Source organism: Trachemys scripta, chromosome 5 (assembly GCF_013100865.1).
Source record: "Trachemys scripta elegans isolate TJP31775 chromosome 5, CAS_Tse_1.0, whole genome shotgun sequence".
Classification (NCBI taxonomy): domain Eukaryota; kingdom Metazoa; phylum Chordata; order Testudines; family Emydidae; genus Trachemys; species Trachemys scripta.
The window spans coordinates 38,690,989-38,957,283 of record NC_048302.1 but is presented as its reverse complement, the minus strand read 5'-3'; the positions used below and the strand labels follow the sequence as shown (position 1 = coordinate 38,957,283).

At 39.8% G+C, this 266,295-nt stretch overlaps 1 protein-coding gene across 8 annotated transcripts; it reads left to right on the top strand.

The window, feature by feature from the left end:
* The first annotated feature begins 38,374 nt into the window (after positions 1 to 38,374).
* Positions 38,375 to 176,386, top strand: PRDM5 (PR/SET domain 5). Of its 8 annotated transcripts, XM_034771857.1 has the most exons (18): positions 38,375 to 38,601; positions 50,701 to 50,784; positions 61,813 to 61,935; positions 73,836 to 74,037; positions 74,764 to 74,938; positions 77,279 to 77,371; positions 77,634 to 77,755; positions 92,204 to 92,283; positions 98,253 to 98,337; positions 99,608 to 99,765; positions 104,724 to 104,810; positions 106,796 to 106,889; positions 116,085 to 116,245; positions 116,525 to 116,602; positions 126,796 to 126,889; positions 143,267 to 143,352; positions 163,362 to 163,466; positions 174,098 to 176,386. In XM_034771857.1, exons 1-18 carry the CDS (start codon positions 38,509 to 38,511, stop codon positions 174,260 to 174,262), a joined length of 2,085 nt encoding a protein of 694 aa, XP_034627748.1. In that variant the 5' UTR covers positions 38,375 to 38,508; the 3' UTR covers positions 174,263 to 176,386. The 8 variants fall into 8 exon arrangements, with proteins under 8 accessions (XP_034627748.1, XP_034627751.1, XP_034627750.1 ...); XM_034771860.1 differs by lacking the exon at positions 99,608 to 99,765 and having other exon boundaries at positions 104,719 to 104,810; XM_034771859.1 differs by lacking the exon at positions 104,724 to 104,810.
* The last annotated feature ends 89,909 nt before the right edge of the window (positions 176,387 to 266,295 follow it).

Sequence of the window (266,295 nt, the reverse complement as noted above, 5' to 3'; positions counted from 1 at the left end):
TTAACAGTAACAAGTCACCGGGACCAGATGGCATTCACCCAAGAGTTCTGAAAGAACTCAAATGTGAAGTTGCGGAACTATTAACTATGGTTTGTACCGTCCTTTAAATCGGCTTCTGTACCCAATTACTAGAAGATAACTAATATAATGCCAATATTTAAAAAGGACTCTAGAGGTGATCCCGGCAATTACAGACCGGTAAGTCTAATGTCAGTACCGGGCAAATTAGTTGAAACAATAGTAAAGAATAAAATTGTTGGGCAAAAGTCCACATGGTTTCTGTAAAGGGAAATCATGTCTTACTAATCTATTAGAGTTCTTCGAAGGGGTCAACAAACATGTGGACAAGGGGGATCAAGTGGACATAGTGTACTTAGATTTCCAGAAATCCTTTGACAAGGTCCCTCACCAAAAGCTCTTACGTAAATTAAGTTGTCATGGGATAAGAGGGAAGATCCTTTCATGGATTGAGAACTGGTTAAAAGACAGGGAACAAAGGGTAGGAATAAATGGTAAATTTTCAGAATTTTCAGGAGAGGGGTAACTAGTGGTGTTCCCCAAGGGTCAGTCCTAGGACCAATCCTATTCAATTTATTCATAAATGATCTGGAGAAAGGGGTAAACAGTGAGGTGACAAAGTTTGCAGGCAATACTAAACTGCTCAATATAGTTAAGACTAAAGCAGACTGTGAAGAACTTCAAAAAGATCTCACAAAACTAAGTGATTGGGCAACAGAATGGCAAATGAAATTTAATGTGGATAAATGTAAAGTAATGCACATTGGAAAAAATAACCCCAACTATACATATAATATGATGGGGGCTAATTTAGTTACAACTAATCAGGAAAGCGATCTTGAAGTCATTGTGGATAGTTCTCTAAAGACATCCACGCTGTGTGCAGTGGCAGTCAAAAAAGCAAACAGGATGTTAGGAATCATTAAAAAAAGGGATAGAGAATAAGACCGAGAATATCTTATTGCCCTTATATAAATCCATGGTATGCCCACAGCTTGAATACTGCATAGAGATGTGGTCTCATCTCAAAAAAGATATACTGGCATTAGAAAAGGTTCAGAGAAGGGCAACTAAAATTATTAAGGGTTTGGAACGGGTCCCATATGAGGAGAGATTAAAGCGACTAGGACTTTTCAGCTTGGAAAAGAGGAGACTTTGAGGGATAGAGAGATTAGCCGGGGCTCGTCTCTCTCCGGAGTGGCGGGGAACCACACCGCCTCACTAAATTGGGGAATAGGTCTTGCGGGGAATTAGTCCGGCTGCAGGAGTCATCCTCTGTGGCCTTTGTGAAGATAGAAATAAACCCAGTAAGCCCAGGTCCTAGGTCAGGGTGGGGCACTGGTGAGTCAGGTGCTCAGGCCCTCAGTCAGGGGCTGAGCAGTAACAGTATTTAATAGCAATAGGCCCAGGCCCTAGGTCCCAAAGGGCCTGGGATGGGGGGATACTGCCACCCACGAGTTGGGTGGCAGGGGGAACGCAAGCCCTCCCACTCCACTGTGTCCCAGCCCGGGGCCCTAGCAGTGGCAGAAGACCCGCTGCTGTGTCAGCGGGGATCCTGGCCGCAACACACTGACATGGGCTCTGGCAGTGCTGCAGCCAGACTAGGGTCGGCTGTCCCCGGGCTACTTCCAGACTCCCCCTCGTATGGTAACTGGGTCAGGGTAGCTGGCAAGGGGTAGACTTGTCAACTCCTCTGAGTGGCTGTGTGGGGCAGGCTCGGCCACTCCTCTGGGTAGCTGGCATTGGGCAAGTCGGGCCAGTCCTCAGGTTTACTCAGGCTGCTGGGGTTTCCCAATTGCGAGCAATGCTGGAGGCGTCTGGCCTCCCCGGTGGCTGCTCTCTCTGTGAGCCCTGAAGTCGGACCTTTTTACTTCTGGGACAATGCCTGATCCTCGGGGCTGGGGGGGGGCAGGTTCAGAGCTCCCTGGCTCTGCCCACTCTGGTGTCCAGAGGGACTCGTCTCTCTCCGGGGTGGCAGGGAACCATACCGCCTCACTACAGGGGATATGATAGAGGTATATAAAATCATGAGTGGTGTGGAGAAAGTGAATAAGGAAAAGTTATTTACTTATTCCCATAATATAAGAACTAGGGGCCACCAAATGAAATTAATGGGCAGCAGGTTTAAAACAAATAAAAGGAAGTTCTTCTTCACACAACGCAGTCAACCTGTGGAACTCCTTGCCTGAAGAGGTTGTGAAGGCTAGGACTATAACAGGGTTTAAAAGAGAACCAGATAAATTCAGTGAGGTTAAGTCAATTAATGGCTATTAGCCAGGATGGGTAAGGAATGGTGTCCCTAACCTCTGTTTGTCAGAGGGCGGTAATGGACGGCAGGAGAGAGATCGCGTGATCATTACCTGTTAGGTTCACTCCCTCTGGGGCACCTGGCATTGGTCACTGTCGGTGGACCTAATACTGGACTGGATGGACCTTTGGTCTGAGCAAGTATGGCCATTCTTATGTTCTTATGTTCAGTTAGGGCTTGTGTGGTGTTGAGTTTTTAATGTGTTTAGAAAAGGATGTCTGAAGAGCTCTAGAATTACTAATGCTACTGAGGAAGATTGTTAACATTTGTAATTGAATATAGGACACTGAAAAAAGGGCAGCTGTTGCAACATTGAGATTGCCATGATATAAATATTAAAAGAACAGGACAGCATAGAAAGTCTTTAAAATATACTTTGTGGTTGAAAATAGATTCCATTTTGTTGTGGGGTTTTGGTTTTTTTGACTACTGACAGTATGCTTGGCACTGTACATGGTCTCACAATCTAAACTGAACAGGCAGTACAGTTCAAAGATATAACATGCCGGATGACCTAATGATATGACGTATGTATTTTAAAAATATTTTTGACAGATTATCATTGAAAGCTTTTGTCTTTTGGACATATAACACCTTCTGTTATAAACTGCAGAAGTAAGAAACTCAGAGGATTTTTTTCCATTGATTCAATCGATGTTGCTAAAGTATTACATTCAAATTAAAATATTCTTCAGTTCATACCATGGTGAGCCACAGTTGCTAATAGGAGAATTATCTAAAACTTTCTATCACACATATTAAGCTCCTAGGTTTAACTTGTTTCCAATCTTTTTTATTCCTTTGGTTTTAAGGTTTCACTTGTTTAGACTCAAATCTTTAGGCTTGATATTAGGAAAATTTCTTAATAGTAATAAGAACTAATGGGTAGTGAAAAGCCACTCCTAAAAGAGGCAGATAACAGGGTGTCATTATAGATGTCTAAGAACAGGTTAGATACAGCATTGGTGGGAATACTACAATAAGATTCAGGGCATCAGAAAAAGCTGTCCCAAGTGGTCATTGTGTTATTTTCTGGTCCTATATTATGTATGGGTGCAAATTGTTAGGCCCAATACACGAGGCAGTGAATGCTAGGGCTCATGCAAGTAAGGTCCCTATCATCTCAAATGGTTCTCCACAAATTGTGGTCCCCATCTCAGTGCAAGGAATATGGACTCTACTGAACCTTTGAGGCTCTAATAATATATATGGGGCAACCATAGGAGGAAAGAGAGGACCAAAATCCATAGTTCCTCAGAAAATTAAAACAAACAAATATTAACTAGATGGTAGTAGCCATGGTGTGTCATCATTCCTCCCCTTTTATCACACAATAGAGAAGGAAGAGTCTTCACCAGCATGGGTTGCCAGCCTTTCCCTGGCTGATAACTTCACTTCAGAGCTGAAAATCATGTGTCTTTGGCTTTCCATTCTATTTCTTCCTGAGATTTCCCCAGCTGCAACCAGGCTCTGGGTCATGCATGTATTAGAGCAGGGGTAGGCAACCAATCGCACGCGTGCCAAAGGTGGCACGCGAGCTGATTTTCAATGGCACTCACACTGCTCGGGTCCTGGCCACCGGTCCGGGGGGGCTCTGCATTTTATTTTAATTTTAAATGAAGCGTCTTAAACATTTTAAAAACCTTATTTACTTTACATACAACAATAGTTTAGTTATATATTATAAACTTATAGAAAGAGACGTTCTAAAAACGTTAAAATGTATTACTGGCATGCAGAACCTTAAATCAGAGTGAATAAATGAAGACTCGGCACACTACTACTGAAAGGTTGCCGACCCCTGTATTAGAGTCAGGATTTGATGCTATGATTCTTTGAATAATACACTGGACATTTCTTACAGACAAACAAAAATGGCTGTAGTCTTTAATGTGATTATATAGCATCTATAGTTACTGAAGTTCTGAGGCCTATGTAGTATGAAATCTCAGTTATTAATTGCTTCACTAAAAATTTGGCTGCCAGTTCTCCATTAAAATATATAGTACTTGTAAGGAATAGTGTCTACAGACAGAAGTCCAAATGTGGGACTGAGATAACAGCGCTAGCAAATGCCAACTCAGTTGTTCCCAAGTGAAGCAGCATCTTTCCTATGTTCCACTGCCCAAAGAGTTTTGTGAGGGTTACACTTGCAGGGAGAAGTCAACTTTCTGCAATTCATTAAACATTCCTTTTGAACTTATAGTGGCACTGCTATTAATAACAGAACACATAGCACTGACATAGTACAATGTATATTTGAAAAGGCATTTTCATGACCATTTTGGGTCATTTAGGTACACTTGAGCCTTCTTTCTCTATTTGGACTTGCAGCCAATTCACCTTACTCTTCCATGCTCCAAGCATTTCTTTAGCTGGTCAGAAAGTGGAAATTTTCACACCCAAAAATGTGTCCCTCTTTTTTTACTGAAAAATTTCAAGACTGAATTTTTCATGAAAATGTTCACCAAAAAATTGTCCCTTTTTGTTGGAAGAAATTAGTGGGGGTTTTTTTGTTTTGTTTTTTTTTTACTAGCTCTATTTATTTTTTCTACTGGGTGCAGCAGAGAGAATACTTACATTGTTAATAATCACTCTAGTATGGTCCGGCTGTAATGCAGTCAGGTAAAGTAGGCATGAAGGCACGTCGGTCTCACTTTGGAGGATGGATTAGAAGAAGAGTATGGATTTTTGTATGACAATATGTCCATAAACTGGAGGTGGAAACAGAGTGGAGAGCATTTTAATGTGAAGTAAGTGCTGATGGAAAGGTCCACTTTGGCAGTGCAGGGTCCACTTTTGCAGGGAAAGCAAAGCCCTCAGATGTACTGTAACAGGCAGCAAAAAAAAACTTTCTTACCATCGGTACACCTCAACCTTGATCTGAACAGATCACTTCTGAACCACAGTTCAGACTATGTATCTGTCCAGTCTTTGTTTTTATGCTGATCTCTCTCCACTGAGAGCTAAAAATGAACTTCTTAACTCATTTCACACAGTCCACAAAATAGTTGGTAGATGGCAGTACCTTTTAAGCTACTGTCATTGACGGGATTTGATGCAGTCACCATTCTGGATCCTATTACTAATTCCCTGAAATCTCCAGTATCCCAATTTTTGTATCAAAATCTGAATATGAATCACCTCAAAGGTATCACAGATGAGGATCTGTCATGGGAGAAGGACATTTTTTTTTTAAATCTAGATCCTTTAAATCATATGGTTCAAGAGGGGGTTAAAAAAACAGGACTCTGAACCTGGAAACATGAAGGTGCAAGGAAAATCAGCAATCTTATTAATAATGCATGCCTTGGAGGGGAACCAATATCACATGCTGGCATCTGCTGGTGGGGAAAGAGCCAGGCTATGGGAAAACAGCATATTTTAGTGAATGTGGGTGACAGACTCTCATTCAGAAATATGTAGGGCAGGAATGTGTAATAGAGAAGATATACTGTGCCTTTTTTTCATCTCAAGACCAGTGAGGAGTCACAGAGCCATTTCACACCACATCAAGATAATCTTTAACATCTTCATCAATCAAAGCCTATCTAATTTGACTGATTTACGTACTGACAGCAGCCATACATTTACAAGCTTCAAACAGCCCACGGGAAAAAATGGTTTATGAATTACAAAACTCAAATGAAGTTTTTGATGGTAGTAGCAGTGGGAGAATAAATCAATGAGATATAAACCGCTTTATAATTATACTTTAAGAACAGCAGCTATGAAAATTATCTCTTTGCCTCAAAGCAACAGTTGCTTGTGTAGTATTTTTATGAACTGAAGCATGCAAGGGAAAAATTCCCCCTTCAGAGCAACAAACAGTTCCCTACCATAACACCTGGCAAAAAGCATAATCTTTGTGGTTGACAACAGTTTGTTGACTATCTAGCACAAAGGCCTTTTTTTCTCTCTCCACATTTCTAGTTATTCATTGATGTAGGTTGTGAGAGTGAGTATGTGCTTTTTGATTATCTAGTCCAATGCATAGGTAACTGTGTAGGGCGAACCACATGGAATCCCTACATGGAATCCTAGTCCCCATTTGTGGCACCAGAGAATGCAGATCATCTCAAGAGCCTTTTCGTGACTTTGCGTATCTTTGGTCCAATAAGCCTCATCTGTTTGCTTTTCCTTCCCATATCATTTAGTCAGTAACCTGCATGCAATACTGAGTCAAATTCAAATTACTATTACACCAAATGTGTACCACATTAGAACAAGGAAAAGCATTTAAACTTACTTTCACTGAATGGTGGGGTCCAGGTAGCATGCATATTTAGTACTGGCTGTCAGAACTGTTGCAAAGATTAAAGGTTAGTAGTCATAAGCTTTACTTACATATTAGTAGAGGTTTTGCTCTCTGAGGCACCCATAACCGAGTCCAACCTTCACCTACCCCCAATTCCATTGGGTGGTCAGCTAGAACTGGGTGAACAAGTTATTCTGCAAATCTCACAAAACTCATCATACCCATTATTTGATTAACAACTTTATCCATTATTGAATTAGCTTATAGAGCTATGTGAATAATTTGTGAATATATTAATCAGACCAATGTTTTGAAAATAATAGAACAAAGTATTCAATTATTCATTTTATTACTGGCATAGCTCTAGGCATGGGCAAGCTGCATAAACAGTGTGCTCCCAAAGTCCAACATTTTTGTTTGGATTCATGGAGATCTTATGCAACAGGGCTCTCTTTGTTCTTGGGGAATTTTTCACTAGCATTTTGAGAAACAAATTCATCACACTTCTGCTAGTTCATAAAATATCAATTTCTGTCTGCATATTTGAAAGGCCGTTCTGTCACTTCAGAAGGTACCACTGAAGCTGCATAAAGTGTAAGACTTATGACAGGATAGCTTTCTCTCCAGCTCCAGAAGATGTCTATACATCTTTGCTAAAACACATTTGTTTAGTATGCTAATTGCTGCTGCTCCCCAGAAATTCCTGACTGTATTCCCCGCCCCCCAAAATTACATTTTAACAGATTTCCTCATATTGATTAAAAAGTACAGAGGCAATGTAACTTATCAAACAGTGACAGTATGGTTATCTGTCACAACATAAGTTAGAACACAATGGATAATTGGGGAAATCCACTCTCCAATACATGGGCAGGATATGAGAAAGCTCCATGGTCCTGCCCCTCCCACCATTCCAGAGCTTGTGTGTTCCACAAAATGTCATGATACATTGAGTGTTGTTTGCATCAGACATGTACAAATAATAATAATGATGAAGAAAAGAAACAACACAACCAAACAATAACTTTGCACTTGGGATAGTAATTTTTGGCCTAAAATTTAAACTGCCAAACGAATTATTATAATCTGGTAGGGAATAGCTTCTGAATTCTAAGTGCCACATTCAATGGAATCAGTGTTCAGTGGGCCATTGATTTCAATGGAGTTATATGAGGGAAAGCCCTCATTTTGTATCTTAAATAAATAACCAACCTCAAAAGCCACTTTTAAGGTAATGCTTACATATTGTGTCATCACACCCATGCAAGTCCAGTGATTTCATTAGTATGTCATAGATGTATAAAGTCAGAATGTCTTTTGTCTGCTTCTGCCGAGCAAGCCCATTCACCAGAGGAGTCAAACACACCTCCTCAGAGCTGTGCTGGCATCATGGATGAATATAGCATGCAAACAAGACAATATGCAAGGAAGAGCCATAATGCTAACAGCTCTGGAGATTGGTTTGTACCTAAACTGTTTTGTCTGTATATTTTAGACCTTACAATGGGATCCCCATACGTTGACTGGGGCTCCGCATAGGTGCAGGTCCAGACAGATCCAGTTACAGGATTTGGGTTTTAGATTGTAAACAGGAGAGGGACTCTGGTCCAGATCCTGAAGAGCTGGGCCTACGTCTTCTTCTATGGATTGTACAGGGCTATGCAAATTGACAGCACTCAATAAATAATAAAAGGTATGGGATAAATTATATGAAAATTATGTTGCATTTTCCAAGACTATATTTAACTGGGACTTTTTGCAGTAGTAAATTTTACTCTTCTTAACCCCAAAGTAATTGCTTTCTGTGAACTAAAATTGACCATTTAATTGTATTTTTCTATTCTATTTCCTTGCTCCAATTTTATAGTACAAGCATTCCTTCAGGTCTAAGTTAAAATACACATTTAAATTCCTGGGCTATGCAAAGAAAATATTTGATAAAGTTTTGGGTGCCAAAGTATACAGGAGGGTCATGCACCATTCTGGAAAGTTAGAAAGGGAAGAAGCACCTCTGAGGCATTTTTTCTTTTATATACTATTCTGTTTCACAGTGTTAGCTATTACTTTAAAACTTTTCTGGCATTCAATGATATTATAAAGGGGATGGGGAAGTGTGAACGTTCTTTCTTGCCTCTTGTGCAATTCTAGTCCTCTGATTTTAAATCAAATACATCTACTTAAAAGTAGGATGTAGCATTAGAAGGGGATATACCAATACACTAAACAAACTCAGAATCATTTCACCAGTGGCAAAGCAAACACCCAGCATCTTGGTGAAAGATGAGCGGCCATATAAAGGCTGTTGGTGGTGGCCTGTGAAGCCTGTTACTGTTCACAGAAAATGCAAAGACATATATGGCCTGATTCTTTGTTATCCTGCAATTTGTATAGGTGTGTACAACAATGCAAGGTGAGGGCAAAATGGGTGTAAAATGCTACCAGATCAGAGGGTGGTATTTCACTCCCACTTTACACTGGTATAAATGACTATGCAAGGTGCAAGGCAATGGAGAATTAGGCCCCTCGGGCCAGATCCAAAAAAGGACTTAGGTGCCTAAAGCCCAGATTTAAGCACCTAAGTCTCACTTTTATGCAATCCACACAACCTCTGCTGGGCTGCAACCTAACTCTGTAGGCACCTAAACTCACTCAGTGCCTACTGTAAAAGTCCCCTAGCTGCCTAAGTTTCTGCCTCTGGTCACGTGCACCAAGGAATATAGACATTTCTCTGCCAGTCTTGCCTGAGGGTTCCCCCCATCTCAGGCAAGTGGACTATAGAATATTGTGATCTGGGCCTCTCTCTGTTTCTCTTGTTGAGTCATTCCATGTTAGTGAAATACTAAGTGGGCCAGAGAGAGAGTCTAGAGGCCAGCAGTTAGGGCATTCATTCTCCTAAGAGGTGAGAAACCCCTGTTCAAATCCCTTTTCCTCATCAGGCAGAGGGGGAAATTGAACCAGGGTCTTTTACATCCTAGGTCAGTACCTACACCCATGGAGTGAAGGGATGCCTTCTCCCCTAGCCAGTTTGTGGCAAGTACCTAAGCCATTCTCACAATAAACAGATCAGCCTAAGCCTAGCCTAACAGGAGCCTAAACTGCCTCCAGAAGAGGGGTTCCTAGTTTTGGATCACAAGCACAGTTAGGCACCTTCCTTCAGCCCAGACTTGGCACTGAACTCTGTAGGAGGGGCAGAGCTTAGGACACACCCTTTTCATCAGCCTCTCCCATTGGCTAGTTTAGGGAGCTCCCTGCCTAACATGCTGGCTTTTGTGGATCCCATTCTCAGCATCTATGTCTCCCCCTCTGTTCATTGTATAGAAGCCTTGGCACCTGTGATTTTCTAGGTGCCTAAGTCTCTTTGTGGAGCTCGGGCCCTAGTGATCAGGAGTCTACTGGAGTCTCATGGATCTCTGGTAGTGGAACTCTTGAAGATTATCTGGGTTTGAGTTCCACCCTCTCCAGTTTGTCTAGGGCTAAGTGGAGGCAAGTGTGCCTCATTACTAACTCAAATAGTACGGTCAGGTGACCTTGTTTCCTCAAACAAGCCTTTTAAGATGAACTATAAAAGGTGCTTGTCCTGGTTTAGAAAGGTAGGGAGGCTGGAGAGTAGTGTTAGGTTTTATTCTGTAGGGAGTGCTGGACTACAGAAGTTGTGTTCTAGTTTTTGTTTGCTATTAGTTTTGTTGGGGGGGGGAGTATAGCCTAACAGTAATACTGTTATTTCAGCCAGGTGTTTACAAACACACTGTAAATATAACATTATTAGGGTTTTTTTTTCTTTCACCTGAAAACCTGTATCTATGTCACCTTGTCTTTTTATCCCTATCAGATCTCTCAAGCTAATCTGGGTCTCCACTTAACTGTTCCTAGGAGAGGACTCTTCAATGTGGCAAGTGCTGCAAAAAGTCTTTATTTCTGGATGTGATTCTCTTTCCTCTGTTACCTAATGCATATTACAATACTTCCTATAACACCTGAATCTATATATCTATCTAGGTTCTTATACTGTGCCCATATCTGAGTGCTGAATTCAGATGTCTCCCCACCATATACTGATTAGCAACCCAGATCCTTCTTAGTTGAGGGGATCACAGACCTAGGTAGCAGAGCTGCAGGTCAGGCATTGGTTTATTTCTGGCTACTAAATGTTTGCTTTCTTGCCTTTTCTATTTTGTTTAATTACAGTTAAGTCAACTGTAAGTGCTGGATGTACTCTTAGCTTTATATCTATTAATCTGTTTTATAAACCTTAAAATGCTTTCTCAGGAAGGTATATAATTCATCTTTGTTAGCAACAGGTATGCCAATATGTTCCTTGGTGTCGTTATATCCTATAAATATCTGCAGGAAACAATTTCCTGTTTCATACAGCTGGGGTGAAATTTGGCCCCAGTGAAGTCAATAGATTTTATCTCTGTTCTTTACCAATCATGTATTTGTCCAATAATAAATCTTACCAGCATAGGCAATTCTGAAAGTAACCTCTTAGATTCAACACCAGACATTAACTTATTTTTTCCATTGTAAAGCAAATGGGATTTGGGAAGTATTAAGTAGTCTTAGTAATTAGAGGAGGGGTTTTCAGAAGCCGTGAGCCCCTCATCCCATTATTTTCACTTGTGATAGAGTTTGGCAAATACTGAGATGTAGATCCGAAAAGGTATTGAGGCACCAACTTACACTGATGTCAATGGAAGTTGGGAACCTAAATGCCTTAGTGAATCTGGGCCTGAGCTCTTTTGAAAATCACAGTTGCGGTGTCCAAGTCAAGCGTGGATAAGTATCTGGAGAGTACAGAGCTTGTACAGCAGTTTGGCCTGACTTGGTTATATTTATCCTGTTGCACCCATCTGAATCTCCTCTCAGATTTAAGCAAGGTATAGGAGGACATCCTTCCAACAGAAACAGATATGTGCAATTGGGTTAAATCTTTGTTCATTGACAACTGAGGTAAGTGAAAACTGCTTTTACGGTTTAGCTAAAATAAGTTTGCTGTAACACGATTATTAACTGTTAATTTTAATAAACTTGTTACATGAACTTTAAGTGTGCAAGAGTGTCTCTCTGACTCTAACGACGACTAAGACTCCTGTCCTACAGTCGCCAAGAGTCTGGCCTCACAGACCCAACTGTAGGACAGGGCCCAAGATGACTCTCCTGCTGTAGAAGGAGGAGCACCTCTTTGTTAGGTGATTCAGGAAGCCTCTGTATACCATGTTATCTGTGAATTTAATTAACCTGCTTTGTTTCCTCACATGTGAGTGGGACTATAAACACAAGAGAAATAAGCTCTGTTTGTTCTAAAAACAAAATGTACTTTTCAGACAGCACAAGAGCTAGGAGGACCTGAATTAGAACATGCAATATGATTAAATATGATTCAACGCCTGTTACTCATTGGTCCCATGTAAGTTCTGAAGCTTATAACAGTTTTGATATCTGTGCTCTTGTAAAGCGTGGGATTGCTTTAAATGTAATTGAACTTCATGAATATAGAGTTAAAGCTAACTGAAGTACAAAGTATCATGGACAAAAGAACATCTATTATTTTGAGGTTATAATGCTTTGCTAAATGAAAGGTTTTCACATTTTCCAACAGCTTATTTTTCAGTTGCTCTGAATGTTTCCAGCATGCTTATTTCTATCTGTTTTGTTCACTCAAAGCTGCTGTTTTGCATATGTAGCCTTCTTCTGTTGAGCAGCAGCAGCCGTTGATGGCTATGTAATTTAAGTCCACATGTAGCACAGGCGGCTCAGTTTTCACATCATTTTTGTATTAATTTTTTTCCAGTTGTTCCATATTTATGCTTGTCATTGGGGAAAGCTTTGATTAGGCTCCTTTGGCTACAATATGGATTTATAATACATTTAATAGCTTTTGGAGTAAAGCAGATATATGCTACTATTAGCAATTGATAGAATAAAGAGAAGAGTTAGCCTACTAAACAAAATAGTGTTTAAAGTAATTTATAAACATACAGTATTAATTCAGCTGGTGATGATACAAATTCTTATTTGACTTCAATTATTAAACAGTTTCAGCGCAGGAGTTCCAGATTCAACTGTCCTGCATCATGGTTTTTCTCTTCTATCTGCCTTCCACCTAAATCGTTATGGCTATAGGCTGCCCTCAGCCTGCGCAAGCAACAACTTTTGTTGTCCATGTGAGTTGCATGTATGGACTATTTCAGCATTTTTCCTTTAAGGCTAGCAAAAAATTAGTCATCTTTAAAGTTAAATGAACTAATAATGATCACTTCCTAAATACAGATGGCTGTAACTCCAGTACGAATAACCTTTTAATAACAGGTTTCAGAGTAGCAGCCGTGTTAGTCTGTATCCGCAAAAAGAACAGGAGTACTTGTGGCACCTTAGACTAACAAATTTATTAGAGCATAAGCTTTCGTGGGCTACAGCCTACTTCTTCGGATGCATAGAATGGAACATATATTGAGGATACATACATATATCTTCAATATATGTTCCATTCTATGCATCTGAAGAAGTAGGCTGTAGCCCACGAAAGCTTATGCTCTAATGAATTTGTTAGTCTCTAAGGTGCCACAAGTATTCCTGTTCTTTTAATAACAGATTTCCTATCTGTAAAATGGGGACAACACCACTTACCTCAGTCACAGGATTGTCATGATTGATTACAGTCCTAGATTTTAAGGGAACAAGGGACCACCAGATCATTCAGTCTGACCTCTTGTATATCACAGGCCACTAAGTGCCATCCCACACAAATCCCAACCAATGGAATTAGACCAAAATTTTACAGCCTTAGGAAACTATTGTGTGCCACAGACAGAGAACGGGCAGTGCACCAAAGCTCATGTACCCTGCAATGGCAGGGAATTGATTAAGTGAGAGATCCAGATGATCCTAGCGAGTGTCCTGCACTCCCTGCTGCAGAAAAAATTAAAAACAAAAACCCAAGGTCCCTGCCAATCTCACCTGGGGAGAAATTCCTTCCTGACCCTGCACATGGCAATCAGTTAGACTTGGGCATATGAGCAAGACCCACCAGCATCTGAGAGAGATTTCTCAGTGCCACCTGAGAATTCATTTTGATGTGCCTGATCTTGCATTCCTTACACATCCAGCACTCCCACTGACTACAAATGGATTTCTGGGTGCTCAGAGAAATGCAGAATTGGGGTCCTTCTTTGTGAAGAGCTAAATAAATGCTCATGATTCTTATCAATTCTCTCTCTCTCTCTGAGTGTGATTCCATCAGTGATATTATCTGACATAAGAAATGTATGGAAAAGGGTGAAAATGTTCATACTTAAAATGCTCTGCTTATAATCATGCTTATTTTTGTTTATTAAACATCTCATTCACGGCGTGGATCCTGTGAACACTTATTACTGGGTGAAATGCTTACTACTTTTAATTACTGGTATTTAATTTTATTTATTTGTGAAAATTGCTCACAGGCCTGGGTAAAGGGCCATGTGGTGCCACGGTGCCCTGGGGGAGTTCTGACTAGGAGGTAGAATTTCTCTCCCAGTGTCTCTGCTGCTGCATCCCTTTAGATGGTGCAGCACGCTCTGTGGCTGCTGTTTGCCAGTGCAGTTGTGGCCTTTCTCATCCCCTTATGGGTGAATTGCATCACCTGGAGCATAGGGCTAGAACACTCCTTGGGCTTCCTCAAGAATAAGATCGGCGATAATGGCAGGCCCTTATGAAAGACATAGATCCTTGTGCCTCTCCCCTCCCCCACCCCCTCTTCCCATGCACTCGTTTGAGTGCCAGCCAGTCTGGTTCTTCTCTCCCCCCTCACCCCCCCATCCTCCCACCATTACTGTGTTTAATTTTTGTTCAGCTTCCCAGATGCTCATGATGGGTAATTTAGGAAACAATAAAATAAACACAAATACCATCTGCTTCAAGATATCTCGTATAGCATTATAATTAGACGCAAAGAAGCCAGGACAACTCTCTCCCTGGATTGTTTGGTGAGACATTGTTTTCTCCTCTGTTCTTGCTCTCTCTGTTATGCTATATTTTTTTTTATGGTTTCAAGTAGTGAAAAGATCTTTAATGAACTATGCTAATGCATATATGTTACTTGCACCATAATTTTATTTTGCACTCTATATAAAACTATAATATAATCAGTTTTAGTACCGTTCACAATGAGATTTTTGTTGACTACCCTGCAGATGCTGACTGAGTGCTTCCATTACTGCTCCTCTGATTCCTTTTGGCTGGTACTGGGTAATTGCTCATCAGCCCTTGGGGTTTTCTGATGTCTGGTTCCACTGGCTTCCTTTCTGCTACCCCCTGCTGCTCAAAGTGCACTGGAGGTTTGCTGGGGAAGATGGTGAGAGAGCTTGTTGTAGGCTGCAATACCATTAGTATGTGGATGACACACAACTCTACTGTCCAGCTGCAATGGGAAAAAATATATATATTGTCTTTGCTTTCCAATAGCCGGTCCAATGGGGCTTTGGGTGAGAACAGCTGGCTAATGTACCAGCCAGAAAATACATAGATGACTTTGGTACGCTGGGGAAATACAGTTGCTTGTCTCTGTGATGGAGGGGGTTTGTCAAACAGATTTGCAGCTTGTTGGTGATTTTGGATCCTAATTGCTTCTCAATTCCCAGCTGGTATTGGTGACTGAAGTCCCTTTTTTTCTACACGAGTCTTGTAGGTGTTTGTGACCACAGCTCTCTGATCTGAGCCTTGCCTAATTATATATGACTTTGCAATAGTTCAATCTAGTGGTCACAATGCACTTTTCATGGACTTCCCTTGAAAAGTTTTGCTAACTGGAAGTTGAGAGCTATGAAATACATTTTTCTTGTTTCATCTGAGCCTGACAGCTGATTTTATACATCAATACAATGAAGGCAATAGAGTTACTGTGGATTTACAGCACTATAACTCAAATCAGAATTTGTCCCTGTGTCTTTTCATCTTCAAGCCATGACATGGCTTCTTTTTTCTCCGATATTTGTATGAATGAAGGTGGGTAAGAAGACTTGATGGAGCTGTTTTAAAATCTTCTTTATAGTAGCCAGAGACTTTGGGATAAATTGAAGACTAAAATGTGTATGCTAAAATACAAAACAAACAATAAACATAACTCTTAATGTATTTTCAATTTACCTGCAAATACAGTTAACCTCTACATTGTGAATGAGATGTACCATATAAATGTTATACAGTTATGTAAATATAATGTTTATATAGAATACCTAGCTGTGACCTGTCATCACTCTTGCTGGTTATGTTTTAAAGATTGCTTGTGGATTTTTTCCCCTGTGTGTGTATATATCTATATATTTTTATCACCCCTTCTCTTTGGATTTACATTTTTGAATGAGTAGATTTTTAGAAAATCAAACAAGTTAGTCCTTTGCAAATGAACATACTTTCTATCTCATGCAATGATCACACTATACTCCACCTAAAGATGGATCTGTATTTTTATAGGAGCTTATGATTCTGGGGGTTGGGCACAGCATTCTAATTTGTATTGTGTCTTGTTCTAATTTGCCCATGTGAATTTAACTGATAACATGCCAGGAGGCCTTATAGAAGTGGTGAAGCTGGACTTAGTGATAAATGGTCACTTACACTAAAGATCATAATATTCAGGTTGCTTCCAGTCCCAAGAGACCAGTCACTTAACCTAAATCAGCTGCTACCCCAGGTCTGACACCAAAGCCAATGCCTGTAGCCAATCCTGTAATAAACTATTTAAAGGTTTAACAACTCATTCCCCCCCACCCTCCCGAGTTATTTACCAGGTTAAAGCAAGCAAACATATACACATAAATGAGGTTACCATCTATGGTTCCTTTAAAGGTCCCAGAGATTTAGTAATCTACACATTCAAAATGTCTTTCAGGGCAGACCCAAGTTGACCATGGGAATCTCTGCTTTCATTTAGTGTCTCTGGTCCTGTGGCAGCTCAAATAGCAAAGAGAACCATTTATTTTTGTGAGTATTTTTATGTCCTTCTCCCAGAGTTCAAACCGATGAGAGGAGGGCTCCTGAACATACATTCTTCATGGGTGGATGGGGCAATCAACAAAGCTTTTTGTCCTGTATGGCCCATTAAGTCTTGATAGCCCTTCTTGAGAGGGAATGGGAGGTGGGAACCACTCTGCCCAAGTTTACAAGTTCAGAGCAGGCATATTTACAATTATAAAATAAACTTATATTTTATCTTGTAGCATGAAATACAGACATTACAAACGAGATTAATGCATGTAGCAACTTACAAGCATTTCACAGAATCTAAACACAAAATACATTCTTATAATACTAATACCTATTTTGAACAAAACTAACATATGGGTGAGCTAGTTTGATTTCCAGCCAGGAGTTTAATTCTTGGCTAATGCCTATGGCCTGGGCCAGAGCTGATACTTGATTTACCAGTGTCAAATACACGTGTAAGTTAAATCCGTTTGTAAATAAACCACCACCATCATGAAAAAATTATACAAATATACAGCATCTACAACAGTTCCCACCATCAACAGAAAAATAACAAAATTGTTTTAAAATGTTGTGGTAAAGATATTAAGGAGTTGATCATACATGAAAGGAATAACCAAAAACAACAATAAAAGTAGTAAAGAATCAGGTTCATTAAATGAACCAATCTTAAACAGTGACCTTTATGACAAACCACAAAAGTACCAAACATGCAGCCGTTAGTAAGGCTTTCCTTTTGGATTTTTCCACACCTACCCCCAGGAAGCTTAATTCAGTACAAATGTTTTTGCTGTTGCTGTGGTTGTGCATTTCAGATGAACAAGGGGAGGTTTGCAGGTGACCCAGACAGTACAAGATTATTGCCTGAAGCCCCCTTTCCACCACTCCCTTTTCCATTCAGACATGAATTTTTGTTGTTTTACAGCCCCAATATTCTCTGCCCTCAGAATTTTTGGTGAAACTGTCTGTAGATGACCTATCCTCAAAAGGTGAGTGTAGTTGTGACAAGGTTATTTTACCCAGAATTGTGGGCCTACAGTCTGGAGCTGTTTTGTAGTGAGAGAGATGTTGTACTACATTTTAGTAGTATAGTACAGTGGAAATAGATCTCTTGATTTTATGATGACTAAAATTTTGTTACTTTTAACTTTGCATATATTTTCAAAATGTTTAGTGGTCGAAGTTAAAGTCCCTCACTTCTATGATTTTTTTTTTAAATCTCTTACATAAATTATGCTGCTCCTGAGTGGTGTGTAGCTGTTAAACTTCAGCTATTAAAAATTCTATGGCCTTTAAACATTTTCATTAAAAATAATGCTTATACCTAATGGCTGCAAATCTGTGATATGATGAAACACATAGGTTTAGAGGACCAGGAATTATCACCACTCAAATTTAATGTCCTTATTTCAGAAAGGAAACTCCTTTCTTCCCCATCCACCTAGTACATTTGCTTACTACAGATGCAAAATAATCTTTTTTAAAGTACATTTTAAAAACAATTTTTTACGTATAGGGCAAAATCCAGTGATTCCAAATTCAGAGAAAGCAGCATGTTTCCACTATAGAGAATGATTTAAGCAACTGGAGACTCTATAGAAGTTCTTTGCTTTGTTCTGGTGGCTCTCCCTTTCGGAGGGAAGACTGTGTGTGTGTTGGGACTGTTGGAGGTGTGACCAGTGGTTTCAGTAATTCTGTTCCAGAATCAGGTTGCAGATTTAGTAGCAGCTCTGTAGTGGTTGCTCTGTATTCTACATACTCTTCTCTTCCCCCACAGCTCATTTAGGCTCTGTCTACCCTACAAGAATAACACAGTTGAGGCCAATCCATGTTAGTCATGTCATAGCCTTGGTAGAAACAGAAGTTATAAAGGTTTCCATAATATATTGTTTTTCTGTCAAAGCACAAAAGAATAAACCACATTCATAATAGAATTTGGCCCCAACCATGTTTAGCCAAGGGTGTGTAACATGTTTAGTTCTGAAGTGTAGATGGCTTTTTGTGGTAAGTTATTAAAGCTTAATAACAGTCACAGACTTTAATGTAAAACCACTTCAAAATAGGGGCACGTCTTCAATTCTTTGGAAGGCCCCCCTTTTAAATAAGATACAGATACATTATATTTTCAATCCATTTTCTCCTCTTTCTTCTTTAAGCGAAGCGATGACTAATCCTTAGTTAAGGCAGTACCAAGTAGTAGTAATTTTTCAAATTTATGTGGAAACCCAGTGACTGAATGCCTCTGGGCGCTTGACAGACTAACTAAAAACATAATGTTAAAAAGCAATGTGACCTAACACACAACAGAGCTGATGGAGAAACAGAAACCTAATTGACAATAAATAAAACAGCATCCCACAAGCAATATAATTTGCAGCCTGACCCAGAAGGGAATGTAGTTGTTCTCTGAGAAATGTGAAGGAGAAGACTCTAGAGTCAAGAATAAGCAGGCGTTTAGGTCTTCTCATATGATGCAGTAGAGTCAGTCATAGCTGTAGAATTTGCTACTGCAGCTTGTTTCCCTTCTTAACTTAAGAGGATATTTAAGAAGAAACAACCTACATTTGTAAGTGTTTTATAAAACCCCTTCCTGGGATACCATATGGTTTTTTGTGTCCCCTTTTCCATAAGAGGTGCACAAATTGTATTTCTTTAATTTCCACGGAGCTCTTTCTCAACAAACGTATTTGGAATAATATGTTTTAACACTTTCAAAATGACCCTAGTTTCTTTCTCTCCTCTTTCTCATGTTTGTTTAATTTATAATGGACACAAACCCTGATATAGTCAATTTATAGATTATTGCTGCTAATGCCTATACACCCAGAGCTGTACACTTTTTACTCTTGTTAAAGATTTCTAAAGCCAGAAGGGACCATGAAGATTGTCTAGTCTGACTTCCCACATAACACAGGCCCTGGAATCGAACTCACTTATTCTTGTAGGGGAGGAAATTATTCTTTCCCACTACAGAGATATTGTGAAAGATTGATCTTGTGCAACACTTCTCTCTCATAATAATAGCCCTGTTTATAGCTTTTAGTAGTGGTAGCTTTTGTTCTTGTATCTGGAAGTAAAATAGCCTACTAAGTCTTACACACAAACAGGACTATTTGCAAACAAAACCCAACCAAACAAAAAAACATATTTCAAAATCAAATATTGACCCTGAGGCATCTTAATTAAATGGCACTGACAAACAGCATACAATACCCCCCGAAGTTCCTTATTCATAGTCTGTGTGTATGATGGTATTGGAATATGTTGTGTATCTTGCCAAGGGATGTGAAATTCAGTTAAAACATTCATTCCAAAAATGTGCACTTTCACACAGATATAATAAATTAAATGGATTGCCCAACTGACAGGTTTACAACTCACTTCATTTTGCATCAGTGTTATTCAGTGGATGGCTATGAATCAAATGGCAGATTTTTATTGAAATAAGTTCCCTCAAAATGTTATGAAGTTGCTTTAAATGTTGCCAGAATATAATCTCCTTTTGTGTATGTTCTGTACACAGTGTATTTAGTGTTCTGTGCAAGTTCTAGGCCATATGGCTTCATGTAGTATTGAATATGAAGACAACAGTGCCCACTATCAAACGCTAGATTCAAGCCATGTACCTGGATGTAGCATACACCCTAATAAGGTAAGTGAAATATTAATAACCATAGCAGACACTTTGTTGTTTGGCACAATAATTTTTACTCTTGCAAAAGAAAGCGATCCATGCCACAGACTATAAAAATTTACACACAGTTCTACGTCTGCAGTTTCAAAAGGTGGCTTGTGAGTCCGAGTGCCTCTAATTTGGAGCATACCTAGGCCACAGCCTTCAGAGCTCCTAAGCACCCATAGGTTGAACTGAAATAAATGGGAGCTGTAGCTGCTCAAGCAGTCACAAGTTGAAGTACCCAAAATTGGAAGCCATTTTTGAAATATTGGTCCTAAAAGCTTATTAAAGACCTAAAAATCATACCAAATACTGTTTTGTTGTGTATGTGAGATATATATATAATGTGTGTGTGTGTGTGTGTGTGTGTGTGCATGTATGTATGTTTGTAAAATAGAATCTACGTGTCCGTGTATATATATCATTCAGGTCCTTGAACTACACAGAGGAGTTTATACCTGCAGGTACCATACCCAGTAAATTCTAAGATACATTACTTAAATAGTTACAAAAGTCTTTATTTTAAATTGGGGTATACAGCACTGTGCAGCCTAATTTTCCCCTTTTGGAAACATACAGGTACAGCTGGAATTGGGGTGGTCATAGAGTGTTATGTACATCTATTCTGTAACATTCCTTTAAACAGGCCTCAGAAGTCACCATTTAAGACTATGCTATTACAACATCAGCACCGTCAGAAACACAGTCGGTATTTATTAAGAGTTATTAATCCTTTACCTATTGTCCTCCACTAAAAGCAGTATTGCTGTGAATTAAAAATTATCCATACAGAAGCACCATAACGGGGGTACTCCCAATTGGCAAAATGACTTCTGCCCATCCTTAAAACTGGTAGCTCTTGCTTGGGTAATCTAATTTAGAAATTAATAAAATGCTCCAGTAACATCCAGAGAGGGTACGTCTGCACTGCGATAAAAGACGCTGTGGCTGACTTGGGATAGCAGGGCATGGGCTGCAGGGCTATAAAATTTCAGTGTATATGCTCAGGCTGGAGCCTAGGCTCTGAGCCCCTCCCTCCTTGGGGTGGAGGGGTCTCAGAGTCCAGGCTCCACCCTGAGCCTGAATATCTATATTGCAATTTTTAGCCCTGTGAGCCCAAGTAAGCTGATCCAAACTCCTCCATCACCAGCCCAGTGGCTGAAGCCTGGAGCCCTGAGCCCCCCTCATTGGTCCCTGGAGTTTTTATAGAACGTTGGGGTTGGGGATTAGAGTAATAATCTGAGAATTTAAACCCTGCAATAATAGATTTAGCAAAATAACATTGCTTCAAAAATCATTAAAAACCAGAAGTCTGGTTGGTGAGGAAGTTTGATTTATACTAACAGATTTTGGACAAATAAGTTTTTTAAGGAGGATTTGAATTTTGCCTTTGGCCAATGTTCAGACGACTTTATATGAATCCAAGAACACTGACTTCTGTTTGTAAAGAAAAAAGATACTGATTCCTTAAGTACCTATCTGCTCCTGCTAAATGGAGATTGAGTTGGTTTTCCTCAAATCATTTATTCTGATCTTGACTTCAACAGATAGTTTGTAGTGTTGGTCCCAGGATATTAGAGAGACAAGATGGGTGAGGTGACAGCTTTTATTGCACCAACTTCTGTTGGTGAAACAGACATGGTGACCTGAAGAAGAGCTCTATGTAACTTCAAATCTTGTCTTTCACCAACAGAAGTTGGTCTGATAGAAGATATTACCTCATCCACCTTGTCTCTTCAACAGATAGGACAGTTATAACAAGAATCTACTCCGAGTTAGAAAGCAGACATGAGAGATCAGAAATGAGACTAAAACAGGAGCAACTTTTAACTTGTGGTACAAGCAGGGCTCAGTATTAAAGTCGCTGTTGCACAAGGATATGGAAAGGCATAAAACTTCATCTACATCTATTAATGTAAATGCAAATTACAGGACATGTCATTTTAAAAAATTAGCAACACTTAAATGAATGTGTACTAAAATTGACTTTCCTGCCACTCTTAGTGTGGTTAGCGGTATTGAGTATACTATAGGCAGTTTGTATGCATGGGACTGGCCAGGAGTTCCTGCGTTTTAATTCCAGCTCTGGGACTGGTTAGCTTTATTGCCTTGGATAAGTTATACCACAAAATATTGAAAACATGGATTACAATAGCCCTAAAAAAATCAAAGGACTCAGTTATGCTCTTGGATACTGCATACTTGAAGTCCAATGAGAGTTAGGGTTGCAAACCAGGAGGCACAGAATTGTTTTTGGCTACTTGATTTTGTTGTGTGTTTCATTTAAAAAAAAAAAAAACGCCAACAAAATCACACCAAATATTATGGAAAGATATTAATTAAACACTTCATAAAGAAAAATCAGAGTTCTAAAAACATCAGAGTTAATTGTCTTTCATTGCTTCCGGTTTCCACTTCTGGGCATATTCCCTTTGGATCCAAGTTTTACACGATTAATCTCAGTTTTGTAGCATTTCTGGTGTGGCGTACAGACAACACTGATGTGACCAGCATACAGCAAGAAGGTTTGGAAGAAATGTTCTGAAATATCAAAAATACTGATGGGCTAGAAAAACTGTTTTCAGCCCAGCTCTAAGGCTTTCCACTAAAGGAGAGAGGGGGAAGCCTTGTCCCAGGAGGGGCTGTAAGGGAAACCAGGGCAAGGTCATTGTAGGAAGTGTCCCTCGGAAACAGAAACAGGGTAGTTTTGAACTGAGGGCACAGTCCATGGTGTTAGGATTCCAGGCCCAAGGGCTTGTAGTAGAAGGAAAGCATGGCCTTGCCTTTTTAAGATAAACCCATTCTTGACCTATTTCAAGAAACTCCCATTCTTATGCTGTGTGGCACCAGCTGCAGGGGTGTTGTGTAATTTCAGCATCCCTAATCATCTCAAAATCATGAGACTGGCTTAACTTTTCTAGTGTTTTTTTTTAATAATGAATTTTGCAGTTTTATTTGCCTTCTGGTTTCTGAGCCTTTAGGTTGTTCTAAGGTCACATTTTCATGCTTTTCTCTGCAACCATGAATGAAATGAAAGCTGAAAATCTCTAATCACTTGATTCCAGCAGCGGGGGCTTTAAGAAAAACATCGGAATGCAAAGAATTGCTTGAGTTAGCAAGTCCACTGTTGCCATCTGTTATTCATGGTGGACTTGCCGAATGGTAGAGTTGCAGTGCCCATACATCCCTGTATCTAGAATGGTCTGAAAAGGCTGGGGGTGTTAACCAGCTGCTCAAAGCAACAGAAAATCCTCCCTCCTTCTGCTAGGCAATAGGCAGCTGAGGTACAGTGATGCTCCATAAGCCCTTGTAAATGATTGCTAGGTAAACCCAAGGGTTATGTTCCTGGAAAAATAAGGTACTATCTTTTTTTTTTTTTTCTGAATGGCTTAAAGAAAACACAAATGTAGCAACACCCTCTAAGAAAATGAGTCCAAATTGCTTCTTCTAACCCACCTAATTACATGCAGTAGGGTCAGCCAAAAAAAGGATCAAAAGAAATACCATGTGACTTCCACTATGTAATTAGTCCTAGCTCAACTTTTGAAATTTCCCAGAAAAAGCTACCTTGGAAAGTTTTGGAACATCCAGAGTGTGCAAAATAATTTATACTCTAGTCTTTCACTTCTTTTGTGAACATGAAATCCTCTGCACAAATCACTGCAATTTTGCTGAAGGCTCTCATCTCAAAGTTAGCAAAGTGTGAGCCAGATACCTGGCCTCACATTACCAGTTCAGTTTCCCCCTTGCCTTTGCCATTTTAAGACAAATCCCTCTTGCCCTATTTCAAGATACTCTCATTCTTATGCTGTGTTTGCATCAGAGCCGATATGGGTATAGATACATTGAGACAATTTATTTTAAATGCCAATATAAAACCATAATTTTGATGACAGACCATAATTCAACCTAGCATTTACTTCAAAAATAAAACTCAAACAAAACCCCTCAAGTACTACTTTAGAAGGAAGCACCATGAATGAAAACTTAGCATGCAGACAGCATGGAACTGAAAGGGCAAGTTGCTATATTTTTGATGTAATCATTTGAGTAAAAAAAAAAAAAGAATGTCAATGTATGTTCTAGGAACCTATTTGAACCTCTTCAAAGTTCAAATTTCTGAGCAGTAAACTTCATGCAGCTATAACTAAAATGTGAAAGCAAGTGATCTGAAAGCAGAAAACTAAATTTTCTTGGATTTCATGTGAGGTAGCAAATGATATTATAACACAAGTTTAATAAGCAGTCCACAATGATTTTTTTTAAAAACAGAAACACCCACATTGAATACTTTATTGATGGATTGGGAGGGATTTTGGGGGGTGATAATCTACATTGAAATGTTAATTAAAGCCAAAAGGCTTCGAAAGAAGTATTTTTAAAAAAATGCAACTCTTTTTAAACAAAAAACTTTAAAAGGCATTTGCTTCTAGCAAATCAAAGTATAGTAGAGAAAGAATAACATATGTTTTTCAAATCACCAAAAATGTAGACAAAGCAAACAACATTATAGATCTGAAAAAACGGAGACACTTCCCTCTAGGGCAGAAGGGGTTTGCTTGAATCCTGACAAAAGGCCTGTTTAATTGTTTAGGAAAGTAGATTACGTCTTTGATTTCTTGTACGGGATTTAGAGTTTAGAATCGGTAGTGTAACATGTGGTTTGTGTTGAGTCCATGTCAACACAATTTGTTCCAGGTCTCCTGTCTATAACTGTCCTGTTGCTATCAACACCAGACTAAGACAGAAAAAAAGAAATCGAGGAGCTGAGACAAAATGGTGACTTAAAAGACATAGTGTTCAGCACAAAAAGTCCTTCATGTGACCCTTTCTGGTTGTGCCCTGCAGTGATTCCACAGCTTTTAATCCTTTGCCCTCCTAATGCTGCAGGGGGAATCCCCCATCATGAATAATTAGGGCAAAGAGACAAATAAAAGTGTCACTAGTAATTACTGTAAAGTGGCAGTGTCACTTCAGCTGGGAACTGTGAGGACACTGCCATAACTCTTACCCACTGAAGCAATGTTCTCACCTCTTTTATTTTTAACCAAATGTTCTCTTTACTTAAGTGGATGTCTTAAATATGTCTGGCTCTAATTTTTTTCCTTTGAAAGTAGGCTTAAAATAATTGCTTATTTCATACTTACAACTTCTCTGATTTTTTTTTTAATTTGTTTGATTTTGTTTTTACATGGTCTGGATCACAACCCTACACTGAAGGGAATTATTTGAGTGTTAACAGAGAATATTATTTAAGCTGTTAAGAGCAGTCCTACAGTATTTCATGTAGTCATCAACCTTGGCTGTGAATGAAGTGACTACGTTACCTTGATTCTCGTTGCCTCAGTTCTACTAATACAGTAGAACCTGAGTTATGAACACCTGGGACTGGAAGTTGTTCATCGTAACTCTGAACACAATGTTATGGTTGTTCTTTCAAAAGTTTACAACTGAACATTGGCTTAATACAGTTTTGAAACTTTACTATGCAGAAGAAAAATGCTGCTTTTAACCATCTTAATTTAAATGAAACAAGCACAGAAACAGTTTCCTTCCTTTGTCAAGTCTTTTTTTAAACTCGCCCTTTATTTCTTTAGTAGAAACACAGTACTCTATTGTATTTGCTGCTATTTGTTTTTGGTCTCTGATGCTGCCTGATTGCATACTTGTGGTTTCAAATGAGGTATGTGGTTGATCGGTCAGTTCATAACTCTGGTGTTCGTAACTCTGATGTTCTACTGTATATCTAATCTGTAGAGGATGTGTCTAGTTCTCTCTGCCAATGTGTGAGAAAGGAACATGAATGATGAGAGGAGCTCTTAAATAGGCTCTTGGGGCCTGATCCTTCACCGTTAAGTCAATAGGAGCTGGATCAGTCACACAGCCAGAGACTCCAGCCAGTAGGAGCAGCCACAGAAACAGCCAAAGAAGGTACTGCTACACTGGTGGCGGAAAGGAACTACGGTACGGTCCAGCTGGGGCTGCTCCTTCCCATAGCACTCCCTGGACCCCACACTGTGAGGGGGACACTCGGACCCACATGATGTCAGTCTCGGGTGACCAGAGAGCAAGTGTGAAAAACCGGGACAGGGGGTGGGAGTAGTAGGTGCTGACAAAGCCCTGAATATCGGGACTGTCCCTATAAAACCGGGACATCTGGTCAGGTCACCCTATGTCAGTTTCCCCTACATGTTGTGGCCTTAAGTGGAAAACTGCAGAGAGGAACCAACCAGAGACTCCATTTGATAGGAACAGAAACAGCCAAAGCAGGAACCTGGACACTCAGACAACTTTCTACAGTTTCCTTTGGACTTTCTCTGCCCTGTGTTGCTTTCTCCCCCCCAGTCTCATTACCTCTGCTTCACTCCACACCTGTCCCTCTTACCCTCTTCTCCTCTGTCTATCCTCTCTCCTTTCCCTTCTTTTTCCATTCAGCTGAACCCCTCCCGACTAACCCCTTTCCTCATCAGTCACTGTTGTATTTTAGTGCCTTCCAGGAGTGCCTTAAGCCATGTGACACTGATCCTTGAAAATGGCCAGAGCTTCCAGGGACAGTGAGAGTTCGACTAGCCCCAAAGTGGGGCCGTGCTTGAAAGGCAGAAACTAGCTCTTTCTAAGCTGTGTTTTTTGCCTTGAAGTCTTCTGCTTGTAAAGGTTTCTTTTCTAAAAGTTAATATCTTTGAAAAAGAACTATCGTGTCTGTGTGCTGGGCAGAGGCTTGGGCTCCAGGGCCCCCACGTTCAGCTAGTCGGACACGTTTCAGCCAGAACGTCTGCTGCTCGCTCTAAAAGAGTGTTCTTTCTCTACGTATTTGACTGCAAACTCTTTTCTGTTCACCAGTATGATTGTGGGGAATAGCTAAGACAAAATGAAAAAAATTGTATCAGAGGGGTAGCCGTGTTAGTCTGAATCTGTAAAAAGCAACAGAGGGTCCTGTGGCACCTTTGAGACTAACAGAAGTATTGGGAGCATAAGCTTTCGTGGGTAAGAACCTCACTTCTTCAGATACAAGTAATGGAAATCTCCAGAGGCAGGTATAAATCAGTATGGAGATAACGAGGTTAGTGCAATCAGGGAGGGTGAGGTGCTCTGCTAGCAGTTGAGGTGTGAACACCAAGGGAGGAGAAACTGCTTCTGTAGTTGGATAGCCATTCACAGTCTTTGTTTAATCCTGATCTGATGGTGTCAAATTTGCAAATGAACTGGAGCTCAGCAGCCCTCCACACAAATGGACTTTACTAAAATAAGACAGGAGATCTACATTACACACTTCACCTCTCTACAAAGGAAAAAGGACCGTAAGCTGTCTAAAATCCTACCTGCCACATGGGGCCACAACAGTGGTACACCTAACTCACCCAGCAATATCGTCAATTTATCCAGCTACACACTCAACCCAACAGAAGAGTCTGTCCTATCTCGGGGACTCTCCTTTTGCCCCAGCACCCCCACGAACATGATACAGTTCTGCGGTGATCTGGAAGCCTACTTTCGCCGCCTCCGACTCAAAGAATACTTTCAAGATAACACTGAACAGCGCACTGATACACAGATAAGCTCCCACCAACAACACAAGAAGAAGAACTCCACATGGACTCCTCCTGAGGGTCGAAATGACAGTCTGGACCTATACATAGAATGCTTCCGCCGATGTGCACAGGCAGAAATTGTGGAAAAACAACATCGCTTGCCTCATAACCTAAGTCGTGCAGAACGCAATGCCATCCACAGCCTCAGAAACCACCCTGACATTATCATCAAAGAGGCTGATAAAGGAGGTGCTGTTGTCGTCATGAACAGGTCTGACTACCAGAAGGAGGCTGCCAGACAACTCTCCAATACCAAATTCTACAGGCCACTTTCCTCAGATCCCACTGAGAAATACACTAAGAAACTGCACCATCTACTCAGGACACTCCCTACACTAACACAGGAACAAATCAACATACCCTTAGAGCCCCGACCGGGGTTATTCTATCTACTACCTAAGATCCACAAACCTGAAAATCCATGGATGTGGAGGCTCTCTACACAAACATCCCACACACAGATGGAATACAAGCTGTCAGGAACAGTATCCCTGATGATGACACAGCACAACTTATTGCTGAGCTCTGTGACTTTATCCTCACACACAATTATTTCAAATTTGGTGACAATATATATCTCCAGACCAGTGGCACCGCTATGGGCACCCGCATGGCCCCACAATATGCCAACATTTTTATGGCTGACCTGGAACAACGCTTCCTCAGCTCTCGTCCACTCATGCCCCTTCTCTACCTACGCTATATTGATGACATCTTCATCATCTGGACCCATGGGAAGGAGACCCTGGAAGAATTCCACCATGATTTCAACAGCTTCCACCCCACCATCAACCTCAGCCTGGACCAATCTACACGGGAGGTCCACTTCCTAGACACCACCGTAGAAATAAGCGATGGCCACATTAACACCACCCTATACGGAAAACCCACCGACCGCTACGCCTACCTTCATGCCTCCAGCTTCCACCCCAGTCACACCACACTATCCATCGTCTACAGCCAAGCACTGAGGTACAATCGCATCTGCTCCAACCCCTCAGACAGAGACCAACACCTACAAGATCTTCACCAAGCATTCTCAAAACTACGATACCCACACAAGGAAATAAAGAAACAAATCAACAGAGCCAGACGTGTACCCAGAAGCCTCCTGCTACAAGACAGGCCCAGAAGAGAAACCAACAGAACTCCACTGGCCATCACCTACAGTCCTCAGCTTAAACCTCTCCAACGCATCATCCAAGATCTACAAGCCATCCTGGACAATGATCCCTCACTTTCACAGACCTTGGGAGGCAGGCCAGTCCTCGCCCACAGACAACCTGCCAACCTTAAGCATATTCTCACCAGCAACCACACACCGCACCATAACAACTCTAACTCAGGAACCAACCCATGCAACAAACCTCGATGCCAACTCTGCCCACATATCTACACCAGCAACACCATCACAGGACCTAACCAGATCAGCTACAACATCACCGGCTCATTCACCTGCATGTCCACCAATGTTATATATGCCATCATATGCCAGCAATGCCCCTCTGCTATGTACATTGGCCAAACTGGACAGTCACTACGCAAGAGGATAAATGGACACAAGTCAGATATCAGGAATGGCAATATACAAAAACCTGTAGGAGAACACTTCAACCTCCCTGGCCACACAATAGCAGATGTAAATGTAGCCATCTTACAGCAAAAAAACTTCAGGACCAGACTCCAAAGAGAAACTGCTGAGCTCCAGTTCATTTGCAAATTTGACACCATCAGATCAGGATTAAACAAAGACTATGAATGGCTATCCAACTACAGAAGCAGTTTCTCCTCCCTTGGTGTTCACACCTCAACTGCTAGCAGAGCACCTCACCCTCCCTGATTGCACTAACCTCGTTATCTCCATACTGATTTATACCTGCCTCTGGAGATTTCCATTACTTGCATCTGAAGAAGTGAGGTTCTTACCCACGAAAGCTTATGCTCCCAATACTTCTGTTAGTCTCAAAGGTGCCACAGGACCCTCTGTTGCTTTTTGAAAAAAATTGGACTCTGTTTTAAACCACACTCTGCCTGGCTGAGCAGTGAACAAAGCACAGAGGGCATGTCTACACTGCAGTTGGGAGTGCACCTCCCAGTCTGGGTAGACAGACTTGCACTGGTGGGGCCCGAGCTAGTGTGCTAAAAATTGCAGTACAGTATGTTTGTTGTGGCTTGGGCTACAGCTCAGCCTCTCAAGCCTTCGGGGTCAGGTGCACTTGTCTGAGAGTTATGCTTACTCACTGGTTTTCAAGACCTTGATTAGGGCATGGATGCCACCCATTAGTTTAATTAAACAGACCACATAACAAGTTCTATTTTTATGCTTTGAAGTTCCCTCCTCTGTAATAAAGCACATGCACATATGCCTCTATACTCAATTGCACTTGTTGATCTAAGGGCCAAGAAAAGAATATGTGAAAAATGGAGGAAAGAAAGACATATTATGGCTGCCAAGATGAGTTGCTTAGCAGTAGATTCCTTGAAAAAATATGAAAACCACTAGCAATGAGGGAGGGTGAAGGCAATTACTGAATTCTACAGAACTGGTAAATCTTGCCAGCAGCAACTACATGTTTGAGTAGTCTCATTTGTGAGATGAAAACAACCAGGCAAAGTGACTCATAGCCTAGAAATACCAGTGGTCAGGAATAAACACAAACCATGCTTTGTCTTTCCCTATTTTCACTCTGAGACTCTGCAAGTGAGCTAATATTGCTGTCCCTTCCTGATTCGCTTAGCAGAGTCAATACAGGGAAGTGGAGAGTGCTAATGAACTGTTCCATACTAGTTAGGAGGGGTGTGTGTGTGTGGGTTGTATTGTCTAAGTTCACAGGAACTTTTGATGCCCAAACCTGAGTTAGATTCATGGCAGTTGGACTGTAGAAGATGATTCAGGAGAATCTGTGGCTTACACTACAGATAAGACTTTTTGCCAAGCCATACCTCTATTCAGTCAGGGGTTTTCTGATCCCAACAACCGCTTTTTGGCTTCCTTGAGAGTTATCCATCAAATCTGGATGGATGCTCCTCAAACATCACTTTTTCCCCACTCCATAGAGAACTTAAAAAATAAATTCGGTGAATATGCTGTGGTTTTTACATAGATTCAAAAGGTCTGCACTATATTGCTCTGAGTTGTAACGTTTCCAGATTTAACATGATGGAGGTGCCCTGGTAGTTAGGGTTGTGTTCTAAAATAGTCTTAAAAAGGGACATAAATCACTGTCTTTCCTCTTAAAGTAGGTGGCCTTAGCAGTTAGCATAGCAAACCACTACTCCCAATAGTGTAACAGTGTTAGGTGGTGTGGGGAGGGTAGATTGGTAAAGGTGTATATGGAGAAGGGAAGCTTGAGGGAGGCAGAGGTAAGGATGCAATGTCTGTCTGGTGGTGCATAGTAGTCAGGGGTTTGCCTGTGGGTAAAGGAAAAGAAGAAATGTACTGTTAGGTGGCTTAACTTTTCACGTCCTTGCATCTGTGGGTTTGTATCAGGTATGTTGTATGTAGGTAGTCGAGCAACCCTAATTACTTAACACTAATGGCAAGATGGGTAAGTATTTATTATTAGCCTATCAAAAAAGTTAGGAATAGAGAAAGTGAGATCAACGTTTTTAAACAGCAGTGACTAAAGGTAAACACTTTGGCCTCAATTCAAGAAAGTATCCCTACTTGAGAAGATCAATGCTGGATTGGATGTCAGGAGAGCAGGGTTCTATTCCCAGCTATGCCACTGACTGGTTGGGTGACCTTGGGCAAGTCGCTTCTCTTCTCTGTGGCTCAGTAGCTGCAGCTGTAGAATGGATATTGATAGTGACCTTCTTTTGTAAAGTGCTTTGAGATCTGATTATAGCTCTGTATAAGAGCTAAGTATTACTATTAAAATTAAGCATGTGCTTAAGTGCATTTCTGAATTGGGACCTTTGGGCCTGGTTCCAATAAAGGCAATAAGAATGTAGCCATTGCCTTCAGTGAGAGCAGGGCCAGCTATTTAATCCATGTTTAGGCAGTTAAAAAGGTGCCTTGTTTTCAAAGGTGCTGAGAAGCCACAGCTTCCATTGACTTAAATTGATTTAGACACCCACATTTGAAGTTCTGGTTTCTATTGACAGCAAATGAGTGGCAATTCTAGAATTAGAACTTGGGTGTCCTCAAATACTGTTTCCAAATCCATTTCTCTAGACATGCTGCATACAACAGAAGCAGCCATCTCCCAAGCACACCCTTCGCCCCCTCCCCACCGCATGTCCAGATTTCCCTTTGCCGCAGCCTCCCTCAGATCTCCCTCTTGAGGCATGCCTACACTGCAGTTAAACAGCCTTTTAGCCCAAGCCAGCTGGCACTGGCCAGGCTTGGGTATCTAATTGCAGTGTAGACATACCCTTAGGGTATATCTAGATTGCATACACACACACACAAAAAGGCCAGGGCAGCAAGTATCATAGCCCAGGGTTAACTGACTCGGGCTCACACTTTGGGACTGAAAATAGCAGTATAGATGCTCCTGTTCATGCTCTGAAACATAGTGAGATGGAGTGGGTGTCAGAGCCCAACCAGGAATGTCCACACTGCTGTTTTTAGCCCTGCACAGTGAGCCTGAGTCAGTTGACCCTGGCTCTGAGACTTTTGGGGAGGAGCAGTGTAGGCATACTCTTGAGAACACCACAGCCCACAGGTAATTCACACTATTCCCTCAATTGGTCCCATTTATTTAGTTTTCTGGGAACACACGGATCCTTCAGGCCCCAAAGTTAGTTCAGTCTCTCTCGATAATCCAAAATAACGCAAAGTCTTTAAAAACAGAACACTAAGGGCATGTCTACACTTACCTCTGAAGCGATCTAGCGGGGGTCAATTTATTGTGTCTAGTAAAGATGCGATAAATCGACCTCTGAGCATTCCCCTGTCAACTCTGGTACTCCACTGGAGCGAGAAGCGGAGGCAGAGTCAATGGGGGCACATCAGCAGTCAACCTACTGCAGTGAAGACACCATGGTAAGTAGATCTAAGTATGTCGACTTCAGCTACGTTATTCACATAGCTGAAGTTGCGTAACTTAGATCAATCCCACCCAGTGTAGACCAGATCTGATTCTCACAATCTTCTTCCAGTTTCAATTGGGCACCTCCCCTCCTCGCTGAAGGCCTATCTGCATCCTTCCCACTACTTCTGCACTGTATTTTTTCTTTTCCCATAGGCTTTCCCTAGCTATTACCTACCCTGCTGACTCAGGGCCCTGCAGGAGACTTCTTACTACTCATTACACTCTCTACAACCATAATTACAATTTCTTGTGCTTCTCCCTTCATTGTAAATTCCTGTTTCTTTTATACTGGAATCACCTACTGCCTCTGAGGTGGGGATCATTTTGAATCAGGGTTGGCTTAGCCCTAGTTCTCCAACCCCTGGGGCAAGCCATGCTGTTACAATGCACAAGAGATTCTATATTTCTTTCAGTTCTTTTATTCTTTTTTGCTATCGGATAAAAAGCGTATCTAGTCAGGAGTCACAACTGACTTATTACAGCTGTTGTCCATGTATCAAAAGAGCTGTCACAGGTAATTTAAAGTATAAAGGCAAAATGGTTGTTTAAATGGCTGTAACAAACCATATGCAAACTATAGCATGGCTATTTTTAAGAAGTGATTGACTGCAATCTAAATGCCTGTCACTTTTGTAATATGTACTGTTTTGAGTATAGATTACTGTAGTGATTTGGAAGAGTATGATAGAATATCTGTGTACTGTACAATAAATAAAGGCACTCTGTGCATTGTAATGTTGCAGTTAATCTTCCGAAGGCATCTTCATTCTAAGGGCTAAGTCCTGCTTCCATTGACATCAGTGGAAGTCTTTCCACAGACTTTAATAGGAGTTGGACGGAACTCTAATAATAATAATTAATAATATAATATGGAGATATACCTATCTCCTAGAACTGGAAGGGGCCCAAGGGTCATTGAGTCCAGCCCCCTGCCTTCACTAGCAGGACCAAGAACTGATTTTGCCCCAGATGGCCCCCTCAAGGATTAAACTCACAACCCTGGGTTTAGTAGGCCAATGCTCAAACCACTGAGCTATCCCTCCCCTATTTTCAACTACTTGTAACTTTCTCCCATCTATAAATTAATTTGTGAAGTCTCTAAATACTACAAGGAAAATAAAGAAATTATACTTTGCAAGGGCTGCTGTGTTAGTGAGGCCCTTCACAAGACAGCATAATTCAAAAGAACAAGTGGCCTACTTATTAAAAGTATAAGATATGAACACATAATTTTAAATATATAGTCTAAAATACCAAGTGTTTATCAATAACTTTTTTGATCTTTTCCCTTCCCTTCTGCCTGCTTCAAATGCCTTTACACTTCCTTTTAACTTTATAATCAGATTTAAACAAACCAATCTCTCCATTGGAAAAAGAATGTTCTTTTGCCAGTTACAATCTTCACTACATTTGGTAAATTGTTTATATATTGAGGCAACTATATATGCATTCTGGATTGAATTCACAGCTAAATTTAATCTGTTTATTAATGAAAATTCACTGTCAGGTCCTGCTCTCCTTTGTAATACTGCAGTCTTACAGTTTATTATATTATCAAACTGTTAAGGTGGTTAGTATTCAAACTAGGTCTGTGTACAGTACTTTTCAAAATGTAATGTCACAGTTTGTGCTTTATTTTTAACTATATATTAATTTTACTGTATAGAAAAATATACAGATTGGCAGATGTTTTTGGTTCTTTTTTCTCATGCTTTCTAAGTTTCTGAGATTTTATCTAAACTTCTTTGAACAGCAGTGCCTAAAATTGTAGCATTAACTGATGTCAAAAGTGAAGGTAATAGAATTTACCATTCATGCAGTGAGTTTAAAGCAAGGGTGAATTTGGACTAATACATAGATTGGTAAATGGTGTCTAAGTGTCCCTCCTTAATTAAAAATGTTTAGGGACATGTCATGCTCATAAAAGGTCCTGGCTTGACAGACCATGTAGAATGAAATCTGTTCATAGATCAAGCACAGGCAGCAGCCATACAAGTTAATATTGACTCAGAGATGCTGCAAAAAATATCAGTACTTGTTTCAACTTTTATCTATGCAAGAAGAAAAATATGTTTTTATGTTGCTAACATGTAGATTCTGGCTTTCATTTTTATATGAAAATGTAAAAGCAAGGAAAAATAAACAGATTTTTTTTATGTATACATTATAGAGCGAAAAGCATTAGGGCTGGCTGAAAATTCCCCATCAGCTTTTTCCAACAGAAAACTGGGTTTTCAACTAAACAAATTTTTGGTGGAAAGTGTTTGCTTTCTTTGAAAAAAATTGATTTATTTTTTTCACCAGAAAACCATAAGCTCTGACAAGATTTTGGTTTGGAGGATTTTCTGTAAAAACTCAACATTTTCTGTGACTCCCCCCCCCCCCCCCACCAACTCTATTTCCTTTAGTTAAGGTTGAAAACAGAATTATAATAGAAAGTGTTAAGAAATTGCCAAACTTCTAGCAGGTCAGGCTGAAAGCTTCCATGCTTGGTTTCTGCTTCAGACTGATTTTTTTTGTTTTTGTTTTTGAAAGATTCAACAAAAATAGTTTAGCTGTTTCTAAAAATGGGATATGGGAAACAGGTAGTTTTGTCAGTGTTACTTGATAAGGAAAGGGCAGCATAACACATTAGGGAAAATTCCCTGGTTGGCAAGGCCAAAGACAATGAGAAGGAGTTTAGGTACATCAGGAACAAACTAAATCCTAACAAAGGCATAGGCCCATTACAGCAATTTTTTAATATGTCAAACACACTGCTCTCTGGATGTGGGGAAATGATACAGATCTAGAGCACTGGATGGGGGAAGTGATACAATGGCAGCAGCTGCCACCTTTACCCTTTTGGTCTATGGAAGGGGGAGTTTACCAGAGGCTATGGCCATGAGTTCTAGTCTCACCTCTTCCAATGACTGGGGTTAATAAATCTGTGAATTTCACAGAATTAAAATGGAGTAAGGCTCATAACCAATATTGCCAACCACAAGCATTAAAAATCATGAGTTAGGACCTCAAAAATCATGAGCTTGATGTAAAAATCGTGTTTTTTTTTTTTTCCATGGGATTTTTTTTATATATATATATATATATAGACTTTTTATTCACATTCTGGTTTCTGAGCCTTTAGGGTGACCTCAGCTAATGACTGAAGTTATTTTTTCTCTCTGCAACCACAAGGCCTAGAATTAACTTAGTTTTTCTTTTAAAGCGAAAACTAAGATTTTCATGCAATCTTTTGACTCCAGCAGCTGGATTTTTAACAGAAACATGAAATACTGTAAGATTTGTGATTAAAATGACAGGCACACTACATAGAGGTTATACCAGGTCACTTCTGGCTGGGCTAGGAATAGAACAAGGACCAGACTCTGGGCTGCATCTTTCAGGAAGTATAGCACAGAAGGTACTGACCTGGAAAGGGGGTGCAAAGGTGACTTAAAGCCCCCAGCATAACTTGGAGGAGCCCTGGGGTCTGCTCTAACTTACAGCAGACTGACTGTGGGCTTCTCTACAGTGCAGAATTACCAGACTCAGAGTGCTCTAGCCATTGCCCCTCTTCTCTTTCCGAATGACTGTGCTGACTGCCACTTCTTGTCCCCAGCATAGCAGGCTGCGAGGGGAGAGCTGTATAGTGCCACCTTAAATGGCCCTGGTGCTCGGGTTCTCCTTCCAGGGCTCCTCCGTCTCTCTATGTCCCTTGTATAGTATACGAGGAGCACAAAGACACTAAGCAGATCTCAGCCACTCGGCCAGCCTGCCTTTCAGAATGAAAATGCCAAATGTATATGTTTGACTATGTTGACTGTGACCATTAGACCTCTCTCTCTCTTCCAAAGCCGGGACTAGCACTCAAGGCTTCTAGTTCCTAATACACAATTATTGGTTAGTTAATAGAGGAGTAAGTCAATGGCAAATGTCTTGCTTTCCTTCCAGTGGCTGATCCACATAGCACCCACTACTGGTACCAGTAATATCTTTAGCTCAAGTTGTAGAAGTCTGTGCTGTGTACTTAAGGGTCCTGGATTCCAAATGTGCTGATGATCCATGCACAGGGGGTCACTATAGTTCCACATGATGTAATTTCTGATTTACAAAAAACAGAAACCTAAGATGATATATACAAACAACCCCCCCCCCCAAGTTACAAATATTACTCAGAAGTAAGGAAATACCAAAATTAAGGTTGTTTAATATGATCCCTTTGAGCATATGCATTATGATAGTCTTTAATTACATGATCATATGTTATTTGTTCTGAGACCCCTGTGTCATTCATGGATGGAGGGTGAGTAAGGAAGAGGGGTGCTAGAAGAGTAAAGAAGTTCCTTTGTATTTAAGGCATTGGACTGGGGACCTAGGAGAAATAGAAGTGTAAGTGGTTTTTTACCCACGAAAGCTTATGCCCCAATAAATCTGTTAGTCTTTAAGGTGCTACCGGACTCCTTGTTGTTTTTGTGGATACAGACTAACACAGCTACCCCGATGTTTTCTATTTCTGATTCTGCAACATATTTGTCATGAATACAAGGGGGGCAAATTGTGGCTCCAATACTTCAAGAAGATCTGCTTGGATGGATTCTTGCACCTGTGCAGAGTCCCAGTGAAGTCAGGTGTCTCTCATTACTTGGACTGGGTCTTTTTGAGTCTGTCTCCACTGCAGCTGGGAAATGTGTGTGAGTATTATGCAACACAAATTAAAGATAAATAACATAGATTCAATAAAGAGGGAATAGAGAGTTTAGCTTTGCCCTTGACAAAAAGCAGGATGCTTCCTTTGCAGGCAGAAGAGAGCAAACCTGTATGGAAATGAGACAGGGCATACAGAAGGTAGCAGGTAAAAGGTGTATTCACAATGTTCTCTGCCCTAAGAGACTAATTGTTGGTTAACATTCACTGGTGTTACAAAGGGAGAATCAAAGCCTGAAACTGGGGCCATTTTTTGTCCTGAGTGCTGGATTTTCCACCACATCCATATTGGAAATCGAAATGCCTTCTTAGGATAACAATTCATAACTTGCATAATCACAATGAAGTATAGTGGCAGTGTGTTCATTGTTGCAGGGCTTCAGTCACATCCATGCATGACATTTGGCAAAGGACTGTCCAATACTATGCAGGATCTCAAAGTTATGGATCTTACTTATTGAGCTAAACTGGGTCAGGACCAGCCTAAGCTCCCTCTCCCGTTTCCCTGAAGACCGCCAAAGGGTCGGGTCCAAACGTGTGGGCCTGTCTGCCTCTCTGTCTCTAACGGGCTGAAATAAGCGGCGCTGGATCAGAACATCACTGAAGATCCGGACACCGATCTCGTGTTTTCGGCCAGTCTGGGACTGAGCCCCGGAGTGTGCAATTTGGGGCGGCTGAAAAAATGCCCCCCCCGGGCCCTGCAGCCCCCGCCCGCCGCGGTGCTACCCTAAGGAGCAGCCCGTTCCCTCTGCAGAGATCTCCCCCGACCAACTTTCAGCCAATTGGAGGCCAGGCTTTCCCATCCAGCTCCTGCAGCCGCCTCTGACTCCGCCCCTCTCCTCCAGGAGCCAGCCGGGGTAATCCTGCAACCGGCCCCTCTGTCCCTGCCCCCTCCTCCATCTCCTGCCCTTTGCAATGAAAGTCCCTGTTAACTCTTCTCCCCTTTAGCAGGCGGCCCGAGTCAGTGCAAAATGCTGGGCATGTACGTGCCGGACAAGTTTGCCCTGAAGTCGTCTAAAGTTCAGGACGGGATGGGGCTCTATACGGCCCGGAGAGTGAAAAAGGTGGGTGATTTCGCTGCTGCTCCTCGGCACTCCTGGGGTCGGCATGACGGGGAGACCAGGGCGCATAGGGGGCTGTGCGCTGTCTGGTGGGTGTATTGAAGAAGCAGCTAGGGCAGCTGTGTAGCTTGCAAGCTACTCCGCCCCCCCCCTCGCTTAGTTTCCAAAATGCTGGGTTCTCCAGAGAAAGCCTGCCACGTAGTACCAGAGTTCACTGCAGCGCCTTCTCCTCGCTGCCTGCAGGGTTTTCGAGTTCAAACTTAATCCAAAACTCTCTCTTTGCCAGAGCTCTCTCCACCGTCTGCTTTGCAGCGGGCAGTGTCTTGCTGAAATGAAAAAACCTCAGTGTTAAACTGAAGCATGTTCTGGTGCATTTAACAGAATCTGTTGTTGGCACGCAAGGACTGAAACCGTGATCAGAAACAACAAACAAAAAGGCACCGTCCCCTAGGGATCTTTGTTTCTTTGGGGAGTGGCATAAAGTGGTTAGCCCAGCTAGGCAAATCCCCGCCCCTGTACATGCATAAGCAAAGAGTGGGTTAATCGTGTGCATAGGAAGGGGTTAGTAGAATGTTTTTATTTTGGTTTGGTGTTACATTTTTATTTGTGTTTTAAAACAGTTTTTAAAACCCAGGCAGTGCCCCTGTCCTGACCTGTTTCTCCATTTCCATCTCATTTTCCATCTAAATATCCCTCCCTCCCCACCAAACTCTTGCTGTTTTTTCACTTTTATCAGAATAAATGATTTAATTTGCTTTGCAGAATAATGAAACTGTGGTGGCTACAGCTGAAACCTCAATTAAGTGCAAATCCCTCATTCAAAACAGGTCACATCCCCTGACATCTGTTAATTAAATTGAGAATTCTCTTGATTATCCACAATCTCAGTTATCCAGAAATATTCAGTGTCCCCCATTATATTTAGATAATTGAAGTGGTACAGAACTAAAATGATCAGTCCCACATTAATTTAAGCTTCTACCTTTTGTTTTTCTTGGATTTTTTTGTGTGTCTGTCCCATTTTTGGATCTTATTGGTTTGAGAGAGGTGCTGTTTGGGCTTTCTTGTGGTGTGTGCAATTCATCTGACTCCACAGAATACAGTGAAATTCATCAAAATTATCTATTTCAATAGTCATTACAATTTTGGGCCTGATTTCCCTCTCTCTTAAGTATAAATTTCACTGCTGTGAAACTGGTGAAAAAGGAAAGTAGAACTTGCCTACACTAAGTGCCAGAATTCCTCCATATTGTTTAGGCAGATGTCACCAGGTGGTGCTTTTACACATAGCCTTCCGAGTACTTTTTCTTAGTTTGGCGGCAAATGTTCAATGTTAGGAAGGCATGCTAAATGTTGCTGTTAGTTTTGTTATGCAAGGCTCTGAGTAGAGGTATCTGTGTAAGCAGCAGATGTTGCTCTCTTCCTTGGTCAACTGAGACCAGTGTTACTTCCTGGGAACCAAGCATTGGTGTATGGCTGAGATTCCTCAAAGAAGGACTTGGCCTGCATGCTATTTGTGACCACCTCTGTTCCAGGACTGGTGTACATGCATAAATAAAATAAATTGTTCATAGGATGTAACCAGACTCCATGTCACTGGGAAGCTTACCTCAGCAGAGGGGGAACAATACTAATTATACTATATAATAGCCATCTGTTGTAATAGCCACCAAAGTCATTCCATTAACAGTTTTTGGGAGGAGGTGCTGAATGTGAAATTAGACATATATTTGAGTAGCAAATTCTGTAGTGTACTCTGTGTTGTATGACATCTTAACTGTATCTTTCTTTCCTGTGGTTAAAGTGCTCCTTTCAGATGTCCTTGTGTTATCATTAGTATTGCTAACCCCAGTTGCTCAAAAATAATGTCACACCCCTCAAAAATCGAGTGATTTTTAAAAAAATATACCATATATACTAGTTCGTAAGCCGAATTTTTTTAGTAAAAAAGGGAAGCACCAGAGAAGGGGGTCGGGTTATGAATGGGTATAGAGAGGGAGAGGTGGGACACAGCCCCTCCCCTCAACAGAGGGAGCAAGGAGAAGCAGCACTGCCAGCAGGGAAGAGGCGGGGCCAGAGTCTCTGCACTTCTGGCCACGCTGCTCTCCCCCCAGTCTCCGAAGCAGCTGCAGCTCCGGAGCTGGCAGGCTGCAACCGTGCCGTTCGCCCCCCGCCCCCCAGAGCAGGCTGTGGCTGAACCGCCTGGGCGCTGGAGCATGCTGCGGTTGTGCTGCCGAGCCCACTGGAACGTGCTGTGGCCGCGTCGCCTGGTCTAGTCTGCTGGAGCAGGCTGCGGCCGCACTGCCCAGCCTGCCAGAGCAGCTCCAGCCAGGTCAGAGACATCCTCTCCAGATAAGGTGGGAAGGGATGGGATGGGGAGAGTGTGGGGGTTCTGGGCTAGGGGTGGGGTTATGTGGGGGGTGGTCACAGGAGTTACTCCCCTGACTCCCAGCTTCTCCCCCCGCCCTCGGCCCCCCAAATTTCCCCACCAGTTGCTATCCCAGCCCGTCAGGGTAAGCAGCTGGCGCGCCGGGACACTTTGTTTACTTAGGTTTACCTCTGTGCCTGCGGACGCTCGAGGTAAACAAACCATCTCGGCCCACCAGCGGCTTATCCTGATGGCCCGGGAGCCAAAGTTTGCTGACCCCTGAATTACAGGGTCGGTTTATGAACAGATTATAAAAATTTTCCATTTTTACTTATCCACCTTGGGGGGGTCGGCTTATAAATGAACCGGCTTATGATCGAGTATATACGGTAATTCATTTTGCATCCTTCTTAATTTGCCTTTGGGTGTGAGCTCTGAGGTTGCACTCAGGTCATGTTTTCAAGCTTTTCTCTGTTACTACAAGGGCTAGAAACTTCGTATTTTATTTTATTTTTTTTAAATGAAAGCTGAGATTCTCATGTTATCTCTTCTCTCTATCAGCTAGACTTTAACTCAAACACCCAATATCACAAAACTCTTGATACAGTCATAAGCATTGGCACTATTGGTTTCTCAGTGCTTTGCTGGAGATGGAACAAGATCAGTTGTTGCTTCCTGACTTTCTTTAAAGTTGATCCCTACTGTGTTTTCTGCCATTTTAGTGATATGGCAGTTTGTCTCCTTTTAGTCACGGTTTCATTCATTATTTTTTATTGACTTGAGAGGAAATGAAGTGTAAGAATCTGGTATTAGTTAGTATATATTGGCATAATAGAATATTTGTTTGCTAGAACTGGTAAATGTGTATATATCTGAAGAAAAGAAACTTGTAGTCATCAAAAAAGGCTGTTATTTACCTCTGGGACCATTGTGTTGCAGGACATATTGGTTAGCTGCCTACAACTTCTGTTTCCCCTCCAAATCTGACAAGATTATTTTTACATTTAAAAATGGCTGCAACTTTTAAAAAAAATCACTTTAAGATTCAGGTCTTTGGGCAGGTCTTCACTTACAACGGTGCAGCTGCAGTGCTGTAGTGTTTCGATGAAGGCCTTGTCTACACTTCCACTTTACAGCGCTGCAACTTTCTTGCTCAGGGGTGTGAAAAAACATACCCCTGAGTGCTGCAAATTTAAGCGCTGTAAAGTGGCAGTGTAGACGTGCACCAGCGCTGGGAGCTACTCCCTTTGTGGAGGTGGGTTTTATATAGCCCTGGGAAAGCACCCAAGCAGTGGGGCATTGGCTTTCTTCCCTAGGCCATAGCAAGTCTAGTGCTGGCCCTGTTTGACAGACCCCCTGAAACCTGCTCGGAGGATCCTTCCCATGGGCCCCGGATCCCTGGTTGAGAACCACTGGTCTAGGGTATGTCTACACTTGGAGCTAGGGGTGTGATTCCCAGTTCGCCTACCTACTCATGCTAGTTCTCATCGAGCTAGCATGCTAAAAATAGTGTAGCCGTGGTAGCGCAGGCAGCGACCAGCTGTGGCATGTGCTAGCCACCCTGAGAATGTACCCCGGGGGTAGCCTGTTCTGTGGCCACTGGCCACTGCCCTGCTACTGTGGCTACACTGCTGTTTTTAGTGTGCTAGCTTGATGAGAGCCAGCACGAGTGTGACATACCAGGGTACAATCCAGACCAATGAGAAGCTGTGTCACCTCTGCCCTCTAACCTGGGGTGCCCTTTACAATGCTTTGCTGCTGTATCCTCCAGCCTGGACTGCTCACAAACTGCCTCCAATGTGTAAGTCGCTCCCAGCTATGTCTGTGTGTGCTACAGCCAGCCAGCCACACCTTGGCTCTTACCAGCCTTAAATATTACCACCGGGTGACCCCAACACGCTCCCAGTCCTAGATTCTCCTGCAGAAATGTGTGTCCTGTACTGCCCAACCCTCTCCTGGACAGTGCAGATACACTGAGTCCGTTATTCCTTTAATATGCACACAACTTGTTACCCAGACACTTGTCTAATCCAGTGTGTTCAAGCTGAAATAAATAGAACAAGTTCATTCACTACAAAGAGAGAGATTTTAAGTGAGTACAAGTAATTAGACAAAAAGTCAGAAGTAGTCATAAGAAAAATAAAGACAAAACACTTACCGGTGCTTAACTTTTGCTATGAATCTAATGTAGTTTAAGTTTTCTCACCCCATGCTTTCAGCAATCTTACTGACCCAAATCTTTAGGTCAGGACCCCTCCCCCAGAGTCCAGTGGCTGCTTCCTTTGTCTCTTCAGGTACAGTGAATGCAATAGGCAGGGAGAGAGAGAGAAGGTGTCTTGGGGTTCTGCCCCTTCTTTTTTTAGTCCTGCCCCCCTTTGAGAAGCATTTCTTGCTGAGAGCAAGGCAACAGGCAGTCTGTGGAAGGAAACTCCATGCTATTTCTTTGCTAAAATGTATTTTTGCCCCCCACCATTTCCTGCCAAAGAATGGCCACTTATCAAGTAATGGTCCATCAGCCTTGTTTACACCTGGTTGAGGCATGAGCTTGCTCTTTGTCTCTGAGGAATTGGTTTAGCCACTCACCAGATTTATCTGGAAAACATACTTTTAGTCATGATCTCAGTTGGTTTATAAATTCACATATAACACTGCTATGTGCATTTTGCCATGATATTACTGATCAGCAAATTCAGTTTTTAAGTGATTCCTCACAAGACACGCCTTGTGCAAAAATATTACACTAGTGTGTAGGATGAGAACGCAGGGGCGTATTCTGTCACAATGAGTATGTATACTCAAGCAGGGAATCACACTCCCAGCTCCAAGTGTAAATGTAGCCTAAAGGTTGCAGTAGAAGTTTTGTGTGATTGGTGTATGAATCACATGTGGTATTCCTGACTTCTTGTCCTTCAACATTATGCAGTATGAAACTATTGCTGCGTTCCACTCCAGAGATGTCTGCGTTTTGATGGTTGGTGAAGTGATTCCTGTAGGTACTTTGTAAGGTGCCTGGGGATATTTTGGGATGAAAGGATTTGTATAAATGTAAAATAGCGGAGCTAACTGACCCAGGGATAGATATAGTCAGTGTCCCATACATTGGTGCAGCTGCACTGCTGTAGCGTGTCTGGTGAAGACGTGCAATGCCAACGGGAAAGCGCTTTCCTGTTGGCATAATTACTCCACCTCGGCAAGAAGCGGAAGCTGTGTTGGCGGGAGAGTGTCTCCTGCCAACATAGTGCCAGTGGGGACAGCATGAAGCTTGCATCGCTTGGGAGGAGTGTGTGTGTGGGGTTCACATCCCTGAGCGACATAAGTTGTATTGATTTTAGGCTGTAGTGTGGACCTGTCCTTAGTCTGCACTACAAAGTTTTGTTTGCATATGTCAGCTAAGAGTGTAAAAAAAAAAAAAAAAAATCATACCCCCTAGCGCTGGCACAGCTCTTCTCCCTTGTATTAATCCCATCAAATCTACGAGTCCTGCCCCCATCACTTCCCCTCCCCCCCCAAAAGTGCTCTGTCCAGTGCCATATCCTCTATCACACATCATCTTCCTTTATGACATCCTACTACTTCTTCTTGAGTTGGCCTTGGCTGGGTTTTTTCCCTTCATTCTTGATCTGTTGGACTCTTACCACATGGTTGTCAGGACTGTGCTTAAAACGACCAACCCAACTGAGCCTGCATTCTCTCATTTTTGCATTTATTGGTATTAATTTGAGCATGTCTCTACATACACATTTCATCCATCTCAATATTTGCCTTTCTGTGGAACAGATCATTTGCTCATGTTTCTTCTTTGTTGCTCAGCGCTCAGGGCCATACATTAAATGTGGACAGACCACTCTTTGGTAGATTTTGCCTTTTAGTGTTACTGGTATCTTCCTGTCACACACTACACCACTTAGCTCTCTCTATTTAAGCCACACATTTATTATCTTAGCTCTAATTTCATCTTCCATTTTCCTGGACTCTAAAACTCAGATACTTGAAGCTTTGCATTTTCAGAGTTGTCTACCTGTCCAGTTTCAAGGATAATTCTTCAGTGTTCATATATTGAAATTACATGCCATATATTCTGTTTTTTCTCTGCTTATTTTGAGCCCATGTCTGTCCAACACATCTCTATTTTTCAAGAAGCTATCTTTCTCCTCACTGCATAGAATATCATGTGCACCAAGGTGCCGCCTTCTGTATGTTCCTTGTGAGGGTGTCTAGAATGAGAACAAACACAAAAAGGGCTTAATGCTGACATAGCTGTGCTGCAAAATTCTCAGTGTATACAACACTGTGCCGACAGAGTGAGTTCTTCTGTCAGCTTAGTTAATGTCATTCAGGGGGGTGGTTTAGCCACGCCGGCGGAATTCCTTCTGTTGCTGGTATAGCTATGATGGTAAAACATTTGTAGCCTGGGAAACTGATGGTTTGTCTAATCTTCTTTCCCTCACACACCTATGAGGATAATTATATTAAAGATTGTGAGGTTATCAGATACTGTGATAATGGAGGCCATATAAGTACATGAGATAGGTACGTTCAGCTTCTCATCCTCCCTTTGAAAGTTTGCAAGTAGATTGTTTTCTCACTGTCATCCTCACAAAACAAACCTGGTCATGATAGTCAAACTTTCTACATTGTTAATTGCCATTAATAATTAAGGTTCTGCAGATAAAATTATGTCCTCACCTTCAGCCATGCAGCTCCCTTGGGCTGGATTCTGTGTGCTGCTAAGGCTATCTTGTGCTATCTAAGTGGCTAGAAAAGGCCCAGTGGAGAATTCTCCTACAAAAGGGAACTTCACTGGCATAAAGTTGCCTAAAGTATCTTTACTGCCTTTTGTGCCAGCCACTCCCCATAAGAGGGAAGGATGAGCTCTGTTACACCTGAGCCACCAATGGCATACAGTCCTTGCACTGAAGCTAACTTGCTATGAGATTGGGTTGCCCTACATCAGGAAACCCCAATCAACTCCCAGGCCACCTCCTCCTGCTCCATCTAAGCACACGATGTGGCAGATTATGCCCATTGCTCTCAGATTATGCCCCGTGTAACCCTGAAACCATTAGAGTTATGTAGGTTTGCTAGGGTCTCATTGAGGGCATAATCTGAAAACAATATGGTCTGCATGGGTGTAGCTGTGCACCTAATTTGACATGCAGAACTTCCATTACTGGTGCAAGAGGGAGAGAATCCAGTTTCAGAGCCAAGGATGGCATGCTGAGGACATTTGTTATGGAGATAAGTGAGGCACGGGGAATATGGAGCCTCAGAAAGCCAGCATTTACACGGTCACTTTTAGGTCCTGCCTGTGTGTACATCTGATCTTCATCTCCATCATTCCCTTGGGCTCCAGTCTTCTTGTTTTGCTGCTCTGTCTCTTCCTGCTCTTGTTGTGCTTTCTTTTCACACAGCTGTCTGCAATGACCTCCTCCTCCCTGTGCACCAAGTGTCCTCACTCTCCTCTTTGAAATCTCTCTTCTGCACTCTATTTGCCTTGCTTTCCACTGCCGATTTCTCTTCCACTGCTGTCCATTCCTCTTGCAGCTTTTATTTTAAAATATAAGAATTTACATTGCCTGCTGTGTAATCTCTTTCCTTGTCCCATATTCTTAACCCTCATCTGTCCTTTCCCAGGACCCGTCCTTTGTCTGTTATCTTAGTATTCTGTGTTTTGTCTCTTGCCCTGCATGGGCTACCCTTATTGCCAGTTACAGAGCTGGGGAGGCTGGGGTGGGGGGAAGTGATCAGGCACTGCAGGACTGCCCCTGCTGGTGGGTGGTGGATGGGGCCGTGAGGGGTGGGGTGGGCATGGGGAGGTAGGCAGAACCACGATTCTCCTTCCCCCACAATTCTCTGGCCAGAGGAACTAAGCCAACATAAAAGAAGTAATCTGCTGCTGGAGGAGGGCGATCACAGGCTATTTTGCCTTTGGATCAAGAGAGAAACCAGAGAACTAATTGTGACAGTCACAGTCTACACGCTGGCCTGCTCCTGGGGCAGTGCAGCTATGCAATGTAAGAGCTAGGTAGTATTATTAAACACTTCCCTTTACTTGGGGGAAGATTGCAAAGTTACAATCGTATCCTTATGTTATAAATTCTTTTGACTAGTGACCTTCTAAAGATCTCTGTTCAGAACCCTTCAAAATTATGGAGCTATACAAATGTTTATCAACAGTAACCAAAATGATCCATATGTCTACACCAGGGGAGGAAGTGTATTTTTAACATGTTAGCAAACACATATTAACTAGGGTAAACAAAGCAGTTACAGTTTTAACATGATTTGGCTGGTAAAGTAACCCCTTACCTCATCCAAGAAACACACATTAAAGCTACAGCTGCCTTGTCTACACTAGAATTTTAACATGTTTGCTAGCACGTGTTTAAAAATACCGCACAATTTTTCCAAGTGATGACAAGGCCTAAGCGTATGTAATATTGTGCTTGCTGATATTAAGGTTTAACAGTGTTTTCTAGAACTATAGTGCTATCTTGTGTGTAAAGGAGAATCTGGCATTATGTTCTTTTTGCTTCCAGGAACTAAATTATAAAAGTTAACTTCTTAGCTGTTAAGGTTACATTGACAGACAGGTCCTATTTAAAGTGCACTCATACCTAGAATACTTAGATATTTAATTGGATTGTGTTGATACGTTTTTATCTCTGATTAGATCTGTGCTTTAGATTTCTGCAGTTGTTTTGTTCAGTTCCAAGAATAAACATTGCATTAGGGACACAGTGATGGAGAGAAACAGTAAACAGAAATGGATTACGAATACTAGACTGACTGACTAATGGCCTCTAAGCATTGCTAACCTTACTGCTTTAGTATATGACTAATGTTAAAAGATGGTGGAATATTAAAACTCACATTTAGAAATGAAATGAAAAATGAGAATTAAATACTAAAAATAAAATATAGTTTTCAGTCAAACTTTTAGAGAAGGACAATACACAATATGGTATAAGTAGTTGTTAATTTGCTGGGGATTCAGTGCTGAGAAGGGATTGGATGATTCTGTTTGATTAAAAGCAGGAGCCCTTATTCATTGTCTTTATACTTAGGAGTATAAAGACAACTCATTTATTATAATATTGGTTTGGCTGAGCATTGCAACACAGAGCCTTTTTCATACAATCAGCTGCAGCTATTGGAGTGCAGTAATCATCCTGTTTCTAGCATCTGAGTCTCCTTCCTCTCTCATTTTTACTTATGTGCATCTAACTTAACCTCTAGACTTCAGCCTATGCTGCTGATTATGCTTCCCCAAAATTGCTGCCATAAATGCCCACTCTTCCCTCCTAGAGGTTTGATCCTTGACCGTTACTCTCCCTCTCCTAGCTCTGTGGGATGAAATAATGAAGAGCCCCATGGCATTATCTCTTGTGACTTGGTGGGAAGGAAGAATAGATATCCTTTCCAACTTGGGTGGCACCTGTCTATTGTCCCTTCTATGGCCTAGTGTAAAAGGGGACTGAAGATCTTGGTGTCAGGGAGGAGTATGTCCATCTTGCAGAAGAAGGATACAAGGGGAATGCTCTCTGTGTCCCTAGCAGGAGCTCTTGAATGCTGAATAGCATGTTGGTGTTGTCTCTTGGAAAGTTGGGGGAGAAGGAGCCACACACAGCCATACCTTACAAATTTGGGCCTTGATCTTGTGTAAAAAAAAAAAAAAAAACACACACAAAAAAAACCAACATAGAAGTTGCACTGGTTTAACATCACACCTTTAGTTAAACCAGTGCAACTTTGTGTGTGGACTGTCTGTTTAAAAATAGCTTATATAAATTTAGCTAGAACTACTTGAGTAAAGTTAAGCATCTGCGTAAAACATTGCAGGATTGGGGCCTTGATGCCTTCTCTTACAACTGAACTTTTTGGTATGTGTCAATTCACATGTGTATCTTTTTACACTTAAACTGTTCTCAGTTTATAAATCCAGTCTTTGGACACTGCTAAGTCACAGTTAACTTGTATCACTTTATTATGCTTCAGCAGTGAATAGCCATTTCAGTTAGCCTGTACAAGAGTGGAATACTTAACTTCTAGTATGGGAATTTCATCCCACCAAAACTAGTCTGGAGAAGAGAAGACTGAGAGGGGACATAAGAGTTTTCAAGTACATAAAAGGTTGTTAACAAGGAGGAGGGAGAAAAATTGTTGTTCTTAACCTCTGAGGATAGGACAAGAAGCAATGGGCTTAAATTGCAGCAAGGGCGGTTTAGGTTGGACATTAGGAAAAACTTCCTAACTGTCAGAACGGTTAAGCACTGGAATAAATTGCCTAGGGAGGTTGTAGAATCTCCATCATTGGGGATTTTTAAGGGCAGGTTGGACAAACACCTGCCAGGAATGGTCTAGATAATACTTAGTCCTGCCTTGAGTGCAGGGGACTGGACTAGATGACCTCTCGAGGTCCCTTCCGGTTCTATGATTCTATGACTACCTGGAAGAATTTTGAGGGACTGGGTATTATGTAATGTGGAAATGTGACCTTGTCAGGTAAATTGAGGAGTTTCTACCATGAATTACAAATCTTAAGGACCTTTCATGATATCGTTTTAATTTCTCTCCTACCATTTTATACAGTTGACCTTATATTGCCTGTATTTTTCTGCTGTTTCGAACAAACCTTATCTCTGAAATTTCCTTGTTTTTCCCCCAGTTGGCCTTCTGTGAGTTAGTCTGAGAAAGTTAAAGGATGGAAGCTGAAAAGCCACCTAATCTGATTGAGTGTAGGGTGGCAGGAAAGGGATATGGTAGACAAGAACATATATTTAAAAATGTGAACATATACTACATAAAAACACTTTTTTTTTTTATTAAACAAGAGAAAATTATGCCTCAGAGCAAGGAACATAAAGCATTTCAGTTAGGATAATGCCTACAACAAAAAAGTATTCTGAAGCCCAACAATATACAAGATCTGTTGCTGCAAACTGAAGACAACACTATTATGGGAATAAAATCGTAGTTAAATGGTTGATCATGCTGCTAATGTGATATGTTTGGGACAAAACTCTTGGGGGAACATATCAATTCATACGTTCATGGCATGTGTTGTGAATAACAGGTAATATTTTACAATTTTTATTTTGTTTACATAGGCTTGAATTAGTTTATAGACATGTACATGCTCAGTGCTACTTAAACAGATTTTCTGTATGTTCAAAAACCTCAATGTTAAGTATTTTGATTTGATACTTCAAAAAACAATGTTGAAATCATGCAAATTTAATGTAAACTCTATAGCTGCCAAATACTTTACCCTTTATAAAGATGCCTGTTGCAAAATACTTTCTTATAACCTTATGCAGAGATAATATTGGTGCTGACGTTTTGTAGTTCTTTATTAAACAAATGTCATGTGAATTTCAGCCTCTTTCAAAATACAGAAAAATATTATTTGCCAAATGGAGGATATATGTGGTAGGGGAAACTGTTGTAAAATAACAATGTCACAAAATATGAAAAGAAAAACCCCAAACACATTAGCTTATTGTATAATAATGTTTGTAGTTCTACATTATAGACACAGCCTTAAATTTGCAAAGTGGTGTATGAACTTTAAGTTTTAGCCATCCAGCTCTCCACTGCAACCCTGTTTAGTGTGTGCTCCTTAGGAGAATGGGAGGCAGATAGAACAAAATTGTCTTTTTCTTCTGAAGCTAAAGTGATACAAAAGATTGTAGTTTGGTAACTCATGCATTCTTTGTGTAATCATTATTTAGGGTGAAAAATTTGGCCCGTTTGCAGGAGAGAAGCGAATGCCTCAAGAACTGGATGAAAACACAGACTGCAGACTGATGTGGGAGGTGAGATCTATGGGGCCGATTCTGCAAACGCTTATTATCACATGTAGTGCTTGCTACCATGAGTAATCCCAAAGTGGCATTACACCCAGTAGAAAGCATTTGCAGGATTAGGCTCTTAATTACTATATATTAAATAATTTTTTATTAACTTCGGGGGATTATTTTGACCCCAAGTAGGAGTTTTTACAAAGCCTAACATCAATATAAATGTTTCTTTGATTTTTTTTTAAAATATATTTTAAGGGAAATCATTTCCTTTTAAGGGAATAAGGAATAACACCTAAATCCTGCTAATTTATGAGACCCTAAGAATGAAACTAATTGCCATCCAGGCTGAGGAATGTGAAAAAAGTAAACAACAAGCAAGGTGAAAAGCTGATTATGAACACTGAAGCCTTTTTAAAAAAAAAAAAAAAAAAAAAGTATGTTAGTGATGGTTAAGAGACTGTTGTTATTTTATTAAAATTTTAGCCTGACCATGCCCCTTTAAAAGTTGAACATATTGCAATGGAAGAGATTAAAAAATTACATTAGGGAGCCGCTTTGTGGCCTGATCATTGGGTTTGAGATACCTAGGATTAGGTCCTGTATTTGCTAGTGTTTGAAAACTTTTTCAAACATTGTTACAGTCTAACATGGCTTTTTTGGGCCCCAGCCTCATGCTGCTTTTGAACTGTTCCAGTTGTATTGTAGATCTGTGCTGTAGGTTGGCAGGTAATTGGCTCCTCTCTTCTCTCCATTCTGCAAGTGTAGAGGAGGATAAAGAAAGGAACTTGTAAAAGGGCCTAAAAATTGCAGAAGGGAAGGAGCAGTGGCGGCATGGCACAATCTCCTCAAGCTTTGGAGACGCATAGCTGGGTGGGTGGAGCTCTGTGGGACTGTTAGTAGAGAAGACCCATGGATCAGCTACTCTATGTCATGCTCCCCTCAAGATCCCACAGGTTGCTACAGAAAAACTGCATTACTTTTATATAGCACTTTCCACATTCAAGGTGTTTTAAGCAAGGATATTTGAAAGCAGTATTCAATAAATCTGGAAATGTTTCTAACTCTTCATTGATATGAATTGGGTGCTGTGTTATACAGGTGGCTACCATTTTTTTTTAATGACAATTGCAGTACAATATATAGCTGTGACGGGTTGGACCTTCCCCCCCCTCCTCCATCTGGGATGCGACCTGATGAACTGGGGTTTCACTGAGCCTCTCCTGCTCCACCAGCCTGGATTCCCGCTCCTTGTTTTAATGAATTAGATTCTCCAGCCTCTTGCAGCACACACACACACAGCTAGGGCCACACCTAGCTGCAGATGCAGACTGACGTCAGCTCTGTGAGAGAGGACTCACCCAGCACTCACGTGTACACTCCTTTTGGGAGATAAACCCAAAATAATACTGTCTTGCACTGTATAGAAAGATCTGCACAGTGCAAGCTCATAAAAATTTGCTCTCTCCCTCAATGTGGAGAGAGATGTGCACAGCTTCTTGTCCCTCCTCCTGAGGTTGGAGGCATAAAGGTTACTATAACTTGTTTATTGTGTGGCAGCAGATGAAATGTCCCGTTCCCACCATGTATTCAAAGAATTATCTATGCATTTACTAAAAGGGAAATGAAGCTTTTTAAAAAATAATAATTTAGTATTAACATAGACAGACTACATACACAATATAACCTGGTCTCACCACAATCAAGTTATCTGTAAAAGCATGCTAGAAATCAGATTCTGCATAGCTAAACAACTTATGAAAGAATGCTAAAAGACAGCCTCCCGATACCCCAAATCAGTATAAATCTAGTGATGTGGGAACAGCAAAAGGTTCACAATTGGATCAAGCCTGTGAAGGTCTTCACCACTGATTGGTTCTCGTTTTGACTGGTTATGAGAGAATATATGCAGTGCAAACACACCTATGTTCCTTCTTTGTATGAGTTGGTTCTATATTCCAGGAGAGCAACTGATAGTTGTGGTGTCATGGCAACTGGCTTTATTTCATTGGCCTTCATCAATTTAAAAAAAGTATGCATTTGAGGTCAGTTGTGTACTGAATGCCCTACAATTTGGTATCGTAGAACTATCTCACTTTTTCACTACATTTCTACAGGTTACCTTCAATCAATAAGATATACTACCTGGGGTAGACTTTAGAACACATTGGGTAGGTAAAGGCGCCAAGATGAAGGCCTTCTAACTTAGGTTGCTCATGGAATGCAATAATCTTTCAAATGCCTTGTTGCTGATGTTTATATTGAGTGTATCCTTTCTTTGTAAGGCAAAAAATAAAAGCCAAACACATGTGTTTACTGACAACATTAACATGACTCCATTGATAGCAAACCAGAAAATTAGGGTTTTTTTTGTGAGTTGTTCTAAAACCATTGCATGACATCTTACTCCAACATAGTTTTGAGAGTCTTGAAAAGATTCCTGCATACCAAATTTTATGATTTCCTGGATGTTTGAACCCAGGCAGTTTGTATTTATTAGAGTTGATCTGAATACTAGTTCTATAATGTAATTTTAATCATGCTGAGTAGCCTGGAGTTGAAATTTGGGGCCAGGAATTTATAAAGTTAAAGGCAGCTGAACAGTCCAAATAGATGGTTATTCCAGAAACTCTGTAGGGCAGTTATAATAGCTTGCTAAGTTAGTAGCCATTTACTTGGACCAAATGTAATATGAATACATATTTTAGTGACTATTAAAGCAAAATTACTTGAGTGTAAATCTGTAAAATCAAAATACTGCATTTTTGGAGGCTAAGAAGGAAAATGCTCTACTTTTTCAGAGATTGGATAAATATGGACAGGGCCAGAACATGTTTTCTCACTGTGTCATACGTAATCTTAGCCTCCATTTAGTAAGACCATCTTCTAGAAAAGTCAGGGGAAATGTAGTCTTTCTGCTGGGCTCACCTGAAAAAATATTACCACCATACGTTTCTGGTTGTGCACAATATGTTGTGGTCTGATGTGGTCTGTGCTTGATCTGTGATGAGAACAACATTCTGAATGAGCTTTTTTAAAAAGGTCACACTGAAAGAGAACTGTACTTCCATGTTTTTCTTTGGTCTTTGTAAAACATAGAACTTAAAAGAATTATTGTGTTCCAGTGATCTTCAGTAATTTTGTTAAATAACGATCTGAGCATATCAATATTTGTGATTGTTATATATAGCAGAATGTCCTTATTCTGCCTGCAATTCCTATGCGACTTCTACTCTTTTGAAGAAGTCAAACATTTACACTTGCTCATTCAAGAAACTCTCTAAAGGATTGATACAAGAGCATCCTGGATTCAGCTGTCAAATTCAACTCCGTAAGAGCGGCAGCTTGCAATTTATTATTGAAGAGTTAAGGGGGTGAAAAAAATGAAGGGTAGATAACCAAGTAGTTGTATTTTTTTAAATGATTTCTAACTCTAACGTTTTCTCTAAGTATCAGACGGGTAGCTGTGTTAGTCTAGATCTGTCAAAAGCGATAAAGAGTCCTTTGGCACCTTACACGTCTGACGAAGTGGGTATGCACCCACGAAAGCTTATGCTCCAATATGTCTGTTAGTCTATAAGGTGCTACAGGACTCTTTATCGCATTTTTGTCTAAGGTCATCAGTCTCTTGGACTAACTGCATGTCATACTGTTTAGATGCAACTAATTTTTGATGATGATCTGTGAAAGAGAGCTTTGGTCTCATAATTTTTAGGGCCACCCAAATGCCCTGATGGCATTTATATGTTCATATGCTGAAGTCCATCTATTTTATTTAGAATATAATCCAAAGCATGGCAGTTTTAAACTTTGCTTTATTTGTCCCAAGGGAAAATAAAGGCAGAACAGAATACTCTTTGGGCATTGTATTATTTTACATAACTTTTTACCTCGGGAGGCTACTTTAATGTTACCCCCAGTATTTGTTTTCTGCAGGCTATGTGGGAGGGGGAAAGGTGTTCTCTTGCATACATTTTCTTATTTTCCCAAAACCAAGCAAGTGGCTTTTCATTTTGAGTTCTGTTGGAATATGGCAAACATTGTTTTAGCATTGATTTTTGGCAAACATTAATGCAGAGAGGACTGGAAGGACTTAGTCCTTTCCAAATTTCCTGACAAACTATGAAGAAATGTTGGTCAGGATAAGCTGCCACATAATACACTTATAGCAATGAACATTATATATTTTAGGCTTGGCTTCTGTCTATCTGCCAAGATAATGCTGTAAATTAAATATGAGAGGAGCAGACACATGCTAGAAATCAGTCTTTTTGTGGGAGCTACTGCTTATGTTTATTTATATTAGAGAATGAAATGAGCTTTTGTTTCTGCTACTTACTCTCAACACTGTTGCAGTGACAAATTGGTTACAGTTATAAGACCTGACTTTCATTGACTTCAGTGGGCTTTGGATCAGACCCCTAATGTTTCTGTTCAAGGTATGAAAAGTTGAAAGTTTTTAATTTAATCTTTGGTAGAATTATATCATCTTTCCTGCTAATCAGAAATGTGAGCTAGAATGGGAGAAGTGCCTTTTATACACAGTGTAACAGCTCACAATATTTCTGAGATTTCACAGAAGAAAAAAATCTTGAACTGAAGCTTGTTATATTTTCTTGCTCAGAAGATTAATGCTTGCAATGTCAGTGAAATGGGATTCAGCAATGTAGTGTGCAGTTATTCTATGACATGATGGAATGTTCTTCTGATGCTTTTATTCTTTAGAGAATTTTTACATTTTAAGGCATCTTCTAAAATGGTTTGCTTCAATGGCTCTGTAGGCAGCTTTGTTTACTCCTCTTTCCAGAAATATTCTTTGTCTAACTATTTCCCCTGCCATTCTCACAATCATGCACATAAATGTATGTGCCTGTATTTAAAATTATCACCACATCAAAGCTCAAACATTGGAAATAGGGTTTCCAGTTGTTTTTCCCCTACTCTGATTTTAATTTTCAAATTTTGGCATAAATTTTGACTCTTCTAGAAATGCTTTTGGTGGGGTTTTATTGCCATCCTAATTTGACTAGTAATAATTTTTCTTATCACAATTTTTCATCAGTTATTTAGTATAGATTCATGTATTTTATTAAGTGCTTGGTTTAAGCTTGATTTTTATCACCCTTACTCACTTTAGCCCTAATCAAAGATATTTACTTCAGTGGTCTTTGGAACAGGCCCATTGAGTAGCACCTTGCTGCACATTTAGTCTAGTGATTCCTGTGGGACTACTCTCAGAGGTGGTGTGGCTTGTGGTGAGTGAAGAATCAAGCCCTTAATTATTAAACTTCTTTAAAATATTAAATGTTTTTGAAATGGCTTTAAGAATCCGGAGTTGATTGAATTAAGTGTTCCTACTCCAATTTAAACTTTGTTAAAAAAATGCATCACAGACTGTGACATCTGGTCTTTTCTGTGCTTTTACCCTGTACTACACAGATTTCACAGGGGAGACCAGTGTTTCTCAAACTGGGGCTCCTGATTCAAAAATGGGCTCTCTCTCTGTGTGTGGGGGGGATGGGGGTTGCAAGGTTATTTTAGGGGCGTCATGATATTGCCACCCTTACGTCTGAGCTGCCTTCAGAGCTGGGCGGCCAGAGGGTGGTGGCTGTTGGCCGGGCACTAAGCTCTGAAGGCAGCATCCCGCCAGCACCATCACAGAAGTAAAGGTGGCAATACCATACTATGCCACCCTTACTTCTGCACTGCGGCCTTCAGAGCTGGGTGGCTGGAGAGTGGCAGCTGTTGACTGAGGGCCCAGCTCTGAAGGCAGCAGCGCAGAAGTAAGGGTGGCAATACCATGCTATGCCCTCCTTATTTCTGTGCCACTGCTGGCAGCGGCTCTGCTTTCAGAGCTGGGCTTACGGCTACCAGCAGCTGCTCTCTGGCCACCCAGCTCTGAAGGCAGAGCCGCTGCCAGCAGCAGCACAGAATTAAGGGTAGCGGTACTGCAGTCCTCCAGCCCTTGCAACCCCCCACAACTCCTTTTTTGGTTCAGGACCCCTACAGTTACAACACCATGAAATTTTAGACTTAAATATCAGAAATCATGAAATTTGCAATTTTTTTTTTTTTAAATCCTATGACCATGAAATTGACCAAAATGGACTGTGAATTTGGTAGGGCCCTACTTATAGATCCTTACCTTTCTCTGGAGAAAGATCAGCAAGATATTAATAGAAATCTGAGAATTTTCTTTTAGAGACATTAAATTGATCACATAAGTCTCAGTTATTTCATTTATTGTAAAAGAAATTTGACTAAATTAACTCAGTAATGTATTTGACACCACTGTGTTCAAGCTCAGGTAGATATTTTCCAGACATTAATATGAAAAGTGTGCTATCATCCACTGCACACTATAGATATCTTCATGCATTTTAGATATCTAATTATTTATAATGCTCTACTAGGATATTACCTTACTGCCGCTGATGCTAGAACATCAGGCTCCACCTGTCTGCAGATTTGCCCTACCGTTTATAGGGCTGGGGGCGGGGAGGATGGGGATCACATCCTCTCTGTCAGTTAAATTAAATCCATTCTACTCATTCATGGAAGAACTTTTCAATCAGAGGAACGATTTTACAAAATTAACTTGATTGCAGTGTAATGGTGAAAGGACATTTTTTTGGGCCCAAATATTGAGTTCCATTTCCAGCTCTGACACTGACGTTCAGTGTAACCTCAGGCACATCATTTAACTTTTCAGGGCTTCATTTTATCCCTGGTAATATTGTAGATGCCTGAATACTTATTTACCTCACAGGAGTCTTGTGAGGTTTAAAAACACTTCAAATTTGACCTTGTTAGGAAACCTTTTTAAAAACCATTTCATCTGAAATAATTGCCAGCTCTGTGTTTGGGGTATACTGTTGTTTGAATGGTTTTTAAAATCCTTTCTTGGACTATCAGGCCAAACATCACTTGCTGATTTTCAGGAATTGTACTTAAAACTGGGCATATCATTTTACCGGACACAGACTAGACCCATTATTACCAAGCTGGAAAATATAATTTCAAATATATGTAATTATTCCTGCAGTCAGGTGTCAGCACCTTGTTTACTGGCAAGGTAGGGAACATGAACATATTGCCACTAGCAATATAAACTTTGTCTTCTTTTAAATAGGTTTTCTACAGTCTCTTATGAATGGCCACTATTCAGATATATATTTGTGGGTGTGGAGAATAGGCAATGCTGTGCTGTTACTCTTTGCAAAAGGCTCCCTCAAACACGCCCAGCCTGAGTCTGTGATACATGTGAGTTTCCCTGGTTAAATATTCTTTCCTTCCATCGATTCCATACAATTCCCTGTTGACAATAGTAGTGGCAGGCAGATTCTCCTGCAGCCTCTAGTTGTGGGGTGGTTGGACATATAGGGAGCACATCACTTCTGGTCATAGATTCCAATGCCAGAAGGGACCATTGTGATCATCTAGTCTGATCTCTTGTATAACACAGGCCATAGAACTTCTCCAAAATAATTCTTAGAGCCGATCTTTTAGAAAAACTTCCAATCCATGACCCTTGGTAAATTGTTCCAATGGTTAATTATCCTCGCTATTTTAAAAAAAAAAAATTATGCCTTATTTCCAGTCTGAATTTGTCTAGCTTCAACTTCCAGCCATTGGATCATGTTGTACCTTTCTCTGATAGATTGAAGAGCCCTCTATTAAATATTTGTTCCCCATGTAGATACTTATAGACTGTAATCAAGCCATCCCTTGATCCTTAAAGTCTTGTCTGGGAGTGTGTCACAGTTGGTGGGTGGATGGGGATAGGGGCCTTTGGAGCCAGGAAACTCTAGTTTATGTAGAAAGGGGTTGGGGTAGGGTAGTGAGTATCTCTTAGCTGGGGGGGATTATAAGAGGAAGCCATTTTCCCCAGGGTGGTGGTGGGGAGAGGGCAAGTGTAGGCTTCATGTTCCATTCCAGTATTGGCTCCTGAGGCTCTAGTGCCTGCCTGCCAAGCCTCAGTCTGATGAGGAGAGAGGCAAGCTGCTGTGTCTTCAGGACTGTTGCCCAACTGCTGCTTGGCATCTTCTCTTGTCTTCCTTTCTCACTAGCACAGCTGGAGCAGCTGCTGTGGTGTGGGAGAGCTACTGAAATTGCATAGTACATTTCTTATGCTTTCCTAATGGCACTGGTGGGGTATGAAGGAGGGGAAACCCCTTTGCTACAATCGCTGTGGCTATGGCAATTATGAGCACACCTGCAATACAGCATCTGTCTGAGTGGCAGCCATCTTAGTTCTTTCCCCTTGGATGGCTGAACAGTTTTACCAGCACATCTGAACATAGGATTTTAGCACACATCTGTGAAACGTGTTTTTGAATGTCTCCTACTTCCCCAAACATAACTTATTCCTGTGCTCCATGATCACACCACTAGGCATGGGGGCTAGCTGAAGGATTTTAGGGAAATGATTCTTGGAGGTATACCCCAAACTCAATTACTGATGTTTACAGTGTCTGCATTTAGGTTCCCCATGCCTCAAACTGTAGAACTGGAGTCCAGCTGTTTGTTCCTTGTGATTGATTTGCATTAGTTTACAGTTTTAGAACTGTCTTTGTAAGGGTAAGAGCTGGATGCATTCTTTTATAAATAAAAGTTGTTTTCTTTCATGGGGCTCAGAGGCTAGCTCTGTTAAGAAAGGGCTCATATGAGCCCCCGTTGGCTCATCAGTGAGAACAGGGCGTCCGTAAATGTCACTAATCCAGTCCAGTGTAACATACAATGTTTTGAATATATTTTTCTTGACTTTTTTCCTCTGTTTCACATCTGTATATTTAATGCAACATTATGTCTTTATGAGGTGAAAAAAGCAATAGAAAATCAAACACATGTCTTCAAGGGTTTTATGGTCAATAGTTTCCTTATGTGTTAAATCCTTGATGCACATTCAACATCTCTTCATGCGTTGGCAGGCACTGAGAGCGCCCAACTGAGATGACTGTAAAACTGAGATGAATATAAATTCTTCCAATATAATTTGAGGATTAAGCAAATGAAAAAATAGATTAAAAGGAAGGTAGAAGAACATATGGCTTTTATAGTATGAACTTGATTGTTTCTCTTTTGCAACCTAAGTCAAGATCTGATGAAAACCTTTCTAGGACCAGCTTGGTGGGCCTCCCTGACTCCCACTCTTGGTAGTTATTGCCAAGTCCCAAAGCCATTAGCTTGTCTTTAATTGCTCAAAGATGTAAATCTGTGCTGTTAAACATTTTTCATACAGAGATTGTGTTCTGCAGCTTACATATTTAGAACAGTGTGGGCATAGCAACGTAACTATCTTGATGCTCAGTTATGGTTTTCAGGTCTTTTTAGGCTGTGAGTACAACATAAACTTGTGCTATTGTGGAAAAACTGAGTTTACCTGTAAAGTGTGATTATGTGAATTCCATCTATATTCTTAATCCAAGCAGACGTATTTTGTCACCAACCCCCAGATGTGTTTTTAGAAGGGGGAGTGAAGAATAGTTTAGCCAGTTGAAACTACAGGTGGAAACATAAGTATTTGCATTCTGCCAATCTGAGTTGTAATGTGGACAAAATACCAGGAATGCTTATGGAAAAAAAATGCTATGAAATCTTTAGTGATCTCTAGCAGTACGTGGCACTGCAGAACAAGAACATTTCATGCACTATACCTTCTGTGTGGTTCTCCCATCTATATACTGACCAGGCCTGTCCTGAGAAAATCAGACAAGATGGCCTGGTTCTAGATCAATAAACTTGGTAGAGAGGTTGATTTTTTCCCCTATCACTGACATTTTAAGATGGAATGAGTGTGATGATCACTCATTCATGAGTTGCACTTGTGCAGGTAAAATGTACCTTTCATGATACAGTGCAGTCTTTTGAAGTAGCCCCTTCACTTAATGAGACTAATTTCCTTTGCACTCTAATTAAATAACTTACAGCCTATCCCCTGCATATTACATTAATTTGATTTTTATCATATCCTCCACTGCTCAGGTGAAAGTTCAGCCAGGTATAATTTAAGATTGAATGGTGACCATTGGGGCCACATGTTTATACTTTGTGTCAAGATTAGTATAGAAAACAAAGCTTAAGGAAGTGAAGGGACTAAGAGGAGATGCACAGTATGTTTGTACATGGGCCTTGACTGAGGAAAAGGCCTGGAAATGATAGAAGACAAAAATATAATTGGAGGATTTAATGAGGGATGTGTTACAAGAAGAATATGATTTTATGAAAGGTATTTGACTAAGTTGATGGGAGAGATGAGATTCAGGGGGACAGAAGGCTGTAGCTCAAAGGTAGGAGGTATTTGGAGATGCAAAACTGTGGGATAGGTGCCTCTCCCCCCGGCCGTGGCAGGTCTGGGGCTTGTGGGGAGAGGTGCCTCTCCCCGCTGTGGCAGGTCCAGGGCTGGGGGAGATGTATCTCTCCCCGCCGCAGCCCTGAGCGGCTGCGCAGCACTTAATAGGCTGCTTTGCAGCTATGCAACTTAGAGGGAATGTAGGTGAGGAAGGTGAAGGAAGGTGGAGTGGGAGAGGAGGAGGATGTAGTAGCAAAGGAGGAAGAGGAAAGTGCCCTCTTGATTGTATCAGTTTTTTTGAAATATTTGGCAAAGAAGAAATAAAGGAAGTATGTTTATGGAGAGTCAGAGAGGAGGCAGATGGGCGTTGGTCAGGAAAGAGAGAGGTAGAGTTCAGTAAGGAAGAGATTGAGAAAAGAGAGAGTAAACGCAGTGGAAGAAACTGACACAGTTGCTGGAGTTCTTAGTAGTATATCCACTGTGAGATATCCTAAGCAGATAATGCATCATGTGCTTGATGGCAAAAATAAAATGTTTGCCAATATCTGAGCATATGTGCTGAAAGCAGGATTCACCTGCCAAACACCAGGTGGACTGGACACTTTCAATGTCTTTGTGCTTGTGTCTAAAACATACAATAAAAATTAATCTAGCACTTTGTTTTTTTCTTTATATATAAGATTTAATCTTTCCCTTTTTTCTGAGATACTGTTTCTGGTGTTTATTTTGTTAAATGGTTTTTAATATTTCAGGTTCGAGGGAGTAAAGGCGAGGTCCTTTATGTTCTGGATGCTAGCAATCCACGATATTCTAACTGGCTGCGTTTTGTCCATGAGGCACCATCGCAGGAACAAAAGAACCTGGCTGCCATCCAGGTAAATTTGTTGAATTCTTACCATTCACTTCATGTTATTAATCTGCTTAAGGTTTGTTTGTCTCTTGTTTAGTCTTTATCTCTTGCAGTAAAATTGCAGATTATAAGAAACAAAGCAACTTCAATACTTTTCTTTCTCTGTCCCCCCTTTTGGGAGGTGAGTGTTTGTCCTCAAAGATGTACGATAAATAAACATCTCACCATTAACAAGCCCAAGGACTGAGGGCATTTTAAAGCATCTAGTGTAGTCTTTGAAAGGTTTTAATTAAAATCACTGATTGAAGTTTGCTGTACAGAATTTGTAACCATCTAAAATCCATTTCTAACACTGTTTATATTGAAAAATGGTTTGAATTCACATTTCCAGAATAGTTCACGCAATAATGCTTCTGTTAGATTTTCTCTTTACAGCCCTGTTTGAGCTAGGTAGCTAAGCCTCTGTCTAACTTCAGTGGTACTACTCCTATGCTTGAAGATAAGCATGTGATTATATATCTAGCTGAATCAGAGCTAATTATTTAGGGGTTTATCCTGTATTCCTCGCACCAAACTCCCACTAAAATCTTTAGGAGTGCTCAGAGAAATCAGAATTTAAAAATAATTTTCAAGCAAATAGTCAAAGATATAAAAACAAACAAAATATATTTTAAATATTCCAGTTGAAGCTTTAAGAGATTTAATGGGTTTGCAGGATTACCGGAAGGTAGTAATTGATTAGTCATTGCAGAAGAGCTAAATGATTTTTTTTTTTTAATCACTCTTCATCACAGATGTTCGCTATATCCCTACTCTTTTCAGGTAATAAAGATGAGGCATTGCCAAAAATGTAGGGGTCAAATGAGGGAGGAGCAACTTAAATATATTGTGTAGCGCAGCGTTTCTCAAACTGGGTCTGTGGACCCCTGGGAGTCCACGAGGATATTCCAGGGGTCTACAAGCCCCGCTAATCAACTCCTTTCCTCCCTCCCTTCTTCCCCCTCCCTCCTGCATGCCGGGGAACTGTTCCCCGGCGTGCAGGAGGTGCTAGGAGGGAGGGGGAGGAGCGGGAATGCGGCACGCTTGGGGGAGGGGGCAGAATCATGTCCGGGGCTGCTGGCCCCACTGATCAACACCTCCCATCCCTCACAGAGGGAACCAGCGGCGTGCAGGAGGTGTGGGAGGGAGGTGGAGGAGCCCTTGGGGGTGGGGGCAGAAAGAGGCGGAGAAGAGGAGGGGCAAGGGTGGAGCTGCGTGGGAAGAGGTGGGGTGGGGGCAAAGCCTTGGGGGAAGGGGTGGAGTGGAGGTGGGGCCTGGGACTGAGTGGGGGACTTGGAGGTCCATGAAACAATTTAAAATCAAAATGGGGGTCCTTAGGTTGCTAAAGTTTGAGAACCACTGGCATAGCGTGCAAGTTGTGTACTGTGCCCACATGGATTCAGTTGGCTAGAGTGGGGCTCTGTATGGGCCTAGCAGTCTACCTGAATGCTGTATGTTGCAGAACTGAATAAAAAGTCACAAGGTATAACTGGTTTAATACAAGAGTTCTGAAATAATTTAGGAATAAAGTGCCTGAGCTGCGTACGAAACTATGTAATCTCATAGTTATTAAAATCAGGTAGGTGAATGGGCAACATAATGGCAACGGAGAGTCGGAGTGGATGGCTCACTCCTGGGGTATCAGCAGGATCCAGGTGGATCCATCCCCAGAGGAGCCCAGGGCAGTGCAGCACGGAGTGGACTGTGGATCTTTCCCGCCCTCCCTCCCCATTGCCCAGCGACTCTTGGTGCCGCAAGCTCCAGAGGATTTAAAATATATGGGGCTGCAACCAGCTGAGTGTCCAGGCCAGGGCTGGACAGCAGTGGGGTCAGAATGCTGGGAATCCCCAGTGATCAGGGAAGGAAGGAGGGGGAGAGCAGCAGATTACTACTGGGATAAGGCAAGGCTGGGTGGGGGAGAGTGGGGCTGCTTGTCCCTGCCCTCCCCCGAATCATTGAGACTGCCTGCCCACTCTCCACCTGTTACCCTGCCCTGACTCAGATACCTAGCCAGCCCCGTGCCCCTCCTTGCGCCCCCTTGATAACCTTGTCGTGCTCCCCTAGGGGGGACGTTCCACAGTTTAAAAACAAATGTGGCCTTTGCTGGATTCTAAATTAACTCGAGCCACTCAGGAGAAAAAGAGGGGCATCCCTGAGCAGAGATTTTAGTTGAGCTGGCTGCCATATGCAATAATGTTTAAACCAACTGCACAAACAAAACACCCTAAGAAAGTGTTGGGTTGTATAAATAACTAAATAGAAAATAATACTGAAAATATTATACAATTTGCAAACTGTATAGCCTCGCCTTGAATATTGGGTTTCGTTTTGGTCTCTCTGTGCCAAAACCAGGGAGAAATAGAAGGAGTTGAAAGATGGGTGCAAGAAAGGTTAGAGGCATGGAAAGACTCCCATATTAGGAGATATTGTAAAGATTGGGAGTGTTTAAGTTAGTGAGGAGACAGAGTGGACATGATAGAGGTACAGGAAATAATGAAAGGTAAATTGGGCGCTCCTATTTCCAAGTTGTGTTATAAGTCTTTGGGCATCATCAGTAATGGTATACTAAAATTTCCAGATGTTTTACTGATTTGTTGTACCCTAAGGCCCCAGTACTACACTTCATATATGTGCTTATCTTTACACAGTGTGAGTAGTCGGAGAGACTACTCTCAGGGCATAAAGTTCAATGCTTACGTCTTTGCAGCATTGGAGCCTTTTTTAATATATAGGATGCCAAAGCTCTGACATTTGGTGTAATTCACGAAAACCAACCCATACTCCTTTAATATGGAAATGTTTTGGTAGTCTGATGTTTTTACTGTTATGCAAATTTTGGGCCAATTTCTGTAGTTACTCCAGGCACCGGATCAATGGGAGTTCTGTTTGTGGAATGGCTCTAGTAATGGAACCCTTATTTATTATTAAAGCTAAATACAATATCTCCCTGTATAGCCTTTGTGACAGACTGACAATTTCCTGCAATATCCTGAATGGACTTTATTGAATTAAGTTAAACCTTATTGAATTAGTCTTTGGAGTTCATTGTACTAAAAATGTAATTGTATGTATTTCCATGGTGAGGGTAAATAGGAAAACAGCAGGGGGTCATTAGGCAAATTCACTCATGTTGTTACATCTCCATAGAAGCCACCCCGGGGAAAGGTATGCATCTACTTGTTCAAACTGGATTCTCCAGGGACCCACTGACAAAGAAGGTTTTTGGTTGAGTAGCCAGGTTTTTAAACTGGCTAAGGGCTTTCTTCCTGATGCAGTAAATGGACAGGGCCCCAGTCCACAGAGGCCCTGATCTTAGGGTACAGTTGGACTGAGCTTGCCAGAATTCATATTAGGGTTAAGGTTAATTCTGGTAAGCTTGTTAGTATGTGTGGAAGTTTGTTTGTTTTTTAATGTTTTTTCTGTAATGCTTTTAAGCTTAAGAATAAAGTAGGCTTGCATAGGAAGTCTGTGTGGTACTTGTAGCAACTATAATTGTTATCCATCTCTAAAGAGAAAGCAACCAGGTGTCCTGGGGCAATCTATTTGTGCTGGGAAGTACACGGTGAGGGAAGGGAACTGTGCAGCCTGGAAGCACCCCTGTCAGAAGAGGGGGAGATGTGGGTCTCCAGTCAGAAAGGCAATGGTCAGGGAATTGGAAACCTGAGAGTGGGTGCCCTTGCTGAACCACTCAGGGGAAATACAGGTGTGGTTGCCATGAACTGTGGCAGCCTTCATAAAGATACTGCAATGATACTCTGTTAGACCATGTTTTGCAATCATTGCAAATAGGACATTTCTTAATTTATATCAGCAAAGTGAATTCAACTTTGATATCATTAACTCCAGTTACTTAGCTGCTGCTGCTACTATTACTGAAACTTATTACTGAAGTTACATTGCTGAAAAAGCAGTAAAACAATTAAAACATTAAAATCATTGATAATACAGATTATCTATATCAAACACAAGAGAATCCTAATCTTAACAGTTCAATTGAATAACGTGGAATATGTCATCATAATTACATAGACTACAGGGCTAATTTTCTAATTAACAAGAGAAAATGGAATATTTAAATTCAGATGGGGTTCCAGACCTCTTGTTCTAACTGGCACATTGTAATTACCCTCATGAAACGTAGAAATTCTTATAACGTTAACCTCTCAAGACATTTTTATTGTATGAAAAGGAGGCGTTCTTATGGAGTTTGTTGGGATTATAAAGCTACTACTGGATTTTAATTTTGTCTTTCTAACCCATTGTTCAGTTTTCAGATTGTGCTGTGGGTAAATGCTCTAATGATTTTCATCACTTCAAACCATATAGTTAGAAATAAATATTTGTTGCTGGTACTTACGATGAGCTATAAAATATAAGAATACTGGTAATTAGAGAACAAAGATGTCTTAGGACAGAATGCTCTCTTGGTATCATGACTGCTATAAACTTATCCTAACATTGATTGCAAAGGGTACTTTACAGTAGCTTTTTTTGAAGTCCATTACAAATTTCCCACATGAATTACCAGAAACCCAAACAGATGCTAAATTGCAGCTCCCTTCACTGGCAAAGCTCGTCTTTTCAATTTTTATAGAATATAAGTGGAACTTCTTGATTAGACTGTGGAAAAACCACAGAACCAGATTCTGTTACCATAATTATTGCAGAGAAGTATCATATAAGGCCTTACTCAACATAAGTGTGACAGAATGAGCTTGATAGTCAATTCAGTGTTTGTAGAGCAGGTCATGGCCTTGGATTTAAAAGGGGACGAAGTGTGTATATGTGCCACACAAATAAGATGAACCACATCGCTGAGTGGACTGGAATACGTACAGAAGAATAACTCACCCTGAGATGATTCTGTTGAAGGATCACGCTTAAGAGCACTGATATCTAGGTTTTAAGATTTGTACAACGTGCTTCCTTTTGTGTATATAAAGGGAATTTACCGTCCTGAAGATGCATTTTTTGAAGTAAGCTGGTTGTGCTATGTACCTGATTTGGTAGCTCAGATAAAAGCTGTTTCTGGTATTGCTGGAGTTTAGGATTCTGTAATAAAATAGGATGCTTAGATACTCCTTTGAGTCCAACAACCAGAAAATATTTCTAAATAGTTGTTTAATAACTAATACTGGCATGTGAGCACAAGGAACAGACTAAAAGGTTGGGGTGTACTTCTGGATATACCAATTTTAATTTCTGTGTACTCTACAAATCTGAATTGAATTGTGGGAGGCTTTTCTCACTTATTCCATTAAAGGAGCTCGTGATAGAGGAAGTGTGGTCTGTTCCATTACCCTGAATCCAAAGAGGAAAAATTCAACACAGAAAAATCTCAATTGACAATTGAGTTACAACTTTTATCCTCTGTTTGTATACATCTATAGTAGGGGTAGGCAACCTATGGCACGCATGCCGAAGGTGGCATGCAAGCTGATTTTCAGTGGCACTCTCACTGCCCAGGTCCTGGCCACCGGTCCGGGGGGCTCTGCATTTTAATTTAATTTTAAATGAAGCATCTTAAACATTTTAAAAACCTTATTTACTTTACATACAACAGTAGTTTAGTTATATGTTATAGACTTATAGAAAGAGACCTTCTAAAAATGTTAACATGTATTACTGGCATGTGAAACCTTAATTTAGAATAAATGAAGACTTGGCAGACCACTTCTGAAAGGTTGCCGACCCCTGATCTATAGAGTCATTACTCATGGATTGCATTGCTCTGGGCATCTTCATCAGTGTCATCAACAGTGACACCTGATGGTGTGAACTGGAATCTAGGCCATGCCTTGCAACTGAAACACACATGTGATCTGTGAAATCCAAACAGTCCATTGTATTTGTCATGATCAAAAGCAAAGGGCTGCTATTAAATATCTTATAGGAGCTCTTTAAAAACAAATTGGTCTGGAAGAGTATTGTATTTTCAATATTCTTAATGCTGTGCACATACATTTATCGGTTTGCCAATTGTCATTTTGTGAAATGATCTCTGCTGTAGACTACTGTGCAGCAAAAGCCACTTGGTTGTTAATGTCAAAACTATTTTATAAATAGAATCATAGCCAACCAGAGCTTTAAATTCAGATGCTTTGTTCATTAACAACCAGACATTGTGGTGGTCTGGACTAACTCAGCAAACTATGAGTTAGAATAATGAAATGGCAAAGGTTAATGTGAAAGGAGGTATTTACTGTGAAGCAGTAGAGTGGTTTAAAGTCATACTTAACAAATGTAATACTGGAAGATTAGTATTTGAGAATCAGTCAACACTGTAATAAATATAGTGCGACTGGACTATCTCAGCTTAACAGGCGAGAGTGAAGGCCGGGGGGGGGGGGGGGAGAGAAGAACGCAAGGAAAGCAAGGACAAACTGATAAGCTGCTTAATAAATTTACATATTACAGGACAGTTTTGTGAAAGTCTGAAATCTACTAGTGTCTTAATAACTACAAAGGCAAGATTAACTTGTTATGCAATGTAAGTAGTAAAATGAACACAGTGTTAACACCCTGGATGCTCAGAGGACAGAATTAAAATGGCTGCTTGAAGCTTTCTTTATTATTTTATTTTATTTTATTTATTTATTTTAGGAAAAAGACTGAATTATTTAATTCCAAGGTCATACACATTTATCAAGTTGTTGAGTACACAGCATGTTTAGTGCTTTTTCAGATATTTTTACTTACAAAAACGAGCAAACAAAATGGGCAGCTTTGGAAGAGTGAAGTAGCTGTTTTTCTCCGACAGGCTTTTCAAACGATAGCTGCATTATCAATGTAGTGTGATATCAATAGGAGTTTGGGTTAAACTTAATGAGTATGAGTCTGAGAAACAGTAAAGCCGCTTAGAAGCACTGTGGCTATTAGAGAAGTCTTAAGGTGAGTGTCAATTTAATTTATGTCGACTTTAAGACCTCTTTTTACTGACAGTGTGATGCAAAGGGGGCTTTGGTATAAATGAGAATCAGGCCCCAAATTTTTATTACTCTATGGCCTTCAAAAGCCTGTAGGTGGTTATTTCTCGGTCAGTCTAGCTGCTGTTAATAGTTTTGTTTTTGCTGATGTACAGTGTTATAAGGTAGAAATTAAAAAATAACTTTTTGCAATCAATACTACAGTTACCACAGTAATTTCCTCTCAACTCTTTGGAAAAACTGTTGCCATCTTGGTGGCACTTTATGATAAATGCTGACTTTTTAATGGTGACACTCTTGGTCAGTTATAGGAGTCATTTTGAAATGGGAGTGGGGGGGGGGAAGAAGGTAATATTTACCCTTTGGTATTAAATCCCTGTTGCACAAGAACGCTTAAACATATGTGTAACTAAAAACATGAGCAATCTCAATGAAGTAAATGGGACTTCTCTTGTGCTTAAGATAGGCATATGTAGAAGTTCTTTGCTAGATTAGAGACCAAGTGTCTTGTGTATTGTCTTTGCTTCTCCGGAGCCAAGTCCTTCATAGACTGTAACACATTTTGTCAGCCAAAGAATCAAGGTGACCTGATCTTCCCTTCTGTAGCTTCAAATGTGGTTCCTGTTCATATAAGGCTTTATATAACTGCCTCTGATGTCGGTGGGAGTCTTTGCATTGATTTTAGTAGGGACTGGATCCAACCTAAAAGGCTCAATCCTGCAAGATCCTAGGTATCTCCTGGAGGTGCCAGTCCCCATTGTGCTGAGCTCCTGTAATGTCCATTGACTTGAATGGGAACTGGGGCACTCAGCACTTCCAGGAGATGCTCGGCACCTTGCAGGATTGAGCTCGTGAAGATCTTTAAGGCTTGTTAAATTGTTGATTTTGATGGTTTCCTGTGGCAGTGAATGTTTTAGGTTTGAACTCCGTATATGTGTTGCACCTTTTATGTCTTAGTAAGTCAGTCTTTTTAAATTAAATTAAATAATCTTTTAATCAGAGATGAATCCAAACTGGAGCTGCAAATCCAAACATCCCTGAACTTTGAGGGGAGTTTGGATTTAGACCCAAAGTCAGAGCTAATCTTCTTTACTTTGGCTCATCTGTGGCTTTTTTTTTTTTTGGTTTGTTTTTGTTTTTGTTTTAAAAAAAGAACATTACATGCTCTCTTCTTTCAAGGATAAAAAAGTAGATCAGATCACCCCTGGCAAATCCTGGAAATAGAGACTGGCATGAACCTTAATATTTGCTTTATTATTGGAATGTTGGTCAACATACTTTGAAATATATGACTGCAAAAAGCAGCATAATCTCACCAAATCCATGTTAGAAATTCCTGGTATACCTGATGTGAACATGGATATGACTTTAAAGAGTGGATGCAATTATAAGAGAGGGATTCCAAAGCTAGGTAGAGAAGAGGGACTTCAAACCAGCCATCCAGAAATCTACAGGCAAATATTGTATCTGAGAAGATGAAGCATGGCACTTTGCATGGTCATCAGGTGTGTAGATGGAGCCTGGGACTTCTGGGTCTTAAAGCATGAACCTCTGCTGCCTGAGTAAAAGACCTTAATTAGCCAAGGCTCTAGCAAGTTCATCAACCTCTACAGGTGTCCTAGCTATCGCTAGAGGTGGACAGAGTTCCACATGGAGTGGGTGTAAGTTAGCCAGCCTGTTAGAATGCTATGGGAGAGAATCTACCTGAGAGAGAAGAGGGTGATGTATAGAGCAAGTTGGAAAATGGGTTTTAATTTCCACAGAAAATTTAGGGTAAAAAATGAAAACCCAAAATATTTGGACCAAGAACTGAATTAGTTTGGTTCAGAAATGCCATTGTGGTGCGTGCTGGGAGTTGGGGTTCCTTGTGCTTACAATCTTATCTATGGGCCAGGCTTCCTGGTTGGACCACACTTCCCAGATGTACCATGGCTCCCCTCTTGGGTAGAGGCGGCCATGCGTCATGACAGTCACATAGCAATGTCTTAAACTATGTGTTAGCTCCAAAAGTGCTGTCCATTTTTAAAGTGTACAGAGGACAGCTCGCTTACTTACCAGATCAACAATCGTGGGTCACCGGTGTCCTTAGATGTTGATAGATGTTTGGGTGTGTGTGTGTATGTTTCCCCTATGTGCTGCCCCAGCCCTTCACAGAGAGCTGGCATGGCAGACCTTGAGCGAACCACCCGATGACCACAAGATTCATTAAAGGACGAAGGCACCCAGCCATGTTTATTGTTGATGAAGCACGGTACTAGATTCCCGCAGACTTTACCAGACCATTAATACATGTATGCCCATAACAATGGACCAGCTTAGTCCATGGCGGGAATTTTTGTTTTTTTTCTAGGCCAGACAAAGATACTTTTTTTTGAGATATATTTTTATACCCCAATACAAACAAATTATTACTGCCCCTCTGATATAGTTACTGCCTCCTTACGTGGCTAATTATTACTCATTACTTTGTTGTACATGTTGGTTTGTTTAAAACATTTTTATTACATATTGTCATCCTGACCTTATTTGTTAGGAGGGGTCAGTGTGTTCCTGTTATCCTTGGGGAATGTGTTTGTACCATCCTTGGTATCAGGATGTTCTGGTTCCACTTGATATTGGGATGTGTTTGCGCGAGTACTTTGTGACTTGCACTTTTTAGGAATGTGTATTTCTGCAATATCAGCCCTGTTCTTGCCAGATTCTCTGAGCAGGTCCTGCCTCATACCAGGGCAGCCCTTTGCTACAACAACTTGTTTCAGGCTCTTTTCCTACTATACCCTTGACTTCCCTGGAAATTCTGCATGTGGAGCAGTTGCAGAATAAGTCCCCATAATATGTATTGTTACTTGTACTAATAATTATTTGTCTAGCACATAGAGTGCTAGTTGTTGTAGAGATCGATAAGAAGGCAAAAGGCCAAAATTTCAAAGGTATTTAGGAGACTAAAGATGCAGATGTCTAGTAGGATTTTCAAAACCACCTAGCTGCCTAATGGTTGATTTCAGTGGGAGTTAGGCATCTGGGTGCTTTTGAGTTTCCCATTTGCCACCTATTTGCATCACTAGATGCTTAAAATCTTTAAAAATCTGCTCCAGAGCCCCTGCCCTGAAGAATTTTAATCTAAACAGTCAACAGGCAAAGGATGGAGGAAGTTACTGCAATTGAGTGGTGAAGTTTAAAATATGTCTTGTAGTCCACAGTATTTGTATGTTTAGTACAACTTCATTGGGAATACAATCTTTAAAGGCATAATACCAGATCCTCATATGAGTGTGTTAAATGCTTGTGTGTGAGCAAATCGTATATTTTACTTTGTGGGTGTTTCTTTGTTTTGTTTTGTTTTTTTTGTTTTCCAGTGGTATACTTTCCCCTATAAGAAACAGCAGGTACATTTCACCTACATGTATAACATTGCCTTTCTTTTAGAATGAGTTGGGCTGTGCTGGACAATGATATAAAGACAGCACCTTCCAGTGTTTGCATCCTGTCTTTGCTGACAATGAGTGGAGAGAGCCCTTTTTACATTACTTCAAATCAAAGTTACAGAAGATAATTTTTTTTAACTTACATTGTAGTAAATTAAAGTTCTCTGAAGCACATGACAGTGTTATATAAAAACCAGTACCGCTTAGATGTAGGCAAGAGTTAGGATGGTAAATGGATAGCTATCTAGATTGCACTTTGAAATACAGATCTTGAAAACAAAATGTGTAATTAGATTTCTTTTCAAATGCCCTCACTGATACAAAAAATGGTCCTTGAAGACTGCTGCTTCCATCTAGTTTATTGAATTAAATAGTTTTCACTGTTGTATGAAAATTACTTTTTTAATATATTACAGACCTTCTGAAGTATTAGAAATACTATATTCCTGTTGACAGTTTAAATTAAAAATCATTATCTTGTCCTTGTGTTATGAAGCTTGCTACAATCTAGATATACTGTAAAGAAGGTTCTATTAACTTTACTGGATGTTAATCAGATAAGAATTAAGATTTATGACAGCACTTGGAAGTCTTCATTAGGTAAACATGATTCTCCTTTAGTTGCCTTGGGTAGCACCCAAAGCACTTGGCTTATGTACAGCAGAAAAGGCAGCCTAGTAGATCAGCTTATGAGGAGACAGCTGCTTTTGTTAAATGGCATATATATATATATATAAAACTTTGGTTAAGTAAACATTGTGAGACACAGAGTAGTTAGCTCATGTATCTATTTGGCAGCTTACTGTTCATTCCAGATGCTTCTGGAGATGATTTTGGGGCATTTTTTTTTTAAACCAGGTACAGTATTTGGCCTAGAACTTCAGTTAGTATGAATCAGCATAGCAACAATCATTTACACCAGCTGAGGATTTGACTTTAAGATTAGTGTGTGAAAGGGTGTATTATGAGTGTGTCTGTTGTAATTCTATAATTTAAGCTTCTGATCAGAGTAGAAAGCCTATTTAATAAGAAGGCTGGGGTCCTGTGGAAAAAAGTGCTATGTAACCATGTAAGTGAAGGCTATATTATAATGCATATAGACACACACAAGGGGCATAGCTTGGGTTGCACAGGCTATTTTCCTTCTAGCACTTCCTAATTTTTGAGTGCTTCACTTTCCAGCCCTAAAGTTCTTGGTGTGCTGAGGATGATGGTAGAGGAGGGCAGAGGTACATCACCTTTACACACCCTTCTCTTAAACCTATCCCTTAGCAGAGGTTATAGATCATTCTCAGAGGATATTCCAGCATCCAAGCCTCACCCAAGTGATAGGACCCTCTATCCACACACCCTACACCAGGAGAGAAAGCTGAGAAGGGCTATGCCAACTGGTGCCACTTAGAGAATTGACTCTGTCACCTGAATCCTTCAGTAGCTATTTAAGCTGGCTTTGTGCCAGTAGGATCGACGACCTGACTCTAGAGTTTTATTTTCTGTTACGGTGATTCCTTGCTTGTATTTATTCTTTGCAATAGGAAGGTGAAAACATTTTCTATCTCGCTGTTGAAGATATTGAAACGGATACAGAGCTGCTGATTGGCTACCTTGACAGTGATATGGAAGAAGCAGAGGAGGAGGAGGAGGAAGTGATCCTTAACCAAGAAGATGAAGACAATAATAATAACAATAATAATAGTAACAACAGCAATAAAGAACTACAACAAGCTGGTGAGAAAGGTACAGATGAGACATGCGTGAGAACTAAAGTAGCTTTTGTGTGTTAAAAACTATATCAAAACAAGAAAACAAAAACTTCTGACGGGTGAGAAACTGAAGATGTCTATATGCATATTTTACTCATTTGTGTGGCAAAACTGAGGGCCCTGTCCTCTGCTCCCTTGCGCGTGTGGAGTCATTTACCTCCATTGAAAGAGAGTGCGAAATGGTTGTAAAGCTACTAGAGCAGAATGATACGTTGCTGCAAATGCCAAAAGTGTGTAGAGCATTGATGAATTGGTGCTCGACCTTTATATTACTTCTTACTCCTGTTAGTAAAGGCAACACAGCAGAGGGACAGTGAGCTGGTTTCTGTTCTTTATTGTGGAGCATCAGCAAATTTCAGTAATCTGCACAGTCACACTGAAGGGAATGAGGTTGCCTAGGCATAACTGAAGGCCGAACTTGGCCTGCAGACCACTGATTGATATGATGCACCAAAAGGAAGGAATCCAGTTTGTTTGCAGTGTTGGCATTTAGCAAAATTAACCCTACTTGTCCTGGGATTTGGTATGGATAATCCTTTGAGAAACAATGGACCCACTGAGCTTGGTGAATCCCATGAGGCCATTTTACATAGTCCCTTTTCAGAGTAGGACCTCACTTTTAAAGTAATCAGGAATATAATTGCCTAGAAACTGTACCTCTACTAATGTTTTTTTTTTTGTTCCCCCCCAAACTCTGTAGATTCTCTCAGCTGCAAAGAGGACCACACATGTCCAAATTGTGAATCCAGTTTTGCCAGCCAGGAGATCCTAGCTGAACACCTTCAGACGCTGCACCAAAAACCTAGTGAGGAAAAGGAATTTAAGTGCAGGAACTGTGGAAAGAAATTCCCAGTTAAACAAGCCTTACAAAGACAGTGCGTACACACAAGAGTGCTTTCTATAAATAACCCTTTAAACCAATCAGTAAGCTTAGTCACATCATTAACTACAGTTTCTGTTGCCTGCAGCTTTTATGCCTCTTTTCCAATGGTGTTGTGATTTAAGAGGCTAGGGTTGCATTAAATTTCATTGCCTTTAGTAATTTAATTAGCCTTTCATACTTTGCCCAGTACATTAATTTTTGAATATGTTGACTTGCTGTACTTCGTACAGACCTTTAGTTTGAATCACTAGTGCCATTAATGTTTAAATAATTGGTGCCTTTAGGAAGGCTGTTCTGGGGGGAAAAGGCTGTGTAATTCATGTATTGTATTGCATAGCAGAGCTGTTGTGCAATGCTGGACCTTTGGTCTACATCAGTGGACTATTTTATCAAGGAGCCACATGGAAACAGATGGCATCTCAGCTATCTCCAACGGGTGCCATTGTGGAATTAGAATAAAACTTTGAAGTAGGGAGATGAAGATGTAAAAGGACAAAGAAAGAGGAATAAAAACCACTTCATGTTGATTTAATTGAACCTTTGTGGGCAGAACAAAATATAAATTGAAACATGAAAAAGAGGCAAGATTTAAAAGCAAATCACTTTCAGTTCTGTCCATTATTGTGTATATTTAGCCTTTAAAGTCATGTACAACATACTTTACATGAAAACTTTCCTAATCTAATTGATTATTATCCTGTGTTTTTCTTCTAATACACAATGCTTGTAAGTAAATCAAATTGTGGATTAAATGGATGCACCTTTTTTTTTTTTTACTGTAGATTTAGTTATAGAGGGTACCCCATTTAATCTAACTGTTTCATATTGGAAAAAGAGTAAAATAATATTACATAGCCGCATTAAACTGTTTCTGTAATGAAGCAATCTGTTGTTTTCATGTAGATAACATCATATTAATCTCTTAAATGATTATCTTACTTATAAGCAAATGCTCTGTGTGCTTTTCTGAATAATGTGATTTTTCTGGAGTAGTATTTTGTAGAGGGAACAAAATGTTTTCAAGCAAAAATAAACTTTCGTCCTTCTAATCTATAATTTGGCATTTGATTTGTGCTAGGTGACTAGTTAAATTTATTAAAAACTAGGTGAAAGCCTTTGCTGTCGTCTTGGTGTAATTTGCAAAGGGTAAAAAAAGCCGAAAATGGCTGAGAACTTAAAAATGGGTTGGTAACAGACTGTGAATCCCAGTGATGATTGAACCTGATTGAATATTTTTTCTGTATGAAACAAGCTCTCAACCATACTTGTAGCTGTTCCCATTTCTTCCCATTGATTCAGTTGACAATTGTGGAATCCAATTTTTATTTATTTATTTATATATCTACATAAACAGCACTTGGGGAGAAAAAGACAAGTGCATTGGTAATTGAGAATAGCTTTCCATTTTATACCGTGGGCCCCAAACTTTAGCCATGTCAGTCCCAGGATATTAGAGGGGCAAGATGGATGGGTAATATCTTTTATTGGACCAACTTCTGTTGATGAGAAAGACAAGCTTTCAAGTTTACACAGAACTCTTCTTAAGGTCTGGGAAAGGTAATCAGAATGTCATAGCTAAATATGAAGTAGAACCTCCAAAGATTAGCCTCAAAACTTAAATTCATAACTTCGCTAATCACTAAAAGTCATGGACTGAATAGAGGCACTAGATTTATGGCTCATTACAATAGTCTACAACAGTTAACGTAATAACAGCCCCTATACTCTCACACTCCCAACCTGCTTTCACAACACCTTTCTTTCCCTCCTTAGATTGGAGGGGTGTAAATGGGCCACTTCACCTTGAACGGTCCCTTGAAATATGAATTAACTACTTATGCTAAACAATCTGCTCACCTTGTATTTAGCTGTGACACTGAGTATGTTTCTCAGATCTGAGCAACGACAGGTTTCAGAGTAAGAGCCGTGTTAGTCTGTATCCGCAAAAAGAAGAACAGGAGTACTTGTGGCACCTTAGAGACTAACAAATTTATTAGAGCATAAGCTTTCGTGGACTACAGCCCACTTCTTCGGATGCATATATTTGTTAGTCTCTAAGGTGCCACAAGTACTCCTGTTCTTCTTTTTGCAGATCTGAGTAAGAGCTCCATGTAAGCTTGAAAGCTCGTGTCTCACTAACAGAGGTTGGTGCAGTAAAAGATATTATCTCATCCACCTTGTCTCTCATATTTATGCATGTGAGTAGTCCCACTGAACTCAAAGTTTGTAAAGTTACTTATGTGTAAGATTGGGCCTATCTTCTCTAACTGTTACAGTCAAAACATTGTTTAGAGAATATTTGCCTTATATTTTGTTTTATCTTTTCCCCTAGCGTCCTTCAGTGCACAGAGAATGTCAATCCAGGAGACACTTGGAGAAGTTTTCAGTGTTCTGTTTGCAATACGTCCTTCAGCTCAGAGTCGAGGTTTTGTGTCTGAGTTACTGGACTGCTGTCATATCATTGCTGGCCTCCCTTTGCATGTTTGCTTTCAAGCTTATTAGTTTGTGTGAATCCTAACAGTGAAAGAAGTGAAATACTTTCATTCCTACCAGCTGTAAGTAATGCATGAGGTGGCCCTGGAACTCTGCTGTGTGGCATGTGTTAAGCTCAGAGTGCTTGCTGTGAGTCTGTGTTCTCTAGCTATGTCTTCATGTATTATTTTTCCTTTGCTGGTTATCCAATATAGTTATGAGCAGCACAAAGAGGCATGCAGAGGGGATGCTAGATTCATATGCAAGGCTGATAGCTGCGGGAAGAGGTTCAAAAGTAAGGATGCTCTGAAAAAGCACAAGGAAAATGTTCACACTGGTAAGAAATGATTGAATATAACATTATTAACAGGATTGCTGATCTGTTGCCTAACAGACAACTTTTTATTCACAAACCAAAGCAAGAACCATCTTTCATTCCACTTCAAATGGTATTCTTGATACATTTTCATTTAGTTGCAGGTCCTATTTCTGTAATGTTTTGATTTGAGTAAAATTAATGTAACCTTCCGACTTCTTCCAAAGGCTGTGGATATAACTAAGTATATCAGGAATAAAAGAAATCCTAACAATGGTAAATGGCCATTACTAGAAGGAGATGGCAAAATTGTTAAAAATGATGGACAAAAGGCAGAATTGTTCAATAATATGTCAGTTCTGTATTTGGAAAGAAGGAAGATGATGTACTCATCTCTCATGTGGATGATGAACTACTCTTGTATCCATTAGTAACTCAGGGTATGTCTACACTATGAGAGTATTTCGATTGTACTTAAATCGAATATGTGGAATCGATATTACAAAGTCGAACATGTGCATCCACACTAAGGACAGTAATTTGACTTTGTGAGTCCACACTAACAGGGCAAGCGTCAACATTGGAAGCGGTGCACTGTGGGCAGCTATCCCACAGTTCCCGCAGTCCCCGCTGCCCATTGGAATTCTGGGTCGAGCCCCCAGTGCCTGCTGGGGAAAAAAATGTGTCGAGGGTGGTTTTGGGTAACTGTCGTCATCCAACCGTCACTCCATTCCTCCCTCCCTGAAAGCGCCGGCGGGCAATCAGTTTGCGCACTTTTCTGGTGAGTGACAGCGCAGACGCCACAACACTGCGAGCATGGAGCCTGCTGCGACCATCGCTGCAGTTATGGTTGTTGTCAACACCTCGCAGCTTATCACCCACCTTTTCCAGAGGCAGATACTGAGAAATCGGGAGAGGAGGCTACGGCAGCGCGGTGAGCACATGAAGTCTGAGAGTGGCACAGACCTCTCGCAAAGCACGGGACCCCGCGCAGTGAACATCATGGTCACAATGGGTCATGTTGATGCTGTGGAACGGCGATTCTGGGCCCAGGAAACAAGCACGGACTGGTGGGACCGCATAGTGCTGCAGGTCTGGGATGAATCACAGTGGCTGTGAAACTTTCATATGCGGAAGGGAATTTTCCTTGAACTTTGTGAGTTGCTGTCCCCTGCCCTGAAGCGTAAGGACACCCGGATGCGAGCAGCCCTGACTGTCCAGAAGCGAGTGGCCAGATCCCTCTGGAAGCTTGCAACGCCAGACAGCTACCGGTCAGTCGCGAATCATTTTGGCGTCGGGAAATCTACTGTGGAGGTTACTGTGATGCAAGTAGCCAACGCAATCGTTGAGCTATTGCTGTCAAAGGTAGTGACCCTTGGAAACATCCAGGTCATCATAGATGGCTTCGCTGCGATGGGATTCCCAAACTGCGGTGGGGCTATAGATGGAACTCACATCCCTATCCTGGGACCGGACCACCAGGCCAGCCAGTACATTAACCGAAAGGGCTACTTTTCAATGGTGCTGCAAGCACTGGTGGACCATAGGGGACGTTTTACCAACATCAACGTAGGATGGCCGGGCAAGGTTCATGACGGTCGTGTTTTCAGGAACTCTGGTCTGTTTAGACGGCTGCAGGAAGGTATTTACTTCCCGGACCAGAAAATAACTGTTGGGGATCTGGAGATGCCTATAGTGATCCTCGGGGACCCAGCCTACCCGCTAATGCCCTGGCTCATGAAGCCTTATACAGGCACCCTGGACAGTGCAAAAGAACTCTTCAACTACCGGCTGAGCAAGTGCAGAATGGTGGTGGAGTGTGCTTTTGGACGTCTCAAGGGGAGATGGAGAAGCTTACTGACTCGCTCTGATCTCAGCGAAACCAGTATCCCCATTGGTATTGCAGCTTGCTGTGTGCTCCACAATCTGTGTGAGAGCAAGGGGGAGACCTTTATGGCGGGGTGGGAGGTTGAGGCGAATAGCCTGGCTGCTGATTACGCCCAGCCAGCCAGCCGTGCGATTAGAAGAGCCCAGCGGGATGAGCTGTGCATCCGGGAGGCTTTGAAAGCTAGGTTCCTCAGTGAGCAGGGTAACCTGTGACTATTAAGTTTGTTTAAAGAGAAGCTGAACCTGCCCCCGTTTCCTTACCCACTTACTGTTGACTATCCTCTCCAGCTACATACCCCGTTCACCCCGTCCCCCCCCTTCCAACACACGTTTAAAAATAAAAGACATGGAACTTTGTTAATGAACACCGTTTTCTTTATTACGCATTTCGCAGTAAAGTGTTGAAAGTGGGACGCAGACTGTGGTGGGTAGCGGGCGTACTGATGGAAAGAACGCTTCTAAACTCGAGGAATGACAGGCTTCTGCTAATAGAGTGGTCCGCAGTGGTGGACTGGTTGTTTCAACGGAGTCTGCCACCCCTCCTTTTCGGGGCTATGTGACTTTGTGGCGGGGGAGGACGGTTACAGATCCCCTGCTGCGTGGCTCTGTGATCCAGGACAAGGACCACTGCATAAGATCTCTATCCGCCCTCCCCCGCCACAAAGTCACACGCGCCCCCCCCCCACAGAACATGAAAAACACCTCCCAGACTGACCAGGGTGCCTAGTGACTGCAATGTGTGTATGTGACCTTCTGCTGAACCTGTCCCCATATTTGTATCCTGGTAAAGGTGACTGTCCTCTCCAATTACCAACCCCCTTCCCGCCCTTCAAACACAGTCTCCCCTAAAAGAACATGATGGATACAGTAATTAACAGAAACGTATCTTTTATTAACAACTACACAGTTAGGTGATGAAACTGGGACGGGGGCTTGGGTGAAGCGGGAAGGAAAGGACTTGTCAAATTTTTGGGAATGAGAGCCTTCTGGTACTTGAGCAGTCTGCAGGGGTGGAGTGACAGTTTTCACGGCCCCTACCGCCCCTCCTTCTTGGGACTTTGGGTGAGGGGGGTATGGGACTTTGTGGCGGGGGATGGCGGTTAGAGAGAGACTGCAGCGGGGCTCTGTCCTCCTGCCTCCGGTCCTGCAGAACATCCACAAGGCGCCGGAGCGTGTCCGTTTGCTCCCTCATTAGTCCAAGCAGCGTTTGAGTCACCTGCTGGTCTTTCTGCCACCACCTCTCCTCCCGTTCGCTGTGTGCTCGCTGGCATTGAGACATGTTCTCCCTCCACTGGGTCTGCTGTGCCGACTCGGCTCGGGAGCAGCCCATAAGTTCTGAGAACATGTCGTCCCGTGTCCTTTTCTTGCTCTGCCTAATCTGCGCCAGCCTCTGCGAGGGGGATGGCATGGTAGGTCGGGAGACATTCGCAGCTGTGGGATGGGAAAAAGGGAGTGAATTCCTCACAAAGATAATTTTTTGTGAACAATGAACATAGTCTTTCTCTGTGAACAAGACCATGCACAGCACCTATCACATGCGCACTCAGGACAAGGTCGAATTTTCGGCCTTCGCATTCAGAGCCTGGGGTCTTGCAGTGGAGATCAGACAACCGGGGCAGGACAGCGGAATTCGGGTAGCAGGCTGACATGGTAAGCCGTAGACTTTTGGCTGCTTAAAACTTAAATTATAGCTCTGCCCTCCTTTCACGTTCAAAGCAATGCTCCTATCGTTGGACAGTTCCTGCTGCCGGCAATCCGGCAAGCATGAACTCTGCCCCTTTCCCACCCCCTCGCGGCTGTCCCCGGGAAAGATCCCTGTATGCTGCCCCTCTCCCGCCTCCACCGTGTGGCTGTAAACCGCCGGTGAGAGTTCTGTAAAGGAACAGGCAAGCAGTCCCAATAGTAACATTCCCCTAATTCTAAGCAGGTCACCATGAGCGACATCACTCTGCTGAGAATTTCGGAGACCGAGAAAGAACGTATGCTGCGTGAAAGCCAGCAAAAACCAGGGCTGTATGCCGCCATGCTCTGCAAGGCAATGTTCTCAGAGTACTTGATGATAGCCTGGCGAGGAAAAGTTTCCTCTACGGAGGACACAATAAGGCCGCTCTCCCCAGGAACCTCATGCAAAGGCTTTCCAATTACCTCCAGGAGAGCTTCGTTGAGATGTCCCATGAGGATTTCTGCTCTATCCCTGTACATATAGACCTTCTTTTCCAGTAGCTGCACTGGCAAGGACTAAAAAGTAGAGCACCTAGGGCAAAATAATCATGATAAACCGGACATTGCTAGATTCTTTTGCAGTAGTTGCACTGCCAAGGACTAAAACGATAAGCGCCTAGGGCAAACAAATCATGAAAAACCCATTGATAATATTCCTGTTCTGTTTAAAATAAATGTTTACATGTTTAAAACACTTACCGACTGATCCTTCCCCTGATTGAGGGTCAGGGTTAACGCCTGGGGACGGTTGGTAGGGGATCTCTATGAGGGTGATGAAGAGATTCTGGCTGTCTGGGAAATCAGCGTTGTAAGCGCTGTTGACTGCCTCGTCCTCCTCCTCACCTTCCTCATCTTCCCCATCCGCTAACCTCTCCGAGGAAGCGGCCGTCGACAATATCCCATCCTCAGAGTCCACGGTCAGTGGTGGGGTAGTGGTGGCAGCCGCACCTCGAATGGAATGCAGTGCCTCTTAGAAATGGCTTGTCTGGGGCTGGGATCCGGAGCGTCCGTTTGACTCTTTGGTCTTCTGGTACGCTTGTCTCAGCTCCTTGATTTTCACGCGGCACTGAGTTGCATCCCGGCTGTATCCTCTCTCTCTCATGGCTTTTGAGATCTTCTCGTAGATTTTTGCATTCCGTCTTTTCGATCGCAGCTCCGAAAGCACGGTCTCATTGCCCCACACAGTGATCAGATCCAAGACTTCCTGATCGGTCCATGCTGGGGCCCTCTTTCTATTCTGAGATTGCATGGTCACCTCTGCTGGAGAACTCTGCATCGTTGCCAGTGCTGCTGAGCTCGCCACGATGTCCAAACAGGAAATGAGATTCAAACTGCCCAGACAGGAAAAGGAATTCAGATTTTTCCGGGGCTTTTCCTGTGTGGCTGGTCAAAGCATCCGAGCTCGGACTGCTGTCCAGAGTGTCAGAGTGGTGCACTGTGGGATAGCTCCCGGAGCTATTAGCGTCGATTTCCATCCACACCTACCCTAATTCGACATGGCCATGTTGAATTTAGCGCTACTCCCCTCGTTGGGGAGGAGTACAGAAATCGAATTTAAGAGACCTCTATGTCGAACTAAATAGCTTTGTTGTGTGGACGGGTGCAGGGTTAATTCGATTTAACGCTGCTAAATTCGACATAACCTCCTAGTGTAGACCAGGCCTCAGGAATATGTTAGCATTTACTAGGCTAGACATTTTAAAATTAGGAGGCCCATATGACTTATACCCAAGAGTCCTAAAAGAGGTAGCTGAGATGTCTGGCTCCCTGATGTTAATTTTTAATCAATCTGGGTATACCCGGGAAATTCCAGAAGATTGGAAGAGTGCTAATGTATGCTAATATTCAGAAAAGCCAGGCAAGGTGACCTGGGTAATTTAAGTATGAATCAGTTAACCCAGCATGAATCCTGAGCAAAATAATGGAAAACTGATACAGGATTCAATTAATAAAGAGCTAAGAGTGAGACTATAATTAACAACAGTCAATATGTTTGTATGGAAAATGGGTCTTATCAAACAAACCTCATTTCATTTTTTGATATTTCAGATTTGGTTGATAAAGTTAACTGCATAGATGTAATATACTTAGATTTTTGTAAGGCATTTGACTTAATACCTTATGGCATTTTAATTTCAAAAATAGCACTATACAATATCAGTAAAGCACATCTTAAATGGATCAAAAACTGCCTGACAGATCTAAAAAAGTAGTTGTCAATGAAGAATCATCTTTGAATGGGATTGTTTTTTTCTGGGGTTCTCCAGGGATTAGTAGTAGGTCCAACACTATTGAATATGTTCATCAATGATCCGGAAGTACATAGAAATCATTGAGTAGTAAATAATGATGGGAATAGAGCAGTCACTCAGAGCAATCTGGCTCACTTGGTAAGCTGGGCCCATTCAAACAAAATTTGTTGTAATACAGCAAAATGTAGAACCAAAGGAACAAAGCATTTATGCCATGCCTATAGAATGTGGGACTATATCCTGGAAAGCAGAGACTCTCAAAAAGATAAGGGGTCATAATGGACAAGCACTTAACGTGACCTCCCAGTGTGATGCTGTAGGAAAGAGGGCTAATGCGATCCTTGGATGTTGGAGAACCAGGGAGATAGCTGTATTATTTTGTATGCATTTTATATGTACTCAGTTTACCTGCTTGATATTATTCTGGCTGACTGCAGGGAGTTAAATCAAAAGAGGCTGTTAGAGAGGAGCAAATAGGAAATGAAACAATGACAGAGATGAGATATGTACAGGGAGAATATGCAGGGTCCTTAAGAGAAACAATCGGTGAGTTAGCCTATTTGCTTGTTGCCAGAAGGGCCAGAGATTGAGATCAAAAGAACACTAAGCAGTTAAAATTCTCTGCATAAAGGAAAAAGGAAGTAGGCTGGCAGCAGCCTCTCAGGGAGAGCAGAACCTTCCATTTTCAATTGGCAGTGCATAATTAGGGCCAGCCTTATGCAGTCATGCAGGGGTATCAGACTTCGCCAAACTTTCCTGTGGCCTCTGTGCATTACCACTTCAAGCCTGGTGGGGAGCAGTCACCATGGGGCTGCTACTTTTCTGCCTGCTTAGGTGGGTGGGGAGTGGGCAGAGCCTTGATTCTGCTCCTCCACCATACTGGAAAACACAAGTGATAAAAATGCCTGAGGGAAAGTAATCTACTGGGGAGGAGCAGTAGCAGATTACTGTCTCACACCTCTCAAGGAGGAAGGTAAGAGCTGGAAAGGAGTTCCTTGGGCTTCTCCTTCTCCATGCACAATGAGCTCTGTGTACGTGTGCCCCCTATACATGGATACATGTGCCCCCTATACAGGACTGTGCTTAGGCACAGTATAGCTCTCAGAGAGAAGTTTGTAACTCTCACTCTTCACTTATTCCCCCAAAAATCTCACTAGAGCTCTGATATAAGGAATTAGGTATATTTCTTAATAATGGTTACATGAAAATGTCTTGAAGGAGTCATTCCTAGGAGCTCCCAAAGAGTGAAGTAAAGCAATTCCCTATCGGTTACAAATTCAAAATAAAGACTGATGACTGACTATATTGCAGTAAGGTATCGACAGTGTGTAATACAAGTGCAATCTGCTCTATGTACAAGGACAACATTTCTAAAGATGATTTCACTTTCATTTTCACTAGCCATTGTGGCAGAGCCCCAGATCTTCAGAGGTATTTAGGTGTCGGTCTACCTTTTGATGATCTAGGCTAAAATGACTTCTTTAAAATAATTGAGTAAACTGAGTATTCAAGGCTCTTGAAATCTTATGCATTAATATTTACAGCATGCTATTAACTTTGTTCATTCCTGCATATAGTGAGTGCATTGTGCAAAATGTTTGCTAACTATATTAGTGTTAACTTTGAAATAAAACTGTGGAGTAAGAAAGATGATCTGGAAAGTGATAGAACACTATAGACTTCCCTTCTTAACTACGGGATTTTGGTACATGGCTGTGATATATGCAGACTTTATTTTCTAGCTTAATGTCTTTTTAGTTTTATCCTAATCAATCTTCTGCAGACTGAAACACCGAGGATTAAGACATGTTTTGTTAAATGTAGTCCCCACAGGCTATGGAATGTTCCAGTTTCTAGCTACCTGCGGCTGTGGCTCATTTGAGATTAGAAGTCTTTTCAGCATTTTTAAGAGAATATAATTGTATACTTTCATACAGTGCTTAAACAATATCTATATTGTAGTAAGATAAATAATGTATTTAAATTAATTTCAATTTTCATGTTTGAGTAAATAGTCTTTTTTTTCCTATTTATCAATCAGTATTTTATATTATCAGTTGAAGTTGAAATTCCGTATGGATGGTGTTTGATTGAAAGTAGACCAAGTGCACCTCTGCCTTTCTTCCATCAAAAAGCCAAGGGGGTAGAAGAATAGATTATGATTTAGCAATCATCTTGGAATAAGGTGCCTTGGGATACTAGATACTCATGTTGGTGGGGATTATTGTGGAGGGACAGTCTGGGTGTCCAGGATGATATTCTTTTGTCCTATTTTCCTGTGGTGTTTGGTCATCCCAGAAGCCACCCACCTTCCTTCTCATTAACTTTACTGTGTGTGTCTCACACAGCAACATCTCCAGCAGCCAGCTGTCAACTGTTTGACTTACCAGTCGCTTCAACTGATTACCAGGGAAATGAGGTGTTCTAGTTGTGGACCAGGACACATTGTACTAGTTGCTGTTCAAATACAGAACAATCTCCCTAAGCAACTTGAAATACAGGTATAAGACAAGAAACAACAGATGGATACAGAAACAACGAGACAATATTGATCATCATGATAGGCTGCTGGTGTGCGGAGACCAGAGCCTAACTGTTGTCAAGTGTTTTGTCATCGTCTGCGATCCCTCGTCAAAGATGATTTCTTCCACAAGTTTTATTTTTATGGGTCCTTTGGTCATTAAGGAGTCCAATCACTGAGCCACAAACTCATTGGCAGAAGTTTCAGGTTATGTTGGAAGGCAGAGATGGGCCAAGATTGCTATAACAATCATCTGTCCTTTCTTTTCTGGCATTTTTCTGTGACCACGGCAAGGAGATTTTCCTCAAAAGTGATTGTTCCTTCTCTGACAAGTGTTCGCCAGAGAGCCTGTCCTAGGCTACTGTCTCCCAATGCGTGGTATTGATGCCACATCTCTTGATGTTTATTTGAGGATGTCTTTGAAGCATTTCTTTTGGCCTCCCAGTTTCCTTTCTCCTTTGGTGAGTTGGGCATACAGCAGTTGCTTTGGTAGGCATGCATCAGGCATGCACACACAGTGTCCACTCCACCTCACTGGTGCTGCATAATCAAGGCCTCAATACTGAAGGTGTTGGCCTCTGTAAGGACACTGATGTTAGTGAGGTCAGTCTCCCACTTTATGTTGAAGATTTTTTCCGGAGAAAGTGCTTGTGTTCCAGGTTTTTCAGGTGTTTTCTGTAAGTTACCCAAGTCTTTCACCCATAGGGTTGAGATTACCACTGGTTTATAAACTGAAACCAGTTGGAGAACACTTCAATCTCCCTGGCCACTCGATTACAGACCTAAAAGTCACAATATTACAACAAAAAAAGCTTCAAAAACAGACTCCAATGAGAGACTGCTGAATTGGAATTAATTTGCATATTGGACACCATTAAATTAGGCTTGAATAAAGACTGGGAGTGAATGGGCCATTACACAAAATAAAACTCTTTCCCCATGCTTATTTCCCTCCTCCCCCACTACAGTTCCTCACATCTCCTTGTCAATTGCTGGAAATGGGCCATTTTCATTACCACTACAAACAGTTCTTTTTCTCTCCTGCTGATAATAGTTCACCTTAACTGATCACTCTCCTTATAGTGTGTATGGTAACACCCATTGTTTCATGTTCTGTGTGTGTCTGTGTATGTGTGTGTGTCTGTGTATATATATCTTCCTACTGTATTTTCCACTACATGCATCCGATGAAGTGGGCTGTAGCCCACGAAAGCTTATGCTCAAATGAATTCGTTAGTCTCTAAGGTGCCACAAGTACTCCTGTTCTTTTTGCGGATACAGACTAACACAGCTGCTACTCTAAAAGTCTATTGTGTGTTCTGGTGTCATGGTTGTTGAACACAACAGTCGAGACAGTCTGCCAAAGGCAGGGCTGGCAAAGCGGATTCTGTGCTGAATCTCAATGTCTATGTATGCCCTCTGTGAGAGGTGGTTGCCGAGATAGGCAAAATGTTCTACATTTTCCAGTTCTTCTCTATCAATATAGAACTTCCCTGCTAGGTCTGATGATTGACTGGGAGCTGGCTGGTGGAGAGCTCTTGTTTTGACAATGTTTACTGTTAGCCCTAGTCTTTAGTAAGCTTCAGAGAAACAGTTATGGGCTGTTTGTAGATCCTCCTTTGAGTGTGCAACTACAGCACAATCATCAGCTACTGGAGTTCAGTTATTGTTTCTGATGTTACTTTAGTTCTGGCACAGAGGCGAGAGTGGTTAAAAAGGTTGCCATCAGTCCAATATTGGATGCCAGTGCCCTGTAGTGGACTGTCTTGGATTAGTGTTTTCATAGCTGCTAGGATAATGGAGAAGAGGATGGGTGCCAGTACACAATCTTGTTTTACGCCAGTTCAGATGCAAAGAGCTCAGCGGTAGAGCCACTTCACAGGATGGAGGCAGTCATCTGGTCATGGATGAGTCTTACAATGGTGCTAAATTTGCTTGGGAAGCCAAACTTTGACATGATTTTCCACAGAGCCTCACAATTTACAGAATTGAAGGCTTTGGTCAGATCGATAAAGGCCATATACAATTCCTGGTGATGTTCTTGATGTCTTTCCTGGATCTGCCTGGCTGCGAAAATCATGTCAGTGGTGCCTCGTGATGGTCTGAAGCCGCACTGGGACTCTGGAAGTACTTGCTCTGCAAGAGGGAGCAGGCGAATCAGTAAGATTCTATTAAGAATCTTCCCAGTGATGGAGAGAAAGGCAATGCCTCGATAGTTGCCACAGTCGGCCTTGTCTCCCTTTTTGAAAATGATGACGATGTTAGCATTACGTAAGTTGGCAGGGATTTCTTTGGTGCACTAGATTTTGAGGATCAGCAAATGAAGTACTTTCAGTACTTCAGCTGGTATGCCATCAGGACCTGGAGCTTTGTTCTTCATTTGCTTAACTGCTTTGCAGACCTCCTCAGGTGTTGGTGGTTTGGCAAGAGCTTCCCAATTTGGGTATGGAGAGATGGAGTCAATGGTGTTATCAGTCACAGTTGAATCTTGATTTGGAAGCTTTTGGAAATATTCCTTCCAGTGCTCTTTGATGCATTCGTTGCCTTTAAGAAGCATGCTACCCTCTTCAGATCTCAGCAGTGTGAGGCCACATGCGCTTCATCCGTACAAGGTCTTTGTCTCAGAAAAAAATCTGCATATCATATCTGTCAGTAAATGCTTGGATTTATTTTGCTTTGTCCTCCCACCATTTGTTTTTGATTTCTCAGATCCTCTTTTGAACCTCCGCTTTAAGCTGATGGAAAGAGCTCTGCTTCTGACTGGATAATGGATGATTCTGCCAGTCGCATAAAGCTTTCCTGTTCTGGTCCAGGAGGGCTGTAATCTCAGTGTTTTTGTCATCTAACCAGTCCTGATGGCAGCAGGTAGCAAGGCTGATGGATTCCTCATAGATGGTCTATTTTAGGACTTCCCAGTCTTCTTTGACGCTTGTGTTATCATTTCCAGGTATGCGTGGTCAGTTTTTCACTAAGGTGTGCTTTGAAGTTCTCTTGGTGACTTGAGGATTGAAGTTTTTGAATGTTGTATTGCTGTCTGTGTGATTTGAATTGCTTTCTGTGTTCTGGTGCTATCCTGATGGACATGACTGACCTCACCACACAGTGGTCAGTCCAGCAATAGTCTGCTCCTGGGTAATTTTGATGTCTTTTAGATCCTGCATTCTTACAATTACTTAGTTTAGGAGGTGCCACTGTTTTGAGTGGGGGTGTTGCCAAGATGTTTTTTACTTGTTGCTTTGTCTGAAGATTGTGTTTGTGATCTCAAGTCCATGCTCTGTGCATTTGCTGAGTAGAAGGATGCCATTGGAATTGGTCTTACCCACTCGTTCTTTCCCATTGGTGCTGTTCCATACCTTAGAGTCTCGGCCCACTCTTGTGTTAAAAGTCCCCTAAGGAGATTATCTTGTCTGTTTTTGGAATGGATGACAGACTTTTGTCAAGGTCAAGGGTTTTATAGGCCTCATAAAAAAGAAGAATTTTAAAGATGGAAGTCTTCTCTGTTCCTGATTGGAGCTTAGAAGCTAGCAGACTGCAGCAGGAGTGAAAGCAGTTCCTGTCAGGAAAAAGATCTTAACTTTTGTCCAGGCAGGGGTGGAGAAGAGAGGGACAAGAGGCTTGTGCGAAGAGAAAGAGCATGAGAAGATATTGGAGATGGGAAAAGGCATAAGACAGACCTAGAAATGAGGTAAGAAGAGAGAAAATGAAAGAACAGAAGGATGATAAACACACAAATCATTAGAAGAATAAGAAATAAGGGAGGACTTGGAGCCAGGAGAAGTGGGAAGAACAGTAGTAAAATATACAAAAAGAGCAAGGCAACAAGGGAAACAGAGTAAAGATATACACAAAGGATGGGGTATGGCAGGAAACTGTATACAATAGAGGTGGGAGAGACAAGGATGGGACAAAATGGCAATAAGGAAAAATGGTTTGTAAACATGTATGCTCTACAAATGGCATTGTTCCCTGCAGCCCTGGCAGGCACTGAGAAAAAGGCTTGTTCTGCTACTAAGGTGTCATACCTCAGAATCCCTATTTCTTTTCAGCAGCAGCCTGCTGGCCTTCGCCAAGTATACAGACTCAAGGAATTTGACTCCACTTGGCTATAATCTAAACATATTAGTGCACCAGCGTTTTGACAGAGGCTTCCGTCTATAGTCTTGCTGCATATGCAATGGAAGTCACTAAAAAGTTCATCATGCTAACTTACCAAGAGACCATGATACAGTTCTTAGAAGAGAATAGTCTGCCCCAAGGTCCAATGATACATTTATTGTTGGATATTTAGCTTTTAGTGCCCTCCTCTGTAAGTGAGAATTTGGCTCACAGAATGCCATTTGTCTCTGAAATCTATGTCAGTGAAACAAGCCTTTTTTATTTCATCCACCAATTCCTCGTGTTCAATGACTGATAAAGACCTGAATGCAGTAGAGGTTAGATGCCATCCCTAAGCATTGACAAGGCAAGAGTGAGATTTTGACACAATTATCCGGGCCTTTGTTGCCTCAAGATTAGGTTGACTCAGACCAGTGCTCATGATCTATGCTAGCTTCAAGTAAGATTGTTGGAGGAATTCAAGATGTCGATTTTAACTTATAAAGGCCTAAATGGTGTGACACCTGGTTTCCTGAGAGACTGGCCCTCCCTGTGATATACTGCCACAGTAGAGAACAGCAGTGGTGCTGAAACTGGAGGTCGCTCAGTAGAGGGAGCAGCAGGCAGAGCATTCTCTCTGAGGCGTCCTCTGGTTTTTTGGATAAGAGTCCAGATTTGTTAACCTTCTGAGCACACATCTTTGTTCCCTCATTGTTAAGGCTGCTGTGGATTGAGGTGGGGTATATTTATGGGCAGTCCTTTGTCTGTGCTTATGTTGTAATTTTTAATTCATGGGCTAGGTGCCCACACCACTCATGTATTTTAAATATTTGAATGAATAAGCAGATGGGGGAGGGGTGTCTTTATTATCTTGTTAAACTGATTTGTTTAACAATTTTCAGGGAGGATAAAGATCAGATCCAATTCAAAAGCTGATTTAATTATTTGTAAAATATTCTGAAGAAAGAAATTGGAAAAGCAAATAATCAAAAGAAATGTACAATCTTCAGGAGGACAAGTGTGGAGAAGATCAGACACTTGAAGCCTGGAAAAATCTTGAGCTGGAAACCTTCTGATGTGTTAATTTCTGATCTATGCTTCATTGCTCTTCCAAGAAACACCATTTTGCCTCCTGTTTAACATTGTGCCCTTTCTTTTTAGTGTAATGTAGTGTAATTCTTGGAGATATGTCAGGAGACATTTCACGTGGAAGTTGGGTTATAAACAAAGAACTAAGTTTGTAGTAATTGTGCCCTGTATTAAAACAGCTTTGTGTGGTACTAACATGAACTTGAAATCACAGTAATTAATAGACAAACCTAATTAAATGCTCTGTCACTTTTTAAACAAACTGTGAAAAAGGAAGGGAAATACATCTGGTAGCTGACCTTTAACTGGGTTTATAGTTTTGCATGATAGATTAGATTTGTATTCATGATGCAGTTCTATTATAAATGCCCTAAGTTAAGAAAATGTTGATAGAATTCTGTTTCTTACTGCACACCTAGCAGGGTAGAATACTTACAACTTTTAGGCCAGGCTGTCATTACAGAAAATGGAAGCTTTGGTGTTGACTTCAGTATGGATCTTATTTCTTGTTGTTTCACTGTTTCCAAACATTCATTCATTAACTTGTAACATGAAGTTTTTGTGGATAATTGTTTTGGCTTCTGAATAACAATGTTTTTTAGTTGTGACATGAAGATTGGTATTAGATGATACTTCAAGTTTATTGCATTCTTTTCTTTTAAAAAAAAAAAAGAAAAAAAAAGAAACCTTTCTTGATTTACATTCTATTGAAAAAATAGCTTATAGGACACCTACAGAGAACTCTTGTAACCCAATACCATGAAGATGGGTTACAAATGTAAAATTTTCTGTCAGTCAAATGACTTGTGAAAAATCACACACCCAGTGGAAACATTTGGTTTCTTTCTTTGCACTTCCTTTTTAAGATGTTTCTTGTTAAGATGTATTTTGTTTCTGTTCTAGGAAATTCTAGGAAGAAGTTGATGTGCTCTGTGTGCAATAAGAAGTGTTCCTCGGCTACAAATCTTCAAGAGCATCGAAAGGTCAGTAAGATGAAAGCTGACCCGCAGCAGTCTTTGACTTCACCAAGATGTAAGGCCAGGGAGCATGAGTCACTTGAGAGCTGCTGTAATACAAACTATTGGGTAGTCTTTTTCTTGGTTACAAAAGCAGTGCCTTTTCTTTGATTATGAGTATTTATTTTTGTATCTACAGTAGATGAAACCAAAACTCCTGGTTTCATTCTAATGTATCTTTTTTACCAAATGTAAAATTTCATGTGTGTCATGTTCACATTACCAAGCTCAAACAAAATTGTCTGCCCTCCCCCCCCCTTTTTTTGTCTGCAGTTCACAAGGAGGGAAGTGAATCCAAGTGTATTTTAGCCATTAAAGTAAATCTGTGAATCTCTCTTCCTATGCATAAAATGCAAACCAGTTTTGTCTTACTACCCTTTGTGAAAATAACATCACAGTCCTAAGGGTGTTGTATGCAATCTTTTTGAGTTATTTGGTTAGTATAAAAAGTTCCACTTCTCCCCTCTTCCCCCCCAAAATGTTTGTGCATAAATTGAAATAGTGTAATCTTTAATAACCTGCACAGAAGGAGTTAATTTCCTGAAAATAATGGAGTTAGTATAGAAATACAGGGTTATGAATATGAGATTCGGAATCCATTCTGTGCAAAGGAAGACCCCGCCAGATTAATTTGATAAATCACCAAAACCCTACATTTTAATGTTTCTACAGAAGCCTACATTTTAATGTTTATCAGATTAACTGTAAGTCTTTAATAATGTCCTAGTTATAATCTAAATCCAGTGAGGAAGTAGATGGTATCAATTAAAATAAGATGTTGCAAGGGGAGTGGTAATCCCTTGTACTAGCTTTTTCTGATTTGCTTGCTAGCATTAATGTTCTCCTGTACTTTTTCTTGAAAAAGCCTTACAAATTCTACCATGCCTTCTCAAACCTAATCGAAATGCATCCTATTTTGTTTTAGCATGGTACCCACAAACCATTGCACACTAAGGTAGCCATATGACCCTGCAAACCAGGAATGTCCCACTTTTGTAGGCATGTCATTGTTAGGCTAGTAGATAAGATCATTACTTTGTCCAAGTTGTTATAAATCCCTGCAGATCCTGCCAGCCAAAGGATCCATTGACAAGCTTTGCCTGTGACACTAATGGCAGATAGACTGAATGCCTATTCAGCTCTAGATCAAGCTTGTCACACATGGAAAATTACAATAGGTTAATAGGAGCAATAAGATGGAAAACAGTAGGGGAATTTGCCCAACATCTTAGATGTGTGTGCACACATGCAAGGAGTATAGGGAAGAAAGAGGAGGAACTGGCAGTATTAGTCCATAAAATAAATTATGACTTAATTGCATCACTAAGGCCTGGTCTACACTAACCCCCCAATTCGAACTAAGGTACGCAAGTTCAGCTGCGTGAATAACGTAGCTGAAGTTGACGTACCTTAGTTCGAACTTACCACGGTCCAGGCGCGGCAGGCAGGCTCCCCCGTCGACTCCGCATACTCCTCGCGCCGAGCAGGATTACCGGAGTCGACGGGGAGCACTTCTGGGTTTGGGACGCGATAAATCGAACCCAGAAATTCGATTGTCTGCTGCCGAACCAGCGCGTAAGTATAGACATTGAAAGTCTGTGGGTGAGGGTGAAAAGGGGAAAAAGCAGGGCCATGTCATGGCAGGGGTCCCCAATAGACTACCAAATCAGCAGGAGGAGGTAGATGAATTATTTCTAGAACAAATAACAGAAATATCCAAAATGCAAGACCTGGTAGTTATGGGAGACTTTTCCAATAGACGTCTGGGTAGTTAAATTAATACTCCAAAACACCAAATATCTAATAAGTTCTTGGAATGTATTGGGGACAGTTTCTTGTTTCAGAAGGTGGAGGAGGTAATCAGGAAGGCAGCCATTTTAGACTTGATTCTGAATAAGAGGGAGGAATTGTTTGTGAGTGTAGAAGGCAATTTAGATGAAAGTGATCATGACATGATAGATTTCATGACTTGAAGTAAAGGAAGGAATGAGAGCAGCAGAATAAGCAAAATAGACTTAAAAAAACAGAGTTTAACAAACTCAGAGAATTGCCAGAGAAGGTCCTATGGGAAGAAAATCTAAGGAAAAAAGGAGTTCAGGAGAGCTGGCAGTTTCTCAAAGGGACAATATTAAAGGCACAACAGCGAACTATCCCAATACGAAGGAATAGCGCAAATATGTAGGGATAAAATGAGAGGCTAAAGTACAAGGGAACTCACAAGGGACACAAAAGACAATAAGATGAGGTTGTATAATTACATTAGGAACAAGAGAAAGATGAAAGAAAGTATAGGTTCATTAGTTAGTGGGGAAGGAGAGTTAATAACAGATGACATCACGAAGACTGAGATGTTTAATGCCTATTTTGCTTCAGTCTTCTCTTAAAAAAATGAATGGTGATCAAATACTGAACACAATTAATATTAATAGCAAGGGGGAAGGAACTCAAGTCAGAATAAGGAAATAACAGGTTAAAGAATATTTAAATAAGTTAGCTGTATACAGGTTGGCAAGGCCTGATGAAATTCATCCGAGGGTACTTAAGGAACTAGCCGAAACTATCTCAGAACCATTAGCCATTATCCTGAAGAACTCATGGAGAATGGGTGAGGTCCCAGAAGACTGGGGACACGCAAATGCAATACTTGTGTGGAAAAAGGAAAATCCATGTTGGCTATTTACCCCCTAACTCACAGTGAGTAATACCCTTCCTCCACATGTGGTCTCACTGGCCCCAGTGGCACTGGAGTGAGGTAGCTCAATATGAGTAAGTTTAACAGAAGCTAGCCTTTTTTAAACTATACTCTGCAAAGTTAATCCACCTCAGGTTCACCTCTGCAAAGTTATTCAAAGGACTTTTGTCCTTTTTAATAGGCCAAATGAAGATTTCTGAGAGTGTCACTTTTTTAAATGAGGAAATATGATTTGTTGAGGGTACATAGACCTTGATCAGATAATCACAATTCTAAACATGTCTGACTTTTTAATCCCTCTTGATCTACCCTTGTAGGGGTGTGTGTGCAACCAAATATTAAATGAAACTGTTTCTGTGTGAAGTCATTCTTGATATAGGGAGAGGCAAAAAAGGCTTTTTTTTTCTTCTTCTATGTATAGAAATATTTCCCCCTGTTTAATTACCTACTAAGACCGCCACTTTCTTTTTAGGAGAAAAGCAAATTGTGTATAACAGAAGTTCATAAATTGAAATCAGACAGTCACATGGAATTAGAGAGCAATCTAGACTCTGATGCATTAATAGTAGTCTACTCTAAAGAAAAACAAACACTCTTCTCCTGAAATAAGGTGTCTTAAATATTCGGGGAGGAATTGCTATATTGTGAGGAGGCAGGTCTGTGGAATTATACAAATCTGAACTTCAACCCCAGAAGAAGAAAAACCAATGAAGCTGAAACAGAATATAGTAAAACCACATGAATCAATAGGGAGCAGGGATTATGGAATTTATCTGGATAAACAAGAAATTTTTCAGTACAAATGATATCCACTGAGGGGCATAACCTAATTTTGGATAAGAGTTTTTTGGATAAATAAGACTTTTTTGTCCTGTTTACATTGAATAATATGTAAATGGAAGGGCGTGGAAGCCTTGTGGAGTATTATAACTGGGTTTTAGACAATTAAAATATTTAATTTGCTTCAAAATACAGTCATTAGTGCAGCATCAGGTCCAGTCCAGGCCTTAGATGATTGCTTGGACAGATCCATCCTGTTGCGTGCACATACACCTAGTAGACTCCAATAGCATTTCATATTTATTACGCTTTTTGAAAATGATTGCATGTGTACTCTTTTGTTAGAGAGACATGGTGGATGAGGTAATATTTCTTCTTCTTCGAGTGATTGTTCATGTCCATTCCAAGCAGGTGTGTGCATGTCACGTGCACGCCAGCCGGAAGACTTTCCCCTAGCAGTGTCCGTAGGGTCGGCCGTGGCGCCTCCATGGTGCCCTATATAGGGGCCTGCCGACCCTCCACCCCCTCAGTTCCTTCTTACCGCTGGTGACGGCTAGCTGGAACTTTGCTTGCTCTTGCAGCAAGCATAGCAGTGTCCCAGTCTCGGGCCCATCCAGGGTAGCCCTACCATTGATCAAAACGATAGCTGATACGTCCCGCACTTTGTGGCAGACACCAGCTTTGTTGGCCCCTACGGCCAAAAAGACAGAGAGGCTGGTCATGGATGCGGCCACCCAAAGGGAGCGTCAAAGGTACCAAGGATCTACACCGAAGAACAGGGAGGTCAAAAAGTTGGACCTGTGTGGCAGAAAGGTGTACTCAACAGGGGGACTACAATTACGTATAGCCACATCTCAGTGTTCCACCCAGGAGTGGAAGGTGGTTCAGTTTTCGCAAATCCATTGGTTGGTCGCTTCTTCAAGGGCCTGGACAGACTGTTCCCGCATACTCAACAACCAGCACCGGCTTGGGTCCTCAATTTGGTCCTTTCTGCCCTCACAGGGCCCCCCTTAGAGCCCCTGGCTACGTGCTCTCTGTTATATCTCTCATATAAGGTCGCATTCCTAGTGGCTATCACCTCGCCAGGAAGGTGTCGGAACTCAGAGCACTGACGTCCGAGCCTCCATACACTGCCTTCCACAAAGACAAAGTCCAACTCAGGCCACACCTGGCGTTCCTTCCAAAGGTGGTCTCCCAATTCCACATGGGTCAAGACATTTTTCTCCATGTGTTCCACCCTCAGCCACACTCCTCCGGCACGGAGCACAGGCTGCATTCCCTAGATGTTTGCAGGGCCCTGGCATTCTATATTGAAAGAACCAAACCGTTCAGGAAATCAACGCAACTCTTTGTTGCCATGGCCAACAGGATGAAGGGACTCCCTGTCTCATCACAGCGGATCTCCTCATGGATCACAGCCTGCATCCGAGAATGCTACGGTCGGGCTAAGGTGCCTGCCCTGCCGATCACGGCCCACTCCACAAGGGCACAGGCCGCCTCCGCGGCATTCCTGGCTCAGATCCCGACACAGGAAATATGTAGAGCTGCCATGTGGTCCTCAATCCACACATTTACATCGCACTATGCCATCACGCACCAGGCCAGAGACGATGCAGCCTTCGGCTGCACAGTGCTCCAATCCGCAGTGAACTCCAACCCCACCGCCTAAGATCAGGCTTGTGAGTCACCTGCTTGGAATGGACATGAACAATCATTCGAAGAAGAAAAAACTGTTACCTACCTTTTTGTAACTGTTGTTCTTCGAGATGTGTTGTTCATGTCCATTCCAATACCCACCCTCCTTCCCTTCTGTCGGAGTGCCGGCAAGAAGGAACTGAGGGGGTGGAGGGTTGGCGGGCCCCTATGTAGGGCGCCATGGAGGCGCCACTCCAGGGGGCGCCAGGCTGACCCAACGGACGCTGCAAGGGGAAGATCTTTTGGCTGGCATGCACCCACCGCGCACACACCTGCTTGGAATGGACATGAACAACACATCTCGAAGAACAACAGTTACAAAAAGGTAACCATTTTTTACTGGATCAACTTCTGTTGGTGAGAGAGACAAACTTTCAAGCTCTTTTTGTTATTTATAAGCCCATGCTTACTGGAAATAAATGAACTGAAAATATTTTTGCAAGGTTTTCAACATTTATTTATTTTTTTGCTTCGTTTCCATATTGATGAGATTTAAAATGAATGTGATATTTTACATATTTACATAATCTTCATTCCTGTGTGTTGTCTTAGTGATAAATGTTGGTTCAGAGGTATGAAGATTTGATTTTTGAGACACACTGTTGTTCAGCATGGGATAATTAAGAAAGAAATCACAATATCTCCATGAGTATTAACATAGCTACTAGCTAAGAAATAATTACAGTCTGTTAGAGATGTTCTGTATATCTAAGATGTGTGATCTTGTTTGAGACACATATTTAATTATCATTAAACACTCATTTTGCAGGTTCATGAGATCTTTGAGTGTCAGGAATGTGACAAGAAATTTATTTCAGCTAACCAGCTAAAACGCCATATGATAACTCACTCAGGTAAAAAAAAAAAAAAAAAAAAAAACCTGTGTTTTTTCATGTATAGTGGAATTGGTCCTTGAGGTATATTGCCTTATGTTATTTTTTTATAGACGTTTTGATGGATTCTGCAGTGTCTGGGGCTGGTGCAAGTAAATCTGGTGCCAGCTAACTCTCTTTGCACCAGTGAAAGATCCAAATTTAATGGTGCCAACCTCCTGTTCCTGGCAACTTCTTCAAGCTTCTCCTTCAGGCTAGCTGGGATGGGAGAGTGCAATGCTATGGGGTTTGGAGAAGAAATAACATTGCTGCTTGTTTTGTGTAGGGGTTTAGGTGTCTAAATGGTTGAATGGAAGGGGTGCAGAACTGGGATATGACCCAGGCAGGACTGTGATAAAAGGAGAGACATTCAGTTTTTCTAATGGACTCACGTTATGAGCACAGAGCTCCTAGTCAGAATAAAGCAGTTTATACTCCACACCATGCAGTAGACCACACATTAACATATCAGCCTGCCTGATGTTTGGTTGAGCAGGTCACTGTGACTGGCAGCACCCTCTGTCTGCAGGTCTGGCAGTATTATATGAATTGGCACTGCCAGCATTTTTGATCTTTGGAACCTGGCGTTTCTTAGTCTTTCATCCAGTAATTAGAAACATCAACAAACACAATGGAGGCACAAACTTGGTTATGTCAAATACATTAAAGTTTAAACATGCAGGATTTTGTAACAGCGGAGCCTTTTAATATATCTGCTTTCTTGGTTGCAACATACTGCAATCACATTTATTTTCAAATAAGCTTTATCCAGAGGCTTTTAGCTTATTGATGCTTTTGGGTGAGACTACAGGGCTTGGGTTTGAGTCACCAGTTCAAGCAGAAAGGCTTTTGCATAGCAACTTTTGGTTTTTGAAACTAATATGATATGTATATTGTTAATTAACTTTTAAAACATTTAAACTGTCATGTCCTCTTTCACATTTGTAATCTGGAAGCAAGCTTTTCCTCTTTGAAGTCATTTTCTTTTGATTTAAGCTAATTAATCAGAATTTAGTGTTAGCAATGATTATTGCAAAGAATGTGCCAATTTCTTGAGATACACCATAGCTCATCTTTTATGAAGTGACTTAACTGTCTAACATAAAGGGCATTAGATGTCTTTCTAATTGGTTTAATCTTAATTGGGTTGACTTAATTGCAAAAATCTCTCTGAGGAGATGACTGTCTCTGCCTTTCATCTTCTCCCCCTGTATAAACAGGAGATTAAATGTCCCCCACTCATTTTCTGCAGAAAAACGCCCCTACACCTGCGAGGTTTGCAATAAGTCCTTCAAACGACTTGATCAAGTGACTGCACACAAAATAATACACAGTGAAGATAAACCTTATAAATGCAAGCTTTGTGGAAAGGGATTTGCCCACAGAAATGTTTACAAGAATCACAAGAAGGTAAAGCACTCTGCTGTTGTTGTTTACAGGTCTGCCAGCCTCAGATATGCAGCTATTTTTCTTTTAAATGGTTGATCATTAAGCTCTGGCATGCTTATAAACATGAGATTAAAGTATTAGAAAAATGTATTTTCTAGTGTTCTTTGTTATAACCAAGATCTCAAGATAATAAATGAATTCCAGTAAGATACAAACAAACACACACAAATGATTCTTCTGCTAAATGCACTGAATAAATCCCTATTTTGATTTTTCTGGTTTGTTTTTATATGTTATCAAGTCAAATATTTATCTAATCTAAAAGGTCTTCAGTTTTTGGCTTAAAAAAGAATGATCATATTTGAACAAAATGAGCAATAATGCTGCTGCAGTCATTGCTAATCGTACTTATCAGGAGATACTTTCAAACAACAAATTATTTGCATGTGGTAGTGTTAAATAATACATTTCTGAAACAGCAGAAGAAACACTACCTTGAGAACATACACATGAAGGGAAGCTCTACTTCGGTTAATTTAAACTCAAATCTGCCTGTCCTAATTTCTGTAATGCCTGTCATTACTTTTAACCCTACGTTACATTTTCAATGGCAAGGCTACCCATGACTGCTGCTTCAGGATTACAAGACTGTAAAAAAAATTATTTGGCTGATTTCCTGCCCAGTCTTTGGAACCCCTTGCTTTCCCCCCTCCACTTTGATGAAACTGATATACCCATACTTATAAGGTTTTCACAGTGTGGCTCATGTTATATGCCATCTGGGAATTTGGCACAGGATCTTTGCACCATCTCTTGTACTTTCAGACATAAATCATATGAAAGTAATAATAATGTCTCTTACAGGATGAAACAGGGATGACTTTTTCCCCCTTAAAACAGAACGCATGCACAAGCATGCTGAAAGACAAGGCTAACTGCCATATATATTATGATCATAACTTGTGTGTAACTTCATTTAAAAAAAAAACAGCAACCAAAAAACAAGACCTTACCAAGTGGATAGAGTTTTATGAAAATTCCTGAAATACATAATCTGGGCAGCCACTTCTGTATCTAAAAACTAAGAAAATCTACAGATTTTGTTATGATAACCTTCATCTGATGTCCAGTAGAGAGTTTTGCCTGAACTAAGAACTTCAGGATCAAGCAAGAATAATGAATGAACTGCCTTATCATTTTGGCCCCATAATGCAACCCTTACTTAAGTCAGTGGCTTTGCTCATATATCTAAAGATTCTATGAGTAAACCTTGCAGGATCGGATCATATATTTGCTGAAGATTACCGATTCTGCTAACCGAGAGAAATATGCAAACTTTATAGTTGATTATCTGGTAAATATCTTGTTCAGTTTTTGTTATAATTATTCTCACACTTTGCAATAATACTTATTTCTTGAGTCTGTGTGCTAGTAATGCAGAGAGTATCTTAGTCCCATTAGATAAAGACAGTGCACAGAGAAACAAAAGAATATAAGATCTGTACATTTAATGACACAGCAGCAACAAGTCCTGTCAACCCCTTCAAGTCCAAGCAATTTACCTTCTTTAAAACACAGTAAATCCCTGTGTACATTGAACAAACGGTGTGGCACAAACTATATGATAGACGGGGTACTAGTCTATTTGTATGGCCATGATTTTGAGAGGACTGCACTATGCACAAGAGGCAGAGGGCTCAGTGACTTGTTGACAATGTAGTTATCCCAATAAGATGGAAATTTAAAACGTCATATCATCCCACTCCATCATATTTCATTTATGCTTTTTTATCATATTTGTGGTTTTGTTTGTTTAAATCTACAGCCTCCTGATGGGTGTGTGTGTGTGTGTGTATAATCCTATGGGAATACTGTATCTGTTTTATTTTCTTTGGGTGAAAGTAAATGTTTGCACCCAAATCGGCCGACAGTGCTTTTTCAGTTTCAGAATACTTTTACTATACTGAAGCAGCTTGGTTATAAATGTGCAGTAGGAATAATGTGTGCTATGGTTAAAAAACAGATAAATAAACAGTATGTAATGGAAAACATATTTTCAGTTTTGAAAAACCTTTTTGGCTTTTACATTGCATCTAGCGTTATACAACAGACTTTCATTTATAATAAGAAACAAGATGGAAGTGTTTTGCCCTCTTTGAATTTTATATGTATTATTTGGATGAAGATTTGAGTCTTTTTGTTGTTGTTGTTTGTTTGATTAATGTATAGAGGATACCTAAGCTGGTGTTGTGTGGAAGTGTCAAAATAAAGTAGTACTTTCAAACATGGCTCAGGTTTTGGGGAGTGCTGCCCACTGTGCAGTTTAAGACTGGGCTTTTCAAAGAAGCTGAAGAGAATTAGGTGCCCAACTTTCATGGAACTTCAGTGAGAGGTGGGTGTTAACTCACTTGGGATAAGTCTACACAGCAAAAAAACCCACCACACGGTAATGAATCTCAGAGCCTGGTCAACTGCCTCGGGCTTGTGCTATGGGGCTAAAAATAGCAGTGTTGACATGCGGGCTTGGGCTGGATCCCGGACTCTGAAACCCAGCGAAGGGGGAGGGTTTTGGAGTCCGGACTCCATTCTGAGCTCAAATGTCTCCACTGCTATTTTTAGCTCTGTGGTTCGAGCCCTGTGAGTCTGAGTCAGTTGACCCAGGTATGAGACCTGCTGCCATGTTGTTTCTTTTTTGGGTGGGGGTTATTGTTTTTTGCAGTGTGGATGTACCCTTAGGCTCCTCTGAAAAGCCCAGTCTACATAATTAAATAGGCATTTCTGTGGAAGAGGAGACCAGTAGTATTTAGGGGAGGTGAACAGTGTTGGAATTGTGCAGAAGAGAAACCTTGTTACCTTCCATGATGGAAGGTCAGACTTGACGAAGGTGGGCATACAAATTATTTTTGTACCCAGAAGTGTCTGGCTTTGTTTCCCCCCACCCCTTCATTGCTTGTTCGCTACATGTCGCTAACGTTGTCAGGGAAGAGAATGTGAAGATACATGACCAGTAAACAGTAGTAACTCAGTAGATACAAGATGCAGAAGAGCCTAGAGCTAATCAAGGGATATTCACTCAAGAAAAGACAGAGAATCGCACTGATGGCACTACGATGGGGGTTCTACTAGAATAAGCAGCTGTATGCTGGGGTTGAGAATAGAATTCCACAAGACCCGTGCTAGCGAAAGCTTCCTAGGGAAAGTTCCACAGCAGTCCTTTCCCCAGCTGCCTTGGTCTCATCACCCTCCAGAATAGAAGCCCAAGCCCTTTTAGAATTCCAGTGGCTAGCTGCAACCCCCCTGGCAGAATAAGAGTTGTAGGTGTGTTGGGTGCCACATCCTCCCTCTGCAGACTTTCGAACACGAGGTGCCCTGTGCCGGCCCAGATTCTGAATGAATCAAGTCTATAGTATATGCATTTCTATGCCATGCAAAACACTGGAATGTATAAGCAATGGTTTCCTAATAAGGACAAAATTCAAATGAGGGAAATTTATTTTCAAGCATCTCTGCCTGTGTTGCACTTTCCTCTATTTACATTGCTGTGTGAGCTGCACTAATGCAGTAAAATGCTTACAGATATTCCCAGTGTGGATAGACCTTTTCTGTGCTGATACACTTTCAAAAAACCTGGGTTCAGTCATGTATCCAAATTTTCAACATACCTCAAGGCTCAGTTTGCCACTGACTTGTAGAAAAGAGCTTTGGATAACAATTGAGTGGATCAGATACTTTTCCAAGGCCCTGATTCAGCAGTGTACTCAAGCCTGTGGATAGGGCGCTAGCCTAGGACTTTCAAGACCCATGCTCAGTGTTGTGCTTTGCCACCAACCTTCTGTGCAAGTCACTCAGTCCGAATGTGCCTCAGTTATCCATCTCTAAAAATGAGGATGATAATACTTTCCTACCTCACAAGGGTATTGTGAGGATAAATACGTTAACAATTGTGAAGCACTGTGAGGTCTCTGGATGAAAACTGCTATATATTTAGCTTTATTTAAACATGTGAATAGTCCTACTGAAATCAATGAGACTACTCACATTGTTAGTATTAGGCAGTTGCTTAAGTACCTTGCTGAATCAGAGCCTAAACCAGTAAATGCAGCCCAAGGAGTACTGTAAGGATAATGGGCACCGTCCTTTTGACTGCAGAAACTACAGGTCTTGGTGCTTGCTGCTTCAGCTTGCTCCCAGTGAAGGTCAGCTGCATATGAAAGCAGCTGCAATCTGTTACATTCAAATTAGGGGCAGCTCCCCATGTGGCCATCACCTGGTGTGTGTGTTTGCGGGGATGGGGGGGGGAGGGAAATTGGATATATGATAGTCTACACTTGTATGATTATCTCCTGCTCAGTGTATTTGCTACTGCATGTATATTAATTGTATCTTTTCAAATACAAAAGTTGAAGTATTGTATACAATATACTGTGTGTGTGTGTGTGTGTACTATTATACAGTATTTTGTGTATTTATTATATATAGTTAGAAGTAATTTTGTAACAGCAACTAAAGCCTTATTAGTTGAACCTTCAAATTTCATGTGAGCACAACAAAAATACTAGGCCAGTTTTCCAATTTGGAGTCTCCTACTATAGAACCCATGTGCATTTCTAGCAAACCCAAGGAACTCCTGGTGTGTGCAAGTGAGCATGTGAATGTGAGAAGTGTTTGATGATGACAATGATGCATTCATCTCAAGGTGCACTTTCGCATCTATTACACATTTAGGTATTAGTCTCAATTATGAGGCTTAGAGACAGTTGGGCTCCTATACTGTAGCTAAAAGGCCATATATGAGAGAAGCTATGAAGGGCTTTTAAGTGACAATGGAAGGGTCCTGCAACCATAGAACTAACAAAACAAAAAAGCATTCTAGAGTAGGGTGTTTTGGAAAAGAAAAAAAAAAAGTGGCTTTTGCGCTCGTGAAAAGTGCCAGATTGACAGCCCTGGAGACTGAACCCTTCTATTTATCCACAGAACAGGTACAGCACAGACAGCAGCACTGCAAGCTTCCCCACAGTGTCTCATCAATGTGTCTCAACCCTGTTCTGGAGGAACCACCTATTGAGGTGAGAAGGTAGTTCAGTCTCTTCACGCCCAGTCAATCCTTGGCCTCTCTGCTGAGACTGCCAATAAGGATATCAACTAATGCTAATTATGATGTGAACCACTAGGAACCAAACTGAAATGATCAATTTATTTTACGTAGCCATTTGATGGTCATTCAGTGGCCTTTCTACTATATGTGATTTAGGCTGGATTTGAGCTACAGACTGAGGTTGAAAGCCTCTGTATCCCATTTTCAGTCATTGCACTGTCTGAGCCATCCAGTCTCAAGGCACCTTCTTAAAGGTACCCCCTCTCTCTTGTGGACATACACCAAGAAATAGGTGTATAGTAGCAAGGCTTTGTTCTTTAATAACAAACAAAGGAATGTTTGAAATAATAAGTATCTAGAATGAAATCATCCTGTGCTGTTTTATTTATCTAATCAGTTCTGGCTGTGGTTTTTGTAATCCACTACAGATGGTTATTAGTATACTGTAACACAGGGATTGGCAACCTTTGGCATGCGGCCCACCAGGGTGTAAGCCCCCCTGATGGGCCAGGCCGGTTTGTTTGCCTGCTGCGTCTGCAGGTTCGGCACTCCAGGCTGAGGGATGTGCTGGCCACTGCTTCCCGGAGCCCCCATTGGCCTGGAGTGGCGAATCGTGGCCAGTGGGAGCTGGGATCAGTCAAACCTGCAGGTAAACAAACCATCCCCTCCCGTCAGGGGGCTTACCCTGGTGGGCCATGTGCCAAAGGTTGCCAATCCCTGCTGTAACATCTTAGTATTGCTAGTCATAAGAAAGGACATTTGCGTTAAAAATGAATGTGAGTATGTGATCCAAAAGGGCTAAAGGCTGCATGTAAATAATTTTACCGCCCCTTTTTCCTCCACCACCTCCTGTTTGTGGTGTAGCTATGAAAGTCTTATGATGTTAGGAATTTCCCTGCTATGAGGAGAAAATAGATTGTGCATTTATGTACTATATTCATGTTTACCCTCAGGCTATGAGATTCACTGTTTAATATACATAATTTTATTAACCATAATCCCTGTGTGTGATAAAACACTTCCAGTCACTCCCCTTTCCCTTGGGGCACAATAGCTTTCAATTAAGGTCCTTGTGCGCTAAATGCGGTATTTAGAGACTGATTCTTTAAAACTTCCCTTTATCAGAAAATTATAGGCAATTTGGTTAGATAACATATTGTACAGCTTCATTTACTGGCTATAGTGGGATAGTACTTCATTGCAATAAAAAAAACAGAGGCAGTGATTTGAAATTTACAGAAGTAGGATAAAAGCTGATTCTTTCACAAGCTCCAGAGGTCAGCATCAGCAGCTATGAAGTTTGTTTACAAGATTCAGCCAAGCTTCGCTTTCCATCTTGTTTATGACTTTGATGTGACTATTTCAGCTATGATGAATTTTTACTGGGGTAAGCAAATACTTCTGTCTTCTGTTTCTAATTAGCAAATGAAGCTGAGACAAGAGGATGGGGATAGGTTCTAGATTTGAGAGATTTTATTTTGCTAAATTTTAAATTGGTGCCTTGAGAATAGGCAGATCAGCAGTGGGCTAAGAGTGGACTGTAATTAACAGAGAAAATGTGCTTTTGAGGGTGCACTTAATTTTGATGACGTTATGTATTATTTGGTGAAACAGCAAATTCTAGCTTGTAGCTTTCCTTCAAAATATAGGTATTCTCTTTGTATGTGTACACACAGGCAGACACAGATGAGTGCACGCGCACACACACACACACACCTTTTACATAACAGAATTCCAAGGATTTGTGGTGTACAGCTATTTAATAGCTGCCAAGTTGTCTTGCAAAGTTCCATTTAAATGAAGCATGATGGTTATTTGAATCCTTTGTCACCTAGTATGTGGAACTGCCATGATGTCTTCTCTGAACGCAGCCTGCTAGGTTAGCTACAATTATTGTAATAACGCCTAATTGATTTCCCTGATCCTTCCCCCTGACTCATTCTCTTTCATCTGCAGACCCACTCTGAAGAGAGACCATTCCAGTGTGAGGAATGCAAGGCTTTGTTTCGCACCCCATTCTCTCTGCAGAGACACCTACTAATACATAACAGTAAGTGCTAATTCAGAGAGGCAATGGGCTTCATCAGTTCACATCACTGACTTGTGGGAGGAAATGCACTGTTACACAATACAAAATTAAAGTACATTCTCGTTCTGTCTTGCTCCCGAATACACTAAATTATGTTCAGTTATTATAAAGGTTCATCCCACAAGAGCCAGGAAATTCAGTAAAGTCTGAAAGTTTACCCTTGACGATTCCTGCTGCACAACATGGAGGCTACAGATAATCCAGTGTTGTTCCAAAGTCCTTTGGCAAAGGACTTCTGCATCTTCCAGACTAAGTTGTAATATTACACTCATTTATATATGGGGAACTGAAATCCCGAGAACTGAATGACTTGTTCAAGGTCACATATGAAGTCTGTGTCAGAATTGGGAACTCATGCTATAGCTTTTAAGTCCCAGTCCAGGCCCTTAGCCACAAACCAAGTCTTTCTGTCAGCAGCATAAATGCTAGCAGACTAGACAAGTTCCTATGTCCCCTTTAGCCTACAAACTATGGCCTCTTGGACCTGTATCTAGTCTTCTCAATCATTGTTAAGAGACTTTGCCTTGCTTTGAGGTTTTGGGGCAGAGGTGCCCTCTTTACCTCTTCAGCAGAAGACAGGATTTAGTCACTTGTGACAGTCTTAATTTCTTTTATATTTTGTTAAATGTGTTAATTAAAAAATAGCTTTATAAAAGTGTATGGAAATTTCTCATTATTTTACTACTAAGTGAATATGCATTAAAGAAATTTTTGGAACAATGTTTTTTTAAGGCTTTCAAAGCTGCTCTGATCTATTGTTTCAGTGAGTATTTAAGTTTGTAGAATCTTGTTCTCCTGATACCCAGAATGCTAAAAATCTTTATTCAATGTATATATACTCCACTGCATAGAACCCCCTTTTTAAAACACTAATTTAGGGACTGATCTAAAGCCCATTGAAATAATTGTTTTCCATTGACTTCAGAGGGCTTTGTCTCCCCTCCCCTCCAAAATATCCAAAAGTAGTAATGCACATTGAGTTACAGGCTCTTGTGAATCTCCACTTAAAATATATCTTTTGGTTTTTCACATTCCCGGAGCTCAAAAATATTCAAAAATTCTTTTTGGTTTGTGCTTTAAACATCTTTGGGGGGGGGGGGGGGGGAGGGAAAGGATAAAGCACACTTTTATCCCAAGTTTATTAAAATAAATGTTCTGGCTCCTGGCATCAGTACCAACACAACTTTATCTATTTATTTATCTATCTGTCTATTTATTTATTTATTTATATATATATAAAGCAAACTTAGCAAAGTGAAAGTCATCACTATCATGTACTGAGTCAGAAACAGTTTAAATACAAGATAGTGGCTAAAACAAGGGTCCCTACTGTTTTAAGAGCAGAGCTTGTATTCCAGATAAAGAACATGAAAACTCCACCCCTTCTGACCTCATCCTGATATTCACTATGGCTATGGCCATGATTATGAGCCTGTCATTTATTTAATAACTCAGAAATAACTGAGAATCATAGGCATTGTCATATTAGAGCAGACCAGTGGTCCCTCTTCCAGCACTGAACTATATGTGCTGCTTCCAAGGAAAGAGCAAAACCAAACCAAAAAAAATCCACCTAATGTTACAGTTTTACAATGCTGTGTCATCGGGAAGGAATTGTGTGGTAAACTTCTTCCCCACTGAGCAGTAAATTCAGGAAAGCCTGGAAAACTCAGAATTAAAGCATAACCTCCATCATAAATTCCATCTAAAATCAGTATGCAAATTGTACACAGTGTTGTTACTTTAAAAGTGGGGTATTCTGCAGGCAATGGTATCTAGCATAATTAAACGTTTAAAAAATAATGTTAAATTATAACAAAAATAAATATATTTAATAAAAGAATGCCTAGAAGTGCGGTTCCACTCTGAAAAGTGGATCTATGAAAAATGGTGGTATGGGGTTTGATTTTATATATAATTTATTTATTTATATTTTTTTATCTTTCAAGATTCCAGATCAAATGTGTTTAGTTTAGACTTCCCGCTGTCCCCAACTGCCAGCTCTGCAAATTCAATCTGGGATCTAAAAGTAAATAAGAATTCATCCCTATTCTTGCATATCACTGCAAGATTACTAGGTCCTGCATGCTAAATTATCAGGGTGCATTTGATTTAAATCATGATTTAAATCACTAGTCAGACTCAATTTAATCACGGATTTCTACATAATAATGTCAGCTAGGTCATGAGAAGCATAAAATATTGGCTTCTGCGGCTAACTCAGTCGTCTTCACCTTCATTTTCCTGTTTGTTCATAATCTGGAAAAGAAAAACAAGCTTTCCTGCTGTTTCAGGTCCCAAACAATTTCTCAGTTTGGACTGAATAAGTCCAAAGGAAGAAAATATTCTTTTACACTGGCAGAAGAAGCTACTGCTGTTAAAAGTGAGATTATCACTTCAACAGTCTCTGAATCCAAGTGCTTAAGTGACTTCCACCAGTTCACTAGTGTGACTTTCTTTAAAACATCATCAGCAAACATATATTTCTTGAATGGTTCACCCTTAGCTCTGAAATTTATTATAGTTGGCATTATGGAGGGATGATTGCTGGATATCCATGTCATAGCCAACTCCTCTTCTTCAGCAGTTAAGGTTTGACCTTGGTACCGAGTATTGAGAATATTTGCGAGAAAAAGAGCTGGAGATAGTGCTTGTCCCATTTGTTTTTTTTAATGCTTGTAATTTATCTCTGTCACTGCATATTTCTCTTTTTAAGATCTCACTCAGTTCCAAATTCAACAGCATCAGCAATAAAACAGCTATTTCCCTGCATTTTGTTCAAGGCTACAGAAATAGGCTACAGGATACTCAGCATGTGTTCAACATTTCTCTTAAGCCCAATGTTGAGAACTTTGGCTGTGACAGTGCCATCTATTTTTTTTCATGATTTTGTTCATCAGATTAGGCCAGTTCTTGATATAGTGCTCAAAACAGTCTACTACTGAGTTCCATCACACGTCTTGTGGGAGAGTTAGCTTGGTTCCTCCTACTTTTTTTCAGAGCAGCTGCTGCAAAGTGGTTATTACGGAAGTATTTTGCAATTTCAACAACATTAGCCTTTATTTCTGACACTCTGAAGCCTTTCGCTAGGAGATGAATCAAATGAGCACTGCAACCGTATTTTATTAGCTTGGGACTCTTCTAACTAATTTTTTCTCATCTTAGATATATTTGCAGCATTGTTTGTGACCAAGCTGCGTACGAGACATTTGAATTTTTTTTCATAGTTTGTTATAGCTTTTACTGCTACTTCTTGTAAGTATTCTGCTGTGTGTGCATTTCCTGATGTATCAATTGTTTCTGTAAGGAAGACATTTCCTTCTTTTGTTGTCACACACACACACATACGACAGGATCATTGTGGACATTGCTCTACCCATCAAGATTCAGGTTAACAATTTTACCCTGTAGACCTTTTGCACACTACTCAATTTATCTTTCATACACTTTATCCAGCACTTTATCTGTTGGGTGGACTTAATGATCCTGGTCTTAATGATTAAACCATGTTAATGAAGTGTGGGTTCTCAATCATACGGAAAGGAGAGTTTGCATAAACAAACTGGGTAATTTTTTCATCAATTACCTCTTTTTGTAATCTGCTGGTTCTTATCACAAACTTATCTATGGCTGTTTCTGGATGATGGAGATTTTTTTTTTTTTTTTTGGCTACAGGTGATATACTGTGGCTATGTGACGTACATAATGTGACTGAAACACTATCATTGGCAGATAACTCTGAAACTATAGAAATTGATGGTGATCTTGAAGGTGGATAGTCTTCAGAATCCTGTATGTTGAGGATGGATTCTCCTAAACAAAATATGTCAATGCAGTATTATTACCATACTGCTCATTTAGTATTACTCATTGCATTCACTGACACTCAGTACTGCTTTAAAAGTGAAATTGTAAAAGGAAGATCTGCCTATTTCAGTTATTTATTTTTTATCACAACTGCATCTCAAATGATAGTACCATAGAGTAACAACTATATTTTTTGCTCCAACATGAGAATTCAAGAATAATCCAGAAGGAAGACAGGCAGTCCTTAAGAAAGAAGTATGAAATAAAAAAGTTTACCAACCTGACGATCGTGCATGTTCAGACATGTTCCTTTCATCATCTTCAACTCAGCTTCCTCCTGAGAAGGAACACTTCTCATGATGAAAGAACAGGAGTATTTGTGGCACCTTAGAGACTAACAAATTTATTTGAGCATAAAGAAGTGGGCTGTAGCCCATGAAAGCTTATGCTCAAATAAATTTGTTAGTCTCTAAGGTGCCACAAGTACTCCTGTTCTTTTTGTGAATACAGACTAACACGGCTGCTACTCTGAAACTTCTCATGATGTTGTTTCATTTGCGTAACCAGGCCTTGCCTTTCTTTGTTGCACTGTTTGCATTTTGCACACATGCCTGTCTTATCCACAGGTAGAGGAACTTCATTAAAATAATGGGGGGAGGGGTATCTCAGTGGTTTGAGCATTGGCCTGCTAAACCCAGGGTTGTGAGTTGAATCGTTGAGGGGGCCATTTAGGGATCTGGGGCAAAAATCTGTCTGGGGATTAGTCCTGCTTTGAGCAGGGGGGTGGACTAGATGACCTCCTGAGGTCCCTTCCAACCATGATATTCTATGATTCCCAAACTGGGTCTCTTTTACAGCCTGCTGCCATTACAGGTTTTCCCTTCTAGTGAGAGAGTGGTATGGTAGATCTCAAATCAATGAGGCTATTCTCAGAAAGACCTCAAGACTTCTGGAATATGCTGCTCAAACAGTTTCACTTTTGTTTCTACTGCCTGTCCTTCCCTTCTCACATTTATCTCCAGACTTCTTCTCCTTGTTCAGATCTATTCCGCTCTCCCTCTCCCCCCACATCTTCTATTCGTTGAACTTTTTGAAACTTTTTGCACTTTTAGAGAGAGGTAAGGGATTGACTCTGTGTACACAAATTTGCAGAGGGACAGTAGGGTTGATGTCTGTTATTTCTCACCTCTATATATTATTTATTTAAAAACATTTTTGCTGTTAACAAGCATGTTATCTCTAGAGACACAAATCCACAGTTTGAGAACTGCAAAACTAAGCATCTCTGATGGTATCTTCTAGACTTAGCACTGAGTCCCATTGGGTAGATAGAAAGATTAACCTAAATAATTTATACAGAAGCCCCTGGGACCCTATAAGATTGGGTCTCTAATCCATGAACCATTGGAACTCATTTACAAAACTTTTCTTAAACATTAAATGAATATATTGTCTCCATACTACGGAATTAGAATTTATAATCCCTATTCCATGATGAGACATTATAGCTCAAAGATGTATCTTAATTAAAAATATCTTTAGATAGGCTTTTTCCTCTTTCCTTTTTCAAAAAAATCCAATTTAAATAAAAAAAATCAGATTTTTTTTAAAATCATTGATTTTTGTCCACTCTGTATATTATGCTCTCACTAACACTTGTGCAACCCTTCTGACTTCAACAGATTTACACCAATGTAATTTATAGATTTTTAGTAATAATTCTGTTGATAATACATGAGAAGGAACATAATCCGTGTTACGCACCTCCAAGCCAACGAGAATTAAAGGGAGTGAATACTTACTTTGGTCACTAAAGCAAGCAGGTAGGACTCTAAATATGTACATATGTACGAAGATCCACTGAGCAAGAAGACCCAATTTTTACATACTCACTTTCCAGAGTACAAAACTACACTTGTAAAAACCTAATAATAATAAAAAATTAAAAAGTTCTTGCTACTGCGTCCAGCAGCAGAATTTGTAGGAGTAAAAGTTGGGGAAAGTTTCTCTCCAAAAAACACAATGAGGCCTATGCTCCTTATAATCTGTACCAGAAGGAGAGCACAGAAATGGGCATAGCAAAGCCCATGAGGTGTGATTCCCATGTAAGCCATTCAACACGATCAGTACATCTGGGGGAAAGACATTTTTGGATCTATTATACCAGTGCTCTATTGGGTCCCTGTTTTGTTTTTGGATGCAATTATAGGTACAGATTTTGCATGGTAAAGCTCTGTGCAGTTTGGGTTCTAGCTGTGTGAGAAACACTCCCCTCCCTGTGCACTGTCACAAGAAAGTAAGATGCATTTTCACTTTTATTCTCTAGCTTTGACTGCCTGGGCTAAAGGCAGAAAATTTTGATTAGTATGTTTTTAATTTTAAAATTGACTTCCTCTCAATCTAACAGAGCCAAAGTCTGTTGACTTGGAAATAGAGAATGGAAATACTTTCTCCATTTTGTATGTATGAAGTGACTTTTTTTTTTCCCCAATAGCTCTAGAGCATAAGTAGTAGGTGGAAGAAATTTGGTGGAGAGTCCATAGCCTGCAGACATGCTTTACAGTAGTGAAAATAGATTGTGATTTATCAAAGTAATGAGGTGTTGTAAAATATACTTTGTGTACTGTAAAAAAAAAATACTATGCACAGTGGATTTTTATAATGCCATCTTTTCAAATGTATCTAAGGGATTTAGGTGCATAAGTCCAATTTGAAAATCAGTTATACTAGTGTTCCTAAGTCCTGTAGGGGCTTTTGAAAATCTCCTCCATAACTGTCTACCAATGTTCTATTGCTTTGGCGCAGGAGTATGTTGGTTAGGAAAGTTTTCCTGTGTCTTTTCTGTGATTAATGAAGGTGTGTTGTGAGGCTAAATTGATTAATAAAGTAGAGAAAAGTCTCTAAAGAAAGGAGAAATTCCCTATTCAGTACAGTGTTTGGATGGCATGCAGTTAATGAGGTATGGGGCCACACACTGAATAATTAGGCTTAGAAAAAATTATTGAATAGTTTCTTTGTTCACTGAGTGCTATCCATCTTGTACGTTCTGGCTCTTACTCTGCGTAACACTTAAAAATACTCACCCACGAAAGCTTATGCTCCAATACTTCTGTTAGTCTATAAGGTGCCACAGGACTCTTTGTCGCTTTTTACTTAAAAATATGTGCTTAACTTTAAGCTTGATAGTAGACCCATTGACTTCTGTGTGCTTAAGTGCTTTACTAGATTGAGGTGAGTACATAGCACCTAACAGGATCCATTAAGGTCTTTTGGGAAAAAAAAAATAGTACATAGTCTATGCAATTAAAGACTGACTGTATCATAAAGTGTGCACACAAAGGGACAGAGTTAAGGTTCTGTTTGCAGCCTCAGTTTTGGCATTTCTAACTTTTGGGTGCTTCACTTTAGAACTTTAAAAGAACATTAATACTTTTTTAAAATGGAATTTGTCATAGAATTGTTATATCATTGTGGAAATACTGAAGCTGACTGGAGTGATTACATTTAAAAGTGTTTTCAGTATTTTTTCTTTACTGAAGCAGTAAGAGCTTGCAGATTACTTTCATCAGAATAACAACGAGGAGTCAGGTGGCACCTTAAAGACTGAGAGATTTATTTGGGTTTTCGTTACCCATGAAAGCTTATGCCCAAATAAATCTGTCAGTCTTTAAGGTACCACCAGACTCCTTGTTGTTTTTCTGGGTACAGACTAACACGGCTACCCCTCTCATATTTAATCAGAATGTTAATTGACTTCACTTCCACTTAACACAGGGAGATGTTACTAAAGGAAAGGGATTCCAAAAGAGACATCAGCCATGAGTTTTAAAGGTTGAGAATGAAGAATTTCATTAAATATTTTGGTGCAGTTTTGATGTAAAATCTTGTCTCCAGTTACTTCAGATGATGGTGCTTTTGCTCCCAACTGCAAATCAAATACATTTTTTAACGATTGATGTTACTGGGAAGCGAAACTGAGGCTGAAGGATGATGCCTAAGTGTACTTGCTGAACCATTAAAAAAAGTTCTAATCTTTATTGGCTCTATGGGTTGGATAATGCTGCTTACCAGAAGATAATAGGTACAAGATCTATTTCCATGACCAGTAGAGTCTGTTTTGAGCGAGGACTGTTGCTAATGGAAAAATGAAATGTTTCATTTATAATAGTTGTGTCTTTAAATAGTAATGTCAGTGGAGAGGTGGATTAATTTGGTGTCATCAAAGTAAAGTTATGCAATAAGGAAATGAGTATATCAGCACCATTGGCATGTACTATCAGATTGGTCTTTACCCAAAGACCATTGAAGCAAACGGGAGTCTTTCCATTCATTGGCCTTTGGACTTAGCCCAGAATGCACAAGGAAAATGGAATCCAGTGGAACTGAGATGGCTGTATTGTCTAATAAGTGGTATTGAGAAAGTATCCTTGCTAGGGTTCAGGAGCCTGCAGATCAAAAAACTGAATTGGGAAGTGGAAGGTCCAGGGGATAATGACTTCCTTGGACTTTTTCACTTTGATTGCTCTTTTGTTTTTTATTCAAGTGCATGGAAGTTACTTCAGGACAGATGCACCTTGAATTCCGTTTTTTTACCAAGATTTTGTGGGCGTATAGCTATTTTAAATATGAAGGGTTTCTGAATGAATTTCATTTTACAGATCAATACATAGTAATATACTTAGCAGGAATCTGAAATTCACTTCTATATTTAAGGTAATAAGAACAGTAAGATTTTGTAACTGTTTACCTCCAGTTTCACCTTCTTGGATTTTCTTATCAAAAATTTTGTGTAGATTTTCATAATATGATACTTCCTCTCCTTTATTTTATTTTCTTTGATGACAATTAAAATATCATCACTGGCATCTGAGTTAGCATTCACAGAAATGAATGAGGCAGTTCTAATCTTAATCTCAAAGCTATTGTTAAGGATTCTTTGCAAACTCAAGCAGGCATCTCTGCATCAGTTATATACACTTATCATTTTCAAATTTTTCTTTGCAACCATAATAGCTAGAGACGGTGTTGGGCGTGCTGCTTTTCAGATTAGATATAAACCCAAAGGTCCTGACCACTTGTGGTCATTCAAAATCATTCACTTTTGGCAAGGGTAGAGAGGTTAATCCCAACTTCCTGGCTAAATTATTTGGGTGATTACATTCTGCTTTCTTAAATTGAAATTTATATTGGATATGGTGTTCTTTCACTTCTTGTTCCAGGGACATGTCAGTTCAACTTCCTCTACGTGGCAGATTTATACACAGTGTTCCCTTTCTCAAGGGATTAGAGAGTTAACACGATTCCTGACATTAGTTGGTGTGTTTACACCTTGCATTTCTATTTTTTAAGGTGAGAGGACCTTCAAGTGTGATCACTGTGATGCTACCTTCAAAAGGAAGGACACATTAAATGTTCACATCCAAGTTGTGCATGATGGACATAAGAAATATAAATGTGATCTGTGTGACAAAGCCTTCGTTACACCTTCAGTGCTTAAGAGTCATAAAAAAGTGAGTATAATCAACTCCCCTGCATTTTCATTCATTTCCTTGTTTGTTTACCCTCAAGACTGTGTCTAAACATAATATCCCTCAATGTTCCTGTATGGTGGTTTTTTTCAGTAAAAAGTTATCCGTTATTGTTAACAAGAACAAACATAATGTATTGAAATAAGCAAACTGGGATTGCTGGTGGCATCCAGAGTTTAAGAGGTTCATAGGTAAAAGTCCTTTCTAAACACTCCAGCATTGGGTGTGTAGCAGAGGTGACTTGTTGCACTGCTCTTACAGCACTCCTATCTACCAGTCCATAGAGCGGCATTGGTGTCAGCTATAGAAGAGGCCACTTGCTCACCTTCCTGGCCAGAGGTAAGGTGTCAGCTTAAGTAGTTGTTAATAGGAGTGAATGTGGAGAAAGTAACTGAACAAAATGACCAGCCACAATAAATGATCTCCAGTGCTGCCACCAAATGTAGAATGAGAGAATCTGCTAAAAAACATTGTGTATGTATTCTTAACTTTACAGTTTGAATTGGCGTGTGTGTGTGTGTAAAACAGAAACCGTTATAACTTTTTTTTTATAGATTAATAGCAAAACCAAGTGTAATTGTGGTATTTATGTACAGCAATTTAAGCGGGAGACTATACGAAGCACTGTTTCTTTACATTATCATTAGGTTCCTACCAAATTCACGGTCCATTGTGGTCAATTTCATGGTTATAGGCTTTTTAAAATATTACATTTCCTGATTTCAGCTATTTAAATCTGAAATTTCACAGTATTGTAATTGTAGGGGTCCCAACCCAAAAAGAAGTTGGGGGGTGGGGGATGGTGTCACAAGGTTATTGTAGGGGGAGGTTGCTGTACTACTACCCTTTCTTCTGCGCTGCAGCTGGCGGTGGCGCTGCCTTCAGAGCTGGGCAGCTGGCGAGCAGCTGGCTGGGAGCCCAGGTCTGAAGGCAGAGCTGCCGCCAGTAGCAGCACAGAAGTGTGGCATGGTATGGTATTGCCACCCTTACTTCTGCGCTGCTGCGTGCAGTGCTGGGCTCTCATTCAGTAGCTGGTTTCAGAGTAGCAGCCGTGTTAGTCTGTATCCGCAAAAAGAACAGGAGTACTTGTGGCACTTTAGAGACTAACAAATTTATTAGAACATAAGCTTTCGTGGACTACAGCCCACTTCTTCGGATGCATACAGAGTATGTAGCTGCCACTCTCTGGCTGCCCAGCACTGAAGGCAGCGCAGAAGTAAGGGTGGCAATTCCACGACCCCCCTAAAATAACCTTGTGACCCCCCCCCCTGCAACTCCCTTTTGGGTCAGGACCCCCAATTTGAGAAACTCTGGTCTCCCCCCGTGAAATCTGTATAGTATAGGGTAAAAGCACACAAAAGACCAGATTTCACGGGGGGAGACCAGATTTCACGGTCCATGACGTGTTTCATGGCTGTGAGTTTGGTAGGGCCCTAATTATCATGCAAGTGAGTTTAGCATTGAGAATGCTTATACAAACTAACTACAAAAGGGAATTTAAAGTTTGTTGCCATTCTGTCCTTATGTTGTCTTATGGTCAGTGCTTGTGTGTGTGTGTGTGTGTGTGTGTGTGTGTGTGTGTTAGCACACACCTTTCAGCCCACCGCATAGCCTGGGCTTGATCTCAGACCTCTGAATTCTTGAACATAGTGGACTGTTTCATCATCTTAGCTTTGTATGGCACCAAGCACACAGTCACAGATTACAAATAGTAATGGGGCCAGTTAAAGAGAGAATGGATTTCTTTGGTTGTTTTTTTAGTTTTTTGTTTGGGTTTTTTACAGTTTTAACCTTTACTTAAATATATTTCAGTGCATTGATGATCTGTTTTTTAATTTACTGGTATCTGTTTTGAAGTCACAGTTATCTCATTTACTCACATTTAAATACATCTTGTATTACCATTTAATATGTATATTAAAATATTTAATATTTATATTACAATAATGCATAAATGAGAAAATAGTATTTTTTAATATTAACCTTTGATGGACATAGTAGCAAAATCACTGGAACCTTTCCTACGCTATAGCTTCCACCATTGCTACTACCAATGAAGAATTACGGTTATGAAATTGGCTTGTTAACACAAAGCTAGAGAGCATTACTGAAAGAAAGCTGCAATAGAAAAACACATCTATAAGAAGGGACACTTGTGAAAACTGGTAGATGATGGGTGTCTTATGTTTAAGCTTTTCAACAAAGCTGGGGATGGGGAGTTTGGAGAATTCTTGTTCCTTTTCCACATTTAATCTTTTAGTTCTTCCTCTTGTTTCTGGTTCCTTTTTCTTTCTGCTCCATCTCTCCCTCTTTTTGGGATATGCAAAGGACTAGAGCATAGGCAGTTGGCCTAATGGTCACAGCTGGGCTGGTGTCCCCAAATCAAGGATGGCCATGAAGTGTAGTCAGCAAGCAGGGATCAGAGTAATTGCTAGAGGCAGGATTGATAAGTGAGAGTCAGGGTTAGGGTCAGGCTGGGTCAGAGACTGGAGATCAGCAAGCAAAGTGAGATCTGAAGTCACAGCAGGCCAGAAGTCTGTGCGGCTGTCTGGGCAATTTTCTGGGAAACCGCCAGGATTACATAGTGGGCATGGGCCAATCAGAAGGCCACAGGATGCTATCACTAGAGCTCCTTTAGGCTCCGCAGGAAGTACCGCCCAGTCTCCACAGTACGCCTCGGACATGGCTCTCTATGGCCTCCTGCTGGCAATGTGGGAATGTCAGCTGTCCCAGGCTCTGCAAACCTGGGTTCTAGTTCCATGGATTCTCACAAGATGTGACTCTTTAGGATGTGCCTATCAAACATTAAATCCTGTGGCCAGCCCTGCCTCCTCAAGAAAATGGATGCTAGATTTTTGTGAAAAAACATTAACAAATTTCACCCAGTGCTTATTAGTATAGTGTGAGTATGTGGGGATTTTTTTATGCTTTTGTGTTGATGCTGGTTTATAGTAATTTGGTTATGATTAGTAAATGAAGCTCATTTGCTGAAAGCTTCACTTCTAATTTACTGTATTAGAGCAGATTAAAATAGTAGAATAAGATATTAATTCTTTGGAACAACGATGATCTGCTCTTCCTCCGACAAAGATCATCATGCTCATCAAATGGCTACTTAATTAGATTTTTGTTTGAAACTGCATTACTTTGAGATACCACAACAAAATGGATTGCTTTCAATATCTCAGATTGATTTTTAATTAGTAATGATATGTTGAGTAAACAAAGTACATTAAAATTGTGGTCTCCTCATCAAGAAAACCAAGTTTGTTTTACAATCTATATATTTATTTTTAACCACAATAATACAGAGTGTAAAATCTAAAAATAATCTAAGTATTTTTTTCCATTTTTTCTTTGTTTTAATGAATGAGACAGAAAATGTGTGGAAAAAGAATTTGTGACCTCTCTCATCTACTACGTATCATCAGGGTTGTGTGTGATTTTTTTTGTTTTTTGTTTTTTGTTTTTTTTTTTGAGAGTACAGGAAAAATTTATTTTTAAAATAAGATTGTCATGGAATGCTACAAAAATAGCAGAATCCACCTATAAAAAGATGGGCCTAAGAGGGATAGGGATAGTTTATGCTGCCACTGTCCAATCCTTTATGCATGTAGCTGTTCAGCAGACTGGAAACCCTGATCCCTTTATAGACACTGTTCAATTGCGTAGAGAGTTTGAGGGTAGATCAAAGTTGAGCTACTTTATTCTCTTTAATATATGCTATTATGTCTAAATGTATAGAAATAATTTCTAAAAGGAAGATTATAAACAATAAATATTTAATACTTAACTTTATTATTAAATTAATAGGATTTAAATACATTAATATACTTTATACTATATAATATTTATGTAAACAAACTTAATGTAAGGAACAAATAGAAGGGTCTTTAAAAAACACTTCTGGGGACACTGTTTACCTAAAACACAGTGAGCATATGTTTATAGCTGTAGTTATGAAAATGCGAACTTGCCCTTAACACTGTCAAAACATGACGGAGGAAATAAGTCATTCCTATTAGTTATACACATTGCTAGAAGTTTTGTGGGATAACCTGACCAATCCATTTCTTCCCTTAATCAGCCCTTGCGTCTAGTATTATGCTTTGAAAGAATGTTACTCCTTGATATGCTCAGTAGGACTGATGAATGATGGAACTCTAGTCCCTCTTCCAGGGGACTTCTGAGTTTCAGGTTCTCAGAAAAACAATGTCACCACATCCTTTCTTGAGCTGCAGGGAAATACAGTATCTCAATTGCCTTCTTTTCAACTGGTTTCTTCCTGTCTGTTACCTAAGGAGAACCTCAGACTTGCAATTCTGTCTTGGCAAAACAATGCCTTCATTCAGAATGTTCTTTAATTTGTTGGTGTTATCCCCTTCACAAAGCGTTATGCCAGCTCTTTTTCTTTAATTTTGTACATATGCAGTACTTGCTAGAGCGAGGCACATTGTAAGCATTTGTTCATGTACACCTTCCTTGTCACACTGTGCACTTCTGTATATGGCCTACGACATCTCTGCTTTCCAGTTGTAAGCAGTTTTCAGATGAAGATGGACATCCTGCAAACTATGGAATGGTTTTGTTTTGTGTAACTAATTCCCTTTTGAAGACTAGAAAAAGCTGCCAAACTCCTTTTCACCCGTGACTGGTCTCAGACACGGTTTGAACACAGGAGTCCAAAGGTGAATAGCTAGTGTAGAAATACAGTGTGCTCCTTAGCTTTTCCTTTCTTATGTAACTGTTTACAAATGATCAGTCATTTCTTTATTAAGGGCCCCATGCAGGAAGGTGCTGAACCACTTAACTCCCACTGGAATGAGTAGGAGACACGGCCACTTAACAAATCCCAGGATCATGGCCTATAAGAGATGCCTTTGTGACTGTTGTTTTTTGAAGCTTTTGGTTTATTTTCTGTTATCTTTTCTATTAAAAGATTAATTTTAATTTCAAATGCATCTCTTCAACACTGATCTGAAGTCCTTTATTAAGTCTTTTTACAGGCAAATCTCCTATTCAAGTTCATAGGAGCTTTGCATGTGTAAGACCTGAGAAGTGACTTCAGAATCAGACCCTACTGTATGGTATGTATCTTTCTGTTTTAAGTTTTATACCTTCATTTTAAAATAGCTGAGATGGCAAGTAGTATAGAATTCTGATCCGCACACTAATATGGTTTGTGGAAAAAATGGAAAATGTTAAGGATGTAAATATAGCATACAAAATATCTTGTATACTTACAGATAATGGCATCTGTTTCTTTTAATTCCTTTTAACTGAATTTCTGAAGCTACAAAAACATTTCAGAGATGTGCTAATGATGACAGAATTTAATTAGTCTTAATTCTTATATTTTCAAAGTTTGAATGAAATGGTAATAGTTGCTCCTTCTTTGATGAATATGAATCTATGCTGGTATATTTGTGCATTTAGATTTGAATACGTATAATTTATATAAGAACTCTGATACTAACTATACAGTGATTAATGTCATATAGATATTTATATGTTGCACATACACACACTTTTATATATTTGTGTGTGCATAAATATATATGCACGCAGAGACATAATTATATATGAGTCAACATTTTGAAAAATGGCTTCTAATTTTGTGGGCACAATCATATGTCCCTCCTCAAAAGATACAATTTGTGGTTGCAAAACGCAGTTGCTTTGTGTGCAAATCTGAGAGATATCTGTCCAGCTTGTGCTCATGCAGATGTTTGAAGTAATTGTGTCTTTTATGGGTGCAGTTAACGGTAATGAAAACTGTTGGTACAAATTTACAACATTGATGTCTGATGAAAGATATTTCTCATAATTTGCATGTAACATTTGTTTTAAAAGCACATTAAATCCTTTATTTGAGAAATATAAATACTATTGTCAAACCGAGGTCATTGGATGATGATTTTTGTGTGTGTGTGCAACGTTGGTCTAATTATGCAGGGGAAAATCCTGAAGGGTCTACCAAGTGATAGCCAGTAAAAACACCATATGAGATTTTGAGAGGTTACATAATAATTAGACATGGACTAAGCCCTTTGTCTAAAAGTGCCTTCCCACAGCCCCTTGAACTTGGAGGCAATTCAGATCTCAATCTAGATCTAAATTTAAGCCCATCTCTAATAATAACTTTGTAACTGTTACCTGGTGAATAAAGTCCTTTTGACAGCTGAACATCACTCTACAATGTAGCCAGGACCTTAAGGCCCAATATCCCCAAAGAGAACCGTTGTCCTAACTATAAATCCCGCCCCCCCATCCAAACTAGTCCTTTACCTTCTGAAGAACTTGGTTGATATGAAAAAGTGTCTGTCTTATTGTTATCACTAAGTATTCTGTGCATTATAAAATAGAAAATTGTGTAAGAGTCAAACCTCCAAATTCTAAAGTTTTTACTTATTCCTCACATCAGCAAATATTCCTTTGAACTCAATGGAGTTTTGCTGCAGTAAGGACTGAGTGAGAACTTCAGGGCATGTGACCCATAATTTTAACAGTTTTTATTGTTAAGATAATTTTAAAAACATACTCTCATTTTAACCCCAGATGACACTAAGAAGTTAGATCTAAGAAGCCAAGTTAGTCCCAATGAAGGGACTTATTGTTCTTTATTTTTCTTTTCATCCACGTGTATTAGTCACACAAACTTGAATGGAGAATTGATCCATAGTATATCTAAGATTCAGATTGCAGGGTTTTTTTTTTTTTTTTTAATGCTTTCCTATTAATTTTCTCTTTTCCTTGTTGAGAGATCCTTCTCAGGATGAATCATAAGATCTGAGGAGCATAAATATCAAATTGAGTTACTGACAGGTTCTGTGTAAATAAATACCAGACTTTAAACTTATTCCTAAAAATATTTTTTTTAATTAAAAACTAGATAACTAGTTTTTATTTTAAAAAACGAGAAGTACCTGTCCTTTATCCCGTTGGTCCCTTTGGTTCATTCTCTATTGTAACCACTACCATTTTGTGCTGCTATTACAAATAAGACTGGCCATTTATTTGAGCAACCAAGAACTCCTGCGGAAGTTATGTATTGCTTCAGGGAATCCTGTGATTTTTGGTTCTTTGGACTGAATTAGTAGTTGTCTATCTGGAATCCCCCAATGTTGCCATAAAAGATATATAAAACTTCTAAACAACCTTATCCTAATCAAGATGGATTTAACATTCATATCCCTGGCATCATGGAGTGAAAAGTGCATGTTTGTTGGATTTTGAAACTGTATCCCATTTACTTTAACTTCAACTACAGTATAATGCATACCATGTGAGTTAAGGTATTTACTGAAGAATAAAGAATATATAACTTTATAATGCTGAGGATTTTTCAATCAAAATGAGCATTAATTTCCTGACCTGTGAAGAATTAAATGCAAAGTTTTAAAAACTGAATTTGTCAGTGGGATGAACAGTTTAGTAATCTTACCTCTGCTATCCCATTTGAAATAAAGTCAGTAATCCTAAATGAAGAATGTTAATGTTTTCAAACAACTCCCCATAGACGGGTAGACACCATCCTGTGTGTATACAATTCAGTAGACAGATAAATCTTTATTCAGAAAAGAAGGCTAGAGGTAGCCCTGAGATGGCTAGTGTTCAGGTTATTTGTGAGGTAACATGGTGATGCTCACTTTGTAACTGCTAGATGGAATCCCTTTTAATTCCAACAAAACATATGTTCAAATGGTTCAGCCGTTTCATTGTGGGAAGAGAATCAGTTTGAGCTTATTGACTGTTTTCTGCTTTTTCAAAATTAATATTTTGATGTTACCTTTTATTTTTGTATTGAAAACATTTTTGTCTAGATATTCCTGATATTATGAGTAGTAAATACACAGTTTAGACACAAGTACAGTCAAATAACTTCAAATGACTAATTATTACCGTCAATAATTGGTAAAGTAAAAAATTAAATAAGGGCCAGATTTTGACATCCTTACTGTCTTTGAGTAGTACCTTCCATCATGAGTAGTCACATTAAGTAAATGTGCTTACGTGTGGAATAAGTTGCTGTAAATCAATCTGTGCTGTTAGTTTCAGCAACATAGAATGTTTAGAACCAAATGGGAGAGCATCTTTTCCAGGTTAGTTTGAGCTATACTGTTAGACCCCAGTTAAGGAAAACATCCATATTAACATTAAGCACATACTTAAGCACATGCTTAAAATGCTTTCCTGAATTGGGGCCTCAGAGCAATATGTGAAAATCTGCAAGAATCCAGGCCCACAGCTTTCACTGCAAAGTAGTCCTTCTGTTACCTTTATGCTCAGGATGGTAGTTTTGTTCCTTCAGAATAGTGTGCAATATACCAATATGACATTCTAGTCATAAAAGGACCAATTATACAAAGGTAGTGAACACGACCTCTAAAATTCTGAATGATCTTAGTTCCCATTGAAGTCAGTGAAAGTTACAAATGCTCAGCATATCACTCAAGATTGGTTTTTATAGTTGATAGGTAAAGGTATTGGCCAGTAAGTACAGTCTTAACTTTTTGATTCTACTGTGTTTCTATGCTGATGCATTTGATAACATTAAATATCTCACTAAGGCTTTTAATAAGTAAAGTAAACATGGAAATTGAATTTTTAATCGTTTTAGGAATAAAATTATGGGGTGGGGCAAAGAGACCCCGAGAAAGTCATGTGTTCTGTCTGTGTATGACTGATAGTGAAGTTTATAACCTTAATTAGATTATCAGTCACATTAAATTTAAGAAAACAAGTTAGTGTTTTCATGGTAAAACGTATCTGATAATAAAATACAGAAAAGCTGAAGTAAAGAAATTTGCTGCTCTTTCAGATAATGATGAAAGCAGTTTTCCCAGGAGAGGAGTGTGCTCTTCTATTATCCACAGGGAATTTACTATACGTGTGTACACACATGCACATATCCTTTTGACTTTACCATAACTAATATTTTTCTTATTTATACAATAAAAATATTAACTCTTATCTCTGTAAACCTGGCATATAACTGTTAGGAGTAGGAAGCACAGTCTGAAAATATAACTGCATACAAAAATAACTCCAAATAACTATAATTTATTGTCTACAGTATTGCCTAAACATGGCAATCTGTATTTTTCAGATCTGATTTCTTAATTTATGTATGTCACTCAAGTAAATTTAGGTGACGTACATAAATGATAGAGCTGATCTTTTTACACAAAATGTATACCAAATTAAGGGATTTTTCTTGCTGTTTTTAAGCCAGCTGATAGTGGTCCAAATAATTTTGAGTATTCAAAATGTAGACTACAATTTTTGTATGGAAAGTGTTTTGAACAAAAAATAGCTAACTATGGTCTAACCTCAAAAGATGCTAAGTATCCAACAGTCTGGGTGGTTATCTCCACTTTTTAGGGTTCCTGAACATCTCGCAAGAAAGTCTGATTTTTATAAGATCTCCAGCATTGCGTCATTTGGTTCAAACCGGAAATACCACAAGAACACAGTCTTTCACATCATAGTTTGTCTTGAAAATGGAGATACATATGAAAATAATTGTATAGAATTTGAAATTGTTCCCACAGATGTTCATAATTGGTTTATAGCAATTCTTGCCTTGCAACAGACTTTTTCTCTTTCAAAGCTGCCAGTTAACACAAGCGTACCCTGAAATATACACTTGAGTAGATTCCTTATCAAAGTACAATATGCACAAAAATATTTTTCTATATTTCTATATTTCTATAAATGGATGAATCTAAAATTTATCATGCATTAAATATAGAGGGTCCAGTCTTGCAACCCATATGTACTGAAGTGAATTAGAGTTTTGTATGTTGAAGGACTGTCCATGTTAGTTGAGTTATATTTAAACTCTACTCAAATTATGTTACAATTCGATCTCATTATTATAAGCCAGTTAGAAACAGAAGTTGTGGAGAGAGTTCTCCCACCCTTTCTCCAAATGAAATTTTATAACACCAATTCCAGTTCTTTTTCCTAGAGAAAAAATTATCTGTAGGACAAATCAAACTCTATTCTATTTTGTAATAAAATAGGACTAGACAAAAACACAAACTTTTAAGCAGTGGGTTCATTTTATTGAGGTTAGTGGTGCCTTGAAGAAATCAATTCACGGTTTCCTGTTTTGTACTGTTAATAGTATTTGGCATTGAAAATACCCTGCCCCCCCAATTGGGTATTTGCAAAAGCACATAAAGATTAATCAAACATTTATAAACCAAGCTATTTAAGGAATTATAAACTCAGTGAAACTGTAGTTTGTAAAATAAACCCTGTTTATCAAATCTATCAATAATGAGATTAATTTAGAAACTTTAGCTATTTTGTGGACTAAAAGGACATCCATGATTAATTCTTTAGAATCTCTGCCTGATGGTGTGGAAGGAAATATAAGCTTGGAAGAAAAGAAATACAATAGAGAAAAAACAAAAGAAAAATGGTCAATGTCAAGTATATTGACTCTTCTATGGATCCTAGTTCTTTAAAGCTATGCAAAATCTTCTTTTCTTAACTTTTTTTTCTCTTTCCTTCCCATCCAGACACACACAGGGGAAAAGGAGAAAATTTGTCCATATTGTGGACAGAAGTTTGCAAGCAACGGAACATTAAGAGTTCATATTCGGAGTCATACAGGTACAGTAGCTTATGTGATAAAGAAAATTTAGACATATAACTATATTACAAAAATATTTCTTGCAACCTAAGTACCATTTTACACACAGGCTGACTTAATACAGCATTTTGAGATTCTTAGTGCTCTTTTGCCTGATTAACTTGAAGATCTACAGCTACCATACTTCAAACATAACAATTACAAAAATCCCATTAGACTTTCTGATTACCCATCTGTTTGTCCATGAAAGAACTTTTCTTACTAATCGGCCTGCTGCTCTGGCCTGATTAATTTAGAGCCAAATCCTGCTACCCTTGTTTGTGTAGTTCCACATGACTTGAGTGGAGCTATGACAGTTTGCACCAGTTGAGGATCTGTCCCAGTGACTTGAATGGAACAACTCCCATAAGTAAGGCAAGCAGGATATGTCCCTTAGTGTTTTGAGACATCACCATAGTTCCCACAGTAAAGAATATTGGGCTATCAAATATGGGATTTGATGCATCACTGATTGACTAAAAATTGATTACATATAAATTAGATGGTCAATTTTGTTATTTTCACCTTTGGAAGCAAAAATTGATTCTATAAATATATCACCATGTTAGTGATTTCTGGTTCTTGTGGGCAGTACAAGATGAGGTGAAGTTAGAGAGATGCTTCACACCTGCCAGAATATTAGCTTAAGAGACAAGTTTGGTGAGGGAATATATTTTATTGGATCAGCTTCTGTTGGTGGAAGGGACAAGGTGGCAGGAGACTGGCTCATAGGCAGTCTAGTGGTTGGAGCAGGAATCAGGTCTAGGGCTCGGAGTCCGAATGTCTGAGCACAAAGTCAAAATAGAGTCAGAGATGGTGACTGGAGCCAAAGGTCAAAACTGAGTCAAAATCCAAATGCCAGCGCCAATGGTTGGGACAGAGTCAGAACCAGGGCCAAGGGTCAGAACCAGATTACCTCATGTTAAGGGAGGCAGGAGCAAGGCTGGGACAAGAGTAGGTGCACGACAGGGTCTAGGCTGGAGCAGTGTAGGAGTAAGCAGGAGCAGAGCTTGGAGTAAGGTGAGCACAGGGAGGCAGACAATCTGCGGGTGTGTGCATTATGCAGCCGCTGATCCTCGCAGCTGCTGGGCTTAAGAGCAAGCCACCTGACTGCCATAACCAATCGGGTGATTCTGCTGTGGGCTAGCTGCGATTGTTGGCTGCCTGACAACTGGGCAAGTGCAGCTGCAGGTCCTCATTCCTGAGAGAGTCTTTCAAGCTTACACAGAGCTCTTCATCAGGTCTGGGGACGGTAACCAGAGTGTCTGAGCTAAATACAAGGTAAGACAGAGTGCTGAGCATAAAGGGTTTATACATGCTATAGGAGACCACTTAAAATGAAGTGGACAGTTAAGGGTTAGCAGGCAGTAGGATGTGTTACAAATTGTCATGAGCCATAAAACCAGTGATGCTGTTCAGTCCGTGGTTTTTAGGGTCTAGCAGCATTCTGCATTTAAGTTCCCCAGCTTGTCTTTTGAGGTGTTGTGCATTGAGGGGCACGTGTTGCAGACAAATTCTAGAATCTACTAAGATTGTTTTTTAGGGACAAGTGGAAGGATCCTTTTGGGGTCTGTCTTGCTGCATTAGGAGAGTGTGGGGGTCACTCTTGCCCTGTTAAGACTCTTTGGCCTGAATTTACAAAAGGAGCTAGGCACCTAAGTCTCTTCTTTTGGGACTGCTGCAATGCACAAAACTCCCACTGAACCCTGTAGGTGCCTAAACTCACTTGATGCCTAAGTTTTCAAAATTCCCTAGCGGTCTGTTTCTGCCTCCCTGTAGGCACCTGGGTACCTATCTGCTGCCTATGCCCTAGAGTAATTTACAAACCAGGGGAAGATAGGCATTCCTCCGCCTAAGTCGTGTGCAGGGCTCAATCCAGTAAGCATACTCAGAGAGCACCTACTGGATCCAGGCCCCTTGGGTGAGTTCACACAAAGCAGCTGGTGTGGGGCAGGTCCCAGTGGGTAGGGTACTCAGCTGGGATATAGAGGACTACTAGCTGAAGTCCCCTTTCCACCTGAGGAGGAAAAGGGATTTGAACTGGAATCTGTTCAGGTGAGTGCTGTAATCATTGGACTGTGGGATATTCTGGTATGCAGCTCCCTCAAGCTCTCCTGGTGAAGCTGTTGGATTCTGAATAAATAGTAATTGAAGCAGAGGGACTGGATCCTCTGTCTCCCACCTCCCAGATGAATGCTCTAATCATCAGACTATAGAGTGATTCTAAAGCTTGTACTTCCTCTCGGGCCCAAATGACTCTGGGAGAAAATGGAAACATGCCAATCTTCTTGTGACCATTATTAAATCTTCATAAATGAAAAGGGTGCCAACAGCAGGATCTCTCGAATCTGAACCCTTTCAAATTTCAGATAAAGCAGTATGGGTTTGAATCCCTAGATCTGAACTTCACCCCTATCTTTTGGTTTCTGGGTTGAATCCGGAATGGGGCCTGTTTCCTAGTTCGTTTTAATATGGCTGAAATCTCCCAAGAAACTTGCAAAATTGCAACAGTATAAAATCCAAATTCAGACCCAAGTCTTGATCCAGCCTCAGAGTCTAACGATATCCTATATCTAATCCAAATCCAAACACTTCATTCCTAAACCCAACTCTACTCAAAGTTGTTTTTGTCACAAAGTCTCTTTCATTATAATGTCCTGATACCCATTTGTGTGTATGCCACATAATCTTATATACATAATTATACCCAAGCCATATTATTGTTTTCAGTGTACACAAGATTTATACAAACATGCTGAAAAACAAATCAGTCATACTGGAGGATTTCAGTTACCAAACACTACAGATTCAATTCAAGGAATTGGCATGTAGCTGAAAGTTTTAGTGATATTTTGCTTCCAGCATGAAAGGATGTAGGTTTGAGTTTGACATGCAAAGCTGCTGTTAACAAATAGGCTTCCTGTGACAGTCTGTTCACTTTTGCATAAACAAATTTGGGTAGTAGGAAGATGACAGCATGTGTATGTTTAATCACTTGGCTTTCTACTATGTTTGGTAAAAGTCTTAATCACTTCCCAATATCATGGCTATCGGTTAAGATAAAAGCTGTTTGTTTGTTTTTGTGATACAGTTCACAGTTCTAAATGCATCCAGTGCAGGATATTGGTAATTTCAATGGTCCCATATCTGATCATGTAGCCAGACAAAAATCTTTTATGGAATGGCTAAAAGGATGAAATGAATTTATATTTTTAGCTCTTATTCTCTAATGAATGTGAAAGTTATCCCTCATAGCAGGTGTAAAAAAGAGAATTCTGCTGAAATAGTTGTATATAGTTTAGCTAAAGAAAATAAAAGACGAACTAGAAACACAAAAGGAAATTAAGGCCAGGGCAGGCATAATAAATAATTGCAGTGCAACCTCTCCTTTCCTCCTTCTCTTTCTGCATGTTCTGTCTCTGACAACCCAACTTCTCAAACTCTTTGCAAGACTTTCATCCACAAGCTTAACCCCATATCTCTTCCTCCTTCTATCCCTAATTTATCTGTATTTCTTCTTCTGTCCTCCATATCTGTTTCTTCCACAACATTACAAGCAATGGGAGCTTCAGGTGCTCTCTGAAGTGTGAAGGGCAGCAACCCCCTTTCCCTGCCCTCCCCTCCTCTTCTCCTCCTCCCCCCCCCAAAAAAAGTAGAGAAAATGGCCTGTGGGTGGAAGAAGCCCGTGGTGGCTCTGCCCTCTCCAGGAAGCACTAAACACCTGACCCTTGAGGGGAACATGTGAAAGAATTTGGGGGCGGGATTGTGTGTTACTGTACAGCCTCTAGCAAAATGGAATCCCAGCCTAACTGGGGTCTTTGGGTGCTTTCGCAATACAGACAATTAAATATAACTCTAGTAAGGAAATGAGCATGATCTAATATATGTTGGCTTTATACCTTATTTCTGTTTCATAATAGCATTATAAAGCACTGTAGGTCTCACATATAGTTCATAGCAGAACCACCCTTCCTTATAAAACATTCTGTACATTCTGTACAGACCTGTTCTGTCTTCTGAAGAAGTGGTTTTTTACCCACCAAAGCTTATGCCCAAATAAATCTGTTAGTCTTTAAGGTGCCACCGTACTCCTTGCTGTTTTTATGGATACACACTAAAATGGCTACCCCCTGATACTAGACCACGTGTGCCACCAAGATGAATTATTGAAGTTGTCAAAAAGGGGAGATTGTCCACAATGAACAGCAATCTGTACTTCTCCAGTTAATTGAAAGGGTCAAAGTAGTGCTTCACCTTCTGAGGGGCTACATCACTGCAAAGGGAAATATGAGTTGCCAGTGAAGGGAATCCCTGTCATCAGAAAGCAATGCAAAAAGTCAAGAAGTCTTTTGATGGCCTTTAATAAAGTTCATTACTTTGAACTGCTCTGGGAAAGACCTGACACAGGTTTTTAGGAGATTTTTCTGAGCAGTAAGAGAGCTTGGCTGCATATTAAACATGAAGCCATGGTTTCTAAACGTTGCAATAATTTTGAAGACTTCATGCTGTTGGCATCCACTAAACACTGTGTTTTTGAATTAAATCAATGCAAAATTATACCCTCCTATGTTTGTCATCACATTTATGCATATCTCATTTCGTTCTGAGCTCTGAATGAAACAATCCATCTTTCTGGGTCACACACACACACCCTCCAGCCAGGGCTGAGTTTTGACCAAGACTGAATATCACAGTTATGAATGTCTCAGAAATGCCCCCAGGCCTTAGTGATTACAGCTGACATGGCTGGTGTCCCAATTCAGTGACGTGGGTTGTCATGTTCTCTCAGCATGAGTACTGGTGATTCATGTTGTATATAACTATGTTCAGCGGGGCTTGTCCTGTTTTGAATGAGATAAATCCAGGCACACACGGGCTCAGATTAATTTTCTTTTATTAGTTGGGGCTCTAGCATCCTGCACTAATCCACACTGAACTCCTACATGGGATGCTCATGTTACAACACTACGTTGGTCTGAAAGAGACATACCATTACAAGTCTTATGTTATGGATCCAGTATTATCATATGATATATTGTATTTATTTTATATGACCTATTGTGACCCCCCTTGACCCCATTTACAATCTCACCATGAGCCACAGTTTGAAAGACCCTTATTTACAAAGTATCTTTCACAAGCACTGTAACCCATCTCTAAAATTTTAAAGCAAACGTCTTCCCTGTTATTTAATACATGGCACATGTTCTCAAATGGTGTTACTCACAGATGTGTGCACGCTCCCTCAATAAGCAATTTTCTGTTCTCTTTTATCTTAGAATAGGACTCTGTAAATGAGGCCTAACAGTACTTGCCCTTTCAGCTGTAACTGCCAGTTTGGGGTGAGTGAAGCCGTCTGTGTATGCATGTGTATAAAAAGGTGGATGTTTGGGTCTGAGCCTGGCATATTGCTCTGTAATTCATCATCTGGGTTTCCAGCCCTGGAATGACAGAGACAGCACTCTGTAGGTCAGCTGAAACACTATAGCACATTCTCTCCCTGCTATATCCTGTTGGTTTATGGCTTCTCAGGGTCAGAGGGAGCTGGGGTTAATTCAGCAAAAGAATCCTCTGACTGTGACATAAATTCCATTGATTGTTCATAAATTGTGAAAGAAATTCTATGAACTGCTTTTTGGGGTTTTAAAGCTATGGGCCAGGAGGTTAATTATTTGCCTAAAGTTTCAACCAACTTTCAGTGCTAACAGATACCGGCTGTTGTTTGTGCTTTCTTGGGTCTACCTTTACACACACTTATTTAAATGTGATAATAAATCACTGTCTCATATTTAAAAAAATAGTTGTGTGGCTGATCTCCTAATTGATTATGCCATTTAAATAAAGAATAGAAACGCTTAGGATACTGTATTTGAAGTTGTTGTGCATTACAGTTTGGTGTGTGATGAGTTTATTTTTACAGCTACTTTTTTTTCAATACGTAGTAGCAAGGATGTGCTGAGTGTCAAGTCATTCCATTCTTTACCAGTTCCAATAAACAGGATTTGGGGGCCGGTGATGGACGATCGATGATCTTGCACATCAGATTTTTGAAGATATTCATGCATCTGATGATGAGTTAAGCATAGAGGGATAGACTTGATTCTTTCTCTGTCCCCCTCCCCCCACACACACACAATTTTAGCCAAGGAGCCTAATCCAAAAGCTTAATTAAGTCAATAGAAGGACTCCCAAAGAACTTACTTTGGATAAGCCCCTAAATGTTATCCCAACATATTTATTTCTTTAATGTTATATCTTTTAAAATTAATCCATAGCATAGAGTATAGCTTTCCTATATATTGTCACACTCTCTGTACAATAAGCTAGCTTTTAATTCTTGAAATAATGTTGAGAGAATTCCTTTTAGCTCTAATTCAGAGTAGATAAATTACAGGTAATACTAAAGTTGCATTAAAGTGACAAAATCAACTAGAACCTTGATTCTACATCTTAATTGTCAAAATATAAAGGTTTTTCTTCCCATTGTTTTCTTTTCCATATTTAATACATTTTTGGCAGTGTTCTGAAGCTCTTTTCATACTTTTAGAAAATCATATTTGAAGATATTTCCCCCTTCATGTGGACGCAACTGTGTTTAAAAGTTGAGGGCCAAATTCTGCTCTGTTATATTATGCAACTTGTTAATATGAATTGCACAGATATAATTAAGACCAGAATTGGCTCTGCATATCAGTATCTTTATGCATCCGTATCTCATCCATGAACAGCTTCCAAATGTCTTTAAATAGGTTGTCTCTGTTCAATAACCTGTAGATACGCTTTTTTTTAAACCAATAGATGAAAAAAAAGAGATCAAGACCCAAAGCTAAGGACTCTGCATTCCTAAACCTTTCAGCTTATACATCATTATTCTATTTATCTCCATGCAAGAGTTATATCTTCAAAAATACCTGTAAAGTCTCATGAAGCTGTCAGCTTCTTGTTGTCTACTACTAGTGGATGAGAAAGATATATTCTTAGAAAGAATAGTTTTCTTGAATGCAAGAAACTTCTTTAGATCAAATGAGTTACACACCTAATAGTTTGATTAATGTGTATAGTTTAAAAGAATACCAGCACTGGGTTCACTGAGGTCATAGGTTTTAATGCTCCTTTCTTGGGGAAGCAAAAATCATTCCATTCCACTGATAGGTGCAAAGAATCAAACTTGAGCTGTTCTCATTCTTTTAAGTAATGTTTGGTAGAGTTATGGCTAAAATTATTAATTTGATTATAAAACTAGTAATGTTCTCTGTCTGATTAATAATTTGCTTCTTCCTTTATTGCCACAATTCAAATAACTTATTGACTTTTGCAGAATTGTAATTTCTGATTGGCCTTTGACTTTTAAAACAAACAAACAAAACTCCTACCATATGATAAAGCTTTTGATGGTCCATCCTGGTTGGATGCTTATCTGAAACTAATCTAGACTCTTCAAACCTCTTCACTCTGTAAAATTAAACTAGAAATCTCCAAGAACAGACTTTCTCTATTGTCGCTCTAATGCCCAAGAATAAGGGATGGCTGAGCACATAAAAAGGAAAAAAATACTAAAAGGTCTGGTTAAAACAACCTGAAAAACTGTTCTTTCCAAAAAAGAAAAGAAATCAGGATTTCCCTTTTGGTGGTTCTAATTTTACTTGAGAGTAGGAAACACATTTGGTTGAGTCACAGAAAAGCAGTTATGGTTCTCCCTTGTAGCTGAGGATATACACATGTTGCCTCTTGGCTAGGGAACATCCACAACAAAAAGGTTCTGTTTTTATAATCAGGGGAGCAAAAACAAAATACAGAAATACTTGGCCACTTGTGTTCAGATCATATCCAGTTAGAATCCTGATTAGAATGTAGGAAGTATAGGTCCTTTCAACAAGAAACCTCCAGCCCAAGAAACACCTCTTAATGAACCACAGCTGAAGACCTTTTCTCCATTTTTGGCAGGTAATGGAATCATTATGTCCCAATGCAAGATCTCTTCTCTCACCCCAATGAAGGAATATAACCCCACCCCTCATATCCAGCTAAGTTCAGGGTATATAATTGCACGAGAATTTTGGCTTTTCTGGTTCTGGTCCCAATTGGAAACCAGAAATATTTGAAAACCTGTATTGTATCTTTCAAACCATTATAAAATAGCTTGGCTTTTGACATGAGAGAAATTTTTAAGCTATTACTAAATGGTTTTGTTTATCCCTGCTGAAGCCCTGAACATCCAATGGTACATTTAAATGATTGATGTTAAACCAAATGAGCAAAATATTTGGGAAGGGTAAAAATACCCCTCTTATTTATTGTCTGCTCTATCCTTTGAGCCTAATTGTCTAGTTTGTAAACAGAACAGTTAGGTACAGTGGTTGGCCAAGCTCACTGCTTGAATACTGACCCATTTGGTATTACCCAGTTTGGCCTTGCTAGTATCCAGTAGTAATAATTTCAAAAGTGCCTTATTTACGTAAGCCACACAGGCACATTTGAAAATTTGACCCCATAACTGTAAAATTGGGGAAATGGAAATTGCACCTTATTTGCAATGAGATTTTTATCTCCTCTGAGTCCATATATCATTTTACACTTCATTTAGACATAAATACTTAACTGAATATTATCTTAAAGTATTTGGAAGGTGAAAAAGTGCTAGAGAAATCAATATTAAGTATTTAATCTTCACAAGATAATCCATCTGTGTGGTGATTTTTGTTCCCACTATTCCTTGTTAAAGTCAATGGGAGCTGTGCCATTGATTTCAGTAGACAGTGAATCATTTCTTAGTGACTGTTGTGGTTTTTTTCCTCTCTTTCTCTTTCCCTCTGTAGGTACGTATATAAAATAATAATCAAATTAATGCTCTATATTCTTATGAACACAAAACTCCTATTTACTTTAGTGGGGGTTCAAGGTGTGGAACTGTAGCAGTATAAAGTGTATGTGTAAAGAGTGAGGCATTCCAGAACAGATAAAATTCTAAGCATATGCCACAGATTATAATTTTGTTCTATCTTTTAACCTTTTGCCCATCTCAACTTGCTATTGAATGCTGTCATCACCCCACATTATCTCTAACTAAAAGGGGCTCTTGCAACTCCCTTTCTGGACTGCCCTATTGATCACCTGGTAGGGGGTGTTGCATATGTGATCCAGATGTCCCTGTTGCATAACCACTTCTCCCCAGGAGAATTGTCTCCATTCCACCAGAATTGTGTGGTGATGGATTTTTTTTTTTTTTTTTTTTAAACTCTAATCAACTTTAGGCTGCTCTCAAATCAGGTATTTAAACCCAGGGAATTTCAGAGCTGCAGTTCAACAAAGTCCCTTTGAAAATCACCTTTTAAAAATAATACACTTAAAATGCCCCTTCTATAGAGCCTCTAGTAATCTTTATAAGACAAGTTCATTGCAGGTATATGAGTTGATCCTACAAGATGCTAAGTGCCTTATGGAAGGTTCTGAGCGTCCTCAACACTCGGCAGGATTGGCTCCTTAAAAATAATTTCCTGTAAGATCATTTAAAAAAATACATTTTATTTTAAATTAAGCACATTGGGCCTGATCCAGTGCTCACTGGAATCAGTGGAAAGGCTGCCTCTGGCTTCAGTTGACCCACTGTACAAAATCTTAAACTGAACCAGCATTCAGGGCTCATATACTTTTAAACATACTATCTGATACATTGGTGCTCTAACTCTGTCAAATTCTAAATTAACTAATATAAAGAAACTCCAGTAAATCAGACAGGATGATACAAGGCTAGATGAATCACATATAACACTAATAATTGTAACAAGAAATTACCTATCAGTGAGAGAACAAGCTACACATTAACCATTAGAGGTATCTCATGGATGGATATTAATTTAAGTGAAATTAAACAAAACGAATGCCAGTGCAATGTAATTAGGCTTGGAAGTATTTGTTTTTTACTGGTAAATGTCAGTAACTATTGATTTCACTGTGTGTACACATGTGTACACACACAAAATATTTTCATTGATCATGATTGAAATTTACAGATAGGCAAAGTAAGAACAATGCTGCTTGAGAACTAGAGTTTGATTTTTAAGGATATTTACATTTGACCTGTAATGTGGACAAATTGTGCTTTAACAGGTATAAACTTTAGCTTTTTGAATCTCAATGTCTGCTGACATTAAATTGTTGTCTGATCCCCCACCCCTAGTTTCCCACAACTGAAAATTTAAATAGATAAAAATAAAAGGCTTACAACCCAAAATTTTGAACGACTGAACATTTTTAAAAAATTAAATAAACATTGAAAAATGCTTAAAAATAAATATTGATATTATCCATTGAAATTATTTAAAATATATTTTGCCAAACCTAAGTGAATGAAGATCCTCCTAAGACTGCTTAATCATAGGCCTGGTCCCCACTAAGCCCCCACTTCGGACTAAGGTACGCAAATTCAGCTATGTTAATAACGTAGCTGAATTCGAAGTACCTTAGTCCGAACTTACCGCGGGTCCAGGCGCGGCAGGAAGGCTCCCCCATCGATGCCGCGTACTCCTCTCGGCGAGCTGGAGTACCGGCGTCGACAGCGAGCACTTCCGGGATCGATTTATCGCATCTTAACCAGACGCGATAAATCGATCCCAGAACATCGATTGCCTGCCGCCGGACCCTCTGGTAAGTGAAGACATACCCAAAGATACAGTAGTTCTTGAAATAGATGCTACATGTGTGGCTCTTGTCTCTATGCCTGTTTCCCTTTCCACTTTTTGTAAGCTCTTCAGGGTGGGACTCTCTTCTATTATGTGTTTGTAAACTGTCCTGATCTCAATAGAGACCTTTAGACCAGTGGTCCCCAAACTTTTTACCTCGTGCCTCCTCCTTACCCCTGTTTAATAATTAGTGGTTGTTTAATAATTAGTAACTTCTAACAAAATATTATTCTAATGGTTTTTATATCCAGTTTTTCCCTAGATTTTTGAAAGTGAGTGTCAATTTTGGGAACTCTGGTTTATTACAGTGTCGGCAAAAGAAGTTGGGAGGTATCACCCCTGTGTCACCAGGCTTAAGACATTTGACCATAGCTGCTGAACTCATTGATAGGAAAATAACATTTTTATAGTTCCAGAAGATATGAGAAGTTGGGGCCAGATTCTGATACCCAACTCATGTTGTAGTTCCTTACTCCACAAGTGGTCTGATTAAATCAGAGGAACTGTTCATAGGGTAAGGTCCTACAAGATGTGGCGGAATCTAAAAATTTGTATGTATTTAAAGACCTAGCCAATTCAATTTGAGGTCATTCACAATATGTTCCGGACACTAATACAGCTTAAAAACTAAATTTATTTAAAGTAATACATGGAAATTTAATAATGACATCTTACTTTTCATAAAACTGCCATATGGTTTCCTATTGTGTAGTAGTTTTGTTTGATTCCATATTAGGATTACATTTATTTTTATTAAATTGAGTTATTTTTTATTTAAATAAAAACTCGAAATAGTATGTCTAGACCTGGGGTCAGCAACCTTTGGCACGTGGCCCATCAGGATAATCCACTGGCGGGTTGCGAGACATTTTGTTTACGTTGACCCTCCCCAGGCATGGGCCCCCTGCAGCTCCCAGTGGCCGCGGCTGCCACTTCCCACAGCTCCCATTGGCCGGCAGCAGCAAGCCACAGCCACTGGGAGCTGTGGTGGGCTGTGCCTGCAGATGGTCAATGTAAACGAAATGTCTCGTGGTGCCAGCGGATTACCCTGTTGGGCCGTGTGCTGAAGGTTGCCAACCCCTAGTCTAGACTTTGAATTAATTCCAAATCCTAGTGTGGTTTGTCTGAGGCATCTGATGGTTTTGTCAGAGAAAATTAAGTAATTTGTTGAACAGTTTGACTTTGAACAATGGAGATGTGACAGTCAGTGAAATATAACTACAAGGATAGCTGCAGCATTTACTATGTTTATGTCACTCAAGTTTGTTGTGCTCTTCTTAGTCAGACAGCTGCTATTTTTTTATTTAGTTGATTATTATGGGTGTCAGATATCATTTGCATTTATAAAATTATTTTGGGTATGTTGTCTGAGGATGTTAGCAAATGTAGTATGGTCAGATACAGAAACTATGTCTGGAGAACATTGAATGTAGGAAACCTCCAGCAATATTCAGACTGGGGTATACAGATCAGATTGGCTCACATGGGGCTTACTAGCAGGGCCGCAGCTGTCAGCGTAACAAAAAATCAGACCAGCTCTTATGAAGATTATAGGCATAAGGGTGTTGAACATTTTTTTGTTTATTAAAAATTGGCCTTTGTCATAGATGTTTTTCAAATTACATGTATCCAAAATATTTTATTAGATCAACATTAGGGGATGGGAAGGATTTTTGCCAACATCTCATCCTTCTGTGTTACACATAAAATAATTAAATTAAGATCTTTCATTTTTAAAGAGAGATCAATATTTTAAAACATTTTAATTTGTTGTTTACTGTAAAGAACAATGATGCTACCGTAGACAAGACCACAAATTGGTCCATCTCCAACATTCTGACCCTAAAAAATGTTTTGTTTTGTTTTTAACCGCCTATCTCAAAACTTAGAGTAGAATGGTTAATGTTGATGCTAACATCCTTTAGTCTAAAGATTCTACTCAGGAGATTTTTCTGTGTGGTGAGATGACTTGCATATTTACACAGTATCTCAATACCAGTTTATTAGTGGTATATCTAAAAAAGAAACTGGGTGTGCTGTACAAAAACCATGCTACATTATTAATCTTTATTTCTTTTTAAGGTTGGTAACTTTTTTTTTTTTGGTAGGGAGAGGAGAAAAGAGGTGGATATGCAAGATCTGGGAAAACATGAGTTGCTGAAGATTTTCATTTCTTAACATTATTCATCTTATTTTTAATCTCTTCCACAAACACAAAAGATCGATTCCCTTCCTGATCACAGAAGGTTTACACCTGTAAATCCCCAAGTATTTATTGTGGCTGACTTGATCTGAAGCTAGGATTGGACTTCCAATGTTTACATTTGACTTTCGCTGGTATTTGGTTGATCACAGACAAATCCCAAAGCATAGATGGATAATGTCTCCTCCCCAGCAGCATTCATTATATAGCACTTGCTCCGCCTGTTTTAATGTCTAATACTTCTTAACTTTCTTAGAGTGAGAGAACCTCTCATTCAAGACTTAAGATATATTCCAGTATGAAATACACCCTCGGGCAAAAGTTTAACAGGAAAACATAGAAGAAATATATAGTTTTTATTATTTTTGAATATGCTTTGGAACAAAGGTGTTTTTCTTCTTTTAGGACAACTTGAAATTTAGCCAGTAGGGCCAAAAATGGCCTTTATTGTGCAATCTGCACACACATTAGAAAGCACCTGTTCACTCAGTCTCATTAAGGAATCCACTATTGTGATTTATTTTGTGAGCAGGTGATCACTGATATAAATAAAGGTAGCACAATCTAATCCAAAGTGACGAAGGGAATTTTTGGCCAGGTATATGGAGGATTGAAGATTGCATACATCCCAACTCTTGAAATCCAAATCAGGTTTCATTTATTCAAGGGGGAAGGGGGGAGGAGGAAGCACGTAATAATTTAAAAAGCTGACATAATACGTTTTCATTCCCCACACACATATACGTATGTACATACGTACGTACATACATACATACATATATACACACACAGGCATTTCTAAGTCAGTTACAAAGAGGTTAGGATTTTGGGGTTGTACTAAAGGTTCTGTAGTTGCAGGTTCAAATTTGGCTTGAATAGGACCTATCATTGATCCTGCAGAACCCTAGGGATATATAGCTTGTACATAAACTGGGTAACTACATGCTTACAGTTTAGTCATGCAGCCAGTTTGCCTGCCTAAAAGGGCCAATTGCTCACATAAAAGCAAATAAACATAGGTGTGTTCATATTTTGGGCACATATATGAAATGTTTTAGAAAATTTCACTGGTAAAGAAATAAGAAAAATAAGAATAAGCATAAAATGAGTTAGGATCTTATTAAAGATGTTTTATCAATTATCACTGATGCTATAGTTATGGTTGAGAAGTCACTTGTATAATTCAGTAAAATATGAGGCCATAATGACTTGTCACCCCATCAACCCACAGTATCCATGTCTGTTGAATGGTAAAAAGTAGATAGGAATTCTGAGCTGCATACCAGAGAGTTGTAAGGTACAAATTTACATTATGTGATGGCTGATCATAGGCAGGCTTTATCAGGTACAACATGTTGATATAAAGTCACAGTGTTGCCCTCTACTGGCAACCACTGAAAGCTGTTAAACATCTATTCATCAAGAACCATAAACAACACAATAAATTTGTGAAGAACAGTATTAATAAATTTCAGACCAGCTCTAAGCTATCCCTGTAAGCAAAAGTCTTCCTCTGTATGAAGAATGGGGGGTAGCACTTAGCTGTCAGCACTCATCTGCTTACAGACCTCTGCAGACTTTACCTTCAAAATACAAAAGCTTTAAAACATAAAAATGTCAGCTGGATTAATTAAATGTTTGAGCACCAGCAGCTCCTACAGAGTTCGAAGGCTCATGGCATAAATTAGGGACATCAGGGGTCATGAGAGATAGTGTCATGTTTCAAACAGATGTGAAACTTCTAATTCAGAACACACAGAAGCCTTGTTAAAAAATACTTTGCCAAGTCCATACATTTGTACTTAATAAGATAAGGCAGGGTGGAGGTAAGGGGAGTGTTTGCATTTCACAAGTACTCCATTGCCTTATTTCTGTTGTTTTTTCATTTAGGTGGGATCTTTCCTCACAGGCATTAAAGAACGGGCCAGCCTATTAAAGGCCAAGTTGTACAACCCTTACTCGAGAGTTGGCCTCACTCAAATGAATTCAGTCAATGGCTCCAAGAAGGCTATACATGCAGCAGTGAAACCCAGTGGGTCAGCTGTAATGTAACCAAAGTGTGTCACTTTAAAAAACTATTTCTCTAGGCTGGCTCCAATGCACACTTTTGCAATTCCTCAACTTTTTGTTCATATGGAACAAAACATCCAACAAGTTTCTGTTAAACACTCAAGGACGAGCACCTCAAACAGTGAAATGAAGACCTGAAAGGGAGCAGGGGTGGTCTGCTTTGCTGCAAGTCAGAATGAATGTCCCTATAGTCAGCTGTACCTTTCCTTCACTCGCTCTTTGGCCTTGGGCAAATCAGTGCAACTTGTCCTGAGTTTTCCTATCTTTAAAATGGAGATAATCTTACTTACTTACTTACCTTACAGGGTTGATGTGAAGATCAGTTAATGTTTATATAGTGCTTGGAACCTGTCAAAGTTCTGCATGCATGCAAAGACTTTTTTTATGAACAACTGAGTTTTCCTAGATTGGCTGAAAGGGGTTTGTTGTATCTGCACATAAAGGTGTGTTCTCCAGGCAGCAATGTGATTAGCCGGAACAGATTCCATTTAGTTGGAAAATTATTAGTGTAGATTAGCTTGTTGAAAAATATGTTTGGTGATGGAAGCAATCTGATTTTGCTGATAAGCCTTTTGTGTGCAATTAGCCTAGATGCTGGAGTCTTATTCCAGGATATTGCCTAAAATATTCAAAACGAAAAATTTACGTAAGAAATTGTAAAATTTATCATTAGTTTAAATTATGGAATAGCTACAGAAAACCTCTACTGAGTGGATCTGAATGGCCCAGCCTCTGAGTTACATAGTATAAATTCAGAGTGACTTCACTGAAGTCAGCAGAAACTATCCTGATTTACATCAATTTCAGTGTCCAATCCCTGTGAGGTACAGCAGGTTTCTTGTGAGGTGCTGAGTGCTCTCTACTCCCACTGGGGTCATTGGGCACCTCACAGAAGCTGCTGTGCCTCCCGTAGGGCAGATCTTGTTGCCCTTCTTTTTGTTAAATGCAACAAATGAACAGAAGTGGGTTTTGTAATTAAATTGGCTTGTGACACTCAAATGGCTCTAATGATGAATAGATGTGAAGTGAGGGAAATGTACTGTACTTTGAGAACAGTTAATGACTAACCTTGTACTAGCCACAATAGAATTCATCCTAGCATAGTTGTCACCAGGACTGCAGCTTTTTTTTTTTAAATCCCTCTCTGCATGTATTCATATTTCATGACAAAATCAAGCAGCTGAAAGTGATACTTTGATCCAGCCTTACATGTTGTCCAAACAGATCTTTTGTTCTTTATATGTAGTTTCCCTAATGCTCAGATCTTTCTCTCTGTTTGAACTGAACATGAACACTAGAACAGAAAAATGTTTGACACAACCATGCTGTGCTGCTTTGATGTACTGAGGCAATGCTTTCTTTCCTCTGTCTGCATTTGTTGACTCTGATGCTTATCTTATTTTCAGGTGAGCGCCCTTACCAGTGTCCTTACTGTGACAAGGCTTTCAGCAAGAATGATGGACTAAAGATGCACATTCGCACCCATACAAGGGTAAGCGTGGCCCACTTGCTTTAATTGTTACTTAAGAACCATGATTGTCCATGGACAATGCAGGGAAATAAATTATTGCTGTTTGTATAAAGGGGGGATGTTTCAAAGATATTAGTTGTGCTTCAAAACAGAGGAAAAGGGCATAAAAATTAATAATCTTAGAATTCTATTTCTGATTCCTACATTGATCTGCATGTGACCTTGGACAAGTTGGTTTATTTTTTTTGTGCCTCATTTTTCCACATATAAAAAGGAGTAATTATTACTATCTTCCTAACAGAGTTGTCTTGGAACTTGTTCAGTGTTTAAAATCAATTAATAGGTTAGTGTCTCTATAAAAACATCATTATTATTAAGAGGGAGAGTTAAATGCCCAACCTTTTTGTATTTCTCTCACCTCCAAATCTAGTCTCTGGCAAACTCTGTCTGTCTTAATAACAATAATAGCATGTGCAGCGCTTTTACCCTATTAATTGATTATAAATATCAATTAAGTCTTAAAACAACCTTGTGAAGAAGGTAGAAATAATATCTGTAGTGCAGGCTGGAGATGTCTCTGAAGATTATTCTCTGAACTTAGGATCACAGATATCCCTGGAGTCGTCTGTTCTGGTTTAAAAGGCTCGTCATGTATATCTATTTACTGAAGACAACCCTTGCCCCCACTTTGTCCCCTTGTGCGTGTCTAGCAAAAGGGATGGCTTTAAACAGGCAGCTGTGAATTCTGCTTGCATATGAGAATCCCAAGTGATGTAAAGTCATCATAACCAGCTTTATGCTATTTACTTCTGGTCTCCCCTACCCCCTCGTAGAAACCATGTTGGGGACAGATTCTAGGCTGGGTGTGCATTTAACACCCTTTGTGGAATAGAAAAGTATTGTAAATTTCACTTTGTGTAGCTAGATCTTGATCACCTGCATAATGCAGACAATGAAGTGCTCACAGATGCATATTATTTTTGCAGTCTGAGGAAATTAGTCATTTCAAAGAAGTAAGAAGTTTTTATTTGCCAGAACTGGAATACTTTCAGAATTGCTCTTCTGAGAAGTGTAATTCACTGGGATTTTCCTTCTGTTATTTATGCATTTAGGTATCCATAATAACTCACCTCTGTAAGGAATTTTTATATATATACACATATTGTCTTCTCAGTCTGGCAGCTTGCTAGAGCCTTTTACGTAATATGTTGCTTACATGTATTCCCATATGTCTTTCCACATTGCCACTGTTGTATGTAAGAAAAACACCTTTAAAATTTGCCAGCTGGCTTTAAAAGACATGTAAAATATGGGACTGAATGAAAGATGGACTAAGCACTTACGTGAATATGAGGTAGGAGGAAAAAGGAAATGGTTCAAGCTCTGCTTCTGCATGACAGAACAGCTCAACTAGACATGCTAACTATTCAGTCTGCAGCAACAAGGAGACATTGGTAATTGGATTTTACTGAGTGGAAATTTGTTTTCTATAAACGTTGTGTATTGCTAAAGAACATGATAAAGTTCTTCTTCAAGTGATGGTCTCTAAGTGTATTCTGTTTGAGGTGTGCATGAGCCTGAGATCAAAAGATTTTTTGCTAGCATTAACTGGAATTTTTCAACATACGTGGTCCCTATCTATATTCCACTACCCACCCTCCTTTGTCTCTGCTGTGGAGTCTTATCCTGGGTATTCATGCTAGAAAGGTAAATGGGGAGGTAGTCAGTCCACATTGCCATTTATACCCTCTGGAGGAGGCGAAGGGCACAGGTGCAGACCAACAGACACCGCTAGCAAAAATATTCTTGTCTCAGGCGCATGGTTTGCATGCTCACCTGGAGTGGAATACAACTAGAGACCCCACATCTCAAAGAACTCCATTTATTGGACAGGTAAGTAACCTTTCTACTTGATGTTAAAAATGACTCAAACAGAATTTATTGTTGTAATAATACAATTATTTAATCAAAATAGCATCAGTTCAGAAACCAAGAAAACAGCATTTCTTCAGCAAACTCAACTCATGCCATATGTAGTATGATGATTTCAATACATCTGAGATGTCATGACTGCCCAATAGGAGGCTGGAATGTCCTATTTCTCCTCTTTTTTGACAAGCAAATGAGTGGAAATCCTTGCAGCCGTGTTGTGGGTAGACACAGAATTCTCTTTGAATTCCTGGTTTTAGTGCTGTCAGGTTGTTTATATACCACTTAACCCATAGTTCTGAAGTTTAAAAGTCAAGTTTGTTTATATATGAATGACATTTTATATAAGCTCACACCAGAGTAGGGATCTTTCATTTCAAAATAGTGGGGCTCAGTACTGGCCTGTTTTGAGTAAACAAGCTTATCGCTATAATTAAGTTGCTTTCATGCTCCCCTCGCCTTCACACCCCAACTCCATATTTGCATCAGGATAGCAGAAAATTTAATTTCTATGAAGGTGTCATTGTTTTAAAGGTAACTAATAGTGTAAAATAAAATACTATCGATTTTCAGACCAGAAGGAATCATTATAATCATGTAGTCTGACAGAATACAAGTCATGGAATTTCACCCAGTAATTCCTGCATTGAGCCCATAACTTCTGGTTGAGCTAGCGCATATATTTTAGAAAGACATTCAGTCTTCATTTAATGACTTCAAGACTTCATGTGATGGAGAATCCATCAGTGGTTGTTCCAATAGTTAATTATCTTTGCACATATCTAAATACGCAACTTAACCACTTAAATTAGCTTAATTCAGATAACACACTGGAAACTGTGATTTTTCTTAATGAAAGTACACCTCTACCCCGATATAATGCTGTCCTCGGGAGCCAAAAAATCTTACCACGTTATAGGTGAAACCGTGTTATATTGAACTTGCTTTGATCCGCCAGTGCGCGCAACCCCGCCTCTCCCCCCCCCCCTCCCGAGTGCTGCTTTACCGCGTTATATCCGAATTTGTGTTATATCAGGTCGTGTTATATCGGGGTAGATCACCTTCCATCCTGAGTGCTTCTGACAATTTTAGAGAAATTTTGATCATTCAGTATTCCCTCCGCCGTCAAACCACTTCTGCATCCCTGAGGTTACACACTGCAAACCCCAGTTTGATCAGTAAATAGCTAGTGGATTTGATCCAAAGCTCACTGAAGTCAAAACTTGATTAGACCCTATGTGTGCACAGATGCAGGTTGAGGGTTTGGGTTTCCTGAAAAACTGAGCAAGCTTCAGCCTCACACGAAATAAAACCCCAAAAGTATTTGACATTTTGACTGATTTCTGCTTAGCTATGATTATCTTTATCCTTTAATGATATCCTTTCAGACTTTAAGTAAAAGCACATTTAAGAGTTTAAATAAAAGTATAAGATACATTAATTTTCCTTTGTTTCTAGGAAACTGAAAAATAAAAAGACAAGATCGTGAACAATTACTCTTTCAAAAGCAATTTATAGCTTTTAAGGAAAAGCAGAAAAAAATGTACATTCTCTTAATTTATATAAATGGGCCCAAAATCAAAGTTTACATTTGCATTTCCAGTAATTCTTAAATATTTTAATAAAAATAGAATAAATAAACCAGTAAACATTCTTAAGTGGCAACATTTCTTGGAGTTAAAATTAAATTAAATTAAAAATTAAATTAATGGAGATATCACATCTCCTAGAACTGGAAGGGACCTTGAAAGGGACCCTAATGGTAGCAGCTGTTGGCAGCCAACCTTTCACTGCCAGAGTTGCTACATTTCCCTGGGCCACTTCCCCACAGCTCTCCTGCTTCTCCCTTTTTCACCCTTACCTTAGGGCTCCCTTATCAATAACTTGAGGGTGTCTTCATTAACCAGTCCTTCAGCCGCATTTCCGCTCCCTGGCTCTTCCCTGCCTGACTGGAGTGAGCTCTTTTTATAGTATCAGCAGGGCCTTAATTAGAGTCAGGTGGTCACATTAGCTTAATGGCTTCACCTGACTCTTTGCAGGTTAATTGGAGTCAGATGTTCTCATTAGCCTGGAGCAGCCCCTGCTCTGGTCAGTCAGGGAACAGAAAACTGTTAATCCAGTGGCCGGTATATCTGCCTTCTGCTATTCTGCTGTACCCAACTGGCCTGGGTCTATCACACTAAGCGCAGAAGTGTGGAATTAAAAAAAAAAAATCATTTAGCACTGTTATTCAGAAGCCTTATACATGGTTCTAATGAAAACAATGCCACGGTGTTTTGCCCAAACCTTTAAAATGGAAAACTGTAAAGTCTACTAAATGCAATAACAAGTCATGCACTTCACCAGTGGGACTAGGTGGCAAATCATCCACAGAACAAGAAAGGTTGCAGGAAAAATCATTGCAGAATTTGATTTAGACCTGGCAACTGCTAAATAGTGCACACTGTGGGTGGCCCTAGGTGTCAGTTCTAATGCTGGAGTAAACAGGAAGGGAAAGACAGAAGAACAGTCAAAACTTCCTCCAACAATGAAAAGAAGAGAAAATACCGGCAAACTTGACATTAAAATTTTATGTAAGTGTGGATTTGTTTGAATAAAAGCTACTATATTTTTTTAAAGGAAAAATAGAAGCACCCAAGGAATTATGAAAGGAGAATGCATAGAAGTTCTTGATGTAGTGAGCTTACAAATCATATTCTCTTTGAGGAGATATCATGTTCTACCTACCTACCCAGTGAAGTAGGTTTAGGGTCTGTTCCAAAATAATGTACAGCATATACCATGATGCTACTTGCTGCAGGGCCCAAAGCTTAATTGTTGAGAAGAAATAGCTTACTGCATTTTACTCAAATACATTTTTGAATATTATTAAATGTAACCATATATGTGTACTCCAAAGCCATCGTTGTGTTGAATCAGCATTTTCATTTCTTTTTAAAACACTCTTATTATATTAAGTTCCAGATTGTACATGGCAATAATGGAAAACAGAAAGAAGAGAAGGGCACTTCCAAATGCTGTTTCATCACTTGTATTAAATATTATATATATATTTGCCCTTAGAAAACATAACAAGACGTATTACTTTTGCCGTTCGTTTTAAATCTAATTACTAGTGGTTTGAATACTGCTGACTATAATGTTAAGAATACAGAGAGAAATTACAGTATAATGTGTGTTATGTTTCAGTCTGTTACCTCCCTAGGTTCCTGAAGTTAGGCATCTAAATCAATGTTGAGGCACACTAAACAAGTGGCTTGGTTTTCAGGGTTCTCCCAGTGAATGAATGCAAGAACAGGTGCAAGCACCTCTGCAAATCAAGCCAGTTATTTAGGTGCCTAACTTTATTTACCGAAATTTGACATTTTTGGCCAGTCTAATTATTAGACAATGACCAGGCAGGGGACTGCTGATGCAGAAGTTTGCTAATGAGGCTAACTAGTTTTTCACATTTAGGCCACCACATTTGATACTGCCTTTGGTAGCTTTAGCTTAGAGGCTAAGACCGAGGGCTTGTTTGCAGAAAGTGAGAGAGAGAGAGAGAGTCAGACAGAACACTCTCTCTCTCTCTCTCTCTCTCTCTCTCTCTAACATTTAATTCATTTGCAGTTTTATTACTGACTTCAGTGCAAACAGGTTCAAGCCATGAATGAGCATAGAGGCCAAGTAAGCTCCCTGCTGAGGAATTCCCTCCAAATCAGAGTTGCATTTTATTGGCAGGACAATGTGGGAAGGGCTATCTCCAGTCTCACATTTTGCAGAGAACTCAGGGTGATTCGCTTGGCCTGCCAGATGTTTCTTCCTTATCTGTCAGGCAAGGCTGTGTGGGTTCTCACAGACAATATGGCCTCAGTGTGCTATATCAATAAATAAGGGTTAGCTTGCTCCTCGGCTCTGTGTCAGGAGGAGCTACAGGTGTGGGAATTCTAGTCCAACATGCACTTCGTCTCAAGGTATCACACCTTTTGGGGACTGGAATACACTGGCGGATCACCTCAGCAGGTCCTTTTTCTCTCGCCATGTGTGGTCCCTCCACCTGGAAGCAATCAGCGACAGCTTCCAGAGGTGGGGGGACTCCCCAATTGGACCTGTTCGCCATGAGGCATAACAAGAATGGCCTTTCTCCCTCCTGCTCCTCACTACAATTCATCTTAGACTATCTACTCCACCTAAAGCATCTTTTGTCGATTAAAGGCCACTTCTGCCTTCCATCCTTCAGTGCATAGATCAGTTTTCTCCCATGAGATGGCGATCAGGTTCCTGAAAGGATTGGAGAGGGTCTACCTGCAAGTTTGCTACCCGGTTCCTCACTGGGACTTGAACCTGGTGCTGACGAGACTCGCTGGTCTGTCCTTTGAGGTGCTGGCTTCCTGTTCTCTGCTGCTTCTCTTGTGGAAAGTCTCCTTTCTGGTGGTGATCACTTTGACCAGAAGGGTCTCCGTGATTAGGGTATTGCCATCGAACCTCCTTTTACAATGTTCTACAAGGACTATATACTGCTGTGCTCCCACCCAGCTTTCTTACCAAAGGTGGGGTCACGGTTCCATACTAATCAGAACATCTTTCTACTGGTCTTCTTTCCGAAGCCTCATAAGACCCGAAAAGCACTGGCTGCATACCTTGGATGTTAGGCGGGTCCTGGCCTTCTACTTGGAAAGAACTAAATCTTTTCACAAGTCGACACAGCTCTTTATAGCGGTAGCAGATGGAATGAAAGGTCTCCCGGTCTCGTCCCAGAGAATCTTGTCTTGGATAACCACCTACATCAGGTTCTGCTCCAAGCAGGTGAAGGTGCCACCCCGACAATCATGAACGCCCATTCCATGAGGGCGTAGGCTTAATCAGTGGCTTTTCTCATGCAGGTTCCAATCCAGGACATTTGCAGAACTGCTACTTGGACTTTGATTCATACCTTCTTCTCCCACTATGCCATTACACAGCAGGCTCGGGACAACGCCAGCTTCGTGTTGCAGACTGCATGTCTGTGAACTCTGAGTCCACCTTTGGGGATATTGCTTGGGAGTCACCTAGCATGGAGTCAACATAAGCAAGCACTTGAAGGAGGAGAAGAAGAAGAAGAAAAAATGACTATCTGCTTTTTGTAACCGTTCTTCAAGATGTCTTGCTCATGCCCTGCACTCCTAACCCTCTGTTGGAGTTGCCAGCAAGAAGGAACTGAGAGGGAGGGGGGCTGTCAGTGCCCCTTTATACTGGTGCATAAGTGCAGGGCTCCAGGGAATGCTAGGACCGGCCCTACAGATACCACTGAGAGAAAAATCTCCACTAGCCATGTGCATGAGTGCGCACACACCTAGCTTGGAATGATCATGAGCAACACGTCTAAAAGAACAACAGTTACGAAAGGTAGGTAACTGTTTTTTCTGTTTATAGTTTCCCATTGGTGAGACATGAGTGAGTTCCCAAACATCTGTCCTCTTGAAGATGATGCTTTTGCAAGTACTGTGGTTGCTGTATGTGAAATCTCTTTGTTTGCATACAGGAGATAGAAGGTATGAATCCCACAGGGCCTACATTTTCACACCCTTTAGTTTCTACAGTTGCCTGATGACTTTTTTTCCAAGTAGAGGGAAAATATATTTTGAAGTAGGTGTTGCTCTTCTTTTAAGGATAGATCAACATCTGTTAACATTTTGTCATGATTGTTTAAATAAAGCCTCATTTCACTGAATCCCAGGGACAGAAATTATTTCAGGTTATATAGAACTTCTTTGCAGTGGATTGCCATAAACAGGCAGAGATACACCTCTACCCTGATATAACGCTGTCCTCGGGAGCCAAAAAATCTTACCATGTTATAGGTGAAACCGCGTTATATCGAACTTGCTTTGATCCGCTGCAGTGTGCAGCCCCGCCCCCCGGAGCACTGTTTTACCGCATTATATCCGAATTCGTGTTATAGCGGGTCGCGTTATATTGGGGTAGAGATGTACTGTGAAATACAAGAAGTGAATGTGATAATAAAACCAAGCTACAGTATATACTAAAACTGGTCAGGATTTTTTTTTTTTTTTCGGGTGAGAAAAATTTCAATATTAATTTTTTTTTCATTTTTATCAAATGTTCTTTGAAAATGTTCAGGTTTTTGTTTAAAACTGAAAATTTTCCATTTAACAAGTATTCGATGGAATATGGCTTTTATAGCAAAACAGACATTTACATAAAACATGTCAGTTTTTATTCAATTTTTTTTGGTCACAATTGAAAACCAATCAGCTTTATTACATACACAATACAGTACAAGTAAACTGAAAGATAGATTTCTCCTGCTAAATTTTGACAGCAGCAGATACTGTTATTAATTTAATAGTAGAAAACATGCTATTCGTAATCTAATGTTCTCTTGTCTGTGAATCTTACAATAATTTAAATCACAAAACCTTAATATTTCTGTCTGGCCAGTCCAAGCGTTAGGAATTCCTATCAGTGTTTGATCTAAGTGCCTATTTCCTGAATAAACATTACACTGATAATTGTATACTGTTGGGCACTTTAAATAGACCTCTGTCTGTGAAGGAGACACTTGCTCTGATTTCTAAGCAATCTCCAATGGTTGAAAAGACATTTTATTAGTTCTTTCAGATTTTTCATGTTAGTACAAAACTTGACCTCATTAACTCGTACCATCTGTGATCTAGGTGACTTATCTTCTCTTCTCAACAGGGGATGTTATGCTGGTGGAGGGGACCTAACAAAATATTGCCAATGTTTTTGAGACATTAATCAATTTAATGCCTTCTGTAAGACTGAAATTTAACTGTATAAAAATCAGCTAGATAAGCGGCTCTTGTTGCAGCAGACATGATTCTGCCTTTACCCCTCTCTCCCTCAAATCTTTCATTAAGAGAAGAGTCAGTCCTTAAAAAAAATAGACAAATACATTCTGTGTTACCATTTGATTGGTAGTAAAATTATCCTTAGCCATTTTTTTACTTGTTTAAAACAAAAACCAAAAAAACACCCTGCCACTGGAATCCACAGAGGCTCAAAGGTCTGTTACCACAGCTGCTAAACTAATAGGTTTTTTTGTAAAGAACTACCCAATAGCCATGCTGCTCTGCATCATCTGGTAATGTGTACAGGGGGTTTCTAGACCAAGCAGAGGGGTTCTCAGAACTCTGTAAGATTTTCATTGCTTATTCATTCATTGTCTGCTTAACTGTGAAGTAGTTTGCTGTTAGCTGTTTTATTATGATAGAGTACACATTATTAAGTACCTCTTTGAATACAGATAGTATCTAATGCAGACAGCTCAGGCTGTATTACCAACCAGGGAAACGAAAATGCCTTCGTTTACTAATAAAGCATTTACAAAAAATCAGAACATGCTATTTAAAAGCTGCTCTATCACAAAATTGATTGATTTTTTAAAAAAAATATAGTCACTTTCATAAAGTCCAGGCTCATAGTTTTTTCTCTAAATGTGTTTCTTCCATTGTGAGTGAATATGCATTTTTGCAAAAACACAACTGTACACCACATTTGCACAGGACTTTAGAGATGATTGAGGCTCAGGCTTACACCACCCACATATCATCAAACTACTACAACCCATACTTGATGGGGACCACACTCTGAAGAAAAAAAAATCCCTGAACCCCCTCTTCTGGCCTTCAAATAACCCCCCAGTCTCTCCAAGCTCATAATCAGAAGCAAGCTCCCACAGACCAGGACACACCAACTCAAAATGGAACCAGACCCTGCCAGAACAACAGATGTAAACTCGGCAGACATATCTTCACTGCTACAATGATCAACATCCCCCACAAAACACCTTTCAAGATCCATGGATCCTACAACATGTGGTGTACCTCATCACAACATGTGGTATACTTCCATCTGGAGCACTAAATGCCCCAATAGCAAGTAGGTGGATGAAACCAGCCAAACACTATGCTCTCAAATGAACTTACACAGGAAAATGATAAGACAAAAACACCATGTCACATGTGGGTGAACACTTTTCAAAAAGCAATCACTCATCTGACCTAGCAGTCCTCAAAGAAACAACACTTTCAAAAGAGAAGCGTGGGAGCTTAAATTCATAACTCTGGTAGACACTAAAAACCATGTCCTGAATGGATTTATGACTTATTACAACAATCTGTTATCCACTAACAACCTTCCCACCTGCTGTCTCCCATCCTCTTTCCTTGCCTCCCTATGACTGGAGGGGTATTAAGGGGCCACTTCACCTTGGCCTCTTGAAATGTGTGTTAACTACTTATGCTAAGCATTCTGTTAAGATCCTGTATTCAGCAGGTGACACTTTGAGTTAGTTTCCCAGACATGAAGAAGAATTCTGTGTAAGCTTGAAAGCTTTCTCTCTCTCTCTCTCTCCAACAGAAGTTGGTCCAATAAAAGATATTACCTCGCCAACTTTGTCTCTCTAACCAGCCGCATCTGACAGTCTTACATAGATGTATTGGAACCCAGAATCAAACTGTAACTTTTACCTAATCACATAACTGTTTTGCCCCTGGACTTGACAACTTTATACCTTTATACTCGTCTAAATTACATTAGTGTGTGCAATTTTACTGCACAAGGTTTAGAAAAGTGGAGATTTGGCCTTAAATTGTGGTTTGTGTCTTTGTACAGCCATTTTACACTGAGTTGGCACAGATGTGAATGTTTACACAGGGCACAAGGTAGTAGAAAATCAGGCTTTGTGGGCGCTAATTGGAGAACGTTCTCTTCCCCCTCTCTCAACACTTCCATGGGCAGGCAATTTAAGGAACAGCATTTTCAAAAACACTCAGCTGGTCTAACTCAGCTCCCACTGAAGTCAAGGGAAGGATTACTATTGATTGCAATGGGAGCAATTAGGCTGTCATGTAGCATTTTTAGAGTTTTAGGCTAGGATCTGCAATTCTGGTGGGTGGTATGCTTAGATGTGTGAACCTGGGCATGTGTGACCTATACAAGAAAGGGGTGCATGTGGTGGATGGGGAACCGAGTGTAGAGAGAGGTTTGGGAGTTGGTGATGATCAGGATTAACTGCTGAAGTCAATGGAGACACACTGGTATAAAATCAATATAACTAGAAAGATTAGGTCCTAGATATTTCTGGTATGGTTTACAGTATATGCTGCATATGTGAATTGTACTTGCCACCTTGTGTATGAAATGTATTCTTATCTCAGTCTAATTTATTTGACTTTTGAGAGGGTTTCTGGAAAAACAAGCATCAATCTAGCATCATTTTCTTGTCTCTACTGACGAGCTAGTATTTTACATGTTCATTTTGCTAAACAATTCCAAGTTCCTATGAGGATTTAGAAAATTATTTGGAGACATTCACACAAAACCACAGCCATGCTTTACTTGTTTATTACCTAAACAATACAATAGGTATTAACCTTGTAGTTTTACCATCAAAATGCAAGAACAAGCAACCATCTATGTTAATTTGTATATGGCATATGTTTTCTGTAAGAAAGACATAAGCACCCATACCAGCAAATATTTCTAATTTTGTATATTTTCATCTATCATGGTTGTGAGAGACTGAACACACATATTGTATCTATTTGATAAATATGACATAAGGGAGGTAGTTTTAGGTATTCATGCACAGCTATGAGCTGTAATCTAATAAGACATTAATGCAGTTGCTTAGAAGTCAGGGTCATGACCCATGATTCCTTAATTCAAACACAAAGAAGATTTGCAATTTTGAGACCTGCAATCTTGAGGCATCTGTCTATCAGATCTATCAGTTCAAATACTAATGTCTCTAAGTGTTTACTTTTATAAGGCCAAGATTTTCAAAAACAGGAGCCCAAAGTTAGACTGCTAAATCCCATAGCTAGGCATCTACCTGATTTTTCAGAAAAGGCTGAGCTCCCAATCGGGCTCCCATTGGCCTCTTAATGTTTTGGAAGAAAGAAGGTTTTAAATCCTGTTTGTTTTACCATAGATGTTTCTATTTATGCCCTATATACTTGAAACGTGTCATACTAAATCACTTTAATGTTAATTAGATAAATAAGAGGCGAGACAGTCACAATGTAATCAATACAAAAATACATAACTTTGCTGCCATCGTTGCTGTTGGTTGGGATCATGCTGCGTTTAGACCATTTGGATTTATAATGCTAGCAATCCTAGACTCAAGTGAAGTCGGTTTTATTATCTTCCCAGCGACCTTCTGTTTGTTAATAGTTAGCAATGTTTTCCTTTGCTTTATGCTCCAAATCTTTCCATCTTTCTTTTAATTTCTTCAGTGTCTCCATTGTTCTTTCCAGTGACACTTATTTTCTGTCCAACTTGTTGCTAGTTTTTAATCTTTATTTTTTTCCTGCAGATTTTCTAGAGGGGAGGTTGCATCAAGCACCATCTTCTTTCTCCACATTACAAATTTTCTCTTCTCCAAGTATCAGTTTCTTGTAACAGAAACTTAGGGTTTTTTTTCTATAGTGTGATTGGTTTTGTTTTGAAAAAGCAGCTCTTATAATGTGAGATCATCCCCCAAGACAGAAAAGTTGTTCTTCAAGTGTTTGCTCATGTCGATTCCATTCTAGGTGTGTGCGTGCCCACATACACAGTTGTCAGAGATTTTTGCTTTAGTGGTATCTGTAGGGTCAGCTGTGGCTGCCCCTAGAGTGCCGCACTTATGGGTCGGCATATCAGGCGCCACCAGTCCTATGCCCTCCCAGTTCCTTCTTACCGCCCATGGTGGTTGGTCAGAGTGCCTCTCTCCCTTGCCTTGCAAGTGGTCAGCAGTTCTTTCCCTTTCAACTTCATGTTCCAGCTGTAAATAGTTTTGTTCATTGTAGATTAGTTAGTAAGTATCTGTGAAGTACTGTAGCTAGTTAGGGCACGCCATGTGGAGGGTCTCCGAGTTTTAAGCCCTGCACTGATTGTAATAGGCCTATGCCTGTTAGTGACTGCATGGCAGCTGTCTGAAGTGCCTGCGGGAATCCCACGTTCAAGAAAAGTGTCACATCTGTAAGAAGTTTCATCCTAGGACACAGAAAGAATGCGACATTCGCTTGAGGGTCCTCCACATGAAAGCCGCTCTTTGCACAGCCTCGGAGCTGGCCTGGCCGGATGCAACGCCAGCACTTTGGCCTCGGTGCATAGCGCGCCTCTGGCACTGGGCTCCGCCCGGCACCGATCCCCTTCGCCAGTGCCCAAGAAGAAGCCTAAGAAGCGGGACCTAGCACCAAGCAAGACAGACCAAGGGGTATTGGGTAAAGGACCCTGTTTGGGCCGCCCGCCCACACCAGAGCTGCAAGGTGGCACATCCCCAAGGGGACCTCCTACCCCCCCTAAGGGATGCACCACCAACTCCGGGAAGCAGTAGGGGATCCAGACTGATGGCGGAGTCAATGCCTTCCCGGTTCCCAAGGAGCAAAGGATTCTACCACTGCAGCCAGCACTGCATGCTGCAATGGACCCAGCAAAGGCTCCCTATAAGGGCAAGCCAGCGGTGAAAGCCTCCCAGAAGGCGAGTGAACGCCGCCGGTCTACGGAGCTGAGGCAGAGCCATTTATCGCCATGCCCCCGGTCTCCGCATCAGCCCAGGTCACCAGTTCACCACCACAGATCGCCAGCAACGTGCTCCCGGTCTTCACCCTCGTGCTGGGCCTCACCCAGAGGGAATCGTTGGTCACTGTGTAGTTGGCACTGGTCATCTTCGCGCCGACCGTCTCCACGCCAATGATCACTGTCACCTAGACGCTCCCCAACACGGTGCTGCTCCCCCTACTCCCGGCACTGGTCTGACTATTTGAGGCACAGGTCACCCATGGCAATGGTTAGCCGCCAGACTCGGGCATCAGCGGCCCCGCCCTGGTCACTGGAGGAGGGTTCCTCCGACATGGGAGGGAGTTCAGCCCTCTCTGAGACCGCACCGTCGCAACTGGCTCCTGAGGTTGCATCAACCTCGGCGGTGCTGGTTATACGAATGCCTGTCTCACCAATCGTCAGTCACCACATCAGGCTCCAAACGGCACTGATGGCACTGGGCTTGGTGCACAAAGCATTAGCTGATGCTGAGGTGGAGGGACAGGTGCCCACCCTGAGGCCCCCTTCCCCTGCGGGGGATGATGCCCCAGGCCCTCTCCCAGTGGTTCAGTCCTCGTCTCCAGACGAGACTGTGTCGGGGCCTTCCCGTGCTAGCCCACCAGATGACTTTAAGGAGCACCAAGCCCTGCTCCAAAGGGTGGCCACTAACTTAGGCCTAGAGGCAGAAGAGATGGCGGAGCAATCGGACACTTTGTTCAATGTGCTCTCCATATCCACCCCTGCATGTGTCGCATTTCTGGTGCACGAAGGGGTCCTAAAGATTGCCAAAGCCCTCCGGCAAACCCTGTCCTCAATCCCACCCACTTCCAAGAGGGCTGATAAAATGTATTTCGTCCCCCCCAAAGGTTTCAAATACTTATATGCTGACCCATCCCCCGGGGTCGTTGGTTGTGTCGGTGGCCAATGAGAAGGACAAGCAAGGGCATTCTAGTTCCATCCCCAAAAATTAGGAGGCCAAGAGACCAGACCTTTTCGGGAGGAAAATTTATTCCATGTCCAGTCTCCAGTTCTGAGTCGCGAACCATCAGGCTCTTTTGTGGCGATATAATTTTAACCTGTAGGACTCCCTCCGTAAGTTTAAGGACTTCATGCCCCTGCAGGTGGCCCAAGAGTTTGGACCCTGGTTGGTGAGGGTACCGCAGCGGCTTCGTACTTGCTCCAGATGGCCTGGGATGTCACCAGTGTGGTTGGCTTGGCTGTGGTCATGAGGCGCAGTGCCTGGCTTCAGACCACAGGCCTATCCCAGGAGATGCAGTCCTCAATACAAGATCTCCCGTTCGACGGAGTTGAGCCGTTGGCAGAACAAACGGACACAAGGCTGCATGGTCTGAAGGACACTCGGGCTACCCTCCATTCCCTAGGGTTAAATATGCATCAGTCAGCAAGGAAACAATTCCGGCTGCCCCCACCACCAAGACCATGGCAGCCTTGGCAGGGATTTATAAGGAGAAGGGACACTAGTTTTAGTCGCCGCTGCCCTTTCTCCTCCCATTCATCTGTGCAGCGTGGTCCAGTGAAACACCACGGGGGCCAGAAGAGGGCATTTTGAGGGCACACTCTAGAGCCCTGCCCAAGTCAACTCCCTGGATCCGCCCCATCTTTTCCTGAAGGGTCTCCAAGATTAGGGCACTTACCGTGTCCACCCAGAGAATCTCATCTTGGATCACCGTCTGCATCCATTTTTGCTATAATCAGGCGAAGGTATCTCCACCGACGATTGTAACTGCCTGCTCAACTAAAGCACAAGCCTCATTGGCAGCCTTCCTGGCCCATGTCCCAGTTCTGGATATCTGCAGGGCAGCCACCTGGTTGTCCATTCATACGTTCACATCTCACTATGTGCTTACCCAGTAAGCCCGAGACGATGCTGGCTTCAGTAGAGCAGTATTACAAGCTGCACATCTGTGAACTCAGAGCCCACCTCCAGGGATAATGTTTGTGAGTCACCCAGAATGGAATCGACATCAGCAAGCACTCAAAAAAGAAAAAATGGATAGCTATCCTTCATAACTGTTTGTGCTTTGACATGTGTTGCTCATGTCCATTCCATTACCCGCCTTCCTGTCCCTCTGTCGGAGTTGCCGGCAAGAAGGAACTGAGAGGGCCATAGGGTCAGCGGCACCTGATATACCAATGCATGAGCCAAGGGGGCGCTATGGGTGACCCTACGGATACTGCTAAGGCAAGAGTCTCCGACAGCTGTGCACGTGGGCGTGCGCACACCTAGAATGGAATGGACATGAGCAACACATCTCAAAGAACAACAGTTACGAAAGGTAGGTAACCGTTTTCTCCTTTGCAGAGAAATTAAAGGCTACAATTCTATCCTGATTTACACATGCAACCCCACTGATGTCACTATAAAAGGGGTATATGTGGAAGATAGGGAACTGAGTGGAGAGAGAAGTACAGGGGCTTGTGTAAAGCAGGAGTAAGTCTCCTAAAGTCAGTGGATTTATACTGATTTAAAACTGATCTAACTAAGTAAGAAGATTAGAATTGTGATATCTCTAGTATGTTTCCCGTACTACATATGTGAATTACATATATGCATAAAAGAGTGCAAGGTGGCTCCTCTGCAGTCAGCCAGGTCTTCTCAAGGGGTAATATGAATAAGAGCCTAAGTAAATTAATATAATAGAAAAAGAGTAAACAGAAAGCTCCTTATGGCTGTGGGTTCATCCCATTGCTATGTCCCCTGGGTGTGGAGCCCTAATTTCTTAGAGAAGTTCTTGCCCTTTTCTCCCCCAAACAGCCCAGCCACTCCTATCACCCCTGAGCACTTGTAAAATGGGTAGGAGAAGCTGTGATGGCATCAACACTCCACTGACTGGGAACTAGGTAGGTTTCCTGCATGGACAGAGAAGCAACAAGTAAAGCAGGTAGAATTTACACTAAGGAATCAGTGATTGCCATGGAGTATTTATAGGCCACACAGATGTATAGACTATTTATTGTGTTTTATTTTGAGTTTTCTATGGAAGAATTCATTTTCAGAGAGTTTACAGAAAATGTGGTTTCCATTAACCACAATGCAAAATCAATTAAGGGCGTGTTATGGAAACCTGCTTTTCATATGGTTTATCCATAAGCTTCCCCCAAAATTACAGGACCTAGTCTGTGAAGTCTCTACTCAGTCCGGCAAAATTCCCATTGACGTAAGAGCTTCAGGACTAGACACACATTTTTTTTTAAAAGTTCATTGTTTGTGAGGAAATGGGTATGTTTTCTTGTATGTTGAAAAATCATGCAAGCCACAAAAGATAATGATTTTAAAAAGCCACAAACCATATAAACTATGTGTGAAAGCAGTATCCTGCACAGCGCACATATCCGTCAGAATCTAGTCACTGGTTGCACAGACTGAGCTACTAACCGGATTTGTGCTGTATACCACATTGTGATTTGTTTTCTCTCTCAATGTATGTGCATTGAATATTAAAATCCTGGAGAAATATTTCTCAGTTAGTGTAAAACTTGTTACATGCTTGAAGTTTAGCATGTGCTCTGTTTTTTTGCTGGTTGGGGCCAGACTGCTCAGCACCTGGCAGGAATACACTATACAAATAAGCCATCTATTCCCTGCACACTAGAGGTAGGGATTCAACAGCTGGAGGGGCTTCAGTACCCCTGTGACTCCATCACCTAAGCTGGGAGGATTGATTCTTCCCCTCACTTCCCTGGGTCTGAGTGTATCTCCCAAAATGAACTAATGCTGTATGATTTGTTAAACCAAACTCTACAACACTTTCTCCTCCTTAGCTGTCAGTAACAGGAATTACATTCTCCACTCTGGAAAATATTTGGACAGAAACATTATCTAAATCTCTCTGAATTGCACAGACACTTCTATTACTTATAGCATTAGTAGTTTCACACTCCCTCTGGGCACACATACAGACTGCTAAGCAGGCTGATTTATTCTCCTGGACCCCATTTACTTTTTAAATAGTTGTACTTAGTTTTAAAATTCAGTGTAAGTTCCTAAATAAATGCCATGTGCTATATAAATATACATTTATCTCCGTGTACTTATGTGAGGGAAGATGTCTATTTAGGTCTGTGTATTGATGTGAGGGAAGATGTCTATTTAGGTCTGTGTATTGTTTTGGTTTTTTGGCGGGGAGAACAGATGTGTTTGTTTGTGCACGCATGCGCAAAGACCGTAAGCTCCAGAGACGCTGCAAGACTGCATGATAAAGGATTGAGAAAATGTGGGGAATTTGCCATTTTATTTCAGGAAAAAATGTGTCCATTGGATATATTTTGATGATCTCTATTTTTTAATTAATTACCAATACTACACTCTGATTTTTTGGAGTTGTTTTTAAAAAGAGGCAAAGATTCATTACATAGTTTTCAAATTGTCACCGAATTCTTGTTGTTCTTCCAAAACAATGCATTTTAACCACAGATGATTCTCAGGGGACAAAAAAAAATTGCAGAACAGGCTTATGTCAGAACTACTCTACCTTCTTTCACTAGGCTATTTAAACGTTTAAAGTGACAGGTCTTTAACATGTTTCTTCAATGCGCTTTAAGGACAAATTCCGTGCTTGATGTTGTGGGCCAGCACAAATTCTCCATATCTCTTTTAACCTTAAACAGCAGCTGCACAGAGGGACGGTAGGCAGAGCAGTCACTCTGGATACTTGTGTAACAACCATGTTGTAATGAGATCTCTTGATTCTGTTACAGTTGTAGTGTAGACGGGTCATTGTAACATAGCTGTTTAAGTACAAACAAAAGATAAACCAAGAGTCACATAAAATACCTTGATAACTTTCCAGAAATGACTCACTTAAACCAAATAGGGTGAAATTCTACTCCTACAGAACTCAATAGCAAAACTCCCATTGATTTCAAAGGGACCAAAATGTCACCCCCAATCTCTTAATATAGAAGGCCTGATTCTCTACCCCATTACAATAGTTTTCTGCCACTGATTTCTGTGGAACAGTACAACTGGAGTAACAGCGCGATGAATGAGGCCTAGAAAGTGTCCCCAGTCAAACTTTGAGTTTGTCAGAGACTGAACACTTGAGTAGTGTTTAAGGCCTGGTCTACACTAATCCCCCAATTCGAACTAAGGTACGCAAGTTCAGCTACGTGAATAACGTAGCTGAAGTCGACGTACCTTAGGTCGAACTTACCGTGGTCCAGACGCGGCAGGCAGGCTCCCCCGTCGACTCTGCGTACTCCTCGTGGTGAGCAGGATTACCGGAGTCGACGGGGAGCACTTCTGGGTTCGATTTATCGCATCCAGACAAGACGCGATAAATCGAACCCAGAAGTTCAATTGCCAGCCGCCGAACCAGCGCGTAAGTATAGACAAGCCCTAAGTGACTTTCCCTGCTCCTTAAATGCCACTCTGCATATCGCACAACTTCAGCTATGAAGTCACAACAGTGACTTCGTATTACTGGGTTACATAGAATTTGTCAAGTATCAGAGGGGTAGCCGTGTTAGTCTGAATCTGTAAAAAGCAACAGAGGGTCCTGTGGCACCTTTGAGACTAACAGAAGTACTGGGAGCATAGAATTTGTATTCACTTCCCACTTATTGATGTTTTATCATTTACTTACTTTATTATTGTTTTAATTCAGAAAATAAAATCTGATAGTTTTGTTTTCTCAAATAATCCACAAATTTTGAAATTGAAACAATATGAAATGTTGGGCCCTACAAAAACCTCACATGAAAGTGAATGACTAGCAGTAATTTGACTTTGAAAGGCCCTTTGTGTATTTAAAGCGTTAAAAATGACCATTGACTGTAAGTGCAGCGCCATTTTTATTCATTCAGTCACTTATTTTTTCTGTTATGCCTTTGGATTATTGTTAATGAAGAAGGATTTATGTCTTCCCATATAAGGTCTTCGATTAAGTTAAGTTTGGGAAGGTTGTAAAGGGCTTTGAAGAAGAAAATCACTATATAAGCAGTTCTTGATATGTTCTTTAAATGATTTATTCCAGTTAGATTATTGCAACTGTTACAAATAATCGTGGGCTAAAGTAGCCACTAACCAATAGTTCCAGTGAAAATACAGATGAGTTGGTGATTCTGTATTTCATTGGGAGATCTTGTGATGAATAAGTGATTAGCCTTCTGTCACCAACTTTTTAAGAGGTGTATTTTATTTTGTTTTTCACGGTCTACTCCCCAGAAAAATGTGGATGGAAATCCTGAGAGTCTTAATAGATAACTCACTTGTCTTTATGCTTTAACTTTTCATAGAGAGGAAAGGAAAGTACATTGGGATTTTGTTTTTGTACCTTCTACATTATGAAAAACAGACCCCCAAAACTGCTGTGTTTGAAAGACTAAAACAGATAATTAATTCATAATGGGTGTTGAAGTGGAAACTGTCAGGCCACAGCTTTCCCAGCTTTCACTTAATCATTTGAAACTCATTTTCTGTTGTTTTCACTGACTGCAATCCCTTAGAGAGAATATAAAACTTGCACCATCCAGCATGGAATTCCACTCACTTAATGCCTTGTGCTCTGTGTAAACTCACTTTCACTCACTGTTGTCATTGCATACAGGAAAAGCCATACCAGTGCTCTGAGTGCAACAAGGCTTTCAGTCAGAAGCGAGGCCTGGATGAGCACATGAGGACCCATACTGGAGAGAAACCGTTCCAGTGTGATGTGAGTTGAGCTTTCCCTTTTTCTCTTGAATTCAACCCAGGAGTCAGACTTTATTTTCCATAAGAGTATTGGCCTATATGTATTTTCACTTTACAGTTACTTGCAATAGCATAAACTTACACTGTTTTATGGTCTTTGATTGCTTAACTAATGAGCTCATTGAAGTAATTTTATGTAGCCTCTTGTGTTTCCAAGAGCATCACTGCACACATTTTTTATGGCTTATATCCCTAAAGAGTTGTTTGCACCATTCTTAATGTAATTTGGATGTTGTGCAGTGCAAATTCATTACCATTTGAGGCATAACTTTTGTTCATTTATAAGACCTTGACAAGTTAATAGCTGGAGATTAGCCTGGATGGGAATATCATTTACTATATTACAGTAGAATCTGAATGTCTGTAATATATATTTTCCATATAATGGTTGTAATGTTGCTGAATAACAAGTGCAAATTCAGAATTTCCAGTTTCTGCTAATCAAAATCTGAATTGAAACTGTTAGTACTTTGGCACATGGTCACCTTGTTAAATGATCTCTAAAAGTTGTGCGTCTTGGGTAATGGCTGGAATGCAGTTATATATTTTTATAATATATCACTAGCATGTGCTTTGCGATCTGTAACGTCCCATCTCATAAATGGTGTAGAGACCCTGTGCATGGAGTTTGCCGATGAGAGTGCTGTATCGCTCAACTTTTGAAAATTGATAGTCATCTAAATGGTTGGAATATCCTTTGGAAGGGTTTTAGGCAGAAGTACTAAATGCCAGAATAAAATTTGTTATTCAGTGGTTCTAAAAAAGTACACAACATTGTTTCTGTGTTTTTTATCCTTTTATGAATAGTTCACAAACAGACCATGACTTTTACAAATTTATTCCTTATTCTAAAGTGCTCAACAAATAGTTTGTGAACAAGTTTCAGACAACTTAGAACTAGATATGTGAGCTGTGTGATAGCTCACCTAAGAGCTTCTCTACATGGTGTGTTAGTCCACACCAGAGGAGTGTAAATTCTAGTGAGCACTAGTGTTGTGTGCTAACTGGCCTGTGTGGAGCCTACTGGTGTGCACTCAAAGTTCTCTAGCGCATGTTAACATAGTCCCATTTCAAACACTACTACCATAATGCATGCTAGGGAACTTCGAGTGCACACCTGCACAGTCCACATGGGCCAGTTAGTGCGTGACATGCTAGTGCAGACTAGAATTTACACCCTTCTGGAGTGGACTAAAGCACTGTGTCGACAAGCCCTCAGTTACAAGGCTCTGTTTGCTGATGAGTCTGATCTGACCTTTACAAAGTACTTCTGATTTCCTTTCATCTGTAAATAAATACACTTTGTTTCTTGATTTAAAAGGATTTCCACTACCATGCCTGAAATAGACTTTCCATAAACTTGGGCACTGATGGTGCTTGGGACAGAGCCTCGCTCTGTCTGACAGCTCCAAAATAGATGAGTTAGGCCCCATCAAGCTGAAGATCCCCTTCATGCCCCAAACAGTGAGTGAGTTGGAGAAAGGGAAGAAGCCCTCCAACAGTATCAATAAGTGTTTGAGGGCTTCACCAGATCTGGCTAGCAGTCAGGAACAGGAGAACTCCCAACTCCTGATCCCATTTTTCAGTAGTGGTCAGGGTAGGGGAGCACCCCACCAATGAGCACAGGGCTTTAAATAAAAGTTGTGCTGTGGGTGTTGGGAGTTTCTCACCCTAAACTCCTTGACTGGGCAATGCATATGGGTTATTTCAGGGTTAAAGTAAGGATAACTCCTATGGGATTGTACAGACCCAATGTGGAGAGAGGATTTGTGGTACCCAGAAATAAGGAGCTCATTTACATGAACTTTAACCCATAGCCACTCCTCAGCTCCCTGATGTGACGATTGCTTCCATTTGTAGCCCTGATTTGCTCAGGTCTTGCCCTTTGTATGTGCTGGCCCAGTGCAGAGTCAGCATGTGGGAATTGCTGGGGTTTGTGTGCTCAGAAGACTGTGTATTTTGGTCTGGATGAGACTGTTATTCTGTAAGCCAAAATCCTTATAGAATTGTGGAAAATTATAAGAGCCATGATGTTCACTAACCAATTTGAAACCATAGTATGATATTATTAAATATACAGAAACAGAAGTGAGTCCAGCAAGTGAAAGATCAATTGTTTTCCAAATGACCCCATTAGAATCAATCCCAGTTTCATGTTGAGTGCAAAAATGTTTTCTGGGACACCACAATTTGCATTAATGGCAACATCTCAAATAGTGCACACATCTACAGATATTTAATCCCTCTTACTGGCTCAGACAGTATTCTGTTGGAGCAATCCTACTCCAGTTTATATAGGATTTCCTTAATTTAGAGTCATTGTCAATGCTTTCTACAGCTTTCAGATTGCTGTACTTCCTCTCAATTTTTTCAGCCAACTTGCAGTGTCTGTGTAATTTTCCTATAGTGGCTGAGGCTAATGTCATCATCCATAATTATATGCTTGGCCTGCACACACCTTTAAAAATATCTATTTGCGGAACCTTTTTGGAGTATTACGTACCTATGTGTTGGTAGAAGCAAAATGGAAAAATTCAGTCATGCTCCAGCAGCCCCCTATATTTGCCTGATTAGTCAGAGGGAATAGTGTCTTCTCTAGCTTAAAAAACCAAAAAAAGGTAAACTAAAACATAATCCATTCAAAACAGGCTTACTCTAAAGGGCTTGGGTTTTGTTGTTGTTTTTTGGGGGTACTCATTCATCTCCTTTCTTTTCCCATAAGATTTTTTCACTCTGTATTCTAAAAAATAAATTACTGCCCCATCTACCCAAATTACTCTTCATTGACGTTCTCTTATCAGCTCCACACTGCTAGTGGATGCTACGTTTCCTTAGATGGTATTACCCACACAGAAGCTTCCACGTTATAGTGGTTCAGACATTACTCAGTTACGTATCGTTATCTACCACTGAGTGCAGAATTAGAGTGGATAGAGAGTTTTCCTTCCAATTGGAGTCCCAGCTGAAGATGTTACGAACCTAGAAACCAAACACTAGCATGGGTTAATCTAGTGCAGTGTCTTGTCTCACATGCGGTCTAGTACCAGAATCATTAAAGGAAGGTGTAAAAAGTCCCAAAATGGATAATCTGCCCATAGAAGTTTCTTCTTGACTCCCATCAGTTACGAGTTGGCTTATGCACTGAAGCATGCAGATTTATATTATTTGTGATTTTTTTTTTAGTCCTATCTAAGGTAATAGTAGATATTCTCATTAGCTGGTAAAAAAAAAATTCCTACGAAGCTCTTGACCTCAAAGACATCTTGAGTCAATGAGTTCCACAGGTTAATTATGCATTTAAATCCTTTGATCAGTTTTAAATGTCTTGCCATTCACTTTAATGTCCCCTTGTCATCCTTTTGTTATAGGAAAGGGTTAATAGGAGTGCATGATTTTACTCTATATCATTCATTATTTATATACATCTATCATGTCCCCTCTTATTCTTCTTTATCTGTGAGCTAAATGGTCTCATTTTTTTTCAGTCTGTCCTCATGAAGACTCTCCATGTCACTAATCATACTTCCTGCTATTCTCTGGACTCCTATTTTTGATATATGTTTTAGAGGCAGTAAAGCATCCAGGAGAGAGTAACAAACGCTCATTGAGTCCTTTTTTTCACTGTGACTTCATGTATGCAGGGATAAGGATTGAGATGTCGTATAGGGCCAGTTCTGGCAAATTCTTACTTAGGAGGGTAGTCCAATAGAGCTATAATAGTTGCAGTGATCAGGCCGGTAAAGAATCCTTTTAAGGTACGACAAATTTAGTTTCTTTCAGTGACCGTTCTATTTACCAATTCAAGCGTATATGTGATCATACTGAGAAAAAAAAAAAAAAGTCCTGTAATGAATCACTGATTTTTCTTACCTGGTATCAAGAGCAGTCATAAGGACTATTCAGTGCCTTTTAAATAACCCCTTTATTCTAGGTGTCAAGCTTTGCCATCGTTAATACTAACGACTTTAGCATTTAGCACCAGGAAATGCCTCTAGTGCCAAAGGGTTAAACAAGATCAGATTTCATCTGTTGAAGTAAAGCTTTTTTATTGGCCTCATGAAAAGGCTTCACTTGCCCCTAACAGAAATAATTGATGCACCTTTACCTTTGAAAATGCTCCTTGGGTGTAAATATTCTTTGCCTTCTGGAACCAGAAATAAAAACAGCAGCTTCTCCTTTTTTTTTTTTTCCTCTCTCTAGGAGCAAATGTGATGGATGTTATGGTATTGGGCTTTAGTGAGTCAAAGTAATCCATGCACTACTTTTGATTAGTATATTATATTTATTTTGAAATCTGCTTAGTTTTTCATCAAAAATATTGTCAAGGTTTTTGTTTTAATTACTTCACCTTCATAAGGGTAACGGTTCAAAGTTGAATCCTGCACAGATCTCAGTAATATTAGTGGAAATCAGCTTCCCACATACGACAGTGAAAATCTTAGCATATCATCTACAAAAAAAGTGCACTAAACTGGAATTGAGATTTTTTTTTAAATGATATCTGTCCTCTGAAAATATGCATGTTTTTATCAAAAAGACAAATGAACCATAGTTGCTGTTATAAGCAACAGATGCTTCTCTAGGAGCAAAAAGTGCATGCATTGCCTATCCTGGTTTATTTCCGGTATGGTACAATCTCTTCACACTGTTCTTTCAGTTGACCCTAAACATACCTTTGTGTGTTGGCTATCACCATCTTCCACACTAAAACCGTTGATCATTGTAATGAGATTCAATGTTCAAGTGAGCATATAGTAGGACTTTGTAAATCAATAAAATGTAACAGATTAATTACAAAATTGAGATGAAAAGCAAACACTTTAAAACAATTTTACAGTTACATAGAAAGCATCACAAGAAGGATCATATAGTCAAGTAATGATTGTTATACTGTCTGGTCTCTGTTCCTTTCCAAAAAGAAGATAATTAGAACGGTTTAAGGGCTTGAAGCAAAGCCTGTAACGTGTAATGCTAGACTCCATCGTATGACCACTGAAAATGAAATAATGTGTCCTTAATATAACCTTAATAAGCTTTTTAATGTAAAAATATAGAGGAATTATTCTGGAGTTCTAGGCCTTGATTCAGCATTACATGGGAGGAAGTATTGCCTAGTGGAAAGAGCAGTGGTCTGGGACTCTGGAGACATGGATTCAATTCCTAGCTCTGCTACTGCGCGCTGAATGATCTTGCCCCTCTATGGTAATATAAATGGCTGCCCTTTGTAAAGCACTGTGAGATCTACTGATGAAAAGAGCTAGGAGTTATTACTTAAGCATGTGCTTGTGTGCTTTGCTGGATTAGGCAATTAAATTGTCAGCTTTATCAGCCTTGTTCAGAAACCTTTTCCTTCAGCATTCCATGGTGTTTTTCTACTCCAGAACTGCTTTTCAAACAGTCAGAAAGCTCTGTTGTCATAATGTGATTTTTACAATATGTAAACATAGTAATAATCAGGAAATGATGCATTTCATTTTAGGTGAATTACATTTGCAGTTTAAAGAAATATTTCTGACTGGCTAATCTTATTCTTAACACTGCTACATTTTGTGGCCTCATTCTAAGGTTTAATCTTGGTAATGCACTTTTTTATTTTTGCATGGAATTTTGCGATATTGCCATTATTGAATATAAAGAGGAATTAACATTGGATAACCTGTGTCTGTAAGCAGTTTATCCTTCTCTTATGGCAGACAATCTGCCATTGTTAAGCTGTCATCGTTGTACAATGGGGATTCATTAGAAATTACTTACTCAAAGGTGAACTTGACATACTGCATTTATTCATGGAGGAGGTATTCATATTGGTTATTGTACAGTATATAGGTTTTGTGTGCATACAAATATATGTATGTAATATCTGTGTGAGCATATACAATGTCCGTTTCCTGGCTGTCATGATTATCACAAAAATAGCCATTACATTTGACATTTTTGGATTTGTGTGTGTGCATGTGTTTGAGCGGAACATGATGGTCACAGCTGGACAAACTTTACTCAAGCCTTAAGAGCTACAAGGTTACTTCCTGGGTTGTATGGGAGTGTAGGAGAGAGCAAGAGATCAGCAAAAGCCACTGCACCAACATAAGACCAGAGCAATGGCCTCTATAAGTAACTTTTATTTTCAGAGGGTCATACGGTTCTCCTGTTGCCTGGGGTAAAAGGATAATTGCTTGATCACCACATTTGCTATTCAAAGGTCAGCATTGTTATGTCATCTCATTTTTTAACACTGCTCCATTGCAACAGCATATTTACTGTTCTTGTTGTTTGGAAAAAATAAGTTATTTTGCATACAAAATATTGCCTTTGGCTATTGCCCTTTTCTCTATGACCATCCTATGACTTTTCCTTAATTGGCATAAAACAATTACATTCCAGGTCAGAATAACCTATTTATATAAACCTATTGAACTGGTTTTATTGAGTTAGAAGGGAGCCGCACCATTTGAAATGCAGCACCAGCACTAGTTAGCACAACTACAGCTTTAAAACTCCACCTTTCTTGATAGTGAATTCCACTGCTACTACCAAGGTCCCATACTTATAAGACACTCCTTTCCTGCAGGAAAGGTGGATGTTGTGATCCCAGGACTGCAGTTGTTATTACAAGAGTGCAACAAGTTTCACTCTTCAATCACCCCAAGGACATGCTTAAAAAAAAAAAAAAAAGTTACCGCCTAAGAAGTCCATACACAAATACCAATGTACCAAGATGAAAGTCAGTATGTGAAAATATACCTGCAATCTTTCAAAACAACTATTAAGCTATCCTACATACAGAAGAATTAATTTCTGAAAATGGATTTGCAAAATCGATACCCCTTAAAATGGTGTTGACAGAACTTAACAGTTCAGCTTGGATACAAACTGGTGGCATAAACCTTAGCACGGTGGAACCCCCTTTTTCCCCCTTCCCCCCGGGCTCATCATTATCATCATCATCATCACTCCCATAACGACATTGGTCATTGGGGCACCATCATTGATGAGTAATCAACCAGTTGTCTCCACCCCATGACTGTGTGTTAGTGCTTGAGTCTCCGCAAAGTCCGTTCCTGTCCACTCTTTTATGTTTTCAATCCATCTCTTCCTTTGTCTACCTCTTCTTCTCTTCCCCTGTACTGTCCCTTGGAGGATGATCTTGGATAGGCCAGATGATCTTGTTACATGGCCATACCATTTCAGCTTGTGCTTCTTCATGGTCGTCAGGAGGTCTTCATATGACCCAGCGCATTGGTTGATGATATTGTGGACCTCTTCATTAGTGATGTGATGGGAGATGCCCAGGATTTTATGGAAGAATCTCATCTCTACTACCTGTATTTTCCGTTCAAATTCTGCCATAAGGGTCCGTGTCTCGCACACATACAGAAAAATGGAGATGACCAATGTGTGCAGCAGTTGGTTTGGATTCCAGGGAAATGTTCTTATTCCTCCAGATTGGCTTTAGCTTTGTCACGGCTGCTGCTGTTTGCGCAGTTCTTGCCTGAATTTCTGCCTTGGATCCTTGATCAGTGATGATTGCCCCCAAATACTTGAACTGTTTCACTGTCTCCAGCTCTTGTCCACTGATAGTAATATGTGAGCCGATGGCATCACGTTTGTCATCAGCTTGGTTTTCTCTGCACTGATTTCCATGCCATATTTTGCGGAGGTTTCATCCAATTGTTTCACAAGGTTGGCAAGGTCATCTTCACTGCCTGCCAGGCCATCAATGACATCAGAGAACTGAAGATTTTAGATTGTTCGCCCTCCCTCCCAATGGTGACTGTGCATATGTGATCTTCTTGGGCATCAGTTATTATGCAACCACCAGACAAATGGAGATCCTAGTGTCTTAGACAGCCCAGATTCAACAGAGGAGGATGACTTTCCAGTACTACATGAAGAAGTGGAGACAGCTATGAAATCACTCAAGAATGGAAAGGCTACAGGTATTGACAACATCCCAGCCAAACTGATGACATTTCGGAGGAGAAATAGTAATAGATGTACTCAGGAAGGTCTGCAATAAGATCTGGCTCCTCTACGTGGACACAGTCACTAATCATCATTCTGCCAAAGAAAGGCAACTTGCAATTGTATCAAAATTACTAGACCATAAGCTTAATTAGCCATCCCAGCAAAGTGATGTTGAAAGGCATATTGAACAGATTAAAGCCACAAGTGGAAAATATCATAGTTGAAGAACAGGCTGGCTTTCGTGCTGGAAGAAGTACCACAGAACAGATTTTCAACCTTCGTGTTCTATGTGAGAAGTACTTACAACACTAGCAGGACATCTACCATGTCTTTGTTGACTTCAAGAAGGCATTTGACAGAGTATGGCACGAAGCTCTCTGGGCAACCATGAAGAAATACAATGTTGGTCGTCAACTTATTCTTACCATTAAACAACTGTATGCCAAGGCCAGCAGTGTAGTTCTCGTCAATGGCACAATAGGAGAGTGATTTCACACCACTGTTTGAGTCCAGCAAAGCTGCCTTCTTTCACCCACACTGTTCAACATCTACTTGAAGCGCATAACAACTGATGCCCTGATGTTCTCCCTCCCCCCACCCCCGCCCTCCAGGCTACTACAATACAAATAATAATATTGGGAGCTTACTGTAAGACCTTGTCTGTCTGAGACATTTTTGTACCATGGCATAGCAAGTGTGCTCATGTACTCTAGGCCACCATTATTCTGAGATCAAGGCCTGGATTATCTCTATATGTATTTCAGCACAATGTTTTTGCAACAACTTTTTATGAAACTAAAATAAAAACTTACCATGTCTCTGTTCCTCTGCTTTGTATTAATTCATTCCTTTTCTCCTCTGTCTGACATTATTTCCTCAGTCTTTGTCTATTTTATTGCCAGTTAACTTTCCTTTTCTCTATTTCCATTCTTTAAATAGCTACTACCATTCCCTTTGTTCTTTCACTCCCCCTATTTCTATTTTCCTCCTTTCACTTCATCCTTATGTAAAAGTCCTCTGAAGTTTAATAAGTATAGATATGATTCTATAGACATTACTCTTAAAACTATACAGTAGAGAGTTTATTATTCCTATTATAATTTTTTAATATTTCTATGATAATCATGCCCAAGTGCATCAATAAGGTCCAGACCCCAGAGTGTATGTTTTAACTGAGTGTCCCTTTAACAGAAATATACAAGAAGCTTTATGTTGGTGGCCACCTTCATTTCGTTCAGCATGTTACTTTTCCTCTTCACCAATATAAGCATAGCATTGTGATTCTACTCCACGTCCATGCACACGAAGTTATTTCATGGAGGAGAACAATCATCTTCTGACAGACATTCACAGCAGTAGCACAAAGAATACAGAAATTGCTGACAAAACAATGTTCTTTTGTTTCAGATTTTCCAACAGTGAAAGTCCTTCTTTAAAGTACATACATAGCACTTGAAAGTTCAGTGCCCTACGTCTACCTTGCCTCTTGATTTGCCTACAGTAATTCTAATTTTGTTCCAAAGTGCAATGAAAAGCATTTAATCAATCATTATAGTTTAATTCTGGGCAAGCAAACACAGTCAGGGCATGCAGTGAGGTTTTTTTTTCCTCATTTTCTGGCTATGGGAAAGATCCTGTAACTTACTTTTAGGAGTATTTTTTTCTTGACTAGTTGCAGTGACATTAATGCACTTGTATACTACTACTACTCAATATAAGACAGGGTTACAGAATCAGAACTTAAGTTAAGGGAACATTGAATGAGCAATAGGGTACTTAGTGGATTATTCCCTACTGGTATATTTTTAGGTTCAAATCCAGCTCCCAGTGCCCAACCCAAATATCTGGGCAGGAAGATTGGCAGATATACAGGGAGGCGGGAAGGAGAAATCCTCTGCACTTCTTCCAAACCATGAAATGGGTGTAGAGCCACTCTGTAGAAGCTGTGCAGGGTTGAGGGGAAGAAATGGAAATAGTACCATGTGACTGATATGACCAATCATGACTAACACAGTTCTTATTTCAAATGACAAGTGAATACTTTGCATGAGCTCTGCAAAGAGTTTAACATTCATTGAGTGAAGGCAAATAAATAATTCGGAAGAAATTGCAATCTGACAGTCAGTGTGCAGAAAAGCTAAATTTGTCAACTAACATTTTGTTCAGTTATTAGATTGGGCTTGTTCTATGAATTCACAATATGCAAGACATATATATTTAGGGCCTAATTTTCCAAATATGTACATGTGGGCACTTCACCCAACATGAGCAGTCCTGTCAGCTTCAATGCAATTCTTTTGAAGAACTAGGAAGTCATTGACTTCAGTACAAGTATGCATATGAACAAGTTCCTCAATGCTTCCAGAAGTGTGGTTTTTAAAAAAAAAAAAAAAAAAAAAAAAAAAATTGCCCATCTTGCCAACTGTTAACCTAAGAAGGCAAAGATACAAGAAACAGAGCAATAAAGGGAGTTAGTCTTCCAAAGTCTTAGCTCATGTTCTCAGTTTTGCAAATACATAATGCTAGAAGTTCATGTATCATTGCATTGATTTAAAATAAGTAAAATGTTTTACACACGTTCAGGTTTTTTGAATATTTTTTATTTTTGTCATGTTTTCCCTGCTTTAGGTTTGTGATTTATCCTTCAGCCTGAAGAAAATGTTGATCCGACACAAGCTGACTCACAATCCCAATCGTCCAATGGCTGAATGCCAGCTTTGCCACAAGAAGTTTACAAGAAACGACTACCTCAAAGTGCACATGGAAAATGTCCATGGAGAAACTGACAGCTAACCATGGCTTATGCAAGAAGAGTGTGTCTAGTGTTCAAGAGTGTTCTATTTGTACATGTACAAACTCCAGACTTCTCACCTGATGACTGAGCAGAGTCAGGAAAAATAACTGTAATATGTCCACAATCTTTTTTCCATTTGGCTTTGTTTGTTACTAGAGGTTTTTTTTTTAATCAAGTAAAACACAATTTGAAGATAAAAGAACTTTTCTTTCTCTTATAATCTACACAGTTTTATTTGCAGCCTTCGTACCTTAGATGTTGGTGGTGTTATCCTGAAATTTTGGACATAGATCAGTGTATCTGAAGCTTCTGGAGCACAGTAAATGCAGTTGGATAAATTTACTTTCATCCTCATTGACCAGTGATCCAAACAAATTTTATTCCAATATTAACACCGCACTTTATTAGAACATAGTTTCTTCACACTTTTAGTGCCTTTAATTATTAGATAAAATGGACTAACTTTGTGGCATCTCAAGGTCAATTTTATGTATGGTACAGAAACTGCAGGAGTCTGCACTCTCACACACTTTAACATAATCAGCAAGAAAGGCATAATTTCTTCTAGTTGCCATTGTGTGAGACAAGCCAAGAGCAAAAGCTGTGAACAATTTAGGTTTTAAAACCATATTAATGCCCACAGTTGTAACTGGCAGGGCCAGGAGGGAAAAAAACATGGCTTCTGCAAATACAATTGTCTGGTTAAGGCAAAAAATGTGTATTCAATTTGCTGGGGAAAATGCTGTTCCCTGAGGTTTTATCCTGTGGAAATCAGCTGCCCTGATTATCCCACTTAAATGGCTTTGGTTTTCATAAAACTGTTAATGAGCAGCAGGAAAAAAATATTGTGTACAACTGTGTAACAGTCAAATTCTCCCAGATGTTAGATTAAGACTTGTATTCCACAGTTCTTAAAAAGAATTCTCATATGCTATCCATGTATGCTACTGTATAACAAAGAGCTTGTTTTTACCTAATGAGACCGTGAAAAGCGTAACTCTAGCAGTAGATTGCATTTGAGGTTCTATACAATTCCTCAGTAGTCTTCACAGTTAAACATTAGGGCTCTGCTTCTGTGCTCACGTTCATTTTAGTTTATGTGGACCAATATTGTTAGGAATAATTTGTAACTATACACCTTGTTCCTGCTAGAAGCTTATCTCAGTTGCTGATGGGAAATGTTGTAAACTTCCCCCTGGACTGCAACAGTGACCAGACAGACACTGGATGGATGAGCAAGAGGAAATAGAAGGTGAAATCCTGGCCCCACTGAAGTCAATGGTAAAACTCAATTTGACTTCACTGGGGACAGAATTTCAACCACTGTTTCCATTCTGGAAGGAAATGAGGGGGCCAGAAGCATCATCTTTTCTTTCCCTATTAATGGTTTTACGTGTATTTTGTATCCAATCCACTGGATAGCCTACAGTCAATTACACATTTTCTCTTCAGTTTTGAGAATTATCAGTAACATTATTAATTTTCAAAAATGTGAACAGAACACCTCATGGGTTCCTGTTGAAACTAAAAAGAAAGTATATCACTAATAAGTGTGTTCTGAGGAAAGGACTATTTCGGGGGGGTTGCCCACATTTCCATAGTGTTCACCATATTTTACTACAAGACTATTTTTTTTGGACCACTTCCTTTCCCATTAAAGTTGTATAATACTGTGGGGCAACTGTGGCAATTGTTTACAAGGTGTCATTTTATAAGAAAGACTTTTAATGTACTTACTGTCTTTTAATGCAATTAACTAGGTGGAAGCATCATCATTTTAGGCCAGACCAATGACCTTTTGTTTAGGTACCATGTGACCAGCCAGGTACCTCTGCTCTATCTGGATGACACTAAAGTCTGTCATCCAAAAACTTGCTTATAAAACTAGAATAGACATAGTAATAAGCCAACGGATATGATGCTACACATATAAGATGTAATTATAATGTATGGGCCATTCTGTTACGCTAATGTAAATCCAGTGTAGCACCATTGAATTAATCAGATTTGACAGTAAATTGAGGAGAATTTATCACATGCATATGTTGTCATTTTATATTTGATACATTATAACCTATGATATTTAATTTTAATTAAAATAGAACGTATTTTCCTATATTTTATAACAGTTTGTCTCAATGTCATATTTTAGGCACAAAGTATGTTTCATTTTATAATTCATTATTCAACAATGGTTAGTTCATTTTATTGCATTCAGTTTGATTTTTGAAATACATATTGAATCTTATTTTATTGAGTAGGACATCTGTAAATTTGGGAAGAGGAGAATAATTGGGAATGTTTTGTTAGTTTGGAATCTCAACTACCTTTGTGAAACTTCTAAATGTAGATTTCTTTATACATAGTTTGGTTTCTGAGAATCTTATGAAAGTCTGAAGACTTACCAGTTTTGTCTGCTTTAATTATATATATATATTACAGGTGTGTCAAATACTGCAAAAGACTAAGTTGAATTTATGTTTACTCCTCTTTTGTAAAAGTTCTCGTGAAGAAGTTTACTGGCAAGGATATTTGCAGAAACAGATTATTTTAAATTAACTTGCTGCTGTTATTAGTAAGAGAAACCTGATACCAAGAGTTACATTCAGCCAATAAGTGAACAGAAACATAATGTGTGTTGTTGACAAAAATAAAATGAAAAAAAATATTAATTTGGGTGGGATTTTTTTTCTTTCTCCTCCCCACTTGCTTTCTCCTCCTCTTTTGTTTTCACACTTTTTAGTGACAGAATATGAAGAGGGAGGAAACAAACCTGAAAAAATATATTTTTTTAAATTGATTTTTTTTATTTAATTTTCATTTGAAAATGTGTTCCTTTTCAAAACCCTATGGAACACTTTTTTTCAATTTAGTAATCATTTCTATCAATTTTTTTCTAAAACAATTTGGTGAACAATTTTGAATAATAGTGATTTTTCTCAAATGTGATTATCTGCATGAATATGAAAAATCATTAATTTTTATTAATTTTATTTAGTGTCAAAGCACTACTGAATAAATTGCAGCAAAAGTTCAATTATACTTGTTTATACTGTAACTGATAGTTGCAGCTGTGTATTTGACAAGCTCTCTCATTAGCAGGGATGGTCATGGTCAATATTTGGAGGCGAGACCTCCAGGGAAAACAAGCAGGAGCTGCAGGAAGTTATGCTGAAGTTTCAGCAGACTATAAGCTATCTCAGAGCTGAATCTTGTACTGATGCCCATCTGGAACTTCAGGAGTTTAAGTATATTAAGAACAAAAAGCATCCTAGCAATGGTATTGGTCCTAGGATGACCAGACAGCAAATGTGAAAAATCGGGATGGGATGGGGAGTATATATAAGAAAAAGACCCAAAAATCAGGACTGACCCTATAAAATCAAGACATCTGGTCACCCTAATTGGTCCATTACTAGATGGAAAGGGAAGATTATCAATAATAAAGGAGAAATATATAATAAATATTTCTGTTCTGTGTTTGGGGAAAAAACAGATGATATCATCATCATATGATATAGCTAACACTCTTTCAATTCCAAATTATCATCATCCTGAGTTACAACAGCAACTATTAAAGTTAGACATTTTTAAATCAGCAGGTGTGGCTAATATCCATCCAAGAGTTTTCAAAGAACTTGACTTTCAAAAAGTCTTAGAACACTGGGGAAGTTCCAGAAGAAGAAAGCCCATGTTGTGCCAATATTTAAAAAGAGTAAATGCAGTGACTCAGATTATTTTAGGCCTGTCAGTTTGACATCAATCCTAGCCAAATTAATGGAGTAGTTAATATGGGGACTTGATTAATAAAGAATTAAAGGAGGGTAACATAATTAATGCCAATCCATATGGGTTTATGGAAAATAGATCCTGTCAAATTAAGCTGTTACTTTTTTTTATGAGAGTAGAAGGTTGGTTGATAAAAGTAATAGTTTTGATGTAACAGACTTCTCTAAGGCATTTGACTTGGTACTACACAATAATTTGATTAAACAAACTAAAGTGACACACAGTTAACCTGACACACATTAAATGGATTAAAAACTGTCTGATAGGTCTCAAAATGTATTTGTAAGTGGGTTCTAAAGGAATTATTTTGGGGAAGTTCTGTGGCCTGTGTTATAAAGGAGGCCAGATTAGATGATCTCAAGGGTGTCTTCTGGCCTTCGAGTCTATGAATCTACTCCTGGGCAAAAATGTTTGCAGAGCAGGCCCTGAGTCAGTACAGAACCAATGCCTGTCTTTAAAGCTGCAGGTAATTCTATTATAAGAGCTGCTGAGATCTGTCCAAGGGATACATCTCTTGGTAGAACACTGGTTTGGGAGGTAATGTGACCAATATTACAGTATTCACAATACTGAACTGTATACTGAGTTTATATCAAGGATACAGCACAATTATAAACCCTGTTTCCAGTTGGCCATAACTTTTTTAAAATAATTGTTCTTTCAGAATAAAAAAAAAATTTCCATTGATTTCCTGATACCAAATATGATTTTTTTTAAGCTAAGAAAATTCCCTTCAACCAATTTTGCGTAATGGGAGAATGAAATATGCCATTTTATATCTCCCCTCTCCCCCCATCCCCCTGGTCACCACCTGCCATGCGTGTGCACACTTTTTTTGGGGGGGGGAGGGGGTGGTTTGGATAGTCCAATGTAGGAAAACAAAAATATTAATTTGTTGACATGATTCATGTCTCTTGGGTCAGAGATGGCCAACTCTTCCAAAACAAAACATCAGTGACAGGAGACCATCATATGTAAAGGGAAAAAAATAGATATTTAATATATGGAGATATACCTCTCTCAGAGAACTGGAAGGGACCCTGAAAGGTTATTGAGTTCAGCCCCCTTCCTTCACTAGCAGGTCCAAGTACTGATTTTTGACCCTGATCCCTATGTGGCCCCCTCAAGAATTGAGCTCATAACCCTGGGTTTAAGCAGGCCAATGCTCAAACCATTGAGCTATCCCTCCCCTCCCCTCCCCTCCCCTCCCCTCAATCTACAATGATTCCTGTACTGTGTAACTTTCTTCATATCTTAGCCTTCTATTTTTTTCTCTTTGTTCTCCACTGCAAAGTCCATCCCAATGTAAACTGATGAACTCTTGCTAAGAAACCCATCTTGCAGAAAACTCTTCTATATGGCACACTTGGAGAAGCTTATCTTTTTTCCCCAAACAATTTTCTACACCATATATTCTGTAGTTTACAGTCCACTTAACAGGGAAGATTCTGAAAAACAGTCAGGAGAATGAATACCTCATTGTGAGGAGGATTTCTTCAAAGTAGCACACTATTTCTTGACAAATACAGCGTTCCTATGCCCGAATCTAAAATACTCTGCCACCACCACATTTCACATGACTACATGGCTTAGCAATGACTATATAGTCCAGCATGCTGGACTGGCTCGTGACAGAATAATGTTTGCGAGCAAGAGCGAACCACCAGCTACCAGTGGAATGTTGCAATAAAGTAAGTCCATATTTATAAAGTCTTTTAAACTAGAACTCCCAGGTCTGGCTATCAATACAACTGACAGCTGAAGGTCCATTTAGGAATGATATCTCAATGTAGACTAGGCACAATAGAACATTGAATCTCAAGTTACAAAAGTCAGAGCTTGTAAAACAATATTTGAACCCACACTGGATTACTGAACTTCAGCAATGAAGGGCTAAAACCTGCCCTCTGACTGTGTGCAAACACAATAGCTGTCTTTGTATAAGATGCCATGATGCATGCCATGTAGCAGAGATCAGCAATAAATGGTGAACTTTTTCCTTTTTTAATTCAGCACATTAACATAAAAAACAAATATAAATCCTTGGATACAAGTTCCTTTTACTCTTTTGCCTTTTCAGTTGATCAGAATGTTTCTCCTTGTTTAGGATAACTTTCATTACTTTTTAGGATGTTTTTAAAAATAAAGCTTGAGACACCTATTCCAATGCTCAAATCATAATACTGATAACGAAAGATTAATGTAACATTTCTTTCAGGCCTCAAGCTAATTTACATAATCATAAATTATGGCATCAATTCTGCAAATTGTACATGCTTAATTTTATGTACTGTGAATAGTCCTAGTAAATTAAGTTAAGCAGAATAGTGGCCGACATTCATACAAACAAAAAATTAAGGTTGCAATTTTAAAACATGAGTCAGAATATTATGTTCTAAGAGTAATATAATGAATTCTCTCATCTAGGACATTTATTTTCCATATTAAACTATTACTATATATCCAAATATATGTATATAGTATAGTGTGTACATATGAGGTTACGTACCCTACTCTTTTCCTTCCTTGTGTGTAGAAATTCATGATATAAATTAAACTCATTTAATGCATTTAAAACTTATTCTTTACAGAATAATACTGTGCTTGTGCATATTAATGTTAGTATTTTATGCTCATGACAGCTTTGGAGCATTCACCTCTTTGGAAGGATTAGGATAAGGGAGAGGTGAGTTCACAGCTTTGCTGTTGCTAATGTTAGATGGAATGTATTTTTGCAGAAAAAAATGTTAATTTTATGCCACCTGTTGAAAGGCTGTAATTTTTGGCTTCTGGTGCCCGGAGCATAACATTCACACGAGCCTGGTGCTGTCCTACATTAAGAGCAGTGCAGTCACACAGCTCCGAAGGTTTCAGAGTGGTAGCCATGTTCGTCTGTATCAGCAAAAAGAAATAGGAGTACTTGTATAAATTTGTTAGTCTCTAAGGTGCCACAAGTACTCCTTGTTCTTTTTACAGCTCCAAAGGAAACTCCAGGAAACACTGCCTCTCCAAGAGACAGAGTGCCTCTCAGACCTTCCCAAAGCACATGGGGATTACAGCACGCACAATCCCTTTGGCTGGCCACCTCTGATAGATGGAGATGGGTGGGGGAGGGGTGCACCATTAAGGATGAAAAGGACTGTAAATTGTTGTGGGCCAGATGGAGGCTTCAGAGCAACCCAGCACTGCCTTTTTGGCCAATAGTAGTTCAGAATTTGACTAAGACACTGTAGCCAATTTTACTTATCAAGCCAATTTTTGAATTGACTCAATCCCTTATGAATTTTTGCAGAAAAAGGTAGGATTTAGCACCACAATATCAAAAATATTAACAGGTTAATTGACCCTAGATTTTGAGGTGCCCCATGTGAAGTAACATGCCACATCCAGCTTTCCCTACCTCCTCAATACCCCCTCCCAAAAAAACCCTCCCCATCTGCCTTCTCCCTAACCTTTTTGACCCACAGATATTTCTGAGACATCTAGTGCCCCATACAATGGAATAGTTGTTTGAGCACAAGAAAAAGTTTCTAAAGACAGGGCCCAGGTGGATAATTCAACTTCTCCTTTGGTCTAATAGGGCCAGAGTCAGATAGGGCCACAAACAATCAGATGCACATGGGTTTGCACAGATCACATAAGCCATAAGGCTGTTACTGATCAATAGTCCCTCTTGAATTAAAAGCATATCAATTCAAATTTTAACTAGTGAATACTGTTCTAAATTTCACCTAATAGTTCAAGTAGATATTTTCCTAGCATTGTTATTAGTGTATTTGTAAATATATATTTTTAAAGCTGTATTATTTCCCAATCAGGTCTTTATTATTTTTGTAAGCTGGGACTGAAATTTGCTGATCTTTTAATACCACATAAATAAGGAACAAAATGGATATACTGCTTCACAGCAAGAAACGTGGTGCATAAAGAATTCACTGACACTGTCACTTTCACTCTGTTCTATTTGTTCTGCTCAAGTGACATTTATATTTCAGGCTACTAAGTCACTGCTTAACCTTAGCTATGTCTCCAGTTACCCTAGAAGTGAGATCAGAGGCCTTGTGAGACATGCACTCTGTCATCACCCTCCAATGAGGAAAGAAACCAGGAGGAAACAACAACCCAGAATGGCACAGATAGAGAGACCAGATGCTCGGTTTCTGACTGAGGTAGGAGGAATAGCATTTCTGAACCTCCTTTACTCTATGTGGTATAAGGTTAGCTACCCAGACAGCAAGGTGGGGGAATAAAAGCAAACAAACCCTATGTAATTTTTAGGTTTTTTTTTATTATTTTTTTGGCTGGTGGTGGAAGCAAATGTTTTGTTTTCTTTTTTAGATGCTAATTTTTTTTAAAAAGTGGTTTTCCAGAGAGTGGTACAAAATGCTTTATGACTGACCAACCTTGATCTGAACTAACTGCCAGAGAGAGTGCAGCAGGGGGTTTATGGATATGAAGCATTCCAATAAAAGGGATTTTTTTAAGTTGAAACCTTCAGCACATTTCCTGAGAGTCTGGCTCTTTTGATTATTTTAAAGAGGCTGCACAGTGATCAATGGCAACCAAAGGAATCAACTAAGTTTTGAAAAGATTCTAATTGCTGGAGGTTTAAGTGTCTCATAGTAAGCTGAATAGGATGTCATGAAAGCAATGTGACTTGGTACAGTACAACAAATGCTCTGTACAGACCAGTTGAAACTGCATCATCCAAGGAAACTATCTATGTGCCTATGATTCTGCTCCCCCCGCCCTCCTCCTCACACACACACACACACACACACACACACACACACACACACACACACNCACACACACACACACACACACACACACACACACACACACACACACACACACACACACACACCTTACAATAGAAACAAAAAACTCTGCCCAGGCTATTTCTGAAGGAGAAATGTCTCCCTGGAGTTAATGGCCCTGAGTTATGCCTCAAGCCATCCACTCCTTCCAATAGGTTGTTAATCTTCAGGAAAATACCCCAAGCTTAGTCATTATTGTTTAATTGAAATGAAAAGTAAGAGATAGAAGAATTGTCATCTAGGTTTCTGAAAACAATGTTAAATCCAGGCTCTAATCCTACAAGCATTCAGAGGAACAGTATTCAGAAAAAGAGCATTGTCATTGCAGTAATTTATTAAGCGAGACACCTTTTCCTGACCAGGTGTAAACCCCAATTAAGCAAAAGCATGCATTTAAGTCTATTCATGGAAGAAAAGCAGAAAGTTAAGTGTTTTGCTGAACAGGGATGCAGAGTTGAATTGGGGCTGGGAGGAGGTGGGGCGTGTCTACACTACAGATGCTACTGTGGCATTGTTATACACTGTAAATTTAGGCCAGGCCTTAAATCTGATCTCTCACCAGAGTAAATTGGAAGTGATATCCTTTAAGTCAACAGAGTCACACCAATATAAGAAAAAGGACTTTTACTCTATCAGTATGACTTCTGCACAGCTAAAATATTATAACTGCCAAAGGAGAATCAAGATAATTGCATTTAAAAAAACAAAACCCACAAAAACATTGTAAAATAGTAATCAAGCAAAACTGAGGTTCTGAGCATGGACTCTTGTATAAGGCATTTGACTGAGGGCTTGGCTACACTCGAAACTCCAAAGCGCTGCCGCAGCAGCACTCCCGCAGCAGCGCTTTGAAGTGCGAGTGTGGTCGCGGCGCCAGCGCTGGGAGAGAGCTCTTCCAGCACGGCAGGTACTCCACCTCCCTGAGGGAATTAGCTTACAGCGCTGGGAGTGCGGCTCCCAGTGCTGGGGCACTGTTTAAACTGGCGCTTTACAGCACTGTAACTTGCTGCGCTCGGGGTGTGTGTGTGTGTTTTCACACCCCTGAGCGAGAAAGTTGCAGCACTGTAAAGCGCCAGTGTAGCCAAGGCCTGAGAGTCAGGAGTCCTGGATTCTATTCCTGGCTCTGCCAGTGACCTGTGTGTGACCCTGGGCAAGTCACTTTATTTTTGTGTTCCTCTTTCCCATCTCACTCTTCGTCTTCTCTATTTAGACTGCAAGCTCTTCAGGACTGGGACCTTTTCACTATCTGTTTATACAGTGCCTAGCACATTGGTGCCCTGATCTTGGTTGGTGTTTCCAGGTGTAACTAATACAAATAATTGTTAATAATAATAATAGGAGCATTTCCTCAAAATTACTAACTTGAGGGAGGGACTTGATTGTTGAAAATGCAGTTGAGGGTTATTCATCTAAATTGGCCACTAATCCCCAGGAAATGCCCTTTATTGGGGTTGTTGCTGTTGTTCACTGGAGAGGAAAATAACTGTTATATATGTACTTCTATTTAATAGATTATGCAGTTTCTGTTGGCTTAGTATTAATACTCCATAAATGCTACCAAAAAAAGTCAAAAAGAGTTTTTGTTCTCATTAAACATACTTTCTCTGAAAAATATGATTTAATTCATAAATGTTTTGTTGCATTGTCCTCAGAATGTAAGTTCTTTGGAGCAGGGACCATATCTTGTTATGTTCCTGCACTATTCTCAGCACAAAGGGGCCCCAGGAACTACTATACTATAAATAATAACAATATTCCTCTCTTTTGATATGTTGAATAGTGGAGGAAGCGCCCATACAGTTTGCCAAACAATGTTTTATTGGAGGGAGTTTGTTTTAATTTGTGTTCCTCATCAAACAGGGCATTTAACAAGAAGGGGACCATTAATAAAAAGGGGTCTTATTATTCTTTTATGAAGGCAAAGACTATAAGCCCTTAAATCCACAAACTCATTTCCAGTTTAACAGCTGTTTAAACAAAACTGGGAGGAAGTACTACAACAGGTACTGCTTCTGCTGCTGGATTATAGGCCTTCACTGGTGTTTTGTCAAGGTTAACCCTTTGGTGTCCACTGTTATCACTTCTATTCTATTAGTGTCATGTCTTCACTTTTTAACATATTCTTTAACATACTATACCTGCCAGATTAAGAGTCTGTCATGTATCAGCTTGCAAGTCAATGGAATCCCAAATTCTTTCACCACTTTCTTTCACAAGTCTTTCACTTTACTAAGATCTTCTTAGTAGATCTTCCAGGCTTGAAAGTCCATTTATCTTTACCTAATATGACATGTACAGGGCAAGAGCTAACTTTTCAAGCCGGTCATTTATACTGTTATAAAACATGGAAATTTCTTTGTCAGCATCTGAGAGTGACATGTTCATTTTCAGAGCAGACAGACTGAATGCTCAACCAATAGAGACTAGATGTTATTAGAAACTACTTCATAAGAGGAAAAGAATAAATAGGTTGGAATTAAATGTGAGTTTGCAGATGCCCTGATACTGAAGGAGAAGAGTTTTGCAGTTATAGATAACTCTGTGTTTTTTGTATCCCCTAACCTAGAGTTGAGTTGTAAATATCATAGGATAATAGAATCTGAGATTGGAAATATCTATCTGATTATTGAGCCCAAATCCCAGCAAGCGCATGATGGAGGTGGTATTAAAAATTAAACTTTTGCTATACTTGACCTTACCCAATGGACTAGCAAAGAATTTTCTGTGAAAGATACACCAATCCTACTGTAACAATCAACTAAACTGTTAGGTGAACTGTAACATTCTCAGGTACAATGAGTCACATATGTAATGTTACTGCTGCATGATAGCATCTAGAACTATGAAATACTAATTTCAACAAAACCAAATAACTGATATTTTCCCTGAAAGAAATCTTACAATCTGCCTTGAGTAAGGGGAAGTGTGTAGTTGCAGTCTGTCCTGGAGCAGAGCAGGGATGAAATTTGTCACTCTTTGACTCAGAGTCCAATTTGCTCCTGCTCTCTCTCCTCTTGTTCCAGGCAGGAAGTAAACTACACAAGCCCTCTTCCTGGCGTAGCTTACTTCCCCATCTGTACTGGCCAGCACATGGAGCGGAGGGATAGCTCAAAGCATCTGTCCACTCCTCACCCACTTGCGTGGACTGGGGAGTCAGGGCTTGGCAACAGCTGCTTTCTCCCCCTGCACTGCTCCTTGTAATATGGGTAGCACTCATAGCAAAGTAAAAGGGCCTCCTTAAACTGCATGTAGCCAGGTTGATTGCTTACAAAGATAATTATCTAAGAAGGAGAGAATATCTACCTCCCCAGTCCTAAATAAATTACTGGCCTTTAAAATTTAGGATTTGCCTGTGATTTCTCCTCTTGGTAAAACACTTAGCTTAATATAGCATTTCTCGTGTTCAAACATTTGCTAATCCAAATTAAAATGCAGTAACAAACATAAATGCAGCTAGTAAGAAAACAGCTGATAAAGATGACCAGTTTGCCATTGGAAGGCAGAATTTTCCCATGTTCTTTAACCATTAAGGGCCAGATTGTGAACTCCTTATTTCTTTTGGCAAGCTCCTACTGAAGTCATTGAGTCTATGCTCATGAGTCAGTATTTACTATAATAAAGGCTCTACAATCCACCCTAAGAAGGAAAGATCTACTAGAGAATTGAAAATGAACTTTTCCTAATAGACTGAATTTCATAGTTCCTGCTCATCTCTTTTGTGAGCATAAAAGTCCAAGGCCAGCATTAAATTTTGTTCCTAATTACAAGTTTCTTCTAGTTGATTCTGCAGTTTCCTAAATTAGAGTCCCAGCTGGGTCTGGTCAGGATATGGGCTACAGTCATATCCACAAGGATGTGGTTCATCTAGCCAGGGTTCATCTCTCCATCAATGGAGGATAAATATTTGGATGTTTTGCTTCAAAAGATCTCTTCAGAGAGATAAAAACAACCTTTACAGGCATTTACTCCAAAGGAATTTAGAGCCCATAGTTAGTGTGCTCCAAACGGCTGTGGCGTTAGCCTTTTTCTAAAAGCAGATCCTTGCTAGATAAAGCAGCTGGTTTAACTGTTCTTTCTCCACCCAGTATCCCTCATGACATGACTTTGAGAAAAGCCAGACAAAAAGAACAAAAAAAAAAAAATGTACATTTTCAGAAATCCAAATAAAATGGTTCACAGATGAGTCCTTGGGTCTTTATTGTATTTCAGACTTGTAATAGGTAAATCCACAGCTGTTCTAGATTTTGGCAGTTTGTTTGTAGACATACTGAGCGCATAGCCTGAGAATCACAAAAATAATTCTCATCTCATACTGGTTTAACTCCACTGACCTCAAAAAAATAGAAATGTTTAATATGTTCACAGAGAGAGAAAGAGAGAGAGAGAGAGACACACACACACACACACAGTAGCAAAGAGCTTTTCTCAAATTCAGAATTATTTAAAAGTTGAGTGTTAAACAAAATTAAATCTGCCTATATCCTTTTGGAAGATGGAAACCCTGCCTACACGAGAGGCTGTTTTTTTTTTATCTGATTGTCATTTTATATTTGTTTTAGTCGAGTGGGGCACAACTGACTAAAGTTAGAAGGGCCCTTTCCAATTAAGATGCACTGAATAACCTGTAGGGAGAGAAACCACAGCTCCAATTGTGTGGGATTGATGGAGTTGAACATCTAGTGTATGAGTAAAATTTTCATAGTACTAAAGTCTATTTGCAAAAGTGAACTTAGGCATTCAAGGCCAGATTTTGGAATTTACAGCCCTAGCGGGCTCTGTGCCACCCATGCTCCCTACAGAGTGCACGAGGCTCATTAAAGGATTTTCAGAAGCCAGCCAGGTCTCTCATGCTCATTCATTTCCCCCTGTCCCTTGCAGGTACTGTGCTATTCTCCCCCACCGCCAATTGTGGCCTGCATTTGACAGATATCAGGTCTTAGGTGTACTCACAGCATACCTAGACCTAGAGGATGGGCCCTGCTGGAGAGAAAGGTGTTCCCAGCCTAGGGAGCCTCCAGGGCTTCGGCTTCAGCTAGGGCTTCTGCTAGCAGCTTCTGAGCTGTGGGGGGTGGCAACAGGGCACACACTGCTTTTGTAAATACTGACCAGCAAAAAAGTAGGTGTCTCAGAGACTTGGGAACCTAGGAGAGGATAGTGGCATCTGAGCTGTGGCTTTGAAAATGTCAGTGGCAACTACCTGGTGGACTTAGGCACACATCTGCCCCTTTAGGGACTGAGCACCTTTAAAAATTTGGCCCCTAATTCCCATTGAAATCAATAGGATTTACTGCCAGATTTTAAAGGTATTTAGTCACCTAAAGATTCAGATTGGTCCTTAGTAGGATTTTTCAAAAAGCACTCAAGCACCAAAGTCTCCTAAGTGCCTGAGTCACTTTTGAAAATGAGACCTAGGTCTCACAATGCCTAGCCCAGCAATGATTCAATGCGGTTAACAATCTAAGTGTTAAGTACTTCTGAAAATTTTACCCAGTCTATTTAAATCCTATCAGAAAACAGTGTAGGATACCCCATAGGAGGAACAAACTTTAAAGTTCCAGCTTTGAACTGAAGAAGCTGTTCTACAAACTGATTGGATCATTCCCAAGAAGAAATCAAGAGGATGACCACACTTCTGTACATTTTTAAAGTTACATCTAGGGCTGGTAGTTAATAGTGACTTTGCAGTTGAAATCAATGCACAAATGGGAGACTAAAATTGGGGTCATTGCCTGTGGAATTGGAGGAGATCAGCAACAGAGATTTCAGAACAAATTAAAAACTGGGACTACATTTGGAAATGGACTTCATATTCTCAACACGTGGCAAGTTTGTGAATTCAAGCAAACACAATAGCAACAAGTTTTCCACAGTACATGGTCAGTTCTGCTTTAAATAATGTCAAATCATTAAGTACATAGAGCACATGCTGTAATGCTCTTTACCTTTTTCCCCCTGGTATATTTTGTCTATTCCACATGCACCCGTTTATCTGTGTTTCTGCCCTCTTGTGGATTTGAAATGTAATAAATACTGTAGATTTATATTTATTGGATTTAAGTATCTGTAAGCATTTTATGGCTGTCTAATTTTCATTATCTAGAGAAAAGAAAATGAAATTAGTGTGTGCTGTGGCTCTACTAGATTTATTTATAAAAAAAAAACTTGAGAGTAAACAATATTTTAAAGACACGAATTATGTAAATTTTTACTAATCTATCAGAAACTTCAAATGTGGTCTTCATTTCTGATCCTCCCTATTCTCACGCAGTTACTCCTCCAATTTTGACTGCTTCAGGAAGCCAGAAGTAAAAACAAGGATGAGATGTATGAAATATCACGTACTTATTCTGAGGCTCATAAAGCCCTGGGAAACTTTTCTAAGGTCACTAAGAGATCAGAGCCTTTCACAACCCTCGCATATAATATATAATCTGTATCTTGAAGATTGCTGCATGTACAGAAGAAGAAAGCTTCAAAGCTGGATAGCAAGAGATTAGTCCCTGTACTAGTAAGAGCCAAGAGGATCAGGTCTATGTCAAGCCACAAGGTGGAATTCTGAAAATGATGCCAGGAAATCTGAAACCCAGGCTTGAATATTAAAAACAATATCAGTACAATGTGTTGCTGTTCTGAGTCATCCAAAATATCTTGGCCATGTTTATTTTATTTCTCTGCATGTTAAACATACAGATAGTCCCATAACTTTGCACAGCATTACACAACTTTAAAAAAGCCATGGTCCCTGCCCCACAGCATTCACAGTCAAAGGTCCAGACTCATCAAGAAGAATCACAGGGGTGGACCCCTGAGCATCGACAGTGCCCCCATTGACTTCAATGGAGCTCTGCATGGCTGCAGTTGTCCACGCATGTGGTTTGGTTCCCCTGTCAAGATCAGGACCTAAATTAGACAACAAACAAATCTTATATATTGTGATGCTTTTAAACAGAGATTAAGGTCGGGCAAGAGGGGAGGAGTGGAAGTCAGCAATAGAAAGCTAGGGGATATTGTTTATATTTTTCTCTGTACCTAGTGTTTATTATTCACAATCCCACACTGTCCAAGGTGCTGACAACACCTTTTGAGATATATAATATCAACATTATATAGACCGTGTCCTGATTCCTGGAGCAGAGACAGACAGCAGTCTTCCAAAGGGCCTAGTAAACTCTTGTTATAAATCCTTACTAACAGATGGTTTTGATGTACTCGCTGGTATTTTAGATGATGATTGTGGTTAAGCATTTAAATCCCATTGATGTTCAATAGGACTTAGGCACTTAAATCAACTAGGCTTTTTTTTTTTTTAATTGCTTTTTGAATGCACTAACACATGAAGAACAACTGTCTAATGGCCGTTTCTCTGTTTTAGAACAAGTCTGAGTTTACATGGACAGGGAGTACAATTCCTATAGCTTTTTTTAAAGAACTAAATATATGAAAGTTCAATGTTAGATTATTAACTTCAAAGTCCTGTATTCTCCTTTTGTTTACACCAGTGTAAATCAAAACTAATGCCAAAGAGCTAGTGATCCACTGTTTTAAAACAGCCACGCGTTAATTCATAATGAAGTCTTCAAAATATGTTACCTCACTAAATTAAAAAAATAAGTCCTTCAGAATCTCCTACATGCTAATCCCATTGCTTTCAATGTTGTTTATTTTCATTCCTATTTATACAAGGTGCACGTTGAAAAACGTTATGTATACCTAGGGTGCACAGAAGCTTAGTTTCATTAGTATTCCACCTACTGAGAGGTGCAGATGTCCTAGAAACTCGTCTCTCTGCCCCATCCCGTTCTTGTCAACGTTCAGCAAGGTCTTATTTATCAAGTTTCTGACAAACTGCTACAGTCTGACATTAGGATCAAAACTGGTGATTGTTCACTGTCTTTAAGCTCCATTTATTGTCAGTAATGGCTGTTTAGGCTCATTTGGGTCTATAAATAAAAATCTTAAGAGCTGCTGTGCAGATGTTATTGTTTCCCTTTTTTATGGATCTCCAGATACCCAAAGCTGTCCATTGGCCATGATGTACCAAGCTGCTATCCCAGGCTTGTTTTTGGTAATAAAATCAATTCATAAACCATAGTTCTGCTTCTGTTCCAACTTTAATTATTTTGGGGGGTAAGGCTTGAAATATCACTTCATTAATATATGTTTTATTAAATGATGGCTAGATTCTACTCCATGCTTCAGTAACTTTTGCTTTAGTATGTTATTCAAGATATTGGGGATAAATTCTTAACAGATGAAGCTATAACTAACCGTAACACAGCTTATTAGAATATGTAATATTAATGCAATGCACATCATATGCCAGTTTAATACTTGAATGTCAGGTTAGTATGAAGTAAACTGTAAACTTCCATATTGTTTTATCAGTTACACTAGTCAAGTATTCATAAATGGAACCATGCCAGTTCTCAAAACAGCACCTGCCTTATAAGTGGAAAGCACAGTTGTTTGTAGTTAGCTGACTGACAAATGATAAAGCCAGAAGGTTTGGCAGCAGAATCAGAGACTTCAGACTGTAATTAGTTTTTATGTACTCAATGTGTTTTTACTAAATTTTCTAATTTTAATAACACGAGGCTGGGTGGCCTCAAGGAACAAACTGGGAGCCTTGTTTTAATTGAGTTCTAATCTAAGCTCTGCCACTGATGTACTGAGTGGCCTTGGGCAAATCACTTAATTTCTGCCTCACTTTTCTCGCTTGCTCTAGGGTCAACATCAGACACTCAGAAATTATGAGACTAACAAGACAAAAGAGCTTAAAATAATAAACATTGGTTTCTTTTTATTTGCCCTCTGGGCAATAAGCCTTTAGGCTTTGCGTTTTTGATCTTTTCTCACCAAATGTGAGGGATAGAAATTGACTTTAAAAAAAAAAATGGAGAGTCTCACATAATTACATGGGGCTTTAAGTGTGAGACTTGACTATAAAGGCTAAGTATTATGCTGATTTCTGATTACAATGGTTATCACTATATCATCTCATAGTAGAATATCGTAGATCATACTGTTATGCTGCTTTCGAAACATGGCCCCACTGTTGGTGAGATTATTATTCCGTTCTCTGCGTAAACAGGTGTGTTCTCACTAATGCACCAGTTGAAGAAAGGACTGAAGAATGTGCTTAAGTTCCATTGAAGTCAGTAAAAACAATGAGGCATACTTGTGGAATCTTATAGACTAACAAATTTAAGTCAATGTGACTTAAGTACAAGTTGGCTGTTAAACATGTACATGAGTGCTGTCCTGAACTGGAACCTTAGGATTAGATTCTGACCTGCTTATTAATGCTGCATAGTGACTTATGCTACAAGTAGCCTCTTTGTAAAGTGCTACACAGTGTGAATTGGGGTTTTAAAATCCATCCCGCAGTACTGTCATACTGACTGGAAAAGCCTCTTCTTCTGTAATCATAACATTTCTCCTTTAAGTGAAGAAAGATAGCTCCTAATCCACCAACCTCCCACTGCAGCTCATCTTGCAGGTCCAATAAATCATTCTTTCATCCACCTCTCTTTACATCTTTATTTTCACCACATTTAGGTACTCTGTGGGGTTTTGCATTGTTCTAGCCTGGGCTCATTGTGAGACATTAATATAGCTTTGACAAGGTACATGAAGTGGAACATTTTGGTCTATAGCACCAATGAAAACAGATGGGAAAGCAGAGCCACGTGTGACGTAAGACATGAAGAAATGTGGATCTTTCCAATTAATCACAGGATGCTGCTGACAAATAAGTGACAGTAATTGATGCAGACCTTTGAGAAGCAATCTGTAACTACTGCACTCTGGGAAATCTTTCTTTCGTTTGCTGCATTAATGTCAAATAACTGCCTTCTTTAATTGCTGCCCAACACTGCTTTATGAGATAACAGTGTCACTGACAAGCCCTGCTCTAAGTTTGTCATCACTGATAAAATTGCAGATGACACAAAAAATGGTAGAGTGGTAAATAATGAAGAGGACAGGTCACCAATTCAGAGCTCTCTAGCTGGCTTGATAAACCAGGCAAAAGCAAACACTATACATTTTAATATGGATAAGCGTAAAGGTATAGCTCTGGGAACAAAGAATGTAGGCTGTTCTTACAGGCCCTACATACTCTATTCTGGGAAGGAGTGACTCTGAGAAAGATTTGGGGGTCATGGTGGATAATCAGCTGAACATGAGCTACCAGTATGATGCTGTGGCCAAAAGAGCAAATGTGAGCCTCAGATGAATTAACACGGCAATCTCGAGCAGAAGTAGACCACTGCTAGAGTACAATTCTGGTGCCCAAAAGCCAAAAGAGATGTTGATAAATTGGAAGAAGTTAGGAGAGGAGCTACTAGAATGATTAAAGGATTAGAGATAGATTCAAGGAGCTCAGTCTATTTAGCTTAAAGGTTAACAAAGAGAAAGTTAAGGAGTGATTTGATTACAGTCTGTAGGTACCTATGTGGGGAACACATTTAATATAGCTGAGAAGAGTATAACATGATCCAATGACTGGAAGTTGAACCTAGACAAATTCAGACTGGAAATAAGGTGTACATTTTTAACAGTGAGATTACTTAACCATTGGAACAATTTTTCAAGAGTTGTGGTGGATTCTCCATCACTGACTATTTTAAAATCAATATTGAATGTTTTTCTAAAAGATATGCTCAAGGTATTATCTTGGGAAATTCTATGGTCTGTGTTATTCAGGAGGTCAGACTAGATGATAACAATGGTTCCTTCTAGCCAGATTAAGGTACAAGATAACCAAGCTACATCTTAGTGCCTCACAATATGCGGGGCCTCTAAAAAAGAAAAAACTGACTATTTCAAATTTTATCAAAATCATTTGATAAATAAAGGAGATATAGGAAGACGAAGGTTCTCTCGTCTTCTAAATGCAGACATTTTCAATAAAATATGACAAAAATAAACACATCTGGCTACACAAATATCCTTACCCTTCACTAATTGTTCGTTATTGCCTGGCAGGAGGTCAGGGATGAGGGGGAAAAAATGATAATTGCTCTTGTAAAATTAGTATTTCTACGAGTAAGTCTGCTATCAGTCTCCTAAGGCAGCATATTGTTGGCCAGCTGCTACTGGTAAAATTCTGACCATGTCGTCATAACTTCTTTAAATAAATAAATAATCTCATTGCTGATAAAATGGGGAAAAATATAAGGTCAGAGATGGCAGTGTCGTGAAGCAATCCTGCCAAGATCATACTCCTGTGTTACTGTGTTCTTTCTTCTTTTGAGCTGTACATACATACTTCACTATGGAGGTAAGTTGACCTAAGTTACGCTACTCTGGCTACATGAATAATGTTGTTGGAGTCGATATAGCTTAGGTTGACTTACCCCAGTGTCTTCACTGCGTGTGTCGACGGAAGACAGGAAACCAGCCCATAGACAAAATAGCACTCAGACCTGGTCTACACTAAGGGGGTAAGTTGACCTAAGTTACGCAACTCCAGCTACGTAAATAATGTAGCTGGAGTCAACGTAGCTTAGGTCGACTTAATGCAGTGTCTACACCATGCTGGGCTGATGGGGGACACTCTCCTGTCAACTTACCTTACGCTTTTCGTTCCAGAGTACCAGAGTCGTGGGGAGAGTGATCTGCGGTCAATTTAGCGGGTCTTCACTAGACCCACTAAAATCGACCCCCAGTGCATCAATTGCCACAGCGACGATTCCCGGTAAATTTAGACATGCCCTAACTTTCACAGAAATATCCTGGTAAAATAACACAGGTTTTGGGCATATATATATATATTAATAAAAATATTATATGTTGTATAGATATATAAATTAAAATTTTTACTGGTTTCAGTAAAAACTTTGTTACTAATTTTACTACCAGTATTAGGTAATTCAGCATAACCGTCTATAAAAAGAAAACAAATCAATTTACAGTATTAGAAAAATACAACTCGCATACAATTTTCTGATGGTTTGCTTATTACCTAGGTGTAATTCATATCAATAAAACTAACAGTTGACCTTTAAGTTTGTGGTTTATCTGCATCCTATATCTTCTATTGCTTCTTGTATCCTCTATTGCCATCTTATAGCGTATTCAGAAAGGAATTCTGCAATTTAGATGCCCCAACAGAGAAGAAAAATTTCTTGAAAACTCTTCTAGTAAATTGTATTTTTCTTGTATTTTTTTTATTTTGTATATTGTATTGTTTACTTCTACTTTACTTACATATGCAATTAGTTCAAAGAATGTGTCTAAAATTTATTTCTGTCATGATGTCATTGTGAAGATTATTATTCAATTTTTATAACTTCACCTTTGTATATATGCAAATATAAATCTTTCGTGTTTATATATTGAGTGTCCTTTCTGTGAAAACAATAAATGCATTTTTTTATGGTATGGGGCCTCTTACACTTGACATAGTTTAAGGCCTCAGAATGTCATAATCCGGCCCTGTGTCTAGCCTTAGAATCTATGAACAGTTAACAGTATCGATCTGGCTAATTTCTGTGTGTTTTCTAGTCCCACAAGCTAGTGAAATTCCAGCCTCAATGTCTGACTACTTTAGAGCTGGACATAGCACATCCTATACACATACAGGTCAGCAACCATTTGCTGTGAATACTCTAGAATCCTTTAGGACTGATTAACAAATAAGTCTTGAACAGGTGACTTATGTCATCTTATGTTTGCCATTTAGATGGTGGAGTTAGGGTTTTCAGTATGCTAGCAGACTCCAGTGATGCAATTTCTTCCCTAGCCAGGAACTTGTCTATGCATCACTTATATATATATATAAAAAACCATAGTCTGCTGCCCAAATATAATTTATTGTTTATCCACAATGCTAGAAAGTGAGTTTTCTGCTGCCTGGCAAGGAGGAGAATCGGTGACTCAGACTCAGGCATAAGATATGAAGGGTGTTTCCATGTAGTGAAGAGTCACTAAATTCCCTCTCCAGTAGGCAGCGGCAGTTCCCATCACTCTGCAGGAAGTTTCCTTCCAGGAGTCACTGGGGATACAACAATGGACTTCATTATTACTGGAGGCCGGCCAGAGTATTTCACTACAGTGCAATAATATTATTACAGTAAAAGAGCTGCTGAATGAGGCCTCCTGTGACCATAACAGTTGCAGCCATAACCACTCTGTCCCTATCCATGATTTAGATCTGAGGCCATCTTGCTTGTGATTATCAAGCATAGAAAACTAATGAACAATAACCTTTTCCTTAGCTTCCTATTTGCTTTCTTAGCCTCTTCCGGCTGCAGCAAACAGGTGTGCACAGCTGCAAGAGAGGGAAGAGCAAAGCAAACATGGGAGGCTGGAAAAAGCAGTGAGGAAAAAGTGTGAATAAAAAGAATCATAGAATATCAGGGTTGGAAGGGACCTTAGGAGGTCATCTAGTCCAACCCCCTGCTCAAAGCAGGACCAATTCCCAACTAAATCATCCCAGCCAGGGCTTTGTGAAGCCGGGCCTTAAAAACCTCCAAGGAAGGAGACTCCACCACCTCCCTAGGTAACGCATTCCAGTGCTTCACCACCCTCCTAGTGAAATAGTGTTTCCTAATATCCAATCTGGACCTCCCCCACTGCAATTTGAGACCATTGCTCCTTGTTCTGTCATCTGCCACCACTGAGAACAGCCGAGCTCCATCCTCTTTGGAACCCCCCTTCAGGTAGTTGAAGGCTGCTATCAAATCCCCCCTCATTCTTCTCTTCTGGAGGCTAAACAATCCCAGTTCCCTCAGCCTCTTCTCATAAGTCATGTGCTCCAGCCCCCTAATCATTTTTGTTGTCCTCCACTGGACTCTTTCCAATTTTTCCACATCCTTCTTGTAGTGTGGGGCCCAAAACTGGACACAGTATTCCAGATGAGGCCTCACCAATGTCGAATAAAGGGGAACGATCACGTTCCTCGATCTGCTGGCAATGCCCCTGCTTATACAGCCCAAAATGCCGTTAGCCTTCTTGGCAACAAGAGCACACTGTTGACTCATATTCAGCTTCTCATCCACTGTGACCCCTAGGTCCTTTTCTGTAGAACTGCTACCTAGCCATTCGGTCCCTAGTCTGTAGCAGTGCATGGGATTCTTCCGTCCTAAGTGCAGGACTCTGCACTTGTCCTTGTTGAACCTCATCAGTTTTTTTTGGCCCAATCCTCTAATTTGTCTAGGTCCCTCTGTATCCGATCCCTACCCTCTAGTGTATCTACCACGCCTCCTAGTTTAGTGTCATCTGCAAACTTGCTGAGAGTGCAGTCCACACCATCCTCCAGATCATTAATAAAGATATTAAAGAAAACCGGCCCCAGGACCGACCCTTGGAGCACTCCGCTTGAAACCGGCTGCCAACACTGAAACATACACTTTGAGTCCTACGGCTGGTTGCTCTGGTTATTCTGTCATATAGAAATGCAACTAACATGGCATGTGAAGTTAGTGGGACAAAGTAATTGATGTATACACAATTACAGTCAGAAGAAAACATTTAACATGCACTAGGGTAGAGTGCATAGTCATATCTGGCACTCAAACAGCAAATTTCCTCAGAGAATCTCCAAGCACTTCACAAAGGAACATATCATTACTCCCATTTTACAGAGGGGGGGAAATTGAGGTACAGGGTGACTAGTGACCTGGTATTTAGACATACTTAGCACTCACATCCCCCATTGATTGGAATAGGACCTGTGGGTGCTCAGGACCTCTATGAATTGCAATTATAATTGACCTGCCCATGCCGTGAGTCAATGGCAGAGCTGAGAATAGAACCAAGGGGCTAATGCTCCATTGCCCTGCACCAAATAAGAAAGGTAGCATTTAGTCCCCATTTTGCACAGGTGTAAATGGCTACAAGTAAATAAAGATGAGGAAGAATAGCATCAATACTATGATCTTGTAATAATAACCCTGCCCCTTTTGATTTCACACTCAACCCATCAGCTAGTATAACTGCAGATGCACACTGGCAGAATGACATCTCCTCTTTCTACAAGTGAAATCACTCTGACCATCTACAGTTGTTATTTCACTACTATATATCAACAATGCAAAGATGACCTACCACAGCTTGCCATCCACCAGAGAGACTGTAAATACTAGGTAGGTGTGCTAATGGGGCAGTGGTTATGGGGAGGGAGAGAAGCAGTATCTGCTTCACAGTTCCTATGGGTTTAGTTTCCTTCTTTTTTCTTTTCGGTACATCCTGCTAGGATTAAGTATAGCATCAAGGCTGTTATGTTATGCATGCAGGGGTTACCTCTGTAAATGATTCCAAAAACCTAGGTTTAGGACAGCAGGGCCCCTGCAAAGCAAGATGTATGGGGCCTCAGGCAGATTTCCATAACTCACCTAACACGACTGGAGGAAGCAGGGACTTTGCAGCTGGGCAGATCAAGGACAGTGGCCTTTAAGGCACGAGAGGAAAAGCAAGCAGCTGGGAAATGAGGATCAGGGAACTTGTCATTACAGATGAGCCAGAAGTGTTTCATAAGTGAAATGGGGGAGCAGGGAGGGCTTTGGATATTGCAAGAGTGCTGGCCCAGCACAGTTCCTCTTTCAAGGTTTCTCCCCAGTTGTTGGCTGTGTTCACACACACACACACACACACTTACACTTCACAAGCCCTCAACTGTGCTTAAAATAAAATAACGTCCTCTCTGTGCTTCCCCAATAGAACTTCTCCCTCTCCCCATGTCCCTTCTTTGCCTTTTTCGTCCATGTTGTTGCTGTTGTAAAATTCAGATCTCACCCCTTTGTTCCCTGGCTCCCATGTTTAGATCTTCCTCCAAGAAATCTGGAAAGATGCACTCATCTGTTTTCTTTCAAAGTACAAGAACAAAAGCACAAAATGAACCCTGCCTTCCCTGCTGATTTCCCAACTTGAACCAATATGTTTCACAGTGTTTATGGAAGTTTTTCTCCTGAGACACCTGCCAGAGCTCTTACTGTTGTGATCAAGTATTGCTGCTGATTCCTGGGATAAGATCTGACCTAAGGAACTGTTACAGACACTGGAAGAAGCAAGCATGTTTTTTCACCTTATGGACTGTCAAGGCTGATGCCCCACTCTGGCACTTTAAGTACAGAAGGTGGGAGCCCACAAGGATTCTAACAATTAATAAAGAGCAACAGAGGGTCCTGTTGCACCTTTAAGACTAACAGAAGTATTGGGAGCATAAACTTTCGTGGGTAAGAACCTCACTTCTTCAGATGCAGAACTTGCATCTGAAGAAGTGAGGTTCTTACCCACGAAAGCTTATGCTCCCAATACTTCTGTTAGTCTTAAAGGTGCCACAGGACCCTCTGTTGCTCTTTACTGATTCAGACTAACACGGCTACCCCTCTGATACTTAACAATTAATACTGGCCACTCCAGGCTTGTATTAAACTCCCAAGGTTACAGCTTGTCTCTGACCTTGGATGGGTAGATACTGCCACCACCCAAGTGCAAAAACCCCCTTGAGAACCCAGAAAGGCGCACTTGGGAATTCTTTCCTGTGGGATACCCTCAAGCCCTTTCGCCCCCCCCACCCCCTCCGGGAAGAGCTGAAAAAGAAAAACAAAGAAAATCAGCGGTTGCCACCAGCTAATTAAACAACATGTTCCCCAATTTGTTAGGGCACAAAAATCCAATCTTGTTCTTAAAAAAGGTAAATTTTATTAAAACAAAAAGAAAGAAAATACATCCGGAAACTCAGGCTACTGCTCGATTTAAAAAGAGCAGCTACAAAGATTAAGCATCAAGAATAGTTCTTGAGGTCCAGCTTAAAGGTTACAAGCAAAACAAAAACATCTGGGGTTAGCACAGAGTCCTCAAGCCATAAAGAAATAAAAAAGAGATAAACCTAATTGCGTCTTCCTAGACATTCCCTGATCTACCTACATATCTGGGGTTTCAAATGAGTAGTTTCTAGGTATGATCTGATGATTTTTCATACCTGGCCCAAAGCTTTTTACAGCACCTCTGCTCTGTATCCTCTCTCTGGAGAACAACAGACAGACAGACAAAGGGGAAGTTTTTTCCCCAATTTTAAAAAGTTCTAACCTTCCCATTGACTCTTTTGGTCAGGTGCCCACTCCCTTCCTTTTACCTATGTATCACAGGGAGACTTTTTAACCCTTTACAGGTAAAGAAAGTAGAGAACAACTACTAAGAGGGATTTTATAGCTAACTGGCTGGCTGGGTGTCCATAAAAGGGAGCTACTCCCCTACACTTTCATTTATCACATGGACAAAAAAAGTAACACTTCACACATGAGTCTGTTTCACTATCATTAAGTAGGGTTTGAATTGTCAGAAAAGTGGCATTTCCCAATGGCTTTGATGGGCCACATTTCAAAGTCTTGTTAGTTATGTCATAAAAGTAGTAGATTAAATTGCTGATTAAATACTTGTTATATGATGGATGTGATTAACTATTTAACTAACCTGCAAGTACTATCAATCAGATTTTTGAAACCACGTTTTTTTTATAACATTCTCAAAATTGCATAAATATATGCCGTGAGCAGCCTCATCAGATTCATTAGGTCATTCCAATACAGTGCGCTGTACATTAACTGACATCTTCAATCCATTCAAGAACGCATCCCAATTCAAGAAAGCACTTAAACATGTGCTAAGTCAATGGGACTTAAGCACATGCTTAAGTAAGTGCTTGGTTGAATTGGGGCCTCTGAGGGTTTGCCGGAAGCCTCCTGGAATTGGGCTCGATTTCCTGGAAGCCAATCTGGGAGATTTTAGGACGCTAAAAGTTCAGTGGCACAGCGGGGCTAAAGCAGGCTCCCTACATGCCCTGGCTTCGCGCCACTCCTGGAAGCAGCGACATGTCCGTCAGCAGCTCCTATGAGGAGGCACGGCCGGAGGGGGGTCTCTGTACCTTACCCCCGGCCCCAAGCGCTGACTCCACAGCTCCCATTGGCTGGGACTGGGGAACCGTGGCCAATGGAAGCTGCAAGGGCGGTGTTTGCAGGCAGGGGCAGCGTGCAGAGCTGCCTGACCACCCATGAGCCTAGGAGCCACTGCCAGACGTGCCACCACTTCTGGGAGTCACCCGAGGTAAGCAACAACCATCTGGGAACCTGCACCCTGAATCCCCTCCCACACCCCAACCCTAACCCTGAGCCCCCTCCCGCACCCAAATGCTGAACACCCTGCCACACCCCAACTCCCTGCCCCAGACCTGAGCCCCTCCCAAACCCGGAGCCCCCTTCTACACCCCAACCCCCTGCCCCAGGCTCAGCCCAGAGCCCCCCCCCCACACTCCAAACCCCTTGGCCCCAACTCCCCATCCCAGAGCTTGTACCCCCAACCCTCTGCCCCAGCCCCATGAAAGTGAGCGGGGGTGAGGGAGAGCGAGCGATGGAGAGAGGGGGGCTGGAGTGACCAGGGGACAGGGCCTCAGAGAGCGGGCAGGGCAGGGGTGTGGCCTTGCAGAAGTGGGGGGGCAGAGGTGTTTGGGTTTGTGCGATTAGACAGTTGGCAACCCTAGCCTACACTTCAATAAAACACCTGCTGCTGCTCTGTGTCAGCTGACTCAGGCTTGCAGGGCTCAGGTTGCGGGGCTGTAAAATTACTCTGGGTCCCTGTGAGGGGCCCAGGCTCCAGCCCAGGCCTGAACATCTACACTACAATTTTATAGCCCCACGGCCCAAGCCCCAAGAGCACAAGTCAGCTCACATGGGCCAGCCGCAGCTGTTTTATCACAATGTAGACATACCCTCAGAATACAGCAACTCATTTTTAATTAGTGTATCTGTGTGGGAGTGTATGACAACAATGGTCTGTGCTAGCTGCCTGCTGGTCTCTGGTGGAGGATAAGGTATTGGTTTTGATTAATAAAGCCCTCAGTGGTCTGTGACTTGGCTTTTTGACAGGCCTCCGTGCCATATTATCACATTTGAGATCAGAAGAGGCACTTATGCTTGACCCTCGTTCCTCATATTATAAAAGAGAAGGGGCAGTGGGATAAAGCATTTGCTTTGGGGTTCAATTACCTTGTTGGTATGAAATAGATCTGAGGCATGCTGGAAAAATGATCAATTTGAAAGGGCTTCCGGGGATAGCTGAGGGAAAAAGGTTTTGGGTGGACTGTAATAGCATATATTTTGCCTCTACTTGCCGGCTGCTATGTAACTTTTCTTACTGTATTTTATGGCTGGACAATATTTCTACGGATTGCAAGTTTAATTTTTGTCAGTGTGCTTAGAGCTCATGCATTGGTATTAAAAAGGAGATAGAGGGTAATATTTTTTAAATGAAGTGATTTAGAGCCTAAGTCCCATTTCCAAAAGATTTTCTAAATGTTATGAGACCTAGGCTCCTAAGTCATTTAAGTGCTTTTGAAAAATTGTAATTAACTTTAGCAGCCTCCTCAAATTTGTGATATCAATGGGAAAGGGACTAACTGGAGTGTATATTGAAAAAAATAGTTAATGATTTTATGAAAAATATTTACAAAGCTGTCGAAAACCCCATATTCACTTATTGCGGATATTTTGTTAGGAAATAACTGTGGTAAATCTGAAGCATGTCATCTGTTGGCAAATGTAACCTTTTTAATGATATCCATGGGGATGGGGAGTTATCTTCTTCATTGTTCTGTAATATTATTTATTTAAGATCCAATTCAGAATGGTGTTCACAGGTTATATAAATTATTAGCCATTTCTCTAACCGATTCATGAATCAGGTACATGTATGATTTCATAAATCTAAAAAGAGATTGCTGTTTTATGAATCTGATGATAATTCATGATTCTGATAAAAAGCTATGATTTTTCTTAGTGACTTAGGAGCCTAAGCCCATTAACTTTCAATAGGACTTAGGAACATAAGTAATTTAGTTGCTGTTGAAAAGTTTCCCCTATTGTGTATACTGTATAGTATTCATTCCAGATTATTGATAGTTGTATTATGGTAATGTACTAGGCCCCAGCCAAGAGCGGGACCCCATTGTGCTAGTCACTGTTCACACACATAGTAAGATACCATCCCTGCCCCAGAGAGCTTACAATCTAAAGTGATCAAACTGACAAAGGAAGTATTATCATCTCCATTTTACCGCTGAAGAATTGAGGCACAGAGAGATTAAATGACTGGGCCAAGATCTCACAGGAAGTTTGAGACAGAGCTAGGAATTGAACCCACACCTCCTGGGTGCAAGTCAAGTGCCTTAACTTCAAGGCCAACCTCCCTCACTTGAAGAGAATTATAACTATTTGAAAAATCGATAGCGGTTTGGCAGTTGCTGTTTCATTTTTATATTGTGTAACTCACTTATCAGGCCAAATTCTGTCCTAATTTATACATGGGTATCTAAGTTTCTCCCTTTCCTGAACGGCTTTTAAACTAGTTGTTTTAAAAAAAAAAAAAATCACTAGACCCCCCTGCCAAATAGTCTGCACATGCACATGGTTTGAGTGCACTTACTGCCAAGGAGCATGACATTCTCTGTGATGCTGGGCCATCAAAAAAGCATGAAGTGAAGTTTGGATGCGACAGTAACTGAGCCAGTGTTTACGCAAAAGAAACAGTGATCTTCTTGTTATGGAGATCATTAATGAAACATCAGCACTGATCTGCAAATGCTATCATGTTGTGATCCAGCTGAAAAAGCAGCTTTGTGTAATATGAGTATGTTGAGTAACTTACGAGCTGGAAAAAAAAGTTTGAATTTTCAAGGACTATTTATTTTTTAACTCAAGCTGAATGAATAATCCAAAATGAATAATGTATTTGGTTAATTTAGCCTATTTTTCTGCTCGAAGTATATCTGTCTGGGGACCCTCACATGTATTTGTAATTCAAATTTACTTAACAAATATCTTTTTTAAATCTTTTATTATATCATGAATCTCAAATATTTGAAACCCAAGCTGCATGTCTTACTTCTGATTGGTCAGATAAGTTACATGGAATAACTTCCATTGCTTGATTGGATGAGGTACAAAAAACACTTCCAGAGTAAATATATGTGCCTGAGTGTCAAAATTTGGTTTGCTTACATGGTGCAACTTTGAAATTTGCTTATCATTAACTCTTTCAATGGATTAAAAAGCATTCATTCAAATGTTTGTAATACGCAAACACGTGGTTGAATGAATTCATTAAAACATTCTTATAATTTACATTATATGTTTGGCCCACTGTAATTAAACATTTTCGATACAAATACATATACAACAAAACCAGTTTCCCTCAAACTTATTCCCAGCTTCTTCATTCTGTAGTTGTATTTCATTACAGAAAAAAAAATCTGTTGCCAAACACAACATTTAGGAGGGCAGAGATACATTTATAGTGAAACCAAACAACCTTTCAATCCTCTTCTTACAATGCTCGCCATTTCCAAAAGTGCTAAATATCTACCAGCTCTCCGTGAAGTAAATATCAGTCAAGAAGCCTGGTTTTAGACACTCAAGTTTGAATATTTTTGTCAATAGCTTTAAAACTCCTCCTCTGATGTTTTCCAAAGCTCCCAGTAAAAAGACTTCTTTGGGATGAAATATGGCATGTGAAATTTCATCTAATTACCGAGTCTCTTTTGGGGGGCATTGAATTGGGGAAAGAAGGATGAAAATCTGATTCAAAGTTCAGCCTAGCTTCAACTTTAACTATGGAGTGGCCAACACTGTTCAATAGTATTACTATTAATAAAGAATACACTTCTGATATGGAAAAAGTTTTCAGGCCATATCCTCAGATGTTGTAAGTTGACATATATGCATTGAGTTCAATGGACTTATGTTGATTCACATTGGCTGAGGACCTGGCTTTGTGACCCCACTAATGAGAATATAGGACAATTTTTGTCAACAAGGAGAGATTGCTCAGCCATAATAAAGGGTATGTAACCTATGAAACAGGAATCAGTAGCCAGCACAAATTTCATCTTAATACTTATAATAGTAATAGTGATCTGAGTAACACCTCCATGAAATGCTGCATGTCACTGAAGACATTACAGTATTCAAAAAATATGGGTCCCTGTCTGCAGCCAAGAATCCATTTGTTCTAATTCAAGCTATGACACTGTATTCCTGTGAGACCTTTAGCAAGGTACCAAACTTCTTGGCCTCAATTTCCCCATGTGTAAAATGGTGATGAACTCTGAAATAAAATGGAAACTATTGTGTTTGAAACTGCCAAAGTGCACATTCTAAAAAGTCAGACCACACAATGGTTAACTGAGAAGGAGGCTAAGCAGGTGGAAAAATGACACAGAGTGAAAGACAATGGCTTGGAGATGGAGGAACATAGGAGAGAATATAAAGAACTAACAGACAGATTCAAAGGCAGACTAGAAAAGACAACAGCAAATATATAAGGGCAAAATGTATGGACTTCAGAATCATAAAGAAGGTAATAATACAACAGGTGTGTTCACAGTGGTCAGATTTCTTACCACAAAGGTTTTCCCTGTGATCAAACATAATAAAAGATCATGACAGCAGAGTCCTCACGGAGGATGATATTAAACGCAGGTGGGGAGATTATGCTGCCACTCTGTATGAATCACCAGATCCACTCATAATACAGGGTGACAGAGAAGGGAGTACAGAGCTGGAGCCATCAATCCTGAGAGGGAAAGTGGTATGTGCTATTATGAAAATGAAGTGTGGGAAAACAGCAGGGATAGATAACAGGCCTACAAAATTGTTAAAAGCAATTTGCGAATGCGGTGCTGATCTTATATGGAAAATTTGTAATGAAGTAAGCATGCCGAGAAATTGGCTGCAGAACTGGAGAAAGGGAATTTTTCTGCCCTTACTGAAGGAGGGAGACATAACAGTGTAGTAACAATCATACAATCTCCCTGATATTGCACATGAGTAAAGTTCCATTCTATATAATCCAGGATTGCATGAAATGAAGGACAGAAGCTGAACTACCACCACCACAACCTTGTTTCAGAGTGGGACAAGACACACGTGACCAAACTATGAATATCCATCACATCATTGAAAAAAGCAAAGAGTACTTTTACCCATTGATCATGTGCTTCATTGACTACTCAAAAGTGTTTGACACCCTCGGAGGATACTGGCAGACATGGGGATTCCAAAGCATCTCATTGAACTCATTGCATGTCTCTTCCTCCACCAACATATCACTATGGGAACAGCTGTAGGTGACAGTAAGTGGTTTTTGACTGGACAGGATGCGAGACAAGGCTGTATTTTGTCCCCAACCCTTTTTAACATATAACCTTTATTATGAGACAAGCCTTGGAAGGTTTTGACAAACTGGAGGGAGCTGGGATTTCCATTGATGGACTCCTCTTAACCAACTTCAGATATGCTGAGAACACAATGCTCCTTACTACAACTACTGAGGCAATGCAGCAAATGTTGGGAGTCCATAAAAACAATTAGTGAGGAATATGGACTATTCCTGAATGTGACAAAAACAAAATGTATGTACAGTGACATGAATAACAAAAACAGGATGTAAGCAGACATCACAATTAATGGACAAGCTGTAAATGCAGTAGTAATTTTATTATTTGGGACTATATATATATTTCCAACCAAGAAGGGTGTTCCAAAGAAATCGGAAGATGACTAGCGATGACTTGCTCAGCTAAGGCCTCCCTTAAGAAAATGTGGGAAAACGGTGACATTTCAAAATGTACAAAAGCCCAATTTAGTGAATGGTGAAAAGCCTAATCTATAGCATAGCGATTTTTGGATATGTATCCTGGGAAGCTGATGCTGCTGACAAGAAGAAAATTGAAGCTTTTGAAAGGTGATGCTGACAAAGACACTTGCATATCTACTGGATGCGGGGGAATAGGCAAATGCCTACATTAGAAATACTATTGGAGAGAAACAGACTGATGTCAGAACTCAACAGATACTTATTTGTACTTATGTACATGACACAGAGAAATAACCTTAAGAAGGAATGGTGGAGGGTCATTTTAGTAGTGGATGATGAGTAAGGAGATAGATGAATGGTGTGTGGCAGATCACTGGAAAGTCAGCTGCTGAGTGCTCAAAGTTAGCAATGGATTATAATGGTTTCCAAAAATTCTACTCTGATGTCGCCAATATTCAGACATAAATAAATGGATTTTCTTATTTTAAATTGGTGATAACAATCCTCGCCTACCTACCAAGAATGTTGGAAGATACATTACTAACATTTGTGCAACAATATGAAAAAGAAATTTACTATGTAAAAGATAAGCACTTTACAGACTTTACTGGCACTTTAAAGAGGATATAAGAAAAGGTTCTTAAAAGCTGTAGGTATAGGAAAGAGAGGAACTTGGATTTTTAACTTTAAATAAAACAACTTTTTGTGTTATGTTTAGTTATCACATTTTAAAATGTTTTTCTCCAAATTTGGCAGTTATCCAGGATATGTTTTATTGGCTCTAAGGATGAATTAATTATAGATGGTACAGACTTTGTTTTATGACTCTTTCCAATAAATGTTAGCATGCTAAAGCTGAAGCTCTTTATAGTTTCAAAGCTGGACAGAAATGCCAGACACACTTTCATTACAACTTTTTAACTTCTGTTTTGTTACTGTTGCAGTTGATATTTATTTTACAAGCTTCAGCTGCAGTACAAGTCAGAGTACATATGGGTGGAAAGGGCTCTTGTCTGGTGCAATCAACAGTCACTGGTTATGAGAGATGCTCATAGATAGGAAGAAGTATGTGCAGTTGGATCTGAATCTACCAGATGTCTCCAGCCATCAGATGTGGCCCTTCCCATTATCAGTCATATGTGTGAGTGATTAAAAAACATTTTACAATGGATATAATTATCCTCTGATGTACAGAAGAATTAATGTTTCTAGCTCACATTATCTGTGCTCACATTGATGGTATAAACTAAACAGTATTAAGTATTGTGGTTTATCTGATCAATAGAACTCCCTCTTTCCCTGACCACAGATGCAGCAGTGGTTTCTTAGTTGAGTGAAGAGACCATATAATTTATGGTTGCCTGGGGATTATTTTATGGAGTAGTATCTAACTTTTAAAATTTATATTTGTTTTTGCAATTATTATTTTTCATTTTAATTTCCCCATATGGAAAAATATGGTTTTGATATATGTTATTGCACATATATTTAAAATGTGACCATATGCACACTACATTTCAAATACTGCAATACTGGCCGTTTTGCAGACTGGTTTAGATTTATGCACTGACAATATATTCTATAGTCTTATACTATTTGACATTTGGCTAATTTTTGTGTTTTAATGTATATGTCTATGTAATGAATGTTATCAAACAAAGACTAGATGGAAAATAGTTTTTCATTAAAGAACTGATGTTTTAGAGAAACCATACTATTTAAAACGCAATTTTAGTGCAACACTAAACTGTGTATTTTCTGATTTCTTCTTTTTCTTATTTTATTATCTGTATTGCAGTAGCACTTAGAGGCCCCTGCTCTGTGCAAATATATAATGGGAAGATGGTCCTTGCCTCAAAGGATTTACAGTCTAAATAAAAGAAAAACAAGAGGTATTATTATTGGTATAATAGTGGTAACGATCATTATTGGTATTGATTTGAGGAGAGAGATGAATATTAATAGCACAAGCTACTACCATTGCGACACTGGTAGGCATCTTCTGGGAGTTTATTCCTCACTTGAAGTCAAAATCCCATCTCTGTGACACCAACAGCCATTTCCATAGCACGTAACTGTGATGTCACAAATAGAGGATTCCATAACCTCAGGTGAGGAATAGGCAGCAGGAGCAAATGATCTAAACAATAAAATAATCTTTCCTTTAGCAAGATTTGGCTAATGATGAGCAAATATGTAAGTAGTATTGTTTTACAAAGGGTGAACAATGTGTTAGATATGACAGTAATCTCGGAGTCTCAGTCTGGTTCCTGCACAGGTTCTGGAGCAGCCCAGCTATACGCTGTCCCTTACTTAAGCTGGATTGTAAGGTTACAAATCGGCCATAAATAAATGTGTGTGAGATAATCCTATTAAGACAAAAATGGAGTGGAAGATGAAAGCCTTAAAGGAATAAACAATAATGTAGGCCAGTCTCTGACACCCATGAATACAAAGAACATCTGACATCTAAAAAGTCAGTGGAAGCAGCATCTGACACACAAATTGTAAAAACTTTGGTCCTGATTCTATGAAATGTTGAGTAGATCTGTCTCGGGGTTCACTCACCGCTAGTGATACCGCCCGCTGGCTGTCCTGGGAATTAGCTCTGCATGGTGTTGCACTCCCTGTCCCAGGGTGTCTTGCCCCATACTGTCTCGCCCTGCGGCCCCTCTCACTCCAGAGACTATAGTCTCCTCTTTATGATTTGGCCCTCCTGCCATGTCACTAAGGTCCTCCCCTTCCAGGAAGTTTAAAGCCCTTCCAGACCCACTATATGGCTGGCATCTCAAATGCCGTTGCTACTTCCCAGCAGCTGATAGGGAAACCTAACCAGCCCAGGGACCCTATAACAAGCAGGCAAGGTCTCTGTACCATCTGACCCCTTGCTTAAAACGCGGGGGTGAAATCTCCTCTTTAGGAAAAAGGCCATTTTTCTATGAAAATGTTGAGTATCTCCTGAGGGGCCATGAGCGCCCTCAATTTACAGCAAGTTCACTGGCAGTACTCTGGAAGCAGAGACAATCTAGAAGTACTGGTAATTTCCTGTAACTACTTTACTCTGTGATCTATCAGACTGAGGCAATAGTAATTGAAGCAGAAGTAGCTTAGCCACTGGAAATGAATAAGACAATCAGGGTGAATGTATTTGGGCAAAGTATAAAGATCTGATCAAAATACTGTGTATTATCAGATGTAATTCCCTATTGTAATAGAAGGTTGCATGCTGGTACACATGTTTTTAAACAGGTAGCAAGCCCATTACCATTTTTTTAACAGAAGAACTAACTTCTGTTCAGCAGACCATCCTTTAGTAGAAGAAAGTTCAAAGAAATGCAAAGCAAATGTCACTAATCCTATTGAACTTCTGAATTCGTGCTGCAAGTTCATGGGGTCACTTGTAAAAGTGATGTAATATGCAGAAAACCTCTAAGCACAGCACATATGCTATGTGTAAAGCAAGCCGCAAAGTTAACTGGAGCACAGTGGCTGAAACATGTACTCTTTATCCACTTCAAAGGACTGGACAGAAGGCATTTGAGATAAGGACCTAGAATTGGTAATGATCTCTATTTCCTGACCTCAGTGACATGTATAACACTTGTATAGGAACAATAATAAAAACAGTATGAACTTTTTTGGTTAAAATTGGTACTGATTTGAGGAGAGAAATAATATTAATAGCACAAGTTCCAATCATTGTGATGCTGGTAGGCCAGATGCAAGCTCTTGCCCAGGCTGCAGGTGTTAGCTAAGCACTTACTGTGATGGGCTGGATCACAGAAACCTCCTTTGGGACTGTCACCTGATGTGCTGAGACTACCTCTGAGCCCATTTTCCCTGGCAACTTGGGACATCAGTGCCCTGCCTGGTTTGAGCCAGACACGCTTGCCTGCTAGAAACACAGACCCAGGTCTGAACAACATCCCCCAAAAGCTGCAGGCTTAACTGAAAACAGCTTAAGAAGTGCTCCTGTCTCCAACACTCAAATGCCCAGCTCCCAATGGGGTCCAAACCCCAAATATATCCTTTTTATCCTGTATAAAGCTTATACAGGATAAAACTCAAATTGTTCACCCTCTATAACCCTGATAGAGAGATATGCACAGCTGTTCCCCCCAGCCCCCAGGTATTAATACATATTCTGGGTTAATTAATAAGTAAAAAGTTATTTTATTAAATACAAAAGTAGGATTTAAGTGGTTCCAAGTAATAACAGACAGAACAAAGTGAATTACCAAGCAAAATAAAATAAAACACGCAAGTCTAAGCCTAATACAGTAAGAAAGTGATTACAGATGAAATCTCACCCTCAGAGATGTTCCAGTAAGTTTCTTTTACAGACTAGCCTCCTTCTAGTCTGGGTCCAGCAATCACTCACACCCCTGTGGTTACTGTCCTTTGTTCCAGTTTCTTTCAGGTATCCTTTGGGGGTGGAGAGAGACTATCTCTTGAGCCTGCTGAGGACAAAATGGAGGGGTCTCACAGGACTTTATATAGACTTTCTCTTGTGGGTGGAGACTCCTTCCTCTCTCCTATGCAGAATCCAGATGCAAGATGGAGTTTTGGAGTCACATGGGCAAGTCACATGTCTATGCATGACTCAGTTCCTTACAAGCCAGGCCACATTCCCAGGAAAGCTCAGATGTGGATTGGCATCTCAGAGTTCATTGTTAGCTTAAGTATTTCTTGATTGGGCACTTACTGAGAATACTTTTATCTCAGGAAGCTGACCAACTGCTTCAGTGAGACTACAAATACGTTGCCAATATTCATAATTTTGAATACAAAAATGATACATGCATACAAATAGGATGAATCTATCTAGTAGATCATAACCTTTGCAGAGATATGTTACATGGCATATCTAGATAAAACACATTCCAGTTATATTTACACTCATAACCATATTTCTATAAAGAATTATGGGGTGCACTTACATAGCTGGAGAACAGAGCGGGGTCACCTGTATGCGAGTTTTGCTCAGAATAGATATTAAGTACATGAGTAATTTCACTCAGATGAGACTAAGTATTTGCAAGATTGGGCTCTGACTCACCACTACTCAAGAGCCTTCATTCCTGGTTTCCCTTTCAGATCATTAGCTTGTTCCTCCAATATTATTTCAATCACCAAGGGCTTTTTCATTGCTCTTAAGCCAAGCAAATGATATAAAAGAATGCCATGAAAATTACCAAACTGAAAATATTATCAAGATTCCTCCCCCTTTATCTTTCCCTTTAAGTTTGTATGCAGCTTCTCCCAGGATAGGGATAAATGCTTTTTAAAAAGAAAATTATTAGGAAAACAATGCAGCAATCTGAGCAGCTCTTCAAAACGGTACCAGTGTTCTTGGACAATGGAGAAAAAGCATTAGTCTTATATGGATGAAGAAGCCATTGTAATCTCCCAGCGATCTGTGACTCAGACTTTAAGGCCAGAAGGGACCATCATGATCACCAAGTCTGACCTCCTGCACATTGCCGGCCACAGAACTTTATCACTCCTGAAATAGATCCATAAGCTCTGGCTGAGTTACTGAAGTCCTCAAATCATGATTTAAAGACTTCCCGGTAGAAGAATTCACCACTTACACTAGTTTAAACCAGCATGTGACCCGTGCCCCATGCTGCAGAGGAAGGCAAGACACCTCCAGAATCTCTGCCAATCAGACGAGGTGGGAGAGGAGGGAATTCCTTCCCAACCCAAAATATGGCAGTCAGTTGGACCCTGAGCGTTTCAGCAAGACACCAGGAAAGAATTCTCTGCAGTAACTCAGAGGTCTCCCCAAGTAGTGTCTCATCACTGGCCATTGCGGATATTTGCTACTAGCAGTCACAGATTGGATAAATGCCATTGTAAGCAGTCTCATACATCCCCTCCATAAATTTATCAAGCGTAGTCTTGAAGCCAATTAGGTTTTTTGCCCCCACTGCTACCCTTGGAAGGCTTTTGCAGAACTTCACTCCTAGAATGGTTAAAAACGTTCATCTAATTTCAAGCCTAAGCTTGTTGATGGCCAGTTTATATCCATTTGTTCTTGTGTCCACATTGGTGCTTAATTTAAATAACTCCTCTCCCTCCCTGTATTTATAAAGAGCAATCATATCTCCCCTCAGCCTTTGGTTGGTTAGACTAAATAAGCCAAGCTCTGAGTCTCCTCTCAGAAGGTAAGTTTTCCATTTCTCTGATCATCCTAATAGCCCCTCTCTGCACCTGTTCCAGTTTGAATTCATCTTTCTTAAACATGGAAGACCAGAATTACACACAGTATTGCAGATCAGGTCTCACAAGTGACTTGTATAATGGAACTAATACTTCCCCTTCTTTACTGGAAATACCTCGCCTGATGCATCCTAGGATCACATTAGCCTTTCTCACACCCACATCACATTGGCAGCTCATAGTCATACTGTGATCAACCAATACACCCAAACCTTTATCCTCCTCTGTCACTTCCAACTGATAAATCCCCATCTTATAGCAAGTGAAAATGATGGGAAATTCCTTGAGAACATCCTTTTAACTTTGATAAAACAAAACTCTTCTTTCACTTTATTTTTTGATTTCTTCTGTAGTGAATGCAAAAGCTACCGGCTAGCAACCATTGAAAATTGAGTTGAACTTTTTGGCACCAGAAGATAGCTGACAAGCTATCTGATGTGATGTGACTCAATGGATGAATGCATCCAATGGCATGTAAAGGGCTTAAAGATAGCTAAAGAGCCAACTAAATGACATATTAAGGGCACCTAGTAGAAGGATTAGTGTAGTGTATTACTTTCAGACACTATATCTCTGCTTGCACTCCAGAGTAAAGAAACATATTGGAATGCAATGCCAAAAAAGTGTACAATCAGGGGGAAAATGGCTATAAAGACATATAAATAATAGCCTATTTTATGGGAATGGGGCCTTCGTTACCTGCTCCCAGCAACCAAAATCTTTTCTTTCCCTACACTGTCTGCTAAAAGCGTGGATAAAGAATCTTTGACACATTTTCGTACAGTTCTAGCAAGCAGGAACCCATTGTATGCTAACTAGCACAGTTGACAACTATATGTTATGTGCTTAGCACATTTCCTATTGAACACTCCTGGTGAAACCATGGGGTCCTCAAGTGGTACTCAGTATCTTAAAGAACTGGGCTCATAATTAGGACTATGGTAAACCCGCCATCTAAACCCGCCAGATTTAGGAACTTATGCTATACCCATGGTTGTTTACAATTTGAATCTTCTCAAACAGGAGCAGCAATATAATCAAGATCCTTTATAGTGAAAAGAAACTTAAAGCTTGATTTGTTTTGATGCTCATGTTCGTGCTGATCTCTCAGAACCTAGCTCTGAGCAAAGAATATGTTGCAGGAAATAGGCCTGTAACCTCAAGGCAAAAAAGGTAATCCTCCATCCTGAAGGATGAACAAAAATAAATTCCATTTGGACACTGCTGTCATATTCTTTTACCAGGGGCTGAAAAAGCACAGAAACTCTTCAATAGATAGCTTGCACGCAGTCACACCTATGTTTTAGGGTATCAGAACTTTTCACCTAACTACTGACACTAAATATATCCAGTGCTCAGGAAACATAGTGGAGTAAACTGTTAAAGAGTCAACAAAGGTAAAATTAAAGGGAAGCTACATGAATTGACGTAAAATGATGTCTGCCACTGGAACCTCCATGCAGAGCACACGGTATTCCTCCTCTAATCAGAAGCAGACTTCCCCTTCCAGCTGAGCCACATACTCTGTTTATTCACTTTTTAGCAGCATGGATCCTTCAGTGAAAACTTCATTTCCCATAATATCTTCAGGGAAATCCACAAGGCTGGTAACAGATTATCACCACCTGTTACCACTGTGTAACAGTTGATTCTGCCCCACTTTGCTAGGTGAAATAGTCTAGCTGTGTTAATTGCAGTGATAACAAACCAGGTGCTCAGTGGATGGCCACAGGACAGCAGGGGCAACTTCACAGACACGGGCTTTCCTGCCCAGTCTTCAAAGCCCATATTCTACAAATTCAATACAGCACCAGATATCCCTGAATCCAGACACCAACCTGATGTACATCACCTTCCTCCACCTGATTCTCTCTCCATCCCATGTCTTCTTTTCCCCATGTCTTTTCTCACCTCAGGGCTCTCCTCACAATCTCTCTTCCTCCCCTGTATTGCTCTCACACAGCTTCCCTCCTTTCTGTCACCGGAGCTCAAATCATTCTCTATCCACCATCAAAAAAATCCACTTCCTAAATTTAAACAACTGGAAAGCGTGCGCATGTACAGCAAGAGATGTACATGATATACTGAAGTAACGGCCTAATATAGTTGGTAGAAAATTTTCTGTTTAAAATCTTTTGACGGCAAGTTGGGTTTTTGATGAACCTTTTTTGTATAAAATGTTTGCTGAATTTTTTTATTTTCAGTGTTTTGATGGAAACTCAAAAGTGTTTCATAATAAGAACTATTTTTCAACCAGGTCTATTGACTAACCTCATATTTGTAACCCGAGAGGAATTTTCACCCCCACTAATTGAGTCATGTCTTATAACTAAATTTTAAACAGTTTGGACTAATAACTGTGTCTTTCTTATTTGTGCAGCACACTTTTCACAGCTCAAAAACTGTTCATTGATTACCATCATAACTTAAAATTGATACAGTTCTGTATCTGGAGGATGAACAACAATAAAATTTCTTTTTTTCCTCAGTGACTTTGTAGTGAATGTAGAAAGAGGTAAGGAGGAATTCAAAAGATTTAAAAAACACAGAATTATTTCAGACAAATTAAATAATAATACAAATAAAATTTTGGACATGTTGCTATAATAACAAGTTCTTTTGGCCTCTTCATTTATTTTCTGAATTGCTCATGTTTATGGATTCCAAAGAAAACCTACATCTGTTTAGAAATCTAGGCACCAATCCTATGGATCTCTATGTAAGAGCAGAGATCTGCTTGTGCAGCATTCATTGCTGGATCAGGGTATTATTTGAAAAAAAAATGTAGATGCCAGATTGATTATATGTTTCTGATATTTCTTCATGTGGTTATGGTGGCCTGTGGTTCTTTCCCCTTGTTTAAGATGGGATTTTCAAAAGGGCTCAGTGTTGGCCTAACTCTGCTCTCACAGAAGCAACTAATAAAATTCCCTTCAGTTAATGGGAATTGTTTTATAGACAGCAGATACAATATGAGACAGCTAAATTTTCTATATAAATGTATCCTGCCAAATTTTGTAGAGAAGACAATTTATGCAGTAATTCTTCCGTGACAGGAGTAGTTATCAGCCAGTCCAGATCATATGTTTATTTAAGAGGTTCTGTAGTTGAGTGTAGAATGTTTGTTACATAAATAGTTGAAATCTACTCTCTGGTTTATTGCTGATCAGTAGATGTTCATCTTTTCTATACTCTACTTTTATACCCTATTATTAGATTGTCTCCCCTCCCACCTCAATTTCAAGTGTTGGTTTATTCCACAGTAGAGTTTTAAAAGAATAATATATGTATGAATTAGATATTGATTTAGAATATACCAGTGTAAGCTTTTACCTTTTATTAACTAGAGTGGGTAAAGTATATAAAATTATGTAGTGATCTGAATTTTTATTTTATATTTGCCCACAAATATATGCTCTGTAATCATCTTGTATTACTGAAAACCATTTCACTAAATGAAGGAAGAAAAATAGTAAATAGTAAGGGCCAGAATATAATTTCCTTAGTCATGCTGATGGACATGAATAGTCCCATTCCATGGGGTAGCACTCTGGTCCCAAATGTACAGTCCACATCTGAGATTATTAAAATTTTGTCTGAAATTCATACCTGTTATCACAGATAAAATGAATGATACTTTTGGAAAGGTTTTGACAGGTTCTTCCTAGGGATATGCGCCTCAAAACATTTATAAAACAGTAGTCTACAAAATAAAGGAGTCATTGCCACTTTTTTCTTTTGAAATATATATTATGTTGAAAATTCAAATTCTGTAAGTACTTTGCTTACATACCATAAATGGAAAGTGTTGCTGATGTACACCTAAGGATTGTTAAATCCAGCAAACTAGATTTTCCACTTCTCGGCTCCTTAGAGCTAAGATCAAAGTGTAGTGTCTAGATTTTCCATTGTTATTCATGTTTCCTGTAATTTTCTGAATTTGGTGGTTGGTTCTAGTAGATGTAGTGTTAATTCTAGTCATTTTGATTGCTCAAAGAGAATTGCTTAAATACATGTTAAGTATATATATAGTGCTGTATCTGCAACACCAAAGCCTAATATGTGTATACTGTAAATAGACACAGTGACTAAGGAAATGTTGAAAAGGAGGGGAAATAGTGAACATCCTTATCTTGCACAGTTTTACTCAAAGGGATAGGATATGTATCCAGTTGTTACATAAATGTATGCTATACAATACAATCTCTCAATCATTTTTTTTATGTTAGGCCCAAACCCAAATTTCTTGATTATAGTTAGAAGTTACTGTATGGCCATTCAACTCTATCACATGCCTTTCTGGCAGCCTATGATACAGCAATGGCGCAGTGTTTTGATTATTAGGTTTCAAGCATTAACTGTATTATTCCTTGAGCATAGTCAGCTCCTAACCTTCCATTTATAAAACCCCACTCAACCTTCCCGTATAATTGTGAAAATATGGCTGTTTAGTCCAGCAGCCAAGATTTGTTGCTAACCTTTTCCAATTTACATTTAGGAAAGCAATTGGCTGGAAACCTCTGCGTTGGTTTCCTGTTTTATCCTATTCTGGGATTAGTGTAATCAGAGCTGTTTTCATATCCTCTGGGATAGTGCCAATGTTGAAGAAGTCCATCTACATTTGTACAACAGTTATGTGTTATTTAAAGGTTTTACAGATATTGCACAAAACTATCTAGCCCTGGTCAGTGATAGTAGTAGGGGTTTTTATTTATTTATTTATTTTTAAATTGTAGCCTACATTTCTTATTTATGCTGACTATATGGACTTCACATTCAATTGTTTTCATTCAGATGATAGAGTTTTGAAAGCAGCACCTCTATCTATCTTTCATAGATATTCATCTAAAAGTCAGTTCAACAAAGAGTGATAAAAAAATAAAAAATCTAATAGTATTACTTATAGCAACAGATTTATTAATACAAATATAAGAAAGGGAGGGGTTTTCCTTTCCTTTGTGCTGATCCTATAAAAGTTCTGATAAAAAAAAAGAAATTATAATTTTGAAGAAAAACAATATCACCAAATTTCAATTTTTTTTTACCAGAACTATCCCGTAATGTGTCAGTATCTAGTAAGAAGGTGATCAGGCAACCCACCAAGTTGCCAAACCTGGAACAGTGAAGTAGGGAGAATTGCTTCTCAGTTATGAAAAGCCAGACAGTTGAAACTCTGAACACCAATGATATTGGCATATATAAGCTAGACAGTGGGAGATGATGAGAAGATTGTGTCCAACCTCTCAGAGAATTGTGCTCTCACAGAGTTGTGCTACACCCCTCTCAGAGAATTAAACACTTAAGTCCAAGCTGCAGGGAGGCACTTAACTCTACTTGTAATCCAAAGCTAGGAACCCCACTCCAAGAGTCAGATGTCTTGAGAACCTAGGCCATTTATTGAGGTAAAGAGGTAGGTGCCTGTTAACTCCACACAAAATAGCCAGGAGTGGACGGACGACATGGAGGCCTCCCTTACAATTTATAGGCCAGTGGTTAGGTACTCACCCAGGTTGTAGGAGCCCTTGGGCCCCCCACCTGCCTGCTAGGATGGTAACAGTGATTGTGAAATATTAAGAAAAGTTAGAGAAGCTACAAAGTCAGAAAACATAATAACTGACCATTTCATTGATCCTCATATCGAATTAGGATATGAGGATCAATCAATGAGGTAAATGTCACCTCAGGTCATATGCAAAGATAAAAATTTTGGACACCATAAATGACTGCTCTTTGAGCAGCTAGTCCTAGAACCCACAAGAGGAAAATGCAATTCTTGAGTTAGTCCTAAGTGGAGCACGGAATCTGGTCCAACAGGTAACTATAGCTGAACCACTCAGTAATAGTGACCATAATGCAAATAAATTTAGCATCCAGGGGGTGGGGAAACAAAAAACCCAATACAGTAATGTTTAACTTGAAAAAGGGGAACTATACAAGAATGAGCACACTAATTAGACAGAAATTAAGAGGAGCAGTCACAAGGGTAAAATGCCTGTATGCAGTAGGAAGACTACTTAAAAAAACATAAAAGAGGCTCAGACTAAATGTATACTCCAAATCATAATAAAAAAAGACAGTAGGACCACCAAAAGAATGCCACCATTGCTAAACAGCAGAAAAATGGAGGCCATTAGAGGCAAAAGGACATCCTTTAAAATTTGGAAGTCAAATCCTAATGAAGAAAATCCGAAGGAGCACAAACTCTGGCAAGTAAAATGTAAAAATATAATAAGGTAGACCAAGAAAGAATTTGAAGAGCAACTTGCTAAAGATGCAAACACTGATTAAAAATATTTTTAAATACATCAGAAGCAGGAAGCTTGCCCAACAGGCAATGTGGCTACTAGACAATAAAGGTGTTAAAAGGAGCACTCAAGAAAGACAAGAGCATTGCAAAGAAGCTAATGAATTATTTGCATTGGTCTTCACTGCAGAGGATGTTGGGGAGATACCCACATCAGAGCTATTCTTTTTGGGTGACAGATCTGAATCAAATCAAATTGATCAAATTCAATCAAATTGATCAATTAAATGGTAAATTCAATCAAATTGATCAATTAAAGGGTAATAAATCAGCAGGACCAGATAGTATTCACCCAAAAGTTCTGAACAAACTCAAATATGAAACTACTAAGTGTGGTATGTAAACTATCACTGAAATCAGCCTATGTACCAAATGACTGGAAGGTAGCTAATGTAACACCAATTTTTTAAAAGGGCTCCAGAGAAGGTCATGGCAATTACCAGCCAGTGATCCTAACTTCAGTAACAGGCAAATTAGTAGAAACTATAGGGAAGAACAGAATTATCAGACACACAAACAAACATGATTTGTTGGGGAAAAGTCAAGTCAAATTTTGCAGAGAAGTCATGTGTCACCAATTAGAATTATTTGAGGAGTCAACAAAACACATGGAGATAAGGGTGATCTAATCAATATAGTGTACTTGGATTTTCAGGAAGCCTTTGACAAGATACCTCACCAAAGGTGCTTAAGGAAACTAAGTAGTCATGGGATATTAGGGAAGATCTTTTATGGCATTGGCCACTGTCAGAAGACAGAATACTGGGCTAGATGGACCTTTGGTCTGACCCAATATGGCCATTCTTATGTACATGGAGAGAGGTGAACAGTGGGGTCACCCAAGGATATGTAGTATGATCTGTGCTGTTCTACATATTCATTAATGATCTGGAAAAGGGAGTGAAGTGGCAAAATTTTCAGATGATACAAAATGACTCAAGATAGTCTGCTTTGGATTTAACTGAGAGGAGTAAATGGGCTCTCACAAAACTGTGTGAGAAGGCAACAAAATGGCATATGAAATTCAAAGTAATGCACATTGGAAAAAATAATCCCAACTATACATGTACAAGGATAGGTCCTAAATTAGGTGTTACCAACCATTAAAGATCTTGGAGTCACTGTGGCTCGTTCTCTGAAAACTTTTGTTCAATGCACAGTAGTAGTCAAAAAGGCAAACATATGTTAGGAACTATTAGAAACAGGATAGAAAATGTGACAGAAAATATCATAATGCCACTATATAAATCCATTCTGCATCCATAACTAGAATATGGAGTCCAGTTCTGGTCACCTCATCTCAAAACTGACATAGTGGAACTGGAAAAGGTTTAGAGAAGGGCTACAAAGATGATCAAGGAAATGAAATGGCTTCCATACAAGAAGAAATTAAAAAGATTGGGGTTGTTCAACATGGATAAGAGATAACAAAGGAGGGATATGATAGATGACTATAAAATCTTGAATGGTCTGGAAAAACTGAATAGAGAAGTGCTATACTTTCACACAATACAAAAGCTTGGGGTCACCCAGCGGCTGCTGGTTTAATACAATCAGGCACATGGTTTAATACAAACAAGTACTTTTTTCACATAACGTGGAACTCTTTGGCATGGAATGTTGTGATGGCCAAAAGTAAAACTGGGTAAGTTCATGGCAGATAGGTCCATCGGTATTTATTTGTCAAGATGGTCAGAGATGCAACCCCATGCTCGGGGCAACCCTAAATCTGATTGCCAGGAGTGGAAAATGGGTGGATCACTGCCATTTTCTGTACTCTCCTCCTGAAGATGTTTCCAACAGTGGCCTGTACCAGGATATTAAGCAAGATGGACCATGGCCTGACCCAGTACGATAGATCTTACGTTCTTAAAGCAATCTGAATTGTGTGTTTTTCATAAGCATTCCCAGATGAGCTCTGTGTATATGTGGGAATACACTCTGCAGAATGTATTTGTAGAGGGACTCTGACTGGGCACACTCACCCGCACTGGATGGGGAAGGGTTAACCCTACATTGTGAGCTGAGGAAACCACACCCCCTTCACTCTATTGGGTATGTTCCAGCTGCACTGGTATAAAAGGGAGCAGCTCAGCTCAGTTGGGGCTGATAGCCAGGGAGGAAGGATGTACTCTGCTGGCTCTAGCCAAGGCTTGGCTGAAGCCTGAGACTGTGGGGGCCAGAGAGGCCATAACACAAGCAGATGCCAAGATACCTATGGAGACTTTGCTGCATCTGGAGTTGCTGGGGACAGCACAGACTGGAGAATCTGGAGGTAACAGAGATGCCCAGACTGCGACAGCAGAAACTATGGTAGGAAGCAGCCGAGAGGAATTTGATAGGGGCCTGGTTAGGGAGCTAGAATTCTGAGTGAATGTGTTTGGATTGGAATCATCCCCCTCCCCTCCCCTGACTCAGTGTCACATGCCCCTGCCACCACCAGTGGGGCCACCAACCCCTTTTCTGTGTGTGGCAGTCCCCATCCTGATTGATGCTGGCTGCTAGGCCTTACTGCCCTGCTGACAAAGGTGAATTTAATGATTGTGACTGTCAGGCCATATGACCTTGCTAAGGAGGCAAATCTATGGCCTCTGGTTGCTAGGCCTTACTGCCCTGTCTCCCTGGGGTTTATTTACCAAATGTAGCTGCTAGGCCTTACTGCCCTACTAAGAGGGATGAACCTATTGACTCTGGCCATTGGGCTGCACTGCCCAGCTATTAGGGATGAGTACATTGACTTTTGCCATAAGGCCTCATTCGCCTGCTAAGAAGGTGAGTATATTGACTCTGGTTTAGGAGGCTGTGTGGGGTGCACTCACCCCACACTGGATGGGGTTTCCCCCCAATTCTGCCACATGAGCATGTACCAACTTGCAGCCATAAAGAGCATCTTAGTGATTTGAAAGTGTCTACCATAGACACTTATACTGAGTGTTTTGAATATACTTGAAGGAGAACTGTATTATATATTATATAATTGTTTTTCTATGTCACATGTCTGGACCACTAACCTATGCCTCAAAATGAAATGCTCAAGGAAATATCCACAATGGGTAAGGTAGGAAACCTGGAGTGACTGTGCACAAGGAAATAATATGCATCACCAAGTCTCAAGCCACATGCCAAGATTTCTGTACCAGGATTGATCTATTTTGCTTCAGAATCCAAATCTTACATGTGTAGAGCTGGGAAGCATATACAAAGGGCTTTACAGAACACCGCATCAAAGGAAAACCCTGATGTGTTGGCTCTACAAGCTTCCTTGAGGGGGATTTTACAGCATCCATAGTGTCTTATCTCAGTACACACATCAAAATGCTAAAGATACCCATGTTTATTTTGAGAAAAATGGCTACGGCAGCAAGATTATTTATTGATTTATTTGCCACTAGAAAAAGTTTTCACCATTGTAGTAATCATTTGTAATGACTGATTACATTGCCAACCAACTTTTGGAGTTTTCTTATACAAGGAACTTTTCACAGAAATTTATTTAAGCTCTCTAAATTTATAGAGGCTCAAGTTGTATTTAGCATGCATCCAGATTCATACTGAAAATGAGGGCAGGACACATTTAGATCAAAACTGCTGAGCTCACAACAGGGAATTGGATTTAAATGGTTTAAATACTTCAGATTCGTATAAGATCCTCTCTTTCCATAACAAACAATTTCCTAGCAAAAGATCATTATCCCCGTTGCACTACTGAGACAAATTGACGCTTCCCCCTTGAGAAACATCCACATCTCTTCTTTAGCCAGACTAAGAGAAAAGTATAACTAACACAAAAATGAAATGGGGGTGGGGGGAAGGAAGGAGGGTGAAGTAAAACAGAACAAGATTAGCTCTGAGTAAAAAAGTAATCAAGAAACTTACATCCATAGTAACCTTATAATTTATGGAGACAAATTATAAAGGGTTTTCTAAAGTAGTGACCAATTTCACCCATCCATAAATATTTGCATGTGTACACATGAGATTTGCACATGAAAAATGAGGCATAAAGTTGGAGGCATCTTTGAAAATGTGGTATAACATCTATTTAAAAAAAAAAACATCTAATACAATAGAACCCTGCACAGATACAAAATTTGTATCCATATCCGATCCTCAAACATGGTCCGTGGATGTCTGCAGGCTCTGACAATGGGCAGAAGACAAATGGAAAGTAGGATGAATCTCTTTACTTCTGATCAGAAAATAATTCACAAGCATGTTTTTTCTGCTTCAGGCTAAGTATTTTTTGTTCCTGCCTTCTACTTTTTACAGAAACAAAAGGCAACATTTACAGGTGGTAAACTCATTTCACCATGAAAAAGTGGGGTCTCTTTTGTGCCCTGCATTCACCTCTTTCCTTCCAATGAATCCTGGGACCATTCTCAGATGTTATCAAGGGTTAGCCTGGTGGCCTATGCCTGCCCTCCTATTTTTTTTTACTCTGAAGGTCAAATGGCCTCCTCCTGGGTCTTTGGTTTTGAGGGTGGGGAGGGAGATTGTTGCAAATTTGCAGCTGTACAAATATCCTCTGCTCACGTGTGCATAACCTTTCAAACAATGCACCCAGGCTAAGTCTGAGTAGATTCAAAATGCACTGCAAATATTTTACACTGCTCCAAAGGCAATGGCCAGCATGGTCAAGTGCCTGACATTTCTCTGACTGGGAAGCAGCAGGTCACTGATCAGGTTGTCCAATCACAATTCTCAAGTCTGGAAAATCAAATCAGGAAACAAATCTTGCACTTCACCCCTATCCACCTGTTATGTTTTTCTATATACAAAGAGCTACCATATACTCTCAGCCTGAATCCCTTTATTTAGGGAAAACAACAAAATAAGAAACAAAATCACACCAGTTGCATAGCTACATACATTACAGTAAAGAAACCTGACTGCACTTCCTAGTGTTGGGGCAAGGTCCAATGGCAGTAGCCAACTGTGACCCATTCTGGAAAAGTAATAGAAAAATCCCAGATTCTGTGACTTCTGCAGCTTTACCTACACCTTATTCATTGTTTCTGTAACATGTATGTTTCTTGAGGACCTGTGAAATTTAGGGAAAACTCTTCACTGTATTAGGTTGTTTTTATTTATTTTATTTTAAGAAATAAGTGACCTTGTTCTGCCCAATCAAGAACTATCACCTGAATCTGAAATACCCTTTTCAAAGGGTTTGGGGAAAATACTGATTCTCTCCCCCCCCACACCCCTCCTTTTCCCTCCTCATTATTTTTCCTTTTCATTTTTCTCTGCACTTTGTAGTTCTGGTCAGGACAGGAAGCTAATGTATCTGGAGAAAACCTGCTCTTACAAGGTATCCAGCCCAATTTTGTAGAACTAAGATTTTCAGATAAACATCCAAACTTTTTATCATCTGATATAACCTGAACCTTTTTACATCCACCTATTTATAATCCTTGAAAAATTATCCTTGGATTTGTCAGGTGTCCTCCGCTTGAGAGACAAACAAGTAGAGAGGACCATAAAAAGCTCCATTGCCATGTCTGTATCCCATTGATGTGCAAAAAGTAGTAGAGTCCCATCCTGGGTCCCAGTTGCCTTTTCTATTCTTTTTACAAATTAATCTGACAATGAGAAGTCTTCAAATTTATGTTAATGACGACTCTTTACAAGATCATTCAACCCCCAGGGTAAGACTCATTTTCCCTATAACAAAGGACAAGATATTGGATTATACTATATTCCCTGCCATAAATTTATTATTTCCTTTAAAACCATCAATTTAGAGGGCAATACCATAGTATTCATTCAAAAGCCTTTAAAACTGAAACATTTCCCGAAGGCAGAAAATTAAGTTTCTTGCCTGAGAGCTATTGTGAGATAAAAATCTGCTTTTGCTTCCTGCTTCTTTATAAGTCCTGTCTGATGCAAAAATGCCACTTACACTTCTGAAAAGTGATATTAGTCTCCTAAGAGAACCAAAAGTGCCAATTCTTGAGCCACTGAAAATTATTTCTTGAAATTGGTTATGGTATTTTAGAGAGTTTTAGTTAGATAAAAAAGGATGATGAGGAGAGTGCCAAAATGTGTGCAAAAATCTCATGACTTTCTAAGTGGTATAACCTTATGATAATACAACCCTATCTCCATTGTCTGATATCAGTTCTACATGTGTCTTGTCATGCCTTCGATCGTGTAGCCTATAAGACTAACCTGTGTGTGTATAATCTTAGTTTATTATTTGATGTATTAAGCTTATAGATTTATATTAAAGTAACATTGGCTGTAATGCAAGAGACCTACAGGCCATATCCTGTATGTTAAGCTATGGCAAAGTTAGCATATCTATATTAAGACCTTTTACTCAGAAAGCAAAGTTAACCTATAGCTTGTTACCTAAATAGATGAGTACCCATGTCTATGACCTTTTATCTAAACCAATGGAAAATGGCATAGGGAGTTTTTTCCCCCACAGACTTAACAAGTACATCACAAGAGACTGATGTGCATACATACCTGTCATCAATACGCACATACATACTAGCCTATGGGGTAAGTGTACCCTAACATTTCTGTGGGTAAGGAATGAAATTTGGGCATAAGAAGAAGGAGGTCCGGCATTTGCCCTATAAAAGAGGTAACCCACCTCAATAGTCTTTCCATTTTCTCTGTTCTTACTTTATCTCCATCTCTCACTATCTCCATCCTCACTTTACTCTATTCTCATTTACTTCCTCCACTGTATCTATTTACAATGACTGCTACTATTCGTAGGCTATACTTGTTCTTCTTAAACTTTAAGTTTCAAGGGAACTAGGCTAAAGTTGGTTTCCCTAAGTTTTATTCTTAGTTTATTAGGTTTTGACTTAAGTTTAAGTTAGTTAAGTAAACCCTACTCAGCTTTGATAGCTCTTAGCATTTTCTAAGCACTGCATTCCTCACTCAAGAACTGAGAAACCTGAACTGCAAGACTGGTCCTGTGTATCTTACCACCAGGTTATCAAGGAAGGGTGTGAGTATGTTAACCAAAGCTTTGTTGCATGTAATACTATATTACCATATGTATCTTTTGAATAGCAGTAATGCAATGGTAACTTTGTAACTCTGGGTATTTTACCATATACTTATTAAAATTAATAAGTCTTTAAGGCTATATCTGTCTCAGTGTGAGTTTCCTGTCATACCCCCGAGGGTCCTTTATAAATTCTGTGAAGCCTGATTCAGGACAAGAACTTTTATCTTCTGATCAAACAGACTGGCGAGCCTAAACCCATACTAATTAAAATTAAATAAAATAAAATTAATAATTTGGATAATATGGGAATTTAATTTAATATCAGTACACCCTAAATCAGGCTACAATCACTGGTTCTCAACCAGGGGTCTGGGGCCCCCTGGGGGGCCATGAGCAGGTTTCAGGGGGGCTGCCAAGCAGGGCCAGCATTAGACTCTCTGGGACCCAGAGTAGAATGTTGAAGCCCCACTGCATAGGGCTGAAACCCAGAGCCCTGCTACCCAAGGCTTAAGCTTGAGCACATGGGGGGTGGGGGGGGGTGGCTGTGGCATGGGGCCCCCAGCAATTGCCCTGCTTGCTACCCCAATGCTGGTCCTGGCTTTTATATGCAGAAAAACAGTTATTGTGGGACCTTAGAAAGAAAAAGGTTGAGAACCCCAACCTTAGATGGCTCTCTCTGGCCAGACTTTTTGGAGTAAGAGCCATATCTTTTATATCCAAATCACCATCACACTGGTACCACTGTATAAATAATCATAGTAAATGGAAAAACCATAAAATGCTTGATTTGATTTAAATGTTAATTTGTTTCTTTTTTGTTAATTTATTTGAAATTCTGAGGCCTGAATTTTTAATTGGACTTTGGTTGTATTTTGTAGGTGCCAATCTACAAACCACTTGGGCCAGGAATGAAAAAAGAGCTCAGTAACTCATCCAACTGAAACTGCAGGTGGAATTTTACATAGGCAAATGTAACTGCCTATGTTGACATTTCACCAAGAAAAGAGTAAGTTGTTAATCCTCTTCTTGCAAGAAATATGATGGCATCTTTAAAGATAAAAGTGGCCTCTGTTAATATCCCATCTGAAAGGATTTTGATCAAAGGAATAAAATAATACTTGGTACTAAACTCTGTCCATCTCAAAGATGTCAGGGTATCACTTGCATGTTGAGATTCTACCTATTGGATGTTCACATGATTGTTTCAGTGTGTGAGACAAATATTCTAATGAGCATGTTTACTTTCCACCCAGGTATGTTAAACAGCAGAAACTGGGATGCAAAACAAGATCACAGAAGTGTCAGAATGGTTTCATTTTCTGACTCTGGTGCAGATTTATACAAAAAGTGTGAAGGAGCCTTTCCTATGCTAAGGATTTTTTAAAAATATTATTTTGGGTGACTTACTAAAGTAGATAGTCACGAAAGATTAACAGAAGACTTCAGTGGAGGCCCATGCAAAGTGAAAAAGACACTGTCTATATTGGTTATACTGCCGGAATCTGATAACTCTTCTGTTCTCTGCATAGATTCAAATTTATGAACAAGCTCAAAGAATCATCTTGGGTCTAAATGATTGATATGATCTTCAAAATGATAGTCCTGCAATCATATTATTTAGTGATACATAATGTTTTCTTTGAATTGATTTGTAAGGTTAGGAAAAGTATTTGGTGTAGGGGTTAGGTAAAACCCCAGGAAATTCAGTTTCTAGATTTTTATCTGCTAAACTGGAATCTCTCCTTTTCCAAAGACCTGATACATGCTCTTCATCACATCTAACCTTGCTCTGACATTGCACAATGCCTCAGCACAATTCAATGATCTACTGAATATCATGATTCTGCCACGTGGAAAACAGTAAAAAGCATGTGGTATCAATTAGACCTCACTATTTCCCTGAGAATTCAAACACCTCTTTCTCTATTTTATTCTTTTGGTGTGTGTACGTACACACACACACACTTGCTTATAAAGTTTGGATTTACATTAACCAGAAACAGTTGCTGTAAATTTCTATTCAAACTGAAAAGGAATATATCCTCTGCATTTGATGGACTTTATAGGTACTAAGTACTTCATGCTCAGAGGGAAAATGAAAACAATACTGGCAAGCAGACTATAGAATTATTTTACTTAACCTCACATTTATCATAACAGTGAGGAGACATTTGGAAAACTAAGTCTATTATTGATTGTTTTTTTTATACACAGTTAGTGTGCATGGTGATTTACAGACTTGAATGAAGACAAGAGCCTGAGAAATTTACAGTCTAAATTAGATAGCATAATAGAAGACAATAGGAGGGGAAAGGAGACATACAGGACAATGAGACTTGCATTGTCATTAACAGACAGAGTAAGGGGTGGATTAGATCTGGCCCTTGCTCTGGTGGGGCACAGAGAAAGGAATACGGAGTCTCTCTCTCCCCTGGTCAATGGTCAGACACAAATGCAGACCCCTGAGAGCACCATCCGAAGGGATAGTACTGGGTGAGCACATTTCCTGTATTCTCTGGAAACCTTTTCTGAATCTACTTTTTCAGGTGTGTGGAATGCCTTTAAATGTAGTACAGGGCCTCTAAGACACAAGTTGGCCCTAAGCACTCAATTCAGCAAGATACTTCTGTTTAACTCTAAGCAGGTGCTTAAATACCACTGAAGTTAAGGTTTATCTTCTTTCAAATAGCAATTGAGGTGATTAACCTCAATAACATTGAAAATAACCAGTCCAGATTAGTGAGCCACTGCATAGCTTTGGAAGTGGCTTGGTGTAAGCCTGTGATGCCGCTAACACAAATTGACATGGTCCCTAGTTTTGCTACTGTTGTCCACACTCACATTCACTCATCATCCGGAGATGGCAGCATCTGCCATGTGATGTTCTGAAATGGTTCAATGAGGACTATTGTTTCCAAGGTAGGTTAAAGCCTGGCATTTCTTTTGTAGGGTTGGCAATGAGGTATGTTTGGAACATTAGCATTATCCCAGAATTCTTTCTAGTGTTTCTCAGGATTGAATGAGAATGCCTTGGAATGTCTATGCAGCACTTTGAAGCAAGCATCCCAGCCCCAGACTCAGACTAGTGGGGCTCAAGCAAGTGCTCTATCTATACAGTTATTTTTAGTGCTTTGAAGTTGAGACTCAGTCTGGAGCTTAGGCTCAAACCCCCTCCTCTTCCCCTCTCCCCCCCAGCCCTCTGAACCTAAGCTGCAACTTGAAATCACTGTCCATACAACTATATTTAGAGCACTTGTGCAAGCCCCAATAGCCTGAGTCAACCTGGGCTGGGAGGTTCACTCCAAAAGCATTTAAGAGCTTTAACCTGAACCTAAAAAGGCTTGAGATTTCAGATGCATCTTCAGAAGGTTCTGGAAGACTTCATGAATTGGTGAGTTCAATTGGCAGTTGTTCAATTGTACTCATGAGCTGTGTCTGTCTCTCTCTGGATTTGGGTGGGGGATGTATTTTCTAGAGAGGATAAGCACTCAACAAGTATTGATTTTAATATTCCAAATTCTAATTCTTATCATGGCATTGAGCTGAACGTCCAGAGATTTGGTATTGGAGCTGCCTGCCCAGACTGGGGCACAATATTTAGCAATCAACTGTACCAGTGCTAGAGTTGCTGTTTGAAGTGGATGCACTTCAGTACCCCTTGTTGTGCCCACAAGTTTTCGGACAAGGCTAGTCTTTGCTTTTGCCTTTTCTCCTGTCTTTTTCAGATGAACTTTAAGAGTCAGGCTTCTGTTCCAGGTTACACCCAAGTACTTTGGATAGTGCTCATTGCAGACAAGCAGACTTTAGAAGTGGTTCCTTAGTAACTCTGTCATTAGGTGGATGGCTGTTAGCGAGGTCTTGGAAACATTAGGGTAAAGCTTCCAGTAATGAAAGTATTCCACTCTTATATTAAGATTGGAGGAAAGGGAGTCACTGATAGTTGTGAGATCTTTGCCTTGTGCCACAAGAGCAAGGTTGTCAGCAAAAATTAATTTACTTGAAATTGTCAGGTACATCATTTATCTAGATGTTGAATAGTGGAAGAACCAGCACGGATCCTTGAGGTAGACTATTATTGTGGGTACATGCATTAAAAGGATGCACTTATCTACAGTTGCTCAACATTGTGGAGCTGCATAGTGCTACAGCTTTGATCACCCTTTGTGCCCTGAGCAATAGCCCCTATCGCCATACTGTGGTGTAAGCTGCAGACGTTCCTGTCAATGCCGTTCCAGCTTTTCAATTCCTCCAGAAGACAGCCTGCATGTGACTGTTAATGATGAGAACCCAGCCACAGCATCTTCATCTCAGTTTGAAACCAACCTGTTCTTTTGGCAGGATGCCTCAAAGATAGGGGATAGGTGGGCCAGTAAGACACTCCTCTTTCAAGTTGTGAAGAGGAGTGATACTGGGCGATAGCTGGTGGCATCATCTGGTGATCTCCCATATTTGAGGAGGGCAATAACTATTGCCTCAGGCCAACTTTTTGGTTGAGATCCTTAAGGGAGTTAAGGAGATCAGTTTTCACTAGAGACAAGCCTGAGCAGCATGGCTTGGATATGGATCTAAATTTTTGCAAGTTTCAGGGCTGTACATACCAAGAGTTCCCATTCTCCCACTGAGTATCTTATATTGAAGACCATGTCAGAGCAGAGAGGATTTAAAACAATATAGTTACTTAGGAGAGACTCTAGAGGTGGCACTGAAAGTCTTTTCTGCCAGAATTAAAACAGATTTATACTACAATGCCTCCGCTTTAACTCTTAGCGCTGGTCTCTATTACACGTTAATAAAACTTGAAAAAAGCTTTTTATAGTTTCTGTTCCTAAGAAGTATAAATCACAAGAGTAGGAATAGCCGGCTGTAATCAGTTTCAGCTAAAAACTGAAATGAAAGGGAGCACTTTACTGTCCTGTATAAAATAAACTTATACCAAGGACATTTTATTTTTACTAGTAAAGCAAAAAAAGAAAGTACTTTTTAACCACAAACTAAAGCATGTCAACTTTCAGAATTTTAGGTAACAAACTAAATCTATTCTTATTCACATTACTCACATGTGTAAGTGTTGTATGCCACAAGGATTGCAGAATCCTACTCCAAGGGTATGCCTATACTTACTGCTGGGTCCAGCGGTAAGCAATTGATCTTTTGGGATCGATTTATCGTGTCTTGTCTAGACATGATAAATCAATCCTGGATCGATCCCAGAAGTGCTCGCTGCCGACACAGTACTCCTGCTCTGTGAGAGGAGTACACGGAGTCTATGGGGGAGCCTGCCTGCCGCGTGTGGACCTGTGGTAAGTTCAAACTAAGATACTTCGACTTCAGCTACGTTATTCATGTAACTGAAGTTGCGTATCTTAGTTCAAAGTGGGGGGTTAGTGTGGACCAGCCCCAAGAGACTGAATAAATTCCAAAGAAATTATTTATGGAGTTTATTGGACAATATATGCTACTGTCTGCTCTCAGTTACACAAGTGTAAACCTGGAACAGCACCAGAGAAACAGAGCAGAGTTTAGCTCTCCATCTTGGTGTAAGTCTCACAACATGTGTTAACAGAGTGGATGAGGAGACCACTGCAAGGTAAAATGCCATATAGGTTGAAAGACAAAATTAAAAAGGAATCTTCTTCCCTCAAACAAAATACCAGGGAACATGCCACCTTATGAAACTTCTTTATTTGGATCAAATCCATAATGCCTGCTGATTTTTACATTTACCTACATCTAGGTCATGATTCAGTTAAACACTTAAAAGACATGCTTAGCTTCAGTGCATAAATGCCATTTAAGTCACTGCAAGGGACAACAAATCCATTCAGACTTCATTGGGACTTGTTTAAAGTACTTGTATGGCTCCAGGACAGCCAGCATGGCCCAGTTGCAGTGAAACTTATTCTGATGAACTTAGGTCAAGGGGAAATGTACATATCCAGATCTCAGGATAGAATTCGGCTTCTGGTAAGTCAATCTATCATTATATTGGACAATGACTTGGTAGCATAAGTTATTTTAAACAGACTAGTTTAAGACCAGCCCTTTCTGTCTTTTCTGCCCTTTAATTAAAAAGGCAGATTCAATTGGCAAATGACATTTGGAAGAAAATGTGAGTCATTTAAAGGAATGTATATTTTTATATTCTGCTGTTCACTATTTTGTATTCATGGAAAAAGTAAGCTTTCCTTAAGGACAAGGATACATTTTTTTCTACAGATTGTATCCTTTTTTCTAGATAAACTTTGGCTGCTTTCAACTTGGACTGTAAGCTCTGTCAGTCTGTCTTTTCATTCTGTATTTGTACAGCACCGACCACAATGGTGAGCTGGTCTATGGCTAGGGCTCCTATGCATATGATGATACAAATAATAAAACCAAGGGCAATATTTTAATTTCCTTTTCTTTTTCTCACAACAGACACAAATTGGAAGAAAGACTATATCCTTTCATATAGTAATTTCATCATGGCAAACAGGCATTCACTTTAAGAGACTCTATTAGGTCTTCTCCATTTTCTTTAGCAATCTCCAGTCCTGAGTCTCATCTCACTAACTAATGACTAGTTTATATCAAGATTTAGATCACCACTTCATCATTTGGGTCTCTCTCTCAGAAATGGATCTTAACTGGAATATTTTCTGAAGACTTTGACTTTTGAGGTAGTTACATACTCAAACTGCACAGTTCAGGCCCATTTCTGTTTCCTTAATTAGGATGAGCTAATTAAGCAGATAATCAGAATTGTCAACTTCTGTAAAATTATTGGTTTGACATTAGGTGATATCTGATGCTATTTTGTTAGCTCCTATTTTGCTCTAAATTATTTTTATTAATCCATATTTCATATACCTTTCACATTGTCCCTTTATTACTTAATTAAAACAAAAATAAAACTTTAAACCAGGTAATGGTGGATTTGACATATTGCCCTTAATCCTCAGCCTGAAGTAAGTGGAAATCTGCCCTAAAGGAGCAGTTGAGGGTTGCCCCATCACAACTACTGTCTGCAGCAATGTAACTTAGAACAGCCTTGCAGCTGTGCTAAATTATGCTGTGGGCTTTCTGGGACTTGGCTAACCCAAAAATCAAGGGAGGAGAGTGGTGGCTACAATCCAGTTTCCACTTTTCTCCCCTCTGGTGTGCTGAATGCAAACTCAACATATCAACTGGGCATTGAACCTATTGTATGCAAGAGCATTTTTGTTTTCTTTATTTAAAACATTGTTTATGGATAACTAAGTGTACAGGCTCTGACCTAGTATAAGGGAGCGTCTCTTTTGCCTTTAATAGAACAATAACCCTAGAATTCACGGTTCCAGTGCCTGGAGTAATTATCTCTGTACAAAAATATGATAATTAGTGTGTGCCATCATCATTGTGATTGAAGCCTCAGTGTTTCTACCACAGGGCAACCATGATAATAAGTATCCTTACAATGTGCTAAACACAAGCACACAGGTTCTGAGAAGACTACCAATTAATATTTCAACCATGCTCATCAATAGCTCTTGCTATGGTTCCATTGTCTTTCATTCCCATCATAAATGTTGTTCCACTACCAGCACACTTTTTGCACCAGGGACTGGACAGTACTACATGTCCTTCATGTTGTGTGATCCTGTGCATAAAAGTTTTCCATGTAGTCCTGTATTGGGTGGGTATGGGCTTGGGGGTGGGGTTGGTTTGTTTTTGTTAAGGCAAAGTCTATTCTAGAGGTATGGATATTTGTAGGGAAACCATAAGAAGAGGACACATAATTAACTAAACTTTAAATGACTTTAGAAGGTTACAAAGTTGCACAACAAACTCTACATGAGACTCTTGCTACACAGTGATTATCTACAATGCAATAAGAATAGCATTCTATTGGAAGAACAGGTATGATTTGTTCTACTACTAGAAAGGAAGTTTGCTTCCATAATTTTGCAATATGAATAATCTGCCACCCTCCAGGTTTCTCATTAAGCTTCGATTAAAATGTTATAGTATTTAAAGAGCAATTGACTTTTAATAGAATTCTAAGTAAGAAAGCCATAAGAATGTCAGCACTGAATGATCTAACACTGCATCACTGGAGAGATACTGGAAGGCTTTTCCACTATAAGAATGATACTCGCAGCAAAGAAACTCCCCTTTAGCCATAAAATACCAACCAACCCCACTCACCAAAAAGGTTACCCTAAAAATGTAAATTAATAAACATGTAAACAAATCAAGACCAAAACCCTACTCATCAAGCAGTGTTTTTAGCTCAACAAGGGAGACATGAGAGAGACTTCATGAAGTTCACTAGGGACTTTCATATAAAATCAACAGTGAAGATGTCTTGACCATTTGGTAATGGCTACCAGTATAAAATTGAAAGTAGGAATATAGGTAAGTGAGAGCAGAGGAATTTCACAAAACTAGTGCATTCAAAGATCTTAAGAATGAATTCACTAACTCGGTGCATATGCGGATAATTTTACAACATACAGTTCATTTTCTAAAGCCAAAATCTGTAGCTGACAGATAGTGATTATAAAAAGAAATCTAAGACTTTTAAACTCTTGGGTAGGATAATCTAATTATAGTTACACAAGAAAGAATAAATGTCAATTTGGCAAGTACATTTCTTACACGCCTCTCTAAATGAAGAAGACATTAGCAAATTTCTCTTTCATATGTTGTGATACTGTCAAGTCTTAAAAGATTATTTTATGGTTCTCCAATGAAGTGGTTTTCTATTCACTCAAGCTGAGCAGAATTTTATTATTGTTGTTGTTTATAACTATGTACTATCTACCTTAAGCTTTCTTCTCAATTCTTTTTCAGAGAAGAGGATCTGTATCAACAGAACTAGATCCTTTGACATACATTCCAAATCTATTTAGTCTTATTTTAACCCAAACACATATATAAAACCTTTCACTGGAGTAAGTTACTGTATGTACATATGATGTGTTTATTCAGTGGTTATAACAAATTTCCCCCTTTTGTGGGTGTAACTATGAGCTTATCTCTCACACCAGATGTGGGTAATCCACTGGGAAAGGGAAAAAAAATTAAGTGGTATCTAAAAGTAGCATTTTTATGATCCCATACTATATAAATATAGTTCGCCATTGATTCTTGGGGGCTTTTTTTCTTAACCTCAACATTTTACCTCACATTTATGTTCTCAAAAGAGAATACCACCACTGAGCTATGCCAGAAAGAAAAAAACACCAGGGATTTGAGCATCTGAAAAGTACTTCTCAGTCAGGCTCATCAATGACCATTGTGTGTCTGTGTGCACGTGCATATTTTTATATATATCATGCATGCAGAACCCTCTTGAAATTAAGATTTATGAAAGACTTGGGACTTTGAGACTCTTGCTCCCAAATTAGAACAGATTAATTAAAAAAAAAGACATCTCTTTGCAGCTAGCTAGGCCTTGTTGAGATTCCAGACCTGTATGTATGTATTTGCAAAATGTTGAGAGGCTGTATCATTCAAAACTTTCAATGTTGCCAAGACAAATCTCATCCTTCTTTCCAAGCCTGTGTATACTGTCTCTCTCAGAACAACACTGGAGAAAGGAGAAACTGCAGTTTAGACAGGGAGATGAGCTAGATCAGAGAAAGCTAATCACCAGTATGCATCCGAAGAAGTGGGCTGTAGTCCACGAAAGCTTATGCTCTAATAAATTGGTTAGTCTCTAAGGTGCCACAAGTACTCCTGTTCTTTTTGCGGATACAGACTAACACAGCTGCTACTCTGAAACCAGTAAAATTAGAATTTGTCACTGAGTCACACCACCACCACCAGACAGCACAATAGTGAGGTGTCCATTATGGTTTGGACCCAATATGCACCTGCTGCACCAAACTCTGGGTTTATGACAAACAGATTTAGTGGCAATAAGTGAATACTAATGATGCTTCATGATTCTTTTATGCACAACAGTTTCCACAAGTTTTTGTTGCCAGGTTGGATGCTCTTTTTCCTCTCAAGACCAAGTTTCTCCATCTGATTCAGATGGTGGTTACACTGATCTCCCTTTGACACTGAGGGGAGCACATTATATTCACATGGAGTACTATTGTGTGAACTGTGGTATAAATGGGATATATGTGCATGTGGCAGGAGAGCAGAATACCTAAGGTGCTTGAATCTGAAATTGAATGAAGAGCAAAATACTGTGCAGATATGAGAGGATAGGTCTGTATTATTCAGCTTCCATCAGGGAAAGGAAAATGTTTCAAGTCAGGTGTGGGTGTGTGGGATAGGTGTTTGTCAGTGTTGCGTGTACATGCACATGTGGGATGGCAGAGAAGGAAAAAATATAGCTAATCATAGTTCAATATAAATGAGTGTTGGTTGTATTTCTTTTTCTTATGAGCTCAACTAGTATGTTTAGTTGGACAGTGTGAAGTAAAAGCTGTTTCCAGAACAGATGAGTTATGTTATAGTGTTGCAAATATTGGAAATGTATGGCTAACTCTCAAATGGTGTAAACTGGCACATTCCCATTTAACCAGGTGAATAGTAAATGTCCAGTCCAGACAGTTTTTTTCCAAGACACTTTTTAAAATAACAGATACAGATGAAAGTAAATTAAACTGTGATGCAATATAGCCTAGTGGATAAAGCACTGAACTGAGATTCAGAAGACCTGGGTTGTATTCCCAGCTCTCCCACTGACTTGCTGGGTGATCTTGGGCAAGTTACTTCACTTCTGTGCCTCAGTTTCCCCACTTTAAAAAGTGGATAAGTGATACTGACCACCTTTGTAAAAGTACTTTGAGATCTAAGGATGAAAATCATGATATAAGAGTTAGGTGGTATTATTACATTAGAGGACAATTACTTTAATCAAAATTTAATGTAGCTCTCCAGATGTTTCTGATGCAGTTCTATATTGTGCTACATTAACTCAGATTAGTGCGTACTTTAGTATATGTGCTTAGATATTATAATGACTTTGGAAAAAATCCAACCTACACCCAAACCTCTGAAGTGCACAAAAGATAATTGGGAAGCAACAACATATGGAAGTTGACAATTCAGACAGGCTCCAATTACGGCACTGAAATATAGCAGAAAATACACACTGATACAATCTTAGGAAATGCACCCTGACCACAGTTTCCGGGGTGTACTCAAAAAGAAGAATATCCCTACAAATTAGCTAATGCACATGCTGCTGTCAACAAACACAGCCATCTTCTGCAGTACAAAGACCTTCACTCCAGAAGGCAGTAGCGGTAAGTAGCATCCTTCAGTCACATTGAAATGGCTCCACATCCTTCCCTCTGAGGGCAGGATGTCTCTTGTGCCAGATATGTCTTACTGTGTGTCTGACTACTTGCAGCTGCACTGCTTTGGGCTGTAATGCCAGAATTTGGCACTTAATTTTGGCTGATACATTTTGCTTCCAGTTACAATCTCTGATGTTCCTGCTTGAAGGCACAAAAAACATTGGGCCTGATTCTCCAGTGCTTTGTAGTTTGTGCAGCCAGATATTCTACAAAAATTGCCTCAGAAGAAGTAATTGAGGTGCTCAGCACCACATAGTATCAAAACCTTGTTGTTGATACTGACCTGATAAAATAGTCTTGATAAAGGAAATGAGAGTGGGTCTTTTAAAGGAAGGGGTGGTACTATGCAGGGTCTAGCCTGAAATTCTTGACAAGATCTTCTTTTCTAATCCACCAGATCTTTTCTCTGCCTTTGGATATTCAGGTAACTTTAGCTCACTAGCAAGTTCCCAAGAATAGCTGGGGGATGACATGCAAAGTGTTCCAGTAAACAGCAGATGACAGAAAAGTGTTAAAAGAATATTTTATTTCAACAGTTTATTCTTGGAGGAGTGAAAATAAGACAGTTCTAAGCTGAAGTCTATAAGCTTTTTCTGTTCAAGCTGAAACTTTTAGACAAGCTTCTGTATTTATGAGCAGGTATTGGAGTCTTCCAATGCTGGGACTACCTGAGGACTGGTTCACCGCCTCCCAGATCAGTTAAATTTGTGCTGAGATACTGTTGTCTCCACAAGTAGACACACTGTTCATAGTGTGGAAACTACTACTCATCTGTGCATGTGACCACATCAGTCATTGATTTAAAAACCAGTGATAGAATCACAAGTGATGGTGAATTCAGACAGACTGCAAAGGAGACTTAAAAGATTTGTTTTGTGCATCTTAAAAATGACTAACTCCAATTTGTCCACTATATGCTTCTTAAAAACTGTTGTTTAACCAGAATTCTCTCATCTGACAATGGAAGTGGTAGGAGAGGACAGCCCATAGCCTCCAGAGACTAGAGAGGTTGGTGAAGGAGACCACTATAGGAACCTTTCACACAGAAGAGTCTTTTACAAGGCAGCTTGGAAAATGGCTTGTAATTCACATGAATAAACTTGGGGTTTGGGTTTTAAGTTAACTAAACTTTCCAAACCAGAGAAGGTTTGGGCTAAGTTCTGAGCAAGGATTCAGGTTGCTTCTTATTTTATCTTGTCTGGGTCACTGCTCCCTATTTAATTTGGCATGCTTTGATTTAGTAATAGGATTCCTTAAAATCAATGTTTACATAAAGGATCCTGCATTCCTGAGCACACAAAACTCTCATTGGCTTTAATGGAGGTTCGCATTGTACAAGCAATGTGGGTTTGGGCCCAAAGTCAGATGTCTATATTTAGCTCCTCTAAGATGATGATGAGGTAAATCATGTTATTCCAAAGAATACATATTCAGAGAACTCTGAAGCTAAACGCTGTATTTACTGAATAACTTAGCACAGTGGCAGAGAAAATGAATGCTGGGTACAAAATATATTGTTCTGTAAAATATATGCTACACTTAGCACTAATATAATACCTTGTAACTGAATGCTACCTTTATCATTTAAGCTGTAGAATATATATCTGTTAGCTATTGCATTTATTCAATGAAAAAAAGCATACTTGATGTAACACTAGGTATCATGTTCATTCAAAGCTAGCAGCATAAATCAGCTGTATTTAGAAATTAAGAAACAGGCATGAAATATCTCAAAAGCCCACGGTCTGATGACTTCTCAAACTGCAAAAATGTGTCAACAGCAATAAATTCCACTTCCTAGGTTCAAAGTGCACCTGATTGTATTCAACAATGACATGGTCACCCATGCCCGATACTCATCATCAAATGATGAACAACACAGACATGAACTTCTGAAATGTACACCATAGTGTGACAAGATGCACCTGTCACCACTGTTTGTGAGATGAAAATGGATAAGCCTCCTTCCAGCTGGATGTGAATGTCCCATTCTCAGTGGATCAACAAGACAAAAAGAGTAAAAACACTACTAAAATTGAATCAAACCAGGATGTTACTATATCTTTATAATCTGTTTTTCAGCGCTTAGCTTTATGAAATAATTTAGGACTGACAAATTGTGGCTGAAGTTCTTTATTGGTTACACAGATGATAAAGAAATCTGATAGATTCCATAAAATGTTCTATATATTTGAATCTTTATAGTGGACACCTTACTATTTCTACAAGTAACTCAACTGAAGAATAAATTTGTGGACACAAGTGACTTCTACTAAAAATATTACTTCCACAAATGTGAACTGTATGATTTACACCTGCAATGAACTGAATGTGTAGATTGGCATATGGATGTCCAAATATTTGATTTGTTCCCATGAATAAGTAGTAAAATGTGAAACTCTTCAGACTTGTGCCCACAATTTAATTGCAGATTCAAAAATGCATGAGTAAATTGTGTAGATGTAAATTGCTCCTGCTAAAGGGAGACCACTTTTTTTTTTAAGTACTTCTAAATGAAAAATAAAATTATACAAAACCATGAATTCTGGTTTCCAAGGTGATTTTACAATAATAGACACTAAGCGAGAGTCCCTAATCTGCTAAGCTGACTGAGTGCCATGTAAGTGCCAGGGGAGTTCTCCCCGGGCTCTCTCTTGTCATTTTAAGGTCACAAATAGATTTTATTTTCTGTTTCTTTCTCGGTAATGCTTCTAAAATCTGACTTTTTTTTTTTCCTCCCTTAACCAAAAATCCAGCGTTCTTCTTGTTCAGACCCTTACCAGCTCCCATCTTGATTTCTGATACTTACCATTCTCTGGCCATCTCAGCATTCATCTTCCTCACCCTCATCCATTCAAAATGTATCTAAGATCATCTTGCCTGTCAGTCTGACTACATGAATTCCCCCCTCCCCCATCAATAACTCCATTGGCTCTCTTTTTACTGGTATGAGCAGTCTCACTGAAGATCTACATCCAGGTTCAACACCTGAAAGTAAGTCAAAATGAACCATTTAAAAATGTTTAGAATTGACATTTCATTTAAAAAGTATCAACTTGAAATGAAATATTGAAACACGCCATTTGGATGTTTTTGAAAATTTTTTTTTTTTTTAAAAAGCAAAAACCATTTGCCAAACTTGACGCAAATTTGTGACTAGCATCAGTGCTCCAAACTTTTTTCATATGCCTGGTCTACAATATTTCTACATACAAGACTTTGTGTGTTTCATATCTCATATCAGTTAAGTCAAACTATTCTGGAAACTACCTCTAGTTCTCAGTCTCCTTTAGTCTTTTTTCATTAGTCTCAAAGAATCAAACAGGACTGCATTTTTTTCTACTTGTATTGTCCTAAGCTGAACCTTCAAAGTCAACAATGTGACTCTGCAAAAATCTTCCAGTATTCTGAAACACATAAAAGATATATATGCTGTCCTTGTAAACAACTCTCATTTCACTAAGATACAAAATTACTATGTCAGCCCTTATCCTGGCAAAATCCAGATTTAAACAGCTGGTCTCCAAAATTTCATTTGGGTCAGTTTACATGACTCTTCAAACCAGTTGTTCTATAATTCTTGGACTACCCCCTTCTATTGCCCTCTGGCTTGATCCTGCAAACACTCCGGTGTTGTGTTTGGCCATAGGGGCTTCAGTGGAACTGCTCATATGAGTAAAGTTGTGTAAGTGTGCACAGGATCAAGCCCCACTATTAATAATCAAGCTCTGAGGAAATGATCCTGCGTCTATTGAAGTGAATGACAAAGCTCCCACTGGTTTCAAACAGGTGCAGGATGAAGCTTTAAGGCCAGACTATCTTGTCATAAAATAACTTATTAGACATACCAGCACTCCAAAAGGCTACTAGCCATTCACAGCAAACAGAAACTAGTCCTGACAAAGTACAGCACTGAATGAAGGGAGAGCGAGCTGGATGTCTTGTCTAGCACCAATACCATATTTCATTCTACCATTGCCACCATCTTCTGATCATTTCTCAAAAGAGATATTTTACTCCTTTTATTTTGAGGTATGAAACAAAAAGATTTACAAAGCTTGGGCTATCTTTTTAATGAATAATAGTGTTTTGCATCCATGTAGCACCTTTCATCTGAGAAACTCAAAGCATTTTATTAGCTTTAAACATTAATGTTTCTGAATATGTATTTTATCTGTCATAGATGTGTCATTATCTCGTTGTTAGGGTTCGTGTGTTTAACATGCTTATCCTCCTGATTTGCATGAGTGATATAATTTCATTTAATTGGTGGACTTCAGAGTAGGAATGATCATCATCAACTAGAATAATTAACTGTGCTAACGTGAGTTAATTAAGATGAAGTCTGTCAAACTAATGTAAAAAATAATCAGTAGCTAAAAACTAACAGATAAAAGCAACATTTTTGCTTATTGGCTTTGTTTTGGTCAGAGCAGCTAGTGTTGTTTTTTTGAGGACTATCAAATATTATGAACTTTCATTAAAACATCTGATATCTAGCTCTTTTGAGATTTTAAATTTCTCATCTATTACATCATATGGAATTCTTCGGTTTTCACATTTGTATATTCCAACATCTTATAAATCTTCATTTCAGTTAGGAAAATTGTGTGTGTGGTGTGTGTGTGTGGGGGGGGGAGGGGTTGGGTGTGTGTGTGTGTGTGTGTGTGTGTGAGAGAGAGTTGTGGGGAGACTGGTTCTACTGTTTAAATAGAACATAAATAGGTATCCAGACAATGTAATGGGCAGAATCGGTGAAATGCAATCCTGTGCAGAGGGCCAGCTAAAGGTCTAGGAACCAATTAAGTCCCACTCAGGTCCTCAAACTAGGGAGTGAGATTCTGTGCTGCACCTCTAAGAGATGGGGAGGGAGCCTATGATGGCTTTAAACCATCTTTGTTCCCTTCCTATCCTGGGTTGCTCTTGGTACTGAACTGGCTCCCCAGGTACCTTTATACAGCCCAGGGAGACTTAGTAAGTTATGGCAGCCTCCACAGGTCTCTGGGTCTCAGCACTGCTTGGCATCTCCACAGAACTGTGTGTTTGGACACTGCTCCTCCCCCTCTAACCTCCAGGAGTGACTCCCTATGCTAGACTTGTAAGGCAGTCCTCAGAAGGCAGCATTACAGCTGCCTATGCTGGAGGAATCCTTCCTTGACCAGAACCAGGACTTTTAGGGCCCCTTTATGCCATTCTTTCCCTTTTACTGGGCATGAAGGGGCCAGTGAGAGTGAGCATCTTACACGGGTTATAGTAGGATTTAGACTGTGTTGGCCAGTGTGAATATAATATGGTGAGACAACAAATTATATGAAAATATAAAAGGACAGATTTTACTGGTGAGGGAAAAAAGCTTACAATTATTGCTAGTTAAATTATCTCATTTTGCTGTGTCACTTGAATGAAATGTCAATTTTGTGTTGGAGCAAAGAGGAGTGGAGGCTGAAGTTGCCTACCCAGGGCTACTCATAATGACAGATTAATACATTATTTTCCTTCATGATGTTTCTCCATTGAATTATGAGCAGCCCAGCAAACCATCCCTTATTTTCTTAAGTGTACTATACTACCCCTTATCATGCATAGCAGTCTGTGTAGTTACTTACACATACACACACACATACACACACACACAAATGCAACACATTAGTTCATGGTTAAGCGATCCTCTTTTTTCACTTCAGTAAAAGTTTATTTTTTTAGGATGTCTGCCTTTCTTTGCTTCATACTTACATTCCAGTAATCAACCCCCCCAACCCCATGCACCACACTACTGAAAGCAGTGCAATGTTTGCTATTCAGCTGTGGCTTACATATGAATTTCTCATCATGTTAAAAAAGGTGTAAAAAAAGCTCATTTGGGGGAAATTTGTCATCAAAGAATGTGCAAATAGGTACCATTAATAAAAGAGAGTGAGAACCTTACCACGTGTTATGCTGGCTAGTGACTTATATGAACCCTCTATAAATGCAACATGAGTCTATCCAGATATAGAACATTGGGGACAATAAGACTGTAGCTATCAATTATTTAAAGAAAGCCTGTCTGGAGATAGTCATGCCAAGCACCTGAATCCACTTTAATAGTGGAAGTGGACACATATGCTTGGGGAGTTCAGACCCTTTATGAGTAACATTCACTTATGATATACTAACAGAGACCCAACATTAGGGAAGATTTTAGCAAGTATGTGGTATTTGGGAGTGCATAGTTTAAACTTCCCTTTTTAGTGTGGTCGTGTTATAGCTGTTATTATTTAGTAACGGTCAATCTGTATTCCAGTCTGTTGTTGCAGACATGAAGAGTTAGGACTGTCAAGTGATCTGGCATAAATGAATGTTTCCATACACCAGCTATTTGCCTGAGTAGTAGTTAGATAAAAGGAGCTAATGAAAAATTAAATGAATAATGCTACATTCTGAAGGAGTACTCCTGATTGGCTAGAAACTTTTCATCACCATTTCTTGGATTCATTCCCAGGAAAATCTGTTGTGTCATGCCATTCTTTATCCTTTATACATAAATGAATACAAAAACAGAACTTGTCAAACTTTGAAGAATTGTCTACAAAGTCAGTAGTAGTTTGGTGCTACCTAATTTTCAAATGAAAAAATTCAGTATTTTAGAAGAGAGTGTGCCTAATGCTATACAATTTGTTTTCAGTATAACGAGAGCTCCATTTTTATTTGACATGAACAGTAATAGAATATCTATAATTTAGGGGATACACCCTTTATTTCATACATATTAGTTTTCATTCCAAAATACAACTTGTAGGGGTCCCTGATTTTTTTTATTTCATTCATTCATTCATATATATATATATATATATATATATATATATATATATATATGTGAAATAAAAACTGTAGTTTGAAATAGTGATGGTTAAATATAGTAAAAGTTTTGAAATCAATTTGCACTTCCCTGTTTTGAAAAGAGCTAAATCCTGTAAGGTTTCTGTTTCATGGAGGTATTAGGTAAGGTTAGCCGAGAGAATGGAGTCTGACTGAGGTCTTATCTACCTAAGTTATACAATTCCAGCTACTTGAATAATGTTGCTGGAGTCGACATGGCTTAGGTCAACTTACCTTACACTTCTCCTTTCGGTAGAGTACCGGAGTTGACGGGAGAGCGATCTGCGGGCAATTTAGGGGGTCTTCACTGAATCAATTGCCGCAGCATTGATCCCCAGTAAGTGTAGACATGCCCTGACCGTTGTCTCTCTCAGCCTCTGAAACCCATTTAGAATCTAGCATGTGGATGAGTAACAGGACAGACAGTACCCTGTGAACATGGACATGAAAGTATAACAAAACAAACTTAGAGTTGGTGAAAGTGAAGATATGTGGTAAATGTACACAGCCTTTTCTTCTAGACAATTGTGATATGTTTCTTCATTTCATACAGCATCATGGCAGAAACCACCTCTGCATTTACAACTGACCGCAGCATTATGAATGGCACATTCCTTTAACTGGGCTGTGAGTATAAACTGAGGATCTATATCCTTAACATATTTGTTTCCTCCTGGAACCACTTCAGTACTCACTGGTTATTAAGGGAAACGTTCTCTGTTCTGTAGCTAAGAGATACTAAATCAGCTGAGCTCCCTGTACAGTAAGAGGTTCTGCCCAATCTGATTCAAGGAACATATTGTGTCTTGGGTAATGGAGAGGGGGCAGATCTGTGAAAACAGTTGCTACATTAAAATCTTTTTGCCTCTCTTTAGGAGCTGACAAGCTGTTGCAGCCTGAGTGTCTTCAGGCTGAATAATCTGGCAAGAAAAGAATAGTGTTCTTCAGGCCTCTGTCTGAGCCTAATGGGTAGCATAACATGCTGTATAGCCTGAAGTCAAAACAAAACCCATTAAAAAATTAACTCAGCTAAATCTTCATACACTAAGAACTAGATGCATAATCAATGGAAAATTTCTTCACTGGGCATGCTGAAAATTCTATTTTGTGGATTTAAACTTGAGCAACAAGGATGACATGTAACGCCAAAAAGCTTGTGTTCCTTGAACAGTTAATTATGGTTCTCTCATTTATCACAATCTTAGAAATGTAACATGATGGAAACAAACATTTGCACCATGAAAAACTGCAGACTGAAACGCTGTAAGAATTTTCCTGATTTGAAACATTTCCATAGCTTTACATTAGCTGAATTCTTTTTCCAGACCTCAATGTGTTCAAGAAGTCTGTGCTAGTTGAACATACACGTTTTAACTTATGTTTCCAACCATTTTGAATGTTACTTCTCTTATGTTATATCAATTAGAATTTCTTAAAATTCGTTAGAATACACGGACACAAACAACCTAATATTCTAAATCAGCTTCTAAAATTGTACCTGAAAGTTCAGTATTGTCCAAAAGCAAGTTTGGAACACACACCCCCACGCACCCACCCACGCCTTGACTTGTGTGCGCTATTGTCAACCCTTTTATATAAATGCAGATTTTGTGCATGTAACAATTGTATATGCAAAACATTGTAATGGCTACGCTGAAGCCAGCTGAAGATTAGACCCAAACACCGGTCTGCAGTGCTCATGGTAGTTAAATGAAAGCTTGGATTCTGGAGCATAATTTTGCAGCAAAAGGAAGATTCTACTGCACTTCTGCAGCCAGGATCAGAGAATACATGGTGTCCAAGCCTTATACCCTGAAGTGAGCAGTCTGATTATCCTATCATTAGCTTAGTTTGCTTAGCTACTCTCCGATTAGTGGTAATAAAAATCATGAGGACCTTTTAAAACTCCAGTCTAATTTGTTTCAATTATTTCCAGTACCAGTGAATTCCATTCAGTAGATTAACTGTTTCAGTCAAGCCACTGGCACTGTCAGCAGCATAAAATTTGGCTTTGGAGGAAAAGAACATACAGCACCTAGTTAACTGAACACTGCTGAGCATAAGCAATGGAAGAATAAGAGAGTAAACTGTAAACAGATGTGTGTTTACTCTTGATTAGAAGTGGCATGTGTTTTCTGCACCATAGAAAGTGCTACAGAGATTATCCATATTTAATAAATACAAGACTGTAAATGAATTGAAATATCTAGACTGCTAAGCATCAAGCAAGCAGATTATTTATGCTTATTCTGGAGCCTCCTCTTTGTCTTGTGCATCTGTGTGGTGCCCATATAGAATCAGAATTTTTGCACAGTATTTTGTGTGTGGGAAACCTGCAGAATTTACTTCGTTTTGGTGCTTATGAACATACCACCTCTTCCCTAAAAGGTGTGTAGCATTTAATTGAATTAGATCAAATGGATAGTAATTTACAGAAATTCTGGTCCCATATTAGGTGGATGACCATTAGTATGACAGAAATCTATTAAAAGGTCTCAGATACCCTGGTTTCTTCCTTTTAAGTGTATACTATTGTCCCCAAGCAACATGATAAGGTCTGAAGCTTAAAACATCCGTGTCAGATATCAGCTCTCCAGTCTGGGGAATTCAGTAGAGCAGGGTAGATTTTAGTTCGTGTGCTCCATTTGCTATTCCAGTTTATGTTGTGTGTATTTTAACAAAAGGACTACATACTGCCTCTAGAATTTAAATTGCCCAAAGCTCTCTATTGTGCCACCATAAAAACACTTGTAGATCTCAGCTCATTTGGCATGTATACATTCACCATTTTTATATACAGAGGGATGTGGTATACTTGCAAAACCCATAAGAAAAATGAAAAGAGCAATTTTTAAAAAGGCAATATTTTAGTTGGGCCCAAACCTGAAATGCTTATTTTGGCCTTGATCCTCCAAACACTTCCATATATAGGTAGCTCTGCACACATGATTAATTCTACTGAACTAAACAGGGCTACCTATGAGTAAATGTTTGCTGGATCATTATTATTTCTTAGTGTCCATGATACATTTGGCATTTTCCGGACATTCAGAAGTTGCTCACAATTGAGTTGCTCACAAAGGACAGAAAGAAAAGCAGACAGATAGATTAGTGGTAGGGGAATGACAATAAGCAATTTATGCATCTGTCAACTTGATTAATTGCAAGCAGCACAGCAGAAGCAGGTCTTTAAAAGGGACTTAAGTGTGGATAGAGCAAAGGCCTTGCATATTAGCTCTGGAAGGTTGCACCATGCATAAGAGGCCAGGTAGGAGAAAGCAAAGGGATGAGTAGTAGAATTTGACAAATAGGGGGACAAAAAGGATGGAAGCACCAATGGAATGGACAGGGGGCAATGTGAAGTTTGACAAGGGAGTACAAATAGGGAGGAGGAGATTATGTCAAGCTTTGAAGATGGTGACATGAGGCTTAAATGATAAAACGAGCAGCCAGTGAAGGCATTCGAAGTGGGAAGTGACATGATCAAATTGACAGGCAAGGAAAAGGTCTTGAGTAGTTGTATGGATTAAGGCAGTGGGAGGAACGTATGTGTGTGGGTGGGTGGAAGGTCAGGGAGAAGGATGCTGTAATAGTCAAGGTGTGATATAATGAGAACTTGAACAAAAGCTGTATCTGCGGTGATAGGAAGAAAAAGGACAGCTCTCAGAGGTGGCGAGAAAGAAGCATTGGCAGCATCAGGACCTTTGCCCATCTGCAAAGAAAAAGCTCTGCTAATGGATCCACAGAAATCCCCAGCGGGATCGGAGCAGGGAGAGGGAAATGAAGTGATGCACAAACAAATGCTGAAAAAAAAATCCTATAATAAATCCAACCCAAAACATTTTAAATTAAGAAGTCATTGGAGAAGTACAGTATGGATTTGCCAGGAGGAGGATACTGTATCAAGTCTATATCTCAGAACATCTGGGAGAAATAAAACTGGTTAGATGGAGGGCCTTTGACATCTATTCCCACCTCTAATCAGAAATATTTTATAATCCTAATTCCCTAATGGAATTTGGGACAAAAACATTGTAACAGCTCTCACAGAATCACAGTGGAATAATATTTGTTTGCTTTAAGCATTCTACAGCTGATCTAATATTACAGCTAATTCATCAAAAATTAATCTTGGGACTCTCTCAAAAATGGCTGATGCTGTTGCTAGAAAAACTAACAAATACTAAGGTGTCCTACTGAAGATGAAAGTGTTACCACATGAGATTTGGGAATGATAGAAATAAAATCAATAGTTCGTAGCAGGATATTAGCAGCAGAATCTATGGGGTCCTAAATGTCACCTCTCGAGGTGATCCTGGTTTATTCCTGCTATGCAATTTTTCACTTCCATCAGTTTAGGCTGAAAATAAATAAAATGTTCACCAGTGTTAAGTAAATGTCATTAACACTGACATAACCGAACAACTACAGTTTTTACCAGCAAGACTGCTAGGAATTTTTTTTTTTTTTTTTAAAGATAGTGAAATACATGTGTTTGTGTGTGCGCGCGTGCATGTATTTGTTTGGAAGTCATCTTGTACTAAAGATTCAGTCCCTTCAGTGAAGTTGTAAAGATTACCATTTCTTCCTTTGCCATTAATGATCAAAACAAGGTGGCTCACTGAACAAGGAATTTCACCACATTCAGCAAGAAGTGCCTGGTCTAAAGTCCAGTGAAGTCAGTGAGAATCTTACCATTGACTTCAACGGGCACTGGATCAGGCTTAAATATGTGGATCTTAAGTAGCAGCCGATGAAGAGTCCGATAAAGAACAACAAATCTACATCAAGTCTCAGGAACTTTTGTACTTACAGACAACTTTGGCCTTGTAGTTTAATAGTACTCAATACTTCAAAATATGTTACTTTTCTTATCAGAGAAAAATTTAAGGAGAATTTTGAGAAAGAGGGTTTGGCACCATAAGTGTACCGAGCAGAGTATATTAGTTGTAATTTGTTCCATTTCCAATATTGTAAATTGGCAGATCCTTGAAATCACAATAAATTACCTTCCCCTACCACCACTAATTCCAGCCACAACTGCTTAAGCTGTTATTTATTTTCGACACAGGAGTTCTCCCAATGCCTCTGTTGCTGAATAAAGTAGGATATTTAGTATTTCTTCAGCCATCATAGGCTTTACATAAAACTAAAAAAAATATATATATAAAAGTTTAGGCTAGACATCAGGAAATTTCTTAGTGGAGCCATTGGCACCTGGAAAAACCATAAAGGTAGCTGATCAAGGCCATCTCTTTAGAGGTATTCTAGAGTTGGTTAGAAGCAATCCTCGTAGGAATTATAGGAGTAATCCTGCAAAATGCAAGTGTGGAAACAGGATAATAAAAGTGTTATTTTCTGGTCAGGTCTCTATCTACTGATGATAGATAGATAGATAAAAATGCCTATGCAGTGGAGAGCATTGATGGGGGTTCAGTGTTTGCAAAATCATGGTAAGAACATTTATAAGATTGAAGCTATCATTTCAATATTGGGGATTTTATTTGAAACAAAGGCAGAACATTTGTCACAATAGCATCATATTTAGTACCAAAGATGCATGGACGTTTTTAATCTGAAACTCTTGAGTATTTGGGTCATGGTATTGTGTCCAGAAGAGGAGTGCAGGAACTGAAATACTCTTATATAAGCTTCACTGTGAATACACTGAGCTAATTCATTTCTAGAGGTTCCAGAACACTTGTATCCAAAGTGGCCCTTACTACATACACTGTTCAATAGCCAGCCAGCAATTCCAGCACTGTAATATGAAACCTAGAAGTGAAGGTTTCTTTAGGTCAGAATGAGGTGGTTTATGTATGAGACCTTTATACACTAAAAAGTGCACTGAGGGCTTCTGTACACTTTTGCAGTTTACATTACTGGTTCTTTCCCTTTCTGGCCTGTGTTGTCAGGCACAGCTTGCAAGATATAATTTAGGACTGACTTCAAACTTCCAGGGGGTTAGCACAAAAAGCTATTCTAATAGCTAATCTATGGATTGGTTGGAAATTTTGTGTTCACAAAGAGCTGAATGTTCATGGCTGTGTCTGCCATCTTCTTAATTAAAAGAATGGTGAGGTGGCCTTCATTCATGGGGAGTGTTGCCTAGAGGTCAGGCTTAGGCCCTTCATCCTGCACAAGGGGGATTTGGTAGGGTAGCCCAGGCACTCCCACTCCCCTTGGCTTTGGCACAGGGTCCTGTGAGAGCTATCAAAGGTCTGACAGCCTGGGACGGTGTAAGGACGCCCTCCTTGGGCCACTTCCGAACACCCTACCATTGCCATCTGTGGCAAGGAGATGTGCAGGGCATCTGCTCACCACTTGGCACCTCCTTGTGGCCATGTGTGGCATGGTAGGTACCTTGCTCTCGGGCCAGCTGCTGCCTCCTTCTATGGCTTGGCCCTTTGCCAGATCAGTTCTAAGTCAGACACCTGCTGGGGTAGTGCATAAATGAAATGAGAGAAATTAACACAAACAAACTGAGCTAATATGGGGGGAGGGGTGTGTGCGCATGGAGAGGAGGGATGTCTCCCTCCCAGAGGGAATCTGAAGCAGATCCTTCCTTCCCTCAGGTAGGGACCTCTGAGAAGTTGTAGGGAGAGATCCTGCCTTCCCTCAGCTCTTTTCTCAAGAGTTGTGAGTTGCAGGTCTGCTCTCTTCCCTGGCCTGTCCACAAATGAGCTGCTCTGCCTCCTTTTAACTCCTCCAGTCTGTGCATCTCTTGCAGATGTGGCAGGGCAGGGCTGGCTGAGCTCAGAGCAGCTCCTTAACCCCTTGTTGCCCAGCATGGGGTTTGTATACCCCATCACAAATGGTTAAAGAATATGTTCACTTATTCTTTTACAGGAAAAACATATTGTGGCAGTAAGATGACAAAGAATACATATTTATTGACTTTGTTTAACCTTTGGGTCATGAGCACTTATGTTTCTAGAGGAGCACTTTGGAAAAAATACAGAGCAATTTGCTATATATTAAAAAATTGGAACTTTTTTCTTAACTACATTTTAATTCTTTGTGTTTTTAGAGCAAAAGGCTATCTGGCCATTACAAATGTCATCAACTTTTGTCTAACAGTTACTCAGGACTGTATCCTACTCAAAATTGCATAGAATGGTTTGAATTATCAATAAGTAATGTGAGGTTTGGTCATTAGGATCTAGCATATGGGAGGAAAAAAATCTTGCCACCTGCTGTCGCTTTAAAAACTCCATTTTAAAAGTTTAATTTTCTCATCTAATTTAAACTCCCAAAATATTTTTTAAAATTAAAAAACTAAACTGAGATGTAAGTTGAAACAGTTAAGAAGTACAGTCTAATGGTAAGCAGAAAATATCTATTTATCTCCTGCATTTGGCATACAGGAAATTAGTTGCCAAAGGAATCCATCTTTTAGAAATGAAACAAACCCTCCGTGGCCTATTTTATCATTGTGGTGATTGGTGCAGTATGATAGATGGCACCAATACAGCTTTGGTTTACATACACATTCTAAACCGATTAACACTTGCTTGTTTTCAGAAGACAAGGAAAGCTACAGAATTCACCTGCTTTTGTTTTGAGAGGTTACACAAGGAATATTGCAAGACCATACGGAACCAATAGAAATTCCAAAATTATTTCAAGACAAAATAATAAACTTTATTTAGTATGCTGTCTTTTATACAATCTGTATTCCAAACTGAGGCCTTACTCCAACTCCAAAGAAGTCAGCCAATCAAAGTTTTTCCACTGACTTCAATGGGCTTTGAATCAGGCCAATAAAGCATAATTCCAGTGAATCCACTACAATAGTGTGTACTGTAAAGTTCAGAGTTTTGAACTGTACCCAGGGTAACTTTATTGATTTAGGAGTTTGTGAGTTTAACAACTTTTGAGGAATAAATACAAAAAACTTACCTGCCAGGATGTGAGCTAAGTAATATTTTCTTATAAACAGTGTTATAGAATTGTAAAAACTGGTTTTATAAAATTAACTCTATACCCAGTGCTTTATTGCATTTCACTTCTTAAGACTGTACCAATCCATTTCTATTTTGCCTTCTTATGAAGACATTCTTTCATCTTTTTCTGTGCCATTTCATAGCCCTCTTATAATCCTTTCCTTTTGTTAAATCATTTAACTATAGATATTGCACCTTCTTAAATATCTTTAAAACTACCTCTAAAAATACTTAAATCTATAGCAGATGCACATGTGAACACTGCAGTGAATAAAATGTATTATGGACACCAAGTTGTCATCAAATATCTCACCACCATTTTTTCACTTGCTCATGTGGTGTCCACCTGTGTGGCTTCTTGGCATGATGTTTGCAGTGCAAGACTGAGGTTCAAAACTAGCCTTGTTCTTCCTTTCACAAGGATTCTGCATCGGGCTTTAGTTAGCATCTGAGGATATGTCTACACTAGAACTAAAAATATACAGCTGGCCCATGCCAGCTGACTCAGGCTCATGGGGCTTGGGCTAAGGGGCTGTTTAATTGTGGTGTAGATGTTCGGGCTCTGTCTGGAGCCTAGGTTCTGGGATCCTCCCACCTCACAGGGTCCCAGACCCTGGGCTCCAACCTGAGCCTGAACATCTACACTGCAATTGGTGTCTAATTGCAGTGTAGAAAGAACATTAAGGTTCTTATAAGTATTTCTGTACCACAGACAGCATTGTTTTAAAGTGCACTAAAATAATAAATGCAGACACTGAAGAAATCTAGCTGGATAAGCAGGGCTGGCTCCAGGGTTTTGACCACCCCAAGCAGCAAAAAACCACGCAAGCCGCAACTGCGATCTGCAGCGGCAATTCGGCGGAAGGTCCTTCGCTCCTAGCAGGAGTGAGGGACCGTCTGCCGAATTGCCGCCAAATAGCTAGACCTGCCGCCCCTCTCCCGAGCAGCCGCCCCAAGCACCTGCTTGCCAAGCTGGTGCCTGGAGCCGGCCCTGTGGATAAGGAAGCATAACTGGTGTAATAAAAAACCTAATAATTCTGGAAGCCAGGATCATTACACGTTTTACATTATAGTTCAGTACATTAACGCTTGGCCACAATACGACATACCTCCTAATGCATCAGAATTATACAAACGTCTGCTCTAAATAGCTTCATGCCGATCCACTGAGAAAATTCAAAGGACTCAATACTTTTAAATTTTTTTTCATTCTATATCTAGGAGAGTGGATTGCACATTGGGATTATATATCCATTCATCTGTCAATGCCTACAGGGTACATCTATGCTTCTTTATTAAGGGCTAATTTGTGGTTGGTCCTTGCAAGGCTACGCAGTTTGGGGGAAGGCACAAAGAGCTCACCTCTCCCTTTCTGTAGGCCATGTGAGGGCTGCCCAAAATTACAGCTCTCTCCTGAGGCAAGCGCAACTCCAAGATAGAGATGGCTGCACTCCACACTCCTCTGTCCCAGATCCACAGGGTCTGGTCTATGCCTCAGCCTGTAACCATTCCCTTGGGAGTAACCTCTGTAGTGTGCTGGGCCCCAAGGACCCACATACTTCCACAGGGGCAGGCCAATGGCCTCCAAGACCAGGTCTTTGGGCACCAGCAATCCTGGTCACTCTCTGTGGCTCCCTGCAGTGAATCCAGCCAACCAGGCTCCAATGGGAGGCATTTACTGTACCCCTTTAGAGAGCAATGCTCTCATTGTATTTGCAGCAACAGTAAGCAGACTTTTCAAACAAGGTAACAATTTATTAGTCACCTGGCCTCCAGAATCTCAAAGTCCTTCGGTTAAAGTTTCTCTCAATGCTAAGAAGGGTGACCAGACAGCAAATGTGAAAAAGCAGGACAGGGGGTGGAGGGTAATAGGAGCCTATATAAGAAAAAGACCTACAAATCAGGACTGTCCCTATAAAATCAGGACATCTGGTCACCCTAATGCTAAGACACAGTCCATCTGGCCAAGCCAGAGCAATCCACCAGCCAAGCTGTAGGGCACTCCATTTTAAGCTCTGACTGACTTTTTCCTTAGTCCCAGAGGAGAGCTGCCAGCCTCTTCCAGAAGTAATAATGTAAGCTGCTGGAATAATGTAAGAGATCTTTAGTGGGAGCTAGAATCTGGTCCTAGATATAGCATACACCTGTCTCAGTCACTGAGCCACCCTGCATTTCTGAATAAAAACTGCCAATTTTGCACTTGGCTGTGTTATCTGTAACCTAAAGACCCCACTGCCCTTCACAGTCAGAAGCAGAACCAAAGATTCTGGATTTTCAACATTTCTCTGATATTTAGAAAATAGTGGGCAAGCCACTAGTAAAGTATGTGTATTATTGCTCTCTAGTGACCCACATAGAAAATAGCAGCCTACTACTGCTACCAGTTACTCCTTTAGTTCAAATAGTAGTGGTTTGCTGTGGATCTAAAGGTCCTGGCTTCACCCTGCTGATGATCCATGCAAGGGATCAGTACATGATGGGATTTCTGTTTTTTTCAGTTTCATAGATGCCAAGGCCATAAGGGACCATTGTGATAATCTAGTCTGACCTCCTGTATAATGCAAGCCCATTGACCTTGTCCCCAAAATAATTCCTAAAGCATCTCTTTTGGAAAAACATTCCCATCTTGATTTTAAAATTGCCAGTGATGGAGAATCCACCATGACCCTTTGTAAATTGTTCCACTGGTTACTTACTCTCACTATTTAAAATTTACACTGTATTTCTAGTCTGCATTTTGCTAGCTTCAACTTCTGGCCAGTGGATCATGTTAGACTGAAAAACCTGATAAACTGAAGAACCCATTATTAAATATTTGTTCCCTATGTGGGTACTTATCAGGGCCGGCTCCAGGCACCAGCGAAGAAAGCAGGTGCTTGGGGCAGCACGTCCAGGTCTTCTGCGGCAAGTCTCTAAGTCCCTCTCTCTCTCTTTGAGCTGCCACCAAAGTGCCACCAAAGAGGAAGAAAGGGAGCGAAGGACTTGCCACCGAATATCTGCCTAAGAATGGAGCGTCACGATTGAGCTGACACCTAAGTGCTGCTGATCGGCTTTATGTTTTTTTCTTCCCCCCCAGTTCACCACTTGGCGCGGCAAAAAAGCTGGAGCTGGCCCTGGTACTTCTAGACTAATCAAGTCACCTCTGCATCTTCTTTTTGTCACACTAAGTAGATTGAGCTCCTTTAGTTTATCACTACAAGGAGTATTTTCTAATCTTTTAATCATTCTCGTGGCTCTTCCCTGAACCTTCTCCAATTTATCAAAACCCTCCTTGAATTGTGGACATCTGAACTGATCACTGTATTCTAGCATCGGTAGCACCAGTGCCAAATAGAGGTAAAATAACCTCCCTGGCTCCTACTCGACACTCCCCTGTTTATAAATCCAAGGACTGTACTGGCCCTTTTGGCCATAGTGTTGCACCAGGAGCACGTGTTCAGCTGATTATCCACCATAACCCCTCAGTCCCTTTCAGAGTCACTGCTTCCCAAGCTAGAGTCCTCCATTCTGTAGGTATGGCCTACATTCTATGTTCCTTGATGTATACATTTACATTTAGCCGTACTGAAACACACATTGTTTGCTTGCACCCAGCTTACCAAGCAATCCCGAGCACTCTGTATTAGTGACCCATCCGCTTCATTATTTACACTCCCCCAATGTGTGCGTCAACTGCAAACTTTATCAATGATGATTTTATGTTTTCTTCCGGGTCACTGATAAAAGTGTTAATAGCAAAGGTCCAATTACAGATCTCTGCGGGCCCCCACAACCCTCACAAGTTTGTTTTTAGAAAACCTAGGAAATTACACAAAAAAAACCAAAAACCACCACTACGTTAAAAGATCATTAATGTTGCGAAGTCAAATAAGGAGATGCCAGAGATAAGGATTCCCCTTAAATCTACCCCTTTGTATATCCCATAATGGTAGAGCCCTTAATAACTTATCACACACTATCAGCTCTACAGGACCTCTGCCTCATTCAGTGCATAGGATAGATGATGGATGAGACAGAGTCTTACAGGAAAAAAGAACTTTGCTTTGTTTAAGGCACTGGACTGGGGTCCAGTAACGACTGGGTTTTATTCCTGACTTTGCCACAGACTTTCTAAGTGATGCTGGGCCTGTATAAGAATGCATATGTTCAAGGGACCCGAATAAAGATTGCACAGACCACCCCAATTCTAGCATTTTCCAACTGTTGAGAGTTTGTCTTTGCAACCTTAGTGTTCTTTTAATGTGTAGCATTTTGTATGTAATTTACATACAAGTAAAACCTTCCATACATTGAAACCTGAGGTCCACATATATTTACACAGATATTAGCTTGTCCACTTTTGCCAAGGAATACACACTGTATTTGAGAGAGGCAACATCTGATTTCAAACAAAGTGTAGTAAATGCACATGTAAAAGTTAGTTAAAAAAAATAAAATGCACAAACCTCATGCCTTGCACTAATCCAGACTCAGCCACCCCAACTTGCATCAGGAAGTATCTTACATAGGAAGTAGCTCAAATGAACCTAGTCATGGAATAAAGTGAAGAAGGGGGAGAGAACTGGGTTCATAATGTGATGAATGTCTCCCCAAAACAGAAAAGGACATGAAACCTCTGTTCCCCCAGTTCTCAAGCTAAAAACAGAGTCAAACTGGTACAGTGCAAGAAGTGGTAAGTCATCAAGTCAGGTCTCTTCATAGTCAACTCAAGTCAGCTAACAGACTCAGTAAGTTAAGCATATGGTTTTTCACTGTAATTATTTCTAGTGAGAATAATTTTTAATTTTCTATTAAATACATTTTTCAGGTTCAGTAAAATCAACATTTGTTTTATCTTCTAATATCTCAATCGATTGGATTTTTACTCACCTGTACTCTTAAGAATAAAATTTATATCTGAGGATTTCATATATTTCTTTTCAATGCTGTAGGACATTTTTCTGACCATCTAGCAGATAACCATGAAAGGTGTCTGGGATTGTTGTCAGCAATACTACATGCAATTAAATTTCAATAAACATTTTATTAAAAGCCAAGTCCATTCAAGGCATGAAGAGATTTATTTGAAGTTATTCTTGATGTTAATGCTAAGAAGCTGCAGCTTGAATTGTTGAGTACATGGAAATGCTATAGTTGGTTCAGACTTTTACAACTCAAACAAACTTGTTAATGTCAATTTTTCCAACTACAACTGCCATAGTATTCTTATTGGATTCATCATTAAGACCACACATCTCTCCATCCACACCTTTGTGGTTTAAAGACTGAAGTTTAGCATTTCATTTGATATAAACTATTAATCTAACTGCCACAACTACTGCATACACAGCTCTCCCACCCCAAATTGACATGCACTATTAAAATCAAAAGCTAATATTAATCCCTTTCCTGCATCCTTCTTCCTGTTAGACTAAGCTAAAGCCACATTAACTATTCTGCTATTGTACTAATCACTCATACACAACAGAAGTAAATTTTAGACGTTAAATATATTTTCTGTGCCAACCAAAGCCCTCCGTGGTATTTTGTTATTTCCACCTGTGTGGGAGCTCATCTCTTTATGTATCTCCAGTTTTGCTACAGGTCTCCATCAGTATGGCTCATTGGTGGGTGCACAATTTACATTATATCCTGCTATTTGATTTTATAAAATACGTGCTGCATAAATTACTTCCTGGGACTTTAAAGATCTACACCATTCATCATTAAGAGAGGAATGGGGACATATAGCACCTTATTAGATCAATGTGTATTTCCATGTGCAGAACATGAATGGGACTTGACATCCTTCTTGAAAATATGCCTGAGTGATGAATTAATATTACAGCTGGTAGAAAGTTTTTGGCAGAACTTCCAACAATGGCTTTTTCAATAAGTGGCAATTTTCTTGATAACATTTCCATGTTCGTGTACATCTTGTCTGGGATTTTCCTGAAAAAAAAATTCAGGTGTGTAAAAAAAAAAACAAAAAACAAAAAAATTTTTTCACTTGTTGAGAAGTAAAAAAAGGTCAGTTTCGGTTCAACTAAAACATCCACAAAAATTGTCAACATTTATGAAAAATGTTTATTTTTCAAGAAAAATAATTGAAATTGTTTTTGAAGGGAACAACTTTTCCCCCCGTAGCAGCTCTACTCAAAATAAAAAGTCATCATGGTAGTTGTTTTCTCCTGCTGCTATTAATCCGCCTTTTGCTGCTACCAATGCTGCTGCAGTTTGATCGGATGTTGCTTCCACAACCCTCCAAAGCAGGCAACTCAGCCAGCTTTCTATTGGAAAGCATGACAAATTATTGCTTTGTTCTGATTATACCCTACATATATAATACTTTAATGCATTGCATATAATATTAGAGAGATAATCAGCCCGAAAGTCCTTTTGTAACATCTTTTACATAAATTAAATTGGTGTGTAATATATTTTGGGGGTGATTCTAGGGTTATTGAAAGATGGCTCCATTAAAACGAGAGGGACATTTGTTTCTTATTTACCAAGAAGTAATACACAGCATGTATTTTTTGGGTACAGCAGAATCCTGTGTATTGGCAATCCCATAAAAAGAATGTTTTCTTGCCTGGGACAACTGCCAAGAGAGAGATGTAGCACAGCACATTTCACCATCTCTAAATATTAGATAAATGGCACAGCTAAGCTGTTTAAGTGGCACACCAGATGTCTTCAAGCTTAAGTCACACTGATAGCTGTAGTCTTGTATCTATTAGCATAAAATTTTCATTTTTCTGGCTACGCATTGTTTAGTTTTATGCTGTTTTCTGCTCTAGTTTCAGTGCTAAACAAAGCCATCCTACCGTTTAAAAATGTTTAGTGCCATATAAGGTATTCACACTATTTAAAAGCCAATTCATGAAAAGATGATACTTTTCCAATGCAATGTATAGCCTCTGCTTGTCTGGTGATCATATTATTGGCACATTTGTTTCCATGAAGGAAATGCCAGTTTTTAAAAAAAACAAACCAAACAAAAAACAGTATAATCCTCTAAGTCACTCATACCTTCTCACTGTGGTGGTTGTCTAAATCAGGTGTTCCCAAACATTTTCACCCTGAGAACCACAATTTAATATATAGGTTGTTTTGTGGACTCTCCCCCTTACTATTTACATGTGTTTAGGTCACCTCCTCTGCCATTCACAATTGCATGACATCTCTGCAGCAACTACATGGTAAAGCGATAAGGAAAATATTAAATATAATTTATCAGTCTTTTAATGCTGTTTAGCAGCTGGAAATAAGGAAGAGAAGCCAGTACCATGTGACTGGCCAGCTGTCCATTAGCTACTTGGGAACCGTTAGTTCAAATTAAAAGCAAGCATGTTAGGAAGATGGCAGCATTTGGGGGGGGGGGGGTATAACAAAGGGATGCTGGCACAAGACGTCTCACAAACAATAGGAAATGTACTGGCAGAGGAATGGACCAGATGACAATATAAAAACTTTTCCATCTCTAATTTCTATGATTTTATCATTTTTTAATCAAAGAGGGCTCTTAAATATTTCAGTGTAAACTGCTTTGCTGTTCACATATTTAAAAATAGCTTGTGAAACTTGGCACTTGGAAACATATTACTGAGTGATAAATGATAGACATTTGTCCTCAGTCTTTTGGGGGTAACACAACATTAAAGATGTGCACATGCCTCACAGATACTTGTGTGAACAAAATGTTGTTGTGCATGTCCTAGTTTGTTAACAAGAGCCCTTGTGCAACAATTTGAGGCAGCCACTATTCCATTTCCATCAGCCATCACCGGGGCTGGCACTTCCACTAGGCGACCCTAGGCGATTGCCAGCGGAAATTCGGCAGCGGGAGGTCCTTCCGCTCTGGATCTTCGGCGGCGGTTTCCTTCACTCGCTCCGGGACCTGCCGCCAATGTGTCCTGAAGATGCGGAATGGAAGGACCCCCGCCAAAGACCCTAGACCCCCTGAATGCTCAGAGGCGGAGCGCTGCCGCCTAGGGCAGCAAAAACCCTGGCGCCGCTCCTGGCCCTCACAGAGACCAGAGTCTAGAAAATTAATTCACAAGCAGGCTGTCAGAAATAGTACTGCACACCACATCATAAGCTGCTAGCACAGTTGGAGATAACTATTAGGATGATGAAGTCCACCCTGACACTGAGAACCCTTGTTTCTGAGGTAACGGCTGCTGCATTTTCAACTGCTCACCGAACTCTTGAATCCCATTTCTAAGTGACCATCTCAGTAGACATTTTTGGGGTGATTAGATTACAGCTATAAACTGTTCTCACAGTTAGATAAGAGTAAAAGTTTTATCACACCATATGGCAGCATAACAAGGTTTTATATCCTTTGAGACTTTATTCTGAAAAGCCATCGCTCCCTGTACATTTTAGCATACCTCAAATGGTTCTCTTTCCAGGACTTCAGTGGACTGCAATAAATAATGCCAAGAATATTGTCATTTATAAAGCACCTTACAAGAGTGGCTGAGAGTTATTTTCCCTACTTTATAGATGGTCAAAGTGGGCTGTGGAAAGTTTAAGTGATTTTTCCAAGGGCCACACAATGAGTCAGTAGCAGTGATAGTAGACGACCCAAGTTTTATTGTAGTAAGACACTAAATGCCTCTGCTCTAATCACCAGTTTGGATACCTCCTTTAACAAACAACAACAATAAAAAAGCCTTTAAACCAGTCGCAAGGAATAAATTTTCCATGATAGATGTGGAATAATCAAATATTCTGTCAGTCTGTCATTTTCATGAACTATTTGAACCATGATAACAATTTGATAGTGGAGTTCAATGGTGGGGGCAGGATGTCTGTCTACGAATTGCAGGCCTGACAGTAGTACGATTATGCCCGTACAATGGGTCTTTTTGTAAATAAAAGATTGTGTTGATGTCGTTGCCATTTGATGCTGAAGTCACTTGGCCAGAACCTTGGGAATGGCCAGAGGGTGCTTGGGCAGCTTATAGGCATTTTTGCAGCTCCCTGATCCTTGGGCCAAACGAGGCTCATCTAGTCCCAGGAAGCAATGCAGGACAGCCTCAGGCAAACATACCATTTTGACAGCCAGGACTCGACAGAATGTAGCAGTGCTCCAGTATGCCCCTTACACTGGGGTGGGTTGGCTACACCAGCTCTGCTCAGCAACTTCCCCACACCAGCCAACTTAACAATTGTGGTGCACCATCACAGTGGTTTAAAACAGCCTCTGTGAGGGCCATCATCTCTTAATCATAACACTGAACATGCTCACTTTCCCCAAAAGTGGAATATTTAATTTTTTAAAATAAGTACAAGTAACTAAAGAGTCCATTTAAACATTATTTAGGTTTCAAACTCAGACACCAGCCCTTGTGAAGAAAAATGGCTGTTTCTGTGATTTATATGGATCTGATAGTCATTTTTCCTCTAATCATTATTGAATAAATTCAGTGCTTGAAGCAGTGAGGGGCTAACAGGACTGGCTCCAAGGGGATAGTGTGTAGGAGCCCATGCTGGTGATTATGTACCTCATTCCTGACCTTATTCCATGCTCTGTCTGATCACAGCCTCCTGAGCAGAGCTATCCAACCATGCTGAATTCTGTGGCGTTTTTGAAAAGGGAACAAACAAAGATGAGGCTGAGACCATCAGCCTTATTTTTCGAGTGATCTGACCTTGGCTTTGAACCCAAACCCTCTGTGTACTTGCGGCTTTAGAACTTAACAGTTTAAGCTATTAAAACAACTGTATGCTTATAGTATACTAAGGAGAATATGGCCTGTTCTGCTTCACCAGTGATTCTGCACTGGGATTGCTATACACCCTTCAGCTGTGAAAGTTTATCTACTTGGATAACAGGCTCTACTTGGATAAATTTTTAATTTGTTTGCAGTGTACTCTGGGACATTTGTATTAAATGTACTTTTGTAATAAAGGCAATATTTAGATGCGCTGGAGCTGCAGAGTACTGGCCTTGAAAGTAGAGTGGAACTGTTCTAGGGCAAGATTTTCAAACCATGGCCTCCATTTTTGTGCCAGATACTTGCAGGCAAAATTTAGGTAACTTCATATTTTAAGTACCTAGTTTGTGTCTGCAGATCAAATACAATTAGATGGCCTAAAATGGGCATACAAATAAGTTTGTCCACAATTTTGCTGATGCAAAAATTAAGTTCAAGTTAAATCTGAGCTGAAGATTTGGACCGTATACAACACAGGGCCGGAAGTCAGGAACTTCTAAATTCTAATCCGACTATTTTACTCTCTCAAAGTTATTTAGAGCTAAATAGTCATTGTCATTCAAAAGTAGTCATTGATTTTGGGTGCTTGGCATCACTGAAAAACCAGGCGCTATGTATTTTAAGTTAGGCACTAAAAATCTTCTGAAAATTTAACTAATTGATTTACCAAGTCCACACAGTGAGGCAGTGGTCTTGATCCTGCAAACCCTTAGCAAAGTTAAGTATCAGGGGGCAGCCGTGTTAGGCTGTATCTACAAAAACAACAAGGAGTCTGGTGGCACCTTAAAGACTAACAGATTTATTTGGGCATGAGCTTTCGTGAGTAAAAACCTCACTTCTTCGGATGCTTAGCAAAGTTGTGTGTGGGAATGAAACAAAACACAAAACAACCCCAACTTCATTAAAATAAATTCCCACTGTGTATTACCTCTGGAGTAATGCATGCTCCCCATTCCCCCTTCAAAGAGAGATCCTCCAGCATGACAGTAACCAACCTTCTTTTATTTTACCTTTTGTGTTTATTTTATCCTAATGAGAAAGTAGCATACCCAATTTAATCCTGGTAATGGAACTCTATTTTCCTTTTAACAGGGTATCTTTAAGGTTGGTCAGGCCCAAGACTGACCATTTTTATTCTTCTCTCTCATATTATGCTAATTCTTTGTTTTATTCATTTATGTTTAGTTATCTATTTAGTTCTAGACATCAGTGAAAAGAAATATTTAACAAGCTATGACCTAATATATTTGTCTGCCAATTCACTGAGTGCTAAATTTGAAATCCCGTAGAGGCACTCTACCTTAGGTGCTAGAAAGAATTATAATTCTCTGTTTATGGTACGTAAGTATATTAATTCAAAAGCCAGAATTTTAACTTTCCTATGGAAAGGTATTCAACATTTCATGACTTGCTAAAAAGACAAAAATGCAAATGACATTTAGCACAACAAAACAATGGAATTAAAGTTTTTTTTTTAATGCAGACCAGCTGACTAGCCTCAATAAAATTTGCTATGATACTTTCTAGTGACTGTTTAGCTGTCTACTATCTTAAGCTGTCTTTGGTTCCTTAAATCAGGGCAAACTCCCAGGGAAGCCAATGGGGTTTTGTTCTGAGGAAGGAGCACAGCATCGTGTCCTGATGGTATTTGAAATGCATGAAGCAAAATATATAATACACACACACACACACAGTATATACTCGTTCATTAGCCCACTCGTTTATAAGCCAACCCCCCAAAATGGATAGGTAAAAATAGCAAAAACTGTATGACCCTTTCATAAGCCAACCCTATATTTCAGGGGTTGGAAAACTTTGGCTCCCGGCCAGTCAGGGTAAGCCACTGGTTGGTTGGAGACGTTTTGTTTACTTGGAGCGTCTGCAGGCATAGAGCCCCTCAGCTCCCTATGGCCACGGTTCGCCGTTCCCAGCCAATGGGAGCTGCGGGAAGTGGCCGGGAACAGCGAACCACGGCCACAGGGAGCTGAGGGGCTCCATGCCTGCAGATGCTCCAAGTAAACAAAACGACAATGTATTAGATATTCAATTCAATGATTCCATAGAGTTTAAAATAATCAAATTTTGATGTAGACCCGTTTATAAGCTGACCCCTGCTCTTTGATGCGTCACTTTACCAATAATATTTGGCTTATGAATGAGTATATATGGTATATTATATTTATTTCCAGTTCAGAATATATGAACCAATATAAACTTAGTGTTATTGGAATGAAAACCGATTTTATTGTAACCCTGCAATGCAAACAGAATAGCTTGCTTTTGAATTCACATGGTTCTCATTTTTCTAAAAATGGAATAATTTCATTTATTTCCATGTTTTGTTATAAGACCAACATTTAGAAAAATTCTTTTGATTAAAAAAGTATCATTGAAAGGGGCTTAAGCAATGTTACTGGCAATTATGATTCACTGAAGGGTTTAAATTTTACAGACGATTTTTTGCAGGAAAAAGTCATTTTTTCCAAAGCACATGGACAGATTTTTATAATACATATAAACAGAGTTTATTATGGTTTTGGCAGATTTGTAACCCTGTTAGTTTGTATAGCTCAATGTACCCTAACAAAAATTCAAGATTGGCATTCTCTGGCTCAGAAAGCTTATTGGATGCATTTCTCTGACCCTCAGCTTAGGCAACAAATTTCCTTAGACCAATCCCTTTAACTCCAACCTATCTGTAGGACTGGTATAAAAATACCATGTGCTATTCTCACCAGTTATTTCTCCCTGACCAACAGCATAATTCACCTGCCCAATATGTGTAGCTAAGGTGAGAAGTGTTCAAAACACCTACATAAACCACATATGCACTTCAAAAATAAACCTTTCAGCATAAATTCACACACTTCATAACTGTGAGGTTTACTGGACAGCATAATAATTTTCCAAGGGAAATGGTGCAAGGCTTGAGTCAATTAAATCTACAGTACACTGAACACACTGTAGCACTGGAGAATGTACCCTGGGGAGCAATTGTGCGGGGTGGAGGCTAGAGAAGTTCTCTTTCAGCCATAAATTTCTATGATGCTGTGAAGTTTACAATCTGAGTTGGTGTTCAAAATGCATAAGAATTGCAAGCAACTGTAGATACTAACAGGGGCTGGAACAATTTTTATAGTGGTGGTGCTGAGAGCCATTGAACCAAAATGTAAACCCTGAATATAATGGAATCTACTTCGAGGCAGGGATTGTGATAGCACCCCCAGTACTCCTAGGTCCAGCACCTATGGATACCAACATGAAAGCAGAGGAACTAGTGAAACAACTGACACTAGTAAAGAATTTACTCTACAGCAACTGGGAAGATTTGAGTGTGTTTTTAATCTTAACCTTTCTGCCTGAGGATCAGATCTGAGACAGACAAGGACAAGGCTCTGTATGCTTGTTAAGTAATTTTCAAAGGTTTATAACTTGGGCAAATCATAAGCAATTTTCTACAGATCAATGAAAGGTGTAGTACCAATTCCTCAGTAATGGCTATTTCTATATCCTATTTCACCACACAATATTCAGCTAATTTGGCAATAACGCTGTTTAAAAAAGCGTGACTTTTTTTAGAACGAGAAAAATGTATTTTTCCCGAAATCCTTGTGTTCAAAATCATTGAATAATTTCCAACATTTTCAAAAAGAAAAATTTCATCTTGGGAAGAGGACCAAACCTGGACACATTTAGCCTGAAAGAGGAAAATCTCAAAGTTATCATCAAATGAAAACCAGTATAGGGGAGTGAGGATGAATGTAAGTGATCATGCAACCTTAAAATTATATCATATACTACCACAGAAAAGACTCCTCTCAGGCCACTACTTCTCTGAATCACTAATGGCAACAATTGGCACCATTGTTTTTGCTTCTAAACATACACTGAGGGTGCATAGAAAACAAACAAAAACAACCTTCTCACCTCTTGTAGGTAGTCTCTTCAGGAGTTTCAGTTATAGTAACCTTTGGTGCAACAGCCACAGAAGTGTTTTTTTTTTTTAAACCTTTAGTTTCCCTTTAACAGCAATGAAGGGGATCTAGAAAAATAATTTCAAAGTAAACTCCCAGAGAATCAAGTCAAAGTTTAGTCCCCATCCTGCAGTGTAATGCACATGCACAGACCTTTCCCACTGATTTCAGTGTGTGGGTGCAGAAGTCCACCCACATGCATCACACTGCAGGATCAGGGCCTTAAACAGTAAAGTACTTCCTCGGTATCAAAAACAAAAATGCTTTGACCACTCTTCTGGTCTAGCTAGTAATAATGGGCTACATTCTCCAAAAATACAGTTTTCTTAAACATCAATTTCACTGCATAGCAATATGACGACTGGCAGGGATACCAAGAATGTTCCTGAGTGTTATGAATATCCAGTTGACTGCATTGAAAATGTATAGCATTACCTCCTATACAGATTTAAGTCGTAACAAACACATTCTTTTTGCCAAAGAAAGCATGCAAACTAACAGAACAAAACAAACTAATTTGTCCTTTTTATTTAAGAACCACTGACACTATCCT

Bases quoted from the DNA above. Each gene is read 5' to 3' on its own strand.
- PRDM5 (XM_034771857.1), top strand. From the start codon at position 38,509: ATGCTGGGCATGTACGTGCCGGACAAGTTTGCCCTGAAGTCGTCTAAA. The intron at 74,038-74,763 runs GTACAGATGAGA...CAAACTCTGTAG, and splicing joins ACAACAAGCTGGTGAGAAAG to ATTCTCTCAGCTGCAAAGAG. The intron at 77,372-77,633 runs GTTTTGTGTCTG...TATCCAATATAG, and splicing joins TCCTTCAGCTCAGAGTCGAG to TTATGAGCAGCACAAAGAGG.